This window comes from Tamandua tetradactyla, chromosome X (assembly GCF_023851605.1).
Source record: "Tamandua tetradactyla isolate mTamTet1 chromosome X, mTamTet1.pri, whole genome shotgun sequence".
In the NCBI taxonomy this organism is placed as follows: Eukaryota; Metazoa; Chordata; class Mammalia; order Pilosa; family Myrmecophagidae; genus Tamandua; species Tamandua tetradactyla.
Window position 1 is genome coordinate 160096289 of NC_135353.1, and position 288358 is coordinate 160384646.

The 288358-nt window shown below is 37.8% G+C and overlaps 2 protein-coding genes across 8 annotated transcripts; one reads left to right on the forward strand and one right to left on the reverse strand.

Moving 5' to 3' along the window:
* Nucleotides 1-87957: 87957 nt before the first annotated feature.
* Nucleotides 87958-160283, reverse strand: MOSPD2 (motile sperm domain containing 2). Of its 3 annotated transcripts, none has more exons than XM_077145317.1 (15): nucleotides 160166-160283; nucleotides 159959-160028; nucleotides 121403-121558; nucleotides 119691-119777; nucleotides 118190-118344; nucleotides 114534-114594; nucleotides 112839-112877; nucleotides 107283-107407; nucleotides 103908-104084; nucleotides 103034-103146; nucleotides 99127-99223; nucleotides 98485-98581; nucleotides 97957-98086; nucleotides 91199-91301; nucleotides 87958-88936 (listed from the first exon to the last, which is right to left on the reverse strand). In XM_077145317.1, the coding sequence occupies exons 1-15, from the start codon at nucleotides 160172-160174 to the stop codon at nucleotides 88895-88897; spliced, it is 1461 nt and encodes a 486-aa protein (XP_077001432.1). In that variant the 5' UTR covers nucleotides 160175-160283; the 3' UTR covers nucleotides 87958-88894. The 3 variants fall into 3 exon arrangements, with proteins under 3 accessions (XP_077001432.1, XP_077001431.1, XP_077001433.1); XM_077145316.1 differs by having other exon boundaries at nucleotides 87958-90579; XM_077145318.1 differs by lacking the exon at nucleotides 91199-91301.
* Nucleotides 160284-160438: 155 nt separating this feature from the next.
* Nucleotides 160439-223076, forward strand: FANCB (FA complementation group B). 5 transcript variants are annotated; one of them, XM_077146698.1, is made up of 11 exons: nucleotides 160439-160698; nucleotides 161629-161808; nucleotides 165400-165568; nucleotides 165961-166977; nucleotides 172761-172913; nucleotides 173659-173751; nucleotides 183316-183447; nucleotides 186140-186303; nucleotides 190242-190672; nucleotides 190792-191029; nucleotides 191520-198484. In XM_077146698.1, exons 4-11 carry the CDS (start codon nucleotides 166030-166032, stop codon nucleotides 191935-191937), a joined length of 2577 nt encoding a protein of 858 aa, XP_077002813.1. In that variant the 5' UTR covers nucleotides 160439-160698; nucleotides 161629-161808; nucleotides 165400-165568; nucleotides 165961-166029; the 3' UTR covers nucleotides 191938-198484. The 5 variants fall into 5 exon arrangements, with proteins under 5 accessions (XP_077002813.1, XP_077002814.1, XP_077002815.1 ...); XM_077146700.1 differs by lacking the exon at nucleotides 161629-161808 and adding an exon at nucleotides 222912-223076 and having other exon boundaries at nucleotides 160610-160698; nucleotides 191520-191844; XM_077146701.1 differs by lacking the exon at nucleotides 161629-161808 and adding an exon at nucleotides 222915-223076 and having other exon boundaries at nucleotides 160610-160698; nucleotides 191520-191844.
* Nucleotides 223077-288358: the final 65282 nt, after the last annotated feature.

The window sequence follows — 288358 nt, forward strand, 5'->3', positions numbered from 1 at the left end:
CTAGCTGGAGCTGTTAAAGAATTTATCTGTAAGTGTTTTAGTTTGTTAAAGCTGTGGAATTCAATATATCAGAAACGGAATAACTTTTAAAAACGAAATTTATTAAGTTGAAAGTTTACAGTTCTTAAGGCTGTGAAAAGGTCCAAATTCAGACATCCAGAGAAAGATACCTTGACTCCAAAGAAAGGGCTGATGAACTTCGGGGTTTCTCTCTCAACTGGGAGGGCCACTTTCTCTCCTCATTTCATCAGGTTTCCCCAGGGGCGTTCTCCTTCTGCATGTCCTAAGGTCTCTGGCTGTGTGGGCTCTGTTGGTTCTGGTGGCTCTGAAGCTTTGTCCAAGACATTTTCCCCTTAAAGGGCTCCTGTAAGCAACCCCACCTTGAATGGGTGGAGACACATCTCCATGGAAACCATCTAATCAAAAATCACCACCCACGGTTGGGTGGAGCTTTTCTGGGGGTGTACAACAGATTCAAACCGGCACAATAAGGTATATGTAGGTGGGGGGGTTCAGAGATAAGAGAAAAAAGAAATGGAAACTTTTAGGGAGGGGGGGAGCTGGTTCTGAAAGTGGCAGTGGTGGGTATGAAAAAGGGCTCCGGATCCGCTACATTGCATCCAGGTGTAGCTTTTGAACTCATTTGCTTCAGGTTCTGCCCACTCTGTATTGTCCAAGTCCAAAATGAATGAGAGGAAGAGAAGAACACTATTTCTCACACACAAGTAGGACGGGAGGAACAGGGGCAGATGAATATTTGCTAAACAGTCTACATGTGGTCTCCACCATGGAAAAAATTTGAGTCCCCACATGGACAGTAATCAATGCCCAGAAAGAAGAAAGAAATGGCTGTTGAATGTGGGGTTTAGAGAGGCCATTGATTACCTTCACGTGTGCATATCACCAGAGCAGAGGAGACCAAAATAAGACTTTAAATAATTCAGAAAATTTAAATAATATTAATGTATAAACAATTAATACATAAAACCAGATTTTAGGGAATTTGGAAAAGTTAATTTATCAATAAATAACTGTATCATAATATATTCCGCATATTATAATATTTGTTTATTGTAGTAAAACATTAAAATGTATTAACTGAGACAGCTGCTACACATAACTATTTCTAAGAGTTTGGCAGAGGGAAAAATGAGAAGATTGGCTAGAAACCAAGAGACAGGTAACATCATGGGAAAAACATGTAATTTTCTGATAGAAAATAGCCATTATGACAACAAAAAAAGAGGGGTCGATTGCAAAAGAAAATTTCTTAAGGAGGCGAGAGTTTAGCCTGGCAAGGAGAAAGAATTCCTTACCCTGGAAGGCCAAAAAGAAAATAAAGCCAAATGTGATAAGCTACTTTAAAGGTACATTTCTGAGGCCTCTTTGGTAATGTTCCCAACAAATTATTAATAAATTGAGATAACAGGTAACAGTTGATAACTGCTGTTAATTTTCTCATGAAAATGAACCTTTGGAAATTTTTACACCCTTATTTTCAGCGTCCTCCCCTCTCACTTTGACAAATCCAGCCCTGGAGTAGTAACACTAGAGATGAGTGTGGGAGGCTGGTAATGGCACCAAGAGCGCCTTGCCATAATCCCGGGAACCTGTGCCAGTGTTGCCTTAGGCAGGAAAGGGCACGTTGCCGGTGTGATTAAGTTGAGGGTTCTGAGGTGTGGCCGTGGTCCTGGGCTACACAGGTGGACTCCATGCAATCACAAGGGGCCTTACAAGAGGGAGGCAGGAGCCCTGAGAAGGCTGCGTGAAGGAGGAGGCAGAGGGTGGCGTGGCGTGGCGTGGCGTGGTGTGGTCGGGAAGGAAGGTGTGCAGGCAGCTTCTGGAGACTGGAAGGCTTGAGGGTTGGGTCTTGGCGCTGGAGCGTCCCCTGAAGCCTCCAGGAGCCAGCCCTGCCCACACTTTGACAGGCTTTCGACTCATTTCGACGTCTGACCTCCAGAACCGTAAGATATGATTTTGTGTTGTTTTGAGTCACTGTTTGTGGTAACTTGTTGTGGCGGTAAGTAGGCTACACAAACTTTTGACACCAACTATGTAGGCAGAAATGAAATCAGGTACCAGATACGATGCAACTTGGTTCTGACCCCACTCGGAGTTAGGTCAGACTTAAGGGCCAGCAAGTCTACAAGATTGCTTTCAGACACCCGCTGGAAGCTCAGCAGCTGCACTTCTGGCCAACTGCCTACCAATCCAGCCCCCCCCCCCCCCCCCCCGGCCCCAGGTTCAATAATTCTCTAGAATGACTCACAGCACTTACTGAAAGTAGTATACTTGTGGTTGTGGTTTTAGTTATACTAAAAGGATACAGATAAGGAGCCAAAAGAAGAGACGCACCTGGGAGGGTCTCAAATACAACCTCCTGTGTGCTCTCTGCATGGAGCTGGAACGCATTCACCCTCCCAGCACAGACATGTGTCTTCTCAATCATGGAAGCTCACCCAGGCTTCCAGTGCTCTGAGTTTATATGGGGTTTCGTTACGTGCGCATGAGCTGTGGACCCAGCGCCCATATGGCTGAACTCAATCTCCTGCTGTGCCTCCTCCCCTAGAGGTCAGGGAGGTGGGACTAACACGACATGGCTCAAAGACCCCCTAATCCATGGCCCCAAAGCACAATGCAGTTCTTAGAATTTTGTGTCTTATTATCTCAAACACTTAAGTTGTATTGATGACGTATGTTTGCGGTCCCAGGTTGGAAGCTCTAAAGAGACATTTTATCACTGGTCTAGTTTTCCAACAGGAGTCCTATCTTAAAAGATGGTCTCAGAGGCTGGCAACAATTCAAAATTTCTTCTGCTGTGCTGATATTGTCTTGACAGTTCTCGACCCTTTTTTAATCCTTAAGGTTTAACTTTGTACTTAATATCTTTTGTTACTCTTTGGAGTTTTGCTGCACTGCATGTTTTCTGTCCTTGGATAATAGTGTTGGTTGTCATAGTTGCTGTCTTAAATACCTCATTTTAAGAGAAAAATGACTTTGAGATTTGTTTTTTTAAAATTTTTTAAGCTTTAGGGATGTTTCTGATTTTTTTTTCCATACCTTTAAACTCTCTTTCCTGGTGTAGTATTCAGGTCGAATCTGAAGGATTTGGGAGGCTACTAACCAGGAGCATAATTTCCTTTAAAGGAAGTCAGTGCCTCAGGGTTCCTGGGTTTAAGTAGAAAGTGGGTTGAAAGCACTTAATTAAGAAAATCACCTCTTGGATTCATGATTCAGTTTTACTATGGTTCCAAAACAATAAAACTGAGAGAAACCATATCCAAATTTAGTAGAAATTGTAACAGCTGTCAAGGACATTTTCATTTGCAAAGTTCTGTTACCCAGGTTTTCTGCCCAGAGTCTCACAAAACCCGGTGAGCCTGGAGGTATTGTCTCACTTTTATGAGGGAGGAGACTGAGGTTAGGCCCAAGCTCACTCAGTGAGCTGTGGGCTGAGCTGGGCAGGCATGACTTAATGTAACCTTGCCCCCTTATAAAGAGGATTGTAGTAAGGTAAAGGCCTATGACCAGGTCAATCGTTGCTTTAATAAGCATTACATATTGATTCTTCTTATATATGCCAACTCTGTAAAAATGACAACAAAATGCATTCCTATCATAGTTCCTTATGGTAATAGAAGATGAGGCAAGACCAGTAGTGGCTGTTTCTTACAATTCCTACCCACATATCAGAAGCAGGGAAAAAAGTCATTATGAAAAGTCTACCATAACTAAGTGAGATAATAAATCTCCCAAGGACAAGTTTTTTGGGGTTGCTTTTTTTTTTTTTAATAAGGTAATGGTTCAGTTCCTTTAAAAGTACATAGCATAAAAATTGATGTTCAGGAACTTTCTTAAAAACAGGGCAGTAAAGTGACGCATGGGGGAAAGAACAGGAACTTTTGGTCTGGAACTCCAGCCTCTAGACTTTTTAGTTGGGTTGCTTAATGGAGGTGATACAGGCTTTTGGGTTTGAAAAGGAGAATTTATGTATCTTGGATAATATACTATCTGGCACTCAATCATATTTTTCTTTCTATTATTAAATGACTGTCCATCTCCCTGTTTTCCAAGAAGCTACAGATAACCACCTTCTTATCCTGAGAGTAGAAAATGTCAGCCTTGAGGTCTGTCCCTTCTCTGTTCTTGCTGTGATCCAATGCTTTCAAAATTGTCAGAGGATTACTTGTTAAATGCTCATAAAACCAGTTTTAAAGTACTTGCTTGGCAATGAATCCCATGGAGGGGAACACATCAGGCAATAGGGCAGGATGAGAATGTCCTCTAAATATGATATTAAGGAAGTCTTACAAGTCTTGAACCAGCAGGTACTTCAAATGAAGGAGCACATGACTTTCAAATAATGATGCAAGTCGATTGAAGCAGAGCAGTGGAAACAAGCCAGATTTGTTAAACAATCTTAAGACATAGAGGTATGAATAACACTTCAGACATAATCAGCCTCTGCCTTCACACATGAAAGGAGCATTATTCCAGTAACCATGGTTACCTTGCATACCACTCAAGTACTGATAAAGCAAACGAGATGAGTGAAAAATAAAACTAAACGCTAATGAGACATAGAAATCAGAGATTGGTACTATAATAAAATTTCCTTTCATTTTGAAGATTTAGGTTTTCATGGAAACCATTTAGTTATTTCATGGTAGGTATTTTGCCTGTATCAGGGCTATATTTTGGCCAGGTAGAGAGTAATTTCCTCTAATCTAAGCCAGCAAAGCTTCTCAGAGATAAAGTATACTTAGTGGTGGCAACAGACTAAAAATAATTTGGGGAGTGGGGGTTGAGAGGAAGATGAGAATCCATAACGAACCTTTATTAACCAACTTGGTGTGACAATCATAGAACAGCCCACCACACAACAGCATCAAATGCACAGGAAACACTTACCAAGATAGACCATGTTCTGAGTCAAAAAAAAAAATATATATATATATAAGGATTCCGGTTGTACAAGTTATTTCCTTTGACTACAATGGAATTAAATGAGAAACATGTTTTCATTTAAAAATCTGTCTTTCCACAATGGATATCTGGAAAAATCCTCAAGTGTTTGGAAATGAATTAAAAACACTTCTAAACCTTAGGTCAAAGAAGAAATTAAAAAGGAAGTATTTGGAACTGAATAGAAATGAAAACACAAGATAAGTCTTGTGGGATATTGATAACAGTACTTAGAGGGAAATTTTTAGCACTAAATACCTATATTAACAAGGAAGAAAGGTCTCAGCTTCTACCTTAAGCTAGAAAAAGAAAAGCAAATTAAGCCCAAAGTAAACGGGGTGGGGTAGGGGAGGAAATAATAAAGATCAGGGCTGACATCAATGGTAGTGAAAATAGAAAAACCAAAACCTGGCTCCTTGAAATCAATAAAATTGATAAGTCTCTACTGAGACTGATTAGAGGGGAGCAAAGAGAAGAGACAAACCATCAAGATCAGGAATGAAAGAGGTAATGTCACTACAGAGTCTGCAGGGTGCAAGTGAACAATAAGGGAATATGATGAACAATCTTATGCCAATAAGTTCTACAAACTAAGGGAAATGGAGAAGTTCTTTGAAAATTGTAAGCTACCAAAGCCCATTTGAGAAGACACAGGTAACCTGAATTTTCCTATCTCTTACACTAACTAAATTTTAATCTGATGTTAGCCTAATTTTCATTCCTTCATAATTCTGTTTGTTGTTGTTTCTCTCTCTCTCTCTCTCTGCTTCCAGGATCCCTTCTTGATTCTTTGTAGTGAAGCTTTCTAATTCAACTTAATTTTTTGCCTTTTCACCATTGGTTCTTTTGTTCTACCTTCCCAACATTAACTTCTTTCCATTGGGGACCCATAGGATTTGAGGAACACTTACTTTACTCCCAGACTCATCCATCAAACCAGGACAAACTGGTCAGAACAATTATCTCTCTGGCCACATTCAACATAAATTCATCTTAAGCCTGTACAATCTGAGGAACTCTCAGGACTCTTCTGGGAATTCCAAAACACCAACCCTCTTTCCCTATGAACGCGATGAAAGCCAGGAACTGCTGACACCATTTTGCCTCTGTGGCAAAAGCCTGTATGAGAAGGATGCTGTGACTCCTGAGGATGAGAAGGGCAGAGAGAATGACAAAGAACTGGAGCTAGAGTCCCAATCAAACCATATCTAGGAAGCTTTACATTTAGTCAGGTGAGCCTTCTATTTTCACCACAAACTCAGCAGATAATTTGGCCCTTTATTTTCAAAGAAGAAATAGAAATTATTAGAAACATATTTGGCTGCTTATGACCACATGGACAAACCAGTTTACAATGGCAAAAATTCTCCTCTAAGTACCATGTGTTCCCCATCCTTTGGGTCCCAGGTCTTTTCTGTTTCTATCAGCTTCTCAAACTACTTAAAAAAAAAATATATATATATATATATATATCCCTTGTTCTATCCCATTGTCACATCAAACTATCTCCCAATTTCTCATTTCCCCCCTACTCAACCAGACTTCTGAAAAGAATGCTCAATGATTACCAATATCACTTCTTTACTTTCCTCTCACTCCTTGCATTCTCATTCCATACCTTCTATACCATCAAAACTACTTTTACTAACACCAGTGATGAGCTCCATGTTGCTGACCCCAATGGACACCCTTCAGATTGCTGACTTAAATTTCACCACCTACCTTGGACACTTGTCCCCTCTCATTCTTTGGTTTATGTACACCAGGCCTCTAAGGCTACTCTTCGAGCTCCTTCCCCATTTCATCAACTCTTCTAGAGTTCCTGAAAGACTGGCCCCTGAGCCCTCTTCTCTTGGTCATTACTTTCCCTAGATGATCTTACTGAGTGCCAAGATCTCATTATCTGCATTCCAGTGGTTTCAAACTGATCTTCTCTCCTCAGCTCGAGAGGCATATAACCAGTGCCCTCCTGAACATGTGCACTTTGTCTCATGGGCATATTAAACTAACTATATCCAAACTGGAACTCAGTATTTTCTCTTCCTGAATCTGCTGCTCCTTTGGTGTCCTCTATTTGAGAGGTTTCCCGCAATCTTCTCAAACATGAAAGGTAGAAACTTGAGAGTCAGCTGCAATGCCTCCTGCCACATACCCATCACATTCCATGGTTAGGACTGAGCAAATGAGAGGACTAGCAAAAGGAAGTAACGAACTGAGAGCAGGACTTCAGAGTCCATGACTTTTGTGGTAGAGAAAATTCAGGCATTGCTATGTTTTAAAAGATGACTGTGAAGACAGAAGGCTTAAGCTGGCGGCGAACTGAGGCTCACTGGAATGAGAAAGTTAAGGCAACTGTGAGGTTAACAGTTTCGGAGCTTCTACATCTTTCAAAACACTTAACTATCTGTATATATTTAATCAAAGAATAAGCATTCATTTTTCTTAGTTAACATTCCCTTGGCTCAAAGGAGTGAGTGGATACATGTTTTTGCCGGGAATTAGTGGACACATGTTTTCCCGTGATTTCCAGCAACGTGCAAACAAAACCTGAAACAAATGGTGACATTTTCTACTGCTTAGCATTGAACTGCATCCCTTATTTTCCCAATTAGGAGGAAGTGACTTTTCCGTCCTAACCTTGCCCTTTGGAGGTAGAACCAGTTTAAAAGCTCTTGTCTCTTAGCAACCGTAGCTGACTCGCACACTTTGTGTGGATAGTAGATGTGCTTCTCTAAAAAGATTTGAAGTTACTAGCTAAGCTTCCTCGAGCATGTCTTTAACATATATTTAAACATAATATATCAAGGTATTTTAATAGAGATGAAAGTACTGTCATTTCAGTCTTCATAGCCTGTTCACAGGATTCACGACAAATCTATCTCAACTTTTCTTCCAATAGAAACTGAAATAAATGTTGATTATATTCGTAAATAGTGGAATATGTTGACCAACAAGCTACATTTCTTGTTTGTCCACTCTTACCTAGCTGCAGTGGTAGAAGACATGTTTGCATGCTTTAACTTAGGCAGTTACTTCTAATTTAGTCTTCCACTCAATAACATTTTAGCACATTTTGGTTCATTGCAACACTATGGTCTTTTAGCCTCTCTACTGGTTGATGTGCAAGCACATTGTGACTAAATATCTACTCCTTGTTCAAGATGCAAGTTTTCAACATCTTTAGTCAAGAGTCACAACCTTTGCGAAAAATCTTTTGTCACATCCAAGGTTATCAATTATAGTAGTAGAGGAAACTGTCAGAAATGGTACAGTAAACTGTTTACAGGAAATTAAGTTGTGGCCAAGTGTTGTTTTTTTTTTTCTTTTCTTTCTTGTTTTTCCAGGCCAGAAATATAAATTCACATAATTGCTTTCAATGTACATCAGTGAGAGGAAGGTCAAAAGTTTTCAAGTTTGAGTTTTGTGTTTACCCCATAGGCCCCAACGCTTAGTCAAGGGCTTTCATAGTGACTGAATTTGATTTCTTTTATTTTCTTCTAAGTAATGTTTTGTAGGTGTTTGGTCAGTAGTTTCAGGAAACTTAATAGAAACATTCTTACAGGCATCATGAAAAAAGCATAAAGAATGGGAGAGAAAAGTGAAGCAGTTTTCAAAAACACTTTGAGGATAGAATTCAAACCTAATAAAAATTCATTAGGCAACTTCTACATGTTAGAGGTTTCTGGAACCATTTATAATCTTTCAGCTGTATTGCATCACGTATTTTCCTTTGCTTCTTCTTTATTTTTGATTTTTTTTTTGTACTGCTTGCAAGGCTATCAGCAATTCTCCAAATGGGGGAGTTGAATTTTTCCTCTTTCTCCCTTTCATTTTTTTTAACTTTTTTTATTAATTAAAAAAATTAACAAACAAAACATTAAGAGATCATTCCATTCTACATATACAATCGGTAATTCTTAACATCATCACATAGTTGCATATTCATCATTTCTTAGAACATTTGCATCAATTTAGAAAAAGAAATAAAAAGACAACAGAAAAAGAAATAAAATGATAACAGAGAAAAAAAAGATTATACATACCATACCCCTTACCCCTCGCTTTCATTTACCACTAGCATTTCAAACTAAATTTATTTTAACATTTGTTCCCCCCATTATTTATTTTTATTCCATAGGTTCTACTCTTCTGCTGATATAGTAGCTAAAAGGAGCATCAGACACAAGGTTTTCACATTCGCAGAGTCTCATTGTGAAAGCTATATCATTGTTCAATCATCATCAAGAAACATGGCTACTGGAACACAGCTCTACATTTTCAGGCAGTTCCCTCCAGCCTCTCCACTACATCTTGAACAACAAGGTGATATCTACTTAATGCATAAGAATAACCTCCAGGATAACCTCTCAACTCTGTTTGGAATCTCTCAGCCATTGACATTTAGTCTCATTTCACTCTTCCCCCTTTGGTCGAGAAGGTTCTCTCAATCCCCTGATGTTAATTCTCAGCTCATTCTAGGGTTTTTCTCAGTCCCTTGATGCTGAGTCTCAGCTCATTCCAGGATCCCCGTCCCATGTTGCCAGGAAGGTCCACACCCCTGGGAATCATGTCCCACGCAGAGAGGGGGAGGGTGGTGAGACTGCTCGTTGTGTTGGCTGGAGAGAGAGGCCACATCTGAGCAACAAAAGAGGCTCTCCTGGGGGTGACTCTTAGGCCTAAATTTTAAGTAGACTTGACCTATCCTTTGTGGGGTTAAGTTTCATGTGAACAAACCCCAAGCCTGGAGGCTCAGCCTATAGCTTTGGTTGTCCACACTACTTGTGAGAATATCAAGAATTCAACTTGGGGAAGTTGAATTTCTCCCCACTCTCACCATTCCCCGAAGGGGGCTTGCAAATACTTTTCCAGTCACTGATCAAATCACTCTGGGATTCATCGGGGCATCACTCTGGACAAACCACCAAAATCTCATGTGCTACCTGAGATTCCAAGTACTTATGACATTCACTCAAACTATCTACATGAGTTATATTAGGAAATGCTCTAGTCAAAATATAAATTTTGTAACAAATAAACATTTTTTGCTTTAGTCTCACACATAAGGTGACATTTTAAAGTATTGATTATCATCTATTTTCAACACCCTGTAATAATGACATTCCTTTGTTCTTCCTCAGGCAAAAACATTTCTTAAATTTGTACATTGTACATTTCACTATTATTATACACTCTAGGCATTCCTAGATTATACCATCTCGATCTTTACCATCTCTCTTTCTTTCTGATTTCATTTATGTCCCCAGTCCTCCTCCCTCTATCATTCTCACATGCAGGTTCATTCAGTGTTTTAACATAATTACATTACTGTTAGGTAGTATTGTGCTGTCCATATCTGAGATTTTATATTCAGTCCTGTTGCACAATCTGTATCCCTTCAGCTCCAATCACCCAATATCTCACCCTATTTCTATCTCCTGATGGTCTCTGTTACCAAGGAAATATTCTAAGTTTATTCACTAACGTCAGTTCATGTCAGTGAGACAATACACTATTTGTCCTTTTGTTTCTGGCTAATCTCACTCAGCATAATGTCCTTAAGGTCCATCCATGTTGTTACATACTTCATAACTTTATTCTGTCTTACAGCTGCATAATATTCCATCTTATGTAAATGTCACAGTTTGTTTAGTCAACTATCTGTTGATGGACATTTTGGCTGTTTCCATCACTTGGTAATTGTTAATAATGCTGCTATAAACATGTAAATGTCCATTTGTGTCCTTGGCCTCGTGACCTTTGAGTAGAGACAGCATATACATGGGTCCTGTTTTTTAAACCATTCTGCCAGACTATGTCTTTTGATTGGAGAGCTTAATCCATTAACATTCAGTGTTATTACTGTATGGGTAGTACTTTCTTCTACTATTTTGCCTTCTGGGTTTTATATGTCATATCTAATTTTCCTTCTTTTTACCTTTACTCATAGTCTTCCTTTCTACACTCTTCTCCACACCTCTCTCTTCTGTCTTCGTATCTGTCTCTAGTGTTCCCTTTAGTATTTCTTGCAGAGCTGGTCTCTTGGTCACAAATTCTCTCAGTGATTTTTTGTCTGAAAATGTTTTCATTTCTCCCTCATTTTTGAAGGACAATTTTGCTGGATGTAGAATTCTTGGTTGGCAGTTTTTCTCTTTTAATAATTTAAATATATTATCCCGCTGTCTTCTCACCTCCATGGTTTCTGCTGAGAGATCTGCGCATAGTCTTATTGGGCTTCCCTTGTATGTGATGGATTGCTTTTCTCTTGCTGCTTTCAAGATCCTCTCTTTCTCTTTGACCTTGGACATTCTGATTATTAAATGTCTTGGAGTATGTCTATTTGAATTTGTTCTCTTTGGGGTATGCTGCACTTCTTGGATCTGTAATTTTAAGTCTTTCATAAGAGTTGGGAAATTTTCAGTGATAATTTCCTCCATTAGTTTTTCTCCTCCTTTTCCATTCTCTTCTCCTTCTGGGACACCCACAACACGTATATTCGTGCGCTTCATATTATCTTTCAATTCCCTGAGTCCCTGCTCATATTTTTCCATTTTTTTTCCTATAGTTTCTGTTTCTTGTTGGATTTCAGATGTTCTGTCCTCCGGTTCATTAATCCTATGTTCTGCCTCTCGAAATCTACCATTGTAGGTTTCCATTGTTTTTTTCATCTCTTCTACTGTGTCTTTCATTCCCATAAGTTCTGTGATTTGTTTTTTCAGACTTTCAGTTTCTTCTTTTTGTTCCTTCCTTGCCTTTTTTATATCCTCCCTCAATTCATTGATTTGGCTTTTGATGAGGTTTTCCATGTCTGTTTGTATATTCTGAATTAGTTGTTTCAGCTCCTGTATGTCATTTGAATTGTTGGTTTGTTCCTTTGACTGGGCCATATCTTCAATTTCCTTAGTGTGATTTGTTATTTTTTTGCTGGCGTCTAGGCATTTAATTACCTTAATTAGTTTATTCTGGAGATTGCTTTCACTTCTTTTATCTAGGGTTTTCTTGCTGGATGAATTTGTTGTCTATCTGTTCTTTGACATTCTGTTCAGCTTTATCTGAACCTTTAGCTTAAGTTTTGTTTAACAGAGGAGAATTTTTCAGTTCTTGTTTTCTTGTTTCTTGCCCTGCTTGTGTGGTACCTTTCCCCCACACACACTTAGGAGGGTCTGCTTAGATATTATAGACCCCAGCCAGATTTTCCCAGACCAAACTGGCCTCCTATCAGGAGGAAAGAGTCACCTGCGTCAGTTTTCCCTGAGCATGAGACCCAGCAGGTTGAAAGACTTTCCTGTGAAGTCTCTGAACTCTGTTTTTCTTATCCTGCCCAGTATGTGGCGCTTGTCTGACTGCAGGTCCCACCAGCATAAGATGATGTGGTACCTTTAACTTTGGCTGGGGGTTTGTTGGAGACAGAGGAGAGGTTGTAGGCTGGTTTTAATGGCTTCAAATTACCAAGCCCTGGTGTCTGAATTCCTTGATGGAGGGATTCCACCTGGGTGGGCCTTCACCCTCCCCTGGGGAAGGCACAGGCTCCAGATAAGCCCCCAAAAGAGCTCACTTCTGCCTATGCCTGGGGCAGTTGCAGCCTGAAAAGTCCTGCCGCTGTATCCAGAGGCAGTCAAGCCTTTGTAGATACACAGCCACAAAAACCTGTTTCCTTCTTTTTTTTCCCCCTTTTTCTGTCAGTCCTGCCCCCTTGGTGCTGGGGTAAAAATGAGCAACCTCCGCTTTGATGGGGTTCACCTAAGCTGGGGGCCTATTTTTAGTAGTCAGAATTTGTTAATTAGTTCCACAATTGGCATTTAATTGTGCCCAGTCACTGCTGCTGGTAAAGTCCTTTCCTTTCCCCTCTGGGAAGCGGCCTGTGGGGGAGGGGCACTGGCTGCCGCAGCTTTGGGAACTCACGGTTTTGGGGGGTGCTCGCAGCCGGTCCAGCTGGTCCAGACTGGGGTACACTGTGTGTCTGGTCACTGACCTGGCCCCAGGAGCTGTTCTGTACTGTTTCTGGTTATTTAGCAGTTGTTCTGGAGGACGAACTAAAACGTGCACATTGTTAAGCCGCCATCTTGACCTGGAACCTCTCCCTTTCATCTTTAACTGGAGCATTTTCCAATCATACTCCTTGTTGAGAACTCTAAATAAAAGAGCTGAAACTCCTTTCGGCACACCTAGTGTAAATCATGAGCTGTCTCTATGTGCACTGTAGGCAACCAGTAAAAACTGGTGGCCTAAATAAACCCATATTTGTGAAATATAGGTGAGATAAGATTCTTCAATGTGTTATCTTGTAACACAACATACAAAAATGTGTATAAAACGTAACCTGTATTTTAATGAGTAATTGAAAGTACCCGCGTGTCATCTTTCCTGGTCAACCATGGAATGATACCTGCTCCTTGGACACTGGCCACCTATCTTTCCCTGATCATAATCCCAACCCACACCTTAACAGTGCCCACCATCCTGACCTTCACTGTGTTGATGGTTTGCTTCCTTTAGTGCTATACTACATAATTACGCATCTCTAAACCGTGGGTTAATTTGATCTATTTTTGAAATATGTATAAGTGGGATCATGTAAGTAGTCTGACTTCTTTAGCTCAGTCTTCTATGTTTATGATTTATCCATGCTGTTGTATGAAGCTTGGCTCAGTTTTTTTTCTTGCTGTCTAGTGTATCATGGTTTGGATCTACTCCATTTGTTTATCTTTTCTACTATTGTGCTCCTGTTGGGAGCTTCCACTAACAATGCTGTTGCAGACATTCTGGTGCATTTAAGCACACGTTTTTGTGGGATTGAGATGCCCAGAAATGGAATTGTTAGGTCACAGGCTGTGCATATTTTCAACCTTATTAATTACTGTCAGACTTCATTCAAAAATGATTCTACAATGTATATTCCCACTAAGAATGCGTGAGATTTCTCAGTGCTCCACATCCTGTTAATGCTTGGCAATGCCATATATTTAAAATATTGCCATTTTGATGTATCATCAGTCTTTTTTTATCTTGGTGATTCTGATCGGTAGGTAATGGAACCTCACTGTGATAATTTGTATTGCCGAATGATCCTTTGTGTTTCCTCTATTAGAATGTGCCTGTTTGTGTGGTTTCACATTTTACCTTTGGGGCACCTTTCTGTTTCTTTGTAACTTGTACAAAGTCTCTCTCTATTCTAGCTATAAGCCATTTTATGCATGTATGTGTGTAAACCTGTATATAAATATATTTATATAAACTGTCTTTCTACTCTGTAATCTGACTTTTCTCTATCCTCATGACATCATTGGATGAACAGAAAGGTTCATTTTAATGTTATAAATTTAGCAAACTTTCCTTTTATGGATGGTGTGATTGCTTTTTGTTCAGGAAGCCTTATTTCAAAGTTGTGGAGGTATTTTACTTTCCTATGTTTTCTTCTAAAGGCTTTATTGTGTTTGCTTTTATGTATTGGCTCATGATTCACATGGAACTGACTTTTGTATATGTGATGCAAGGTGGGAGTCCGTTTGTTGGTTTTCCACTGTGGACATGTGACTGTCCCAGCATCATTTATTTAAAGTCCATCTTTCCCTCATTGCAATGTTGCCTTTCTCATAAACCAAGTGTCCATACAGGTGGGTCTGTTTCTGGGGGCTCTATTTGGTTCCATCTACCTTGTGTTCATACCCCACTAATTACTGTAGAATGATAACGATCCTTATATCTGGTAGAGCAAATTCTGCAGTTTTGTTCTCCAGAGCATCTTTTCTACTTTTGTACTTAGTATATCAGTGTAATTTTAGAGTCATTTTGTAAATGACTCTACCTAAAAAAAAAAACCTACCTAAAAAACTGCCTTGAGATTTTGATTGAGATTGCATCAAACCTCTTAATAAATTGGGGTAGGAGTAATATCTTAACAGTATTCACCTCCCTAGCTGTAAACAAGCCCTATTTCTCCAGGTTTAATAAAAAATGTATTTGACTTGTCACTGAGATTGCATTGTTTTCTCCATAGAAATCCTGCAGATATTTTGCTAGACCTATTCCTAGGTGCTCTGTGTTTTTTATGTTATTATAAGTGATATATGTGTATTTTCATGGCTGGGTGTACGTTATTGATGGTATGTGACAAAGTAGGACTTGTGGAACCCCTCCCCTTCTTCAGCGGGTCTGGGATGGGAGCTGTGGAGGATGGGCAAGTCTCAGTGTTGGGGGATCAAGTGCAGCTCAGAGTTGGAGCCAGGACCCCCGAGTAGCTGACTGCCTCTCTCTTCCTCTCATGCTGTGGCTGGGGCAGTGGTCCAAGGAGCTCATGTGCCCTGCAGGTCATGTGGACCTTAAGGTCTGCCACCCTGTTCTGGTAGCCAAATTTATTGTCACATCAGGAAATGAGCTTGACGAAGTGGTTGTGGGCAATGCCAGCCTCAGCATCAAAAGTAGAAGAGTGGGTGTATTAGTTAGGGTTCTCTAGAGAAACAGAATCAGCAGGAAATATTCATAAGTATAAAATTTATAAAAGTGCCTCATGTAACCATGGGAACATAGGGTCCAAAATCTGTAGGGCAGGCTGTGAAGCTGACAATTCCGATGGAGGGTCTGGACAAACTCCACAGGAGAGGCTCACCTGCTGAAGCAGGAAGAGAGCCTGTCTCTTCTGAACCCTCCTTAGAAGGCTTCCAGAGATTAGATTAAGCATTACTCATTGCAGAAGACACTCCCCTTGGCTGATTACAAATGGAATCAGCTGTGGATGTAGCCAACGTGATCATAATTTAATTCTATGACATGTCCTCATAACAAAAGACAGGCCAGCACTTGCCCAACCAGACAAACAGGTACCATCACCTGGCCAAGTTGATACATGAGCCTGACCATGACAGTGGATGTCACTGTTAAAGTTGTAGGAGACAACACAGTCCTCAGTGTAGCCCAGGATGCCCTTTAGGGGGCCCTCTGAAGCCTGCTTAATCACCTTCTTGATGTCATTGTATTTGACAGCCTTCTACAGATGGCAGGGCAGGTCCTTGATGCATTGTGGGATGAAGACACAGAAAACCATGCTAGTGAGCTTCCCATTCAGCTCTGGGATGATCTTGCCCACTACCTTGGCAGCATCAGTAAATACATGAATGGTATTCTAGATAGCCCCATAGCTGTCATGCCACATTTTCCCAGAGTGGGCAGCCACAGTCTTATGGGTGGCAGCAATGGCATGGGCAGTGGTCATGAGTTTCCTTACAAGATTCCAAAGTTGTCGTGGTTGACCTTGGTGGGGTTGGGGGGAATAGGCTGTTGGTGGTATGTTAAGCATTGCTGACTCTCTTGAGGGAGTTAGCATACTTCTCATGGTTCATGCCCATCAGAAACATGGTGGCATTGCCAAAGGGGCAAAGATGATGACTCTCTTAGTACCACCTTTCAAGTGAGCCCCAGTCTTCTCCAGGGTTGTAAAGACACCAGTAGACTCCACAACATATTCAGCACCAGCCTCACCCCATTTGATGTTGGGATCTTGCTTCTGGAAGATGTGATGGGATTCCCATTGATGACAAGCTTCCCATTCTCAGCCTTGATGGTGCCTTAGAACCTGCCATAGGTGGAATCATACTGGAGCATGTAGACCGTGTAGTTGAGGTCAACAAAGGGGTCATTGATGGCAATAACCTGAGCTTTGCTGGAGTTTAAACTGGCCCTGGTGACCAGGTAACCAGTATGGCCAAATTCCAAATTTCACCATTGTGTCTTGGGGATATGGCTAGCATTTCATAAAAAGATGTGGCTGTCTGTCAAATGGAGAGGAGCAGAGAGCCTGTAAGTGGTATATTTTTAAGACTTTGATTTTTTCATGTTCTTCTCTGGCTATTATATAGAAATCAACTAATTTATATATGGCTTTTGTTTTAAGCAAACTTGCTTTTTTTATGGCTTAAAATTTCTTTGCAGATTTTTCTTCACATACAATCATCATCTGTATGGTTAGTTTTATCTTTTCCTTTTCAAACTCCAGTATAACAGAGTACTAAAACATGTAAGAATAGTAATGATTGCAGTGTCCTTGTTGATTCCTCATCTCAAAGGGAAAGATTTCAATGTTTTATCAAGTGTGATGTTTGCTATAAACTTTTTGGATACCATTTGTCAAATTAAGCTCTTTTTTAACATGAATGGGGGCTCAATTCTGTGAGACAATTGTTATTGCGCAGGGGCTCGCTGGCCGCCGCACACAGAAGTTAATGACATGATCTCAGGATTTTCAGCAAAGAAAGCTTTAATGCAAGGCTGACCAGCATGGAGTCAGGAGACCTCTCCTGGCTCAAATCTGTCTCCTCAAGCCTAAAGACCTTAGGGTTTTTATGGGATTCAAACAAAGGGAGGTGGAGATAATTGTGCCATTCAAGTTGGCATATATTGATTGATTGATTATGTTTTGGTTATAGTTAATAAGAGGTGTGCATGCCTGAAAAGCCCTTGAAAACTAAACTGACAAAAGCTGGCTGGGGGAAGCCCGACCTGGCATTATATGAGGGCATCTGGTCACAGCAGTGTTGTAAATTGCTTAGTTAACATAAGATAACAAGTAAAGCAATGTAAATAAGCTAAAATAACATTGCAATTACAAGTAAAAGTCACTGTAGTCAGTGGTTATACAACTTTTTGCCTCAATTACGATGATATACAATTTCTCCTTTAATCTATTAATGCTATGAATTATATAGATTTTTCTAGTGTTTTCTAAAGTTGACTCACACCTGCATTTCTGGGACAAATCCAACTGGATGGGTATACTCATGTGTTGTAATTTGCTAGCTGCCAGAATGCAATATACCAGAAACGGAATGGCTTTTAAAAAAGGGGAATTTAATGAGTTGCTAAGTTACAGTTCTAAGGCTGAGAAAATGTCCCAATTAAAAGAAGTCTATAGAAATGTCCAATCTGAGGCATCCAGGGAAAGATACTTTGGTTCAAGAAGGCCAATGAAGTTCAGGGCTTCTCTCTCAAGTGGAAGGGCACATGGTGAACACAGGGCTTCTCTCTCATCTGGAAGGGCATGTGGCGAACATGGCATCATCTGCTAGCTTTCTCTCCTGGCTTCTGGTTTCATGAAGCTCCCCGGGAGGCGTTTTCCTTCTTCATCTCCAAAGGTCGCTGACTGGTGGACTCTCTGCTTCGTAGAGTTGCTCTCTCTGAATCTCTCATTCTCCAAAATATTTCCGGTTTTATATGACTCCAATAAACCAATCAAGACCGACCCAAATGGGTGGAGACATGTCATCCCTTAATCCAGCTTAACAACCATTCTTGACTAAAGCACATCATCCAGGGAGATGATCTCATTACAGTTTCAAACATACAGTATTGAATAGAGATTATTCTACATTTATGAAATGGGATTTATATTAAAGCATGGCTTTTCTTAGGGGACATACTTCCTTTCAAACCAGCACATCATGTTTATACAATGGGTTTATAGAACAATCATGCATAAAATATAGGATTCCCATATATCACACCACCACCGACACCATGAGCTGGTGCGGACCATTTATTACAATTGATGATAGCCCTATTTTATAATGGTATTTTTTTAACAGTAGTTACCCTTGTTACAACTGATGAAAAATTATTAAAATAATCCCATTTACTACTGTCCATACTTTACATTACATGTATTTTTGCCCATATACTGTCCTATTATTAAAATCTTGTATTAGTTTCATATATTTGTTATAATTTATGAAAGAACATTCATATTCTTGTACTATTAACTATAGTCTGTCATTTACAGTGAGGTTCACTGTGTCATGATCTTATGTTTTATCTTGTCATTTTTATTCTAGTAACATTTATGATCTAAAGTTTCCCTCATTTAAACACAATTGCCTATATAATTCAGTGCTGTTAATTACACTCATAATAATGTGCTACCATCACCACTATCCACTTCCAAACCTCTACAATCAAGCTAAATAGAAATTCTGTACAAATTAAGCATGTGCTCCCCATTCTCTAACCCCACTCTATTCCCTGGTAACCTGTATTCTAGATTCTTAATGCTATGAGTTTACTAATTATAACTCGTTCACATCTGTGAGATAATCTCATATTTGTCCTTTTGTGTCTGGCTTATTTCACTCAGCATAATGTCCTCAAGGTTCATCAGTGTCCTGGCATGTTTCTAGACCTCAATCCCTTTTATGGCCAAATAATATTCCATTCTATGTATATACCACATTTTGTTTATACATTCATCGGCTGATGGATACTTGGGCTGCTACAATCTTTTGGCAATTGTGAACAATGCCATTGTGAACACCAGTGTACAAATATCTGTCCAAGTCGCTGCTTTCAATTTTTCTGGGTGTATATCTATTAGCAGAATTGCTGGATCATATGGAAATTCTATACTTAATTTCCAGAGGAGCTGCCAAATTGTCTTCCATAGAAACGGCACCATTTTACGTTCCTACCAGCAGTGAATGGGTGTTCCTATTTCTCCACATCCTCTCCAACACTTGTAGTTTTCTGTTTTTCTAATAGTAGCCATTCTGGTAGCTGTAAAATAGTATCTCATTGTAATTTTGACTCACATTTTCCTAATACTTAGTGATGGTGAAAATCTTTATAGCCATTTGTATATCTTCTTTGGAGACGTGCCTATTCAAGTCCTTTGCCCATTAAAAAAAATCTTTATAAAGTCCTACAATTCAACAATATAGTCTGGATAGTAAATCCTTATTGGATATGTGGTTTCTAAATATTTTCTTCCATTGAGTAGGTTGTCTTTTCACATTCATGACAAAGTCCTTTGCACAAAAGTTTTTAATTTTGAGGTAGTCTCATTTTAGTTTTGTTTATTTTCTTTCCTTGCTTGTCTTTGGATGTAAAAAGTAAGAAACCATGACCTAACACAGATCCTGGAGATGCTTCCCTACATTTTCTTCTAGGAGTTTTATAGTCCTGGTTCTTATATTTAGGTCTTTGATCCATTTTAAGTTGATTTTTGAATATGGTATAAGATAGGGGTCCTTTTTCAGTCTTTTGCATATTAATGTCAATTTCTCCCAGAACCATTTGTAGAAAAGACTATTCTTTCCCAATTGAGTGGACTTGGCATCCTTGTCAAAAATCAGTGATCATAGATGTGAGGGTCTATTTCTGAACTCTCAATTTTATTCCATTGGTCAATATATCTATCCTTTTGCCAGTACCATTGTTGTTTTGACCACTGTAGCTTTGTAATATGTTTTAAAGTCAGGAAATCTGAGTCCACTAACTTGATTCTTTTTTTCCCAAGGAGTTTATAGCTACTTGGGGGCCCTTACCCTTCCAAATAAAATTGAAAATTGGCTTTTCCATTTTGGCAAAGTAGGCTGTTGGAATTTTTGCTGTGATTGCATTGAATTTGTTTATCATTTTGGGTAGAATTAACATCTTAACGATATTTTATCTTCCAATCCATGAGTATGGAATGCCCTTCCATTTATTTAGATCTTCTTTGATTTCATGTAGCAAAGTTTTGTAGATTTCCATGCATAAGTCCTTTACATCCTCGGTTAAATTTATTCCCACATATTTGATTCTTTTAGTTGCTTTTGTAAATGGATTTTTTCCCTAGATTTCTCATTACCAGTGTATACAAACACTACTGATTTTTATGCATAGATCTTTTACCCTATCACTTTGCTGAATTTGTTTATTATCTTTAGTATCTTTGTTGTAGATTTTTTGGGACTTTCTACTTATGTGATCATGCCATATGCAGATAGGGAAAATTTTATTTCTTCCTTTCCAATTTGGATGCATTTTTTTTATTTTTCTTCCCTGTTGCTCTGGCTAGGATTTACAGCACAATGTTGAATAACAATGGTGAAAATGGGCATCCTTGTCTTGTTAAAGATCTTAGAGGGAAAGCTTTCAGTCTTTCTCCATTGAGTATGATGTTAGATGTGGGTATTTCATATGTACCCTTTATCATGTCGGGGAAGTTTCCTTCTATTCCTGTTTTTTTAAGTGTTTAACCGCCCCCCCCCCCCCGCCTTTTCCCTCCACTGTGTGAGGTTTTTCTGCCATCTGGTCCTAGTGGAACCAGATGGGGTCCATCCAGAAAGGTGTACTACTTGTCAGCTGCTGTTCTACTATGCCCTCTCCTTTTTTTTCCTTTTTCCCCTCTGGTGGCCATTTTGTACACCGCACTCTTCAGCACCTTGTGTCTCAGTTTGGGTCTCAGTAGACTTGGATCCCTGTGCCTGAATATGAATGGGGTTCTAACTCTCTGCTGTGGGTTTCTCTCTAGTCCATTTCCCTGATGGGAGGGACCGGAGCTGCTGCCTCTGAGTAGCTCCCAAGCTGCATGGGACTGGGTACAGAGAGGAGGGTCAGGGAAGTGCACTGGCAGGTTAGGGACAGAAATTTCCTACCTGAATTTTTCTTTTCTTTTTCTTGGATTCAGCATTTGTGGAGTCCTTTTCTAGTCTCTCCTGTTCTCCAGAGTTCTAAGCAAGTAATATTTGCCCTTTTATTCACTGAATCTCTAGGGAGATTTTTTCAAGGGATGTCATACACTGTTGCCATGTTGATGATGTCACTGTGGATTACATTTGATTTACTGTTGTGATTTTTTGCTTTAATGTCATTTTCTCTTGTATGAGCCTTCTTGGGTTTTGGTATAAAGGTTAATCTAACCTCATAAGATACTTGAGGGAGGAAGATGCTGCCATGTGCATTGCCATGTGATGGAAAAGCTGAGGAACCCTAAAGGTTGCCAACCAGCTGGAAGATACTGACCCCAGGAGAAAACTCGCCTTCTAGCCACTGAAACCTATTGTGAATAAATTTAGAAAACAGGAAAATGATTTACCACTTAAAATCCAGAGCTGATTTCAAGGATTCCAAGTTCAAACACATATAAAATATTTATACAGAAGAGTAACATTTATTAAAAAATAGTGAAGTGTCAACTATTGGTGAAGACAGAATGTCACACTATAAAGAGGAATCACTATAATACAATGACTGTCAGGGAGTCGGTGGCTGAAAAGACCATATGTGTCCAGAAAGAAGAACCCCAGATGGTAACAGATAATTACCAAATATCTGTATGGTCAATCATATTCTGACAGATACACCCAAATCATAAATGGATAAGAAAGTTTGTCTTAATTTGCCTCATGTCCTGAGCTAATTGCAAGTTATATATTTGTCTGTTGACTGCTAGCACGGCAACTCAATTATATTCAGTTGACAAAGGGGCTAGTAGAACATTTCTGAACAGAGAAGAGTTTAAAATATTAGCCTATCCACCCTTAAATAGATGTCACACTTTTATAAAGAAGAGCAAATTATATATACATGATTTTGTTGTATGTAATAGATATTCATATCCTGACTTGCTACATTTATTTTAGTCACCTTCTCTCTTATGACTTTACTATTTCTTTGTCCGTGGAAAATTGATCATGCTGTCTTTTTATGTCCCTATTTACCATGCATATACTTCTGTTTAAAAGCCTGTAACATTTTATCCTTACTGATTTACATGCCTGTCTCCACCCCACACATATTGTAAGTCCCCTGTGGCCAGGAATCCTGTCTTCATCTGTGTATCTCCAATGCTTGGCTTATAATAGATGGCGAGAAAAAAAGTTCCTGAATAAATTTTTTTAGAAGTTAGAGTGTGTATTTGCTGCTTCTGTTTTTTTTTTTTTGGAGAAATCAACTAAATCAACTGTCATCTCACTGCAATTGGTGGTAATTGGTCTTTTCTCTCTGCCTAGTTTTAGGATTTTATCTTTGTCTTTGATTTTTTTTTTTTTTTGCAGTCTCAGTATGACATGCCAGAAGTAGACTTTATCATTTTTTATCTTGCTTAAGAATCATAGGGCTTTTTGAATCAGTGGGTTAAAATATTTCAACAGCTATGTCCAATCTGCTTTATCCATGATTGCATTTTAATTTTTGCTATTTTCTTTTTCAGTCCTGTAACTTAATTGATTATTTTTCAGTTCTGCAATAAGCTTTGATTATTCAAGTTCCACGTTGTTATTTTTAAGTTTTTTGATTTATGTATATTCTTAACCATATTAGATATTGGTTATTTCCAAGTATGTGTCTGATAATTCCAATATTTGGAGTTTCGGTGGGAATGTCACATCAGTTGATTCTGGCTCATATTGCCTTAACTCTAAGTTTTTCTCTTAGTCTTTGTTTTTAGAAATAATTTTAGACCTAAGATGATATGAGCTTCCTCCAGACGATTTTTATTTCTTTTTTTCTCAGCACTTGAGAATACTAGCAGCCCAGAACAAAGGCTTTATGTTTGATGTTTTTGTGAGTAACCAAGATTTATCTTTCATATACAATTCGCACCTCTATTCCAGAGTGGGGCCTTTAGGATTCTAATCCAAAATAGTGGGATGTTATACTAGGAGTTTAGCCTTTGGGAAGACCTGAACTTTGAGTTTATCCATTCTTTCCTATGAAAATCAACCAAGCAGATCCACCTCTGGTTGCCTCCTGGGGATAGGATTTACAAATGTCCTCAGGGCCAACGGTACACAGTCTATATATGAAATGGTTTCCAACCTAGGCCATTGTAGGATTGGCATCTCTATTTCTCTTGCACCAAAAACAAAACAACCAACCACATCTAACAAACTCCAGCTATTTTTCTGGAGAGGCATATGCCCCTGGGCAGAAGTTTTCTCAGTGTCATGTCTTTGAACTCTAAACCTCCCACATTCTTTTGCCTGGTAAATCTGCCCTGTGTTTTTTGGTCTTGGAGACTATTTTAGACAATGGCTTTTCTTCAAGAGGAAGGTTGATCCTCATCTTTTTCACCCTCACTTCCAGAATCTGGAAGTCTTAATGTGTAAGTTTCATCTGTGTGTACATCGTGGTCTCAATTTCCTCCATGGCTCATAGTGAATGGCTTCCTGTAAATTGAAAGATTAAAATAAACTAAAAGTGAACATACCTATTTAATTTCTATGCAGTTCTACTGTCAACATTTTCCTTCTCTTTTTCATTACTTGTAACAAGTTTGCTTAGCAACCCTTTTATCACTCGGAAATCTGTACCAGTCAGTTAATCTTATCTTTCCCAAGTACCAAGGATAAGTTAAATTATATCTTTCTGTGGAACCAAGTTCAACAACATATGTAATATTAGCTTAAGAGAGAATAGTTTAAAATTTTTAGTATATGGTGAGAACTCACTAATGTTAGCCATTAGAGTATATTCAAGAACAGCATTAATATTACGTTCTTGAATCCTTCCTTAAAAGTGAATAATCCAGGGTGGGCACCAGTGGCTCAGTGGCAGAATTCTTGCGTTCCATGTTGGTGCCTGTCCATGTTTTAAAAAAAAAAAAAAGTGAATAATCCAAATCTTATGAAGTTCTAGAATTAAGAACTTTGATTAAATATAATACTTTATTTCATCTAAAATATTGCATAACTATTCTCACTCAAAATCTGGAGAGAAATCCTTAGTCTTTCATATCTAACATAAAAATCCATTTTAGCATACCTTCGACTAGCCTTTATCTTTGCAAACATTCTATTTTTCCTCCTTCTGAGCTCTCCCAAAAGAGGAAGCATTTATATGAGAACAACATCAATCCTCTAGAGGACTTGGTTTAATATGGAACTGTGTTCCCTACGGCTACGTAACAAATAGCTTGCAAAATGATATTCATATAAATGAAAACATAATTCAAATCTCAATTATAAATCTGTGATCATTTTTGCAATGTACCAGGTTGAAAATTACATTGGCAAGACTAAATAAAAGCCTTAGCATTTAGCAGTAGATGGAAATTTCTGACAACTGTCCCTGGAAAAAAAAGATAAAACTCTAAAGAATATTTCTTGGCCTCACTGGAGGGTTTCTGTACTTTTAGGACACACTTGGGATGGAATGGTATTGAAGGGCACGTAGGAGTCCACTTATTGATGTCTCGATGGCATCATTTGAAACTGTGCTAAAGGAAACTTATGGATTCCAGAACCACCTCCTTTAGCAGCTATGTTCTCTTCAATATTTTATAAAATGTAAATGCACAGTGCTTTGATAGACACCATCAGCCGTACATCAGTACAGCATCATCTCATCATAAATGGTGTTTGAAAATCAAAGGTTCACCATCCTCAATGTGAGGGCCCTGAAGCTAACATCTGAAATGCTTGAGTAACTTTTTCTGACTCTTAGTATTTTAGCTCCAGGGCATCAGACTTCTTATTACTTACTCTTTTCAGAGAACAAATTTTATAATGGATTTAAATATCACACCCTCATACAAATTCAGCATGATAGAAAATATATAGAGACATTTTGTAAAGCCTCAGAATTTGATGGGATTCATTCATCAAACTTATGGCACTGGATGCTGGCAGCATAATCTATGTATTTCCACTTGGAGATGGAGTAAATATACCATGAGTGTATTGGGTCAAAATTGAATAAGACACGGGCAATCTATTGATAAATGACTAAATTAAGAGTGAGAAAAATGTCTATGTTGAGTTTACATTACTATTCTAGGTTTAGATATGGTAAGTGTCTTTTAATATACATAATAAGAAAATGTAATGACCCAAAAGCATTCTGCCAGTAGCATTCATGAAGTACTAAATGAATGTGGAAATAGAATATTAAGATTATTAATTTCAGCAGGAGGTTTTAAAAATTAAATATTTCATGGTGAAATATTCACCTGTGCCACTGAAACAAGGGCATATATCGTGGTCTTCTTTACTAAAGAACAGAGAGAGTCTGCTTATAAGACCTGCCTAGAAATGTACAGGTCTTCAAAAAGGGTTGAATGTTCCATGACACATGAGTGGAGAGGTTAGAGAAGACTCGTCTTTTTTCTGCCCCCCCCCAAAAAAACTTACTACTTCTTTTGTATTATATGCTTTTGTCTTTGTAAAAAAAAAAAAAATTAAAAAAGCAATAAATTTCAAATCACATTGTAACAATTAGTTGTAGAACAGATTTCAGAGTTTGGTATGGATTACAGTTTCACAATTTTAGGTTTTTACTTCTAGCTGCTCTAAGATCCTGGAGACTATCAATATACTGATTCAGCATTCATACTAGTTTGTTAAACCCTACCTTCTCTGTATAATTCTACCATCACCTTTGATCTTTTGCCCACTGTCTAGGGGTATTTGTGCTATGCCCATTCTAACTTTTTCATGTTGGAAGGGGCTGTCAATTATATGGGCTAGGGGGATGGAACTTGTTGATGTTCTGGAGAGGCTGGGCCCCCTAGATTTCAGGACTTATCTGGTCCAGGGACCAATCTGGAGGTTGTAGGCTTCTTGAAAGCTACCTTGGTGCATGAAACCTTAGTAGAATTTTATATAATGCTCTAGGTGTTCTTCAGGATTGGCTGGAATAGTTTTGGTTTGGGTTTGGCAAGCTGTGATAGGTAGCAGTGTTTAACTGAAGCTTGTGTAAGAGTGAGGTCCACAGTAGCCTCTTGGCTCTATTTGAACTTTCTCTGCCACTTATAGCTTATTTGTTACACTTATTTTCCTGTATTTGATCCGGATGGCATTATTGATCCCACAGTATTCAGCTGCCAGGGAGAATTGCACCCCTGGATGTCATGTCCCATGTAGGGGGGAAGGCAATGATCTCACTTGCAGATTTGGGCTGAGAGAGAGAGAGAGAGAGAGAGAGAGAGAGAGAGAGGCTACATCTGAGCAAGAAAAGAAGTCCTCCAGAAGTAACTCTTAGGCATACCTATAGGTAGGTTAAGCTTCTCAGCTACATACATGAGCTTCACAAGAGCAAGCCTCAAGATCAAGGGTTAACTTTTTTGTTACTCCAATGTGGCCTTTCTCTCTCTCAGCCAACATGGCAAGTGAACTCACTGCCCTCTCCCTCTCTACGTGGGATATGACTCCCAGGGGTGTAAACCTCCCTTACAACGTGGGACAGAAATCCTAGTATGAGCTGGGACCTCAGCATCAAGGGATTGAGAAAACCTTCTTGACCAAAGGGGGAAGAAAGAAATGAAACAAAATAGTGTTAGTGGCTGAGAGATTTCAGAGTTGAGTTTATCCTGAAGGTTATTCTCATATATTTTTATAGATATTGCTTTTTAGTTTATGGTATATTGGAGTAGCTAGAGGTAAATACCTGAGACTGTAGAGCTGTGTTCCAATAGCCATGCTTCTTGAAGATAATTGTATAATGATATAGTCTTCACAATGTGACTGTGTAGTTGTGAATACCTTGTCTGATGTTCCTTTTATCTAAGGTATAGACAGATGAGTAACAAAAATATGGATAAGAAATAAACAATAGGTGGGACAAAGGTTAAAGTAAATTGAGTAGCTTGAAATACTAGTGGGCAATGAGAGGAAGTGATAAGGGTTATGGCATGTATGAGTTTATTTTTTCTTTCTTTTGCTGGAGAGATACAAATGTTCAAAAAAATGATTATGATGATGAATACACAATATGTAATGATATTGTGAGGCATTGATTGTAACCATGTCAAGAATGTTTGTATGTTGTTCTAGTTTGCTAGCTGCTGGAATGCAATATACCAGAAATGGAATGGCTTTTAAAAGGGGGGATTTAATAAGTTGCTAATTTATGGTTCTAAGGCCGAGAAAATGTCCCAATTAAAACTAGTCTACAGAAATGTCCACTCTAAGGCATCTGGAAGGATACCTTGGTTCAAGAAGGCCGAAGAAGTTCAGGGTTTCTCTCTCAAGTGGAAAGGCACATGGCGAACATAATCGGGGCTTCTCTCTTATCTGGAAGGGCATATGGTGAACACAGCATCATCTGCTAGCTTCTTCTCCTGGCTTCCTATTTCATGCAGCTCCCTGGGAGGCATTTTCCTTCTTCATCTCCAAAGGTCACTGGCTGGTGGATGCTGCTTCTCGTGGCTGGGTCGTTTTCTGCTCTCTCTGAATCTCCCAAAATGTTTCCTCTTTTATAGGACTCCAGAAACTAATCAAGACCCACCCAAATGGGTGGAGACACATCTCCCCTAATCCATCTTAACAACTACTCTTGGTTGGGTTACATCTCCAGGAAGATGATATAATTACATACAGTATTGAAATAGGGATTACTCTGCCTTTATGAAATGGGATTTATATTAAAACATGGCTTTTCTAAGGGACATATATCCTTTCAAACCAGCACACATATCAAGAATGTTTGTATGTGAAGAATACATGTTTGTTCGTTATTTATAATAAAAATATTTTTTAAAAAATAAAGTGTTAAGGCTATTGATTTGGGTGTCCCTAATGTTTGACACAGCATCAGGGGTTTCTTCGGTGGTGAAGTTTAGTTCCATATTTTTTCTCCCATCCTTCAAGGGACTTTGCCAATACTTTTTGATTATCTGCTTAATATATTCTAGGATGTTTCCAGGCATTACAATAATCTATACAGGATTACAGGACCTCTTTCTTATTCTGTGCTGCTTGTGTTTCAATTTTTCAAATGAGCTATACAGATAGGTTGAAATAGATTATGCAGTACAGAAAATTTCAGTTCCAGATCAAATAAACTTTATTTCCATTGGTCTCAAAGAGTGTGTGTGGTTCTAAAATACAGACACTGTCTTCTTTCCCCTGTGTTCTGAATTACTTTAACTCCAACTTGATCGGCTCCATTCTTGCCTTTAAATATCAGGTTTTATATATATATATATCTTCTTTACTTGGGAATCTTCTTTACAGGGGAATACTGGGCCTCCTATATGGTTAAATTAACTTCACCTGAGCTCTATGTTATGCTGTTGGGAAATGGGTTAAAGTAATTAAATAATGGTAAATGCTTCCTACTAAAAATATATATGTAATTTTTATTTCTGATTCCAATTCTATATTCATATCTCACATCCATTTACTATTCAAGAAATAGTTATTGAGCATGTCCTTTATGCCAGGTGCTGAGGTTATAAAGATGAACAAGATCAACAAGACCCTAGTGTACATTCTTGTGAATGAAAGACTGTTACCATGTCAACTATAATGGAACTTTACGTGGGGTTGAGTTCTCTGAGGACTATAAAACAGCATAATAGTGGAGAGAGAGAGAGAGAGAGAGTGAGAGTGACTGAGCTGATGGGTAGAGTAGTTGAGAAGGGGTAGCCTGGAAAGAGTTCTGTGAACATATGGTAGTCAAGATGTGGATTATGAGAAGGAAAGAGGCAGCCAAGGAGAAATCTGGGAGGAGCACATTCCAGGGGGAAAGACCATATGATACAAGTTTGAGCCAGAAATAATCTTGGCGAGAAAGCCAGGAATGTCCAAGAAAAGTGAACAAATAAAGCAGGGGTCACACCTGAGGTCAGAGAAGTGACTGGTGCCCCAACATGTAGTGTACCACAGAGGGTGTGATAAAGGGTTTGGGTTTTATTACATATGCTGTAGGAAGTCATTGGAGGGTCTTAGGTAAGAGAATGACACAATTTTCCCTGTACTTTGCTTATGAACTTAGCTCAATTTTGCCAGTGACATCTTTCCAACTCCAACTGTTTTTTGTTTTTTTTTCTATTAGAGAAGTTGTGGGTTTGCAGAACCAGCATGTGTAGATAGAGTTCCCATATGCCACCCTTTCATTGGTGTGGAACATTTGTTGTCAGTGATGATAGCATGCTTTTATAATTGTACTATTAAAGCCCATGGTTTGATTTAGAGTCCACGGTTTGTATAGTGCAGCTCCATGGATTTAAAAGATGTTTATTCTGTTACCATATAAACAACCTAACATTTCACCTTTTAACCACATTCGGATATATTCAGTGGTGTTAACTGCGTTCACAATGTTGTGCTACCATCACCACCATCCATTGCCAAAATATTCCCATCATTCCAAATAGGAACCCTGTATATTGTAAGTCTTAACTTCTCATTCCCTATCCCCACCCTGTCCCCTGGTAACTGATATTCTATATTCTGACTGAGTTTATTTATTCTTATCTCAAATCAGTGAGATCATACAATATTTGTTCTTTTGTCTGGCTTATTTCACTCAATATGATGTCTTTCAGGTTCATCCATATTGTCACATGGCTGCATAATCTATTGAATGTACATACATTTTATTTATCCACTTATCAGTTGATGGACACTTGGGTTGCTTCCATCTTTTGGCAATTGTCCCACTACAACTTTAGTAAAGAATCAACTTTGCTCCAAGTATCCAGACATCTGTCATAACAGATTTCCCATGGAATTGGAGTGTTGCTTTATTCTTGGTAACCAACTCTTAGTGTGGTCTTAAAAGAATTAGGGTGTTATTATAGTGCGGTCTCTGCCCATTGTCCAACATTTACTTGAGAGATGTTTAGAGCGACACCAGCCACAGAGTACGGCCCTAGGGTGCTCTGCGTCTGATCCCAGCAAGAGAAATGCTTCAGACACTGTCAAGATCTCCAGCACCAGCTGGCTCATGTGTTAGGAAAGAGTGAGATCACCAGGAAAGGAGTTAAACACAACAGTGAGCTCAACTTGATCTAGTATCTGAAGACACAAGAAGCCAAATCAACCCCAAAAGAGATCCCTGAAAATCCCAGGCCAGGTACCAGGTGTTTCTTAAGCAGCTGACCTCTCACAAAAATACACACAAAGCTGTGGGGGAGAAATTGGGTTTGTGGGCTGTTGACATTTGGAATATGTCAGAACATTTGCATTCTTCCTCCTCTCTGCAGACTGGTTTTGTTTCATTCATTTAGCACAATGTTTGCCTCTCACTTCAGATTTAAGTCTATTTGTGGAAAAGGATGCCTCAGAGCTGGCTTCTGGCATTGTAGTGTGGAATTTTACAAGGCAAACCTCGTAGTCAAAAAGTATGCTTTCTGCAGCATAAGTATGGTACCCAGAAATTACAAAATGGCCTCCCAAATTTCAAAAGAATGCAGAGGACTTTGGGGGCATGTGATCTGTACAAGTTCAGCTTAAGAGTGCAGGTGATGCTTCTGAGCTCAATATTTCTAATTCTCTACAGAAGGCAGAAGGGCATCTTCTGGTACTAGGCCAGAGATGGATAGTGCTTAATAGTTAAATTATTCAGTTTAGTAACTAGTAGGGAATGTGGTGGGCGAGGAGAATGCTAGAGGGGTGATCTTCTGCAGATTGCCCAAGATCTCTTTTTCTGTGTGACATGAAAGATGATGGTTGGCTACTAACATGTTGTTTTAGTTTCCTTGTTGCTAAAGCAAATACCATGCAGTGGATCAGCTCAAACAATGAGAACTTATTGGCTCACAGTTTTGAGGCTAGGAAAAGTCCAAATCAAGGTATCATCATCAAGGAAATGCTTTCTTCCCAAAGTCTACTGTTCTGGGACTGGTTGCCTGTGACCTTTGGTCCTGGGCTCCTCTGTCACATGACAATGCACATGGTGGCCCCTCCTGTCCCCTCCCTTCTCTTCTGGGCTTCTTTGTATTTCAGCTTCATTCCACCTGTGGCTTTCTTGCCGTCTATCTGTATTTCATTCTGTTTATAAAGGGCTCCAGTAATAGGACTAAGACCCATTTTAAAGGAGTTGGGCCACACCTTAACTGAAATGACCTCATCAAAAAGGTCCTACTTAAAATAGGTTCACACTAACAGGAATAGATCGCTTAAGAACATGTTTTTTTTTCTACGGTTCATAGCTCCAAACTATACATATTATTATTTTGAGATATTTTAGTGTTCCAACTCCAGGACCTCTTAAAGTTTACCAGCATGTTCAGTTCATTTCCAAGAATTGCTTACCTTCTTTCCTGGAAGAGAAAAAGCGCATGCCTTTAGTTCTAATAGTCGTGATAAATGAGGTAGTGTTTTTTGTGGGGGTTTTTTTGTTTTTTTTTAACGTCTTGATAAGATGGAAGAAGGAAAGAAGTCTACAAAAGCCAAGGGTAAGAGAAAGTGGGACTCCCAGGAATTGAGGATGGCTGCCTCTGATGTTCATCCTGAGAATGTCTGCCCCTGAAGTTCTGCTTTAGAGGACCAGATGGGCACACTACGGTGAAGACCTTAATAGGATCTTAAAAAAGCTGGGATCCTGATGAGCTTCACCCTTGGTGTTAGACTGAATGAGAAATAAGCCTACAACATATAGAGGAGACAAATTAGAAATTTGCCTGCCTCCACCTTTGCCCTAGATGGAAGGAGAGGGGAGAACTAGGCATATTGATACTGTGGAATACTGTACAGCAAATAAAGTGAAAATGCTATAGTTACATGCATCAACCCAGGTAAATGTCAAAAAACATTGATCAAAAAATAGCAAGTCATGGAAGAACACATGTAATATGATTCCTTTCATGTAGAGTTCAAAGATAGGCAAAAATAATCTTTTAGGGACACGTAAGTATAGAGCGAATCAGTTGTTCTGAACCAGGGGTGATGGTTTTGGTTGTCATGACTGAGGGCGGTGCTCCTGTCATCTAGTGGGTAGAGTCCAGAGATGCTGCTCAACATCCTACATCCCACAATGCACCAGACAACCCCCACAGCAAAGAATTATCCAGCTCCAAATGTTAGAAGTGCCCAGGCTGAGAAACCCTGGAGTAAGGTAGTAAAGAAAGCAAGGGAATGAGTAGCACAAAATGCTGCATTCCTCTTGAGATGGGGGAAGAGAAAGGTGAGACTGGGGAGGGGCACACGGTGCTCCAAAGATTCTGGAATGTTCTCTAACTTCAGTTTGGTGGTGGATAGATGAAGATGTATTTTATTATCCTCAAATATGCTTACACATTACATATACTTTTTTTTGCCTATACAATTAAATTTTTAGAGATTAAATTCAAGAATTATGAGAATGTACATAAGTTATGATTAAAGAGGCATAGAAGAAATTGAGCCTATTTAATGCTTTTATTCTAAGTTCACATCCAGGGTATGGTTGAATGAGATACTTTGGGTCTCAGCTGGGAGCAATGATGAAACTAGGCTAGTGATGATAGCGGTTTGACAGGTGTGAGCTGTCTGAGGTCTACTTGTAGTGATGCCAGGTGTATTAGGGATTCCCCAGTTGTTGGGGTTCCCTGGTTCTGCCAGATCTTTGCTTTATTCAGCTGCAGTTTCATTCCTGAGAGAGAGGATACAAATTATGCATACATGCATACCTTCCCCTGGTGTCTGTGTCCCCTGCCCCAGGCTCTGAAGTCTTGGAGTAGGATGGCTAAGAGAGGGAGGTCTGCAGGCAGACTACCTGGGTTGGCATCTTGGCCCTGCTACTTGCAGAGTGGCCCAGGTAATCTTCTATGGCCTCTGGTTTTGCCACTGTAAAATGAGGATATCAATAGAACTTACTAAGAGGATTGTCTTGAAGAATAAGTGAGGTGTGTAAAGTTTTGAAACAGTGATGGCATATGTCTTAACACTTAATGAGCATTAATTATCATCATTGTCTCCATTATTCCATTTATGTCTCCCTTTTTGGTGAGTTTGCCCAAATGATTTGTGAACCTGTCTTTTTATCCCTCTCATTCGTAAAGCCAGGGCAGGAAGCAGTCCTAAGCAACCAGCTCCTCCTTGCTCTTTACTTGGGCCCTGAAATCTCTTTCAAGAGAGGGACCCTCCCTAGCCTCATTATAACAGGCAGCAGAGGAAAAGAATCTCTTCATCTCCCCCCAGTAAAGACCTTGTTCTCCAGGATGATGATCACACTATATGTCCTTAAGGCCTCATGCTGCTGTTCCCATATCTCCAACTTCTGCTTCTCAAGGGAGGGTGCAGTTGTGGAGAGGACATAGTGATGGTTTGTAGGTATGCTACAGTACTAACTGCTGTAACAAATGGGGGGTGTGTGGCTCAAACACCAAAGAATTATATTTCTCCGTCAAATAAAGTCTAATGTAGGTGTTCCTGATTGGCAGGAAGCTCCCCTTCCATCTTGTGGCTCTGCCTTCAACATATTGCTTCCCCATTGCTGAGTATATTTGCATCTAGCTGGCAGAAGAGGAAAGTACTTTCAGGATTCCATGGAGGAAGGTTTTATAGTTCATGTCTGCATACATGCTATAGCACACGCCACTTCTCACATTCCATTGACCAGAACTCAGTCACATGGCCACACCTAGCAGCAAAGGAGGCTGGGATAGGTAAATAGCTGTGTGCCTAGGAAGAAGATGAAACATTTGGTGAATGGCTAGCACAGGAGGAATAGGGAATATACCACAAAATAACATGCAAATCACATATTCCACAGAATTGTGGTAATGGAGGGTGGGGTAGGAGAGGGAATGGCTGATCACTTGGAAAATCATCTGCAAGACTCAGCCCAGTGTTATGGTAAAGTTCAAATGTCAACTTGGCCAGTTTATGGTGCCCTGTTGTTTGGTCAAGCAAGCACTGATTGTTATTGTGAGTTTATTTGTGGACTTAAATCATCAGTGATTACATCTATCTGAGGAACTTGCCCTCAACAATGAGAGAAGTCTCACCCAAATAGTTGAAGGCTTTAAAAGGAATGAGAAGTCATAATTTCAGAAGTTAGAAGAGAGAATTTTGATCTCTACTTCTGCCAGCCAGCTTCTCCTGGGGAATTCATCAAAAATCTTCATTGGAGTTCCCATCTTGTGGCCTGCCCTATGGAATTTGGACTTGCCCATCCCCACAGTCATGTGAGACAATTGTTATAAAAGTCTCATAATACTTAACAGATCTCTCCTGTTGGTTTTGTTTCCATAGAGAACACTGACTAATACAGTCAGTGTATGTTATCTGGAAGGCCATCCTGTCCTCTGAAAACTGATTTCACTGCAGAGTGATCAACAGAGGATGGTTAGTGTTCATTAAATCCAGCAGCTTATCTGGAGAGGCACAACATGCCTTTTTAGGAAACCCTGGAACACTCCCCGTAGTGATGGTGTGAGGGAGAAATTAGGATTTCAGCTGCTTCTGGAGCATGGGACCACTATCAGTGGGGACTGAACAGCAGGCCTTCCTGATGCTGACCGGTGCTGCTAAGATTCCAGGCAAACCGGCAGGCCTCGGCATTAGGAGGTCTTGGCATCTCCTGTAGCAAGTTTTAGCTATACCGCCTTGCTTTCCTTATACTTGAGCTTCTTAGCATTATTGGTACTGCCTGGGAGCTTGTTAGAAATGCAGAGCCTCAGGCCCCACCCCAGACCTGCAGGATCTGAATCTGCATTTTATCTCCATCCCCAGGATAATACTCTGCAATTTAAAATGTGAGAAGCAGTTGCTGTAGGACACTGATTCTTAAACCGGGCTGCTCAGGGAAACCCCTGAGATGCTTGAACAAACCAGTGCTTGGGTCTACCTCCAGGGGTTTTGATTTAACTGGTCTGCGCTATGGCCTTGGCATGGGGGGTGGGGTGGTTTAAAAGCTCCTTGGGTGATGCTACTGAGCAGTCAAGTTTGAGAACCACTACTTGAAAAGGCCAACTCTTTCTCGCTAAAGATTCCTCCTAAGTTATTGCTGTATTTGCTTGATGGCTGCTTGAACAGCCTATATCCATTCCCCTTAAATGGAGAGAGCCTTGGGCTGCTGTGGGAACTGCAGTCAGCAGAGCAACAGCTGACCAGGAGGTGTTGGTTGGGGACTGTGTTCTTGCTTGAAAGACTTGCACTAGTGAACAATGCCTCTATTTGTTCCCTAAGGGCTGCTATAGGCACCCCACCCCCACCCCTTTCTCCCAGATCCGGATACTCTTGGGTGGAAGAAAAGAGTGTTGGGTTCTTTTTTTCCATTCCCCCAGATCACATTCTCACAGCATACAATTGTTACAATGCTCTGATTTGGAGACAATCCCATATTTCAGTTTGACATTTGCATAGAAATAGATAGCTCTACAGGCATACTTTTTCCATCTCATGAAATGTCTTTAATACCAGAGTACCTCTCTTCTTTGATTCCACTTTGCAACCCCCGATCCTATCATATACTTAGTAAGCAATGAAGGAGTAAAACTGGGGTCTCTCCCACCTGCTAGGTAGAAATGAAAAATCGTAGAAGATTGTGGTGTTTAAGACTTGGCTGGGGTGGTAGAATGAATTATGTACCCCCATGAAAGATAGATGTTATTAATCTTAATTCATGTCTTTGTGGTGTGAACTTATTTGCAAATAGGACCTTTTGAAGATACTATTCTTGAGGTGTGGCTCACCTGAATCAGTATGGGTCTTAATCCATATGCTAGAAGCTGTAATATAGAAAAGAAACCAGAAGATAAAAGTCAGAGATGGCCACAGGGAGAAGTTGGAAGTCAGCAGAAGCCAGAAGAGCAGATACAAGCCAAGGAACTCCAAGGATTGCTGTCAGTCAGCACCAGAATACTACAAATTAGTTAATTTTGGACAATTTAGTCTAGCCTCAAAATCATGAGGCAATAAATTCCTGTTAAACCAAAACATGTTTGTGATAGCAGCTCTGGCAAATTAAAACAGCTGGCACTTGTTCTTGAGTTGTGTGGCCCTGTGTTCATTTTATTCACTATAAGCCAGCACAGCCCAGAGCAGGTGGTCTCCAAGTCTGGTCCCTGGACCAGCGTCATTGACACGGGTAGAAATACAAATTCCAGGATCCATCCTAAGTGGTTTAACAAGCTCTCTGGGTGATTCTGATACACACTCAAGTTGGAGAGATGAAGCGCTTAACTCTGCAAACAGAGACCAGGTTCTGCCACCTCCTGTCTGGGTGACACAAAGCAAGATTTTCAACCTCCGTGGCCTCAGTTTCCTCATCTGTAAAAGTAGCCCTGATAATAGCAGCACCTAATGTGTGGCGGGCGCTGCTGTGCTGTTTACTTGGGATAATGCAAGATCAGGAACTGGCTGATGCATAGCAAATGTGCAATGACTGTTAACCACTGTTCCTTGTGATCATTCGTTCATGAATTCCTTCATCCCACAGGTATTTGTCTATTGAGCACATTCCATTGAGCATAAATGATGCTGATGGCCTTTTCTCCATGGAGCATGCATGGAGAAGGGCAGGGAGGGGAGTGAAGGATATGGCTATGTGGCCTATGTGGTGGTGAAGAACACAACTTAGAGTCTGGAAGCAGAAACTCCAGTATTATGTCAGCCCCTACGTGGCTGGGAAGCCAAGGACACTTGATTTATCATCTCTGGGCCTTGAATTCTTTCCTACAATATGAGAGAGTTGTACAAGATGATCTGTCATTCCTCCTGTTACAAATACCGAAGTGTTGAAAGATAATTTTCAAAGAAGGCAAAATTATAGCTCTTGTCCAAAATTAAAAAATGAAACAGAATTTCTGATCTTTTTTAACTCAAAATGAAGGAAGCAGGCAGATGTTTTAACCAGCTGAAAGAACAATCCATAAGCGTAGACACGTTTATAGGTAAGGACTGTTGAACTGAAGGAGCAAAGGGAGGCAAAACCAGCTTCTTCTGGAAGTCAATTGAATCTCCACGGCACAGAGTTTACATGGCTATAGAAGAGGATGATTTTGCTATCGGGCCTCTACAGCTTACAGAGTACTAAAATAACTTTCATAGAATCAGATGATGGGTAAGAGCTGTAGACAATGCATAGTTTCCCACAGAAGCACTAATTTCCTTCTCACAAAGAAAGAATGGGACTTGCAAGTCCGTTAAATCCATGTGGTATAGTTTGCATCTAGTTTGCATCTGTACCCAAAACTGGCTGTGGTTGGCCAATAAATAATGGTCAAATCCCCAGGGTCCATCTTAAGAGAACTGGAAACTCACCTCCACTGATACCATATCTCAATATCACAAACCTTCCAACTAGGGAATTTTTCCAGATTTGTGGACTCTGCATATCCCCAGGCACCCTGTGGATGTCAACAATTACAAAATGCATGAAGAACCCAAACCCTTGTGGCCAGTCGTTCCTCTATGTAAAAGATGAGCATCTCGCCTACAAAATAGCATTCTTTTCTTTTCGCAATCTCCCTATCTCCTCTGCTCTCTGCATTTAGGCTTTGGTATTTCCCCCATGCCCACAACTGTTTTGCTACATTGTTGTTCTTCTTTCTCAGTATATGAAAACAGAGGTTTCTGTCATATGAGTCACATGGTGGGCACCTGAAATCAGCAGCTTCCACCTGACTCTGAATCCCTTGCTAACTTGACTTTTAACCAGGGGACCAAACATCTAGAAAGAAAGAGATACTGGGGCAGAAGTCTTCAGCCATGTGTGAACCATCCTTTAAATTCACAAAATGCCCATAAGTTAGCCTCAGAGCACTGGTTCCTCAAAGTGTGGCCCCTGGCCCAGTGATAACAGCATCTCCTGGAAATTTGATGGAGAAAAAGATTCTCTAGGTAATTCTAATACAGGCTTCAGTGAGAATCATCTCTATAGATTTTTAAATTTTACTGAAATTTGAGAAGGAGTCAGGAGAAGGCAGTTTGTGTGATGAAATGCAATTGCTTTTCATCTCTTTGCATCTGGCCATGACCTGGATACACAGTTTTGCAGGCCAAGTCTCCTGAGCTTTTAGGCTGAACCGAACTGACAGTTGTTCTCCCCGATTTAGGAATCTCTTTATCCCTGGACAGACTGCCCCTTATGGAGGAAAAGACTCATCTAGAACCAGTGAGTAATTTAAAATATACCAATTTTAAGTCTAACCCAGATTGATTTTCCAACCCCATATCCAAGAGTTTCCCGTGGGCTCAGCTCAGCAAAACTGCCCCAGTGCCTCCCACATGGTTTAAATGTTTGCTTCCAGAGACTTTGACCTAAGAGAATCCAGGGCAACAAGCTTGCAACTCATCTGTTTGCCTGTCTTTTTCCCGGTCAAAGGAACCCTGCTACATCCTGTTCCTTGCCTCGCCACCGTGACTCATTTTTTGGCACGGGTTTCTTGCAGCAAGAGGATGGACTCTTAGTCAAGTGCAAAGCATACGATTCTCTCTCATGACACTTTAAATTCTTTCCTGTTTCATATCTCCCTAAAGATCGCTGCCAGGGGTGGCGACTCTTCTTGGATGTTCATCTTGAAACTGAAAGTGCCCTCTGATTAGGGGCGGAGAGGCTATTTTAACTTGGCAGACTGTTCCACTCTGGAATCGGGAAATGAAGGCAGGCAGAGATTTTCAAAATGAGGACCTGTAATTATCCACATCTGATGAAAATGAAAGACCGCAGGTGGCTTTGGAGGTGTGATCACAAACACCAGGCCCCTCAGGAGAGGCGGTAGAGAGGCACTTAGTACTTAAATTAGTTTATCTTTAATTTGCATTGGATGTTGGTATAATGGTCTCCCACCAGGAGGTGTGCAGATGATGAGTTGAGAGTCGCTGTTATTCTGCTGAAGAGCTACTTTTCTTTCAACACATCTGTAGAATTGGCATGTCCGTGAACTCTGCATGGAGTCGGCACAGGAGCCTCTCTAATAAATTAAAGAATAGGGGTCTTAGCTGTAGGAGGGGCTGACTTAGATTGGGAAGACAAGGGAATTTCCAGTAATGATTCATGTACAAACCTACTGCTCTGGTCAAAGCACTCTGTCGTGCAAGTCCTTAGCTTGAACGCAAGACGTATTCTGGGAACCTGTTTCTTACCTTGTTGAAGATTTTGTTAGGATCTTGTGCCACAAAAGTCAATTTCACATCACTACATAAAATACCACTTGGACCAGTGGTTTTCAAACTTGGCTGAGCATTAGAATCACCCATGACTCGCAAAAAATCCCAATGTCTGAGTAGCCCCAAGGCCAGTTACATCAGACTCTTGGGGAGAGGGAACAAGGCATTGCTACGTTTCACAGATCTCCAGGAGATGCTTATGTGCAGCAAATTGTGGGACCCACTGACTTAGGCAATCTGGAGGAGTTGGGGAGGGTCTTGTGGTTTCAGGGTAAAGAAATCCATTCCAAAAGGGGAAAGGGAGATTGTGCTGTGTGCTGATGATAAGGCTGTGTGGAAAAAAAAAAGTTTCCTGGACTTACAAGTTGATGAAGTCGTCTGTAAATTTGGGGAGATCTGGCTGGCTCCATCTCTAACCTGTAAAGTTTTCACTTACCTCTGAAAGCTGTCAGTCTTGGACCCTGCAAAGCACCTGTGTGCAAGAACACAGCTGATACATTAGAAGATAATGGAGGCTGAACACCTGAATGAATGGTTTTCAAATGTCTGCATGCAAGAATCACCTACATGAGCTTCTAAAAATCCCAATGACCTGGCTACACCCCCAGAACAATTAAATCAGAATTTTTGGATGTCAGGCTTCAGGACAGCTAAAAACTCCCTGGGGAATTCCGACTTGCAAGGCAGGGTTGAGAGCCAGTGGACTAAAACTGGGGTTCTCAAATTTTGCTGCATATTAGAATGCCCTGCAGAGAGTTTAAAAAAAAAAAAAATCCTGTTGCCCTGCCACACTCCACACTGATTAAATAAGAATCTCTAGGAGCAGGACCCAGGTATCAGCATTTTTTAAGCTCCCCCAGGTGGGTCCAAGGTGAAGCCAAATATGAACACCAATGGCCTAAAAGATTGAAAGGGCAGTTTACAGGGAGAGGTGACAGGTGAAGAGAGAGGCCTGATTTCATTCACCTGGTCAATTTGCTCAACTCCTGTTCTTAGAAAGAAAAATGCTTGGATCTCTGGCTCATGCGCTATGCTGAACACAAAACATCCTGACAACGAACTGCTGTCTCTTATTTGGAGAATAGGTGTGACTATAGCCCCCAATCTGCATTTCCCCTCACCTGCTCTATTTGATAAACTCTTATTAATGTTAACCTTGGCCGCATATTAAAATCACTAGGGGGAGATGTTTGAGTTTCCTGGCTACTACAACACTGTACAGTGGGATGGCTTAAACAGGAGCTTATTGGCTCACGATTTCAGAAGCTAGAAGGCGTGCTTCCTCCCAGGATCAGTATCTTCTGGCTGGTCAGCAATCTTCGGGGTGCCTCAACTTTTCCATCCAATGGCAATGCACATGGGAGTATATTCTTTCTCTTTGGGGTTCAGTTGACTTCTAACTTCTGGTGCCTCTGCCCCTCTCCCTCCTTGAATTTCATTCTGTTTATAAAAGGCTCCTAACCTGATTCAGTTAGGCCACACCTTAACTGAAGTACCATCTTCAAGAGATCCTATATACAATGGGTACATACCCATAGGAGCAGGGGTTGGGACCTGTTCATGCCTTTTGTCAGGGACATGATTCCCTCCCCAGCAGATTTTAAAACTCTCAACACCTAGGCCCCACTCCAGACCACATAAAGCATAGTCTAGGGGCTGGGGAAGTGAGAGGAGGGAGTGTCGGTAGTGTTTTAAAATTGAGATTTGTTTTTTGATCACTGCAGATTGACATGCAGGTATAAGAAATAATACAGAGGTATACTACATTTTGCCCAATTTCCCACAATGATGAGTTTTTGTAAAATTGTAGTGTAATATCCCAACCAGAATATTGATATCAATACAACTGATTTTATTCAGATTTCCCCAGTTTCATTTGTGCTCATTTGTGGTTTTGTGTGTAAGTTCTATACAATATCAGCCCGTGTAGGTTCTATACACTTTTACCACCACCATAATCAAGACACTGAATGGTGCCAACATCATATGGATCCTTTGTGTGACCCTTTTTCAACCACACCCACCTCTCTCCTGCCATCTTCTTCTGTCCCTGAGCCTGTGGCAAGCACAAATCTGCCCTCCATTTAAAAAAATGATCATTTCAGTAATGTTGCATAAATGGAATCAGACAGTATATAACCTTTTGGAACTGACTTTTCCCCCCCACTCTGTACCATTCCTTGGAGATTGATCCAGGTTGTCAGGTATGTCAATAGTGGGGTCCTTTTGATTGCTGAGTGGAATTCCACGGTGAGTGGGTACCACCATTCATTTAACCATTCACTAGTTGAAGGACATGTGGCCTGATTCCAGCTTGTAGCTGTCGTGAGTAAAGCCACTACAAACATTTGTGTAAGTCTTTCTGTGAGCATAAGTTTTTCGTTTCTCTGGGATAAATAGCCAGGAGTGTAATTGTTAAGTCATATGGTTAGTTTAGTTTTAAAAGAAAAATTGTCAAACTGTTTTCAAGAGCGATGGTACCATTTTATATCCCCATCGGTAATGTACAAGAGCTCCAATTTTTTTATACTTTAGCAGCATGTGGTCTGCCTGCTACTTTTTTTTTATTTTAGCTGTATGTGTAGTAGCATATCATATTTTAATTTGCCTTGTCCTAATAGCTAATGATTTTGAAAATCTTTTCATGGGCTTAAAGCTACCTATCTATCTTCTTCGGCAAAATGTTTGTACATGTCTTTTGCTTATTTTCTAATAAGACTTTTAATTTCAGTTCAGTTTGAGAGTTGCCTATATAGTCTAGATATTTTGATGGATATGAGGCTTGTAACACTTTTCTCACAGAGGTCTGTAGCTTGTCCTCTCATTCTCTTCATTTGGGCTTTCATAGAGTAAAAGTTCTTAATTTTGATAAGGCCCAGTTTATCAAGTCTTCCTTTTATGGATCATGCTTTTGGTGTCAAGCTTAAGAACCATTGTCTAGCCCTTGAGCCTGAAGATTTTCTCCTATGTGTTCTTCTAAAAGTCTTGTAGTTTTACATCGTACATCTAAATCTGTGATCCATTTTGAGTTAATATTTGTATTAGATGTGGGGTTTAGGCCAAGATTCATTTGTTTTGCCTAGGGCCATTCAAGTATCATTATAGATATATTTATTTATTTTTGGCATGGGCAGGCTCCGGGAATCGAACCCAGGTCTCTGGCTTGGCAGGTGAGAATTCTGTCACTGAGCCACCGTCGCACCACCCTCAGTATTTTTTTTTAACAGCTCCCCAAGGTAATTTCAATATGTAGCCAAGGATAAAAATCCATAATAGCCTGCTGATTGAAGGGACTCTGGGGTCTTTTTATGAGCATAAGATTAAAAGAGAACACTAAAAAATAGGTGCATTTAGATGAACACTCTCCACTAGAAAAATAATGCACATCATAAATATAATTTAAATTTTCTAGTAGCCCCTTGAAGAAAAAAATAAAAAGAAAAGGATGAAATTAATTTTGAGAATATACTTGATCCAACCTAATATGTCCAAAATATCATCACTGCACTTCATAATTGAAATACAAATTAAAGAGACATTTGCATTCTCTTTTGTACTAAGTCTTTGAAATCCAAAACTTACCCCGTTTTCAGTGCTCAATAGCCACATGTGGTAAATGATTACTGAACTGGGTGGTGTCAATTTAGACAAAGGCACTCTTCTTCCCTGTCACCATTCTTGGCACGTTTGCTGACTGAATAACAAATTCCTGCGCTGTTTCTACCAGGCACGAACGTGGGACTAGTCACTTCAAACAATACAGGCTGTATTTAGAAGATCCTGCTTCTGCTTTGTAGCAAGATGGAACAATTCTCTGCTGGACAGATGTACTCCAGGAGGAAAGAGCTGTCATAAATATTAACATTGGGCTGACAGCAATGGGCCTACGGCCTTGGAGCCCTGATGTCCTCACCCCAAAGCTTTGATTCTTATTTTCCTTCCTCGAAAGTTATTAAATTCACATGAGTTGGCACAGTGCTCTAAATTCATGAGGGCCTTGTTTGTTGATGGACCCATGCAACAGTGAGGGTGGGCCATGGGAACTCTTCCATGTTATAGTTTAAACTGGGTGAGGAACAAATTGCCGAGCAGGACTGATTTCCATTTGACACATGAAGACACGCCAGTTCAGAAAATGCACTCTTAGCCATCCAGCTGGGCCTAGAGCAGAGCTTCTCACCCTGGGCAAGCCTGGCATCTGGGGGCTGGAGCATTCTTTGCTGTGGGGCCTGCCCCAAGCATTGTAAGGTGTTCAGCAGCATCTCTCGTCTGTCTCCACTAGAGCTGGTAGCATACTCCCTACCCCCAATCCCCCACAATGTGTGACAACACAAACAGATTAGAATGAGGTGAATTTCTGATACATGACTGGCATGCATGGGTGCTTTGTTTTGGGCTAAATTTGAAATTTTATGTGACCACCGCCATTCCTTTAATATCATGGAATGTTACACTCTCCAACTTGTTCTCCTCTTTGAGGGCAAGTGATGTTTTCTAAAAATGCCCGAGAGAGTCTTTAGACCTTGAGAAAAGAGTACCCTTAGTTTCAGGCACCTGTTACTACGGATTCCCTGAGACAGAGAAATAAGACAGATTCTTATCTAATTTTTTATATAAAATTTAACACCTGAAACAGATCTCTATTCTGCTTGAAGAACTCCTATTCATCCCGTAAGACCAGCTCAAGCACCTCTTCATTTGTGAAGTCTTTGCTAATTTCCCAAGGTAGAGAAATGATCCCTTGTGGGAGGTCTCACTTTTTGTTAAAGCTCCACCAAGAGCATGTCTTCATTATGACATTCACTCCTGCACTCAGCACAGGGCTGGAAGTCAAGTTGTTTCATATATGTGGAGATGATGGAGAGAACAAAAGTAAGCAGCCAGGAGATGCATGCTTGGGACATGGCCAAGAAGCTCTCAAAAAATAATAAAAAAGGAAGACTGACAGTGTCCATGTGGGAACACCAAAGTAGTTACAAAAAAAGTCCTCAGTGCTGCTCAAACCCTTAGGTAAACTGGAATCAATGTCACAAACTCTTCTGATTCCATAATCAGTGAATTTCACATGTTCAAATACATACTCACAGAGAGGTCCTTTACAGCTGAGAAACTGTGAAGAAAGAGTTATCGGATTGATGCTGGAATACTCATTTACATCAAACATTACTCTGCAGTCACTGGAGGGAAACTCTATAGTTTTACTTTGTCTCACTGCACATTAGGGAGACCTCCAAGTGTGTCTGTTTGGCTAAGCTGGAATCCTTGGAAGAATCATAAATCAATTCATTCCTCCTATGATAAAGAACAGAATCCCAAACCAGCTGGATTTTACTTTAAGCATGAAGATCAAACTCAATCTGCCCGTAAGAAAGAATATTCCACTTGGTGGTTCTTAAACTTTACGATGCTGAAGAATTTCCAAAGCTAATCTTCCTGGTTTTCTGGAGAATTCTGATTTGGGAGGCCTGGGGCAAGGTTCAAGAATAAACACTATTACTAAGCTCTGAAGATGGTTGTGATGTAGGTTGACCAGTCACCACTCTTGGAGAGAGAATGATTAACTCTAACCTGATGATACTCAACCAGGGGTGATTTAGCACCTGCCACCCCCCCGCCAACATATCTGGTAGTGTCTGGAGACATTTTTGGTTGCCATAACTGGGATATGGGGGGTGTACTACTGGTTTTTAGTGGGTGAAATCCACGGATGCTGCCAAATACCCCACAATGCACAGGATAGCCCCCTATGACAAAGAATCATCTCACCCAAAACGTCAGTATGGCTGCAGTTGAAGATGCTTGGGCCAACCCAATGGTTCTGAACCTTGGCTAGTTTATAGCCTGGGGAGCCTTAAAAAATTCTGGTGCCTGGGCCTCATCCCTGGAGAATCCCAGTCAGGCAAGCAACCTGGGCTTCTGGATGTTTAAAACTCCCACAGTGATTTAATATGCAACTGGGTTGCCAGTGGTTCACAAGCTTGACTGAATGTCAGAATCACCAAGAAGGGAATTCAAACATAGATTGCAGCCCCACCTCCAGACTGTCTGACTCAGCAGGTCTACAGTGGGAGCCAAGAATCTGCATCTCAAGTTCCTAGGTGATGCTGATGCTGCCAGTCCAGGGACCACACTTTGAGAACCACTCCTATAGGCTGCCTCGTGAGGCACTGAGCAATGTCTCTCACTCTTTGGCCTTAATCTGACTTGTTCGTTTAGTCTGGGGACAGCTAAACTAGAAATGGCACTGATGAAATCAAGCAGAAGAAAGGAAGAAACTTTAGGTGCATCTCTTTGAAGGCATGGGATGCCCAGCATGGCGTGTGGCAGTCCTGTCCTGCAACTTTTGTCCCCTCTTCTTCTGAAAGGAGACCCTGAGACTTCCCATCCCAGAGCACAACACCAAGCTCTGGCTGCTCCCAATTGTGCAATTTTCTCTTCCTTGAATGGACATTCCTACTTTCCCTGCCAAGGATGGGCAGGTGGCTAAAGGTTGAGACTGATCACAGCACAAAGATGTGTGGCTTGTGGGACGCCACCAGTGCCTGTCCAGGGAGAGAATGCATGGTTTGCAACTACCAGCTCCACCCTGTGCTTGTAGGTCACCACTGAGAGGTGAATTGGGGTGCAGGAGAGGGAGGAGTGGTGACTAGCTTCTAGTGTGGGGCGAATCTCCAAGTACTGACTGGCCAGCCATTCTGTGATATGAGAGGACTGGGAGAAAGAAGGATAAGGTAGTGTCATGGTTAGGGACATGTGTCAACTTGGCCAAGTTGTGGTAGCTGTTTATCTGATTGGGCAAGTACTGGCCTGTATGTTGCAACGAGGACATTTTGTAGGATTAGGTCATGATCACATCAGCTGCATCCACAGCTGATTCCATTTGTAATCAGCCAAAGGGGAGTGTCTCTACAATTAGTGATGCTAAATCTAATCACGGGAAGCCTTTTAAGGAGGACTCCGAGGAGACAGGCCCCATTCCTGCTTCTGCTGGTGAGTCTCTCCTCCGGAGTTTATCCAGACCCTCCATTGGACTCGTTGGCTTCACAGCCTGCCCTGTGGATTTGGATTCTGCGTTCCTGCGGTCACATGAGACCCTTTTATAAATTTTGTATTTGCAAGTGTTCCCTGTTGATTCTGTTTCTCTAGAGAACCCTAACTAATACAGGTAGGATGAGGTTCCTAAAGAGAAAGAGCTTATGTTAGTGCCCACGTTCTCACGAGCAATTTGAGAATTCACAAATCATAGCTTTTGCTTTCCTGCCTCATCTACATTTCTTATTTACTCAAATCGTAACTTGTAACAGGGAGAATGGGTGACATCACAGCTGCTGGATCCAGTCTGCCCAGGTTTGAATCTTAGCTCTGCTACTCATGACTTTTATAACCTTGGCCCAATACTTAACCTTTATGTACCTTATTTTCCCCATCTATAAAAAGGGGATAACGATAGTACTTGATGTTTAGGTTTGCCATGATGAATAAATGAGATAATACATGTAAAGTGCTTAGAACAGCACCTGCTACATAGTGAGTGGTTCAAAGCTTTAGCTCTTATCATAACATGCCAATCTGAACTTTTATTGCAGAATCAAAGTTGTATAGCTAGCATTTTAGTAAATTAATGATATAAAAGCAGTCACTTTCATTATTACAAAAATAATGTAATAATTTTTTTATTTTTTATTTTTATAAAAGCTAGGCCACAGCAGAAGGAGGGAGATTATTATTAGGAGCAGCTTTGATTAAAAACTGCAAAGATCTCATCTGCAAGAACTTTAGGAAGCATGTTGGCTCAAGGTATTGGTTCACATTCAGAACTTAGCCCATTTGCCAATGACCATTTTATATATGTACACACCCACAAATAGCCAATTGACCCTGCTGCCCAAATGAACAAAAAGAATCAGGACACTGAGTGAGAACTATCTGAAATTAAACAATGTCTAGGAGCAATGCAAATGTAAATAAGTATAAACATCACTAGATGAATTGCTTCTTATTTTTGTTGAGTAAAACTCATTAGAGCCAATTTAAGGGTTTGAGGAGTTATTTGCTGAGAAGTTTGAACAGCAACTTCAAAACAAAAAGAAAAAGCGAGTTTTGGTTTAATCCTGTGAATGGTTGCCAGAAGGGTGGCGAAGAGGTATTTGCACTGTGACCATCTCAGCACTGCTGTCAGATCATAACACATGTTCTAAACACAAGACGGAGAACCCAGAATGCTAGCTGGCAGAAAGCTGGCGACGAGGGTGGTGTCACACGATATTCCTGGTGCAACATCATCATGCTGTGCTTCTCCTTTTGCTCTGCTGTGAAGAAACCAAGGATGTGAGGGAGAAACGGGAAGGATCTTTGACCCACAGAAGACTGGAAGGTTCTCATCAAATCTAAGTGTGTCAGCATATGAGCATGTGTGAATTTGCTGTGGGTTGTGGTTTGGATGGGAAGGAGCAACTTATCAGCTGAGAAGGGTCAAAAAAAAGTCCTTGGCTGTAAATTGGCTTGAGGTTCTGGATGGAGATAAATGTTTAAATCAGGGTCTCTCCACCTTGGCGCCCTTGCAACATTGGACCAGCTGATTCTGGGTGGTGGGGGCTGGCCCGTGCCCTGTGGGATGTTGGGCGCCCCCCGCTTCTGTCCCCTTGATGCCAGTAGCACCTGCTCCCCAGTTGTGGCCACCAAACGTGCCTCCAGACACTGGCAAATGGGGGAACAAAGTCAGCACCGGCTGAGAACCACTGCTTTGGATGGTCTAGCTCAGGATTACAAGATTTTGAGCAATGCATCTCAAATTATCTGTAGGGAGAGCCAGTTTTGTGTTTTGCTTTGTTTTGCTTGTTTTTAAATCTCCTATCCATCATGAACCTATGCTTCTAAAATACCTGAATTACTGGGTGCACGGCTGGTTTAGTGACAGAATTCTCGCCTTCCACGCAGGAGACCCGGGTCTGATTTCTGGACCATGTAACCCCACCTCCCCCCGCTGCCCCCCCTCAAAAAAAGAATTACTTTAAAAAGTAAAAATAGAAAGACATAAAAGTACATACCCATTTTTTCTTAGTTGATTCAAGTAAGCTAAAATTACTCTGTAAAGTTGATGTTGAACATTCCTAATATTCTCAGTCTCTTCCTATCTCATTGTAGACCAGTAATGGGCAGTGGGCTGGGACAGGCAGGCCTCAATAGCACCGATTTGGAACATTAAATTTAAAGGGAGGCAAAAATGAATTACGTGATACTTGCAACACAGTGAGGAATTGTTCTAAAGTATTTATATTTCTTACATTTTGGGCAAATTTTTTGTCAACTGTAAAACATTAAGTTTTTGTTGGTGATCTTTAATTTTTAAAAGAAATATATGCCTTTGGAAAAGCATGATGATTTACAGCTGTTAGCCACAGGACAGCTGACTGGGAAGGCCCCAGCTGAGATGCCACATCTGGCCGGGAGGCAGAATATCATTTCTCTGATTAGCTCATTGACTAATCCAATAAGCACTTTTAACAACTCACCATGTCCCTGTGCTGGGCTGGGCCCTAGGGACCCAAAGATCAGTGAGGGAGACTATTCTACCTGTAAGGGAGGGGGAAGTAATCCAGCAAACCTTCCTGGAGGAAGTGATTTCTCAGCTGAGACCCAAGTGAGTAAAATCCCCGGGGCCCAGCTGAGAGCAACTGAGAGCGCATTTCAGGCAGGAGGCACTGCCAGCAGTGAGACAGGCAGGAGGCTGGACAGAGCCCCTCCGGGGAACTGAGAAGTTGAACAAGCTGGAGCTGAGAGAGAGAAGGGGAAAGGCATGAGATGAAGTTGTAGAAATAAGGTAGGGGGCTGGATCATGAAGGGTCTTGGCAGCCCTTGCTGCCCAGGAATAGTGCCGGGGAGCTTTGTGGAAACCTAAACCTCAGGCCCACCCCACACCTCTGCAACCAGGAGCTTCGTGCACCCAAAACTCCAGGGAATTTGCGTGCCCAGTAGGATGTGAAAGCACTGCTGTAAGACCTGTGAAGGCTGATAAATTTTTATATGTATCTTTTTTACTGAGGTCTTTATCCTGAGGGATATAGATAACTGTTTTCAGGTTTTAGGAACTACAGGTTGGGTAACACAACACCATCCCCAGGCTCCCTTGCTTGCCTTTGCCATAGGTACCAGAGAGATGAGTATGTAGCTCAATATTTACTTTCCAGACTCCCTTGCAGTTGGATGAAGGAGCAGAGCTCTTAAGTAGAGAAATGTTGCAGTGGCTTTTAAGAAAGCTACTGTGTTCAACATAAGAATATCAATTAATGTAATACACCATATCAACAAATCAAAGCAGAAAAATCACATGATCATCTCAATTGATGCAGAGAAGGCATTTGACAAGATTCAACATCCTTTCCTGTTGAAAACACTTCAAAGGATAGGAATACAAGGGAACTTCCTTAAAAATGATAAAGGGAATATATGAAAAACCCACAGCTAATATCATCCTCAATGGGGAAAAATTGAAAACTTTCCCCCTAAGATCAGGAGTAAGACAAGGGTGTCCACTATCACCACTATTATTCAGCATCGTGTTGGAAGTTCTAGCCAGAGCAATTAGACAAGAAAAGAAATACAAGGCATCAAAATTGGAAAGGAAGAAGTAAAACTATCACTGTTTGCAGACGATATGATACTATATGTCGAAAACCCTAAAAAATCCACAGCAAAACTACTAGAGCTAATAAATGAGTACAGCAAATTAGCAGGTTACAAGATCAACATTCAAAAATCTGTAGTGTTTCTATACACTAGCAATGAACAAGCCGAAGGGGAAATCAAGAAACGAATTCCATTTACAATTGCAACTAAAAGAATAAAATACTTAGGAATAAATTTAACTAAAGAGACAAAAGACCTATACAAAGAAAACTACAAGAAACTGTTAAAAGAAATCACAGAAGACCTAAATAGATGGAAGGGCATACCGTGTTCATGGATTGGAAGACTAAATATAGTTAAGATGTCAATTCTACCTAAATTGATTTACAGATTCAATGCAATACCAATCAATATCCCAACAACTTATTTTTCAGAATTAGAAAAACCAATAAGCAAATTTATCTGGAAGGGCAGGGTGCCCCGAATTGCTAAAAGTATCTTGAGGAAAAAAAAACGAAGCTGGAGGTCTCGCGATGCTGGACTTCAAGTCATATTATGAAGCCACAGTGGTCAAAACAGCATGGTACTGGCATAAAGATAGATATGTCGACCAATGGAATCAAATAGAGTGCTCAGATATAGACCCTCTCATCTATGGACATTTGATCTTTGATAAGGCAGTCAAGCCAACTCACCTGGGACAGAACAGTCTCTTCAATAAATGGTGCCTAGAGAACTGGATATCCATATGCAAAAGAATGAAAGAGGACCCATATCTCACACCCTATATAAAAGTTAACTCAAAATGGATCAAAGATCTAAACATTAGGTCTAAGAACATAAAACAGAGGAAAATGTAGGGAGATATCTTATGAATCTTATGATTGGAGGCGGTTTTATGGACCTTATACCTAAAGCAAGAGCACTGAAGAAAGAAATAAATAAATGGGAACTCCTCAAAATCAAACACTTTTGTGCATCAAAAAACTTCATCAAGAAAGTAGAAAGACAGCCTACACAATGGGAGACAATATTTGGAAATGACATATCAGATAAAGGTCTAGTATCCAGAATTTATAAAGAGATTGTTCAACTCAACAACAAAAAGACAGCCAATCCCTCTTTGTCCGCCGGCCCGGCGCGCGGCGCCCACGCCCCACAGCAGCCGGCCCGCCCGCCCTCCTCTCCCCTCTTCCCCCTCCTGCTCCGGCGGCTCTCCAACCACCACCGTGCCCTCTTCCGCCTTCACCGGCTCCTCCACCACCGGACTCAACAGCCTTGCCACCCTCACCTTTCCTCCTCCAGAACAGCTACTGGGGGAGTGGAGACAATACAGAGCAGTTCCCGGAGCCACGACGGAGATCAAAGGGACAGCGTACCCCATCCTGGAACGTCTGACTGTCTGGGAGAACCAGCTCCGGTGAGATCACCGAGGGGCGCGGGCTTTCCTGGACGGGAAGGCAAGCGGCCGGAGTCCCTCCGTTCCTCTTCCCAGGCCAGCTGGCAGAATTGGGCAGGCGGTCCCCTTGGGCCGCGGCGGCTGGCGCCCCCACCACGCGAGGCCCCCCGGACCAACTGAGAGAGTTGGGTCGGAAATCCCCAGACTGCGGAGAACGGTGACCGGGGGGTCCCTTCCAAACACGTGACTCCCCGGTCCGGCTGGGAACAGTGCACTCTCCTGGGCTGCGAAAGCTGGCGCCCTCCCGCCACGCTTGGTGCCCTGGGCCGACTAGGAAATTCGGTCGGGCGCTCTCCCGTGCTGTGGCGGCCGGCGACCCTCCCCACGTTCGGAACCCTGGGTCGTCTGGCACTCTTCCAAGACGCTTCGGCTGCTGAACCTCCCCTATGGTGAGAGTTTTCCAGAGTTAAAGGACCCACAGCAACTTTCACTGGTGGAACCCGTAGACAAACGTGTGCCACGAGTGCCACCTACTGGGTAGGATAAGAAAAACAGAACCCAGAGATTTCACAGAAAAATCTTTCAACCTGTGGGGTCCAACACCCAGGGAAATTTGACTAAATGCCCAGATGCTAGCAGAAGATAACAGATCACGCTCAGAAAATTGAAAATATGGCCCAGTCAAAGGAACAACCCAATAGTTCAAATGAGATACAGGAGCTGAAACAACTAATGCTGAATATACAAACAGAAATGGAAAAACTCTTCAAAAACGAAATCGATAAATTAAGGGAGGACATGAAGAAGACATGGGCTGATCAAAAAGAGGAAATAGAAAAACTGAAAAAACAAATCACAGAGCTTATGGAAGTGAAGGATAAAGTAGAAAATATGGAAAAAACAATGGATACCTACAATGATAGATTTAAAGAGACAGAAGATAGAATTAGTGATTTGGAGGATGGAACATCTGAATTCCAAAAAGAAACAGAAACTATCCGGAAAAGAATGGAAAAATTTGAATAGGGTATCAGGGAACTCAAGGACAATGTGAACCGCACGAACATACGTGTTGTGGGTGTCCCAGAAGGAGAAGAGAAGGGAAAAGGAGGAGAAAAACTAATGGAAGAAATTATCACTGAAAATTTCCCAACTCTTATGAAAGACCTAAAATTACAGATCCAAGAAGTGCAGTGCACCCCAAAGAGATTAGACCCAAATAGGCATTCCCCAAGACACTTACGAGTTAGAATGTCAGAGGTCAAAGAGAAAGAGAGGATCTTGAAAGCAGTGAGAGAGAAGCAATCCATCACATACAAGGGAAACCCAATAAGACTATGTGTAGATTTCAAAGCAGAAACCATGGAAGTTAGAAGACAGTGGGATGATATATTTAAGTTACTAAAAGAGAAAAACTGCCAACCAAGACTCCTATATCCAGCAAAATTGTCCTTCAAAAATGAGGGAGAAATTAAAACATTCTCAGACAAAAAGTCACTGAGAGAATTTGTGACCAAGAGATCAGCTCTGCAAGAAATACTAAAGGGAGCACTAGAGTCAGATACAAAAAGACAGAAGAGAGAGGCATGGAGAAGAGTGTAGAAAGAAGGAAAATCAGATATGATATATATAATACAAAAGGCAAAATGGTAGAGGAAAATATTATCCAAACAGTAATAACTTTAAATGTTAATGGACTGAATTCCCCAATCAAGACATAGACTGGCAGAATGGATTAAAAAACAGGATCCTTCTATATGCTGTCTACAGGAAACACATCTTAGACCCAAAGATAAACATAGGTTGAAAGTGAAAGGTTGGGAAAAGATATTTCATGCAAATAACAACCAGAAAAGAGCAGGAGTGGCTATACTAATATCCAACAAATTAGACTTCAAATGTAAAACAGTTAAAAGAGACAAAGAAGGACACTATCTACTAATAAAAGGAACAATTAAACAAGAAGACATAACAATCATAAATATTTACGCACCGAACCAGAATGCCCCAAAATACGTGAGGAATACACTGCAAACACTGAAAAGGGAAATAGACACATATACCATAATAGTTGGAGACTTCAATTCCCCACTCTCATCAATGGACAGAACATCTAGACAGAGGATCAATAAAGAAATAGAGAATCTGAATATTACTATAAATGAGCTAGACTTAACAGACATTTATAGGACATTATATCCCACAACAGCAGGATACACCTTTTTCTCAAGTGCTCATGGATCATTCTCAAAGATAGACCATATGCTGGGTCACAAAGCAAGTCTTAACAAATTTAAAAAGATTGAAATCCTACACAACACTTTCTCGGATCATAAAGGAATGAAGTTGGAAATCAATAATAGGCGGAGTGCCAGAAAATTCACAAATACATGGAGGCTCAACAACACTCTCTTAAACAACAAGTGGGTCAAAGAAGAAATTGCAAGAGAAATTAGTAAATACCTTGAGGCGAATGAAAATGAAAACACAACATATCAAAACTTATGGGATGCAGCAAAGGCAGTGCTAAGAGGGAAATTTATTGCCCTAAATGCCTTTATCAGAAAAGAAGAAAAGGGAAAAATGCAGGAATTAACTGTCCACTTGGAAGAACTGGAGAAAGAACAGCAAACTAATCCCAAAGCAAGCAAAAGGAAAGAAATAACAAAGATTAGAGCAGAAATAAATGAAATTGAAAACATGAAAACAATAGAGAAAATCAATAAGACCAGAAGTTGGTTCTATGAGAAAATCAATAAGATTGATGGGCCCTTATCAAGATTGACAAAAAGAAGAAGAGAGAGGATGCAAATAAATAAGATCAGAAATGGAAGAGGAGACATAACTACTGACCTCACAGAAATAAAGGAGGTAATAACAGGATACTATGAACAACTTTACGCTAATAAATACAACAATTTAGAGGAAATAGACGGGTTCCTGGAAAGACATGAACAACCAACTTTGACTCAAGAAGAAATAGGTGACCTCAACAAACCAATCACAAGTAAAGAGATTGAATTAGTCATTCAAAAGCTCCCTAAAAAGAAAAGTCCAGGACCAGACGGCTTCACATGTGAATTCTATCAAACATTCCAGGAAGAATTAGTACCAACTCTCCTCAAACTCTTCAAAATAATCGAAGTGGAGGGAAAACTACCTAATTCATTCTATGAAGCCAACATCACCCTCATACCAAAACCAGGCAAAGATATTACAAAAAAAGAAAACTACAGACCAATCTCTCTAATGAATATAGATGCAAAAATCCTCAATAAAATTCTAGCAAATCGTATCCAACAACACATTAAAAGAATTATACATCATGACCAAGTAGGATTCATCCCAGGTATGCAAGGATGGTTCAACATAAGAAAATCAATTAATGTAATACACCACATCAACAAATCAAAGCAGAAAAATCACATGATCATCTCAACTGATGCAGAGAAGGCATTTGACAAGATTCAACATCCTTTCCTGTTGAAAACACTTCAAAAGATAGGAATACAAGGGAACTTCCTTAAAATGATAGAGGGAATATATGAAAAACCCACATCTAATATCATCCTCAATGGGGAAAAATTGAAAACTTTCCCCCTAAGATCAGGAACAAGACAAGGATGTCCACTATCACCACTATTATTCAACAATGTGTTGGAAGTTCTAGCCAAAGCAATTAGACAAGAAAAAGAAATACAAGGCATCAAAATTGGAAAGGAAGAAGTAAAACTATCACTGTTTGCAGATGATATGATACTATACATAGAAAACCCGGAAAAATCCACAACAAAATTACTAGAGCTAATAAATGAGTACAGCAAAGTAGCAGGCTACAAGATCAACATTCAAAAATCTGTAGCTTTTCTATACACTAGTAATGAACAAGCTGAGGGGGAAATCAAGAAACGAATCCCATTTACAATTGCAACTAAAAGAATAAAATACCTAGGAATAAATTTAACCAAAGAGACAAAAAACCTATATAAAGAAAACTACAAAAAACTGCTAAAAGAAATCACAGAAGACCTAAATAAATGGAAGGGCATACCGTGTTCATGGATTGGAAGACTAAATATAATTAATATGTCAATCCTACCTAAACTGATCTACAGATTCAATGCAATACCAATCAAAATCCCAACAACTTATTTTTCAGAATTAGAAAAACCAATAAGCAAATTTATCTGGAAGGGCAGGGTGCCCCGAATTGCTAAAAACATCTTGAGGGAAAAAAACGAAGCTGGAGGTCTCGCGCTGCCTGACTTTAAGGCATATTATGAAGCCACAGTGGTCAAAACAGCATGGTATTGGCATAAAGATAGATATATCGACCAATGGAATCAAATAGAGTGCTCAGATATAGACCCTCTCATCTATGGACATTTGATCTTTGATAAGGCAGTCAAGCCAACTCACCTGGGACAGAACAGTCTCTTCAATAAATGGTGCCTAGAGAACTGGATATCCATACGTAAAAGAATGAAAGAAGACCCGTATCTCACACCTTATACAAAAGTTAACTCAAAATGGATCAAAGATCTAAACATTAGGTCTAAGACCATAAAACAGTTAGAGGAAAATGTAGGGAGATATCTTATGAATCTTACAACTGGAGGCGGTTTTATGGACCTTAAACCTAAAGCAAGAGCACTGAAGAAATGAATAAATAAATGGGAGCTCCTCAAAATTAAACACTTTTGTGCATCAAAGAACTTCATCAAGAAAGTAGAAAGACAGCCTACACAATGGGAGATAATATTTGGAAATGACATATCAGATAAAGGTCTAGTATCCAGAATTTATAAAGAGATTGTTCAACTCAACAACAAAAAAGACAGCCAACCCAATTACAAAATGGGAAAAAAACTTGAACAGACACCTACCAGAAGAGGAAATACGGATGGCCAAGAGGCACATGAAGAGATGCTCAATGTCCCTGGCCATTAGAGAAATGCAAATCAAAACCACAATGAGATATCATCTCACACCCACCAGAATGGCCATTATCAACAAAACAGAAAATGACAAGTGCTGAAGAGGATGTGTGGAGAAAGAGGCACACTTATTCACTGTTGGTGGGAATGTCAAATGGTGCAAAAACTGTGGAAGGCAGTTTGGTGGTTCCTCAAAAAGCTGAATATAGAATTGCCATATGACCTAGCAATACCATTGCTAGGTATTACTCAGAGGACTTAAGGGCAAAGACACAAACGGACGTTTGCACACCAATGTTTGTAGCAGCATTATTTACAATTGCAAAGAGATGGAAACAGCCAAAATGTCCATCAACAGACGAGTGGCTAAACAAACTGTGGTGTATACATACGATGGAATATTATGCAGCTCTAAGACAGAATAAACTTATGAAATATGTAATAACATGGATGGACTTAGAGAACATTATGCTGAGTGAGACTAGCCAAAAACTAAAGGACAAATACTGTATGGTCTCACTGATATGAACCAACATTAGTGAATAAACTTGGAATATGTCATTGGTAACAGAGACTATCAGAAGATAGAAATAGGGTAAGATAGTGGGTAATTGGAGCTGAAGGGATATGGTCTGTGCAACAGGACTGGATACAAAAACTGAGAAATGGACAGCACAATACTACCTAATTGTAATGTAATTATGTTAAAACATTGAATGAAGCTGCATGTGAGAATGATAGAGGGAGGAGGGCTGGGGCATAAATGTAATCAGAAAGAAAGATAGATGTTAAAGATCGAGATGGTATAATCTAGGAATGCCTAGAGTGTATAATAATAGTGAAATGTACAATGTACAAATTTTAAAAAATGTTTTTGCATGAGGAAGAACAAAGGAATGTCATTATTGCAGGGTGCTGAAAATAGATGAAATCTAATATTTTAAAATGTCACATTCTTTGTGAGAGTAAAGCAAAAAATGTTTTTGTTACAAAATTTAGATTTTGACTAGAGCATTTCCTAATATAACTAATGTAGATAGTTTGATTGAATGTCATAAGTACTTGGAATCTCAGGTAGCACATGAGTTTTTGTTGGTTTGTCCAGAGTGATCACCCGATGAATCCCAGCATGATTTGATCAGTGAGTGGAAAAGTATTTGCAAGCCCCCTTTGGGGAATGGTGAGAGTGGGGAGAAATTCTACCTCCCCAAGTTGAATTCTTGATATTCTCACAAGCAGTGTGGACAGCAAAGCTATAGGCTGAGCCCCCAGTCTTGGGGTTTGTTCACATGAAACTTAAACCCACAAAAGATAGGTTAAGTCTACTTAAAATTTAGGCCTAAGAGTCATCCCAAGAGAGCCTCTTTTGTTGCTCAGATGTGGCTTCTCTCTCCAGCCAACATGACGAGCAGTCTCACTACCCACCCCCTCTCTACGTGGGATATGACTCCCAGGGATGTGGACCTTCCTGGCAATGTGGGACAGAGATCCTGGAATGAGCTGAGACTCAGCATCAAGGGACTGAGAAAAACCGTAGAATGAGCTGAGAATTAACATCAAGGGATTGAGAGAACCTTCTTGACCAAAGGGGGAAGAGTGAAATGAGACAAAGTGTCAATGGCTGAGAGATTCCAAACAGAGTCGAGAGGTTATCCTGGAGGTTATTCTTACGCATTAAGTAGATATCACCTTGTTGTTCAAGATGTAGTGGAGAGGCTGGAGGGAACTGCCTGAAAATGTAGTGCTGTGTTCCAGTACCCATGTTTCCTGATGATGATTGAACAATGATATAGCTTTCACAATGTGACTGTGAATGTGAAAACCTTGTGTCTGATGCTCCTTTTAGCTACTATATCAACAGAAGAGTAGAACATATGGAATAAAAATAAATAACAGGGGGAACAGATGTTGAAATAAATTCAGTTTGAAATAGTGGTAGGTGAAGGAGAGGGGTAAGGGGTATGGTACGTATAGTTTTTTTTTTCTCTCTATTATCGTTTTATTTCTTTTTCTGTTGTCTTTTTATTTCTTTTTCTAAATCGATGCAAATGTACTAAGAAATGATGAATATGCAACTATGTGATGATATTAAGAATTACTGATTGTATATGTAGAATGGAATAATTTCTAAATGTTTTCTTAGTTTATTTTTTTTTATTAATAAAAAAAAGGAAGAAAGAAAGAAAGCTACTGTGCTTTTGGTTAAAATAAGAGCTGTGGCTGGCAGAGTCCTTTACCATTTCTTTCTGCCTTGAGTGGAGATTTGATTCTTGGAGTTGTGGCAGCTATTTTGCAACCACGAGTGGAGGGCCAAGATAATTGTAGCAAAAGTGGCTTTGACCTAAATTGCAGAACAAATGCTGGGAGATACCTTCCTCCAGACACTATTTGCTGGTTTTTTGTTGCTTGTAACTGGTAGCCCTCTTGTTACTAGCCCAGAATGACAGAAGATTAATATATCAGGATTATGTTTGATTGCACATAAACACAATCCAAAATAATATTTGCTTAAACAAGTTAGATATTTATTATACATTCATATAGAGAATAATTCAGCAATACACTGAATTCAGAAAAAATTCACACTGACTTTCAGAAAAAATTCAGTCAAGGCTAGAATGGCAGCTACCCCAAAGCAGCAGGAACTCTGGCTCCTACCTTTGGGCTCTACCGTTCTCAGTGCGTGGCTCCTATCTTCAAGGTTGTTACACTGGCTGTGATGGCTGCTGGAACTTGGGACATCACATCTGCACCCCACATCAACAGCCCACTTCTTACTTTTTAAGGAACCTTCCTTGAAATCTCACCCTGGACTGTGACTTCCACCCCTTTGGCCAGGACTTGTTACATATTTACCCCTCACTGTGAGCAAGGCTAGGGATTGTGGTATTAATTTTTTTCCAAGTTGTTACACACTAAAGTAAAAGCCAGAACTCTGTGGCAAAGCAAGTGGGAAAGAATGTATATTTGATATCTATAGCTCTTTGGAAGACGCTGCCACAACCCTGTTTGCTGTTTAGGAAAATCACTGCAGCCATAGTGTGGAGAGCAGGTAGGGTAGGGAAAGAAGAGTATTCCATGGCAGAGCAATGAAAGAGTCTAGGGCAGGGGTTGACTAACTACAGGCTGCTAGCCAAGCCAAGCCCAGCCTGCTGCCTATTTTTGCCAGTCAAGTTTTATCGGAACATGGCCAGGTCCACACACTTACATGTTGTCCGTACTGCTTTCACTCTATTATAGCAGAGTTGTGTAGTTGTGGTAGAGAGCATAGGGCCCACAAAGCTGAAAGTATTTACTATGTGTCCTTCTATAGAAAATGCATGCTGATCCATTGTTCCCAGCCCGCAGGGGCTTTCCAGCTGAGAGACCAAAGAAAGCCCTAGGCAGGAGCTGAGACAGGACTCTTTGCTTCAGGAGTTTACTGACAGGAGTGTGAGAAGACAGGCCATCAGGGTCAGTGTGAAAGCACTCCACAAGTAGGGGGGAAGCAACACGGCCAGTTACAGGGGCCCGAGACAAAGACAGAGTATAGACTAACAGTAAACCTGATTCCAGGAAGGGGGAGTAGGTATGGGCTAGCACCTTTATGCAGAGAACAATCTGGTTTCTTGTATACCTTACTCATCTGGGCATTCTTCCTTTGTAGAGGTTAGATTAAACGTTAACTGGCCCAGGGTCATAAGCAGCTTCGTGCTTTAGAGTTTCAGAGAGACTCAGGGAACGGCTCTGCCCCCTGGGCTCCTGCAGTCCACCTCTACACAGCAGTTTGTTGACGGCCAGACAGACATTGCATCCACAGTCCATGGCAACAGTTCAACAGGCAACAAAGTACAGAAAGTAATGCAACTAGCAAGTGGCGCCATTGCCAGGTTAGGGAGTTGAGCCATTGTAACGGGATCACCTGATAGATGCTCAGTATTTTGTACGTGCCCTTGCATGTGATTTAAAACTCATGTAACATTTTATGAGTTATCAGGTGTATATACACAACAGTGTATATTTATTAAAGCACAGGTGCCACCTTGAGCGGCAGTGAGAATATCTAGTGCCATCCTATTTTGTAAAACTACTTTTCTAAGTTGCATAGTTTCTTCATTAAGTAAAGATATGGCTAATTTTGATTCATTAAGTGTATGTGCAGTGTGATTAGCTAGAGCAGTTACATGTTTTTCAGTTACTATGGCAGCTCCGTCTAGGATGAATGTAGCTAAAGGGGGAGAACCACCAGGCAGTTTGCTTTACTCTATATTTAGTTTTCACCATTTCCCAATTACTGGGCTTATGTGGTAAGGAGTCATAAAGATTAGCAGGCCCATAGGGCTGTCCCCATGTACACTGTCTGATCCATCTATAGGGCAAGTAGGGCCAGCCATTTTGCCCACAGGTCCACAGCCACCCCTTGGGGGAGGGATAGGTCCCATGCTTATTACTTACCCTTTGCCACTGGAAGAGGCTGCTGTGATCCAAGCAGCTGGTCAAATTACAAAGTTCACTAGGCAGCCATACCATGTCCTTGTACCCTTCAATTCGCTCCATGCAGAGGTGCCACTTTGTCAATAGTGACAGGCTCAGCAGTGAGCCATCCTAAGCCATCAAATACTGACGACCCAAGGGTGGGCCAGGATTTGTTGACTTGTTCTGGGACAAAAGAGAATATATAGGAATAGGAGTCAGCCTTGGGGGGAGAGGGGCAAAGTCTCTGGTGATGAGAAAGAACTGCCTCATCAGCATCACATCCCATGTCATTTGGTTGGCAGGAGTGACAGTCTGTGGGAGGCTGGTGGCACCAGGTGATGGCAGCTTATGCATACACAGCACTGAGACCTGTTGTGTGCATAGGTTACAGTAGAAGCCCATGGCAGAAATGTATTTCTGACATACTAAGGGCAGAAAGAAAGATGTTTATGGGAAACAACAAGAAGCAGATCTTGGGAGTCTAACAGTACGCACACTAAACTTGCATTGGTGGATAAAACAGTCCCTGAAGAAGGCATGTTATGGGGGGGCCTCAAATACCATATATTTTCCCCTTGGGGCCATACATGGTCCCCAGGGGTGGTGTCTACAATGAGATTAGGCATAATTAGAGTCCAGCATGTCATACATACAATACCTTACAGTATGGGCATCCAGGGTTAACAATATAAACAATTTTAGGCATTTTGTGAAGGAACTGTGGCCTAATACTTAAATTCTGAGCCATCCCAATTCCCTATGGACTTAGAATCCCTAACTAGTATGGTTGCACAGGCCAGAACTAGGCCTATTCACGTTATTTCCCCCATTTTCTAATGCTTGTGGCACAGGCAAGAGCAAGTTGTTATCATGACCTCTCTGCGGCTGCAATGCCCCGGCCCCTTTTTTTTTTTTTTTTACATTGTGACAGCTGTATCATTATTGAATCATCCTCAAGAAACATGGCTACTGGAACACAGCTCTATATTTTCAGGCAGTTCCCTCCAGCCTCTCCATTACATCTTGAATAACAAGATGATATCTACTTGATGCATAAGAATAACCTCTCGACTCTGTTTGGAATCTCTCAGCCATTGACACTTTGTCTCATTTCCCTCTTCCCCCTTTTGGTGGAGAAGGTTTTCTCAATCCCTTGATGCTAAGTCTCAGCTCATTCTAGGGTTTTTCTCAATCCCTTGATGCTGAGTCTCCATTCATTCCAAGATCTCTGTCCCACGTTGCCAGGAAGGTCCACACCCCTGGGAGTCATGTCCCACATAGAGAGGGGTAGGGTGGTGAGACTGCTCGTTGTGTGGGCTGGAGAGAGGGGCCACATCTAAGCAATGAAAGAGGCCCTCTTCGGGGTGACTCTTAGGCCTAAATTTTAAGTAGACTTGACCTATCCTTTTGTGGGGTTAAGTTTCATATGAACAAACCCCAAGACTGGGGGCTCAGCCTATAGCTTTGGTTGTCCACACTGCTTGTGAGAATATCAAGAATTCAGCTTGGGGAAGTTGAATTTCTCCCCGTTCTCACCACTCCCCGAAGGGGGCTTTGCAGATACTTTTCCACTCACTGATCGAATCACTCTGGGATTCAATGGGGCATCACTCTGGACAGACTAGCAAAATCTCATGTCCTACCTGAGATTCCAAGTACTTATGGCATTCAATCAAACTATCTACATAAGTTATATTAGGAAATGCACTAGTCAAAATATAAATTTTGTAACAAATAAACATTTTTTGCTTTAGTCTCACACAGAAGGAGACATTTTAAATATTAATTACCATCTATTTTTAGTACCCTGCAATAATGACATTCCTTTATTCTTCCTCATGCAAAAACATTTTTAAAATTGTACCTTGTACATTTCACTATTCTTATACACTCTAGGCAGTCCTAGATTATACCATCTCAATCTTTAACATCTATCTTTTTTCTGATTTCATTTATGTCCCCTGCCCTCCTCCCTCTATCATTGTCACATGCAGCTTCATTCAGTGTTTTAACATAATTATATTACAGTTAAGTAGTATTGTGCTGTCCATTTCTGAGTTTTTGTATCCAGTCCTGTTACACAATCTGTATCCCTTCAGCTCCAATTACCCAATATCTTACCCTATTTCTATCTCCTGATGGTCTCTGTTATGAGCAAAATATTCCAAGTTTATTCACGAATGTCAGTTCATATCAATGAGACCATACAGTATTTGTCCTTTAGTTTTTGGCTAGTCTCACTCAGCATAATGTTCTCAAGGTCCATCCATGTTGTTAACAAACTTCATAAGTTTATTCTATCTTAAAGCTGCATAATATTCCATTGTATGTATATACCACAGTTTGTTTAGCCACTCGTCTGTTGATGGACATTTTGGCTGTTTGCATCTCCTTGCAATTGTAAATAATGCTGCTGTAAACGTTGGTGTGCAAATGTCCGTTTGTGTCTTTGCCCTTATGTCCTCTGAGTAGATACCTAGCAATGGTATTGCTGGGTCATATGGCAATTCTATATTCAGCTTTTTGAGGAACCGCCAAACTGCCTTCCACAGTGGTTGCACCATTTAACATTCCTACCAACAGTGAATAAGTGTGCCTCTTTCTCCACACCCTCTCCAGCACTTGTCATTTTCTGTTTTGTTGATAATGGCCATTCTGGTGGGTGTGAGATGATATCTCATTGTGGTTTTGATTTGCATTTCTCTAATGGCCAGGGACGTTGAACATCTCTTCATGTGCCTTTTGGCCATTTCTATTTCCTCTTCTGAGAGTTGTCTGTTCAAGTCTTTTGCCCATTTTGTAATTGGATTGGCTGTCTTTTTGTTGTTGAGTTGAACAATCTCTTTATAAATTCTGGATACTAGACCTTTATCTGATATGTCATTTCCAAATATTGTCTCCCATTGTATAGGCTGTCTTCTTATTTTCTTGATGAAGTTCTTTGATGCACAAAAGTGTTTAATTTTGAGGAGTTCCCACTTATTTCCTTCTTTCTTCAGTGCTCTTGCTTTAGGTTTAAGGTCCATAAAACCGCCTCCAGTTGTAAGATTCATAAGATATCTCCCTACATTTTCCTCTAACTTTTTTATGGTCTTAGACCTGATGTTTAGAACTTTGATCCATTTTCAGTTAACTTTTGTATAGGGTGTGAGATACGGGTCCTCTTTCATTCTTTTGCATATGGATATCCAGTTCTCTAGGCACCATTTATTTATTTATTTATTAATTAAAAAAAATTAACAAAGCATTTAGAAATCATTCCATTCTACATATACAATCAGTAATTCTTAATATCATCACATAGTTGCATATTCATCATTTCCTAGTACATTTGCATCGATTTAGAAAAAGAAATAAAAAGACAACAGAAAAAGAAATGAAATGATAATAGAGAGAAAAAATAAAAATAAAAAAAACTACATCACATGCAGCTTCATTCAATGTTGTAACATAATTACATTACAATTAGGTAGTATTGTGCTGTCCATTTCTGAGTTTTTGTATCCAGACCTGTTGCACAGTCTGTATCCCTTCAGCTTCAATTATCCATTATCTTACCGTATTTCTATCTCCTGATAGTCTCTCTTACCAATGACATATTCCAAGTTTATTCACTAATGTTGGTTCGTATCAGTGAGACCATACAGTATTTGTCCTTTAGTTTTTGGCTAGTCTCACTCAGCATAATGTTCTCTAGGTCCATCCATGTTATTACATACTTCATAAGTTTATTCTGTCTTAGAGCTGCATAATATTCCATCGTATGTATATACCACAGTTTGTTTAGCCACTCGTCTGTTGATGGACATTTTGGCTGTTTCCATCTCTTTGCAATTGTAAATAATGCTGCTATAAACATTGATGTGCAAATGTCCGTTTGTGTCTTTGCCCTTAAGTCCTCTGAGTAATACCTAGCAATGGTATTGCTGGGTCATATGGCAATTCTATATTCAGCTTTTTGAGGAACCGCCAAACTGCCTTCCACAGTTTTTGCACCATTTGACATTCCCACCAACAGTGAATAAGTGTGCCTCTTTCTCCACACATCCTTTCCGGCACTTGTCATTTTCTGTTTTGTTGATAATGGCCATTCTGGTGGGTGTGAGATGATATCTCATTGTGGTTTTGATTTGCATTTCTCTAATGGCCAGGGACGTTGAACATCTCTTCATGTGCCTTTTGGCCATTTGTATTTCCTCTTCTGAGAGTTGTCTGTTCAAGTCTTTTTCCCATTTTGTAATTGGGTTGGCTTTCTTTTTGTTGTTGAGTTGAACAATCTCTTTATAAATTCTGGATACTAGGCCTTTATCTGATATGTCATTTCCAAATATTGTCTCCCGTTGTGTAGGCTGTCTTTTTACTTTCTTGATGAAGTTTTTTGATGCACAAAAGTGTTTAATTTTGAGGAGTTCCCATTTATTTATTTCTTTCTTCAGTGCTCTTGCTTTAGGTATAAGGTCCATAAAACCGCCTCCAGTTGTAAGATTCATAAGATATCTCTCTACATTTTCCTCTAACTGTTTTATGGTCTTAGACCTAATGTTTAGATCTTTGATCCATTTTGAGTTAACTTTTGTATAGGGTGTGAGATACGGGTCCTCTTTCATTCTCTTGCGTATGGATATCCAGTTCTCTAGGCACCATTTATTGAAGAGACTGTTCTGTCCCAGGTGAGCTGGCTTGACTGCCTTATCAAAGATCAAATGTCCATAGATGAGAGGGTCTATATCTGAGCACTCTGTTTGATTCCATTGGTCAGTATATCTATCTTTATGCCAGTACCATGCTGTTTTGACCACTGTAGCTTCATAATATGCCTTAAAGTCAGATAGTGTGAGACCTCCAACTTCATTTTTCTTTCTCAGGATATTTTTAGTTATTTATTGAAGAGACTGTGCTGTCCCAGGTGAGTTGGCTTGACTGCCTTATCAAAGATCAAACCTCCATAGTTGAGAGGGTCTATATCTGAGCACTCTATTCGATTCCATTGGTCGATATATCTAACTTTATGCCAGTACCATGCTGTTTTGACCACTGTGGCTTCATAATATGCCTTAGTCAGGCAGCATGAGACCTCCAGCTTCGTTTTTTTTTCCTCAAGATACTTTTTGCAATTCGGGGCACCCTGCCCTTCCAGATAAATTTGCTTATTGGTTTTTCTATTTCTGAAAAGTAAGTTGTTGGGATATTGATTGGTATTGCATTGAATCTGTAAATCAATTTAGGTAGGATTGACATCTTAACTGTATTTAGTCTTCCAATCCATGAACACGGTATGCCCTTCCATCTATTTAGGTCTTCTGTGATTTCTTTTAACAGTTTTTTGTAGTTTTCTTTGTATAAGTTTTTTGTCTCTTTAGTTAAATTTATTCCTAGGTATTTTATTCTTTTAGTTGCAATTGTAAATGGGATTCGTTTCTTGATTTCCCCCTCAGCTTGTTCATTACTAGTGTATAGAAATGCTACAGATTTTTGAATGTTGATCTTGTAACCTGCTACTTTGCTGTACTCATTTATTAGCTCTAGTAGTTTTGTTGTGGATTTTTCTGGGTTTTCTATGTATAGTATCATATCATCTGCAAACAGTGATAGTTTTACTTCTTCCTTTCCAATTTTGATGCCTTGTATTTCTTTTTCTTGTCTAATTGCTCTGGCTAGAACCTCCAACACGATGTTGAATAATAGTGGTGATAATGGACATCCTTGTCTTGTTCCTGATCTTAGGGGGAAAGTTTTCAATTTTTCCCTATTGAGAATGATATTAGCTGTGGGTTTTTCATATATTCCCTCTATCATTTTAAGGAAATTCCCTTGTATTCCTATCTTTTGAAGTGTTTTCAACAGGAAAGGATGTTGAATCTTGTCAAATGCCTTCTCTGCAGCAATTGAGATGATCATGTGATTTTTTTGCTTTGATTTGTTGATATGGTGTATTACATTAATTTATTTTCTTATATTGAACCATCCTTGCATACCTGGGATGAATCCTACTTGGTCATGATGTATAATTCTTTTAATGTGTTGCTGGGTTCGATTTGCTAGAATTTTGTTGAGGATTTTTGCATCTATATTCATTAGAGAGATTGGTCTGTAGTTTTCCTTTTTTGTCATATCTTTGCCTGGTTTTGATATGAGGGCGATGTTGGCTTTATAGAATGAATTAGGTAGCTTTCCCTCCACTTCAATTTTTTTTTGAAGAGTTTGAGCAGGATTGGTACTAATTCTTTGTGGAAGGTTTGGCAAAATTCACATGTGAAGCCGTCTGGTCCTGGATTTTTTGGGGGGAAGCTTTTTAATGACTGACTCAAGTTCTTTACTTGTGATTGGTTTGTTGAGGTCATCTATTTCTTCTTGAGTCAAAGTTGTTTGTTCATGCCTTTCTAGGAAGTTGTCTATTTCTTCTACATTGTTGTATTTATTAGCATAAAGTTGTTCATAGTATCCTGTTATTGCCTCCTTTATTTCTGTGGGGTCAGTGGTTATGTCTCCTCTTTCATTTCTAATCTTATTTATTTGCGTCCTCTCTCTTCTTCTTTTTGTCAGTCTTGCTAAGGGCCCATCAGTCTTACTGATTTTCTCATAGAACCAACTTCTGGTTTTATTGATTTTCTCAATTGTTTTCATGTTCTCAATTTCATTTATTTCTGCTCTAATCTTTGTTATTTCTTTCCTTTTGCTTGCTTTGGGGTTAGTTTGCTGTTCTTTCTCCAGTTCTTCCAAGTGGACAGTTAATTCCTGTATTTTTGCCCTTTCTTCTTTTTTGATATAGGCATTTAGGGCAATAAATTTCCATCTTAGCACTGCCTTTGCTGCATCCCATAAATTTTGATATGTTGTGTGTTCATTTTCATTTGCCTCGAGATATTTACTGATTTCTCTTGTAATTTCTTCCTTGACCCACTGGTTGTTTAAGAGTGTGTTGTTGAGCCTCCATATATTTGTGAATTTTCTGGCACTTTGCCTATTATTGATTTACAACTTCATTCCCTTCTGATCTGAGAAAGTGTTTTGTATGATTTCAATCTTTTTAAATTTGTTGAGATTTGCTTTGTGACCCAGCATATGGTCTATCTTTGAGAATGATCCATGAGCACTTGAGAGAAAGGTGTATCCTGCTGTTGTGGGGTATAATGTCCTATAAATGTCTGTTAAGTCTAGCTCATGTATTGTAATATTCAAATTCTCTGTTTCTTTATTGATCCTCTGTCTAGATGTTCTGTCCATTGATGAGAGTGGGGAATTGAAGTCTCCGACTATTATGTTAGATGTGTCTATTTCCCTTTTCAGTGTTTGCAGTGTTAGCCTCATGTATTTTGGGGCATTCTGGTTCAGTGCATAAATATTTATGATTGTTATGTCTTCATGTTGAATAGTTCCTTTTATTAGTTCATTGTATCCTTCTTTGTCTCTTTTAACTGTTTTACATTTGAAGTCTAATTTGTTGGGTATTAGTGTAGCTACTCCTGCTCTTTTCTGGTTGTTATTTGCATGAAATATCTTTTCCCAACCTTTCACTTTCAACCTGTGTTTATCTTTGGGTCTAAGATGTGTTTCCTGTAGACAGCATATAGAAGGATCCTGTTTTTTAATCCATTCTGCCAGTCTATGTCTTTTGATTGGGGAGTTCAATCCATTAACATTTAGTGTTATTACTGTATGGGTAGTACTTTCCTCTACCATTTTGCCTTTTGTATTTTATATGTCATATCTAATTTTCCTTCTTTCTACACTCTTCTCCACACCTCTGTCTTCTGTCTTTTTGTATCTGTCTCTAGTGCTGCCTTTAGTATTTCTTGCAGAGCTGGTCTCTTGGTCACAAATTCTCTCAGTGATTTTTTGTCTGAAAATGTTTTAATTTCTCCCTCATTTTTGAAGGACCATTTTGCTGGGTATAGAATTCTTGGTTGGCAGTTTTTCTCTTTTAGTAATTTAAATATATCATCCCACTGTCTTCTCGCCTCCATGGTTTCTGCTGAAAAATGTACACATAGTCTTATTGGGTTTCCCTTGTATGTGATGGATTGCTTTTCTCTTGCTGCTTTCAAGATCCTCTCTTTCTCTTTGACCTCTGACATTCTGACTAGTAAGTGTCTTGGACAACGTCTATTTGGATCTATTCTCTTTGGGGTACACTGCAATTCTTCGATCTGTAATTTTAGGTCTTTCTTAAGAGTTGGGAAGTTTTCAGTGATAATTTCTTCCATAGTTTTTCTCCTCCTTTTCCCTTCTCTTCTCCTTCCGGGACACCCACAACATGTATATTTGTGCGCTTAATGTTATCATTCAGTTCCCTGAGTCCCTGCTCATATTTTTCCAATTTTTTCCCTATAGTTTCTGTATCTTGTCGGATTTCAGATGTTTCATCCTCCAGTTCACTAATCCTAACCTCTGTCTCTTGAAATCGACCATTGTAGGCTTCCATTGTTTTTTCATCTCTTCTACTGTACCTTTAATCCCCATAAGTTCCATGATTTGTTTTTTCAGACTTTCCATTTCTTCTTTTTGTTCGTTCCTTGCCTTCTTCATATCCTCCCTCAATTCATTGATTTGGTTTTTGATGAGGTTTTCCATGTCTGTTCGTATATTCTGAATTAGTTGTTTCAGCTCTTGTATCTCATTTGAACTATTGGTTTGTTCCTTTGACTTGGCCGTATCTTAAATTTTCCTGGTGTGATTTGTTATTTTTTGCTGGCATCTAGACATTTAATTACCTTAATTAGTTTATTCCGGAGATTGCTTTCACTTCTTTTTCCTAGGGTTTTCTTGCTAGGTGAATTTGTTGTCTATCTGTTCTTTGACTTTCAGTTCAGCTTTTTCCGGACCTCTAGCTTAGGTTTTGTTTAACAGAGGATAATTTTTCAGTTCTTGTTTTCTTGTTTCTTGCCCTGCTTGTAAGGTGCCTTTTCCCTCCCCACCCTTAGAAGGGTCTACATAGGTATTATAGACTCCAACCAGGTTTTCCCAGACTAAACTGGCCTCCTATCAGGGGGAAGGAGTCACCTGCGTCAGTTTTCCCTGAGGGTGAGACCCAGCAGGTTAAAAGACTTTCCTGTGAAGTCTCTGGGCTCTGTTTTTCTTATCCTGCCCAGTGTGTGGCACGTCTGCCTGCGGGTTGCACCAGCAAAAGATGTTGTGGCACTTTTAACTTTGGAAGTCTCTCCCTGCTGGGGGCGTGGTGGAGACAGAGGAGAGGTTGTAGGCTGGTTTTAATGGCTTCAAATTGCCAAGCCCTGGGTTCTGAATTCCTTGAGAGAGGGATTCTACCTGAGTTGGGCTTCACCCCTCCCCTGGGGAGGGCACAGGTGGGAGACAGCCCTGAAAGCAGCCCATTTCTGCCTATGCCTGGGGCAGTTACAGCCGGAGAAGTCCCACCACTGAATTCAGAGGCTGCCAAATCTCCATAGAAACACAGCCACTAAAACCTCCATTTCCTCCCCTTTCCTCTTTTTCCATCAGCCCAGTTAGCGAACTCTACCTTGACCAGGTTTAGAGTCTCTTTCCTTTCCCTCTGGAAAGCCGCCTGTGGGGGAGGGGCACCGGGCACCTGCTGCCGCAGCTTGGGGAACTCACGGTTTTGGGGAGGCTTGCAGCTGGTCCAGACTAGGGTACGCTGTGTGTCCAGTCACTGATGTGGCTCCAGGAGCTGTTCTGTACTCTTTCTGGTTATTTAGTAGTTCTGGAGGATGAACTAAAATGCGCACATTTCTAAGCCACCATCTTGGCCCCTCCCTGCCTGGGCCCTGTATCCTCAGGGCCTGCTGGGTTCAGCTGTCACCATCTGAATGGGTGTTGGGGTGGCCACCTTGGGGCTAGAGTAGATGTTGGTCAAGGAAGGGTACACTCAAGTTCACTGCTGCTGGGAACTTCTGTCATCCTTTAATTGTTATGTTAAGAGGTCATTCATCCTTTCAACCAATCCTGCCACAGTTGGATTATAGGGTAAGTGAAAAGTCCATAAAACATCATGCTCTGTTGCCCAGGCTTGAGTCAATTGTTCAGCGAATGGGAACCCCCATCGTTGTCCACATGTACAGGGATCCCAAAAAAGGCACATATTTTTTCCAGGCTTCGTGTTGTAGTCCTTTGGTTAGCCTTTCCTACTGGGAAGGTCAATCCTATAGTTGAATCTACAGTTGTGAAGGCATACTTTGTACCTTCAGACAGAGGAAGAGGTCCTGTGTTGTCTACCTGCCACTAGGTGATCAGGAGGTGCTCACAGCCAATATGGCCAAGTTGATATGGAAGCATCCTGGCTCATCATAGCAAGCATTAAGGGCGATCTACCACTTCCTTTAGCTGCTGTCATGTTATAGGAAGCTGAAGTAGCTGTGCCAGTCAACACAAGGTTTGATATCCTTGATGGCCTGTTTTCTGGTGCAGTCACTCAGCAGCCTCATGGGCTGCAGGTACTAGGCTGTGGATCTTTACCAAAGTATCAGCCTTGACATTGCCTGGTAATGAACCAGTGTTATGGGTGTAAGCATGAAAGACAGTTACCTTGCATTTATAGCAAGCAGTCCAGATGTCTTCCCACATCTCTTTTCCCCATCAGGGGTGACTGGCCACCATCTACAGCTCTTTCTTCCATATAGCCATTGACACAGTCAGGCCTCAGTGTGTGGCCCAGTTGTCAGTACAAATGGGCAGTGCATTCCCGAGTTCATGAATGATGACCATCCACACTGCTCTTGTTTAGCCCACTGGCTGCTCTGCATAGTCCCAGTTACCCACCAGATGGACTCAGTGTTAGGCTGAACAGTCATAGCTGTCCAAGTGGCAGGCTGCCCATGTGCCAACCCATCAATGTACCAGGTGAAGTCAACTGTGCTCCCACTCCCATTGACCATGGGCATGGGAACAGCCATTTTGGGAGGGTCAGCCTGAAGAAGGTAGCACTGTTCTTCCACATAAGAGACAGGTCCCAAGATGTCATGTGTCTCTGTACTTAATGGCATATTTTTGAAAACACTATATTGCAAGAGATAAGCTTTCCACTTTGTCAGCATGCTAAGCTGAGCACTCCCAGAATGGGGGTTGTTGGTAATGTCATGCACCCACCCCTGTACGGGGATGGTAGTTCACAGAATCACTGGACACTTTTGAGTTAGTCCTTCTACTTGCAGCAATGCATTATAGGCTGCACACAATTGTTTTTCCAAAGGACTGTATCTCAACTCTGCTCCTTTCCACAATTAGGACCAGCATCCAATAGGTATGTGTTTTGCCTGTTGCCATTGCCACATGCCCCACCCAAAGCCAATATCAGTACTGGCCACATCCAATTTACAAGGCATGTCTGGATCCACCCGCCTTAGAGCCTATGCCTGTACTATTGCCCATTTGGACTTTTCAAAGGCAGCCTGCTGGGGGACATCCCATTCCCAAGTCTTCCCCTTTCAAACTAATGTGTACAAAGGCTTTAGGATTTGTGCTAAGTACAGTATGAACAGTCTCCAATATCCTAACAAATCCAGGAACGCCATTAATTGTTTGGGAGTATTGGAGTAGCATAATTTTGTACTTTGTCAACAACAGCAGAAGGAATAATTTAGCCTTACCTGACCAGACAACACCCAAACACCCTTCTGACTGATATCATTCTCTTCTACTGCCCTGGTCTGAAGTTTAGTGAACCTTTGTTCCTTGGGCAGCTTACTCCATAATTTGACTAACATTGCATTTGGCTGCCCAGCAGTATCCTTGGTCTTAGTCCCTGCGGCCACTAGATCTGCCCACATTTGCTGGTGTGACACCTGGTTTAGGCCATTGTGTCCCTTTGATATACATCCCATGGCCCTAACCTCTGCCTGGCCATGCCACAGGTGGTCTATCTCCCCCAGATGCACTATCATCTGAGCAGCCAGTGAGATGGGCTGCCCTATCATGTGACTGAGAGCTGGCATTAAAGCTCATACCACTGGTTGGGGGCGGTCTGCAGGATTGCTTCACATGTTCCTGCAGTAAAGTTTACACTGTCAGGTCCAACAAAGTAGGGTACATAAATTTCATGCCTAGTCCCCGTATCATACCTTGGAGCCTGTCAGTAGTGCTCCCCTGGGGAGCCTGCTGTGGTAAATCCCTTTCGCTGGGCCACACTTCCTTACATAGGAGGACAAGCCAGTCAAGCACTGTGTGTTTCTAATTTGGAGGCCAGTGGATGCATATGCTGATGCAGTGAAGGGTGAACAGTGAGGAAAGCCAGTTTACTCAACTCATGCCCCAAGAGCAACATTCTATCAGCACCCACGTTCCATAATTGCAACATCTAATTCACTAAAGTTTCTTTGGGCTTTTGCCTATATTGAAGGCCCATTTCTGTTAATTCAGAGGTGGAGAAATCTTACACAGTAACATGTACCTGGTGTCCAGTGTGGGGGTCTTCACTCCACCCCCCACCCCCACCCCCACCCCCGCCCCAAGACTGCAACAGTTTTAGATTTCATCTTCTTTTGGATCAAATAGAAAACTAATTTGTACTTCCTCACTTCCTCTTCCTAGTCCAATTGTGGGTCTTCATCATCTGAGAAGTCCACGGTTTCCCATTTCTTGGGGTCCCATTCAGGGGAAGTAAGGATATACCTTACTGGAACTAATGCAGTCTTCATCCCCTTATTCTAGTATAATGACATGCCAAAGTTTTCAAGTCCTCATCCACTCACTTCCATCTAGTATTTAAGGCATCTTTCAATTCTGCCTGAGCTATCCTCATATCCCTTTCTAACTTAAGTTCCTCTTCTAGGTGATGAACAGCTGCTTCAGCCTCCAATGCCTTTTCAGTAGCTGTGTGCACTGTTTCCAGCAGTGACCAGGCTACTGCTGTGGCCGTCTGATGGCATTTCTTTCCCTTATAAAATCCTGACTGTGCTGTGGCCTCTTGTAGGAAGGCTATTAGTCCAGCCAGGGAGTTGTAGGCATCTCCATATTCTCTTGGTGGACCCCATTCATCTAGGACGTTAGTCACCCCTCCCCACATAGACATTACAGGACACTCTGGTATCCCACCCAGGGAATCTCCCTTTTCTGAGTTCATGCCATCAGAAATGGGGGCTTCTTTGGCCTCCTTGCTGGCTTGCCAATTGTCTCAGCCCTCAGGGATCTTTCCAGCCAAGAGACCAAAGAAAGTACTAGGCACGGACTGAGACACGAACCTTCATTATAGGAATTTGCTTTCAGGAGTAAAAGAAGGCAGTCAGTCAGGGAATCATGCTGCTCTGATGGCGGCCAGCACAGAGTTCAGTGTGAAAGTGTTCCATGATTAGGTGGGAATCAACAGGGCCAGTTATGGGGCCCAAGACAAAGACAGATTATAGGTTAATGGTAAATATGATTCTGGGAAGGAGAAGTAGGGTATGGGTTAGCATCTTTATGCAGAGAGGGGTCTGTTTTCTTGCGTACATTGATTATCTGCACATTCTTCCTTTGTAAAGAGGTTAGCTTAAACATTAACTGACCCAGGTCATGTGAGTGGCTGTGTGCTTTAGAGTTCCGCAAAGACTCAGGGAATGGCTCAGCCCCTGGGCTCCCACACCCCTGGATCTAGGGGAGCACCAAGTAGGGTTAGAGAAAATGGAACATTTAGGAGAAAGAAAGGGAAGGCAGTTTGTTGTATGTGGAGAAGTAGAGAGCACATGCTAGTAGAGTTCTAGCTTGAATTGGCAGAGTACTCCTGAAATCCAAAGCAGTTTCCAAATTGCTACCCAGCAAACCCATGTTCGCCTGGTTAGTAACGGTGACGGTTCCATGGGATGGTTCTCACGAGAATTCAGGTTTATCATTATTTTGCTAACTAAAAGCAAAATGAAACCAAACAAAATTCAGTTTTGTGATCTTGGCTCTGATGAATAAAAAGTGAAAGAGGATGAGTGTCCATTTGAGAAAGGAAGAGAACAAATGTGGAAACAGTATCTACAACATGTCAGACACTGTGCTAGAAAAGCATTCTGTCTGTTTATACTCAGCTCAAAATTCTTTTTAATTTTGGCTTTTAATGTTTGGCTAAAAATATTTGGAAGGTATAAAAGGATAACTATATAGCTAATGTGAGTCACAATCTTTTCTTTTCTTTTGTATCTTTATTCTATTTTTTTAATTATAAAAAATTATAGATAATATCATAAATTGAGGAAAATTGAGAAAAGTAGGGAAAAAATAATCCACACTCTACCTTTCAGATATAATTGCTGTGAATTCCATGTGTTCTCTTTATATTTTTTACCGCTGGAGAGATTAAGCATTTTCTTTTGAATTATACTTTTGACATAGTTTTGTATACTGCTTTCTTCTCTTAAATTACATCACCATATAGTTGTCTTTTCATTTTTCTTTTGGTCATTATGTGATCTGTGCACACCATTTTGGGGGCAAAACCATTCTGAGGATTTATGGTAGGTGCTTAGATTTTCACAGGCATGTGTGGATTTCACAGGTCCTGTATTTCCTAACCTGGAGACATAAATCCGTGACTTAATGCCTCTGGGATCTCACTGTCTACTCAAAGGAACTTCTGAGCCAGGAGTTCTTCCCCATAACAATCCAATACTTAACCACCTTTGGGAACAGGGACTCTGATCTTTGCATTGGCAGCAAAGCAGGAGAGTTGCTGCTTTTGTTCAGTGGCTATTGGTAGAATCTATTTGCAAATGCAAATTTGCCCTTTTATTCTCACCTTACAAGTGGCAGGCAGGGTTGCTATGCCACACAAAACAGACCTTCTTTCCATTTCTAGCTTCCAGTGACATTTCCTTAGGCCTATTCATAATCTGGAAGCCCTGCCCTTCACTTGGTAGCTAGGAAATCCTTTTTTCAATAGAAAGAATATAAAAGGAGATAAATTGGTAGAGTTATGGTTTATTTAAAGGAACTAAACAAGAAATGGGGTGAACTCACAGTTCCAGCAAAGCAAAATCCATTGAATTAGCACCTAAATGAAAATACTCACTTAATGGGGATGAATGCCAGGAAAGAGTTGGGTAGTGATTTCCAAGGACCATCCCATAGGAAGTTATAAACCATACCTGTTCAAATGCCTCTATGTCCTTTGGAGAGCCTCAAAATGTTGAATAATTGGTCCTTAGAATAAACTCTGTTTTGTTTATGGGTTACAACCATTAGATGAATCCACTAATTCCTGATGGAACATTACATATCTGAATTCCTTCTGTAAGTCTAAATGTCAAATGATTTTTGAAATGAGAATAAACATAGAGCGATTTATTACTAGTGATCTTGCCAGCAGTTCTAACCATTGGACCCTGACAAATAATGGTCAGGGTGCATCCAGCATTTTTTACTGTACAAGATTAGCCCTTCACAGTGGTATGTGTCCACCAGCATCCAAGTGGGTTAACCACTAATGTCTTCAGACCAGTGCCAGGATGTATTATGGGTTTATTCGTGCTCTAAGCTTTTTGCCCTAAGGCAGATTTGTATTTTCATTCACTCAGCAAATATTTATTGAGCTCCTATTCTGATTCAGATGCTACATTTTTTGGCTGCATTATATTAGACTAGATGAGATATTTTTTCACAAAACATCTTAGAAATTCGTTTCCCTTGTCGTCCCCACTGCCCCCCCCCCCCCCCCCCCCCCCCCCCCCCCCCCCCCCCCCCCCCCCCCCCGCCATGTGAAGAGCCGGCACTTAGCACTCTTATCAGCTAGCTCCCAGCAGGGCACATCTTTGCAAGTGGAAAGAAAAAGGTTAGCAAGTGGTCTACGATCCAACATTTTCCACCCTGGGGAACACAGAAGGGAGAAATGAAGAGGTTAAATCTCCTTGTAAAGTTGCTAATTGGACATTCTGATATTTGCTAAAGGGGTGTCCTTAGCTGTGGAATGCTTTTATCAGGATGTACCTGGTTTGTCTAGAATCACTTATGGTAAACATACCTGAAGGCAATAGATTTCTGGTGCATGGACAGCTGGAAAAGATCAGTCATCTAGTTGATTATCAGAGTATAAAATGAAGATGTTTCCTGATGAAAATAGTTCTTATTGTGTAAGTGATGCCCCCATTTGCAATACTCTTATATGACATAAGATCTCTTAAGTTAAATCTGGCCTGGTGCTACCCCACGCTAAGGCTGTGATTCCATTGAGAACAGAAACCACATATTATTCTGCTTTGTGGCACTGTGCCCAGCACACTGCACAGCACCTAAAACAAACAAACAACAAAACAAAACCTAAATGTTTAATTTATTTTAATGAATATGAATGCATAACATAATTCATTTATAAATGGCTGTATACTACTTAGCTAAATCCCCAAAAGGCCAAGGAAATAGCATTTAAACACAATTGTTGCAGCCAGGGGAATGCTTGATAGTGGAATATAATGGGAAGGCCCTTAGGAAAAAAAAGGACTTTTGAGTTAGAAGGCAAGAGTCCTTCAGATCAGTGCTTTGCAAATTTTGACATACATATGAACTACCTGGGGACCTGAGGATCTGGTGAACATGCAGATTTGAATTCAGCAGATCTGGGGTCTAAAGTCTTGTTTATCGAAGTGTGGTCCACAGCATTGCAGCATCAGCATGACCTAGATGTGTGTTAAAAATGCAGAGTCTTAGGCCCTATCACAGCCCTTCTGAATCAGGTTCTGGCTCCTTTTTCTAGGCTTCCTTCAAACTCACTCTTTGAAAAGGTTCAGGGACTCCTTATTGATCTCTCTTGAAGGTTATCAGGCCCTACCTAAAAAGTGATATTTTCTTTTGTACCTCTAAATCTCCATTATAATTGATTGGCTTTTCCCAGCTTATTGCTAAAGGGCAAGAAAACATATTTCTATCCCTCATACTTTTCTAAAACCATAAAAACTTTGAACTTTCAGTCCATTTGATTCAAGTCAGGTTTGTTTAGGGACTGCTTGGCACACAGTCTAATGCTATTGTGCATGTTGTTTATGGGAGGGCAGAAAAATACAATATTGAATAATGAATCCCATGGGCAAGAAAAGGAACGTGGAAATTTCACCTATAGTTGAATCAAAGAACATTAGATTCAATAGGTAGTGGAAGATGTACTTGGGAAAAAAGAAATGTATTTATATATAGGATTCACAGCACACCTCCACTTCCCAAGCCTATTAAAAAAAATGTTTATTGATTTTAGGCCAGGAAATGTAAGAGTTAATGAGTACAATTAGCCAGAGATCATCACTGCCAGAAATCACTGAACTGCAAAGATGTGAGAGAAGAAGAATGCTACTGGAAGGAAATGAAGCACACAGCAGAATTTCTGTGTTCAGAGAAACATCAAGATGGAAAAGAAGACTCAGAAAGTAAATGACACTAACACACAGAGAGAGGTGGGCTGAGATGAAAGCATTGTATGCAGTTAAATCTAAGTCTGTCCATCCTTAGAAAATGTCACTAACTTTAAACAACCAATATCTGTACACTTATATTTAGTGCACATAGTGAGATCACCTAAATTAGGCTTCTCATAGTTGGTATACTTGGATTTGCCAGTTAGTGAATCAAAGCCAGATAAAGGTGGGCTGAAATCTTGGAGGTTGGAGAGCAATAACTGCTGGTTTTCATGATGAGCTTCATTTCACTGGGTCTCAAACACTGTCACACACTTTTCACACGTTTAACTGATTCCCAGAAAGAGAGCAGGCCAACTTTGTCCAGAGGGGTATAAGAAAGAAGGGTGATTCGGACACATGCCATGAGACACATGACTAAGATACAAACCAGCTGGAGGGGGTAAAATAGGATATGAAAATGCAAGTCCAAGGGCTCCAAGATTCCACACAGCTTTTGGTTAAAATGCAGAAGCTGCCACGTTCAACTGCTCTTGCAAATGGTATTTAGAAAAACAAGAACATAAAGATCTATGCTGGGTTTTGTCAGCTCTCTTCTTTATTTAAAGGTGTCATGGAATCTGAATGTTGACATCTCCTGCTGCTCTGATACATCTGCTCTCAGCTGGGCTTTTGGGTGCACAGGTGCCCTCAACTATGTTGGGTATGTCAAAACCCAACACGGTGTTCTCCAAAGGGTGCTCTCAGGATACTTAGTCCCAGTAGGCACTGCTTGCAAAGAAGATTCCAGGGCTTTGTAATTTGGGAAATGTATAATATTCTTCAAGACTTGTCATGCCCACAGGTGCACAAGATTTTGAGGGGGGAAAACTTGAATTTGTTGTAACACAGTGTTTCTCCAAATTATATGACAACAGCAAACCATTTGGCCCAGAGGAAACTATGGGCCTAGCATTCTAAGGGATTTACTTGGCAGAGATGCAGGCCTGCAGAGATAGAGAACAACCTCTAGAAACAGCTCCAGCATGATAATTAATGCAGTCAGTTGTCCCTGCAGTGATGGGAGGAGAAGGTAAGAATAGTTGGGGAAAGCTCCCTGCTTATTTAATATTTGGGTGAGCCCAAACAGCACCCTGCCCCAGGGATTTGGGGTTGGAGGACTTGTCTTTGCAAGGCTTGGTGACACAATGACCCAACTGACCTATTATTCCCATTCAGGCTGCAGACCAGCTTTTCTAGGTTCTTTGAAAGCAGCCACTACCTCTTATATTTGGTGTTTTTCGTACAGCACCAAGTTATATACTCTGCCTAAAACTGCTTAATAAATGTTAATTGATTGCCTTACATGGGGGGAGGAGGAGTTAGAAACAAGAGTCGCTTGGAAGAGCTTCATAATATTTTAACTTTTAAATCTGAGGAATTCATTCTCTCATCAGTGAGGCTCTACCCATGTGGCAAGTGTGGTACAGGAGCTGGGGACCCTACAGCAAACACCATGTTTTCCCTTGTGCGGTTTAGAGCTTACTGGGGAGAAAGGCATTAATGAAAATCATCAGATATCTAAATACCAACCATAATGAGTGCTATAAAGAAAATGTGAAAGCATCCAATAGGAAACCTGAGCATGTCCTTGGGATGTGAGACACGTTCTCTGAGCAAATGATGAGCAGATAGCTATTCTCAAGGGGTGAGGGTGTGAGGCTGGGCTGGAGAATTTCCTGCACAGAAAGTGAGTAGACCATAAAGTAGGGGAGCAAGGGGAGAAAGTGGGCTGAGGAGGTAGACAAGGACCTGATCATTCAAGGCCTTGAAGGGCAAGGTAGGAAATGTAATCTTGGGTTCAAACCACTTGAAGGTTTTAATCAGAGGAGTGACAGGGTCCAGTATACATTTTAAATGGGCCCTGACTGTTTCTGAATGGAACAAGGAGAAAGGATTGCAGAGGCTCAAAGAAGATGCTGGTATTGTTGCAAGAGTCTGGGTGAGAGATGCTGTGAATTGAAGCAGTGGTGATGGGAGACATGGATGGGCTGTGGGGGTATCCAGGATAAAGGATCCCCCAGATCTGGGGGAAGATCCTGAGTCATTTTTGACATTTTGTGATGGATACCTGGAATTGCTGAGCTGATAGTGAATTTATGTGTCTAGATTTAGAACAGGAGGTCTGGGTTAGAAATAGACCAGGGTTAATGGCTTATTGCCTGATGGTAATTGCAGCTGTGGGTGTGGGGGAGCTCACCTAAGGGAAAAAAGGTCTGACTTTGTCTTAAAGGCTTGGTGGAGGAAGATGAGCCAGCCAAGGAAAACTGGTGTTTCAGTGGGAGAAGGAAAAGCAGGAGAGTTTGTGTCACAGAAGCCTACCAGTCCATATAGCCCCATGTTGCCAGAAGTCAGTTCAACTTAGGGCATGCCCATTGGATGAAATAATGAAGTCATTACTGACCTTAACATGTATTATTTTGCCAGAGGGATGGGGAGCCCCACTAGAATGGAATAAGGCCATAGGAGTGAAATGAACTAAGGATGTGTTGAGGACTCTAGAGGTTTGTTTAAGAGAAAGATCAGATCTTTACTGATTTTGTCCCTGTGTGAGCAACCTTGGTAATAGAGGCATGTGCCATTTTATTGCACTTTGCAGATATTGCATATTTTATAAATGGAAGTTTTGTGACAACCCTGCATTGAGCAAGTCTATCAGTGCCATTTTTTTTCCAACAGCATGTGCTTACTTCGTGTCTTTGTGACACATCTTTGGTAATCTTAGCAACATTTCAGACTTTTTCATTACTGTTCCTGTTATGGTGATCTGTGATCAGTGATCTTTGTTGCTATTGTAATTGTTCCCCCATCTCTGTCCCCCTCCATGGGCCTCCCTATTCCCGGTGACACAGTGATACTGAAATTAGGCCAATTAATAAACCTACAGTGGCCTCTAAGTGTTTAAGTGAAAGGAAGAGTCATACTTTTCTCACTTTAAATCAAAAGCTAGAAATGATTAAGTGTAGTGAAGGAGGCACATCAAAAACCAAGACAGGCTGAAAGCTAAGCCTCTTGTGCTAAACAGTTAGCCAAGTTGTGAATGCAAAGGAAGAGTTCTTGAAGGAAATCACCCATGAACACATGGATGATAAGAAAGAGAAATAGCCTTATTGCAGATATGGAGAAAAGTTTTAGTGATTTGGATAGCTCAAACCAGCCACAACATTCCCTTAAACCAAAGCCTGATGCAGAGCAAAACCCTAACTGTCTACAATTCTCTGGAAGTTGAGAGAGGTGAGGAAGCCACGGAAGAACAGTTTTATGCCAGCAGAGGTTACTAAACTCATGAGGTTTGAGGAAAGAAGATGTCTCCAAAACATAAAAGTACGAGTTAAAGCAGGAAGTGCAGATGTAGAACTGCAGCAAGTTATCCAGAAGATTTAGCTAAGATAATTGATGAAGGTGACTATACTAAACAACAGATTTCTAATACAGGTGAAACAGCCTTCTTATAGGAAGAAGATGCCATCTAGGACTTTCATAGCTACAGAGCAGAAGTCAGTACCTGGCTTCAAAGCTTCAATGGAAGGTTGATTCTCTTTTTGGGGGCTACTGCAGCTGGTGACTTGAAGTTAAAGCCAGTGCTCATTTACCATTTCAAAAATCCTAGGTTCCTTAAGAATTATGCTAAATTTCCTCTGCCTGTGTACTATAAATGGAGCAACGAAACCTGAAGGACGGCACATCTGTTTACAACATGGTTTATTGAATATTTTAAGCCCACTGTGGAGATATACTGCTCAGAAAACAGGATTCCTTTCAAATATCACTGCTCATGATAATGCACCTGATCAACCAAGAACTCTGATTGAGATGTAGAAGATGAGTGTGGTTTTCATGCCTGCTAACACAACATCCATTCTGTAGCCCATGGATCAAGGAGTCATTTTGACTTTCAAATTTTATTATTTATGAGATACATTTTGGAAGGCTATAGCTGCCATAACCTTCCAAGAGGAATCACATAGATAGTGATTCCTCTTATGGATTTGGGCAAAGTAAATTGAAAACCTTCTGGAAAGGAGTCACCATTTTAGATCCCATTAATAACATTTATGATTCATGGGACAAGGTCAAAATATCAGTATTAATAGGAGTTTGGAAGAAGTTGATTCTAATCTTCATAGATGACTTTGAGGAGTTCAAGACTTCAGTGGAGGAAGTAAATGCAGATGTGGTAGAAATAGCAAGAGAAAAGAATTAGAAGTGGAGCCTGAAGATGTGACTGAATTGCTGCAATCTCATGATTGTTTTCTTGAGATGGAATCTACTCCTGATGAAGCTGCTGTGAATACTGTTGAAATAACAGCAAAGGATTTAGAATATTACATAAATTTAGTTGATAAAGCAGCAGCAGGGTTTGAGAGGATTGATTCCAATTTTGAAAAAGGTTCTACTATAAGTAAAATGCTATCAAACAGCATCACATGGTACAGGGAAATCTGTCATGAAGAGAGTTAATTAATGCAACAAACTTCATTGTCTAACTTTAAGAAACTGCCACAGCCACCCCAGCCTTCAGCAACCACCACCCTGATCAGTCAATAACAATCAATATGGAGGCAAGACCCTCTATTGGCAAAAAGATTACAACTCTCTAGTTAGCATTTTTTAGCAAGAAAGTACTTTTATTTTATTTTTATTAGAGAAGCTGTGGGTTTACAGAAAAATCATACATAAAAGACAGGATTCCCAAACACCTACCCCCCCCACCACCCTGCAATGGTGTGGACTGTTTGTTACAATTGATGACAGCACATAATAAAGTATTTTAAAATTAAGATGTGTACATTTTTTTTTACACATAATGCTGTTGTGCACTTAATAGACTATAGTATAGTGGAAACATAACTTTCATATGCTCTGGGAAAGCAAAAAATTCATGTGACTCGTGTTATTGCAGTGGTTTGGAACGCAGCCTGTGATATCACCGAGGTATGCCTGTATTTGGCCATCAACTTACTAGAATAAAGGGGGTCTATTCCACTCAGTGAGTATAGATTGGTAAATATGAATTTGGTTTTCCTTCATTCATTCTCAATTTCTTTGCACCCCTTAAGGCTAAAGAACCTTGCTGATGGTGATTTTAGTTTTAAAGACACTATATATATATATTTATTCTACTACATGCCTCCCCCCTTCTCCTCCCCAAAAGCCAAATGCTTGGAGTTAAAATGAAAGTATGGGGTTGCCAAGATATAGAAACTATGTCCATCATCTCTATTGTGGCCCCTTCCTAAAGAATTTTCAAGGGGAATTCTGTCTGTACTGAATTCCATACTAAGCACTGACTTTAGACTAGAACTCCTGTATAAGAGGCACCACACTCTCAACGATTAAGATCTTAAGCAGTAGGATGCGAGGGTAGTTCAGTGATAGCATTCTCACCTGCCATGAGGGAGACCCAGGTTTGATTCCCAGCCCATGCAGTTCCCAAACAAAGAAACCAACAAAAAACAAAACAAACAAAAAATTTAACAAATGGTGCTACAAACACAGAATACTCACATGGAAAAAGAATGAAATGTGACCCTGCCATACAGTATACAAAAAGAAAAAAAAAAAAGATCTTAAGCAGTTTAAGAAGTCCCAGAGCAGTAAATACAGAATTTGCAAGGAAGCTTTGCTTGTGGCATTAATTTTTACCTTTCCTTTCTAGCAACTTAGTTCAGGTATATTTTAGAAATGAAATGAAAGATTAAATTTTGCTAGATTGGTGACCTATGCTATTGTTATTACCCCTAACAATAACCTCCTCTCTCTCCATACCCCAAAAAAGGAAGTAGCTGGAGTTACAGAGTTAGAATATTGGAGAAGTACCAGAAGCATACTTTTTACTGCTGAGAACAGTTATTTGGTATTTGACCCAAGTTGCTCAACCACATTCACGTGTTAGTGGGTGAAGGCAGTTCAAGACAAATTTAACTGCAAATAGGAAATTCCACTGAATGAATATGTGTGCTAGTTACAGAGTGAGGGTTTGGTGCAGAAAAAGATAGATTGGAAGTCTCTTGCGGGGGTAAGAAACTGAAGACTCTCTTTCTCTCTCTCCATCTATCTCTATCTTTCAAGAGGCAAAACAAAGTTTGAATGTGTGGGGCAATAGCAAGTTCATGCAGGAGGACAGTTTTGGATGATTACTAAAACAAATGAGGAAATCAGTTTTTCAATGCACATACTTATGCTATAGCTCTAGAAAGACCTGGAAAGGGGCAGGGACTTTCTGGAAGAATAGAATTCAAGGCACTGGTATTTGATCCAAAGTAAATTGGGCAGGGTAAATGCTTGAAATCATGGTGTAGGTCTCTTGCAGGAAAACAAAATCTTCTTAAAAATGTAGTTTTAACCCTTTTGTTTAGTTACCTTCACAGGTCCTTTTCATGTCCAAGAAAACGATCATAAATCACAAACTGGAGTTGAATGGATTATTCTGAAAGAAACTAGAAAGTTGGCTTATTATTTTTGCTGGAGCTTTATTTATAAAACCACACAATTACTTGAAGTAGCCTTATGCCCTAGCGCATTAACTCATTGCAAACATCTGTCTCAAGTGCTTTTATCATTGAATAAGTGTTTAAAATATTGGTGATATACTGTCCCTTAATGGCTTATCTATAAATGGTTGAATACTTATGGGAAGTGAAGCTGTGTGACAGGAGTACCGCCAACTGAGGGAGAGAGAGCCTTACTTTCCCCATGCCTGTCACTGGGTACTTACCATAGAAGTTCTAGCTACTTTCTTTGAGGTACAGAACACCTGTGAATTCAGAGCCATTACTCAGCCTGGGTAAGGTTGGGTTCAGTTTTCTGACCTTCTGTTTCCTGGTCGGTAAGAGGGCACTGAATTGTTTAACCTTGTAACTGCCGCTAAACTCACACTGTATGATCCCCTCCCTCTAGTACAGGTGGGGCTTGTGGATATGATAGGATGTCTCTCCCATGACTAGGTTATGTTATATGGCAGAAAGCATTTGCAGGTGTAATCAAGGCTCCTAGTGAGCTAACTTTGAGTAAATCCAAAGGAAGTTTTTCCTGGGTGGGTCTGACCTAATCAGGCGAGCCCATAAATGGTTCTTGGCCCTTCCCGAAAGAAGAGATTTGACGTGGGGACAGCCATGTTGTGAGCTACTGATGGAGGGAGCCACATAGCAAGGATATGAGGGTGGCCTTGAGATGCTGAGAGCAGTCCCGGGTGACAGCCAGCAAGAAAATGGGGCCCTCAGTCACACAGCCACATGGAACTGAATTCTGCCAACAACCCAAGGGCATTTGGAAGTGGATTTTTCCCTAGCCAAGTTTCCTAATGATGCCTGTCAGCCTACAGATTGATTTTAGCCTTGTGAGAATGAGCAGGGAACCCAGCCACGCTGGGCTGGATTCCTTGACCCACAGAAACTGAGATAATGTAGGTTGTTTTAAGATGCTTAGTTTGTGGTAGTTTGTCACATGGCAATAGTAATCTAATATAAATAATCCGATTTCCTTAAACACATGACTTGTTCAGGCCAGTAGACTACGGCTCCCAGGACAGCTGGTGGCAACATATCCTACTAGATGCCTTTTTCTGGAGTGAAGAATAAACCTGTTTGGAGGTTATTGCTGCACTCCTGAATATACCATCAAAGTAAATGCTTTTCAGAGGAAGGTAGCTTTGAAAACCAAGACACTTTCCCAGCAAAGTGTCTTGAGTGGGCTATCATATGTTCTTATTTTGGCTCCTACTTAGTATTTTTGTTCATTCTCTTTTCCTCTAATACTGCGTAACAAAGATAAAATTCAGACCCATCCAGTCCATTTGAACTAAAAGATATGGCTGTGTGTGTGTGTGTGTGTGTGTGTGTGTGTGGTGTCTTGTCTTGTGAGACTAGTTCAACTCTTGGCTCTGCTACTGATTAGCCCTGTGACATTGGCAAAGAGAATATTTCTCAGGCCCTTGGTTCCTCTTCTGTAAAAAGCAAGTAAGATCTTGTAACATATCTCACAAGGCATAGAAGGAGCAAAATTGGTAGTTTCAAGCACCATTCAAAACCTCACTGTAGAAAGACTTGAAACTGTTCGTATTTTTGTTGCCATGGAACATGGGGATGTTCCTCTGTATTTTGTGCTAGTTTAAATCACCACTGTCAAACACTAGAACACGTGCAAGAGTTATTAGCCATATGCTGCATGGAAGCACCACCACCTTTCATAACTTCCAACAATTCTCGTACTTTCTATATCCAACACATACCTGCTTCCATGTGTTGGTATGTGTTGGATACAGAAGGTACGAGAATTGATGGAAGTTATGAAAGGTGGTGGTAATTCTTACTTTAATATAAGAACAAAATTAAGGGGCAGATGTGAAAGACCCCATTTGTAATTTTATTGACTCATTACAAAGTTAAGGGGGAAACGCTTTTGGGTGGAATTTTGTAAGATCAGTTGTGTGGGTGTGTGCTCTGACGGATGTGGGGGCAAAGCTGGAAGGCTCCTCTTTCACAGGAGTCCAGGCAGTCAATCATCACTGCCTTTCTAGGTTTGTGCCTCAACCTGGGAGCAAGAATTAAGAGGGAGGTGCCCACAAGACTAAAGGAAGGGATATCTAGGAAGAGCAACCCAAGTGTGAAAGCCTATAGGAAGCTGGGATGGAAGGGGGTGGAGGCAACATATTAGCAAAGTGAGGCCAGCCTCTTCAGGGACCCTTTACATGTATCACTTCTTCTCATGCTCACACTGATTGTGCATAGTACTATGATTATCGGACCCATTTATGGATGAGGAAACTGAGGCTGAAAGAGGTTAATTACTGTTCCCAAGTCACCTAGGAATTAAATGGTTGAGAAAAGACTTGAACCCAGGTAGTCTTCCAAAAGCCCTCACTCCTTACCACACTGGCTCAGTTGGAACAAATGGGAAGATTTACTTCCTGTCCCCTTGGGCTAAGGGGAGCCCAGTGATCCTGGGGGCCCTGTGTTGTTGTTCTGATGTCAGGAAACCTCAAGCTGGCAGTGAACCTTTAGGGGAGAGGGAGCTTGGGGAATCAACCCTTTCCGGCTGGAGAATTTTTTTTTCCCCCACAGGAGCTCTTCTCTTTCCTAGAAAAGTGCTTCTTTTTAGGTTAATGCTCTGTCTTTGTAGCTAATATTTTAAATTTCTCAGATGGCTTCGACTCTTTACCCACCTGTTTTTGTGTAGCCACCTCTTTTTCAGTGTGGAAGATGGACATGTCCTGTTTTATGCTTTGTGGTGATTTAGCTGCCATTTGGGAGGTTGTCTTTCAGTGGTGGGGGAATCAGCCTCTTCCATCACCTCATGGCTGCCTTCCCTCCACCCTATCCCCTGCCACGTGGTGCCTATGAGCTTCATGGCAGAGAATGGTCACAGTGTTAGCTGCCATGTGCCTGGCTACCAGGCAGGACTCCCATTAGCCTGGTTCCTGCCTCTTCTTGTCACGTGGGAAAGGGTTGTAAATACTAGGATTGGGGGGATGTGGGGAAATCCTGGCTCACTGTAGCTCTGGTTTTAGGTTCAACAGTGGACCGACCTCAAGCCATGACAGTGGGTCCAATGCTAACTCTGGGGAGAATGGAGAACCCCACAGAAGAACAAACACTGCTAGGAAGGGAAAAGGAGGACACCCTGAATGGCATCTATGGAAACCTGAGTGCTGTCCTTATAAATATGCAAAGTCTATTCAAGAGAAATATATATGATCTTTACAAGGCCCAAATGAGTCTGAACATAGATTTGCTTTAAAATGCTTTATCAATTAGAGACCAGAGTTTTTCCTGATGACATTTATTTATCATAAATGTAATTATTCTTCTAAAACATATTAAAATAGAAAACATGTTCTTTTGATCAATTTATACAAAGAAAATACCAGTATAGTAATAAAAATACTGAAAATATATGAAAAGCACCAGAACATTAGAGAAATTACACTGGCAACAATTCTAGGAATATATTGGTCTTTTTGTTTTGTTTGTTTTTTTTTTTTGCAGTTGTACAATAAAGTGCTATTAGATCCAGTCAAAATTAGTGGCGAGATATAAAAAGTTATGGCGTCATTATGAAATTGGAATCACAATCCAATTAACTAGCAATCACATTTTTAGGCTACTTGCAGATCACTCTAATAATATTTCATTGATGTTTTCGTGGAAAATCTATTAATTTCTATTCCCAAGTGAAAAAAAAATCTAAATTTGTTCCTTGGTAAATTTGGTTACGAACAGCCTATGATGTGATTAAAAATAAAATTCTTAACTATAAAAAGACAAACTGTAGAGTACCAAAAATAATCATATAAATGTGACTAAATAAAATCAAAGGGATAGAGAATAAAAGCAAATGTAAATATGTATGATTAATCAAGACAAGTACAAAAGTTTAGATGCCTTTGATTTTATAGTTAGTTTCCAATAGTTCTAACTAGTCTTATTTAATAGACACAGAAACATGAACAAGATACATTGTTACATTCAATGATAAAAGACTGACCAGATGTAGAGCAAGAATGTTTTAGTGAGTCAACATGATTTTCATATGAAACGTTAAAGGGACACTGTTAGGCCAATAGGTTTCCAATCCTAACTATTTCCTCACCTACCTGCGAGGAACAAAACTATATGCAAATCGTTTGGGGTTAGATGATCTTAAAGCCAAAAATCTAACATAAACACTGTGACATACACAAGGAGCTACTGTGAATGATACTTAGGTAGGGCTGCAGTCAGTTTCACATCTGGAGCTGGTAAACTGAAACAGAAGAACCCAAGTTAAGACAGAACATCAGACCAGTGTCCTTTTAAGGTTTAATTTTCTAAGCCAATTTTGAAGGTACTCTATTATATCATTCTTCATAACTCAATTTATGAACCATCAACTTCTAAAGGTAAAAGCCGACAACATTATACTTCAAAAAAATAAATCCCCAACATAACACAATTAAAACTCAAAATTTATTTTACATGCCGCCTATTTTTTCTTTCATGTAAAGTAGATTTAATTTGAATCAACATGGACTGAATGATAACACAAACTAACTTCATTAGCCTCTGTTCCTGCACAGACTATCTTTTAGGAATTAGGAACCATACTGAATACTACTCTATCAATGGTGGAATAGCAAGTGAGTCAATTAACACTGGCGTGAAGGCTTTCTGTCTGTCACAAGTTCTATTTTTCATTCTTTAAACTCACAGCTGACACATGAGCATCTATATTTTATTTCACCCTTATAGGTACTACAGTTTTTTGTACATTTCTTTTTCATGGCTGATTTGCACATGGAACCGAAATGTAAACTAATTGTTACGCATCTCAGAAAACTACCTCTGAACAATTTTCTCTAACTCCTTTTGTCTAGAATGAGGGTGAAGATGGTACAATTTAAGGCCCATAAAAAGACTCCTTTGATCTGGAATGAGAGTGAAGTTGGTAAAACGTAGCATGAGGTCTTTACAATAAATTTAAGTAAAAGGTTCAGTGTCCAGCCACAGTAAACAACATGAAACTGTCTAAAAGACTGGAAAGTAGAAATTCTTGAAGAGATTTTCCTTCTGGACATTACTAAGAGAACTCAAAGAAATATCCAACTAAACAAAAGTTTCCCAAATTCTATCTAAATCGGTGTTCAGAAAAAAGCCCTAAATTTTTTAAATAAAAGATGGGCTGCTAAGGAACACTGATAAGAAACAAAGGCTAAAAGGAGGTTTGGCTTTAAATAGTTTTACACTCCAAAAGACTAGTGACTACGATCTGGAGGCAATTTTTGAAATTACAAAGTTATGACATAAATTATTCTGTATAAGTATGTTTTCTTTTTCAATATACATGTTCTTCTATATACATAGTATAGAAAAGCTAACAAGTCAGCTTGGCTATAATAATTGTCATAAAAAAAGCAGATTACAGTTTTTGGCTACAGCAACACATCTTATAGTTTTCAGTTCAGCTAATATATACATAATAAAAACAAACAAGCATTGAAAGTATTCAAACCAAAAGGAAAAAAAATAAATTATATTTAAACTATTAATTTACACATAGGATATATTTTACCTAACTAGCTACAATCAATTTCTTCAGCATTTTCAAGGCAGTTTTTTATGCTAACAGTTTATTTTCAAGACATCTATCTATTTCCCTCTGCCCCAGTGCTTCATATTTCCTTTTACGAAAACACAGATGTGCATCACTTTTAGGTTTCTAGTATGGAAGTTTTTAAGGAGCCATGTTTCCCTACTGGACATACTACTTCTTTAATGATATAACAAACAGAAGAAAGAGATGACAAAAGCAAGCAAGAGTGCTATTAAGGAAAGCAGCAGCTGTTGGAACCAGATACAACGCTGAACTTGTTCTTGAAGTTTCCTATTGCTTTCTAGCAAACGATTGAGCTAAAGAGGGAAAAAAAGGGATGAAAGACGTATTAATAAAACAGTACATGAATAAAATGTGAATGACAAACAGGAATATTAGAAATCCAACCATTTAAGGGATGGGGTTCATCTACTCTGAGAGGGTAGGAGGTGGAATGCGATGAGGAATTAGATTTACTTCCCAGACCTATGTTTGCTTACTCTCATTTTTCAAAGGACTCAATTTCTAGTTGAGAAATGGGCAAAGCAATCACCCCCTAGAGGTAAAGAAAACCTTGAATTACCATGGGCTACTCAGAAAGAGAGCTGCCATCATTCTTTCTGCCTCCAAATTTTAATGTACTATATGGTATTTTCTCCATTAGATTGGATTCTCTGATACTCCCCCAAAGCACCATGAGCTTTGTTACAGGGTCCCTATTCCAAATTTAAATAGCCAAAGTTTTAAAAAAGTTCGATCTCTAATATATTAATTCATCACTCACTATTTCTGATTTGGTTTTATTTCACTAAAGGAGGTAGCGTTTCTGTCATGTCCAAGTCAGCAGTTTTTCCTTACGTTAGTGGGACAAGAATGGATTTCTAATGTTGATTAGCATTAACGAATTTGATTTAGTTAGGAAGAAAGCAAGCTTACTTGTAGACAGAAGTCTTCACTGGTTTTATCTGACATGTGAAAAGCATTGTCTTTTAACGTAAGAGTGGTTGGTTTACTGCTCTCAACAATATGACATCTTAATCTATAAAAATCCAAAGGAAACATAACTTAAAAAATATATTTTTTAATAAAATTAAATGAAAAAAGTCACACAGAAGTATCTGAAACAGGTGAAAGTATCATTCCTTTCCCCAATTACACCTGGGGTATAACTCAGTAGGTATGTATCTTCTGGCTCGTTAAGGCATGCATAAATAATATACATCACAAATACTGCTCAACAACCCATGGTGGTCAATGGAAAGCCAGTAGAATTCATCTAGATATCTTCCAGTTTGAAGGTAATCACCCTTTCTAGACAGAAGAAGGATGTTTTACTTTGACCTTCAGTACCAAACCAGCATGCTTCCCTCTTTTGGTGAGGCAAGTCATCGAACCTCGACAGTTACAGAAGAGCAAGCCATTAGGAACTGATGAACAACTTACAAAACAAACTCCCTCCAATTTTATTGAGATTTTTTTTTTTTTTTACATGGGTAGGCACTGGGAAGTGAGCCTGGGTGTCTGGCATGGCAGGTGAGAACTCTGTGGCACTGAGCTACCATTCATTGCCCACCCCAAACTCCCTCCAATTTTGAGGGAGTTTTGTTAAGTACTTTAAATTAATCTTCAAATTAATTATACTAGTGTTTCTTAACCTTTTGAAATACTTCATAGCCATGGCCCTGCATTACAAAATGGCTGCCAGTAAAGGAAGCACACAAGATAGCCATACTATGCTGACAGATTTCAGGAATGCACAGCAGGGAGGACGAGACTTACAGGAAACAGGGCAAGAAAAGGAGGTCTGAGTTCTGACCAATCTGTTTCAGACAAGTTTCCTTGTGCCTCAATGTTACAAGAAGCTGCTAGAACTGAACCCCCCACGATAACCACCATTTCCCTTTTTTGGGGGACCATAAATTCCCAATGCTCCCTGAATATTATAGAATACCTGCTTTTATTTGACATTGCCAAATTCCTGAATTGTTATACTGTTTAATAAAGCTCTCATTTTTATTTGCAGCAGCAGTTCTTTTGACAATTTTGGCATCAGAAGAGGGATTCGAAGACATTTCTTCAGCCTCTGAGGTCTCTGCTGGACATGGGCACTGGTACCTGCCAAGCCCTTTAGAAGCCCCTTAGACTCTCCATCTCCTCCAGCCTCTTTGAGGGCTGAAGGTAAGTTTTCTTGGATTTTTCTGAGCTCTGCTTCCCTGGGTTAGTTCTTTGAGTATTGTTTTCAGTTTGTTACTCAAGTTTGGAGGTTTGATAATTATCTTTGTTTGCTGTCCTTGACATGGGTGCCAGCAGTTCAGAAAAGGCTTATGACTTCTCTTTGGGGACTCTGGCCCACTACATGCTCAAATACTATAGTGTTCGTTCATGTTTGTTTTTGAACCAATGGCAAAATTTCACCCCAGACAGTCTGTCTAATCAGTGACCAATTCAGGAATCCTTGTCATTAGATAAACTTATGTTTTTATGACCCCAATTGGAAAATTGTGGTCCTAAAATAAGAGAAGTATAATGGGGTGCGTATTTTGATCAGTATTTAGAAAACGGAAAACAGGTTTGAGATTCTAAAATTGCATACCTAAAACACAGTCTCAAAATTAACTCAAGCTAATTATGAACTAAAACCCCAAATGCATATTCAAAACTCCCAAGCGAATTTCTACTTCTACCACCTTTCTATCCTTCTTTGCCAGCTTACCCTTCTGAACCTACCACCTCTTCCTCTTATGTTACTATCAATAAACTTCCTTTCCCCTCTGAGCCCTATCTTCAAAAGTCTTTCAAGATAAAGCCTGCACAAAATAGCAACTCTGATGGCATTCAGAGACCTGACCAAATTACCTTCACCCCTTGGCCTAAGGCTGAACTCCAGGCCATAGCTTAAAGAACTCTCTAAACCAAAAATTTACCAAAGTGTTTTCCATTTTAATTCAGGCCTATCAACCTGCCTGCCTGACCTTTATCAACCTGCTCATATGTTGGATGGGTCCAGAAAAGCCAAAATTTGGATTAGAATAGAAAATGGAAAGTACCCAGAAAAAAAGATATAACCATTAAAGTAACTCCCCTCATCTAGGCTGAGCTACAATCATATCTGAGCAATTGCTAGATATCACTCCTAAGGCCTTTCTCTGAAAGATTGATTGGGCTAACGTCCAAGGCTACAAGCAGGGTAAAGATGACCCTATCTGTGATTTTCAAGAACGACTAGCAAAAACATCTGCCAAACTCTCTGGACTATCTGTAGATGAATCTGAAGCTTTTAATACTTTTTAAAATGCTTTTAATACTATTTATCAATGGGCTAAAGGCTGACTTTGTTACCTTAATAAAAGGCACAACTTGTCTGGGAAACAGTTTCAATTATCGAGCTGGCAAATGTAACTGAAGTGTAAGTTCATGCTCTAGAAACCAAAAAGGCTGCTAAACAAGCCAAGGTACTTGCTATACAATTATAACCATTGCAGGCCCCTCCTAAGCCTCCTATACCCCAAGACCTCCTGGGGTGCTGTTATTGCAAAAAACTGGGGCACTGAAAAAAGGACTGTTTTAAATTAAAAAGTAAATGTCATGACAACATTGCCAATCCACATCCTCCACCATGGAATGCCCACTGTCTGCCCTCTGGGTACTTTTGGGTTGCTTCCAACCCTTACACTTAACCAGCAAGGGGAAACAAATTAATTTTTAATGGAGAAATTTGCTGTTAATCCCTCCCTGTTGAAGAAATAGATATTGTGGGGCTCTCTAATAAAGTTCAAACTACTTCCAAATCAGCCCCATTCTTAGTATCCTAGAATGCACTCACAGAAGTGCATTCTTTCTTTGTTATACCACTCCAGTTAACCTATCAGGATGAGAGTTCCTAAGTAAATGGAAATGTCACCTCAAGTTTAATGAAAAAAAAAGGGGAGGGGGAGTAATTTTATTCCTACCCAACCCAGACTCCCCTTTCGACCAAGAAGAACTTGTATGTTACTTGCATACACTGAATCTAGAAACTGAATCCATCCTAGAACAACCAACAAATACTAATATCCTAGCCTCCATTTGGAGTTATGGCCCCACTGTCCTATAGATGTAAGAACAATGAAAAGTACAGAACCAATTTTAGTCCAAATAGACCCCTCCAAAACCCTCCCCAAACCAGTAGCCATTAGAGGTTTAACTCCCACTGTTCATATAGAAGTATTGACTAAAAAGAACCATAATTCTTTGCCCAAGCCCCTGCAATACTACCATTCTCTCTGTAAGAAAACCCAATGGGAAAGAATGGGGATTTGTCCAAGACCTAAGAGCAATAAATAAAATTCATTCTTCACCTTCCCTGTAGTCCCAAATCCTCATCTACTTCTATTCCAGACTCCCCCTGGGACTGCCCATTTCACTGTAGTTGACCTCTTTAGCACAACAGTCCACCTTAATAGCCCATATCTGTTCAGTTCAAATGGAATGAATTACAATATACCTGGACTGTTGTGCCTCAGGGCTTCATGGAATCCCTCAGTTACTTTTCTCAAACCCTTAAAAATGACTTGCAAGATATAATCTTTCCCTCACTTTCCACTCTTATACAATATATTGACGATCTCCTTATATGTTCTCCTGAAGAACAAGTATATCAGGGTGACTCCCTATATTCACTACAATAGCTAGTAGCTGGTAGGGAAAAACGCTAATTTGTGCAGTAAGAAGTCAATTATCTAGAGTATGTCCTCTCTAACCAGGGAACTCAGGTACCAAAAGAATCTATTCTTTACAAGACTTTTGCAAACTCCAAACAAAAAAAGCAACTGAGAGGATTCTTAGGTCTTGGTGGGTATTGTCAGAACTAGGCATCAATCTTTTGTCTTAAAGCTCAATCTGTCTATGAAGTCTGATACCTTTGCTTACTCTAAAATATTGTCCCCATGTCTTTCAGAAATCTTGCCGCTGACCTTTGAAGTAATCCATCTTCCCAGTGTTGCCTCAACTGGCCAAGTTCCATAACATATACCCTCCTCCGTGGGATATGACACTAGACCTTTCCAGCTATGATGGATGCCTACACTATTCCCCTAGCACCCTGGGACAGCACAATATCAATGAACAAAGAACTTGATGAAAAGGGGGAAGTATCAAAGGAACTCTACGTTGCTCTTCAGATCTTGGGTTACAAGATGGCTTCCCAACAAAGGAGGTGCACAACGTGGACATCTTATGCTGACAGTCAGACTTCAGGAATGCACAGCTTGGAGAATGAGACTTACAGGAAACAGCAAGAAAAAGAGGCCTAAGCTCTGACCAATCCATTTCAGACAAGTTTCCTTCTGCTTTGATGTTCCAATAAGCCACCAGAACAAAACTCACCTGACAAGCATCATTTCCCCCTTTTGGTGATTATAAATTCCCAATGCTCCCTGAATGCCTTGGAACACCCGCTTTTACTTGGTGTTGCCCAATTCTTGCATTGTTATATTGTTAATAAAGTGCTCTTCTTTCTACTCCCATAATTTTATCACTTTGATAAACACTTATCAAACCAATGGGAGCCTCACATCTATATCCCTGTCTTCCTCCTGAGGAAGGCTAATGCCTTACTACTGCTTTAGGTCCCTGCCCCTTTCTGCCTCCTCAGGATATTTCACTGTCAATTATCTTGTATATTTGACTTCTCCTGTGCCAATGATCCTTGCTCCTGATTTTAAAACATGCTCAAATATCTCCCATTACAAAACAACCCCTTCATCTATACCACATTTTACACCTTCCAAATACTCTTGGGTCCCTTTCCCCAAAACTTCCATTTTGACTACCATCTTTTCCTCAGCATCTGGGTCCTCTAGCATGTGGAATCCAAACTCCCTTCCCTAGGTGGTTCACAAAGCTCTCCTCAATGTCATCAATGACCATCAACACCAAAGAACTTGTTGACATCTGATGCTGCCGATCACTTCCTCCCTCATGAAATGTTCTCTTCCCTGGGTTTCAATGACAGTTGCAACAGAATTCAAGTACTGGATCTTTCTCCTCTATTTGGCCATTAACTATTTCTCTAGACTTGGTCAAACTTCTACCCTCTCTTGTTGAGACAACTGAAATAGAATTTGTGTCTCTAGTTCTATTCTCTTCCAGTCTATTACCTACAATGCAAACAGTGTGATCTTTTCAAAAGAAGTCCAAGCCCCGCTGGTTTTATGTTAATGGTCCCCAGCCTGCCTCTCCAACTTGTTTTCTCTTACCATGGGTCCCCTCACACGCTGGGTTCTAGTCACCTGCATTCTTTCAATTGCTTTTATGAATATTTCACTCAGCCACAACCATTACTAGGTTTCTCAGCTTCTCATCTATAAAATCAGAAATTAAGAATACCTACCTCATAGGGTTGTTCTGATGACTAAGGACAGGGATGGCCCACAGCATTGTTCAGGCTCAATACCACAATTTTACCTGCACTTACCTAGTCTCTCTTCCACACAGCCCCCAGAATAATACTTTTCAAGGGATAAGCAGGGTCACCTCACAGCTCAGCACCCTCTGAAGTCTGATGGTTGCTCATCTCCAGATCAAAAGGCCTCCCTCTGGTGATGATCTGGTTCTCTACTATTTCTCTGATCTCATCTCTCACCACTCTCCCCCCTTACTTGATTCAAGCTACAATGGCCTCCTGTTCCTCACACATGCCAAAAAGAATCCTTTTCCATTTACTGGTCCCTCTGCCAAGAAGCTCTTTTCCTTATTATGTGAAGACTTCTCTCATTTCCTTCAGGTTCTGCTCAAATGTCATCAGAGTGGCCAGTGACATTTTGGGCCAGGCAATTCTTTGGTATGGGTGGCTGTTCCATATCCCCAAGTTGTGGGATATTTAGCAGCACCCAGGGCATCAATGCCCTAGATGCCAGCAGCACCCATCCTCCCGCTGTGACAACCACAGATCTCCAGACACTGCCAAACTTGCCCCCAGTTGAAGACTGGTGCTACAAACAATCGGCTACTCCAATTAACAAAAGAAAACTGAACAAAACCACAACACATACCCTTTACCATTCTCCCCAATGCCCTTTCTAGTATGTATCTATGTATCATGTATCACTACCTAATGGATAAACACATATGCACATATATATACATATCTATACTGAACAGGTTTCCTTCCTCTTAAATGGGATCATGTCATACAGATTTTTCTGTGACTAGGTTTTTTTCTTTTTAATACCATATCACTATAAACTTTCCAGGTACACAGACTTACCTTACTTTCTGAATGGCAACAGGGTAGTACTCTTTGTATAGATATACGCAAATGAATTTCACTATTGCTTACTGATGATCATTTAAGCTCTTTCTTGCCAACTTTTCACTATTAGACAGTGCTACAACAAACCATTCTAGAACACAAGGTGAGCATTCCAACAAGTGCTAGGATAAAGATCTGCATTTGTGACTTTGCGATTTTGCTAGGATGCATATTCTTGCGCTGCTCTGCAAACAAGTTTTTGCTATTAGTTCTCTCCTTGAGAAACTCTAGGTCTCATTCATCTTGGCATACCCACAGCCTCATAGAGATTCCAATTCACGACAGACCCTCAAATGTCTGCCAAACACAAGAAGGAAGGGCCATCTGTAAAGCCTGTGTAGGTACATTTCTCTTTCTGATTCTTCCGACCACACATTCAAGAGTCTGTGAGACAAAAGCATACCTATGCTCCATCACTTTGTTTCTGGGAACTTCTTTCCAGAATTGAGCCAATTCTGCCGGGCCTGTGCCAGATGACTGTTCCATTTCTGCAGCCATTATCAGAAACCGATCTTGTGCAGAGACGGTTAAACCTGCATTCCAAAAGGGTAATTTATCACATAAACAGGAACCTTTAAAAGGAGCTGGGTATGTGGCTTAAGTTGTTATTCTAGAATATAATATTAAAGAGAAAGGAGAAAATGGATCTACCTTAAAAAAACGGAAACTTCTAAAAGTGATGAATAATTATTTTTTAGAAATTTAACTTCGTTTGTGATCATTTTAAATGGCTTTACTTATTAAAGAACAATTGAACTTTAAAGCTGAGAAGGGCTTTAGAGACCCATCTGACCATCTTGTTTTACTTATGAGAAAGCAGATTCATGGAGTGAGGGGAGGTGACTTACTAAAACTCTGCTAATTTCTAGAACCCAGCTTTCAACTCCTGACCCCATGTTCCACCTACTGCAGCCATCACACGACAACTCACCTCCATGGGGAGATACAATTATGTCAACAGATGCGCCAGGTTCACAGCTGCTGTTACTTGGCTTGACTCTGTATTTTTCTGGAGCGGTTGTTCTCACCTGTTTATAAACACAGTAATAACATAATAACCTTTATGCTTGTGTGTACGTGTGTGTGGAGGGGGGATGGCATAAAAAACAACTTTTTAAAACAGATCAGTAGTCAGTTATCAAAGGAGAAAGAGTTTACAAAGTGACCTTAGTGGTGGTTATGCATAGGATATGTTTTTCCCACCAACAATAAAAAGAATACCTTGATCTATTTTAAAAGATACTCACAAATTTCATTGTCACTTAGCCTTCCTCTTAAATAAAAAATTAATTCATCTGTTAATATTTATCCTGTTAACTACCAAAGTTTAATACAAATTAACAAAACTCAATGTATATCAGAATACATCTTATAATAGTATTTAGGAATTATAAAATAGTTAATAAGCAAAGCACATCCAGAATATCCTAGTAGCCAAATCTAGATGAAACAGAGGATTTAAAATGTCATAAGTAAAAACACTGCTTAATTTCAAAATGACCAATTTTTCAATTATGTCTAAAAACACTTTCCATGTCAAATTTTCACATGACATTATCTTTAAAATATTTACCTTAAATGCCACTATATTTTTAGTTACATTTGTTAACACCATTAAAGTTTTCTTCTCTCCAGATTCTGTAGTTCCAAAATACAATTCTTCTGCTGGGCTGTGTGTTGCAAAAACATAAGTCATGACTTAGAATAAATGACAAACTAATAAGTTTGAAGAAAAATATTTTGTTAATATTTTTTACGCCCATCTGTATAGATATTTCATCAAAAAAGATGACTACAACAGTTACTTAACACATTTTGTATTTTAACCTTACTGATTCAATACATGCTATTTAAAAAGTCGTATGGTTTTCCCCAAGATCAAAAGCAAAACAGGAAAGAAAAGGAAGAGAAAATTAGGGAAATTCTGAATTAGTGCTATAATCAGCATGATATTAAGATGCATTTAAAATCTTAGGAAGATAATAGTTAACAATCAAAGAAGGCATCACTGCTTCATCTTTACCTAATAACAAATCGATTAGAATGCGGCATTATTTTTATACATCAACAGAGAGGAGCATAACATAAAAAGAGAGACCACTAGAGATACATTCAAGTAACAATAATTTCTTACTATGAAAAGACTTTTCTAAGTATTAGGGAAGGAGAAGAACACATAGAAATAAAACTTGGGGTGAGAGCCATAAGGAGGAACTTTATCAAATGGTAAATTCAGCAAGCCTCAACATTCAAGTTTTACTAGTACTAGCCACCGTAATAATGCTCATGATCTAAAATGAAAGTTAGATTGAGTAGTTTCATTACGTTAACCAACTTGATTCAGATGCCTCGAAACATCTGTTTAATATAAAAAGTTGAATAACTTAACAAAGGTGAGCCTTCAGATCCTTGGTTTTCATATAGATATTCAAAGAGATTCATTTTATTTCAGGAATTTCTGCATATTAGAGAGATTTTCTAACCTATAGAATGCATATTTTTAGGGAAGAGCTCTTCTGGAAGAGCTCTGTCCAACTGGATAATATGGTGACTTAGCATGGTTGTTGGTTTCCTTATAGTACCCAATCTTGACTAGACTGTAGAAAAGACAGATTTGAGGAAGGTTATGGATATCAGAACTGCTTCAATAACCACCACGATAACTATGAGAAGGTCTGGGGAGACAGATGTTGGCTGGGTCCTTGGGTATTGGTAGGTGCTTCTGGGAGTGGGGGAGGGGAAGCAGTGGTGTCAGGGAGTGGCAGAGCACAAACTGTAAGCTTCCTTCTCTAGTTTTGCTTTCTCTCTAGCCTGCACTTTCTGACATACCTCTACATTTGTAAGTTAGGATCCAAGTTTTTGACAGGCCTCCAATTAAAAAAAAATGTATACTTCCTTAAACCAGCAAATGAAAAAATAAGGTATTTTAAAAAAAAAACTCCAAAGGAGAAAAAATGGCAAAGAAAATCGTGGAAAACAGAAAGGACACACTTGCGGCACGTGCACATACATATGCAAAAATGGTGCTGATAAATCCAAACATAACAGCAATCAAAATGGATATAAGCAGATTAATCTTGTCAATTAACAGCAAAGCTCAGATTATATTTTTAAAAATCTGGCTGTATTATTCATAAGGGACATACCTAAAATAGCGTTATACAGAAAAATTTCAAGTAAAGTGATAGAAAATAACACATTAGGCCATTGCTAAAGAAAGTTGGTATAGCAATATTAACATAAGACAAAATAGATTTAATAATAAAAAAGCATTATTAGTGGAGCCCTGCCCTGGGTAAGATGGTTCCATCGCCCCAAAGAAGCTGTGAACAAAACCAGCAAGAACTGGCAGAAACATCTTTCTCAAAGTGTCAGAAAACAGTTAAAGGACTGTAGTAATGGCAAGTGCCAAATCAAGGAAAAGTCTACTTAAAAGCAGTAGGATCTCCTAGTGTCCTGGCTGGCCTTGCCCTTGTCCCTCACAGGCCTGGCACAGAACCAGCCTGCACTCTAAGTACAGATCTTTGGTCTAAGTCTGGAGGGAGCAGAGTAACCTTTGTGCACCTACTGAGAGTATGCATGTCTGGCTCCATTTGTTTGGTGGTAGCCTGAGGGATCTGCCATCCCAGAACTTGTCCAGCTTGTAAAAGGTAGCTCAGAAGGCTCTCCTAAAGAACACTGTGGGAGAGCAGTCAAGTTGTGCTGTCTGGGGCAAGGAATTGCCAGCTCAAGGCACATAGTGCAGTGTGCAAGACCATGGTAAAATGATTTCTTAGGGAAGATGGGACATTCCTATCCATATAAACAGGAAGGGGGTAATTCCTAGGACCACACAGGCAGACCCAAGACAAAATGCATGCACAGAAAGGATCAAGGAGGACCCTTCATTTTGTCCTGGAGCTGTTCTCTAAATCCATTGTATGGGTAGGGCCTGAAGGAGAGCATTTGCACAGGTCAATCTGCAAAGCCTGGGAAAGGTGTTTTGCTTTGTTTTTTCCTTCTTCATTTTTAGTTAGTGCACAGCATTCAAGGAAAGCTCTGTCATAACACCAGCTGGATACAGGCTTAAGGAACAGCTGTGTCATTCTAGATTCCAAGGATACTACATTAATATCAACATGTCCATGTTTCGGCAACAGGTTACAAAACATACAAAGAAACAGAAAACAATGTCCCAAGCAAAGGAAAAGATGAAAGCATTAGAAACCATCAATGGGGAGAACTAGACTCACATACCAGACAGACTTTTAAAAAATGTTCCTAAACATGCTCAAAGAGCTAAAGGAAGAGACAGGCAAAGAATTAAAGGAAATCAGGAAACACAAAGACTATCAACACAAAGAGGGATGGAAATTATGAAAAGGAACTAAACAGAGCTGAAGACCACAGTAACAAATTAAAAATTCCCTAGAGGAGTTGAACAGCAGACTGGAGCTGGCAGAAGAAAGCATCAGTGAACTTGAAGATAATATAATTGAAATCATCCAGTCTGAGAAGAAGAAAGAAGAAAGAATGAAGAAAAGTGAACAGAGCCTGAGGAACCTGTGGGACAGCATCAAGCGTACCAATGTATGTACTGTGGGAGTCCCAAGAGGAGAGGAAAGAAAGGGACAGAGAGAATATTCAAAGAAATAATGACTGAAAACTTCCCAAATTTAAACATGTATACATCCAAAACACACAACAAAGTGCTCAGAAAATGGACTAATAAACAGGTAGATGGATAGTCCATTTTCTGAGCACTTTGAGCGTAAGTTGCATACATTGCAGACAGACAGATGAATTAATAGACATGGATAGAATGATATATCAAAGGCAGCAAAACGTTAAAATTGGTGGATCTTGGTATCTGGAGGGATAGGAGTATGTTGGAGTACTCTGTATGGGATTTGTATAATTTTTATAACTGTCCTGTAAGCTTCAAAGTATTTCAAAAGTTAAAAAAAAAATAAAACAGAACGTTATTAGTGAGAAAGAGCTCTTCATATAATGATAACAGAAACAACCCTGAATCTTTTGAGTTGACTAACGTAGCAACAAAATTTGAAATTGGTTGAAATCTGGCTATAGTAAAAAACCTATTTTTCTGGTTCAACTTTGGCCTTTGGAAGGTCAAATGACAAGTACCTACTTCAATGTCATTTCTGGCACCCCTGAACTTGTACCAAGAATAATAGTATCAGGAATATGAAGAAATTAGGTGTCATTCAGACTTACTGTTAATATGTGAATGTTCACATTTATTTCCTAATGTGTAATGAGGGTCTTTTACACAAACTCAATGGAATAAAATACAAAAGGTAGCTAAAAATAACAACTATATCTGGGAACTATAGTGAGTCCATCCTTCAGATAACCTCTGATTTTGTACTTCCAGTTTCAAAAGGAGTACAGAAGAGAAGCTTTCTTAAGTTTGCAGCTTCTTCATCAAGATGAAGATATGTTATAAAAGTGTAACTAATAAAATCTTCAATGATTACCTGATGTGTAATAAGGGCCCTTTAAACACACTCAATGGTTTCTTGAAACCTTTCGTCTTTGAATCAGCTTTTTCATTCTCTTCTGCTTTGGGAGTAGATTCAGATGGGTTAATCTAAAGATGAAAACAATTATGAAGAAAAATAAAGAATTTACAGTAAAGATGGGCAGGTTATTAGGTCAAAAAGTAAATAATTCAATCCAAATTATATTGAATACATGTTTACTATATTTAAATTATATATTTAACACATACTAACGTGACCATTAACATAGGAGTGCTTACTGTAAGTAGGTCACTGTGATAATTAAAAAATAAAATAAATCTAACATATTCCTTCCGAGTATTTTTAATATTATTTTAAAGCTACTAAAGTAAGTAGTCTACAGAGAGTGATAACTGAGTGCTCTTTAAAACTTAGTAGATCAAGGTAAAGTTTTAAATTTATTACTTTAGAATAGCTTAGAAAGAAAATAATTCCTTCCAGACACATTTCAGCCATTTTTATACAAAAGCATGAAATCAGCCTTTTATACACCAAAGTGACTCTACTGGTCAGATAGTCCCATCCTCCCTCTTTCTTTTTACGTTCAAAGATGCTGAAGGGCAGCAGTGACTTCCCTGAAACCACAAAGCCGGCTAGTGGTAGACCTGGGGCTTGACCGCAGTTTCAATTTAATTTCATTTCACCTTAAAATGACCTTTTTGGGCAGCTAGAAGGAAAGATCTGAGAGGATCATGTGGTGACCCATGACAGGCTCTGGGGTCTGTCCTGTGACTGCTTATTGAAGAGTATTTTGAAAAGGATTGCTTTTTTCTTTCTTTGCTTTGTATGTGTGTTACATTGTATAATAAAAAAGTTTTTTAAAAAGTACCTTTTTGGGAAGAGCTGCTTGTTCTTCATTAGAAGTTGTTTCCAAGGTTTCTTTACCATCACTTTCTATATCTTCCTTACTTGAAGTTTCATCTTCACTGGTAATAGGCCCATTTTCACACAATGGTGTCTGGAAGTCATCATCTACTAGTGGTGGGTAGCTATACTTGAAAGGATCCTAAAAGGAAAGGGTCTTGTGTCAGCTGGCTAAAGGATGGGTAGAGAAATGATTCTCTTAATGAATTTGATAATCATTATTTTGGCCAAGAAAACACACAGTTTCACACATAGTGAAATTTAAAATAAAGGAGGCATTTTAAACCAGAAGGGGAAAGACAGCAATAAATGGTACGGTACAATTGGCTAGATATCTATAAAAGAAAAGTTAGATCTTTAGCTCACTCTTTATGAAAAAAGAAATTCAGAAAATGAAAACGTAAAAAAAGTGTGTGCAAGTATACGTGTGTGTGTGTGTATAAGCCATACAACCTCTAGAACAACACATAGGAGGATTGTAGGAAAAAAAAATACTTAACTAGGAAAGGCCTTTTGAAACAGCACAAAACCTAGAAGCCATAGAAATACTGATAAAAATCGACCACACTAAAACAAACCATTTCTGTATGGCAAAAACAAATAAACAAAAAACTAACGGACCAAAATAAACTTGAAAAACTGAAAACCAGATTTTCTTTTAAAAAAGGGCCACAAATAGGAAAATACTTAAAACACAAATCAGAAACAAAAGATGGCTTTTGTTACTATTTACAAATACATGAAAAGACTAAGAGCCCAAAAGAACAATGTATAATGGAGTTCATAGAATAAGAACTAAGACTGAAATCATTAAAAAAAAAAGCTCAACATCACTTATAATAAAATAAGTGTAAATTAAAATCACAATAAAATATTTTTCACTTGAGCCTGGCAAAGATCACAAAGATGGTAATATGCAGTGTTAGCAAGGTTGTGGGCATGTTCTCACGTATTTTTGGTAGAAGTGTAAATGGGCATAGCCTCTTTGGAGGGAAGTTTACAACCGCTATCAAGATGAAAAACTCAGTATACTCACTGACCCAAGGTTTTGACTTCTAGTTTAACCCAGACAGGCACTTGCTGCACGTGGCTCTGTGCCAGATGTGTTATTTACAGGGAGATTCCCTGCAGCACTATTATTAAGGGTAAAAGATTAGAAAGTAACCAAAGGTCAGAAGAGAACTGTTTAAATAAATTGTTATATCCATATGATGGAGTATTCTACAACGGTTTAAAAAAGTTAAATGTCTATAGCCTCTGTGATATAATCCACAGAGTAAACAGTGTGGAAAAACACTGAAGTGTTGAACAACAGATATGGTATGTGACCATTTGGGTGAAGAAATATAACGGACAGACTATATGCAGAAGGATGGAAAATCTGGCAACAGTGCAGGCCTCTGGCACTGAGTGCTGACCACTATATGGTCTACTCTTCACTCTTGGGCATCGTCTGCTTTGTAGGAATAACATGTATGGTGTGGTCTTTTTTGGAGAGAAAAAAAAAACTCCTTAAAAATTATGCTAAAGAAACAGTAGTCCTGCTATAATTTTGACAACAATCTTGAAGAAAAATACCACTAATAACAGAAAAGAGAAATAATATTTTCTATACAAAAATAAAAATCACTGTTACAATACTATAATTTTAAGAGACAATTTGTTGGGCAAGTTATTAAAAATGACATTCAATAAAATTGCTATTTAAGGGTAATACTTCAAATGAACCATATTCTGTTTTTCTAGGTTTAAATGTGAAATATAAAGCTTCGGAATAGGAAAGTAGCAAACTTCAAATTAAAAGTATTGGCTCCAGAGGGTCCAGCCTCTCCAGAACATCAACTAGTTTCACCCCTCTATACCATATTATTGATAGCACCTTCCAACATGAAAAAGTTAGAATGGGTATAGCCCAGATACCCCTAGAGTGGGAGAAAGATCAAAGGTGATGGTGGAGTGATACAGAGAAGGTAGGGTTTAACAAATGAGTATGATTACTGAATCATTATATTGATATTTCTTTTAGCCTCCAGTATCTTAGAGCAGCTACAAGTAAAAACCTAAATTTGTGGAACTGTACCCACACCAAACTTTGAAATCTGTTTTACAACTAATTGCTGCAATGTGTTTTGAAATTTATTGTTTTGTATGTTATTTTTCACACAAAAAAGAAAAAAATGTAGATTGTGATGATAAATGCACAGCTATATGATGATATTATGAACCATTGATTGTACACTTTGGATGATTACATGGTATGTGACTATATAATATATATCAATAAGTTTTTTCTAATCAAAGAAAACATATAAACAAAAGGACAAACCAAAACTTCTCAACTTGCTAGTTTTTGGTTCTGGTTGAATACAGTTTTGCCAGGCAGGCATTTTACAAAGTAGATTGTAAAAATCAAATAACTGAAATATTATCGGTCTAGTTAACCCAAGGCATACCAAAACCACAGGTTTCACAGTTTTCAAAAAAATAATCATTATCAAAATATATTTAATTTTTATGTGATATTAAAAATGTAACATGCATATACTTAGTCCTGGTCTGTTTTTTGTAAGCAGTAAAATAATTTCAAACAAATTTTAAGAGTATATACTTCATGATATCTTTTAAATTAAAAAGACTGTTCAACAGTGAATAACTGGAAGCAGACTAGTCACATCAAAAGAAAATTAAATAACTTATGGTTTATCTCTAGACATGGACTACTATATAGTCATAAACAAGAGTAAGTTAATAGTACAATTATAAAATGTGCTTTCATCAACTGTGACAAATGTACCACACTTATGCAAGACATTAATAAGGTGGTATATGGGAATCCTGTATTTTACATGTATGCTTGTTCTCTAAACCCACAACTTCTCTAATTAAAAAAATAAGCTTTTCATGTATTGCTTTGGAATGATATCTAAGACATGTTGTGAAGTACAAAGCAGGAAGTGCAACAGCACGTGATCACACTACCTGTTAAGAGATGGGAAGGAGGAAGAATTATATATACTTATTGGCTTATCTACACAATACATATCCCTGGAAATAAATAAAAGAAATGCAACTAGGGAGGGGAACAGGTGGTTGGGGATAGGATTGGGAGGGAGCCTTTTACTAAATACTGTTTTATACTTTTTCAGTGTAGAACCACATAAAAATACGAACATCAAAAAATAAAAATTTAAGAACTTTAAAACAAAGTCAATTACATTTTTTGCTTGGAGTATCTGTAATCTTTCTTTGGATGGGATAATATTTTCTTTCCTTCTTGAGGAAAGAATATAGCCTAGTATGCCATTATCCATTATTGAAAAGTTCCAAGTACTATACTTACAGTTCCACCCATGTGCGGAGGCAGGTATTCTACACTGACATAGTCCTGGACTTCATTTTTACTTGTAAACTTCAAAAAACTCACAGCTTCTGGACCAAGCCAACTTTTTACAATTTTGAAGGCAGCTGAAGGAAAAAGTTACTTTATTAAATTTTTTTCATTCTACTTATTTTATATGCTAATGAAAGTCTTCTGAAATTAGTTTGGGTTATAATCTGTTAATACTTATCTTTAATTGGCATGATATTTAATTAACGTACCTTAATTTCTATAGGCGTTGATATTGTCACCATCCCTTATGGATTTCAAAAGTTGCAAAAGATTCATGAAGATTAAATTACCCTGATGCTCATTAATAAACTTATTAAGGTTTTTGCCTCTCAGCAAATTCATCAATGATCCCAACTACTAAGGTTTCCAAACCCTAAATCAAAGTGCAGTATATTCAAAGAACTAACTGTCCAGTAGTATGGAGAGTCAATACGTCACTTATCTCCTACTTCTGATCTACTCCCAATCTAAGAAACTTCTCAAATAGGAAGTCAAGAAGAGAAGGAAGGGGCAGGCCACAGTGGCTCAGGGGCAAGAATGCTTGCCTGCCATGCCAGAGGCAGGGTTCGATTCCCGGTGCCTGCTCACGTAAATAAAAAAAAAGAGAAGGAAGCGGCCTCCTCCTCATCCATGTGAGCTGGATGGAGGATGAGGAAACCACTACCCAGACTTCCTTCCCAAGTCTAACCTTGTCTGTCTTTCCCCCAGGACCTGCAGCTTATATATTGTGGGGAACCTACAGGATGTGCAAGACTCAACTGTTAACAAAATACAGCTGTTCAATGATTACAATCTTATCCTGTCATGCCATTCTTTATTTATACTTAATTTCTTACACCTCATTTCCACTGTGATATGTGAAGTACATTTTTAAGAAATGAAGAGGAACACTGTGTTAAATTTGCATTAACTGTCAATGAAAAGAAATTAAGAAATCAAACAGCATGATAAACATTAAATAGTATTTTGGGAATTAAATTTTTACTTTGGCTAATTATGCTTTAAACCTTTTTATATAACACATTTTCATTAGTTTTCCATTTAAATAGTCTGGGAGCTGACATATTTGAAGCTGTGCTACTTGAATTAAATAATGTGCAAAACTGATTTTTTACAGCTTGAGATAGAATTCACATACCATAAAATTCACCTATTAAAGTACATAATGCAGTGTTTTTTAAAAAAAGTATGTTCACAGTGTTGTACAACCATCACCATTATCTAATTTTAAATTTAGATACCTTTTTAGATATCTTTTTTCCTGAACAGCTTTGTTCATGTAGCATGTTTTTAAGATTCATCAACATTATAGCATGAATCAGTACTTAATTCTTTTTTTTTTTGTATGCGAATGGCAGGGCTCACATTTCATTCTTTCTCCATGTGAGTATCCCCTTATTGCAGTACCATTTTGTTGAAATTATTTTCTTTTGGTTTTTCATTTGTCTACTTGTTTGTTTGTTTGGGAAGTGCATGGGCCGGAAATTGAACCTGGGTCTCCTGCATGGCAGGTGAGAATTCTACCTTAATATGTTTATTTATGGCTGAATAATATTCCATTTTATGGCTATATATTTATCAGTTGATGGACATTTGAGTTGTTTCCATTTTTTGGCTATTATGAATATTGCTGCTATGAACAGTGTGTACAAGTTTCTGTATGGACATGTATTTTCAATTCTTCTGGATATATACCTAGGATTAGAACTGCTGGATCATATGGAAAACGTTTAGCTTTCTGAGGAACTGCCAAGATGTTTTCCAAAGTCAGTGCACCATTCTATATTCTCACCAGCAATATGTGAGGGTTCCAATTTTTCCACATCCTTGCCAACCTTAGCTATCATGTAACTGTCTTTCTGATCATGGACATCTTTGCGGGAATGATGTATATCACACTGGTTTTGACTTGCATTTCTCTAATGACTAATGATGCTGAATACCTTCCTATTTGCTTATTGACTATTTGTATATTTTCTTTTGAGAAATGTCTATTTAAGTCCTTCACTCATTTTTTCAATTGGGTTATTTGCCTTTTTATTGTTAGCTTCATAAAATGAGTTAGGTAGTGTTTCCTTTTCCTCAAATTTTTTGGAAAAGTTTGAGAAGGATTGGTGTTAAATTCTTTTTGGAATGTTTAATAAAACTCCCCTGTGAACCTATCTGGCCTGGGGCTTTTCTTTGTAGGAAGATTTGTGATGACTGATTGACTCTCTACTTGTGATTGGGTTTTTGAGATCTTCTATTTCTTCCTGAGTCAGTATAGCTTGTTTGTATATTTCTAGGAATTTGTCCATTTCATCTAAGTTATCTAGTTTGTTGGCATAAAGTTGTTCATAGAATGTCTTTTGATTTTTTAAATTTCTTTAGGGTCTGTGGTAACAACACCCCTCTTACTTGCATCCTCTCTCGTTCCTTCTTTGTCAGCCTTGCTAGCAGCCCGAGGATTTTATTGATTTTCTCAAGGAACCAACTTTTGATTTTAGTGATAATTTCTATTGTTCTTTTGTTTTCCCATTCATTTGCCTCTGCTTTTCTCTTCTTCTATTTCATTTGGGGTTAGTTTGCTTTCTTTCTCAAGTTCCTCCAGGTGAGCAGTTAAGTCCTCGATTTTTGCTCTTGTTTGTTTTTTAATATAGGCATTTAGGGCAATAAATTTCCCTCTCAGCATGGCCTTTGCTGCATCCCACAAGTTCTGATACGGTGTATCCTCATTATCATTCGTCTCCAGATAGCTACTGATTTCTCTAGCAATTTTTCTTTTATGATCCACTGGTTGTTTGAGAGTGTGTTACTTAATCTCCATATATGTTTGAAAGTTCTCATTCTTTGGTGGTTATTATTGATATTCAGCTTCATTCCATTGTGATCAGAGAAGGTGCTTTGAATAATTTTGATGTTCTTAAATTTAAAAAGACCTGATTTGTGCCCCAGAATATGCTCTATCCTGGAGAATTTTCCATGATTACTAGAGAAGAATGTGTATAACTTTGTGCTTTGGGGTGCAATGACCTATGTATGTCTGTTAGATCTAATTCATTTATCAAATTATTTAATTTCTCTATTTCCTTGTTAATATTCTCTCTGGTTCTATCTATAGAGGAGAGTGGTGTATTGAAATCTCCTACTATTACTGTTGAAATGTCTATAGCTCCCTTCAGTTTTGCCGATGTCTTTCTTATGTACTTTGGAGCTTCTTGGTTGGGAGCATAAATATTTATGTTATTCCTCCTTGGTGAATTGTCCCTTTTATTAACATATAGTGTCCTTCTTTGTCTCTTATGATGTCTTTACATTTAAAGTCTATTTTGTCTGATATTAGTATAGCTACTCATGCTTTCTTTTGGTTACAACTTGCATGGAACATCTTTTCTCATCTTTGTACTTCAAATCTGTTTGTATTCTTGCGTCTAAGGTGAATCTCTTGTAAGTAGCCTACAGCTGGATTATATTTCTTAATCCATTCTGCCAATCCGTATCTTTTAATTGGTAAACTTAGTCATTATTACCGAAAAGGCATTTCTTGAATCCACCATCTTATCCTTTGGATTCTGTTTGTCAGATCTATATATTTCCTTCCCTCTATCTCTTTTTATCCTTTAAGTTACCCTTACTGGTACTCTTCAATTCTGTGCCCTCCACCAGACCTCCCTTTCTTGTCTTTTATTTTTTTTCTCAACTGGTAGAACTCCCTTTAGTATTCTTGTAGGGATGGTCTCTTCTTGACAAATTCTTTCAGAATCTGTTTGTGAAAATTTTAATCTCTCCCTCAGTTTTGAAGAACAATTTGTCTAAGTACAGAATTCCTAGCTGGAAGTCTCTCTTTCAGGATCTGAACTATATCATATCACTGTCTTCTCATCTCCATAGTGCCTGTTGAGTAGTCTGAACTCCGTGTTATGTGGTTTCCCTTGTATGTAATAGACTATTTTTCTCTTGCCGCTTTCAGGATTTTCTGCTTCTCTTCAACATTTGTCAGACTGATTAGTATGTTGTCTTGGGGTAGGCCTAGTTGGATTTATTCTATTTGGAGTTTGCTGGGCTTCTTTGATTTGCATATTTGTTCTTCATAAGGGTTGGGAAGTTTTCCCCCATTATATCCTCAACTAATCTTCCTAGCCCTTTACTCTTCTCTTCTTCTTCGGGGACACTAACAATTCTTCTATTTGTGTGTTTTGTTTTGTCCATCATTTCCCTGAAATCCAATTCAAATTTTCCCATACTTATAGTATGGGAATTTGCTGTTTTGAGTGTTCAAAATTAGTTGTCCTGTCCTCTAAGATCACTTATTCTTTCATCTGCCTCTTCAAATCTGTTGTTGTCTCAAGTATATTTGTGCATTTGTTTATTTATTATTTGTTTGCTAGCATTTTATTCAGGATGTGTATGTCTATATTCATAAAAGATACTGGTTTGAACTACTGGTTTGTAGTTCCTTCCTTGTGATGTTTGATCTCAGGAACATATTGGCCTCATAGAATGACATGGAAAGTGTTTTCTCTTCTTTTATGTTTTGGAAGAGTTTTTGAAAAATAGATGTTAATTCTTTAAACTTTTGGTAGACTTGACCATGAAACCACCTGAACTTGGGCCTTTTTTCTGAGGAGCTTTTTTAATTACTAATTACTAATTCAGTCTCTTCACTTGTTATAGGTCTATTCAGAATTTTTATTGCTTCTTGAGTCAGTTTCAGTAGTTTGTGTCTTTCTAGGAATTTGTCCATTTCCTTCAGGTTAATCTAATTTCTTGTAATGTAATTGCTCATGGTATATTACCTTACAATCGGTTTTATTTCTATAAGGTCAATAGTGATGTACCCTCTTTCATTCCTGATTTTAATAATTTGAATCTTCTCTTTTTTTTCTCTTGGTCAATTTAAAGGTTTGCCAAGTTTATTGATCTTTTCAAAGAACCAGTTTTTGGTCTCACTGATTTTCTCTACTGTTTTTCTATTTAACAATTGAGTTTTACAAGCAAAAATGGAAATATACATCCTCAAAATATTACAATTATGATCATTTTAAAGTTGGTCAACAGTGTGTTTCAACATCTTTTTTTTTTTAAACAATAAATATATCCTGCCCGTCTCAGGGGTCATGTGACTACAGTAATTTGGGGTCAAATTTCGGATTTATCTCAACTTCCTCCTCAACACCTGAAGCCCAGAGAGAACCTAGCCAAGGCCTGCATTTTATGATATACCCCATATGTGGGTGACAAACTGAGTCTTTTGGTCGGTTTTACTTGAACACGTTGAGGCTGTTTTTAGAGAACATTAGAGGGCAGTCCCATAGTCGAGGAATAGAATGTTAGTATGAGGAATAGAATGTTAGTATGGTTTGCTTAGAAATAGTCTTGGAGCATTCTAGCTCCAACTTCTAAGAGTACATGCTGAGTATAATATAAACATTAAAAAAAATTTCTGTAGAAATATGGTTAGATTGGGAAAGTAAAGTAAAAAGGAAAATAGATTTTATTTTAGGAAAGTATAAACAAGAAACTCACCGTTCATTATCCAAGGCATATCAAAGATTACGATTTTTGCTGAAACATGAAATGAAAAATTTATTGAATGTGACTTAGTAGCCCTGTAATAACATCATTTATACCTAGTCTAGAAAAGGCTAGTCACCTAGATGCTACTAATTGTTGAACTAGCTGACTAAGTTCTAATTCAGTGATGGGTGAGGGATGCTAGAACACAACTAACATCTCCCAACTGTGAGGGGTCCACACAGGAGGACTGCTGGTTGGTAATGAATAATGTACCGTCACTTCCCTTCGGCAAATAGCCTGATCTTTGTTCATTAACTGCTTCTGCTATTGGCAGAAAGGTATGACAGAAAGCAGTTAAATGCATAAGTGGAGTCTGTGGATGCAGGTCATCAAGTTCCTGCTGAAGACCACTGAAGTTAAAATGATTTCAAAGTTCTAATTTATTGTTTAGATTATAATTTTCTAGAGAATATATTGTTAAATCACATTCACAGTTGCACCTACCCTCTTCTTAATAAATGAACCATTATGTTTTAAGTTTATTTATTAACAGTTTTCTCAAAAGAATCTTGGATGTGTTTTATAAGGTAGTAATGATGTTATACTATTTGTAAATGACTCTTCACAAACTCTTTTAGTAAAGGAGTTTCATAAAGAAGTAGAGATTTTATTTTCATTTTGTAAATAAAAGAAATAAGCTAATACTATAGGGGTAGTGATTCCCTACTTATCAACGAATGGCACTCCTCGACATTCCTTTGTGAATCAGGGTATATGCCAGATAAATGAAGAATTCATAAGGAACTGCAGATCCTACTGTTTTCCCAAGCTGGATACCATTTATATTGCTCATTCACTTTACCTAAAGACATTCACCAATTTTCTCTCTGAAGACAGGAGAGTACAGGGCTAGAGGAAGCACAAACCATTTCACACTAATATCAATATTGTAAAAATATGCCCAAGTAAGATGATTCATGGATTGTATGCTTTAGTGTCATCTGAGTCACAAGTTCCCAAACAACTTGTGCATTTTCCTTTTTCTGATGGTTCCCCATTGTCTGTCTTATATATTTTCATTTCTAACCCACTGGTATTAAATACATTTGACTATTTATGTGTGGTGTCACCTTGATTTCTCCAGAGGGAAAACATTATATAAGTCCAACAAATAAAAAACGAATATATAAGGTTTGGGAGTTCTTCATTCAGGTAATTAATGGAAAAGTCACAATTAAAAAAATAAAAGCAAACTTCAAACATTTAAAGTTAGTACATTCTGGCCAAGTGTTTGCTTAATGAGAATTTTTAAATAGCAGGAAAAAAGAGTTCCATATAATAAATATTATTTTAAGTGAACTTCTAAATTGAAAGATGAATAAATCGGATAATCTTGGAAATGAATGCTTTTATGTTCCTGGGTATGTGCTATAGCATGCAATGCATACAGTTCAGAACTTAAACTCTTAAAAATAACTGTAAAGAACTAGGATTATTCATGAAAAAGCTTTTCCCTGTACTACTAAGGTACACTTACACTACTATGACTACATTTAAAACACTTTATGAGAGAACAATGCTTCAGGTATGAAACAGACACTCAGTGTCTCAGGTATGAGTGTCTACACTATGAGGTTCCACAATTTATAGATACTATCTATAGCTTCTATATATTAAATTCTTATAAAGAAGTAAGTTACTTACAGAGGTATTTAGGGTAATAAACCTTAAAGCAGTTGATGATAAAGCGTACAAAGTCCATGTCCTAAAAACAAAGATTACATATTCAAATTTTTAAGACTCTCCATATTAGAAAACTTTAAATTGCTCATTTTCTAAAGGTGATGAATAGGAAGATAATTATTACATATTTCAAAAAGTGAATTTCATAAAATAAATATCTATATTCTCAGAACTGAGGTTATAAGTCCCCAAGCTACTATAATAATCAGCCCTAAAACTGAGTTACAGAAAGCAGATGCTCAGTGTTGGTTTTCAACATCATTCACATTACCTCAAATGAGTTACATGCTTCAGGCTGTTAAGGCATTGTGGCATTATAAAATGGATCTAAAAGCAACTCCCACAGAGAAATTCTAAGACCTTATTGAACAATTAAATAATTATTGAAACAAGTACACAGCTTACAGTTGACAACTTGCAATGATAATACACACACATATATACAAATTCTGGTGTATTTTCTTTTTAAACCTAATTTTTATACCTCATAATAGCTTTGATAAAATGTATTTTATTAGTCCTTTATACAATAGTTAATTTGCCATATCTACTTTACTTCTGGCCTTCTTTCCATTTGTTTAGGGACTTACAGCTAGTTTTTTAGTTTATATTCAAGTGTTGTTCACGGATTCCAATTTCTGGAAGATTTTATAAACTCAGCTGTCTGGGTAACAGCTTTGAGCATAGTAACATGAAGTTATGTTATTAGAGTTATTAATTATATGGATCATTTCATTTCAGGTTATTTCATGACCAAAGGCTGATCCGCTAATCCTGATCAGGATGAAAAATAAGACCAGGCAAATCTAAGTCCACTGAAAATGAGTTTTCTCAGAGATGAGAGTCTATAAAGTCAGCCCTAGTGTGTGAGTTGCAGCGTCTTTAACTACAGTAAAGTGAAAATAAGCATCCTTAAGTATTTATTATGGGGTAAATTCTAGTATATAATTAATATCTTTATAACTAATGATTATTTCCACCATGTACAGTGCAGCTTAATAATTTGTAGTTAAGAGCCAAAAAAAATTTAAAATAACTAGAGTTATATGAAAATGTAACCCAGTGTATAACCTGTGGCCCCTGGAGACTTTGCCTAAGAAGTCTTCACCTAATTCTCATTTTCATCTTTTATTTAATTGAAAATCCACGCTCATAACATCTTGAGTTACTGGTAATTCAAGCGGACATGATTAGGATGCCCCTGGTATACATATAATAGTGGGTTCTACCTAAAATAACTATGAAACTATTGTTCTGCATTCTATAAGGATGTTTTTGAGGATGTTATTCACTATCTTGTAAAATGTCCTTTCTTTAAGGATGCATGAAAGGCATTTTCTTCTCTGCTTTTAGTATCAGGAATAGATAATCTTCTTCTAAGACACTGGTTTTAATGTCAGCCACTGAATAATTTTAAATGGCTACAATTCTTTCTGGTAGGCAGTTGGAAAGCTGAGAGTCAAAATGATCACCCAGTTCTAAGAAATGATTTTAACAATTTTCTGCTTTGCAATTCTGTATACATATTTTCTTTTTTTTTTTTACATGAGCAGGCACCGGGACTCAAACCCGGTCTCTGGCATGGCAGGCGAGAACTGTGCGTGCTGAACCCCCGTGGCTGTCTGCATACATTTTTATGAGCAAACTTAAATCCTTTGTGACTCATGGCAGCATTCTATATAAAAATCAATCAACAACATTCAAGTTATTTCAAAACATTAACAATGATTTAAATACTTTGTGATGGGAAGAAATCTTATTTACAAACTAAAGATGATAAAATAACATAAGTAGCTGGAAAAAAATCGACAGCTCACTCAAGTCAATTCCCTACCCCTATATTTGGCAATAAAAAACACTAACATTTATTTTTCATGATTCTGGGTTAACAACAGAATAATGGTTTATTTTTCTGGAATATTTATTTATCTAGGCAATTGGCTTTTGATTTTGGTTGTAAAATTATTTATTCTGGACTCTAAACCCCATTGAAATAGAAATTACATTGAAAAAAAAACCCAGAGTATTAGAATTCTTAAAAAATAATTATCAAAACGCTTAAAGGTTCTCTTTAGCTTCACTGTTATAAGTGCCTAAGGTTTCCCTTCTTTGGACGATGTATCACTGTGATACAATCCTGTAGTCTATTCCATTAAAAAAAAAAAAGCTTTCCAATATTGCTACAAATTCCTTAACCATACCATTTTATACAGCTACACATACTCCATCAATTAGACAGACCGTAATTTACCATTTCACTGTTGAATATTTACTTCTTTTTCTTCTAATTTTTCACTATTTTAAATGACACTCTTAACCATTTTGGTGTACAATACTTTTCTTGTACTGAGGATTATTTATTTTGAATAGATTTCCAGGAGTTAGTTACCAAGAAAGAGCACGAATATGAAAACTTCAAAGTTTTATACTTTGCCAAATGGATTCCAAAAAAAGGTTTCAATACTGCCCATAGCAAGTCTGTGAATACCTCTTCACTACTACCAGAATTAGCCAAATTTAAACAACTGTAATCTTGAACTCAATTGCTGCTGAAAGTCTGAAAATATCACTAAGGTCACATGGGCCCAAATTAAAGACTGATAGGTTTTACTTATTTTTCCAGCTTGGCAAAAATCAACAAACAAAAACCAAATCCAAATAAACAAATAAACAAAAACCAAATCCAAACAAATAAAAAACCCTAACAAAATCACAGTGTTTGTATGTGCAAAACTCATGTGTATGTTTTATAAATGCAAAACATGGTATGAATATAATACCACAATATAAATCATGAATTAATTTACTCAATATTTATGAAGTGTATTACTCTGTGCCAGGCACCTGGTTCTGTGCTGTAGTATGCCGGTTTGAAAGATTTATGTACCCTAGAAAAAGCCATGTTTTAATCCTGAGCCATCTTGTGGAGGCAGCTGTTTCTTTTAATCTCTATTCAGCACTGTTGGTTGGAAGCGTGATTAGATTATCTCCACAGAGACAAGCTGGAGAGCCACAGAACCATGAGAGCCCATGCAGCCAGAGAACCTTTGGAGATGAAGAATAAATATGCACCTGGGGGGACTTCATGAAACAAGAAGCCTGGAAAGAAAGCTAGCAGATGTCAACATGTTTGCCATGTGCCTTTCCAATTGAGAGAGAAACTCTGAACTTCATCGGCCTTTCTTGACTGAAGGTAACCTCTTACTGGTGCCTTAATTTGGACATTTTTATAGACTTGCTTTAATTTGGACACTTCCATGGCCTTAGAACTGTAAACTTGCAACTTAATAAAATCCCCCTTTAAAAGTTGTTCTGTTTCTGGTATATAACATTCCAGCAGCTAGCAAACTAGAAAATGCACTTTAGTACAAAAGGTCATAGTTAGCATCTATCCACTATTCTGCCAGCCTTGATGTCCTTTTCTAGAAATTCTACAGCTTCAACATTTGACTTTATTCACAATTCATGGGGAAAAAAGTAAATCCCAAACAGAAATTAGTTAGCTCAATTTTATAGCAATATGTGCTTGGGAAGTGGGAGGGAGGGCAGGAGAGGGAGGAAGCCATGGATAATGATGGTTTAGAATCACAATTATGATGTTAATGAAAAATGCTTACTATGGTACTTAGTCCAGTTTCTGACAGGTCCAACATTACTGTTATAGGTTTCCCATTTTCTCTTTTAGAATAACGTTCCAACCAGAATGCGATAAGCTTCTTCTTGTCCATTACAGTTTTATGGTCTTTTATGTGATACTTCACTCTGATCCAGACTTTAAGCAGAACAAAAGATAAAAATAGGGAAAATATTTATAGCATTATAATATTACATACACATACATACATACATATATAAAATTCCTTTCCCTTGACATTTTTCTTCCTTTATGATTCATTTTGCATCTCAGAGTAATAACATCTCTCTTCTTTTAAATGAGAAATACTTTACACATGGATGGAAACCTTACATTAAAAGTAACAGATAAACAATTTTTTTCCCATAGGAAAGAAACTTCACTAGTAAGAGAAAAAGAAAATAGAGTTGAAAAAATAATATTTGGTATACCCTCAAAGTACTAGTCATTCTGCTTAACAAAAAAGAAACCCAATGTTTCTATCAAGCACTAGCAATAATGTTTCAACCAAAGGAAAAAGCAAGTTTAAAGGCAGGATGGAGGCTTGAGTGGGTATCACACATGTGCTAGAGAATGGCAAACAGTTTAGTGTGGTAGCAGCTAAGACAAAAGTGAAGAGTTATGAGAGGAGAAGCTAAAGAGAGACGAGGGCTGGGGGTCTGAAGGACTTGAAATAAAATGCTAAGGTGTTTTGATTTGCCTGTTTTTAAAAGGTCTCTGGCAGTAGCACAGAGGGTACATTGGAAGAGGCAGACTGAGAAATAAAAGAGGCCAAGAAAAGAATGAACCCTGGGAAACACAAACATTTAAGGGACAGGTGGAATAATAGGAAAGAGAAGGAAGAGCTGGTGATAAGAGGAAAATGCAATGAGAATATTGTTAAAAGAAGAAAAGATGACATGCTACAGAGAGGGTAAGCAAGATTAGTATAACGTGTACAAAACTGATTCGTGAGGATGTTAATTCAGTATGGAGCTCCAATGCTCTTGCTAAGTCCCAGCCTTGGTACAGAACCAAATGCTATAGAATATGCATTTTGATACAAAAGTATCAAAATCCAGAACCAAGGGGGATTTTGGACCATGGGGAAAGAACAATAACAAGGGAGTTATCTGAACAACAGAAATGTCTAGTACTGTTCCTCTTATTATACAAATTTTAAGAGGAAGCTAAGGGGAGAAGATGATTGTGGGAGACTTGATTTTCCACTAAATTAATGGGTTTATTTTTAATATCACAGTCAAATTAGAAAGAAAATGACTCTGTTATAAGATGTAGCATTTGCTTTTACTGCCTATTATAATGTAAACAGTAAGTACAACTATTAAGTATCTGACACTTGGTAAAGATGACCCTCACAATTCCCAGTTGTAGGAAACGACCTGTTTTGGTAAAAGAAAGTTCTGCTAACTATTAATTCAGTTCAGATAGATGACTACATCTCAAACTCCTATAAAACCAGTACATAAATTATATATACTTACACAATTTGTTACCTTCTTTGTCATAACCATGGAGATAAATACCACCTATTTCCAATAACCATCTGGGAATGGAGGATTCATTCAGGTCTAAAAAAGTGATAAACTCTGATCAATAATCATAATTTGGGGGCCTAAAAAGAAAACTCACAATGTAAAGGTTACGTTATATATTAGTTCTGATATAAAGAAAAGAGAAGAGCTTCGGTGATAATTAAAAAAAAAAAGTCTTTTTGACTATGTAAACAAATTCTGTAAAGCTGTAGGTAAGTGAAATGGGAAAATATTCATTTTCCTTACTATGTCGGCCATTATTTATGTGGACATATTTCAGTAATCGAACTTTGGTTATATTTCATGCAATTACTTACAGACAAATATCATCAATCCTGGACAATTTCAAGAAAACATGTCAGTAAATATCTACATTACAGCCTCAGAATTAAGGTGGGAAACTCTAGCCAAATATTTTTCTACAAAGCATATCCAGCAGAATCAAGTATATTTTACAACCTTGGAACCAGAGGAAAACACTTCAAGAAAAATGCTAGATCCTTCAGCAGGAAGAACAAAAAAGGGCCTGCCCAGTCTCTAATGAGATCAAGAACCCACATTCAAACCAGCAAATGCCAAAGCTTTTGTTTCATTCACCAACAGCTCCCCAAGAACTTTCAAAGATTTTTTTTTCTCTTCCCATCCCACCCCCTTTTACCATACCTCTGCTGTGTGTCAACAGAAATTAGCTATTACATGTAAGAAAAAACTCTTGGTAAGTTTAAAGGTTTATTCGGTACTTAAATCACTTATTAATATGGCTGAGTTGGATTTATATTTCTTAGCTTGATTAACAGATGCTTCACTGTTGAAATTACCTACAGTTTTGACATTTTCAATCAAATTATTTCTTAAATACGCCCCCCTTCATATGGACTCCTTCTACCAGGATGAAGACTGGGGAAAGTATCTGCATTAGATTTGTTGACTATTTGGTATTAAGTCTCCAGACTCAATCACTCCAAAGTTTAGAATTCTCAAGGACAGAAAATCCTTCCTTATATGTAAACTAAACTAGCAGTTAAGTCAGCTTCTTCTTGTTAAAATTTTAGGAAAAGAGAGATAAAAGGTAACCTGTTCTGTGAAGAATTCTTCATATACTTGAAGACTATCATAATAAACACTCTAAGATTTAAAATGCATGTTTTTTTTTGAGAGAAATGTCAATCTGATAGTAGGCCCTGAAAAGGATGAAGTAAAGAAAAGGTTGCCTTAAGAATCCTTGGGGATAAGCTTCCTTTTCTGAGATTCCCATTCATTCAGCAATTCTGTGTGTATCACCTATTCACACAAAGCACTCTGGGCACAGAGAAGACATAAGACAACAACTGAGAGAAAAAGCAAAATATTATTGCCTTATCTCTAGGCTCAGTAGTAAAGACAATGTCTTGCTATTGTTGAATGGTACTGAACTACATACAAGCCAGACTGTTCTGAGTATGATTCTGCTTCCTGGTGATCTGATTTCCTTACAAATGATCCCACTCAGAAGAGTTAATCATACAAAGCTCCTATGTAATTATTTGGTCTTCATAAAAAATCCTATTCTAGTGTTAATGATGACTGCCAAGAACGGCTGCAAATACATCATCAGGTAAACATATAAGTGATACCATTATGCCAGAGATACTACACTATCACAATTAAATGGAATTGCTTACCATTGACAGAAATTTCTTTCCTCCACTGAAAACTCTCATCAAGCATCTTCAGTGTTTCATCCACAATATTATGTCTCCAAACTAAATAACTTTCAACCCAGTTATCATCTTGTTGCAGTCTTTCAATATCACGTGGATCATATTTATCTGATTTATCTAGGGGAAAAACAGTAATACATATCCAAGTCAGATTAATTATGCAGCGAAAAATAACAAAAGAGCAGACAGACCAGAAAAACACAGCTAAGCTATGTGAAGACAGATACAGGGCTGAACTTCAGATAAAAATGCAATTTAAAGCACTGATGGAATTTCTAAGAGTAAAGAAAATAAAGCTATCCAAAGACCCCAAGTTTATTTTAAGTAAACAGGTAAAGATTTAAAAAATAAAACCATAGTAAAAGATTTGACAAACCACTCTCTAAAACTATAATTACATTTGAGATTCTTTCTTTTTTTTTTTTTTCACATGGGCAGGCACCGGAAATCGAACCCGGGTCCTCGGGCTTGGCAGGCAAGCATTCTTACCTGCTGAGCCACCGTGGCCCGCCTTGAGATGATTTCTTTTATGTGAACTTTAAATCTTTACACTTATCAATGAAAAATGAAGAAATTTCATATGCAAAGAAAGAACTAAGTTGTACTTAAAAGGTATTTGTTTGGTAAAGTGTCACTTTAAAAAGAGCTACAGGACTTGAACTGTCTTTCTTAAGGCATTTAATCACATTTTACCTTGAATTATGGTTACTGGTATACACAGTGTATCTTCCCAAATAGACTGTAAAGGTAGAGTCTCTGCATCCTAAGAATCCTGCAAATCAGGTTACAATAGCGCCAATAAAAAGGCCTCCAGCAAACATTTGCTGACTGAGACTGAATGTATTTCTTCACTGTTTTTATTTTCTCTGTTAATGGTACCTTCCCAGGGACCCAAGTAAGAAACTGTAGAAAATTCCCTGGTTCCTTCATCTCCTTATATTCCATCTAGTTGATGGCCAAAGTTTTATAGATTCTATCTCCTGTGCATTTCTACTGCCTTATTTTAGGTCCTCAGAAATAATAGCTGAAACAGCAGGAAAACATAAGTACATTTAGAGAATTATCTTCTTCGGTCTCTGTTTCCTTGTCTTTAAGCTGTTTTATATACTCACAGGGTTACGTGGGGAACAAATGAAAAAGGAAATTTAAAAACACTAGAAAATAGTTAGCTCCTAAATCATGCATTTATAGTGTTCTCTTGGACATGGCTCTTAATCTCTAGGCTTTCTTTTAAAATCTTAAATTGAGTGGTTCTGCAGCGGGTAAACCTTGAGAAATGATTTTTAGCGCTGATATTCTAAAGTTCACCAGTCTTTCAGGCATTCTTTAACTATAAATAGCATTTATAAGCATGAGTTAAAAGAGCTTACATATGTTTAGCATCGAGGAGGTCCCTGGGAGCTCCTGTCCTTGAAGAAGCATTATATGGTCTGGTCACTGGATAGCCCAGGGGGGTGTGCTCTTGATATTACAGGCTGACTTTACCCATTTTCAGAAAACTTCCACCAAATCCCCAAGTCTGATGAACCATAGTTTACCTGCCAGTCTTTCTTTTAAATAAAAATGGTGGTCTATGAAACAAGTGACCAGTTCAGCAGGCAACTCAAACATACTTAGCATGTGGAAGTATTTTATTCACACTCCCCATTTTGTCACACAACTTGAAATGGGCATGTACTCAAGGGTCAAGATTTAATAAAATTAATAATACTTGCTGCTTCATCAGGGATATTCAAAATAAAACCGGCTGGCCTTCTTTAAAAATTACTGTCTAAGTGCTATCAGTAAAGAATGCAGTGACTAATAACCTTGATTTGGGCTAAGAAGTCAGCAGTTTTACCCATTTTGCTTCTGTACCAACAGTGTGAATAGCAAATGACATCATAGTATTATTATAAAAACAGTTTTGACCTCACAGACTCCTGAAGGAGTCTTGGGCCTCCCTGAGGGTCCATATACCACACTCTGAGAACCACTTAGCTGGAACGATATCTGGCACGTGGTAAATACAAATGTTAGTCATATTAATAAGACTAAAATGTCATTACTATTTTCAGCATTATTACTACCACTGCTGGTACTACCACTAAGGATACCATAAAGCCTCCGATTTTTTGATAGCTCTCAGGGATGCACTTTCAAGTTAGAAACCTCCATTATATTAAAATGATTAATTACTGCTTTTAATAGAACATGTACTTACATAAGAAATGCTTAATGACAACCATTTTACCCCTAGACAGGTAGGAATGAAAACTGAAAGGGGAGAAAAGGATAGAGGGAAAGGATTGGGGAAAGGGAGATGTGAGAAACAGAGGAGAGAGGCAGGAAAAAAGGGGTCAAAAGGGAACGGGAAGGAAAGGGATGAGGGAAAGAGACGAGAAGAACGAGAAATATGAGGGAGGCAAAGACAGAAAAGAGGAGGTGAAGAGCAACAGAAAGTAAACTGAGCTTACAAGGTAATGTAAGTATGGCCTGGGTCACAAGGCCAAGCACATTAACTGGGCTGATGATAACGCAAACTGATGCTTTCAAATACAGCCCAAAGACAAGTGAGTGAACCCTCTAGTGATTGGCAGTCCTTTTGCCAATCTAGATGTTATAGGAAGAAGCCGAAGACATGCATTCAAAAGATACCACGCTTGTGTGTACACACACACACCCTAATACTATCTCATATACTTTTTCTTTTTTAACTGTAAGACTTGTAAGATAAGAGACTATAGTTCTTAATTATCAAACAGCAAATTCATTATTGACTTGTTCTCTTGTATTTGTTGGCTGGTGAAATTCCAAGTAGGTCAGGAACTGTCTACAGGTTAACAAATGCGAAAAATTTCTGGCCATATTCAGGGTACAAAGAAAAGAAAAAAGTGATGGAAATAGGAGACCCAAACTACTATGTACAGTGAGAGTGAGCAAAGCATTCTGGGCCTTATTTTCTTCTCTGTAATAGAAATAAGGTCTGTCTATTCCCTGGACTCATGAAGATCAATAACACGTTGAAAATTATACAACACTATACAAATGAATTTTTATTAATATAAGGTAGAATGTTATTCATGAGTGGAACACAGAATTTTCTTTAAACTTTTTATTTTGAATAATTTAAAACTTAAAGGAGAGTTGTAAAAACAATACAAAACCCATACAGAAGAACCCTTAACATTTCCTCATCTCTCCATCCATCCATGTATCTATCCATCTATTTTCTGAACATTTGAGAGCAGGAAGCACATATTGTACTCCTTTAAAACATAATACTTCTATATATATTCCTGAAGAACAAGGATATTCGTGTATGTAATTACCTTAAATGCAAGAAATTTGACATTGACATAAAGCTTACAGTCTTATTACAATTCTTTCTTATCCCAGAAATGCTATTTTGAGACTTTTCTCCTCCATTCTTTGATACTGTCTAGTATCATGTATTGCATTTAATTGTCATCTTTTTAGTTTCTCTTTCCCTCTTTTCATCTACCCATCCCAACCCTCCCAAACAGACCATTCAGTGGGATTAATCACATTCACAATGTTACAGCACCCTCACCACGTTCTACTACTAGGACTTTCCCTTCACCCCGAACAGAAACCCTATACTCATTTTGCATTAACTCCCTATTGTCCCTGCCCCCTACACCTGGTAACTGCACTCCACTTTCGTCTCTAGGAGTTGCATATTCTCTATTTCTTCGTGGTTACATGGGGATTAAATCCAACATCCTAAATCAACACTAATTTCTTTTGCTTTAATATCAAATTGACAAATTTAATAGCATACATAAACTATGTTCCTATACCCTTTCCTTCCATCTCCCAACTTCATACTGTTCTTGTCATAAATTACATATTTATACATTATGAGTCCAGAAACCATGATTTATCATTACAATTTATACATTTGCCTTTTAGAAAGCAAAAACATTCCTTTTTGAAATAAAGGAAGTGAAAAGTAAAGTTACAAACTAAAAGCATAACACTACTGGCATTTATGTTTACCCATGTAATTACTTTCACTGAAGACTTTAATTTCTTCATGTAGCTTCGAGCTATTATCTAGTATACTTTCCTTTTAACCTGCAGAACACTTTAGCATCTCTTGAACGGCAGGCCTAGTCATGACAAATTCCCCCAGTTTTTGTTTATTTCGAAATGCTTTAATCCCTCTCTCTCTCTCTCTTTTTTTATTTTTTACATGGGCAGGCACCCGGAATCGAACCCGGGTCCTCGGGCATGGCAGGCAAGCACTCTTACCTGCTGGTGGCCCCTCCACTCTCATTTTTAAAACACAGTTTTGCTGGATACAGAATTCTTGCTTGGAAATTTTTGCTCTAGGCACTTTAAATATGGCATCCCACTGCCTTTTTGCCTTCATGGTTTCTGCTGAGAAATTGGCACTTAATTTTATTGAGGTTCCCTTGCACATGACACATTACATCTCTCTTATAGCTTTCAGAATTCACTGTTTATCTTTGGCATTCAGAAATCTGATTATGATATGTTACAGAGTAGGTCTGTTTAGGTTTATCCTGTATAAAGTTCACTGAGCATCTTGGATGTCTTTTGTCAAATTTGAGAAGTTTTCAGACATTACTTTGAATATTCTCTTTGCTTTTTTCTTTCTTCCCCTTCTGGGACTTCCACAATACCATAACGGTAAGCATGATGGTGTCTCATAGGTTCCTTAGCTCTGTTCACTTTTCTTCACTCTTCTGCTGAGACTGGATAGTTTCAATTGTCTTATCCTCAAGTTCACTAGTTCTTCCTTCTGCCAGCTCTCTAGGGAATTTTTAATTTCTAAAACTGTGGTCCTCAGTACTGCTTGGTTCCTTTGCATAATTTCCATCTCTCTACTGATATTCCCTTTGTGTTCATCTATCATTTTCCTGATTTCCTTTAGTTCTTTGTCAATGTTTTCCTTTAGTTCTTTGAGGACATTTAGGATCATCTTTTAAGAAAGTCTTTGTCCCTCAGAATTAGAGCTCTGATGCTATGAAAGACAGCATCACCCTATATAGGAACAGTTTAAAAAGTTGAAAAAGGGATCAGGCTTTGACTAGGGATATGAATGAAGCTGATCTAGATAGGACTAAGGTAAATCAGAATACAGAGCAAAGGATGATATGGTCCATATTTTAAAACTTCAAATTCTGTGTAAGACCAATGGGAGAGATGTTTATTTGGTGCAAAACTCATATTTTGGGTAGTGCATTATCTATTTTAATTTGTATGGTCAGTTTAGTTGAACACCATAAGTATAGGGAATCTTGAATAGGGTGTGAGATTTTTGTTGGTTTGTCCAGGTTAGTGTGATGCCCTGATTTATCCCAGAGTAATTTGGGCAATGAATAAAAAAGTATTTGCAAATTTCCCTTGGGGGATTGAGGAGAAAGGAGGAAATATTCAACTTCCCCATTTGGGGAATCTTTGATATTCTCATAAGCAGTTGGGACAACCAAACCAACAGGCTGAGCCCTCAATCTTGGGGTTCGCCCCTATGAAACTTACATCTGTAAAGCATAAGCTAAGCCTACTTATAATTATGCCTAAAAGTCACACCCCCCCGAGAGAAGCTCTTTTGTTGCTCAGATGTGGCCTCTCTAAGCCAACTAGGCAGGTGAACTCATTGCCCTTCCCCTTACATGGGACATGACCCACAGAAGTGTAAATCTCCCTAGAAAAAGGGGACATGACTCCTGGGGATAAGCCTGGACCTGGCAACGTGGGTGTGAGAAAGCCTTCTTGACCAAAAAGGAAAGAGAAATAAAACAGTTTCAGAGGCTGAGAGATTTCAAATAGAAAGGTCATTCTGGAGATTATTTTTTTGCAGTATATAGATATCCTGCTTCAGTTTTTGGTGTATTGGAGCAGCTAGAGGGAAATACCTGAAACTGCTGAATTGTGTATCAATAGCCTTGATTCTTGAAGATGAATGAATAACTATAGAGCTTTTAAGGTGTGTCTGTGGGATCGTGAAAACCTTGTTACCGACACTCTCCTTATCCAGTGGGTGGACAGATAAGGAAAAAAAAGACAAAGAATAAACAAACAAATAAACAACAGAGGGGGATGGCAGATGGGATGTTTTGGGTGTTTATATATACTTTTATTTTTATTCTTATTTTTTTGAAGTAATGAAAATGTTCAAAAATTGATTGTGATGATGAATGCACAGCTATATGATGATACTGTGCACCAATGATTGTACACTTTGGATGACTGTATGGTATGTGAATATGTAATATATCTCAACAACAACAAAATTGAATTAAAAACCTCCCAACAAGGAAAAGCTCAGGACCAGATAGCTTTGTAGGTGAATTTCACCAGGGATTCCAAGAAAAATTAAGACCAATTCTGTTCAAACTCTTTCAAAAAATTGAGAGTGAACACTACCTAAATCATTCTATAAAGCCAATATCACTCTAATACCAAAGCCTGATAAAGAAACAAGAAAAATACAGATCAATCTCTGTAATGAATATAGATGCAAAAATCCTCAACAAAATAATTGCAAATAGAATCCAACAGCACATTAAAAGAATTATTCATCATGATCAAGTGGGTTTCATTCCAGGTATGCAAGGGTGTTTAAACACAAGGAAGTCAATTCATATAATATACCACATAACAAATCAAAATGTAAAAATCTCATATCATCTCAATTGATGCAGAAAAAGCATCTGACAAAATCCAGCATGAGTTCTTGAGAAAAACACTTTGAAAGACAGGAATAGAAGGAAACTTCTTCAACATGATAAAGGGCATATATGAAAAACCCACACCTAACATTCGACTCAGTGGTAAGAGACTGAAAACTTTTCCTCTAAGATTAGGAACAAGAGAAGGAAGCCCACTGTCACCACTGTTATTTAACATTGTATTAGAAGTTCTAGCTAGAGCTATTAGACAAGAAGCAGCAGGAAATATCTGTAAATATAAATTTTAAAGTGTCTCACACAACTATGGGGATATAAACTACAGGATCTGTAGGGCAGGCTGCAAGCTGGCAGTTCCAATTAAGGTCCTGAATGAACTCTCAGGAGAGGCTGGTTGGCTGAAGTAGGAAATGTGATTGTCTCTTCTGAATCCTCCTTAAAAGCGTTCTGGTGATTAGATTAAATGTCACTCATTACAGAAGATACTCCTCTTTGCTGACTGATGCAATCAGCTTTGGATTCAGGCAACATGGTCATGATTAAGTCCATGAAATATCCTCACAGCAACGGATATGCCAGCACTTGTCCAACAAGACAACTGCGTACCACCAACTGGCCAATTTGACACATGAAACTGACCATCACAATTATATAGGTATTTCTTTTAGTCTCTGGTATCTTAGAGCAGCTAGAAGTAAAAACGTAAAATTGTGGGAACTGTAATCCATACCCGACTGGAAATCTGTTCTACAACTAGTTGTTGGACTATACTTCGAAATTTACTGCTATCTTGCATATGTTATTTTTCATACACACACACACACACACACAATTCTAAAAATGGAAAACAAAAACCAAAAAACTATATACCTGTTCTAGTTTGCAAGCTGCCAGAATGCAATATACCAGAAATGGAATGGCTTTTAAGAAGGGCAATTTATTAAGTTGCAAGTTTACAGTTCTAAAGGCATGAAAATGTTCAAATTAAAGCAAGGCTATAGAAATGTTCAATCTAAGGCCTACAGAGAAAGCTATCTTGGTTCAAGAAGGCTGATAAAATTCAGGGTTTCTCTCCTAACAGGAAAAGCACGTGGAGAACTTGGTAATGTCTGCTAGGTTTCTCTCCAGTCTTCTTGTTTCATGAAGCTCCTCTGGAGGTGTTTTCCTTCTTCATCTCCAAAGGTCTCTGGCTGCATGGGCTCTGAAGCTTTTTACAAAATGGTTACCTCTTAAAGGGCTCCAGTAAGCAACCCTAGGCAGACATATATCTCCATGGAAACAATCAAAAAGCTCCCACCCAGCAATACTGAATGAGGACCGAAAAGACATGGCTTTTCCGGGGTACACAATAGAATCACACTGGCACAGTACCTATGACCCAGTATTAACAAATGTAATATTGGGTTCAGATTAAAAAAAAAATTTTTTTAAGGAAAGAACTAGAATGTTACTGATCAAGATGAAGTTTCCCCTTGGTCTTCCCAGTCCCAATTCCCTCACTTCCCTCAGAGATGCATTCACTATTGTGAATTTTGAGGTACCCTTCTAGACCATATTTTACAACATCTAGACAGATCCATGAATGATGCTTTGTGCATTTATACAAGCTTCCATCATCTTATACTATATATATAACTTGCATCCTTTAGCAATTTGCTTCATCATTTTAAAATCTGTCTTGGATTCATGGACCTTTATATTTCCTTAGGAACATTACAATCAACTTATAGGCTTATAGAGAGTGAAAACACATCTGAGCAACAAAAGAGGTCCTCCAGAAGTAACTCTTAGGTAAACCTATAAGTAGGCTAAGCTCTCCGCAACATACATAAGTTTCACCAGACCAAGCCTCAAGATCAAGGGCTTGGCCCATTGACTTGGGTATCCTTAATGCTTGACAGTATCAGGGTTTTCTCCTGTGGTAAAGTTTAATAGTTTCATATTTTTTCTCCCATTCTTCAAGGGACTTTGCCAATATGTTTTGATTATCTGCTTAATATACTCTGGGATGTATACAGGTATTACATTAAGCTATCCAGGATTAAAGCCCTTCATTCTTACTCTAGGCTCCCAGTGTTTCGATTGTTTAAATGAGCTATCCAAGCAGGTTGAGTTAGATTATGGGCTACAGAAAATTTAGATTCTGGACAAAATAAAGTTTTCCTTCTTTGGTCTCAAAGAGGAGGTGAAGTTCTAAACTATAGACAATGTTTTCCTTACCTGTGTTCTGAATTACCTTAATCCCAACCTGATCAGCTTCATTCTTATTTCTGAATACCAGGTTATACATATATTAAACAGCCTCTCAAAATTCAGAAATAATAATCACCACTGTGGACTAAATGTGACTCCCATAGGAAATTACAATCTAGGCCCTGTTTTCTTATAAGCATTTTCTAAGTGAGAGCATACAATAATTGTTCTTTTGTTTCTGGCTTATTTAGCCTCATCAAATGTCCCACAGTTGCACGAGTCACAATTTCGTTCCTTTTTGTAGCAGCACACTATTTGATCATGTGTATATACCATCATTTGCCATTCTACTTCCCAGTCACAGTGCATCCTTCAGCCACCTGAATTCATTAGTCATCATGTATAACGTTGAAAATCCACAGTCCACCAACACTTTCAATTGTAGATAATTTCATTGCTTCCAAGAGAAAGATAACCAATAAACACACTCTCACCAAATAGGAAATCGAAATCTCCTATTAACTCTTGTCTCTCCCCCCATTATTTATTCTTGGTGTTGCTGCGGCACTGCTGATGTTTTCCTGTTAAACAAAGCCCATAACATGCAATTGCAGTTTTCTCCCTATACCCTGAAAACTCTTTGTACAAGAATCATACTTTTGAAGTAGTTTATGTAAGAATTTATTTAAATTTGTGTGTTGTTAATCAGATGGACATATAAGTCTATACAACCCCTTTCAATTGTGTTTACCTTCAATATGGTAATATTACTAATAGACCCACTAGTGAACCACCTTCACTGCTATCTATTCCCTTATATTTGAGTTTAACCTCATTAGCTTACCATTCACCCATCTCTAGCTTCTATGTATCTCTAAGTTCCCTATATTCTGTACTGTAAGCCTCTACTTTTACCTTTACCATGGTCATAAAAGTGGAGTCACACAGTATCTATCCTTTTGTGTCTGGCGTATTTCACTCACTATTATGCCCTCAAGGCTCATCCCTCTTGTCATGTGCATCAGCACATCATTTTGTTTTACTACTGTGTAATATTCCATCCTATGTAAACACCACATTTTTAAAATCCACTCATCTGTTGATGGGCATCTGGGCTGTTTTCATCTTTCAGTGTTTGTGAATAATGCTGCTGTGAACATTGGTGTGGAAATGTCTGTTTGTGTCACTGCTTTTAGCTCTTCTGGGTATATACTGAGTAGTACTATTGCTGGGTCATAGTACAACACAATATTTAGTTTCCTAAGGAACCGCCAAACCGTCTTCTATAGCAGCTGAACCATTATACATTCCCACCAGCAGTGTGTAAGTGTCCCAATTTCTCCACATTGTCTGCAACATTTCTAGTTTCCTGTTTGTTTAAGAGCAGCCATTCATATAGGTCTGAGGTGGTATCTCATTGTAGTCTTGATCCACATTTCCCTTATAGCTAATGAAAATGTGCATCTCTTCATATGCTTTTGAACCATCTGTATTTGCTCTTCAGAAAAAAATGCATATTCATATCTTTAGCACATTTTATGATTGGGTAGTTTCTTCTTTTATTGTTGAGCTGTATTATTTCTTTATGTATTCAGGATATAAAACCTTTGTCCAATGTGTGATTTCCAAATATTTTCTACCATTGGGTTGGCTGCCTCTTCACATTTTTGACAGCCATTTGAGGTGCACAAGCATTTGCTTTTGAGGAGTTCCCATTTATCTATTTTTTCTTTTATTGCTTGTGCTTTAAGTGTAAATTTTAGTAAGCTACCTCCTATTACCATGTTTTGAAGATGGTTCCCTCCATTTTCTTCTAGAAGCTTTATGTTATTAGTTCTTACATATAGGTGTTTGCTCCACTTTGCGTTAGTTTTTGTATAGGGTGTAAAGGGTCCTCTTTCATTCTTTTGGCTATTGATAGCCAGTTCTTCCATGCCCATTTACTGAAAAGACTATTTTGTCCTGGTTCAGTGGATTTGGGAGCCTTGTCAAAAATCAGTTGACAGGGCAGTGCAGGAGTTGCTCGGTGGTAAAATTGTTGCCCGCCATGCGGGAGACCCGAGGTCAATTACCAGAGCGTGCATGTGCCAAAAATAGAAAAAAAAAATTAGTTGACCACAGACTTGGTGGTCTATCTCTACATTCTGGATTCAACTCCATTGGTCAATACTTCTATATTTGCACAAGTACCATGCCATTTTGCACACTACGGCTTTATAATAAGTTTTAAAATCAGGAAGTGCTAATCCTCCCACTTCATTCTTCTTTATTAGGAGGCTTTGAGCTATTTGATGATGAATTTGGTAACTAGCTTTTCCAAGTGTTAAAAGTAGGTTGCTGCAATTTTGATTGGTAATGCATTGAGTCTGTAGATCAATTTGGGTAGCGTTGACAGCTATATTTAACCTTCCTACCCATGAGTAGGGAATGCCTTTCCACCTACTTAATTCTTTGATTTCTTTAACAATGTTACATAGTTTTCCCTGTACAAGTCTTCTTCGTCCCTAATTAAGTTCGTTCCAAGATACTTGATTCTTTCAATTACTATTTTGAATGGAGATTTTTTTCCTTAACTGACTCTCAGTTAGTTCAGTGCTTGTGTATACAAACATTATTGACTTCTTCACATTAATTTTATATCCCGCCACCTTGCTGAATTTGTTCATCAGCTCAAGTAACTTTGCTTAAGATTTCTCAGGATATTCAAGTATAGTATTGTGTCATCTGGAAATAATGAAGATTTTACTTTCTCCTTTCCAATCTGTATGACTTTCATTTCTTGGTCCTGCCTGACTGCTCTAGGTAGAATTTCTGGTGCAATGTTCAATAATAGTGGTGACAGGGGGAATTCTTGTCTTCTTCCCCATCTTAGGGGGAAAGCTTTCAGTCTCTCTCCATTGAGTAGATGCTGGCTATAGGTTTTCCATATATGCAGTGAATCATATTAAAAGGTTACCTTTGATTCCTATCTTTTGAAGTGTTTTTATTGGAAAAGGATACTGAATTTTCTTGAATGATTTTTCAGCATCAATCGACATGATCCAGTGATTCTTCCCTTTAGATTTGTTAATCTACTATATTATATTAATTGATTTTCTTGTGTCAAACCATCCTTGCATTCCTAGTATAAACGCCACTTGGTTGGGTTGTTTAATTCTTTTACTGTGTTGTTGGATTCGATTTACCAGTATTTTGTTGAGAATTTTTGCATCTATGTTCATTAGGGATATTGACCTATAGGTTTCCATTCTTACAGCATCTTCCCTGGTTTCGGTATTAAAGAGATGATAGCTTCATAAAATGAGTTAGGTAGTATCCCTGTTTAGTCAATTTTGGGGGAAAGTTTGAGAAGGACTGGTGTTAGTTCTTTTGGGAATGTTCAATAAAATTCTCTGTGAAGCCATCTACCCTGGGCTTTTCTTTTAGGAAGATCTTTGATGACTGACTGAATCTCCTTACTTGTGACTGGTTTGTTGAATTCTTGTACTTCTTCCTGAGTCAATATAGCTTGTTTGTGTGTTTCCAGGAATTTGTCCTTTGCATCTGAGTTGTCTAGTTTATTGCCATATAGTTGTTCATAGTATGTTACAATTTCTTTTATTTCTTCAGGGTTTGTGGTAAAGACCAACTTCTCATTTCTGATTTTCTTTATTTGCATCCCCTCTCTTTTTTTCTTTGTCAGCCTTGCTAGTGGCCCATCGATTTTCTTAAAGAACCAACTTTTGGTTTTATTGTTTGATTCTATTGTTCTTTTGTTCTTCCATTAATTTAACTCTGCTTTAATCTTTGTTATTTCTCTTCTCCTATTTGCTTTGAGGTTATTTGCTGTTCTGTCTTAAGTTCCTCCAGGTGAGCAATTCAGTCCTTGATTTTTTGCTTTCTTGTTTATTAATACAGGCATTTAGGGCAATAAATTTCCCTCTCAGGATGCCTTTGCTGAATGCCATAAGTTCTGCTATGTGGTATTCTCATTTTCATTTGTCTCTAATAGTTGCTGATTTCTGTAGCAATTTCTTCTTTGATTCACTGTTAAGAGTGTGTCATTTCATCTTCATATATTTGTAAAAGTTCTTGTTCTTTGGTAGTTATTGATATCCAGCTTCATTCCACTGTGATCAGAGAACGTGCTTTGAATAATTTCAATGTTTTTAAATTTATTAAGAGTTGTTTTGTGCCCCAGCATATGACCTATCCTGGAGAATGTTCCATGAGCACTAGAGAAAAATGTATATCCTAGTGTTTTGGGGTGTAATGACCTATATACATGTGTTAGGCCTAATTTGTTTATCAAATTGTTTAACTTCTCTATTTCTTTGTTGATCCTCTGTCTGGTTATTCTGTCTATAAAGGAGAATGGTATATTAAACTGTCTTACTATTACTGTTTAAATGTCTACTGCTCCCTTCACTTTTGCCAATGTCTGTCTCATGTACTTTGGACCTCCTTGATTAGGAGCATAACCATTTATGATGGTTATTTCTTCCTGATGAATTATCCCTTTTTATTAATATATAGTGTCCTTCTTTGTCTCTTATGATGTCTTTACATTGAAAGTCTATTTTGTCTGATATTAGTACAGCTGCTTTCTTTTGGCTATAAGTTACATGGAACATCTTTTTCCATGCTTTCACTTTTAATCTATTTATATCCTTGCGTCTAAGATGAGTCTCTTCTAAGCAGCATATACCTGGATTATATTTCTTAGTCCATTCTGCCAATCTGTATCTTTTAATTGGTAAGCTTATGTTCTAGTTTGCTAGCTGCCAGAATGCAACACACCAGAGACGGATTGGCTTTTAATAAAAGGGGATTTATTTTGTTGGTTCTTCAGAGGAAAGGCAGCTAACTTTCCACTGAGGTTCTTTCTTACGTGGAAGGCACAGGATGCTCTCTGCTGGTCTTCTCTCCAGGCCTCTGGGTTCTGACAACTTTCCCCGGGGTGACTTCTTTCTGTATCTCCAAAGGCCTGGGCTGAGCTGCAAGTGCTGAGATGAGGAATGCCGAGCTGCTAGCAGTGCTACGTTGCAATCTCTCATTTAAGCACCAGCCAATTAAGTCAAACATCACTCATTGCAGCAGACACGCCTCCTAGCTGACTGCAGATGTAACTGGCAACAGATGAGGTTCACGTACCATTGGCTTGTGTCCGCAGCAACAGAACTAGGTATGCTCACCTGGCCAAGTTGACAACTGAATCTAACTAACACAGCTTATAACATTCAAAGTTATTACTGAAAAGGCATTTCTTGGATCCACCATCTTATCCTTTGGATTTTGTATGTCAGATCTATATATTCTTTTCCCTCCCTCTCTTTTTATCCCTTAAGTTACCCTTACTGGTACTCTTCAATTCTGTACCCTCATCAAGACCTCCCTCCCCTGTCTTTTTTTTTCAACTGGCAGAATTCTCCTTGGTATTTCTTGTAGGGCTGGTCTCTTGCTGAAAACTTCTTTCAGGACTTGTTTGTTGGTGAAAATTTTAATCTCCCCCTCACTTTTTAATTTTTTTAGCTTTTTTTTTTTACTATATATTATAACATATATACAAAGCCAAGGAATCAAAAAGCAATAGTTGTTAAAGCGCTCTTTCAATCTTGTTCCTCTTCAATATGGTAATATTACTTATAGACCCACTAGGGGACCACCTTCACTCCTATCTATTCCCTTACATTGGAGTTCAACCTCATTAGTTACCAGTTCACCCATCTCTAGCTTCAATGTATCTCTAAGAACCCTATATTCTGTATTATAAGCCTCTGATTATACCTTTATGCTGTTCATAAAAGTGGAATCATACAGTATCTATCTTTTTTTGTGTCTGGCTAATTTCACTCAGCATTATGTCCTCAAGGCTCACCCATCTTGTCATGTGCTTCAGGATGTCATTTTGTCTTAACTGTTGCATAATATTCCATCATATGTATATACCACATTCTGTTGATCCACTTGTCTGTTCATGGGCATTTGGTTCGTTTCTATCTTTTGGTGATTGTAAATGATGCTGCTATGAACTTTGGTGTGCAAATGTCTGTTTGTGTCACTGCTTTCAGCTCTTCAGGGTATATACTAGGTAGTGCTATTGCGGGGTCATAGGGCAACTTGATATTTTGTTTCCTAAGGAACTGCCAGTTTTCCACAGTAGGTATACCAGTATACATTCCCATCAGCCATGACTGAGTGTCCCAGTTTTTCCACAACCTCTTCAACATTTATAGTTTCCTGTTTGTTTAACAGCAGCCGTTCTTATAGGTGTGAAGTGGTTTGTCATTGTAGTCTTGATCTGTATTTCCCTTATAGCTGGTGAAAATGAGCATCTCTTCATGTGCTTTTTTGAGTCGTGTATTTGCTCTTCAAAAAAACGCCTATTCATATCTTGAGCCCATTTTATAATTGGGGTGTTTGCTCTTTTGTTGTTGAGTTGTATGATTTCTTTGTATATATAGGAAATAAAACTTTTGTCTGATATATGATTTCCAAATATTTTCTACCATTAATTGGCTGTCTCTTCACCTTTTTTGACAAAGCATTTTGAAGTACAGAAGCATTTGATTTTGAGGAGTTCCCATTTATCTATTTCTTCTTTTGTTTGTGCTTTGGGTCTAAAGGTTAGGAAGCTGCCTCCTATTACTAGGTCTTGAAGATATTTCCCTACATTTTCTTCTAGAAGTGTTATGGGGCTACTTCTTACCTTTAGGTGTTTGACCCACTTTGAGTGAATTTTTGTGTTGGGTGTAAGATAGGGGTCCTCTTTCTTTCTCTACACTATTGATATCAAGTTCTTCCATGCCCCATTATTGAAAAGACTATTTTGTCCAGAGATTTTGGGGGCATTGTCAAAAATCAGTTGACCAGAGATTTGATGGTCTATTTCTGCAATTTAGTTTTAATTCCATTGGTCAATGCTTCTGTCTTTGTGCTAGTACCATGGTATTATTTATTTATTTATTTTTAATGATATACTTTGAAATTTATTGTTTTTCCTATTCTACATATATAATCAGTAATTCACAATATCATCACATAGTTGCATATTCATCATCATAATTTCTTAGAACATCTGCATTAATTCAGAAAAAGAAATAAAAAGACAACAGAAAAAAATTCATACACACCATACCCCTTACCCCTCCCTTTCACTGATCACTAGCACTTCAATCTAAAGTTATTTTAACATTAGTTCCCCCTATTATTTATTTTTATTCCATATGTTTTACTTGTCTGTTGATAAGGTAGATAAAAGGAGCATCAGACACAAGGTTTTCACAATCACACAGCCACACTGTGAAAGTTATATCATTATACAATCATCTTCAAGAAACATGGTTACTGGAATACAGCTCTACATTTTCAGGCAGTTCCCCCCAGCCTCTCCACTACATCTTGACTAACAAGGTGATATCTATTTAATGCATAAGAATAACCTCCAGGATAACCTCTCGACTCTGTTTGGAATCTCTCAGCCATTGACACTTATTTTGTCTCATTTCACTCTTCCCCCTTTTGGTCGAGAAGGTTTTCTCAATCCCTCGATGCTGAGTCTCAGTTCATTCTAGGATTTCTGTCTCATGTTGCCAGGAAGGTCCCCACCCCTGTGAGTCATATCCCAGGTAGACAGTGGGAGGGCAGTGAGTTTGTTTGTTGTGTTGGCTGGAGAGAGAGGCCACATCCGAGCAACAAAAGAGATTCTCTTGGGGGGTGACTCTTAGGCCTAATTTTAAGAAGGCTTGACCTATCCTTTGTGGGGTTAAGTTTCATATGAACAAATCCCAAGACTGGGGTCTCAGTCTATTGCTTTGGTTGTCCCCACTGCTTGTGAGAATATCAAGAATTCAATTTGGGGAAGTTGAATTTTCCCCTTTCTCACCATTCCCTGAAGGGGACTTTGCAAATACTTTTTTATTTACTATTCAAATCACTGTGGGATTTATGGGGCATCACTCTGGACAAACGAACAAAATCTCATGCCCTACTCAAGGTTTCATGTACCTATGGTGTTCAATTAAGCTGTCTACATAAGTTATATTAGGAAAAGGACTATTCAAAATAAAAATTTTGTACCAAATAAACATTTTTTTGCTTTAGTCTCCCACATAAGTTAAAATTTTAAAATATTAATTACCATCTATTTTCAACACCCTGCAGTGATGACATTCCTTTGTTCTTCCTCATGCAAAAACATTTTATAAATTTGTACATTTAGTCACTATCATCATACACTCTAGGCATTCCTAGATTATACCACCTCAGTTTTTATTGTCTATCTTTCTTTCTGATTTCATTTGTGCCCCCAGCCCTCCTCCCTCTATCATTCTCACATTCAGCATTTTAACATAATTATATTACAGTTAGGTAGTACTGTACTATCCATTTCTGAGTTTTTACATTCAGCACAATCTGAATCCCTTCAGGTCCAATTACTCAATATGTTACCCTATTTCTATCTCCTCATGGTCTCTGTTACCAATGAAATTCTCCAAGTTTATTCACTAATGTCAGTTCATATCAGTGAGACCAAACAGGATTTGTCCTTTTGTTTCTAGCTAATCTCACTCAGCATAATGTCCTTAAGGTCCATCAATGTTCTTACATATTTCATAACTTTATTCTGTCACAGCTGCATAATATTCCATCGTATGTATATACCACAGTTTGTTTAGCTACTCGTCTGTTGATGGACATTTTGGCTGTTTCCATCTGTTGGCAATTGTAAATCATGCTGCTATGAACACTGGTGTGCAAATATCTGTTTGTGTACTTGCCCTCATGTCCTCTGAGTAGATACCTAACAATGGTATTGCCGGGTCATATGGCAATTCTATATTTAGCTTCCTGAGGAACCACCAAAATGCCTTCCACAGTGGTTGTACCATTTGACATTCCCACCAACAGTGGATGAGTGTGCCTCTTTCTCAACATGCTCTCCAGCACTTGTTGTTTTCTGTTCTATTGATATTGGCCATTCTGGTGGGTGTGAGATGATATCTCATTGTAGTTTTGATTTGCATTTCCCTAATAGCCAGGGAAGTTGAGCATCTTTTCATGTGCCTTTTGGCCATTTGTATTTCCTCTTCTGAGAAGTATCTGTTCAAGTCTTTTGCCCATTTTGTAACTGGATTGTCTTTTTGTTGTTGAATTGAACAATTTCATTATATATTCTGGATACTAGACCTTTATCTGATATATCATTCCAAATATTGTCTCCCATTGTGTAGGCTGTCTTTTTACTTTCTTGATGAAGTTCTTTGATGGGCAAAACTGTTTAATTTTGAGGAGTTCCCATTTACATATTTCTTTCTTCAATGCTCGTGCTTTGGGTGTAAGGTCTAGGAATCCACCTCCTATTATAAGATTTGTAAGATATTTCCCTACATTTTCTCCTAACAGCTTTATGGTCTAAGATTTAACGTTTAGGTCTTTGATTTTTTGAGTTAATTTTTGTATAGGGTGTGAGATATGGGTCCTCTTTCATTCTTTTGCATATGGATATCTAGTTCTCTAGGCACCACTTATTGAAGAGACTGTTCTGTCCCAGGTGACTTGGCTTGACTGCCTTATCAAAGATCAAATGTCCATAGATGAGAGGGTCTATATCTGAGCACTCTATTCGATTCCATTGGTCGATATATCTATCTTTATGCCAATACCATGCTGTTTTGACCACTGTGGCTTCATAATACACCTTAAAGTCAGGTAGCGTGAGACTTCCAACTTCATTTTTTTTTCCTCAGCATACTTTTAGCTATTCTGGGCACTTTGCCCTTCCAGATAAATTTGGTTATTGGTTTTTCTATTTCTGAAAAGTAAGTTTTTGGGATTTTAATTGGTATTGCATTGCATCTATAGATCAATTTAGGTAGAATTGACATCTTAACTATATTTAGTCTTCCAATCCATGAACATGGTATGCCCTTCTATCTATTTAGGTCGTCTGTGGTTTCTTTTAACAATCTCTTGTAGTTTTCTTTGTATAGGTCTTCTGTCTATTTAAATTTATTCCTAAATATATTCTTCTTTTGGTTACAACTGTAATTGGAATTATTTTGATTTCCCCCTCAGATTGTTCATTACTAGTGCATAGAAACACTATAGATTTTTGAGTGCTGATCTTCTAATCTGCCTCATTGCTGTACTCATTTATTAGCTCTAATAGTTTTGCTGTGGATTTTTCGGGGTTTTCGACATATAGTATCATATCATCTGCAAACAGTAAGAATTTCACTTCTTATTTTCCTATTTTGATGCCTTGTATTTCATTCTCTTGTCTAACTGCTCTGCCTAGAACTTCCAACACAATGGTGAATAACAGTGGTGATAGTGACATCTTTGTTTTGTTCCTGATCTTAGGGGGAAAGTTTTCAGTTTTTCCCCACTGAGGATGATGTTAGCTTTGAGTTTCTTATATATTCCCTTTATCATGTTGAGGAAATTCCCTTCTATTCCTATCCTTTGAAGTGTTTTCAACAGGAAAGGATGTTGAATTTTGTCAAACGCCTTTTCTGCATTGATCGAGATGATCATGTGGTTTTTCTGCTTTGATTTGTTGTTATGGTATATTACATTAATTCATTTTCTTACTTTGAACCATCTTTGCATACCTGGGATGAATCCTACTTGGTCATGGTGTATAATTCTTTTAATGTGTTTCTGGATTCAATTTGCGAGGATTTTGTTGAGGATTTTGGGGTCTGTATTCATTAGACAGATTGGTCTGTAGTTTTCTTTTTTTGTAACATCTTTGTCTGGCTTTGGTATAAGGGTGATATTGGCTTTGTAGAATGAGTTAGGTAGCTTTCCGTCCTCTTCAATTTTTTTGAAGAGTTTGAGCAGGACTGGTACTAATTCTTTCTGGAATGTTTGGTAGAATTCACATGTGAAGCCATGTGGACAAGGTCTTTTCTTTTGGGGGAGCTTCTAAATGACTGATTCAATTTCTTTACTTGTGATTGGTTTGTTGAGGTTGTCTGTTTCTTCTCAAGTCAATGTTGGTTGTTCATGCCTTTCTAGGAAGTTGTCCATTTCATCTACATTGCTGTATTTATTAGCATAAAGTTGTTCATAGTATCCTGTCATTACTTCCTTTATTTCTGTGGGGTCAGTGGTTATGTCTCCTCTTCCATTTCTGATTTTATTTATTCGCATTCTTTCTCTTCTTCTTTTTGTCAGCCTTGCTAAGGGTTCATCAATTTTATTTTCTCATAGAACCAACTTCTGGTTTTATTGATTTTCTCAATTGTTTTCATGTTCTCAATTTCATTTATTTCTGTTCTAATCTTCACTAATTCTTTCCTTTTGCTTGCTTTGGAGTTAGTTTGCTGTTCTTTCTCTAGTTCTTCCAAGTGGACCTTAAATTCCTTGATTTTTGCCCTTTCTTCTTTTTTGATATAGGCATTAAATTTCCCTCTTAGCACTGCCTTTGCTGCATCCCATAAATTTTGATATGTTGTTTTCATTTTCATTTGCCTCGAGATATTTATTGATTTCTCTTGTAATTTCTTCCTGGACCCACTGGTTGTTTAAGAGTGTGCTGTTGAGCCTCCACATATTTGTGAATTTTCTGGCACTCTGCCTATTATTGATTCCCAACTTCAATCCTTTAAGATCTGAGGAAGTGTTTTGTATGATTTCAATCTTTTTAAATTTATTGAGACTTGCTTTGTGAGCATATGGTCTATCGTTGAGAATGATCCATGAGCACTTGAGAAAAAGGTGTATCCTGCTGTTGTGGGGTACAATGTTCTATAAATGTCTGCTAAGTCTAGCTCATTTATTGTAATTATTCAAATTCTCTCTTTCTTTATTGATCCTCTGTCTAGATGTTCTGTCCATTGATGAGAGTGTGGAATTGAAGTCTCCAACTATTATGGTAGATGTGTCTATTTCTCTTTTCAGTGTTTGTCTCATGTATTTTGGAGTATTCTGACTTGGTGCATAAATATTTATGATTGTTATGTTTTCCTGTTGAATTGTTTCTTTTATTAATACACAGTGTCTTTCTTTGTCTCTTTTAACTATTTTACATTTGAAATCTAATCTGTTGGATATTAGTATAGCTACTCCTGCTCTTTTTTGATTGTTAGTTGCATGAAATATCTTTTCTCAACCTTCACTTTTAACCTGTGTTCATCCTTGGGTCTAAGATGTGTTTCCTGTAGACAGCATATAGATGGGTCCTGTTTTTTAATCCATTCTGCGAGTCTGTCTTTTGATTGCGGAGTTTAATCTATCAACATTTAGTGTTATTACTGTACAGTACTTTCTTCTATCATTTTGCCTTTTGGATTTTATTTGTCACATCTAATTTTTCTTCTTTTTACCTTTACTCATAATCTTCATTTCTGCACTCTTCTCCACACTTCTCTCTCCTGTCTTTTCGTATCTGCCGCTAGAGCTCCCTTCAGTATTTTGATATGTTGTTTTCATTTTCTCTCATTTCCACAATTCCTGTTGAGTAGTCTGAACTAAGTATTATGTGGTTTTCCTTTTAGGAAGTAGATTGTTTTCCTCTTGCCGCTTTCAGGATTTTCTGCTTCTCTTCAACATTTGACAGACTGATTAGTGTGTATGTGTCTTGGCATAAGCCTATTTGGAGTTATTCTATTTGGAGTTCATTTGGCTTCTTTGATTTCCCTATTTATTGTCCTTTAGAAAGGTTGGGAAGTTTTTCCCCAGTATATCATCAATTAATTTCCCTAGCCCTTTCTTCTTCTCTTCTCCTTCTTGGACACTGATGACTCCTATATTTGTGCATTTTGTTTTGTCTATCATTTCCCTGAGATCAAATTCAAGTTTTTTTCCATCCCTTTTGCCGTTTATTGCTCTGAGTGTTTGAAATCAGTTGTCCTGTCCTCTAGTTCAGTTATTCTTTCTTTTTTCTCTTCAAATCTGCTATTGTGTGTCTCAAGTATATTTTTGATTCAGTCTACAGCATCTTTAATCTCTGTGATATCTGTTATTTTTCTATTAATCTTTCAAATTCCTCTTTATGCTCTTCTAATGTCTTCTTGATCTCCTTTACATCAGCAGCCATCCCATTTAGTTTATTTAGTAGAGTTTTATAAACATCTTTGATTAGTCATTCCAAAGTCTGTCTCCTCTGGTGTTTTTAATTTAGTTATTAGGCTGGGCTATATCTGTCTGTATCTTGATAGGTTTAATGATCTGTTATTTTCGAGACATGTAAATATCTTGATAGGTTTACTTTGGAAGTTGATTTTCTTCAGTAGTCTAAAGCTCTGTACTTGTGGGATGGATGTGGACCAGAATGCATGGCATGGGAAGGGCACAACATTGTGGTGATGCATTGTAGTACAAGTATAGGCACAGGTTGGGGACGCTATAGTGGTGCCTGTGAGCATGAGATGTAGGTTGTGGGGCTGTGTAGGTGTGGTGTAGGAGCTGTAGGTATGGAGTGCAGCTCAGGAAGACCGTGGAGCACAGGAGCAGGGTGCGGTGTGGGGGACACAGAGGTAAATTTCTGTGTGAGGTAAATGAGGAGGCTGTGTGGATGCACTTGGACTGATTTGCAGGTAGGATGTGGGTGGGCATGTGGAGCATGGGGTCATGGTATCAGACTGTAGGATAGGTGGCTCAGAGGTTGGAGCATAGTGGGGTAGTGTGCAGGTGTGTTCTTGTGTAGGGGGAGGGGTCCAGAGGGCCCTGGATGCAGATGTGGGAGTGTCTAGGGGTATACACAGGTCACAGGGTTTGCAGGACATGGGTCATGGAGGGGTGGCATTGGTTGTGTGGTGCCCTGGCAAGTTGCACAGGTGTGGAGGGGGTTGGAGCAGGTGTGCATGTGTGTGTAGGGTGGGGGCTGTAGCAGAGATGCAGACATGAGCAGCTGCTAGGTGTAGGCGCAGGGCACTAGTGCTGGGGGTATGGGGGTGGGACAAGTGTGCAGGGCTCAAGAAATCAGCGCGTGAATGTGTGGGCAAGTGGCAATGGGGAGGATGTAGCTGTGCACTTGTATAAAGCTCAGAGGCAGCAGGCTGGGATTGTGCTTGTGTGGGCTGGGGGCAGGTGTACCTTGAATGTGTAGGTCAGCACTTGCCTAGAGCTGGGGGCATGACTGGGGGCGGGGTACAGATCTGAGAAGGCCATAGACTGATGTACACCTGCCCAGAGCTAAGGGGTGGCGGGGGGGTTGCGTGACTGTATGGGCTGGGGGCATGTGCAACCTCGGTATGGAGGTGACTGCCTGCAGAGGGCAAGGAGGGGGAGGCGGGTCTCGGGAGGGACGAGTGAGAATGAGCTTGCGCAGGAAAGGTGGGTTGGGCTGGAGAAGTCGTGGGGGTGTGGGGCAGGTGACAGCATTCAGGTACATAAGACATGGGGTTCGCAGGTCATGGGACTGTGCCAGTGAGGGTAGCATGTTCAAGGAATGCCGCTTGGCTTACTTCCTAGTCCCTGTTTCCCAGTGCGTGCACTCCTGAAGGGTGTAGGTTTCCATTTGGAAAGGGGCACGTTAGATTGCATCGGCCGGAGAGTCTCTGGTTCTCTATATCTCAATTCTTCAGCTTTTGCAACCACGGCCTCCCTATGTGGTATAGGAGACCCTCCCAGGTTGCTGACAACCTGGAATCTCCATCTCAGTTGCCTCCTGTCCCTTCCCTAGCTGTTCCCTGGAGCAGGGGTGAATCTGAACTATCCTATTTCGCCATCTTTCCGGAATTCAGAAATCTGTTCTATGTATTTCTGAAAGAGGTTTGTTAAAATTATTGAATGTGTTTGTGGACTTCTTGAGTTTTCTTATAATTCTCTGTTTTTACTTTATGTAATTAAAGGCAGAACACTGTTGGGTGCCTTTTTGTATTGTTTGTTCTTAACTGTTACACCTTTTTGGGATCTTTTTTTTTAAATCAATAGTAGTGTTTCTTTTTTATACATTCCAATGTTTTTCACCCTAAATAATATTTTGTCTAATAAAGTACAGCCAACACAAGACTACTTCTGGTTAGTATTTGTTTTATATACCTTTTTCCATCTCTGTATTTTCATCCTTTCTTTATTAGTGTATTTTAGGTTACTGTAGCAAGCAATTAAGATTTTCAATCCAATTTAATAATAAGTATATATCAGTTTATATTTGTGGTAACTATCGATAAACTTGGGATTATGTCTGCCATCTTATTTTGTGGTTTCTCATTATCACATGCCTTTTTCCCCCTCTTTCCCTGCCTCCTGCTGGAAAGATGATGTTTTCTTTATTCCCTTTATTCCCTTTTTATTCCTCCATTGGTTTGGAACTTAAACATTTTATTTTACTCTCTCAGTGATTACCCTTATTTTGAACATTCCCATTTAAATGACAAAAAGTTCATCTGTTTATATTTTATTTAAAGAGAACACGTCTAAAGTTAATATCTTTATCTTCCTCCTGAATAATGCAAGTTCTTGTAATACTTTATCTTCCTATTTCCCTTATTTCTATCTTTAATATTATTTTATTACCAATATTATTTAGACTTTTTTCTTTACTGATTTGCTTACCAATTTCTTTGCTTTTCATTGCTTCTTGAATTCTTCTGGTTCCTTCTGGGTTTTCCTTACTTATTAGTTAAGTATAGCCTAGTAGATTTTATTTTTTTATCAACAGACTGTCTATTTTCTATCTTTTGCGACTGAAAAATTTTACCTTCACTTTCTTAAGGAGTTTTTTTAAAAATTATTTTTTATTGGTAACATACCATGTAATCATCCAAAGTGTACATAACATCATACATATGTGCATTTATCATCACAATTGACTTTTTCTCTGTGTGAAAAATAACATATATACAAAAACAGCAATAAATTTCAAAGCATATTGCAACAACTAATTATAGAACAGATTTCAGAGTTTGGTATGGGTTACTATTCTACAATTTTAGGTTTTTACTTCTAGCTGCTCTAAGATACTGGAGACTAAAAGAATGTATCAATATAATGATCCAGCAATCATACCAATTTATTAAACCTTACCTTCTCTATATAACTCCACCATCACCTCTGATCTTTCTACCACTCTTTAGGGGAATTTGGTATATGCCCATTCTAACTTTTTCACATTGGAAGGGGCTGCCGATAATATGGGATAGAGGATGGAACTAATTGATGTTTTGGAGAGGCTGGCCTCTATGTATTTCAGGACTTATCTGGTCCAGGGACCTATGTGGAGGTTTGTAGGTTTCTGGAAAGTTACCCTAGTGTACAGAACCTTTGTAGAATCTTATATAAAGCCCTAAGTGTTCTTTAGGACTGGCAGGAATGGTTTTGGCAAATTATGGTAGGTACTAAGGTCTAACTGAATCTCACGAAATAGTGACCTCCAGAGTAGCCTCTGGACTCTACTTTAACTCTCTCAGCCACTGATACCTTCTTTATTATATTTCTTTTCCCCCTTTTGATTAGGACGGCATTGTTGATCCCATGGTGCCAGGGCCAAGCTCATTGCTGGGAGTCATCTCCCTTTCACCCCTGGATGTCATGTCCCACGTAGGGGGGAGGGCAATGATTTCACTTGCAGAGTTGGGTTTAGGGAGACAGAGGCCACATCTGAGCAACAAAAAGGTCCTTGGAAGTACTTTTTTTGGCATACCTATATGTAGGCTAAGCATCTCTGCTACATTCATAAGCTTCACAAGAGCAAGCCTCAAGATCAAGGGCTTTGCCTATTGATCTGGATGTCCTAATATTTGACATAGCATCAGGGGTTTTCCCGGTGGTAAAGTTTAATAGTTCCATACTTTTTCTCCCAACCTTCAAAGGACTTTGTCAACACTTTTTGATTATCTGCTTAATATACTCTGGGATACATCCAGGCATTACATTAAGCTATAGAGGATTAAAGGCCCTCATTCCCATTCTGGGCTCCCTGTGTTTGGATTGTTTAAATGATCTATTCAGACAGGTTGAGTTAGATTATATGCTACAGCAAGTTTAGGTTCCAGACAAAATAAACCTTTCTTCCTTTGGTTTGAAAGAGTAGACAAGGTTCTAAAATATAGACAATGTCTTCCTTACCCTGTACTCTGAATTACCTTAATCCCAACCTGATCGGCTTTGTTTTTCTCTCTAAATTACTTTCACTCTTGAGTAGATGGGCAAAGGACTCTACATGGGTGGTTATTTCCCTTAGCACATTCAGAATATTATTTCACTGTTTGCTAGCATTAGCTGTTACAAAACTAACAGTTTAATTTCTGTTCCTTTGTAGATCATCTATCATTTCTCTTTTGTTTTAAGATTTTCAATTTGTCCTTGGTGTTTTCAATTTCACTATGAAATGCTTAGGGATTAGCTTCTTTTACTTTATAATGCTCAGATACTGTTATACTTCTTTATTCTGAGAATTTGACACCTTTCACAAATTCTGGAAATCTGTCAGCTATTATCTCTTCAAATATTGCTTCCTTAGCATTGTCCAAAATTTTTCCTTTTGGAAATTTATTAAATGTATATGGGTTTTCGCTCTCTCCTTTTTTTTCTTTTCACATATTTTTTTCACTTACATTTTTCCTCCAATGATGTGGATAATAAATCAAGTGCCTGTATAAAAGCTTAAAAATTGTCTATGAATGTCTTTATGTCAGTTGTGAATATATAAAAGTATAATGGGAAAATAAAAGTTTTTGCAAATTCAGGTCCAACTATTCAATATAAAATAGCTAATATCAAAAAAGTTCTGTACATACATGTCAAATGTCTGTAGTCAACATATATCCAGATACAAATAATTCTGAATGAAATGCAGCCAATTTTTTGTCCTCTCATTCTTTGCAAAATGGCTGCAGAAGGGGGGTGTATTAATTTTATTAAGTTGCTGGAATGCAATATACCAGAAATGGAATAGCTTTTAAAAAGGAAATTTATTATGTTACAAGTTTATCATTCTAAGGAAGTGAAAGTGTCCAAATTAAGACACCAATAAGAGATTACCTTCATTCAAGAAAGGCGTCTGGAACACCTCTGTCAGCTGAGAAGGCACGCAGCTGGTGTCTGCTGGTCCTTGTTCTCAGTTCATTGCTTCCAGCTTCTGATGCTAGTAGTCTCCTCTCTAAGTGTCTGTGGGCCTTCACTCACAACTCTGGGACACAGCTCTGGGTTCGGGCCTGCTTAGAATCTCATGGGAAGGGCACAAGCCATGTCTGCTGTCTCTGTCCATGTCTAGGCATCTTCTCTCTCTCTCTGGGCACTCCAAGCATCTCCAAACATCTGTGTCTCTGAAGTAACTGCTCTCCAAGTGTCTACATCTGCTCTGCCTGTCAGCTCTGAACTTTCCCCAAAATGTTTCCTCTTTTAAAAGATTCCAGTAAACTAATTAAGACACATCTTGAATGGGCAGAAACACATCTCATCTAATTAAAAGTTCACATCTACAACTGGGCACGCTACACCTCCACAGAGATAATTTAATCAAAAGTTTCCTCCCTACAATACTGAATTAGGATTAAAAGAAACAGCTGCCCACCCCAAAATAAATCAGGATTAAAACATGGCTTTTCTGGGGTACATAATATTTTCAAACCAGCACGGGGGGGGGGGGGGAACCACTTAGGAATTCCTTTGAACTCTATTCAATCTCTTAGAGATATTATCAAACAAAGATTCTTGGTTAACATTAAACTTTCATTAAATAATCATGAGGACAGGGTAGATTTGGTAAACAGACCACTATTACCACAAAAGTTTTCAAATGATAAAGACTGAAGACAAGGTGACATACTAGAAGTGACAATGTTTTAGTAACAGACTTTTCTCAGCTGCACATCTCATGAAACATTCAGCATGAAGACATATGAAGACTACGCATCAACAACTGAAAGAGATGAGCCCCCAAAACAAAAAGAATATTTGCCAGGTACTAAGAAAAGCCATTACTGAGATAAAGATTTAAAAATAAGCAGATCACCAACTCTCTATCGTAACACAAATTTATCACTCAATCTCTACATAAAATTACAATATTATATTCTCTAAAGCAGAGGCTTGATAGTTTTAGATGTTTAACAAGGGCAAAAATAAATAAGACATTTTCCTTTCATTCTGATAACAACTTTAAAAAGGTTGGCTTTGAGAATGCTAAAGATGGAGCAGAATTTAAGAAATGCATGTGCCTGTCTGTCCATCCATCCATCCACCTATCTATCTTTTAAAGGCTTCTTCTCCTGGGAATAATATATAACTCATTAGTTAGGAAGATTAATTAATGATCACCAATATATTCTATATTCTAGCAACAAGATATTACAGATGCAAATATGAGTAAAGCCTCTCAGCTGGTCCTTTGGTGGTTCATAATCTAGAGAGTTTATATAAAATATCTGATACTATAGTTATATTTCATGTCATTTTCCTTCTACATTTCCCTTCCACAGAGTACAGTGAATAAAATAATCCCTGTTAATCCCACTGAATCCATTCATTGCTGATTTTCCTGACCTTGAAATCCTTCTCTTCTCTGTATGATACTAAAGATTTCTGGTACTCCTACTGGTCTCATAACTTAGTGTCTTCAGACTAGTAAAATTAAGGCATTCCTCAAAGTTAATTACTTAATTTAAATAAATTAAGGAAAGAATGAGGACAAAAGTTTTAAAACTAAGAGTCTACCACTAATAAACCCCACCAAAGGAAAATCTAAAGGTTATACTTTAGATAGAACAATAATGGGCCCAGATACAAGATCTGAAACTCAAGAAGGTGCCATAAATAAAGATATTTGTAAATATATGCTAAAGTAAACAAATACTGATATACAGAATAATAATAAATTGGGGGTGGATGAATATGAGGTATCAGGTTAAAATAAACAGTGAACACTTTCTTCCAGGGAATAAAAAAGAAGAAAGAGTCCTAACCCATTTGATGGAATCTGCATAATCTTGATTTCAAAAACACACAAGAAAAGTACAAAGGGAAATTACAGGTCAATTCACAAATACAGATGCAAAAATCATAAAAAAAAATCAGTAACCGAACAATTTATTTTAAAAACTTGATTAATATAATCTACCATTTAACAAAAGGAGAAAAACCAAATGAACCTCTCACAGAGACAATAAAGGTATTCAATAGCTAAAGACAATAAATTCAGTAAAATTTAAGCCTCAGTCGTGATGGGAACAAAACAAAACAATAAAAACCAAACTAGCAAACCAGGAACAGAAGGAAACTTCTTCCTTTTGATAACGGATATCTACAAGTATCATACTTAACAGTGACTTGTTCAGAACTATTTTTCTAAGATCAGACTATGATAAGTAGATTTTTACCTAACGGTTCCAGCCAGTACAGGACGGTAAAAATCAGTGACGGATGTAAAAATTGGAAAGTTAGAAAGAAAACTGTCATTATCTTGAAGTGATATCATTGTCTACACAGAAATCCCAAACTAATCAAGAGATACATTATTAATAAGAGTTTAGCAAGGTTTCTGGATTCAATATTAACATAAGAAGGTCAACAGCATTTTCAGTACACCAGCAACCATCATTTAGAAAACAAGTTTTTAAGAGATACCATTTAAATAACAATGAAAATAAGACATGTATGTAGGAATAAATCTAACAAAAGTTCGGTTAACTTTTATGAAGAAACTTCTAGCTCTCTCAGTAAGGAAGCCTTTTGCAGATACATGCAGAAGGAAGATTCAATTAAGATGATGTCAGTTCTCCCCAAACTGACCTTCTGATGTAACACAATTCCACTAAAAATCCCAACAAGAGTTATATTCGTTTTTATACAGGGGAACACGATAAGCTGATTCTATAATTTCTATGCAAGAAGAACAAAGGGCCAAGAAGATCCTGAAGAAGTGATAATCACAGAAGAGGAAACCAACGGGCCTTTAAAGAGTTGCTCAATCTTACTGGTATTCAAAGAAATGTAAATACGATATCCCAACACACCTATCAAGTGGGCAAAAACTTTCAAAATTTTCAAAAACTAACAATGCCAAATTTTAGGGTATGGAGAAACAAGGACACTCGCATACTTCTGGTTAAAGTGAATATTGATATAATCACTCTGGGAATTGGTTCAACATTACCTAGTAAAGTTGAACATATGCCTATTCTAGGACCATAAATTTCATTGCTGGAGTCACACCCTATAGCTGCAGTTTTCAAACTTTCTGGTCTCAGGATTCATTTTAAACTCTTAAAAATAACTGAGGGCGGGCCACGGTGGCTCAGCAGGCAAGAATGCTTGCCTGCCATGACAGAGGACCTGGGTTTGATTCCCGGTGCCTGCCCATGTTAAAAAAAAAAAAATAACTGAGAACTAGACACTTAGATGAAATAGACAAATTCCTAGAAACACACAAACTACAATGACTTGAAAACAAATAGAAGACCCCCAACAAAACAATCACAAGAAAAGAGATCAAATCAATCATCAATAACCTCCCAATGAAAAAAAGCCCAGGACCAGATAACTACATAGGTGAATTTTACCAAGCATTCGCAGGAGAATTACTACCATTGCTGCTCATACTCTTCCAAAAAATCAAAGAGGGAACACTACCTAATTCATTCTATGAAGCCGCCAACATCGCCCTAATACCAAAGCCTCATAAAGATACTACAAGTAAGGAAAACTACAGGCCAATCTCTCTAATGAATATAGATGCAAAAATCCTCAATAAAATACTTGCAAATTGAATCCAACAGCATATTAAAAGAACTACACACCATGACCAAGTGGGCATATATTCAGGTATGCAAGGGTGATTCAACCCAAGAAAATCAACTAATGTAATATACCACATTAACAAATCAAAATGGAAATACCACACACTCATCTTGATTGATGAAGAAAAGGCATTTGATAAAATTCAGCATCCTTTCCTGATAAAAACAATTTGGAAGGTAGGAATTAAGGAAACTTCCTCAACATGATAAAGGGCATATATGAGAAACCCACAGCTATTATCATACTCAATGGAGAGAGACTAAAAGCTTTCCCTCTAAAATTGGGAATAAGACAAGGATGCCCATGGTCAGGACCGTTATTCAACACTGTACTAGAACTCCTAGTTAGAGCAATCAGGCAAGAAAAAGAAATAAAAGGCATCCAAATTGGAAAGGAAGTAAAACTTTCATGATTTTCAGATAACATGATCCTATATTTAGAACTCCCCCCAAACACAAAGTTATTTGAGCTAATAAATTCAGAAAAGTGGCAGGATACAAGCTCAATACACAAAAATCAGTGTTGTTTCTATACGCCAGTAATGAGCTATGTGAGGAGGTAAACAAGAAAAAATTCCATTTACAATAGCAACTAAAAGAATCAAACTTAACCAAGGATGTAAAGGACCTGGACACAGAAAACTACAAAATATTGCTACAAGAAATCAAAGAAGACCTAAATAAATGGAAAGGCATTCTGTGTTCATAGATTCGAAGGACATTCATCTTAAATGTTAAGATGTCAATTCTACCCAAATTTATCTTCATATTCAATACAATACCAATCAAAATTCTAACAACATACTTTGCAGAAATGGGAAAACAAATTATTAAATTTATTTGGAAGGGCAAGGGGCCTCAAATAGCCAAAAATATGTTGTAAAAGAAGAATGAAGTGGGAGGACTCATACTTCCTAACTTTAAAGCACATTATAAAGCCACAGTGGTCAAGACATGTTACTGGCACAAAGATAGTCATAATTCATCAGTGGCATCGAAATGAGAGATCAGAAATTGATCCTCAGATCTATGGTCTTTTAATTTTTTTTTTTTGGGGGGGTGCATGGTCCAGGAATTGATGGTTTATTGATTTCTGACATGGCTCCCAAGTCCCAACAACTGGGACAAAACACTCTCTTCAATAAAGAGCATTGGTAGAACTGGATATTCACATCCAGAAGAATGAAAGAAGACTCCTATCTTATACCTTACATAAAAATGAATTCAAAATGGATCAAAGACCTAAATATAAAAGCTGTAAAATTCCTAAAAGAAAATGCAGAAGCATCTTCAAGATCTTGTGATAGAAGATAGTTCCTTAGCCCTTACACCCAAAGCACAAGCAACAAAAGAAAAAATAGATAAATGGGATTGCATCAAAAAAGAATACTTTTATACTTCAAATGACTTTGCCAAGAGGGTGAAAAGACAGACTACTCAAAATGAGAAAATATTTAGAAACCACATATCCAATAAGGGTTTAATATCTAGGCTATATAAAGAGATCCTACAACACAACAATAAAAAGACAACTAAATTTAAAAATGGGCAAAACACATAAACAGACATTTTTCTAAAGTGGTAGAAAGATATACAAATGGCTAGAAAGCACATCATTAGCTATTAGGGAAACACAAATAAAAATTACAATGAGATATTTCACACTGACTAGAAAGTGTTCGAGAGGATGTGGAGAAATAGCAACACTTATTCACTGCTGATAGGAATGTAAAATGGTACAGCCACTGTGGAGGATGGTTTGGGGGTTCCTCAGGAAACTAAGTGTAGAGTTTCCTTACGACTTTGCAATCCTTATATTTAGTATATACCCAGAAGATCTGAAAGCAAGGAAGAAAAGACATTTGCACACCAATGCCCATAGTGGCATTATTCATAATTGCCAAAAGATGGAAACAACACAAGTATCCATCAACAGATGTATGGATAAACAAAATGTGGTACATACATAAGATGAAATATTTTTCAGCAGCAAGAAGGAATGAAATCATGAAGCAAGTGACAACACAGATGAATTTTGAGATTACATTGAATGAAAGAAGTCAGACACAAAAGGACAAATATTGTATGACCTCACCAACATGAACTAATCATAATACATAATCTCACAGATGTGGAATCTAGACTATGGGCTACCAAGATACAGGATGAGGCAAGAGAATGGGGAGTGATTACTTATTATGTGCAGAATTTTTAACTAGTCAACTTAAATGTATGGAAATAAATAAAGGTGATGGTAGTATGTTATTTTGAGTATAATTAACAGTGCCAAATTGTAGGTGAATGTTGTGGAAAGAGGAAGTTTAGAGTCATGTATGTCACCAGATGGAAAGCTGGAGGTTAAAACATAGGAATGTATAACAGTGAATCTTGTGGTAGATGATGACTGTGATTAACTGTACAAATATAAAAAAGTTCTTTCATGAACTAGAACAAATGTATGACACTATTAAAAGGAGTTAGTAACAGAGACATATATGGGAAAAAATGTACCTATTGTAAACTATGGACTATAGTTAACAGTGTTATCTTAATAGTCTTTCATCAACAGTAATGTATGTACAACAGCAATAGTATGAGTCAATAATGGGATGTTTGGGGTTCTCTTTTTTCTTTTTCTGGAGTAATGAAAATGTTCTAAAATTGATCATGGTGATGAATGCACAGCTATGTGATGATACTGTGAGTCACTGTATACTTTGGATGGATTGTATGGTGTGTGAACATATCTCAATAAAATTGCACTTAAAAAATCAGAACTGAGGACTCAGCTTGTTTTTTGTTTATATGGGCTATATTCATTGATATTTACCATGTTAGATATTAAAACTGAAAAACATCTTAAACACGAGAACACACAAGCACATGGTCTATCAGCCAGCAGAGCCATGACATCATCATACATCATGCCTCTGGAATATGAGAGAATGATAGTGAGAAAGGAAAATGCCGTTTTAGTATTATTCATAATAATAATAAGGAAACCCATTTCCTGGGCAAACTTTAAGAACCACTGCCCTAAAGAAATCCTTGCCCATGTGCACCAGATGTGTATAAGAATGTTCAGAGTAGCATCGCCATGATAGCAAAACCTAGAAACGATCCCAAATCCATCAGTTGATGTGTCCATTCCATGATCTACTACACAGCCATAAAATGGAATAAATTACAGTTACATTTGACAATATAAATGCATATTAAGCAACAGAAACCAAGTCATGGAAAAATATATTCAGCTTTTATATAAAATTCAGAAAGAAGCAGAACCAAATAACGTGTTAGCAAGGAATATATCACAGGTGATAAAACCAAAGAAAAGCAAGATAATGAGTTAACATTAGACACAGGAAAGGTAACTAGCACCAAAGCTTCTAAGGTACTGGGAGGGTCTAATACTTTGACTGAGTGGCGAGTAAATGCTTATTTTATTCATGTTTTAAATATTCTGTACATATGTGATATTTCAACATAAAAAAATTTAAAAAGCCGCCAAATAAAAAACTAAACAAATAAATAAGCCAAACCAAAACAAAAATCAAGATATAAAAGGTCAGTGGGTAAGAAAAAATTACTGAACTTAATAGCCATGGAAGATACCACAAAAGAGTGGGTAAATTTGAGCACATTCAAAAAATGCAAAAAATAAGAGACATAAACAAGAAAAGTCCATGCCAATATTAAAAGCTATACCAATAAGAAAAAAAGTATGTTGAAAACACAAATAGCTGTAAACATCTGAAAGGAATGTTCACCCTCACTAATAAGCAAATGCAAACTAAAACAAAGAACCACAAGTTAAGAAATGACACTAAATATGGGTAAGGGTGTGTTGGGAATGAATTTCTAAGGAAGCAAGTTTAGCACATCTATGAAGGGCTTTAAAAATTGAAACCAATAAATTCTACTTCTAGACATGAATCATAAGGAAATAATCTGAACTACTACATAAAAAATTTTATTCAAAACTGGACAGAATCTAAATGTATAGAAGGAAGGGAATATTCCAAGTAAAATAAAGAAAATTACCTTTTCTCTATAGAATTGAATAATATAGTAATGTAAAACGTTGTTTACTTCATAAATACGGGGAAATAAAATCATGCTAATAACCAAAATGCAGCATACAAAATTATAAATAGAATGAGCTTTTAACTATGTTTTTAAAAAAATTATAGAAAAAAGACTGAAAAAATGCATCAACTGTTAGCAGAGCTATCTATGGGTGGTGAAACTATAGGTGAGTCTTCATTTTTGGAATCATCCAAATTCATTTAAATGAACTCATGCTTTTTTAAATTAAGAAAAATAACATAAAATAACAAAAACACAGACCCCTCAATGATTCTCCACACTCACTAAAGTACAAATGCATCATTTTGGTGTTCAAGGCTCTCTATAACATGGTCCCTACTGTATTTAGCCACGTATCCTTATGAAAGGGGACTTCCTATTGCTTCCTGAACATGTCTCACACCTTCTCATCTCAATTTCTCAGCAGACTATGTGTACTTGCCCAAGTTCCACCATCCTTCAAAGTTCATAAGAAATACCATCTTCTCTATGAAGTCTTCTTTCACTCTGTGCCAACCTAATCATCCCAAATCAGATGTGATTTCTCCTCGTCTTTGACTACTACAGAATAGATTTTAACTACAATTTGCCTTAACTTTAACAGTTACCTGTTTTAAATCCTCTACTAGCATGCAGGAAGGGGCTCTATCTTTCTTTAACTTACTTTCATATTGACACATTGCTTCCCAGTAGTAATAAGCACAGAATGGGTATTTGAGGAACCGAATAATTATTGTCACAAGAGATTAGTCTCTTGCCTTGGCCACAAGGAGGAGGAAGAGAGAAGGGGAAATACTTCTCATTTGGGACTCAGTATGGAACTTCCCACAGAAACAATAACAAAAATTTTTTTTAAAAGCACTATTAGTAATCCATAAAAACAACACGGAGTTACTTTTTATTCTTTTTGTCAGCAAAATATCTATCCAGAATTGGCAGCTCAATTTCTATGGAAACCAAATACATGCTTGGAATTCCCAAGAAGCTACCTCCAAAAGGGGTTTTAGAGTGTAGCCAAGGGCTCAGAGACAAATTTGTAGATAATGTATACTTTTCTTTAGGAAATGTATATTATCATGTTTGGTGCAATCTGCCTCAAGCCTCTTGTGAAACAAAATATTGTTAATGACAATAGAAACGGTAAAAGACAGAGGAAGAAGGAAACTACATTCTAAACACACCTGAGTAATTTCTAAAAGGTAAACTTACAAATTCTTACTTTATCAGCCGCTATATTTTAGCAAACAATGGAAACTAGAATGTGAAAAAGTCTTTAAAGATTTCTATTTTGCTTTTCCATGCAAATCTTTAAATAATTTACAATTGCTGTGCAAGGAACACACTCATGTGTGCTCATACATACCCTAGTGTATATATTTAAGAACAAAATCCTCTTGAAACTTAATACTATAAATCACTTTACTTTGAAATAATGCTTGTCTTTATGAGATGCATTATGAGGTCTTTGCCAGATTCTGGTGGGAGAGGGGTTCCGATTAGGACAGTTCTCAATACAAAAAAGCACTTAGCATCCTCAGTAAATATTTAAGTATTGAGATATCCATTGAATGAGTATAAATGGAGAATGGTGCTAGCTGTACAGAGGTAACTAACACAGACAAGGCCCTTGCCCTGGATGTCCACAGGTCACACCAGAATCCATTTACCTTCTACCAGAGGAAATGAACAATGAACAAGTAAACAAATGAACAGATTATGGTAAGAGCTGTAAAGGAGAGAAAATAAATAAGACAGAGAGGTTATTTCATATTCAGCAAAGGCCTCTCAGATATCTTTAAACCAAGAAGGAAAAGAAAAGAAGCATCTAGCCCCACACACCCATGGGGAAGAGCCTTACAGGCAGAGAGAAGTGGAAAGGTTCCAAGATGCAAATAGACTCAGTGTGAGAAACATAAAAGAGCCAGTGCAGGCCAGGCCACGGTGGCTCAGCAGGCAAGAATGTTTGCCTGCCATGCCAAAGGACCAGGGTTCGTTTCCCAGTGCCTGCCCATGTAAAAAAAAAAAAAAAATTTAAAAAAGAAAAAAAAGAGCCAGTGTGGCTAGTCATGTTTTTCAAACTGTGGGTCATATCTAGAGGCTGTGATGTCAATTTTGTGGGTCACTGCATTTCTTAAAAAGGAAGTCAAATAGAAAAAAATATCAGAGGGTCACATGTTTTCTGGATAAATATTCTTTAATGAACTTTGTTTCAGTTGTGTGTGTGTGAGCGTGTGTATATGCAATGCACAATATGTTTCTTACTGTGGTTGTGGTTAAATCAAAAGCCTTTGTATGAGCAAGCAGGTGAGGATGGAAGGGTGGGCAAGAGGCGGATCACTCATGGCCTTGTAAGCCTCCATAAAGAATTGGGACTTGATTCTACACACTGCAGGAAGGCACTGAATGGTTTCAAGCTGGGGAGTGACATGATCTAATTTGACATCATGATGTTGCCAAAAAAATTACTATAATAAAAATCAGAAAACCTGAGCTCTTGCCCAGCCTGACAACTAAAACTGGGAATTTTGAGCAAATTATTTAACCTCTCTAGCCTTCACTTTCTTCATCATAAAAATGAGTAGGTTGGACCAAGATGACCTTTAAGATCTTGTCTACTGCTAAATTTCTATGACTATATTCTGCTTCCTCTCTTAGATCTAAGTAAATGACTAGTGGGGAGACACTAGCTCATTAGGTCAACTTTGACATGACTTCTTAAAATATTATAAATCATGTAGCTATCAGAGTGGTATTTCTACAGAAACACTTTTAGAAGTATCCTCTTTAGTGGAATCAGGTACATTATTAGAAAGGAGAACTTTGGGGTAAAAGTGAATCAACTGCTTTTGCAACTCTCTGGTACAAAGTTCTGGATGTGAAGGAAATTGTCAGGGAGCCATGAAAAGATTTACTGAGCAGGTTATTTGAAATGGACTACCTTCCTTGTTCTAGATCATCAGCTGACATATATTCTAGAGGAGTTTCAACTTGTAGAAAACCTCTCCTGAGCACTAAAGTCAAAAGGCTGAAACTTATTTCCAATCCCAGTGACCAAAATGACTACTGAGGCTAAATATTCATTGAGAGTCACTTTATGCTAAGCCCTACATACAGTTCGACATATGCCTTTTCATTTAATCCTCCTAACCTTATTACTGCCATTTCACAGATATTGAAACAGGAGCTGAGAATACACAGGTGAGTTATTAAGTGGCAGAATCAGGATTATCCTCAATCTGAAGCTGGGAAACATATACATTCTTTCTTAATCCTGTATTTTAATAAATTATCCTGGACGTGTTAAAAAATTACTGTACAAGTATTAAATCGTCACTTAAGTTCTGACAACACACGTATCTGTGACATCTGGCCATAGAATGTAAAACCAATAAGTCAATTCTGGACTCAGGTGCCTTGCTATGTGTACTGTGGAATGAAAAGACAAGAACTTGTTCCAGCGTTGGCGGGCCTATTCGGTGGGTAGCACGTTGAATTGTATGGAATGGAATTAGGCAAAATATCCAAGGACTCTGCATCCTTAATTAAGTACGTGTCAATAGTATTAGGGCAGTTTCCAGGTTCATTTTCTCAATAGTAGAGGAACCGTGGACTGCAGTGTGCTGTGGGCCTAACAAGTGTTCGACACGTTCCATGAACACGAAGAGACACTAGAAACTCAGCGATTTCCAACTTAGTCTTTAAAGGAAGCAATCAACGAAGCACCTGCCCAGCTGAAGTAGCATGAACGGCATGTTATGCAGAGAAAAACCTTCGGAAAGGTGCAGGGCACGTCACTCAGGATCGAAAGGGTCCCTAACGCCTCCTAAATATACACACAAACACCAGCAAAGTTGCGGTCGTTCGTTACACACCTGCCTCAACCCTGAGAAAGCGGTACCCACCTGCCAAATACTCAGCTTCGAACCTCCGTCGGGTCTCAGAGATGAGCTTGGCTTTATTCTGGGCTTGAGCCTGGAGAGGAGAAACCACGAGACCCTTAGACGCTACCCGCGCCATCCCCTTCCCCCTCGGCCCAGCCCACCTGTTCCGGGCCTCAGAGGCATCCTCCAGGGCCCAGGGAGCCAGCAGCCCTGCGGTTAATTTCTCACCTCCGTCATGCTCGCGGACGTGACTGCTGGTGCCGTCGTCGCCTCCGTCGCCGCCCGAGTATCTCATCGCCTGCGAGGCCGGCGGGGGGTAGACAGAAGAGGGCGGGGGGAGGAGGCGGTCGCGTGATACCGGAAGGAGGGCTGAGGCTCCGCCGCATTGCCCAATCCAGTGAGGCCGCATGGGGCTCAGGGCGGGACCTCACCCTCAACCTGGGGTCCCATTAGCTGCTTCCTCTGGCCCCGCCCCTTAGCCGCCCGTACTGCGGCTCCGCCCCCGCCAGCTGCCGGGCTGTGGGTGCTTCCCCCGCCCAGCTCCGCCCTGGTAAGCTTGGCCGGCCATTCGGTTTCCTAACTCTCCCGTAGGCCCTGCCTCTTCGACCTCCTTGGCAACAGTTTCCCGGCAGGCTCGGCTGACTTCGCTTCTCAGTGCACGACCTCGTCTTAGGCCATTACTTCCCAGAATGCAGCGCGCGGGCGGGACGTTCGGAAGTGCGGGAACAAGGAGGCTGCTGGACGCGGGGCCGGTGGCTGAGGTAGGGCCACTGCATTTTCCCCGCCGGGCCTTCGTCGAAGGGGCGGCGGGGCTGCACTTGCAGCAGAACGGGAAGGGGCCGGCGTCCCGGGTCCACCATTCTGTGGAATGATAACTGGATTTCAAGTGCTTGCTCCGTTCGAGGCATCATTTCTCTTGAAACTTTCTTCACCCTTCCAGCATGAAAGGGTGGTGTGAGATGTCTAACAAGGAGTAGAACTTTGAAATCTTTAAACGAAAACAGGAATAGAACGTTAAAATAAAAGATGAAGCTCCTTTTAGGGTTTTCTAATTAGAGCAGTTCTCAACTTGGGCGATTTTGCCCCTTAGGGGACATCTGGCAATGCCTGGGGACATTTTTGGTCCTTACAACTGGGGGCTGTATTCGCGTGTTACTGGCAGCTAGTAGGGTGGAGTCCAGGGATGCTGCTGAACATCCCACTATACACAGGACAGGCCCCACGACAAAAAATTCTCCGACCCTAAATGTCTGAATTGCCAAAGTTGAGGAACCTTGAATTAGATTTATAAGGTACTTGAGCAAATTGTATTGTTGTCGGTTAAAATTTTTAATTGAAAGGAAGTTGTTGCTCAGACAATAATATTGCCTTTTTGGACAAACGAAAAATAGTGAAAACTACAAAGAACAGACCCCCATATTTCCACCATCCCTAGTCAAGCGTGATTAATACTTTAGCATCTTTCACTCCAGTCCTTTTGTTATTTGTTTACACTTTTTATGGAAGCATATTTTATACATTGTTGAAAAGTTGCTTGACTACATCCTTTAAAAAAATGACATTTCAGATATAGGGAAGGTCTCCCTCTGGCTCCACTCTCTTACCCTGATATCTACCCCCTTCTCCAGATTCAGCAATCATTAGGAATTTGGCATGAATCTTCACAATTCCTCTTTTTTCTTTTGGACCAGACAGCCTTGGTTTGAATTCTGCCTCTCATTTCATATCTGTGGACTTTTGAGAAGATCGTTAAACTCTGTGCCTCAGTTTCTCCATCTGTAAAATGGGATGATAATACTGCCCATCTCATAAGGATATTGTGAGAAATAAATGAGTTAATCCAGAGTGCTTAGAATAGCACTTATCACCCAGTAAGTACTCAGTAAATGTAGCCGTTGCAGGTAAACACCGAAAATATATGTTTTATGTGTTTGACCTTAGATAAGTAGTATAGTGCAGTATACACTTTTCTGCAACTTAATTTCTTTCATTCATTTTATTTTTGAAACCTGGCCATCATGATACACATAGATCTAATTCATGCTTTTAATAACTGGTGTTTCATCTATGTTTATTCATTCCCCTATTGATGGTCATTGAGTTTTTACTTTTAATATATATTACAAATAAGAGCACACTGAAAATTCTAGAACAGTTCCCTTGTGCATAGGTGAAATTATTTCTCATCTAGAGATGAAATTGCTGGATATATGCAGTTTGGTTTCCTGCCAAATTGCCTTCCAAGGTCACTTCTCCCTTGTACGGAGTCCTTTTGTGATAACTTCGTAATCGATATCTCTGTCTGTAATCTTGCTCCACCCCCATCTTCTACACAGTCACTGTTCACAAGTACAGTCCTGTGGTGAGTATTTTTTAGTGGTTTATCATTGCTTATAGGGGAAAGTTAGAAGTTCTTAGTATGACCTAGAAAACCCTTCTTTATGTTAATCTTTCCTACTTCTCTAACTTTGTGAATCGCCATCCCCCCCATAAATCACCTACATTTCAGATATACCAGGTAATGTTAAGAAAGAGAAAAAGGGAATTGATTCTAGGTAGGGCCTAACAAATGAATTCTAGTTAGAGGCAACAAAAAAAAAAGTATATTTGTCATGTTAATATACGTAGGTTAAGAATGTCCTATGGGTTGAAAAGAGAACATCTATCAGTATTATTTTCAAAAGATCATATTTAGTGTTAGTGAAATGTTTAGTTGGCCATCTTAATTTGACCTTTGTTCCAAAGACACTTTTTATTAGACACAGTTGATACTGGTTTCTTATATACTGTTCTTGGATTTCATCTGCATAGATATTATAAGATAAGACTCTTTTATGATCTTGAACCAGACAGATGTTTTTTTTTTAAAAGAGCTTTGAAGTTTATAATGTCAAAATGAATTTATTAGCCTTTGAAGGCAACATCCTGTTTATTGGGATGAAAATGATAATTTATTATTTGCCAGTCTACTATAGTTAATGTTAATATGTGTATTTTGGTTTTTCTGGTATACTTGCATATCTGGTTTCATTTTATGTATAAAACAGATACAATCAACTTTGATGTATGGTAATATAGAACAGGAACAGCCAAAATCAATTGTGTAGTATTTTATAAATAATCTGTTTCCAAATCTTTCCCCCCCCCAATAATTCCAACAAGAGGTAAAACTTCACTGATTTGAATGACCAGTTTTTTTCAGCAACTTCTTTTGTAGGAGTACTAAGTAAATAATCAAATGGCCAATAAGCTAGAATAGTTAACCTGGTGCCCCAATAATAAGGGCTCAACTATTCAGAGGTTGCTTATCTTGTGTTGATTGCCTCTAAATTGCTTTTTTCTTTGACATATGCTGCCAAAAAGATTTTACTACTTATTCCATAGGCTTGCAGGTTTTGTATCCTAAGAACATTTACCCTTAAAACAGATATTGCATCAATATAAAATATAATGGGCATCCACAGATATGTGAATTCAGTAAGCCTTGGGGTTATCACCGAAAGCTTAAGGAAAAAAACATTTATCTTCACAAGTAAGTTTTTTTTTTTTACTCTGAAGGAGTTCCTTTAAAAATAACTGTTATTTTGAAAATGTGCATTTTTTTACAATAGTATTTAAAAATAAGTATAATACAAAAGATGGATGCAACCCAAGTACCAATTGACTGATGAATGTATAAACAAAATGTGGTATATACAGGCAATGGGATAATGTTCAGTAAAAAGAAGTACAGTTTTGATACATGTAACAACATGGATAAATCTTGAAGACATCATGTTGAGTGAAATAAGCCAAACACAAAAGGACAAATATTATATGACCTCACTGATAGGAAGTAGTTAAAATAAGCCAATTCATAGAGTCAAAAACTAGAATACATGTCATGAGGGGCCAAGGTGGGGGTAGAGAATGGGGAGTTAATGCTTAATTGGTATGGAGTTTTTATTTGGGGTGTTGGAAAAGTTTTGGTAGTGGTGGTGATGGTAGCAGAACATTGTGAATGTAATTAACAGCACTGAATTATATATTTGAATGTGGTTAAAAGGGGAAATTTTAAGTAGTATGAGTGTTACTAGAACATCAAAAATTTTAACGATCATACTATACAACACAACCAGTGAACACTAATGTAAACTATGTACTGTAGTTAATAGTGTAACTACAAAGTAGTAATATTGTTGCATCAAATGTAACAAAGATACTGCAAGTGTGTGTGTGTGTGTGTTATGGGAATCTGTGTCTTCTGTATGATTTTTCTGTAAACCTATACCCTCTCTAATTAAAAAAGAATGGTAAAAAAAAAAGCCTTTCCTAAATCTGATCAGGCCATTGGGGAAAAAAGGAATGATGGGATTGAGTAACTGACACCCTAAATTTCTGATACTTTTTTTCTCATTAAATGTCATGTTTCTTCTAAAGAGGAAAGAAAATATTCCCCAAAGCAGAACTGCTTCCTAAAAGGCAATATTTCTTCTCATCATGGATATATGAGGAAGAAATATATTTTAAGCAACTCATATATGCAATCTTTAAGGTTAGTGCAGAGGAATTGCTCAGTGTTTACAGATCCTTAAGTATGTAACTACTCTTCTGACCTTTCTAAGGTTATATACAATATGAAGCAGAGCTGACAGTGATGGTGCTGATAGCAGCTAAAATTTATAGAGCACTTTCTATGTGCCAGTCTACCTCATTATATAGATGAGGGTGTGAGACACAATGGGGTTGAGAAACTTGTCCACAACCACCCACCTAGTAAAGGGCAGACCTGCATTTACAGGGATTTTCTGACTGTGGGCAGTACTGCTTAGCATACATTAAGCATTCAGTAACAGTTAAATGAGTGACCCAGTATACCTAGGCACTGAATAAAGATGTAGCAACATATTTATTGTTGTGTGTGTTCAATTTAGGGGTTGTTCCTTTGTTCTTTATTCTATTTTTCTAATTATCCCTAGTTGCTTATAACCTGTTTGTTCAGAGTAGGGGAGTGCATGTCAGGACAGGGTGGTGGTTAAGAGTCAAGACTCAGGAGTCAGAGGGCTTTTTCCAAATCTGATGGTATCACAAGTTAACATTGTTGCTGCAGATTAGTGTGGTAACCTTGGGAAAATTTCTTACCTTTGTTAAAATAAGGTTTTTTCATTTAAAAGATGGGATAATGAGAATACTTAATTTAAGAGAATAATTGTAAATATTAAAGGAGATGATGCATGTATTGTACCTGGCATATAGTAAGCATGAATAATTGATAGCTGTTATTATGAAATACTGTTGTTCATTATATTTATATTATTAATCCTGTAATTTTTTACTTTGAATAAGAATGGTGACTTTCTTAGGTGGTAATAATACATTGTTATTATAAAGTGGGATGTATTTCTCTTACTTCTATGGAGATTTTTTTAAGCCTTGTTTTAGCAGCTCCTAATTTTATTTCTCGGGTTCCATTTTTGTCATAGAAGCTGTATAAGCTCCTTCCCAGGAAGCAGGATCCTGAGAGCCAGGGTTGAGGGAGCAGTCTATTTCAAGAATTACTGTATTGGGGAAGAGACTGAACTCTGAGACAGATAAACCACTGACTACACAAGTTGTCTTTCTAAAGGGTTAAGACAGAAAGGGAGAAACCAGGTAAGAGGGAGCAGGTTGGAAAATGGGGAAACTAGGTTAGAGTTAGCAGGTTTGAAACAAAGACAGACGTGGAACCTTAAGAAATTTCCTGAACAGAAAGAGTATCTGATGTAATTGTAGAGACCTAAAGCTTTAAATAGATGCTGTTAGCATAAATGTTATTGTTTTTGATGTGGTTATTTGCATCCCTATGAAACTGTTTTTTTAAGGGGTGGACTGAAATAATACTTGGGATCTATCTTTTGATAAGTGTGACATTGTTAAAATAGTGTTATAAAAAACAATGTGTTTACTTAAAAATAATAGTTACCTATATGATACTTTTCTAAAGAAAGTGTGGTTTCTTTTCTACTCCTCCAACTTCATGGCAGTTTTTCCCATTTCTTTTTTAGGTTTAAAAACACCAACTAGACTCAGTTTCCATTAGAAAATTGGATCAACACAAAGATTTGATATTGTGAATGAGTAGCAAACAAGCAATGTCATCCAACAAACAAGAAAAACTCTTGTGTTATAATGGGGAAGTCCTGGTTTTTCAGTTGGGTAAAAGAAATTTTACAAGTAAAAGAGCTGCAAAAATACCCGTATTACGTGTCAGAAGAATGGTATTTGATGGAAGAACTAGAGCATTTGTTCAGAAGTCCACTGGATTATTCAAAATGGAAGAAGAAAACGCTGATTTTAAAATTATTTGTTGCAGCTGTGTGTCAGACTTCAGAACTGGAATTAACCTCCCTTATATTGTAATACAAAGCAATAGAAAGAATAACGTTTTCAAATATTTTCTACTATTGCTTCATAGTTCCAATAAATTTGAAAAGCGATTGCATTTTGACCTAGGCTATGAGTTGAAGGACAGCATAAGGGTCCTCAATGGCCCTTTAGTTTTATGGAGACATGCTAAAACAGTCTTCTGTATCTCTTCCAAAACTGGCACAGTTGTTAGTGTGCCAGCTAACTTTTCCTCTATTGAGTGGGCAGGAGAGATTGAAATTCTAGGTATTGTCTTATTAGGATTAAAGGAATGTTATTTACCTGAGGAAGGATGCACTCAAAAGTCTTCAATATCAAAATATGCTATTTGGGATACCGAATTTTCTTTGTACTCTCTTGAAAGTCAAGAAGTATTAACTGATACATACATTATCCCTCATATTTATAGCAGTGTGGTAACTTGTGTGCATGTCTGTGCAACTGAGATGGTCAACAGCAAGTTAAGAATGTCTCTCATTGCCCTTACTCGAAAGAATCAGCTGATTTCATTCCAAAATGGAATTCCCAAAAGTGTATGCCAGCTTCCATTTGGAGATCCTTGTGCAGTTCAGCTTATGGATTCCGGTGGAGAGGACTTTTTCATCGTATCCTTTAGGTCCAGTGATGCTTGTGCTGTTTGGAAAAAGAACTTTCAGGTACAGTACTTATTCTCATAATGATTTAGTTGGGGGTGGGCCTAGGAATAAAATATTTTAAGCATTCGTGCTCTTCATAGCATTCATCCTTGTCACCTCAGTCACTTAATATTTTTCCCCACCTTTATGGAATTCTTGTCAAATTACACATTTATGCATTATGAGCCCCAAACCACTGATTTATCATTACTTTTTATGTATCTGCCTTTTAGATCCTGTAGGAAGAAAAAAGTAGAGTTAAAAACCAAAGATAAAATAACGCGGGCATTTATATTTACCTATGTTGTTACCCTCATCAGAGAGCTTTATTTCTTCAGGCGGCTTCAATTCACCATCTATTGGCTTTTCCTTTCCTGCAGAATTCTCTTTAGTATCTGTTGTAGGCTCATCTAGTAGATGAACTCCCTCAGCTTTTGTTTATCTGGGAATGTCTTCATTTCTCCCCCATTTTTAAAGACAGCTTTGCCAGATATGGAATTCTTGGTTGACAGTTTTTTTGCCTTTAGCATTTTAACTATGTCATCCCACTGCTTTCTTGACTCTTGATTTCCAGTGGGAAATCGGCACTTAATCTAATTGAAGATCCCTTATACATGATCATTGCTTCTCTCTTGCAGCTTTCAGAATTCTTTTTATCCTTGACATTTGACAATTTGATTATATAATATGTTATAGCCTATGTCAATTTAGGTTTATCCTATTTGGAGTTTGTTGAACATCTTGGATGTGTATGTTCATATTTTTTGTTAAATTAAAAGTTTTCAGCCATTTTTTTCTTTGAATATTCTCTCTGTCGCTGTTTCTCTTTCTTTTCCTTCTGGGACTCCCACATTGTGTATATTGGTACTTGATGGTGCCCCACAGGTTTATCTAAGGCTCTGTTCACTTTTCTTCATTTTTTCTCCTTTCTGACTGACTGATTTCAGTTGTTTTATCTTCAGATTCACTGCTTCTTTCTTCTGCTTGCTCCTGTCTGCTGCTGAACCTCTCAAGGGACTTTTTACTTTCTGTTACTGTTGTCTTCAGCTTTGTTTGGTTCCTTTCCATAATTTTCTTCTCTATATTGATATTCTCTTTGTGTTCATCTTTTGTTTTCCTGTAGTTCTTTGTCCATGTTTTCTTTAGTTCCTTGACCATATTTGGGGTCATTTTTTAAAAGTCTGCATCTGGTATGTCCCAGATCTAGCCTCTCCATTGATAGCTTCTAATGCTTTAATCTTCCCCTTAGCCTGGGATCACTTTCTGTTTCTTTGTATGTTTTTGTAACCTCTTGTTGAAACCTGAACATTTTGATATTTTACTGTGTTATTGCTGGAATTTAGACTAAGACAGCTGTTCCTTAAGCTTGTATTCAGCTATTGTTATGCAGAGCTTTCCTTGATTGCTAGGAATTAACAAAAAAAAAAAAAAAGGAAGAAGAAGAAGAAGGAAAAAAAGAAAACACCTTTCCCACTCTGCAGATTGACCCTTGCAAGTGCTCTCCTTCAGGGCTTATCCATACAGTTAGTTTAGAGAATAGCTCCAGGCCAAAGCATAGTGGTCTCCCTGGTCCTTTCTGTTAAGGTATCCTGTCTTGGGCATGGAGGTGTGGCCCTAGGAATTCCCATTTAATCAGATACAAGTGCCTCCTTTTCCCTAGGAAACACTTTCCTCATGGTTCTAGGCACTGCTCTGTATGTCCTACAGCCCACAACCCATTGCCCCAGGCAGTGTGACTTGACTGTTCTCTCAGCATTCTGTAGGAGAACTTGATGAACTGCCTTTTTTCACTCAGGGCACATTCTGGGATGGCAAGTCCATTAGGCCACCACCAGATAGATTGTGCCAGACGTAAATGCTTGATTCAGTGCTTATCCTGTTACTGCAGTGCTTTAGCTGTTTTCTAGAGCTTTGAGAAACATGTGACTACCAATTCTTGCTGGTTGTTCAAAGCTTCTGTGGGGGCCAGGGCCCTGAAGGATCTTATTCCATCATCGTAAACAGATGTGGCCCCCTAAATCACTTCTTATGCTGCACTTAAAAACATAACATTATTCTTTTATTAAATTTCAAGTTACCCGAATAATACCTGATAATTGTTTTGCCGTGCCATTTTACGTCATAAACCTTTTGAGTTGTTTAGAAATATGTAAACTAATAAGTATACAACTGTATAATTATTGTATATTTATTTGTATTTTAATATAACATTCCAATTTTATGCATGCTATAATTTGAGGTACATTTTCACTTGCAATTAGATTATTTGTGATTTCATTTCATGAGCTTTCCTAGAAACATCAAGTTAAGTCAGTTCAACTTTTTAAAGTTTAGTAATTATTATTTAAACTTATTTATCTCTCTTTGCTTTATTTCTAAAAATGAAGCAGAGAAATTCCTTGAAATGTATCATTGTCCCTTTAGAAACAAATAATTGTTCTCCAGAGACAAGTGGTATAATTGTTAATTTTTCTAAAAACTATTGCTTAGAGGTTTTTGTCATTATATCTTGAAACTCAGGGTTCACCCTTGTGCACGCATTCACATTTTATCTAAATATGATCTTGTCTGTTTTGGAAATTGCTTTAAGATGCACAGTGGTATTTTGTTTTCAATGACAGGTAAAAGGCATATATAATGAATAGGAAATAGGTTTTTTTTTTTTTTACATGGGCAGGCACCGTCCTTGGCATGGCAGGTGAGAATTCTGCCACTGAGCCACCATTGCACCGTCCAGAAAGTAGGTTTTTAACAGGCTACCTCCACCAATAATTTTTCTTTGACCCTGATGTTTTGGTAATGTTATATCCTCCTGGCTTAAGATATGTTTCAGCTTATTTAACAATATGGTCCAAGGTGTTTATAAATTAAGATAAATAATCGTTACTGTTCAGAAATGTTTGTTCTAAAAGTAGTTTAGCAAATTCTGCATTTTTTTTCATTCTTGTGCTATTTTGGAAAAAAAGTAGTACCACTTTACTGTGTGCGCTCTTGTCCATTTCATTAGAAGCTCAATTAAAAGTTTTATCACTATACTGTCACCTAGATATTGACTATTAGCAAATGTTTTGAAAAGTTCTAAAGGCATATTTTATGTGAATGACTTCTTTGTGGATATGTGTGTAAATATCATGTTGAAATTGAATTTTTTCAGGATTTGCCTTTAAAGTTACTTTAATATTAATAGGGATTATGTAATAACCATATTCAATCTTTGTAATACATAGAGGACTTAAATTTTCAAAAGCAAAATAATTTGAAACCTATCCTATTTTATTTTTAATTTTTTTTTGCATGGGCAGGCACCAGGAAATGAACCTGGGTCTCCAGCATGACAGGCAAGAATTCTGTCTGCTGAGTCACTGTTGCACCATCCTATCATATTTTATTTTCAAAGCCATCTTTTTAAAAACACACTATGCTTAAAAAAAAGAAAGAATGTTATTTTAAAAGGTAACGTTTTCTACTCTCCCTTTTCCTTTCCACGGTGTAGGAGGGAGAAATCATCTGGTATAGCCTGTAATCCTTATTGGGGTCAAGGTAATAGGAAGAACACTTTGTTTTAGTTTGCAAGCTGCTGGAATGCAATATACTAGAACTGGAACAGCTTCTAAAAGGGGAAATTTATTAAGTTGCAAGTTTACAGTTCTAAGCCGATAAAAATGTCCAAACTAAGGCATCCAGGTAGAGATACCCTAATTCAAGAAAGATTGATGGGTACAGAACACCTCTGACAGCTGAGAAGTCACATGGCTGGCATCTGCTGGTCCATTACCCCTGGGCTCCGTTGCTTTCAGCTTCTTTCCTGTGGGGGGGATCCTTACTTTGCTTCTCCAGGGCTGGCTTTCATCTCTTGGCATCCCTTGGCTCTTGCCAGGTTCTGGCTTGCTTAACATCTCATGGCAATGTCTGCTTGGCTCCAGGCATCTCCAAATATCTGTGTCTCTGTTCTCCAAGTGTTGGCATCTGTGTCAGCTCTGTTCTGAAGTTTCTGTTGGCTCTCTCTGTGTTGGCTCTGTCATTGTCAAGTACACCTGAACCATAGATACTGGTGTGTTGTAAATAGAAAGAGGTCAATATGTTCTAGAGCTGTGCTGTCTAAAACAGTACCTACTAGCCATTTATGATTATTCAACCATAAATTGAATGTGTCTAGACTGAATTGAGACATGCTATAAATGTGGAATATGTGCCAGATTTCAAGATTTAGTAAAAAAAATTTAAATAATTCATTAAGAAGTTCTTATTGATTAGATGTTGAAATGATAATATTTTGGATATATTGGACTAATAATTTCACTTATTTCTTTTTACTCCTTCCAGAAAATTTTCTTTAGCTACTAGAAAGTGTAAAATTATATATGTGCCTTGCATTTATGGCTCACTTATATTTCTATCAAATAATGCTATTGTAGAGCTATAGATGGCAAATGCACATGTACTTGGGCGTATTTCTAGCTCTGTGATGTTTGCATGCTTAGCACATTTTTTTTTTTTTTTTTTTAGTTAGGGTGATGTATGGGTCAGGAATCGAACCTGGGTCTCCTGCATGGCCCGTGAGAATTCTACCACTGAACTACCTGTGCACCCTTCCAGCACATTCTTTTTTTAATTTTTTAAACTTTTTTATTGTATAGTATAACATATATACAAAGCAAAGAAATAAAAAAGCAATAGTTTTTAAAGCACTCTTCAAAAAGTGGTTACAGGATAGATCCCAGAGTTTGTCATGGGCTACCATACAATCCTTTCATATTTTTCCTTCTAGCTGCTCCAGAATATAGGAGGCTAGAGGGCTTAAATACTTTATTATCATAGTCGACTTCTTTTTCTCTTCTTTTTTTTGTAAACAAATGACATACGTACAAAAAAGCTATAAATTTCCAAGCACAGCACCACAATTAGTTGTAGAACGTATTTCAGACTTTGACATGGGTTACAATTTTACAAGTTTAGGTTTTTACTTCTAGCTGCTCTAAAATACTGGCGACTAAAAGAGATATCAGTTTAATGATTCAGCATTCATATTCATCTGTTAAGTCCTATATTCTATGTATAATTCCACCATCACCTTTGATCTTTCCATACCTCTCTTTGGGATTGTTTGGGCTATGGCAATTCTAAATTTTTGATAATTGGAAGGGTCTGCCATGAATATGGGGTAGGGAGATGGAACTATCTGATGTTCTGGAGAGGCTGGGCTAGGTTTCAGGACTTCTCTGGATCAGGGACCCATCTGGAGGTTGTGAAGTTTCTGGCAAGTTACTCTAGTGCATGGAACCCTTGTGGAATTTTATATATTGCTCTAGGTGTTCTTTAGGATTGGCTGGAATGGTCCGGGTTGGGGGTTGGCAGGTTATGATAGGTAGCAAGGTCTACCTGAAGCTTGCATAAGAGCCACCTCCAGAATAGCCTCTCGACTCTATTTAAACTTTCTCTGTCACTGATACTTTATTAATTATACTTCTTTCCCCCCTTTTGGTCAGGATGAAATTGTTGATCCCATGGTGCCAGGTCTGGATTCATCCCTGGGGGTCCTCTCCTACGTCACCAGGAAGACTTTAACCCCTGGATGTCATGTCCCATGTAGGGGGGAGGGCAATGCAATGATTTCTCTTGCAGAGTTGGGCTTAGAGAGACTGAGGCCACATCTAAGCAACAACAGAGGTCCTCCAGAAGTAACTCTTAGGCATGCCTATAGGTAGTTTAAGCTTCTCCACTGCCTACATAAGCTTCACAAGACACTCCTCTTTTTATCCTCTAAGTTACCCTTACTAATACTCTTATCTCTTTCTTCCTTTCAGGTTACTGCTAAATGGGAAAGAGTTAACTCAGTCCTGATAGATGACTTTACTGGAACTGGAATGGAACAAGTACTGATACTTTTTGAAGACTCCTTGAATTCAGGTTGCCTGACTTCATTTCAAATAACAGATTTTGGCAACATAAACTATTCTGTAAGTTCTATTTACTTTTTATACGTTACTTTAACAATCATTTTAGAAATTTTAAGTGCTTAAAACCTTTGACTCATTCATATATTTGTGATTTCATACTTAAAGAAAACTTTTTGAACTTTCAGAGGACATTGGTTGAATCTTTTAAATATATACATTGAACTCCTTTCAAGAGATGTTATACAAATTGACTTTATGCTTTTGATAAAATTTGAAAGTGTATGTAATAGTCACTAAAATGACAGTAATACTGGAAATTAACTTTGTTGCTTCAGAAAATCACATTGTATACCAACTAATATGATGTCATTGGCTTAATTTAAATTAAGGAATAAAATGAAGTGAAACTACCTTGGTAATAGCTAATATTATCTTGTGATCTGGGACATAAGGGAAATAATACCCCTGAAGTTTCAAATATATACAAAATCTTTATAATCCTCAGTTTTGTTCATTTCTAAAATGAGGACAATTCTTACTTTCTCTAATTATGGAATATTATAAAAATCTAATGAGGTGATACTTTGTAAACCATTAGACAAATATTAGGTGGTAATAGTAATCATAGTTTTTTTTCTAGTTATTAGAAGATGATGGAGAAAATATGTAATTTGCCTTTTATAAAATAGTGTGTAACATGGAATACTGTCTTTTGATTAGATAAATTTCAATTGTATTTTTTTAATCTTATGAACTTTCTGTTTAATTAAAAATTTCAGCTTTAGTGCCTTTTTGTGTTTATTAGAGCAACACATTGGGTGGCAATGAAGATGTTTTATTTGAAGACAACCAAGAGAGTTTTTCTTTGGTGGTTCGAGCTTTGGAAAGAAGATTAAAAGTTAGTGTCTTTATTAGTTTTTTGCTTTTGCCTTTTTTGATTAGTGCTATTCTAAATGAAGTAAAGAATATTGATAGAAAGATCCTTAAAGTATAAACAACAACTCAGTGATTAGGAAAAAAAACAATGATATTTCAAAGGGTCTTTATCTTTTTGGTACGTAAGATCTATTGTGATAACATTTAAAAATGTATCATCTAAAAAATGATACTCTTTTATAATAAAATTGTATAGATTTAGGATCCTTCATGAGATAAGAAATAAGAAACTCACTTTTGAAAATATATCATTTCTGGCCTAGAGGATTAATATCAATAAAAGGTATTTCTCATAGAGGGGCAGCAAATATGATGAATCATAAAGTATTCTGAACTTGAACAGTATACCTCATGCTTTCCATAAAAGCTCTCTAAAAAAGAGTTTTTTCCAAAGATGTGATGATAATACACACTCACTGTGAAATAGATTCCTCAAAGAAGTATTAAAAAGGAAAATAATTAGTGACATTATTCCACTACTTAGATATAACCAGTTTTAACATTTTGGAGTGGATATGTGTGCAAACTTATTTAGGAATATATGCAAATTTACAGGAAAAGATAATTATACAATGCTTTTTTGGGTTACATATCTTTTGAAAATTAAAAATTCTCCAAATATACACAGAAGTCAAGAATATACAGTGATTATCTGTATAGTCCATATGTAGTTTGACATATGTAAAAAAAAATCATATTTGCCTCGTGTGTGTGTGTGCACTTCTAAAAAACTTTTCATTTTGAAATACTTTCAAACTTACAGGAGAGATATAAAAGTAATGCAAACCCCGTAAAGAAAATGCCAACATTCCCTGCATCCCAGATACCCAGATCCAGCAATTCTAACATTTTGTTTCATTTGCCCTATCATTTTATATATCCATCTATCTGTCTATCCATCCACCTATTTATCAATCTATTTTCTGTGCACTTGAATGTAGGTTATATGCATCATGTTTTGTGTACACTTAATCTGACATCATCTTTTCCTGTGAACAAAGGTATACACTTATATAACCACATTAAGGCAATTACCAAATTTAGGAAATAAACTGTTGATGTGAAATGAAGTCTATACTCAAATTTCTTCATATGTCCTAATAAAGTCCTTTTAAGCCTTTTCTCCTCACTTGCTAGATCTCATGCAGGATCATGTATTACATTTCATCATCATTGTCTCTTTAGTTATTCTGTCTATCCTTTTTTTTAAATTGTGGCAACATGTATAGGACATAAACTTGTAAACCTGTATCAATTACTTCCAAGCATATCATTCAATGGGATTAAGCACATTGACAGTATTGCGGCACCCTCACCACCTTCCATTACTAAAAATTTCCCCTCTCCCCAAAGAAAAACCCTACAACCGTTATACATTGACTCCCCATTCTTTTTGCTCCCTGCCCCTGGCAACCTGTACTCTACTTTCTGTCTCTATGAGCTTACATATTTGCCAGTATTTTCATGATAATTACCATGATGCTTAAATTTAACATTCTAAATCTATATCAATCTTGTTTCCTTTGATACCAACTTAACTTCAACATTATACACAAACTATGTTCTTTTGCTTCTCTGTACTCTCACCTTCCTGTAATTCTTGTCACAAATTACAAGTTTGTACATTATGAGTCCCAAACTCCTGATTTTATGATTATATTTTATGTATTTTCCTTTTAAATCCTGTAGGAAGTAAAAGTGGAGTTATAAAACAAAACACAATAGTACTGGCATTTACATTTACCCATGTTATTATCTTTACCAGAGATCTTTATTTCTTCATGAAGCTTTGATCTATTGTCTGTTATCCTTTACTTTCAGCCTGCAGAACCTCTTTAGTATTTCTTCTAGGGCCAGTCTGGTGGTGGTAAAGTCCCTCAACTTTTGTTTATCTGGGAATGTCTTCATCTGTCCCTCATTTTTAGAATAAAATTTTGCTGGATATAGAATCTTGGTTAGCAGTTTTTTTGCTTCCAGCACTTTAAATATGTCATCCCACTGTCTTCTTGCCTCCAGAGTTACAATGAGAAGTTTCCACCGATGCTCCCTTATAACTGACATATTGCTTCCCTCTTGCAGTTTACAGAATTGTCTCTCTTTCTTTGGCATTTAACAGAGGTTGATTATAATATGCTGCAGCATGGGTCTATTTGGGTTTATCTGGTTTGGATGTTCTTGAGAGTCTTGGATGTGTATATTCATGTCTTTCATTAAATTTGGGAAGGTTTCAGCCATTATTTCTTTGAATATTCTTTCTGCCCCTTTTTCATTTTCATTTCTTTGTGGGACTCCCACAAAGTGTATACAGGTACGCTTGATAGTATCCCACAGATTTCTCAGTCTCTCTTCACTTTTCTTCATTCTTTTCTTCCTTCTGCTCTTTAAACTGGATGATTTCAAATATCTTATCTTCAAGTTCACTGATTTTTTCCTCTCTTGAACCATTCTAGGGAATTTTAATTTCTGTTACTGTGGTATTCAGTTCTATTTGGTTCCTTTTCATGATTTCTGCTTCTCTGCTGATATATCTTTGTATTCTTCTCTTGGTTTCCTGATTTCCTGTAGTTCTTTGTCTATATCTTCATTTAACTCTTTGAGCATATTTAAAAATCTTTCTCTGCCAAGTCCCAAGTCTGGTTCTCCTCATTGTTGGTTTCAAATGTTTTAATCTTTTCCTTTGCCTAGGCCATGATTTCTGTTTCTTTGTATGTTTTGTTGAAACCTGCACATTTTTATATTTTGAAGCGTTATTGCTGGAACTTAGACGCTGAGACTAATCTGTTCTTTAATTTTGTAACTTATTTCTAACTAGTCCATATGCAAATGTCTTCAACTATCATGTAAAAAATGTTTTTATATAACTGTTTTGTCAGGATCCAATCAAAGTTTATATTTGCACTTGATTATTATTATATCTCTTTGGTCTTTTTATCTGGAATAATGTCACCTCCCCCTACCTTCACCCCTTTTTTGTAATGATCCTGTTAAAGAGGCCAAGCCAGTTATTTCTCCTTTGGGATTTGTCTGTTTCACCTTTAAACTTTTTCATCTATCCTAGGGGGGTCTCTGAACTTTTCTGCGATGGGCAAAATAGTAGATATTTGTGCTTTTTGGGTCCTGTGGTCTCTGGCAACTACTCAATTCTGCCCTTGTAGTGCAAATGCAGCCATAGATAATATGTAAACAAGTGAGCATGGCTCTGTTTTTTTTTTTTTTTACATGGGCAGGCCCCGGGAATCGAACCCAGGTCCTCTGGCATGGCAGGCAAGCATTCTTGCCTGCTGAGCCACTGTGGCCCGCCTGTCAGCATGGCTCTGTTGTAATAAAAGTTTATTCATGTAAACAGGTGGTGGTCTGGATGTGGTCCACAGGCTATAGTTTGCTGATACTTGCTCTGTCCTCTAAATTTCTTCTAACCTGGAAGTTGAGGCTAAAGGCTTGGTTAGATTTTAGCAAACACTTTTTGGCAAGCTTACTTCCTAGGTGATACCTTTCATGTTGCATCCTATCAGGAAACACATAATGTCAGTGTGTCCCATTATTGGTTATACAAATTTGATCACCTGATTAAGGGTGACTATCCCACATCTCTCCACAGGAAAGGTATCGTCTTCCATTTCCAATTAGCAGTTAATCTGTTGAGATAATAGTTTGGCACCATGTGAATATTATGTTTTCTAACAATATAGTTTTTGTTAATGAACTTTGCCTAAATCAGTATTTCAGTGAAGATTGGTAAATAGTAATTTTCTAAGTCTCATTCCTTCTATATTAATTAGCTAGGTTTTTTTTTCTGTAAAGAAGAACTTTCCTTCATCAACTGAGGATGAAAAATAGTTCTTCCCCAAAAGGAGGGTAAATATGTAATTCTTTCCCTTTAATTGTCAGAGAAGGACTTGATGTAATATAATCTCTTGAAACTGAGACTTTTTGGCCTCTCACTTTTACTCTTGTCGCTCTGACATCTTGGATTTTTTATTTGTTCAATACTTAACCATCAGTTACACTCCTTTGTAATGCTTATATAAACCCAAATGTGACCTGGGAGAACCTGGTCAAGGTGGTTTCTGTGTTAGTCTTTGAACTCTGCCTTCGTATCATGACAAAAATGTCTCAGCTTCACTTGTACTTTCCCTTCACCAGACTTGAAATTGGCTGTTTCTTTAAGTATCCCCAGTTCCTTTTAGTGGAAATGGTATTTAAAAAACAAAATGTGTGTGCTTAGTGTTCTCTTTGTTTCTAGGCCCTTTCAATGCAGTGAGGATATTAAAGAAAAAAAGTTATATCGACATTTCTATTTCAAATTTAATATTATGATGTATATTCTGTTTTATTTTATATCCATATCTCTTTAAAAATATGCATAAAATAGTTTCACAGTTGCAACACAAAAATTACTCCTAGCAAATAAAGACAACTTGAGTGAAGTTTGATATTTCTTTTCAGTCCTTTGGCCCTTAGGCTATACTGTCAGGGTTGCATCTCTTTAGCAGAATATGTGCTCATATAATTATTTTCTCGATGTTATGCTACCAGTTTTATATTCACATGAGTTCATTTGTCTATTTTTAATGTTGAGGAATTTTTCCTGTTTTATTTTTCTTTCTTCCTTTTTTTTTTGAATATTTGAACCTTTTCATGGTTAAAAAGTCAAAACTATAAAAGAAAGGAAGATAAATGCAGAGAAGCCTCACTTCTATCTCCATCCCATCCCCCCATCTGCCACACATAACCATTTCTGTTACATTCTGGTTTATTCTTTTCAGTTTTTCTTTCTGTAGAAGAAAGTGTGTATGCATATTTATACATACACATATATGTCATATACATAAATTTTTTTCACATGTGAGGTATCCTGGCTGTGAATCCAAATTAGTACATGGAGATCTGTCTTAACTCCTTTTTGCAGCTGCATTATAGTTCATTAGGTGGATGCACCCTAGTTTATTCAGCCATCCTCCTTGGTGGTGATGCCGGTTGTTTCCAGTCTTCTGCTGTTTCAAATAATGTTGCACTGAATAGCCTGTGCATATCTTGCTTTCTTTTTGTCAAGGTATATCTTCAGGGTAGTTTCCTAGAAGTATAGCCTACTTTTTTTCCATTCTCATTTTAACAGTATATCGTAGATATTGAAGATCTCTCTCTCTCTAATTGTTGGGAGTAGGAACAAAAGAATTAACTATTAATATGCAGGTATAAAATGCATACACTTATTGTTTTTAATATTATCCTCTATCTAGAATGTTTACCTTGGATTTGGTAATATAGTTTATGTTTTTATATTGTATTTTTTAAAAAGAGTGATGAAACAATCTCCATAGAGCTTATGTCTCTGAAATGCAAGGGGAAAAGATAGTATTTAGAAATATTCTACTGGTAAAGGAAGGTGGGGTAGGTGAAAGTCCACTTTTTCCTTTGTGTAGAGGATTAAATTTTAGATTTTCCACACAAGTTCATTGTTTTTTGAGATGAATTCTTTAAAATTATTCACCACACAAATGTAGGTTTTAGTTTTAGAAAAATCATAAAACTTTTAAAGTTGGTGATATATAATGAAAGTTTTTCGAATTAATTTTATCAGGTATATAAAAGGAAATAATTTGATTATTTAACAAGGCTAATTAAAATAAAACTTGAAGTTTTTATAGAGCATTCATCTATGATTTAATGGTTTAATTATGTAGAGTCTGTTTTAGCTGCTATGTATTTGAAACATCAGAAATAAGAAATATTTAAATAATTTGAATAATTGAAACAATAAACTTACATTTTCCATTTTTAAAGTAAAACCAAATGTTTTAGGCCCTTTTTGAAACTTCTAAAATTATTTTACAGCTAGTTTACTTATTAGGGTGAATTTGCTAGATGCTTATTGAACACATTAGATATGAATGTGAACCATAAATAAGTAAAAGGTTATAATAGATATAATTCCGTGAAGGGAAAGAGTCCTATACTAAAACTTTTGTATCCTGAACAAAGTAAGAAATATAAAAAGACAAATTGTGGGGAAAATATATATATAATATAGACAAGGTATTAATTTCCTTAATATAAATATGCATTCTCATATAGTATTGTTGGGAATGTAAATTGACCAAGGCTTTTTAGAAGGAAACTTGTTATAGTTATTAAATTATGAATTCCACATACCCGTTTACTCTTGGAATGCTGCATCTAGAAATCTGTTCTAAAGCTGTACTTCCACATGTATGCAAACATAATTTTATAAGAATATTTATTGTAGTAAACAACAAAAATTGGCTAAAATCTAAATATCCATCGTTAGGAGAATGGTAAATAAATTGTAATATACTTGAACCATGGAATCCTTTGTAGCTATCAAAAAAATGAGGCATATTATTATACTGATTTAGAAATTTTGCCAAAATAGTTTAATTTATGAAAGCATGAATTTCAGGAATCCCACTTTTGGTAATATGTCACCAAATTTATTTTAACCACCATTCTTGATAAAAACAACTTTAAGAGATAGCTAAAATATCTTTTAAATCTTCTGTAAAGCTTTAAAAAGCTGACAAAATAATAATAAATTATCAGGTTGTAACTGAGATTTGAGGGTGCTATAGCCACATACAGCAAGCACATGGGAGCATTTGCTAAACCCTCAGATTTGAGCTGCAGCTTTCTTGGTTTTGAGGGTCATAAGTACAGAAGACTAAATCTGGAGCCTACCCAAGTTGGAAAGGTCGATAGGGGTCTCCTCTTTCATAAAGCTGGGACCCTAGTGGGTGAGGGTGAGTCAGAAACAGCCCCCTCCCCTCCACAATCATACACATACACAAGCCCAAGGAGGCTATAAGGAAAGTTGCTTTGGCTTTAAATGGAGCTACAGTATGACAAAATTCCTTAACAACCTTAGAATTTGATATTCAAATTACATTGCCTGGATGGTCCCAAAACATCTCAAGCTATGCATTTAAGTTAAAGTTAAAATGAACATAAAATCCTCTCTGGAAACACAAATTTATCTTAGGCCTCAAATAAATCTCATAAGTAGTTTTTCAAAGAAATGATCATCAAGCACATAAAGAAACAAGGTATCTTGAGTAATTATGCATAGGCTATGACTGAATAGCATTTCTATAAACGAAGGCCTACATTGAAATAAAAACTCAGTGTATGAGTTTAACAGTGGACTCAGAGATGAAGGAGATAATAAGCTAGTTAACTAAATTATGTTAGAAAAACTATCCAGAAGTAGCATAAAGACAAAGAAGGAAAATGTGAAAGAAGTGTTTGAAACAACAGGGAGGAAAGACAGGGGTGAATGAAAGTGGAAAGAAAAGAGATAGTTGAATATCTATTTTGTTTCAGATATCCACAGATAGATATCTCCACATGGATAATAAAATTTTAAGTATTGGAAAGCCTGGTAGAGATGAACAAGTCTGCTCTCCTGCTCCCATTTTACACATGAAGAAACAAATGGGAAGCCAGAGAGCCTAAGTGACTTGGAATGCTAGAACTAGAGTCCATTTTGTTGTTCTTCCATGAAATTTGTTGGAGGGGAAATGGGGATACAAGAACCTTAGAGAAACTTGTGCATGTGTACACAAATGCTCATAGTAGCCTTGTTAGCAGTATTCCAAAACTGGACATCACCAAAATGTCCATCAGCAGGAGAATGTTGAAGTAAATTGTGGTATATTTATATGATGGAATACCCTAGAGCAATGTAAGGAACAAACCATAGCTACTTGTGACATGGAAGACTAAAACCTAATATATACAGAATGATTCATTTAGTAAAGGTTCAGAAACAATGCACATGCAAAAAACATAAAAATATTCTTTAGGGATTCATGCAACGGTGATAAAATCTGAAGTCAAAGAAGTTATCCTAAAAGAAGGGTTGTGTTGCCTCTAGGGGATAAAGGGACATTTGTAATGGGGAGGGCCCACAGGTAGCTCCTGGATTGCTGCTTTTTTATTTGGTTGTAGGTATGTGGGTGTTGACTTCAATATTAGTCTTTAAATTGTGTTTTGTGTTAAGCATGCTTCTGCATGTATGATAGCAATCACAATAAAAAGAAAAAAAAGTAAGGTTCAGTGTCAGTGCAGTGCATTGTGCTCCTGTATTTGGTTTTGGGTTGGTTTTTGTTTGAAGGTAATAGAAAACATTCCATATCAGGTACATGGAAAAGTTCTGAAAGGGCAAACAATCTGTTAGCTGTGCAGATGGGATTGAAGGGTCTAGGAAACAAAGATGAGATTTAGTTTTCTGTTGTTTGAATTTCTTACCATGTGCTTATTTTATTTTCATAATTTTAAAATGAAACTTTCACAACATGTATCATTTACATAGTCTAGTAATTCACAATTTGGCCTGTAGTGTGTGTGTATGTAGGGGGAGGGGGCAGGTTGAAGAGAGGAGGGAAAGGAGAACACCAATAATAACTTCTGAGGGCACATTCCAATCTGCCCACATATTTCTGTCTTCTGCTCCCTACCCTATATCTCTTATGGGCACAGTTCCTATCTTCACATCAGAAACTACTCAGAGAATGAGTGATAGATGGTGAGTACTGTGGAGCCCACAGAGCTCGGTCAGCAGACACAGTTTTAGAACATTAGCTAGTTACTTATTTTGTGCAATGAGATCAGATGTACAACTAATTCAATCTTCACCTTCCAACATCTATTCATTGATAAAAAGAAAAAATTTAATTTAAAAGTAAGGACTCCAAAAAAGAAATGTGTTTTGTTTTGTAAATATAGAAAAACACATTATATTGAAAGCTTAATTAATGCTTAAACAATCTCGGATGTCCATCTGAAATGAAGCAGCTTCCAGTGCACTGATGTGACTTTTTAAATTTTCAGTAGCAAAATATATTTCATCAGTATTTCATCCTTAATGCTGAAATCTACTTATCTGGTTTAATAAATAAGGAATGGATTACTTTATGTCCAGTTCTCAGCCAAATTATATCCTTTTTCAGCAGTTGAGTTGACCATAGCACTGAGGTTATTAACACAAAAATAAAGTTACGACAATTTGGGGGCTGTTACATATTATCTTTAATATTTTGCTATAAAGGCATTCAGACAGTATATGAATTCGAAGTGATGTTTTCTCTTCATTGTGATATCTTTGCTTTTGTGAATATTTTGCTTTTGAAACAGAAATTATTTAAACAACTAGAAAAACTCTTGTTGGAGATGAGAGTATTGGTAAGCCTTGATTTTTATTCTGGTTGATAGTTACTTAATTTGGTGATTAAAGTTATGCTAATACATTGGAATTCTTTCAGTTCAATTTGTAAACCATATTACGAAGAGCTTTTTACTATATTATTAATTTGGGGAAGAAAAAAGTATATTTGTAATTAGAAGCTTAAAATTTATAAATCAAACAATTTTGCTATGAGAGGCAGAGAATTCAGCTTTTCTATAGAAAAATAATACACCACATTAAGAGAAAGTACTTCATGAATTAATGGTTTGACAATTCTCATTTGAAATGATGTCTCTAGCAACTTTTTTTCTTTCTACGTTACAGATTGGTTTGACTTCTGTTTGGGAAGTTCGGAAGCACCTCTTGCTTAAGGAAAAAGTTATTTCAAAATCTTACAAAGCTTTAATGAACCTGGTTCAAGGGAAATATGATACTACTATATCAAGTGGAGAGGAGGTAAAATTAATCAAGTGACCATTTTAGCATTTAATGAATTGAGAGTTGTTTAAATTGGAATATTGAATATATTAGAAAATGTTGCTCAGTGGCTGTAGAAAAAGAGTGGCAGGGATTATAATGGTAGGCTTTTGTGTCCTTGAATAGTATTTGATTAAGGAACCAGTATTTTTCCAAATTGCAGACAATTTGTTAAGATACTAAAATCTCAGTTATAGGGAACATTGGGAAACTAGTCCTTTTGTTTAAAAGGATTTAACTATTAAATTTTTAACTACTAAATTTTTCTTCTTTTTTCGTGAAAAATAACATATATACAAAAAACCTTTTTAAATCTTTTTTATTTATATGGTTGGGATAGAAATTACTCCTAAATGAATTAAATATTTCCTGACTTCTTAAATAGAATATACTGAGCTAATTATTTAACTTTGTCTTGATGATGACGTAATTTTGTCAATGTATAAAATTGTCCTTTTAGTCTGTTGTATTGTTCAATTTCTAAGAATATATCGCTGAAGTGAATATCTTTAAATTGCTATGCTTAGTTCAGCAATGTAGAAAGTTAGCAAAAATGCCCAGACTTTATAAAAAGTAGCATTTATATGTAGTAGTTCCATACAGAGAAAGACACAACATAGCAAAATTACAAATAAATCAAGAAAAGCTGAACATGGAGAAACTTAATGTTCCACTTTATTTCCTCAAGTCACTTAGTGCCTAGGTCTGACTTCTTTAAGCCTAATCATTCTTGTATTTTCTAAGTCTTGTGTGTGTATTTCAGTCTTAACAATATGAGAGTTTTGATAGATAATCTACTAATGTAAAAAGTATAATCAAAGCACATCAGGTGGCATTTCTGTGTTACTATTCTAACTTCCTGGGAAACTTCCAAAAGATCAATGTTAAGGTCTTCCCATTTCCCTACCCCCATTTCACCCCCACAGTTTTGCCATTATTAGAAAGGGGAAGGAAAAAGTAATGTATTGAAATCACTGTGTGCAAGGTATTATTTCTAGCCCCTTTACATTGTTTTCTCAGTTAATTTAAAAAATAACCATGACAAAAAAAAAATAGAAAAAAAACCCAACCATGGCAGGTAGTTAAAAATTTCCCCAGATTTCAGATGAGCTTACCTTAAATCTCACAGCTACTGGCAGAGGCATCAAATTCCTAGGACATGTTTAGTATACCATATGTAAGTGTTTATGGCTTTTTTCAGTAATTAGTACATAGAGGAACAGTAGAGAGTAGTAGTTAAAGAATAGTGTATGGGTTCTGGAACCAGTCTGCTTCAGTTCAAATTCCAACTCTGCCACTTGTTAATGTGTGAATTTGGGCAAGTTATTTAACCTCCCTGTGCCTCATTTTCCTATCTGTAAAATGTAGATAATAATAGTACTGACCTAGGGTACTAGGGTTATTGTGAGGGTTAAGAGAATTGATATTGGAATGGCATTTAGAGCAGTGCCTAGCATATAGTAAGCACTCAGGAAGGGTTGTACATCATTACTACTACTATTTTTGTTGTTGCTGCTGTTACTTCTACTACAACTACTGCTATTTCTGTTGTCTATCCTTAAGTGTGTGGAAGTGAGTGAGTAGGGTCTGGACTTTAACATTTTAGCTGTAACTTATAAAGCAGCTCAAAGACAGTTTAATCAGTTTTATGCACATAAAAGTTCACAGATATACAAATGAGTATGATTGCTGAATCATTATATTGATATTTCTTTTAGTCTCCAATATCTTAAAGCAGCTAGAAATAAAAACCTAAAATTGTGGAATTGTAGTCCATACCAAACTCTGAAATCTGTTCTACCACTGATTGTTGTGATGTGCTTTGAAATTTATTGCTTTTTTGTATATATGTTATTTTTCACAAATAAAGAAAAGCAGATTGTGATGATAAATGAATAGCTATATGATGATATTGTGAACCATTGATTGTACGCTTTGGATGATTACATGGTGTGTGAATATATAATAAATGTCAATAAATAATTTTAAAAAAAGATCACAGGAGAAGGTAGAGTTATAAAAGAGAAGATAGGATTTAACAAATGAGTATGGTTCCTGAATCATTATAATATTTCTTTTAGTCTCCAGTGCCTTGGAACAGCCAGAAGGAAAAACCTAAAATTGTAGAAGTGTAACCCATATCAGACTCTGAAATCTGTTCTATAGCTAATTATTGTAATGTGCTTTGAAATTTATTGCTTTTTTGTATGTATGTTATTTTTTACAATAAAAAATTTTTAAAAATGGTAAATGGAATTAAAAATAAAAATTTAAAAAGTTTGCAGTTATAGGTTTAAGGCAAGTTACTGATGAAACTTAATTATATTGTTGAAAATATTTAAAGATTGGGTTGTTCTCAGTATACCTGGGGTACATATTATCAGGTTACTTTTCAAAATGGATTCCAAGTTGATAATTCCTGCTTACTGTCTGTTGTATACCCATCTTGTTCCAGTCATACCATAATTCTAAGTGGATAGTTTTAGTTTATTATGTATGTTTTATAAATTTTATTTTAGTGAATTATGTTTAATCTGTTACATATCTAGAATTTATTTAAAATGTTCTGGCCATAAGGTCTGGCCAAAAGCTGATTTACATTATTTTTCTTAGTTTTGCTACATTTGATCCATTTTTAATAATTGGTTACATTAACATGTTTTTCTGTAAGGAAGGACTTGTTCTTCTTTGTGGTCAAAAAGAAAATCCTGCCCATACCTTTGATGAAAACTTAGATAATTTTCAAAATCCAGAGCATCTAATAGAGGAGATGTGGTATCGTGTAATGGATGATAGCTTGGTTGTTGGAGTGAAAACCACATCTTCTTTGGAACCGTAAGTAAATTCTAACATAACACTATCTTGACAGTCTAAAACAGAGCTCCCCCAGAGAAATATAATGCAAGCCATAGTGCAATTTTAAATATTCCAGCAGCCATGTTAAAAATGTAAATAAAAGCAGGTAAAATTAACTTTAATGGTATATTTCACTTAACTCAATATATGCAAAACATTATCATTTCAACATGTAGTGTAAAAACTTATATTTTACATTTATGTTTGCATATCAGGTTTTTAAAATATGGTGTATATTTTACATGTACAGCACATCTCATATTGTACTGGCCACATTTCCAGCGCTCAATAGCGACACGTGTCTAGTGGCTACTGTACTGGCTGGTGCAGCTCTGGAAATATCTGTTTTACACAGATCTGTTTGAGTTGCTGTAGTCTGAGGGTACAGGTATTTAAATAACATGCAAAACTTTCTTATCAGGACTTTTAGAAGTGTGAGAAACATTTACAAACTATTGACTAAAGTGGAATGATGAAAATTTAGTAAAATAACAAGATGTCTCACTCTGCTAATAGGGCACTTTCTCTTTTCAGTGTTTGACCATGGCTAAGAAGTATTGTGTATACTGTCTATAGCCCAGCAATGAGCTACTTAACTAAAATATTTGCTGCCCCCCAATGCAGGCATTATATTAACCACATTTGAACCACAAATACACAATCAGAGAGAAACCAGACAGTACCTTGTAATGGTTTGAGAGAGGATGGCAATTAGAATTCTAGAGTAGCTTAACATAGGACCCAGACTCCTTTTCTAGTGGATCCAGAATCATTTTTGAAATGTGTATTTATTCTTATGTTTCAGTGAATTTCTAAGCTATTTTGGTCTGGTTGACTATATGGTTTTCCTCCTTTTTTTTTAATGTGGTGAATTATATTAATTATTGATTATAAAACCAGTCTTGTGTTCTGGAGATAAACCCAAATTTGTCATATCTTTTTTGGTACATTGCTGGATTAAGTTTGCTAATATCTGGTTAAGGGTATTTGTATCTGTGTTCATGAGTGAAATTGGCTTGAAGTTTTTTCTGAACAATAGTTGCCCGGATTCAAGGCTACCATAGTTTATAAATGAATTGGGGAGTATTTCTTTTTTACTTATTCTGAAATGGTTTGTGTAAATTTGTAATTTTCGGTTCTTTGATTTTTGGTTGTACTCAGTATACTTGGGAAGTAGTTAAGTTCTGGCATTTTCTAAGATGATTTTTAACACTGATTCGCTTTCTCTAACAGTTATAGGATTATTCAGATTTTTATTTCTTCTTAAATGCATTTTGTTTATGTTTTTCTGATAATTTATCTATTTCACCTAAGTCTCCATATTTATAGGCATAAAGTTGTTCATAAGGTCCACTTTAGGTATATAGCATCTCACCTTTTCAGTAATTAATTGTCAATATCTTTTCATTCCAAATCTTATTTGTGTCTCTCTTTTAATCTCGCCAGAAGTTCATCCATTCTTCCAAATAATCAACTTTTTTGTTCATTCTCAACTGTGTATTTGTTTTCTTTTATTAATTTCTGACCCTTTATTTATTATTTTCTTCTTTCTTTGAGCTTATTCTGTTATTCCTTTTCTAACCATTTCACCATGGCATGTTGGATTTCTTTTTTATTTTCCTTCAGGTTGTTGAGCTTTTTGGCTCTAAGAATTTATTTGTTTTCAGCAGTTCAAAAAAACTCTTAATTTTCTTCTCTTCGAATATTGATGTATCCCCATTTTTCTAGTGTCTGTCTTCTCGTGGAACTCCAATTAATCTGATGTTAGACCTCATTCTGTGCTCAAGTCTCTAAACTCGCTCCCGTATTTTCCATTTGTCTCTTTGTGCTGAATTCTAGATAATTTCTTCACATCTACATTCTGTATTTTTATCTTCAGTTCTGTCTATTCAGCTATATAATCTAGTGATTAAGTTTCTGATTTTTGATCTTATTTGCAATTATCTTAAATTTTATTTGGTTCTTTTTTTAAAATCTGCATGGTCAGTTTTTATAGTTTCATATTTTCCATCTTTATCTTTTATTTCCTTAATATACTAAACAGGGTTGCTTATAAAAAAACTTTATATATAGAAAATTTCAAACATAAAAAGAGAATAGTATGGTGACCCCCATATATTCATCAATGACCACCAGAAATTTTCAACTCATTGCTAATCTTGTTTATTCTATACCTCTAGCACTCTTCACCTTCCCAAATATTTTTAAGGTGCTCAAAATTATCATATTATTTCATCTGCAACTATATATATATATATACATGTAAGAACTTAAGAAAAATTATATTATCACCCTCCCAAAATTAATCATAATTCCCCCAGTAAGTGTTCAAATTTCCCAGTTGTCCTATAATATTTAAAATGATTTCTTCAAATCATTATCCAAATAAGGTCTATGAATTGGATTTGATTGATATCTCATCATTCCCTATAATCTGTAGGTTCCACCGTCATGCCTTTTTTTTTTTTTTACCTTGTATTGTATTTTTTGAAGAAAGTAGGCAATTTGCCTGTTAAGTACAGCATTGGATTTTGCTGATTTCATCCTGTGATATTGTTCAGCATGTTTCTCTGTCTTTTCTATTTCCTTTAAAATGGTAGTTAGATCTAGAGGCTGGATCAGATTACTGTTTGAATTTATTTTTTTTTGACAGAAATAGTTGTATTCTTCTATCAGGAGGCATAAAAGTTCTGATCATTTTCATTTTGTGATATTAGCAGCTATTGATGGTCATTGCTTTATTCCATCGTTTCATTAGGATTTGTAAAGTAGTGATATTCTAATTGTGTTATTACTCGTTTGTTTATTAACTGGAATACTTCTATAAAAAGAAGCTGCTTATCAATTATTTAGTTGCCTTCATATATAGTTTGTAATTTAGAAACCAAAATCTGACCACAAAAGGGGCTCATTGCTCCTGAGTACCCATTACTTTGTGGTAGTCAGAGATAGGAAATATGGTTTTTGTTTGATTAGGTTTGTTTTTGCTTTGTCTTTTTAGAGATAAAATACAGCATGAGTCCATACTGATACTTCCAATTCATACTCCATACTTCAACGTTTTAACTTAACCTCAGCAATTTTGCATTTTTATTTCTCTTCTCCCATGCTGAAAATCCTATTTCTCAATTGCCCCAGCATTACTACTTATTTGTGTCATCCTGCAATATAGATGCAATATTCCCAGAATAAGATAACCAAAAATATAATTACTATAAATTAAGATTCTTTTGAGGTTCTTTTTTATCCTTAGGGTACAACCCACTAGTTATGTACTATGAAATTCTTCTGTGTAAAGTCTTCTCTTTGTGGCTTTGTCACCATTTTCATCCATTGTTACTTGATAAGCTTTGGCAATGTTGGAATGTGCTAAAGTAAGTCTGAGTCATATTTGTAACTCGTTAGAAATGTAAACCTGGAAAGAATTTCTAAGGGATAAACAGTGTTCTGCATTAAAAAGCAGATTTTATTCAAGTTATTTACTAGAGTATAAAAATACAATTTTTACTTTAAGGCATTTGCATTCTAAATCATTACCAAAATTAACTTTTAAAAAATGAGTAGTTTTCTTTTTCTTATTTAAGAAGTGAAAAAGATACCTACCTCAAAAATAAAATCCAGGCATTATTTTACCATTTATTCATCTTTAAAAAATTTTTTTTCCAGTTCAAAGCCGGGGAAATTACTTTCAGCATATTTACCTTGGTTTTGCTTGCCTATTTTAAGAAAAGTGCTGTTACTGGATTTTAAAAATATGTCTGGTTTTTACTCTTAATTTTCTCCTCTATTTTTATATTTGAAATAATGTTTCCTTGGAAAGGAAAGAATGAAAAAAATTTTGTTCATATGGCATGTAGTCATCTGATTTGAGAGAATGAGCTTTCAGACTTTAACCAAACTTTATGGTTGTTTTTCAGGTCCCTGAATGATATGGCTTTATCATTGTTACTGGATCATACCTGTAGCTCCAGCTTTCTGCTAATTAAGTGTGAAAATAGGATGATTAAGTTGGGCATGGATTCTTTCCGAGCACCACCCTCTATGTCATATGAAAGAGAATCAGAGGCAAAAAGGATAAAGTTGACCCTTTATAGCAAGGAAGAGAAAAGTTATGTTCGTGAACAACTATCTAAGAAAGACTGTGTACAAATAATTACTGCTGTAACATCTCTTTCACCGCTTTTAGCACTCAGTAATTTTTGTTGCATTGTACTGCTACAAATTAGAGAGAGAAAAAATGGTAACCACTCCGAAGATCATTATATTCCTTGTGGCAGACTTTGCTTAAGTCTAGAAGATATTTCAAGAGGAAAATACATAGTAACGTTTCCAAAGAATAAAGCTTTAGGTAATTTTTGTTGGTACTTTTTAATCATATATTTAATTGAGTCTAAAAATTTTAAGAAACAGCTTATTTGAGGATGGACCCCATTTAATGACAGGGTGTGTGACATTTTTTTCTTATAGAACACATGGAAGATCTTTTTGTACTTCTTACAACATTACACAGATTTTGTTTTCAAATCACCTCATCTAGTCATACTCTGCCTCCGTTGAAGACATGGCTCTTAGAACCCATGAAATGTGAAGTGATCAAAGAATTTCCAGAAATTTGGTTTTGTAAAAGGTCAGGAAGTTTCTATGGGACGCTCTTCATCTGGAAACAAAGCACACCATTTAAAGGAATGTTAATAGTCCATTCCAGGTAATACCTATAGCATTGGAATAGGTCCAGAGAAGTTACTGGGTGTGGTGACTGTGTGGGCCACCAGTCATTGTTTCAGTATAGCACAAGTGGACAGGTATCCTTAGGTAGAAACTGAAGCATTATGTTTTGTTTCATGTTTGATTTTGGCTTTTTTTGTTGTTGTTGTTGATTAGGACCTAGTAATTATTAATCTAAAATTTCTCCTTTGCCTCTCTCCCACAATGAAATTTTAAAAATATTTTACTGATGCTATAACTCAGAGGAAAAAACTCATCAGAAACCAGCCTGATTAATATGATCTGACTTGGCATAGGATATGTATATTTGATTGTTGCATTTGAATGTTATCAACGATCACATGCATTATTGATGATGTTCATCATCTGAGTGTTTGTAAATGAATATTTATTGATTACTATAATATGTTGTATATACTAGTTGGTGCTATCCTGATTTTTGTAATAATATGTTTGATTTTTTATTCCAGGAATCAAACAGTTTTGTTCCAGTGCCTTCATAATCTCATCAGAAGCCTCCCTATAAATTATTTCTTCAGAAAACTGAAATTAGGAAATGAGGATTTTCTAACTGATCATTTGGCATTAACTTTGGAGAAGGAACTGGTTACCCTTAGTTCTCTTTCTTCTGCCTTAGCTGAGGTTGAATGCAACTTTGTACAGAGGTGTGAAGCAAACAAACAAAAGAGCAGTGTCATTGTGGCTCCTTTATCAGGCAGAGAGGAGGAAATAAACCAATACAGAAAAGAACTTCAGAGAGAAAAGGAGCAAATCACGTTGGGAATGAACCTAAAAGTGAGTGGTGCCCTTTATAGAGACATTACTTTGAAATTAACTGAGGTTCAGGTGAAATCAGACCTAGCTGCACAGAACCTGACCAGTTTGTAATTACACTCTAAATTTGATTATATTTTAAAGTAGGTTTTTACTTCCAGATAATTTTGGTTCTACTTTTTTTCATTTTACGTTATATACCTTCTGCATCAAAATGAAGATTAAGGCTTTTTGTAGTACAATCTTTTGGTTTTGGTGATGTACAAAATAATATCGCTTAAACCAGTGGTTCTCATCTGGTTCTCATCCAGGGGTTATTTTTGCTCCCCCCACCCCCACCCTCCTGCATCAGGCATTTGGCAATGTCTGGAGACATTTTGACTGTCAGATGGTTTGGGGGGAGGGGTTGTGGGTGTGATACTGGCATCTAGTGGGTGGAGGCCAAGATACTGCTAAACATCCTACTGTACCTACTGTGCACAGGACAGCTCCTGACAAAAAGGATTTATTCAGCCCAAAATGTCAGTAGTGCCAAGAGTGAGAAACCCTGCCTTAGTGTCACCACTTAAATGAAGACAGTGATATAACAGCATTTTGGTCTTAGTCCTTTTATTTTATTCTGCTTAATAAAACCTAGCATATAAAAATGAACTTCAAACAAATAAAGTCAAATTGTCAGGAGTCACAATAGTATCTTTTAACATCAAGCTTCCATGGAAAAAGAGTGTTGAAATGCAAATATTAAGGTGAGTGTTCAAAATCCTTGTCAATTTAAATTTTATTAGAAAGCTCTGAAATCATGTAGGTCTATAGAAATGTGATTCCTTGAAATTTTTAGGGTATTTCTCTGAAAAGCATTTCTCTTTCAAAAGGTGAAGCATATCTCACAGGCCATTATTATTTTTTTAATTGAAAATACCTTTAAGTCATCTAAGATTCCTACTCTAGGCAAATGTAAAATATAAAATTCTAGCTAAATTGACTTTTAAAATAGGGCTCTTCTTAGGGGCTAAACAGTTTGTATAGGTGGAAATTATAAGAGGTCCAATGAGAGACATTTCAAGGGAATAAAAATTCATTTATTCTTTTTTTGGTAGAATAAGAATTCTGGAGTAAAAAGTCTCAGGAGAGGGATAAAAACGACACAAAAGGATGTAGGCCAAAAGAAATGTTCTGATCCTTTTACTCTAAAATCCTTACATGAGATGGAAGTTTCCCCTTTCATCTAGGGAAGTTGAAAGAAATAAAGATAATTATAGTGAGTGGCATTTCATGCTTGCAGCTATGAAGTGCTAGTTCTTTCTGTGCCTCAGGAGCATTTGTACCTAATGATCTGGTGAGATAAATGATTTTTTGAGAATATAGATTATTACTTTTCTGTTCTCAGTTTTTATGATTGTCCATTTAATATGCTTCTTTTTCATAGTAATCCATTGCAAATTGAGAACTCTATAGCTCTACCTCTATGAAATGTCAGTAGAGAATATTTCAGACTTTCTGTTTAATTATGATTACTTTTGGAAATCTGAAAACAGTATGTATCATGTGCAATCTATTGAAATTGTCCATGACATTTTCTAAAAGAGCAACCAACTGTAAAATATAAGAACTCTTTTGTAAAGTGGAGGCTGTTAAAAAAAAAGCTATACAGGACTTAGTTCTAATAGTTTATCAGTAGGAAAGTAAATTAGGATATTAAAAATTAGCATGTTTTTTATTTATAAATGCAACCAAAGTGAATTAATGTGTATATATATGTCTAATACACTCTTTACAAATGAGTTTTGTACTCCGGTATAATTGCTCTACTTGCTAGAAACTAGAAATGCCAAAGTTTGAGAACATTACAGCACATGCTGCTCTTATGGTACAGTTATCTATTTGCACCTTTAAGCATATTCCTCTACTCACAATACTGGCCACTAATCTCAGACCCCCCTCAAAAACATGGTCCTCCCAAATCCTCACTGCTAATTGGAAACTAGTTTTATTTTCGAACAGGGCACTCCACAGCTCTCAGACAAAAACTTTTCTGTGGGCACCCTGATCTCTTCACTAAGAAATGTGTACAAGCCAGTTCATACTTGACACTGTTCACTTCAATGATCAGGTTTGGATAATAAGAAGGAAGGAATGCAACAATTATTGACCATTATGTGACAAGCGAGCTTGAGACACGCATGTATATATACATTTATCTACATATCCATCTGTATTTATAGTTTGATCCTTCACAGCAACACATGAGGTGTAGTAATTAATGTTGTTCCCACTATGAAAAAAAATGTTAAACCAAGTTAAGGGGATGCCTGAAAACACCTTAATTCTGTACCCTTGTTGCAATTAAAAAAAAAAAAAGCAGACCTTTAAAAATTTCTGATAATGTTCAAGTGAACCTTTTATTGTACTTATAACAACTCTACATACCGTATAGAATTGACTACTAAATATTTCCCCCATATCAGAAAGGAAAAGATTTAATTTACTTCTGTCATCCCAAGTAAATGCAAAAAAAAATCAACTGTCCTGCTAGAAACTGATGTAAAGTTTTGTTTCCATGTTTTCGCTAAAACTTGGAATATACCAGATGTTGAGAGCAATACTTTTTCTTTCTTGAACTCCACATTACAAAAATAATGCTTTTCATTCAAGTATTTGGGAGTGAAAGTTCTTTCTTGAGTAACCCCATTGGAAAAACCTGAGGCTTTTACTGCTCAGAACAGAATGCTTCAGTGGAAAGAACACTTAAGTGAATCCTCCAATTGTTGGCACTGTTTTCCCTTTTTGGGTTTCCATAAACTTGAATTGCTTACTACCTCAACAAAATGGCCCTTCTATATAAAATCCTGTGATGAGGACATCTGCAGTGCTAACAGTCTGGCTACTTTCTAGGACTTGATTTCAATGTTCTTGTCATGCCTATTTATTCAAGAGAATGCTAGGCACTATTTTGTTACTAAACTTTTATAAGGTCAGCAAATCAGATGTCTCCTATACCTTCATGGTTCAGATTTTTGCTGTGCTACACTTGTGAGCAGCTGCACTGGACGAAAGTACCTGTGTACATTGCTGTGGGTCAACGTATGACCCTAGGTTCAGCTAGGATATTTCTTTAGATCCTCAGCTTCATCTTTATCAGTTTCCTCATAACAGCTGCCACTTATCCCAAAGGTGTTAGTAGTTTTATGGGCCAGTAAATCCTGCCATTAGTAATCAACCAAAGCATTTAGCACTGGATAGCAGGTCAGTCAGGAGTGGGAGAGAAGGGCGGTGTATTCTGTTGATTGCCTATTCAGCATCTGTTTCCTCTTTTTTTTATCCCCAAATTCTCATTTTGTAAAAGAAAACTTCCTTTCCCACAGTTCATGTGATTGTAGGAGTTAGTCCTGATTAACCAGTTAGTGCAAGACTTTTCCCTGGCAACTCTTACTTGTCTGGAGTGGGCACAGGACCTAAATTGGGCCTAATCAGATGGAAGAGAAGAACTTTATTTGAAGAAGAGGAATAGGTTCTTACTCTGTCCTACTGGAAGTATGTGGCCCCAGTTAAAGTTGTGAGTTATTTTATCACAAGGATTTTAGAATGCAGTTGACCCTGTGGACTGCAGAAATTTTTATTGTTGTGTCACTGAATCAAAACTAAATCCCACTCTTTCCATAGATTTCCTATTACTTCAGAAAAAATTCCTTGTAATAGAAATCAAGGTTTCTGTTACTTGCAACTGAAATAATTTCTAACTGCTACATATGGGAAGAATCCCAGAGAACAACTTGGATACATGGAGTTCCAGCCCTGAAACAGTTCTCTATAGAAACAGGATTTGTATACCTGTTAAACAAAGAGTAGGAAAAAACCATCCCATCCCTCCCCGTCTTTTATTTCTGGTGGCTCTCGCTAGACTTTTTTTCTTTTTTTGCATTTTATAACTTAAATGATATATACTTGAGTATTAGTCTGTATCTGAAATAAAAACTTAATTTTTTTATTCTTAATTTTCTTTTCTCTATTCCTTAGCTTCTCCCTGATATTATACAAGACTAGTTGACTAGTTGTTTAATTATGCCTTCCTTATTGGGTTTAAAGGTACCTGTCAAAAAATTTAACCTCTCTTTTAGTATTTCCTGTTTTAAACTTTAAAATTATAATATATAAGGAATCATATCTGTCCAGAGTGTTTCTTAGATGTCAGAAAAATTCAGTCTTTTAATTCTCTTTCCTTCTGACAACTGGTCTCATAATCTCAGCTATGTCCTTTCTAGTAGGAAGTGGAACAAATCTTTATCAATATTAATTGTTCTGGGACTTGGCTAGAAAAAAATCTGATTTGGTATTTTATGGTTCTATTTTGGAAGTAGATTAATATTGCTGTTAAAAGGATGCACATTGTTATTCCTTTGGGGCTTGAAGTATTTCAAAGATACATGCCAGAACATGAGTGGTTGTTTTTAAATATATACTAGGGATTAATAGATAAAACCTTTATAACTTCATTCCAACCTCATAAAGACAGAATGAGGGTAATTTTTAGTGTAGTTTTGTGAGCCTAATGAGATATTTTAAGGTCAATAATGACTAAGTAATTTGGCTGTCCTGTGAATTAATAAAACACCTCTTAGAAGTTATCCAGAAAGGGAGTTAATGTACACTAACACGTCTTGAAATATTCTGGTAAATGCAATGAAAATGTTGGAGGGGTCAGGGATAGAGTCTTAAGGGAGCCAGGAGCATAAGAGAAAGTGAACATGCAGTACATGTATTGGGAGATTTAGGAAAAATATACCCCACACTTGCATACTAACATTCTATGATGTGGCACTCTGGGTAATATCAGTAGCTAACATATATTGATTACTGTGTGCCAGACATTGATGTGAGTGCTTTGCCATATGATCTATACAGCCCTATAAAGCTATATTTACCAATATGTCAGCCACTAGCTACATGTGGCTATTTAAATTTGCATTTAAATCAATTAAGATGAAATAAAATTAAAAATTCAGTTCCTCAGTTGCACTAGTCACATTCAAAGTGCTCAATAACCACATGTAGCTACTGGCTACCGTTTGGGCTGTACAGAATAGAACATTTCCATAGTCACAGGAAGTTCTATTGAACAGTAGTGCTAGAAGATGTAAACTATTAATCATTTTTTTATAGGTGAAAAACTGAGGCACAGGTAGGTTAAATAACATATCCAAGGTCTCATAGCTAGTAAGGAGCAGCCAAGATTGAAATCCAGTCCAGCTCTAAAGGCTTTGCTCTTTCACCACTATGCTGTTCTGCTTATAGAGTCAATTTCTTAATATTGTCATATCCTCTGATAGTTTTATATTAACAAAATGTCCTTATTTTATAATATATAAGAAATATACAATTCAATAAAAATATAAATTTGTTGATATAATATTTGAAATATTGGGGGAACATTGGTCATGTTATCCTAAATCTGTAATGGACAAGCTCTTAGAGTTGTTTGATGGCCCCAAATGAATTTTATCTCTTGACTACTTCCCTTCTCCTCTATCTAAATATCTGTTTGTCTCTTACTTATTTCCTTTCATTTGTCTTAGAATTGAAATTATTTCCAGAATTAATTGCTCATTCATATTTTTAAAATATTTTTTTCTTTATTAGAGAAATTATGGGTTTACAGAACAATCATGCTGCTTATTCATATTTAGGGGGTTCTTAAATGAAAGTGCAGTTCTCTAAATATTCCTTAATAGCTTCTTCTGAGACATCTTGAGGCAGTCTTGAAATTCTCTGAACTGTTGCAATTGGCTGAGAATCCCTGTGGCAGGTAAGATGTAAGTGGTCTAGCCTGAAGAACTTTTACATCTTTATTCTATATGAGTACTACATTATTTGAGAAGAAAAGGAGATGGAAGTCTGTTTTCTTTTTCTGCCCTTTGCCTGCTCTGATCCTTTCAAATGAAATGCCTATAGAAAACATTTCATCTCTTTCAAAACACCAATGGTGTGTGAAGTGAAAGGGACATATAGAGGTATTTCATTTAGTCATATGTTTACTGAGGTTTTATTGAATACATTGCTGTGCAGTGTATTTATATCCTGGAGATAAAAAGATAAATGGGAATCTCTTGGCTTTCAAAAAGCTCACAGTCTTAATGGGAAAGACAGTGGCACAGATTTTTATGCTACACTGAGGTAATTATTCACAGTATTCCTGGGGTTCCGTGGGAACACCCACATAGGGCACTATGCCCAGTGCAGAAGTCATCTTAGAGCAGGAGTTCTTAATTTAATTTTGGACAACAGGACTCTTTGGGAGTCTAATAAAATATTCATGATGGGGGTAGTTATGAGATCAAAGTGGTTTTGTTATGTAATGCTGGAGGTAGTTGTGAGATTAAAGTGGTTTTGTGATATAATGAGTGATATTTTACCTGATGATTCAGATGTCATTCTCCAGACATGTTGCCACCATGGAGAAAGGCTGTGAGAGAAATGTATACACAAAGCAGTTCAAAAAAGAGCACTTTGGACAGTAATAAGGGGTTTAGATTTTTAACTCAGGATTTTGAAATAGTTATTGATTGAGAAGTTGGTCTTATTATATTGGTAAACCCATACAATAGCTATACTCAGAAGCTTTAGAAATATAATTTGTTTTAAAAATTAAAATAATGTTCCCATGTGCATTAAAACAAATAAAAACTTCTTTAAATTGATTATCTGAGTTATTTTACCTTTTCAGAGATTCTGGGTAGCCTTTTGAGTTTCAGATGAGTTTTCTTTCTCTACATCAGTGGTTTAAAAGTGTGGACCTCAGACCAATAGCATCAGCATCATCTGGGCCCTTGTTAAAAATGAAAATTTCAGGGCCTCACCCCTGATCTACTGAATCAGACACTGAGGATAGGGTCCAGCAATTTCTGTTTAATAAGTCCTCCATGTGATTTTGATGCACCCTATAAAGTATGAGACCCCTGCTTCATACCATTAATTTCCAGCCAAGGCTGTGCATAAGAATCATCTTAAAATATTTGTTCTGATCCTAAGCTCCAGTCCCAACGATTCTGATTCAATTGATCTAAGATCTGCTTTGGGCCTTGGTATTGAATTTAAAGCTCCCCGGGTGATTCCAATGTGCAGACTGGTTGAGAGCAACTACTTTACAACAAGCTTGATTATTTCAGGGATCACAGCTTCACAGATTTTTATTTTACATAAGTGACCTTGTCAGCTGTTTGGAGGATGGATTGTAAGGGACAAAGAGTAGGTTCAGAAAAGCAGTAAGATTTCAAGAGTGGTCTAGGTGAGAGATGATGAAGCATTAATTTAAATTAGCAAAGGTAAAAATGAAATGTATTACAGAGATATTTAAGATACATAGTCCTAAGATGTGATGGGAATCAGAATCACCCATGAAGTTGAATGTATGTGTATTTGTGTAATTACACACAGGCACACACACACACATGCCTAGCTTGTCTCCAGGTCTTCTGGACCAGGATTGTCAAGAGTAGTGCCTGGTTGTATGCATTTCTTGAAACTACACATGTGGTTCTGATACTCACTATTAGATTGAAAACCACTAATAGATGGTCATAGGAAAGAGAGAGAATAGTTGAAAATGAACCCCCACCCCCTCCTTGAGTTTCCATTTTGAGTTAATGATATAGAGAATTCAGGGAGAAGAGTAGTTTAAAATCGTTCAATGAATCTATCTCATCTTGTGAAAACCATTTTTCATTAAATGGTCTGAACTCAATGGTGACCAATCTTTCCCTGCTCTCAAACAGCCTTTCTGACATATCCCTATAAGTTTCTCTGGTACTTTTAGGCACTGAAGAGCAATCTAGTTTTCAGGTATTGAAAAATTCAATCCAATCCATTATCTTCAAAATAAGACAATATAAGGAAGAAAAGATCACATTTACAATAACAATAAATAAGTACCTTTAACAAGAAATGTACAAGACCTAAATGAAGAAAACATTTAAATACTACTAAAGGGCTTAAAAGAAGACTTTAAAAACAGTATACATACCACATTGTTGGCTAGAAAGACTCATCTTAATGTCATCTTAATGATTTTTTGGTTTTTTTTGGAACTGATCAAACTGATTCTAAAATTCTTACGGAAAAATCTGCAAGCTAGAAAAGCCAAGAAAAGTCTGAAAAAGAAAAGCTTCAGAAGAATGAAAATGAACCTTACTGGATATTAAAATATATAGTAAAATATCAATAGTAAGAGTATGTTTATAGTGTGCAAATAGATGAACAGACCAAAAGAATAGAAAGTTCAGAAATAGGAGCAAATGCATATAACTTAATGCATGATAAAAGTGACATTTCATCTCAATGAGGAAAAGATGAATATATATTTTTAAATGGTCTCAGGAAAACAGTATCCATCTGGGAGTGGAATGGAGGGAAATGTGCCCATACTTAAATCATTCACCAGGATAAATTTGAAATAGATCAGTGTTTTAAATATTAAAAAGAAGCAAAATATTAGAAGTAAACAAGGGATACTTTCCTTATTAACTTGGACTGGGGAAGACATCAATCTCGGGCACCAAACCCAGAAGCTATAAAATTCAGTCACATTAAAAGAAAAACAAAACTTTTTCATTAAAACAAAAGCAAAAATCAAGTCAAAAGACAAAATACTGGAAAAGCATTATCTGATCCATATCTCAGATAAAAGGCTAAATCTCCCTAATATAGAGAAAATATCTTGGAAATAATAAAGGAAAACAATTTGAAGGTAGGAGGGGACAAAGAAAACAGTTAACAGAAAAGGAAATGCAAATAATTATTAAATATTTAACATGTGCAACTTCACACAATGCAATTAAAAATTACACTGAGAGAAACCTAAGTTTCTAGACTTTAACCTAAGAGTAGAATGAAATAGATTGCCACAGGCCTACTCTGCCACTAGACAAAACTAGATACATTACAAAAATCACATTTAAAGGCATCAGAGAGTTGTGGAAACAAGGACTAGACAAACTAAAATGACAGAAAAGGGAGAATTGTTCCAAGTGACTTGATTGCCAGCCCTTTGTTTCTCTGTGGGCAGGCTATGGACTGGAGAAACTATTAGGGATGTGTCAGAAAGACTGCTGAGAGTAGGGAAAGAAGATTGCTCACCGTTGAGCACAGCCCATGTAGTGAAAAGGGCTTCTGCTTAGGGATGGAGAAATCAGCAGCCTTTTTAGCAGTTACATAGTGTAATAGTAACAGATTGAACATTAAGGGTCATTAAATGCACAGCCATTTTCACCTTGGGATATTTTCATAATTCTTTGGCTTCATAGGAGACAAAGGAACTGTCCCTCAAACTTCTGAAAGGCAAATTAAAGCCTCTTTCAATTGTACCATGCTACTAGGGAAAAGCCCTGCTTCGAATGCATGGCTGGTTTGCCCTTCAGGTAATTTGCCAGGTTTTGAGCTTGAATAAAGTAGGGGGCCATAGAACTAGGCTGCAAAATTCTAAAGGTTACAACTGTCTCTTTGCTAGCTTCTAGGGCTGAGGATATGTGTATTCGCTATGATCTAGAAACAGGAACATACCAGAGGTAGACTGAGTCTTAATAAACTTGCAGTAGATTGTTGATCAAGTTCAATTTCTGATTGGATTGAAATGATTAGACATTCACCCTATCTGCCTAGGAAAGTAAAAGGGAAACCCTCTTTGGTGGAAGATAAAATCATATGGAACCTCTATGTCTCTTCTATACATGCTATCTGGCACATAAATAACTTCTAGACATGCAAAAAGACATATTACTGATAATCGAGAAAAAACAATGGAGGCAGATCAACAGATGATGCAGATGTTGACGTTTACAGATAAGGACTTTAAAGTAGTATAATAAAGTAAATGAAGAGGACAAAGTAGATGAAAGAATGGAAATTTTTAAACAATTTGAATATTACAGTTTGATATTTTAAAATTGAAAAATGCAATATCTGAAAGTAAAAACTCGAAAGAATATGTTATAGCAGATTAGACATAGCAGAATATAGGATTGGTGAACTGAAATGGGTCAATAGAAAATACTAACACTGAACTACAGAGAAAAAAAAATGGAAAAACAAGATGGGAATATGTGAGATAATGAGTCATACTCAAATGATTTAACATTCAAGTAACATAAATCCCAGAGGAAAGAAAAGACTAAGACAGAAGCAATATTTGAACGAATAAAAGCTGAGAATTTGTTCAAATTTGATGAAAAACATGAACCCAGAGATTCAGGAAGCTGCAAAAACTCCAAGTAGAAAAAAATACAGAAAAAATCACACTTAAGCACATTATGGTGGACTGAATTGTGCACACCAATTTGGACCTGTTCTTGGTCTTGTTCTGGTGAGTGTGGGCCCTTTGTAATTAAGATCTCTTCGACATTTTACTTCAGTTAAGGTGGAACCCACCTGAAATCAAGTTGGGATTTAATCTGAATTACTAGGATCCTTTATAAGCAGAGTGAAAGAGGGAGAAAGAAGCCACAGGAAGCATCCAAAAGCTGGAAATCAATGGAACTTAGAGGAGAAAGGAGAAGATATTGCCATGTGACAGAAAACAAAACAACAAAACAAGGAACCCCAGGTATTACCAGCCAGCTGACACTGACCCCAGGAAGAAGCAAGCTTTCTAGCCTCTGAAACCATTAGTCAATAAAATCTTGTTAAGCCAACCCATCACATGATATTTGTTTTACCAACTAGGAAATAAAAACATATCATTAAAAAACAGCTGATAAACAAAGAGAAAACCTTAGAAGTATTGAGGGAAAAAAGTCACATGACCTTCAAAGGAACAATATAACTGACAGTTTATGTCTTATCAGAAGCAAAAGAATCTTGAAAGCCAGAGAATTTCATCTTTAAATTGCTTATAAAAGGAAATGCTAGTCTCAAATTCTATGTCTAGCAAAACTATGCTTCAAAAATGTGAAATAAAGACATTTTCAAAGACTGAGAGAATTCCTTGCCAGCAGGCCTGCTCTAAAGGAAATATTAAAAGGATTTCTTCAGGCAGGAACAAAATGATCCTGGATGGGAACATGGAAATGCAGGAGGGAGTGAAGAATGCATGAAAAGATATAGTGAATAAATATAAATGAATAAGTACTGTACGAAACAATAGTTGCCATGTCTTGAGTTTAACGTATTTGTAGAATTAAAATACATGACTGCAATCACAAACAAGGCAGGAGGGGGTAAAATGGATTTTAATGGTTATTAGAATCTAGGACTATCAGCAAAATGAAAAATAATTTGTATTAGGTTGTAATACTCAAAAGGTGGATGCTATAATCTATGTTAACCACTAAAAATTAATAGAAGCCCTTATGAACATAGCAAGTTCACTCCTATATATTTACTCAAAATAAATAGGCGTAAAAGATAGGGCCACAGAAAAACTTGTACACCAATGTTCAAGGTACCTTTATTCATAATAATTCCTAAAAGAAATAACCCAAATGCCCTTCAAAAGACTGGGTAAAGAAACTGTGGTATTATAGCCATACTATGGAATACTTTTCAGAAATAAAAAGAAACAATAACATGGATTGATCTCATAATGTGTGGGAAAAAAACACAAAAAAGTAAGTACTTTATGATTCCATTAATCTATGATTGTGGGAGGTGTTAATTGGAAAGGGGCATGGAACTTTCTGGGATGTTCTGCATCTTGATTGCGGTGGTGGTTATATAAATACATATCAAAAATCACCAAAGTATATCTTTAAAATCTTTGCATTTCATTTATATAAATTTGCTTTAAAACTATTGAAAAACATCAATATAATGGAAAAGTGAAAAATTCAATGTAAGAAAAAAGTGAACATTTTAGTAATCAGAAAGACAAGTAGAAAGGAAACAGGGACCAAGAAGGATAGTCCAAATAGAAAATATATATTAAGATGGTAGCTCTATCAATAATTACAATAAATGTAAATGGTATGAATATTCCAGGTAAAAGAAAAATATTTTCAGTTTTATTTGTACGTTTCTTGGTTTAGCTTTGTCCATGCTGCATGCAAGAGATACACTTGAAATAGTAAGATACTGAAAGGTAAAACTCAAAAGGGTGGAAAAAGATATACCATGCAAACATTAACCCAAAGCAGGATAGCATAGTGATATTAATCTGCAGACAGTAAGAACAGAACCATTTTTCAGGTTGCATGTTGGCTAGATACTACTGAATACACCAAGATATAAAGTTAGCACCAAATATGATGTGATCCCCATTTTCTCAATGAAAAATAACTATGGGTTCAGGTTAATGAGAGAGAATTCTTATCAGGTAAAAAGACCAACCAGCCTTTTGCAGTCTTTAGAGGGAAACAAATCTAGAAATATACTTAATGGAAATTTTCTATGGTTTGTAGAGTCAGGAGAGAGTATGGCTTCTCTCAGTCCTCCTGAGTCTAGCTTCAGGAGGGTTCATGAGTCAAATTTATTACCAGAACCTTCTATAATTTGCAATGAGCAGCAACACTTACGCTTAAGTTTACTATTTTGCAAACTGTATATGAAATGTCTCATCTTGTGGGTCTAATTACACTCAACAAATCATGTATAGTATTATCTTTATAAAGAATTATTTAGTAAATTACTAGTTAAGAATAAATCTTTCAGAAAACATACAACCAGCGTTCAAATTCAGGCTCCACCACAACTGGCTGAGAACATTAGACAAATTATTTAACCTCCATTAGACTCAGTCTCTTCAATTGTGAAATGGGGATCATAATGTTACCTACCTTATAGGGTTTATGTGAGGATTAAATGAGATAATGCATATAAAACATTCAGGAAAATAGGTGACATATAGTAAGTTATGTATCTGGATTATTTTAATGTTACTGTTATTCTTAATATAATCTCTGATTTAAGACCCCTTCCCAATATTGTAAGTAATTCCAATAAATAGTTGTGATCAAGATTCTGATACCTGATTTTCATATGCAACTGATGAAAACAAAACAGCTATATATTTTCTACAAAGTCGTTTTGTAGTATGTATCAAGGACCTTAAATATTCATACTCTTTGACCCAGCAAATGCTGAAATTTGTTCTAAGGGAACAGTTCAGTATGTGGAAGAAGATATATGCTTAAAGATGATTATTGCATGATTTCAAATAGCAAAAAATGAAATGTCTAACTGGAGGAAAAATGGTTTTAGAATTACATTTCTTTCATATGATGGAATAATCTTCAGCTCTTAAAAATGATGTTCACATATACACAAGCAATTCACTGAGATAAATTTTTTCATCTATCAGATTGAAACAAATCCAAGTGTTTGACGTTATCTTCTGCCGTCAAGGTTATGGGCAAACTGCACTCATACTTTACTGGTAGGAATACAAATGGAGATATCTCCTGAGGCGGGCAATTGGCAATATCTAAACAAAATTATAAATGCGTTTTGCCTTTTGACAAAAAAATCCTGCATCTGGAAATTTATTCTAAAATATATTTGCAAACACTTGTGTGTGTGTGTGTGCATGCATGCATAAACCCACATAAAAATTGTTTACTTTGGCATTGTTTGTAATAGTAAAAAAATGTAAACAGCTCAAAGGACCTGGTTAAAAAAATTGCGTATATCCATTCACTGGTATTCTACACAGCTGTAAAAATGGAAGACACTCATTATGCACTGATGTGGAAAGATCTCAACATATGGTGTTAAATCAGTAAAGCAAGGTGCAGAACCGTGTATGAAAGTGGAAAAAATGTGAGCATATTTTCGTGTTTGCCTGTATCTGGGAAGTGCATAAGAAACTGCAGTGGACTAGATAATGGCAGCCAAAGAGAGATCTGCTTCCTAATCCCCAGCACCTGTGAATATCACCTTCTATGACAAAAATGTGATTAGATTAAGGCACTTGAGATGGGGAGATTATCCTGGGTTAAACAGTGGACCCTAAATGCCATTACAAGTGGCCTAATAAGAGAGAGACAGAGACAGATACATATATACAAGGGGAGGAGGTGAGGTGACCGTGGAGTCAGAGTGATTCAGTCGCAAGTCAAGGAATGTTGCCAGCTATGAGAAGGTGAAGAGGCAAGGAACAGATTTTTTTCTAGAGCTTCCTGAGGAAATGTGGCCATACTGATTTCTTAATTTCTGCCTAGTAATACTGATTTCAGACTTTTGTCCTCCAGATTTGTAAGAGAAGACATTTCTCTTGTTTTAAGCCACCAGGTTTGTGGTACTTCGCTACAGCAGTCATAGGAAAATAATACAGAAACTAATTTTTTAAATTACCTTTTATGGAGAATCAAGGGTGATTGAAACCCAGAGATAAGAGCAAGTTTTCTCACTGATGAGTATCTTATGTTTGATTTTTTAAAACAAGATTAATATATTTACATTTTAAAACTTGAACTCTTAAAATATTTCTCTCATGGAATTCAAAGATTTTCCCCTGCCCCCAGTTCTGCAGACCAGGAAATGGGAAAAGAACTAGACTATACTTTGGCCTCCTCATTCACTTTGCTGCTATTGGCTAGCTCCTGAAGTGAAGACTTGAGGGAAAGAGCAATCCCTCTTGATCAGCCCTGGCAAATCTTCCTGATGGTACCCTCTGTCATAATTGCAAGTGCCCAACTGTGGTCTCTTTATCTCATGGCTTATTCCTGTGAGCTTTTCTGAGATAACTGGTGGGGGTGGGGGTGGGGTGGTGGTGGTCTCAGTACTGTCTCATTCCATGATCAGGGTGATGACCTCTAAATAACTCCCCTTTAATTCCTACCCTTTGGGGTCATACCTTTTGAGTCTCGCCTCTCTCTGACAGGTGGCCATTTTGGGCAAGATCCTTTCAAGATGGCTCTGGCCTGGCTACCTTCTAAAGCAACTACTTAGCCTACAGAAAACTTTGGTACCCTTGGCCTGACCAGCCCTGAAAGTATAGTTGCTTTTGTCTCTCCCTTCTCCCAAGCGATATGGGAAGAGGGTTGGGGGTGGCGCTCCTACCTCTCCAAATGATAGCCTAACAATAGTCTCCATGCTTTGTGAACACCTGGGATTGCTGTCAGATCCTTCCAAGAACCTTCTTGCACTCTACTCCAGTATTACAGGGCAAACCTGTGAATGTCCACGGCCTAGCAAGCATCCAGCTGTGTACTGAGAAACCCTTCTCCCCTTCTCAAGCAGCCCCTACTCTCCAAATGATTTTCTTGCTGTGGCCTTGAGAAGGAGAGAATGCCCCCATGAGGAGGAAAACAAAAATGCTGTGATGCCCTCATTTCTAATCTAAGGTATCACCTCTCTTCTCATGTTTTTAATGCCTCTCTGGGTTTCTTTTAAATTAGCTGGAAATAGTTGGTGCTCATGGAACCAATCTGACTACCTCTTCTTAAGTCATCATCTGTCTTTAGAATGAGTAGACACTTGACACCCAGTGGTCTCGGCTCTGAGGGCTTAGTTGGACCTTCCAGAAAATAGACAAACCCTATTTAATATCACTTTACATTAGGGTAACCGCCTAGTTACCCTATTCATTTAGCAACTAAATGAATTTGTAGTGGACTAAGCAAGAACTAGAATTATTAATTATCTCTCTAAATAACTGTATTATGTATGTCACAAATTATATTAAAGGTTTTATCTTGTTCAATGACATGTTCCATGTCATGGCATATGTTACAACTGTTTGTCAGCTCTATGACTGAGGGTTAATTTGTTAGTTAGAGGGCAACATTTTCTGAACAGATATTTAAAAATACAATGAAAGCATAAAATTAGATACCCTGCTTAACTGGCTTTTATCAAGTTTATACCTTCAGCGTAGGGCTTCAATTTTCATGTTTTTTTTTCTCTTTCTCATAAGGGTTTTCTATAATTGAGACACATAACCTATTACTAAACTGTGATACAGTTGTAGTGTATTTCAACTAAATTGATGTGGCAGTTTCTTAACTAAAAGTATTATTTTAACCTTCATAGGCATTATGGAATTTTGAGTATCAAAATTGCTTATGGTACAAAGATACCTTATATTTTCTTTATTTGCTTTTATCTTTATAGCAAAAAAAAGTTGTAATAGACTGTCATGGTTAGGGACAGGTGTCAACTTGGCCAAGTTGTGGTACCTGTTCATCTGATTGGGCAAGCACTGGCCTGTCTGTTGCAATGAGGACATTTCATAGGATTAGGTCATGATCACGTCAGCTACATCCAGAGCTGATTCCATTTGTAATCAGCCAAAGGGGAGTGTCTTCTGCAATTAGTGATGCTAAATCCAATCATGGGAAGCCTTTTAAGGAGGACTCAGAGGAGACAGGTGGCATTCCTGCTTTGGCTGGTGAGCCTCTCCTGTGGAGTTCGTCCAGGTCATCCATTGGAGTCATCGGCTTCGCAGCCTGCCCTGTGGATTGTGATCTCTGCATTCCTACGGTCACGTGAGACACTTTCATAATTTTATATTTGCAAGTGTTCCCTGTTGGTTCTGTTTCTCTAGAGAACCCTAACTAATACATCTTGGTACCAGGAGTGGGGTGCGATTACTGTAGGAACTGATGTCACTGAGCTGGAATCCTTAAACACAATGGGGATGACAGGATCCCGAGTTGGCAGAAGCCAGGTGGCAGCACTTAATCACCAAAGACAGGGTAGACGCGGGTATTATAATAGACAACAAACTCAAAGGAGGCATCAAAATTATATGACACGCAGAGATTTGTGGCATTGGCTAGTAAATCATGGGGTGCCTAGAAATACAATAGAAGGGCAGCCTACTAAATTCTTGTTGGAGCTGTATAAACAAAAGAGTTCTAGGTCAAGGGAACAGAAGTCTAACCTGAATTACAAAAACACAGAGTCACGGCCCCTTAACCAATTTCCAGACTTGAAACAGTTTACAGACCCTGAGCCCCTTGAATGAAGGGGAGGCCAGGTCCCTATGGGGAAGAAACCTGTTACACTGCCACAAATTTATACTGTTAACCTTCCTCTAAGTCTTCCCCAAGGAGACCGACGGCCTTTTACCAGGGTAACTGTGCATTGGGGAAAAGGAAATGATCAGATATTTCGGGGATTATTAGACACTGGTTCAGAAGTGACATTAATTCCAGGGGACCCAAAACGTCACTCTGGACCACCAGTCAGAGTGGGGGCTTATGGAGGCCAGGTGATCAATGGAGTTTTAGCTCAGATCCGTCTCACAGTGGGTCCAGTGGGCCCCCGGACCCATCCTGTAGTTATTTCTCCAGTTCCGGAATGTATAATTGGCATAGACATACTGAGCAACTGGCAGAATCCCCACGTTGATTCTCTAACTCGTGCAGTGAGGGCTATTATGGTGGGAAAGGCCAAGTGGAAGCCACTAGAACTGCCCCTACCAAGCAAAATAGTAAATCAAAAGCAATACCGTATTCCTGGAGGGATTGCAGAGATTACTGCCACTCTTAAGGACTTGAAAGATGCAGGGGTGGTGATTCCCACCACATCCCCATTCAACTCTCCTATTTGGCCTGTGCAGAAAACAGATGGGTCTTGGAGAATGACAGTGGATTATCGTAAAGTCAACCAGGTGGTAACTCCAATTGCAGCTGCTGTTCCAGATGTAGTATCATTGCTTGAGCAAATCAATACATCCCCTGGTACGTGGTATGCAGCTATTGATCTGGCAAATGCTTTTTTCTCAATAGCTATTAGTAAGGACCACCAGAAACAGTTTGCTTTCAGCTGGCAAGGTCAGCAATATACTTTCACGTCCTACCTCAGGGGTATATCAACTCTCCAGCCCTATGTCATAATCTTGTTCGCAGAGACCTTGATCGTTTCTGCCTCCCACAAGACATCACACTGGTCCATTATATTGATGATATCATGTTGATTGGACCTAGTGAGCAAGAAGTAGCAACTACTCTAGATTTACTGGTAAGGCATTTGCGTGTCAGAGGATGGGAGATAAATCCAACAAAAATACAGGGGCCTTCCATCTCAGTAAAATTTCTAGGTGTCCAGTGGTGTGGGGCATGTCGAGATATCCCTTCTAAGGTGAAGGATAAATTGCTGCATCTGGCCCCTCCCACAACCAAAACAGAGGCACAACGCCTAGTGGGTCTTTTTGGATTTTGGCGACAACATATTCCTCATTTGGGTGTGCTACTCCGGCCCATTTATCGAGTGACCAGAAAAGCTGCTAATTTTGAGTGGGGACCTGAACAAGAGGAGGCGCTGCGACAGGTCCAGGCTGCTGTGCAAGCTGCTCTGCCACTTGGGCCATATGATCCAGCAGATCCAATGGTGCTGGAAGTGTCAGTGGCAAATAGAGATGCTGTCTGGAGCCTTTGGCAGGCCCCTATAGGAGAATCACAACACAGACCTTTAGGATTTTGGAGCAAAGCCTTACCATCTGCTGCAGATAACTACTCTCCTTTTGAGAAACAGCTTTTGGCCTGCTACTGGGCTTTAGTAGAGACTGAACGCTTAACCATGGGCCACCAAGTTACCATGAGACCTGAGTTGCCTATCATGAGTTGGGTGTTGTCTGACCCACCAAGCCATAAAGTTGGGCGTGCACAGCAGCACTCTATTGTAAAGTGGAAATGGTATATACGAGATAGAGCCAGAGCAGGTCCTGAAGGCACAAGTAAGTTACATGAAGAAGTGGCCCAAATGCCCATGGTTTCCACTCCTGCTGCCACATTACCTTCTCTTTCCCAGACCAGAGCTATAGCCTCTTGGGGAGTTCCTTACAGTGAATTGACTGAGGAAGAGAAAACTCGGGCCTGGTTTACAGATGGTTCAGCACGATATGCAGGTACCACCCGAAAGTGGACAGCTGCAGCATTACAACCCCTTTCTGGGGTGTCCTTGAAGGACAGTGGTGAGGGGAAATCCTCCCAGTGGGCAGAACTTCGAGCAGTGCACCTGGTTGTTCATTTTGCTTGGAAGGAAAACTGGCCAGAGGTGCGTTTGTATACTGACTCATGGGCTGTTGCTAATGGTTTGGCTGGGTGGTCAGGGACTTGGAAAGACCATAATTGGAAAATTGGTGACAAAGAGGTCTGGGGAAGAAGTATGTGGATAGACCTTTCTGAGTGGGCTAAAAACATGAAAATATTTGTGTCCCATGTGAATGCACACCAGAGGGTGACTTCAGCAGAGGAAGATTTTAATAATCAAGTGGATAAGATGACCCATTCTATGGATACCAGTCAACCTCTTTCCCCAGCAACTCCTGTTATTGCCCAATGGGCTCATGAACAAAGTGGTCATGGTGGTAGGGATGGAGGTTATGCATGGGCTCAGCAACATGGACTTCCACTCACCAAGGCTGACCTGGCTACAGCCACTGCTGAGTGCCCAATCTGCCAGCAGCAGAGACCCACACTCAGCCCCCGACATGGCACCATTCCCTGAGGTGACCAGCCAGCTACATGGTGGCAGGTTGATTACATTGGACCACTCCCTTCATGGAAGGGGCAGCGATTTGTTCTAACTGGAATAGACACATACTCTGGATATGGGTTTGCTTTCCCTGCACGCAATGCTTCTGCCAAAACTACTATCCGTGGGCTTACAGAATGCCTTATCCATCGTCATGGTATTCCACATAGCATTGCTTCGGATCAAGGAACACACTTCACAGCAAATGAAGTGCGAGAATGGGCACATGCTCATGGAATTCTCTGGTCTTACCATGTTCCCCATCATCCAGAAGCAGCTGGATTGATAGAACGGTGGAATGGCCTTTTGAAAACTCAATTACGGTGCCAACTAGGTGGCAAAAACTTCAAAGGCTGGGGTAATGTTCTCCAGGAAGCTGTGTATGCTCTGAATCAGCGTCCACTGTATGGTGCTGTTTCTCCCATAGCCAGGATCCATGGGTCCAGGAACCAAGGGGTGGAAATGGGTGTGGTGCCACTCACTATTACTCCTAGTGATCCACTAGGAAAATTTTTGCTTCCTGTCCCTGCTACCCTGAGTTCTGCTGGTCTACAGGTTTTAGTTCCAAAACGGGGTGTGCTTTCTCCAGGAGAAACAACAGTGATACCACTGAACTGGAAGTTAAGATTGCCACCTGGCCACTTTGGGCTACTTATGCCTCTGGATCAACACACCAAGAAGGGGATTACATTATTGTCTGGGGTAATTGACCCTGACTATCAGAAGGAAGTAGGACTGCAACTACATAATGGAGGTAAAGAAGAGTTTTCTTGGAATATAGGAGATCCCCTGGGGCGTCTATTAGTACTACCATGCCCTGTGATTAAAATCAATGGAAAACTGCAACAACACAATCCAGGCAGGACCACTAATGGCTCTGAGACTTCAGGAATGAAGGTTTGGGTCACCCCACCAGGCAAAGAACCACGGCCAGCTGAAGTGCTTGCTGAGGGGAAAGGGAACATGGAATGGGTAGTGGAAGAAGGTAGTGATAAATATGAACTTCGACCACGTGATCAGTTACAGAAACGAGGACTGTAATGCTGTTTTGTTTGTGTTATACTATTTAAGTTGTAAGATATCAAGTTTAAGAATGAATGTTGCCCAAGGATTTGCACGCTATTATGGAGAGATTTAATGTGTTTCCAGTTATATGCAGGACAGTTGAGTATTGTCAGGTAAAAAAAAAAAAAATGTGTGCTTATTTGCTTTCATTTGGAAATTAAGTATGGTCTAAGGTGATATATATATATATATGTGCCAAGTTGACAAGGGGTGGACTGTCATGGTTAGGGACAGGTGTCAACTTGGCCAAGTTGTGGTACCTGTTCATCTGATTGGGCAAGCGCTGGCTTGTCTGTTGCAATGAGGACATTTCATAGGATTAGGTCATGATCACGTCAGCTACATCCAGAGCTGATTCCATTTGTAATCAGCCAAAGGGGAGTGTCTTCTGCAATTAGTGATGCTAAATCCAATCATGGGAAGCCTTTTAAGGAGGACTCAGAGGAGACAGGTGGCATTCCTGCTTTGGCTGGTGAGCCTCTCCTGTGGAGTTCGTCCAGGTCATCCATTGGAGTCATCGGCTTCGCAGCCTGCCCTGTGGATTTTGGACTCTGCGTTCCTACGGTCACGTGAGACACTTTCATAATTTTATATTTGCAAGTTTTCCCTGTTGGTTCTGTTTCTCTAGAGAACCCTAACTAATACATAGGCCAAGTCATTAAGGTACTTTTAATAATGCAATGAGTAGAATATTTTAGGCACTCCAAATATATGAAATCCTTGATCTATATCAATTTTGAAAAATGTTCAGATTCTCATCTCTTTTGGCTTGAAGTTTTTGTGGAATTCCTTTTTTCAGAGGATTATATCACTAAGAAAGAGAGAATGCATTCAAAAGAGCCTTTGAAAAAGCTTCATTATTTGAGATAATTTAAGACTTACAGGAGAATTGCAAAAATAGTGCAGACAGTTCCCAAATACCCTGCCCCTTGCTTTTCCTTATCTTAACATCTTATATAACTATGATAAAATACAATTTAATACTAAAATGCCATTTTCATATAAAAATCTGAATAGCTGACATTGACATCTTTTTCAGTTATCTTTTTTAGATTTAAACTTCAAGAAGGCAAAAATCTAGGACTAATTAGATTTGTATTCTAACAAAGAAGACAAATATTTATTTGCAACTGCTCTGCATTTAGTAGTTCAGATTTACTTTTTTTTTAATCTGCAGAATTTATTGAGATATATTCACATATCATATATTCCATACAAGGTATGCAGTTGATGTCTCACAGTATCATCACCTAGTTGGTACAATCATCATCACACTCAATTTTAGACCATTTTCATTGCTCCAAATATAAAAATATTAAATAGACACATGCAAAAAAGAAAACCAAAACCACCCCATATCCCTTCTCTCCCCCTATTATTGATCCCTAGTATTGGTGTGGTACACCTGTTACTGTTATTGGAAGAATATTAAGGTATTACTATTCACTATAGTCTGTAGCATGTAATAGGTAATTTTCTCCATATACCACTCTATTATTAACTCTTTGTACAAGTGTTGTACATTTGTACTAGTTCATGCAAGAACTTATTTATATTTGTGTTGTTAGTGGGTAACAAACATGACTCTAAACAACCCCTTTCAACCAAATTCACCTACACTACAGCACTGTTACTTATAATCCCAATAACAAGCTACCCTCACCTCTATCCATTTCCAAACATCTAAGTTCAATTGCATTAAAAATTCTGTACATATTAGGTAACTGCTTTCCTTTACTAGCTTCTGTCTATCTCTAGGTATCCTATATTCTATATTTTAAGACTCTGAGTTTATATATTCTTTTTCTTTATTTTATTTTTTATTTATTTATTTTTTTATTAATTAACGGAAAAAAGAAAAAAAAGAAATTAACCCAACATTTAGAAATCATACCATTCTACATATGCAATCAGTAATTCTTAACATCATCACATAGATGCATGATCATCATTTCTTAGTACATTTGCATTAGTTTAGAAGAACTAGCAACACAACAGAAAAAGATATGGAATGTTAATATAGAGAAAAAAAATAAAAGTAATAATAATAGTAAAAACAAACAAACAAAAAACAACCAGACAGACAAAAACAAACAAAAAACAAAAAAACAACAACAACAACAAACAAAATCTATAGCTCAGATGCAGCTTCATTCAGTGTTTTAACATGATTACTTTACAATTAGGTATTATTATGTTGTCCATTTTAGAGTTTTTGTATCTAGTCCTGCTGCACAGTCGAGTTTATATATTCTTAAATATTTAAAGCTCATATTAGTGAAATAATACAATATCCGTCCTTTTTTTGTCTGACTTATTTCACTCAGCAACATGTCCTCAAGTTTCCACCATGTTGTCACATGCTTCAAGACCTCCTTTCTTCTTACTGCTGGCATAATATTCCATTGTGTATATATACCACATTTTGTTCATCCACTCATCAAAAGATGGATTGTTTCCATCTTTTGGTAATTGTGAATAATGCCACTGTGAATGTTGGTGTGAAAATGTCTGTTCGTGTCCTTGCCTTCAGATTTTCTCAGTATATACCGAGTAGTGGAATTGCTGGGTCATAGGGCAACTCAATATTTAGTTTTCTGAGGAAACGCCAAACTGTCTTCCACAGCAACTGTACCATTACACACTCCCACCAGCAGTGAATAAGTATTCTTATTTCTCTACATCCTCTCCAACATTTGTAGTTTCCTGTTTAATAGTGGCCATTATTATAGGTGTGAGATGATATCTCATTGTAGTTTTGATTTGCATTTCCATAATAGCTAATGAAGATAGATATATTTTCATGTGCTTTTTAGCCATTTGTATTTCCTCTTTGGAGAAATGTCTGCTCATATCTTTTGTGCATTTTGTAATTGGTTTATTTGTCCTTTTATTGTTGAATTGTAGGGTTTCTTTATGTATACTGGATATCAAACCCTTATCAGATATATGGTTACCAAATATTTTCTCCCATTGAGTTGGCTGCCTTTGCATCCTTTCAACGAAATCCTTTGGGGCACAGAACTATTCAGTCTTGAGGAGTTTCCATTTATCTATTTTTTCTTTCATTACTCGTGCTTTGGGTGTAAAGTCTGAGACGCTACCTCCTATCACTAGGTTTTGAAGATGTTTCCTTATATTTTCTTCTAGGAGTTTTATAGTACTGAATCTTATATTTAGCTCTTTGATACACTTTGAGTTAATTTTTGCTAAGGGTGTGAGGTAGGGGTCTTCTTTCATTCCTTTGAATATGGATATCCAGTTCTCTCAACCCCATTTTTTGAAAAGACTTTTCTGTGTAATTGATTCCCTAAAATATATAGTGAATGTAGTGCCCTTGGCAAGAGGTGTCCTTGAAACAGATCTTCATTGATCTGTAAAATGTACTGAACTCCTTTGGTTCTATAAATGTAAGAGAAGGGACCCATTATTCAGTATCAGAAGTATAAAGATACTGGAACTCCATATTTGCTCCCCAAGATTTAAAGTTAAGGAGACCTGTAAATGTAGACCTCTTCTGAGTTCTAGTAACAGAGAAGAACGTTGAGATCCTGTAAATACAATGTCGGTGAAGAAAGGGGAAAATCTAGGCTGCTGAAAAGGACTTAGACCAGAGCTTTGGAGTTTATGGAGAAGGATAAAGTCTGCCTGGCACTGGAGGCTACTGCAGACCTAGCATTTGGGGCCATTGGGGTATATAATGTGGTGCTCCCCACAGCCTGAGGTGAGCACTGGCCCAGTCTTTCCAATAGCAGTCAACTGTAAAGGACTTGTTACAACCAGCAAAACTCTCCACTTGGTGTTTGCAGGAAGAACCAAGGCCATTCTTCACACCCTGATCCCATCCCTTAGATTGAGTAAGCCCCGGAGGTCTTGGACAGTTGTGGGGGAGATGAGATGTAGAGGGAAGAAGTGGACTTGAATATAATTGGAGGGGTGGAGGCTTGAATATATCATTGTATATACTTGTATTGTCTTCATTAGGAAACAGGTGGTATTGGTTCTAATTGGGTATTGAAAATGAAGAAGAGGAAAAAATCAAGGCTGTTTCTCAGGATTTGGGTTTGGGATCTGGGTCAACAGTGGTGCCATTCCCAGAGACATGGAATTCATTTCCTGTCTCTGTCCTACAATTGGCTAGGCTTTTATATTTCTATCCAGCAGCAGAAAGACATCAGATAGTAACTAACATTTGCATAATATTTTACATTTTACCAGGAGCTTTCACACATGTCATGCTTTCCATAGTCCTGAGAAGTCCACTAGGCAGATTGTATTTCCCTCTTGAAATTGAAGCTCAGAGAGGTGGAGTGAGTTGCTTATGGTAAGACAGCTAATAAGAACTCCAGCTCTGAATCCAATGCTTATGATTCAGCTATTCACTTGTTTATTTATTTATCCATACATTATTTCTTCCACAAATATTTATTAGATGCCTCCTAGGCCAGTCACTGTGTTAACCTCTGAGTTAAAAAGATGTGTGTGATGTTGTTCTTTCCCCAAATTACCATGTTGACACAGACAGATGTGTTCACACATAAAAAACAACACAAACATGTTTCTCAGAGAGAGTAGAGGTGCTGTTAAGGGCACAGAGCAGTCCACCTAAGCCAGCTTTGCATTCACAGAGGTGATGTTTCAACTGGTACAGGCACAAGGTATAAAAGACATCAGATTGAGGAGGGGAGAGACACACTCCAAGCAATTGCTTTTTATTATTTCTTGTTCCATGCTTCTCTGATTTCATAATCTTGGGTGTCACTGAGAGAAGTTTAAAATTAATGAGACTGTGTTCTATCTTTTATGGTAATTTTGGGAATAAAGAATTAAGGATTGAATTGAGAAAGCATATGGTTAAATTTCATGAGCGAATTCTTCCTTCTAAAGTCTTTTTTTTTTCAAGCCTACTATACAAGAAAAGGAATTAGGTCTCTAAGATGGGTAATTTTCTCTATTGCATTTCACAGTTTGAACCCAGAATTCCTCCAGATTACAAAGCAGGAAACTTCTATTTAGAAATTTCATAACTAAGAAACATAAAATTGCTATTGTTCAACATGATAGTATAAAAATTTGTTGTTTGAGCAGGTAAGAATATGTTTGTTCTTTTGTTCTTTTCTGGAAAATATTGTATGAGATTCCTGTGGAAAGAGAACGTTACAACATTAGACCTTTTTATACTAATTCAATTAAAAATCAAATGATACAATGTACCATCAGTTCATATTGACCTGAAGTGTCCTCTGAAATTTATTATGCCATAATTTATGGTTGTTCTGTACCTCCACACTCAGCTTACTGTAGCAGCTAATGGATGAGAGACCAATACCAACTTCCCTCCCCAAAGTCCTGCTTTTGCGTCCAGCACTACCGTTACTGTAAACAGAGGAGACTTCTCCTCTCACCCCAACTCTATACATAACCCCAGCTTTTCTTAAATTAAGATAGTAATTTAATTACTTTGTTTTTGTTAGTAAAAGTAAGATCTTCCTTGAGGAGCAGTTTTAGAAAGATCAAATGAAACTTCAAGGGAACAGACTGAACTATCTATGAGACCAGCACCTGCCAAGGCCACTGAGTGATTCCTGTTCTGTTGTAGTGCAGGACAGAAACCCTGCTGCATACAGACACATCTGAGTTTCAAGTGGCTGTGACTCATGCCATGCACTCTTCTGGGACAGCCCACCATTTGGGTATTTATAACATGGATACTTAGGCCTTGATCTCAATAAATGGTAGTTTAATGAATGAAGCCTTGGAGCAAATCACCTAACCTATCCGGTTTCATCTCTGTGCACACTGGAAACATTCCTTTGAAAGCGTCTCTGTTCCCAGAAATGTATTGTCCTCGGAATTCTATCCCTGGCCCCTGTCTTCTCATTCTGCATACGTCCTGGATGAACTCACTCATTCAAATGGCCTTATAATCTGCATGTTGATAAATCTTAAATCTACAGCTTCTTACCCTTCCTCCTGTTTTGTGTCTCTCTCCCTGCCTCCTCTGTCTTATCTTTCTTTCTCTATAACAGTACACCCTTTTCATTTTCAAGAGTTCTGTATACTATAGAATATAGTTTTTCTTGTAAAATGCAGATAAAAGACAGAAAAACAACAACAACAACAACAACCCAAACAGCAAATAAAATGAATAAAAACAAGGCCAAGATCCCTGAAAGGTCTTCAGCCTGGGATCCTTCTTTCTTGATGAATTTAGTCTTTTGTCTCAGAAGTTCTATCAAATCATCTCTCAAATCATCTGCTCCTTTCCTCTCTCCTCATCTCCAAGTCCTCATGATTTCTCTTTTCATTTACTACGATTGACTGTCCATTGATCTTCCTGACCTTGTTTTTTTAGTTTTTGTTTTCTATATTCTGTTACAGATTAATCTCCCTAGAAATCTGCCTTTGTATTGAGATTCTCTCTTTCCTGTGTAGCATGTTGGGTGGCTCTGTTTTGTGTATTAGCTCATGTACAGTCTAGTCTCCCTCCAGCACTTCATGACTTCAAGCCGAGGGTCTTATGTTACCCAGGCAACTTTGCTTCCCATTCCTAAAACCCACCTTCTAGACCTGGGCTGCTCAATATATAGCCACTACTTGCATGTGGCCATTGAACCCTTGGAATTAAGCCTTTTAATTTATTTAATTTTAATTAATTGGCATTTAAATTTAAAAACTGAAGCAGCTCTGTCAATGTAGATGCAAATATTAAAGGAAAATGATTTTTTTTTGTATTTGATTCAAATAATGGGAAACATTTTAGTATGTGTGGAACAACTTGAGTATGTGATTTCACTTTTTCAATTGTAAGTTTTATGATGCCTAGATGCAGATCAAGTATTTCTGATGACAATTTAGCATCCAAATTGAGATGTGCTGTGTGAAAAGCACATTAGATTTCAGAGATTCAGTACAAAAAAAAATGTAAAATATCTCCATAAATTTTGCATATTGAGTATATATTGAAATAACATTTTGGATATATTGAGTTAAATGAACTATGTTATTAAACCAATCTCATCCGTTGCTTTTTACTGTTTTTGATGTGGCTACTAGAAAATTTAAAATTACGTATATGGCTTGCATTATATTCCTATCAGACAGTGCTGTTCTAGGGTGATGAGGCCATTTTCCTGATTCCTTCGTCCTTTCAACTTGATTTTCTAGAGCAGATTACATTTTAATATTTCTTATAAACCATACCCCTATCTTCATAAATAGCTCACACTTGTTAGGTAACCTATTCAAATGAATGGCTTAGAAAATGTGATCCAGGCTTCTACTTCCTCTGAGTGTTTTCTAATGTTGTTCTTTGCATTCAAATTATCCTTATTTAATTCCCAAGCCTACATATCCTTCTGGATCTAACTGAGGAGACCTACCCTGCCTCACCCCTGTGTGTTCCTTGACTACCTTTCATAGGTATAGGGTTTTTTCTCTCTCAATTCCTCTAGCACTTAGAGTTAGTTTCTACCCACTCTGACTCATTACAATACTCCATACTGCTTTGCATTGCTCTGATTCCTTACATACAGATCTCCCCTTCCCTTCTAGAAAAAAATTTAAGTCACTTGGGTCAAACGCCATACTTTTTCCCTCCTCTTAAACTCCCTGTGAATCTGAAGTACCTTTTTTTTTTTTGTTTAACAACACAAAGGTTCAATGAGGATTAGTTGATAAATAACTCAGTGAGGGAAAATTCCAAATAGTCTAAATGTGGCTGTGGTAGATTGAATTATCATAAGGTTTGTTGAAACTTCTACTAGCTTCCACAATAGCTTCTGGCACCTACTACAAACATTGCAGTAACCCAATCAATTCAATTCTGACTCTAACTACTTAGAGTTAGGCCAGGCTCCAAATGTTCTGGGTCATTCTCTACAAGATAGCCCCAGCCACCAGTAACAAGTTTGAGGGCCCAGGTCACCTGCACTTCTGACCAACTGGCTACAAATTTGGAGACTCCCGTCATCTTCTCGGGTTCAATATTTCATTCGAATGATTCACAGAACTCACTGAAAGCACTATACTTACGATTACAGTTTTATTATAGTGAAAGGAAACAATTAAGAAGAAGCCAAAAGAAGAAAAACATAGGGTGAGGTCTGGGGAGGTCCAGGAGGGTCTCTACTGTAAGCTTCTATGTCCTCTCCATGTGAAGTCAGAATGTATCACACTTCTAACACAGAGATGTATCTTATCAATCGTGGAAGATCACTGGTTCACACCCAAAGGAATGCAAATTAAAAACACATCTAAATTGGGGTGCAACCTCTAAATGTTTTGAATTTTCTGCGATAGGAGTGTCTTTTGTTTTTCGTAGTGGGCCAGAACCACACCTAATAGTTATAGAGAGGATAGGGCCAGACATACCTGTAGCCTTAGAGTAGGATATAAACCCACTGTAAAGAGAAACTCTTGAAGACATTATTTATAGTTAAGGTGTGGCCTAAAAAATGAGGGTGGGTCTTAATCAGGATTACTGAGCCCTTAAAACAAGAAAGCCATGAGGAGGAACTGGGAGCTGGAAGTCAGCAGAACCTGGCAGAGAAAGGAGAGGACATCACCCTGTAAAGCAAGGCAAGGGTACAAGCCAAGGAACCCAAAAGATCACCAATAGTCCACACCAGAATATTACAGACTTTGGGGAGAAAGCATCATCACCTTGATGACATCCTGATTTTGGACTTCTGCTAGTCTCAAAACTATGAACCAGTAAATTCCCATTGTTTAAGCCAACCCATTGTGTGGTATTTGCCATAGCAGCCTGGCAAACTAAGACGGTACCTTTATTGAGTTGCCAAAAATTAAAAATATAGAGAGATTTATATTTGTGAAGTCATGCAGTAGTGGAAAATCAATTACATGGAGTTAAGAAAATAAGGTTTAGTTCCAATATTCCCTAGGTATCTGACCTGGGTAAGCACACTTCATCTTTCTGGGACTGAGTTTCTTCACTTAGCAAATGGAATTAGGTAACTACGGTACATTGCAAATCACATATTTTATAAGTCTATGATGGAAATCTTTCTCAAATGCCTTATACGCTACTCTGAATTTTTAAAAAATAGAACATGCTGTATAGAAATTAGCATTTTTTAAAATGTCAGAGTCATTATTAAGAATGTCAGTTTTTCTGCACTGACAATGTAATGCAGCTAAGAGGTTATTGCTATGTGTATGGCTGCTTACTCTCCAGAGCATGTGGTTGTTATTTTTTAATTAGTGCCTGCCCTTTAATTTCCTCTTTTAATGTCAGACTGCACCTGTCACTTCTTGCTCTGTCATTAGTCCTGTCTATTATACTACCTCCCTGTCCCCATCCCAACTTAATTTGATATTTCTTGCTTATCGTGTGTCATAGGGAAACCTAATGATGATAAGCTTATTTGACCTATGTCTGAAATTGGTCATTTAGTCCTTCATGAGCCATTTATTGGGTGCTTATATCTGTATGCAAGGTACAAGATGGTATAGGGACTGAGGAAGAAATAATTTTCTAAACCCCATCTTAATAACCTTGGGGGTGCTTTACAGTGAGAAAAATACCTGAACTTTAGTACAGGACTTTTGCAAGCTTTTTTCTTTCTTTTTCAGCCTTCAGCACCTTTCCAGATGGCTGAGTTTCCCAGACAAGTTACTTGGGCTTACTAATAATAATGGTTAATTAACATAGTGAGGAACTCTTATTGGAATATGCAAAGAGAGAAGTAGAACAAAACAGAAAGTCCAGAAATAGACTGGGTGTATAAGGGGAGTTGTTTCCCAAAACAGAAAGAAAAAGATGTGTTATTTAGTCTCATTTAATCCCTATAATAAGCTGATGAGCCAGATAACATTATTATTCCCATTTTATAGATAAGATACAGAGAGGTTAAGAAACTTGCCTAAGGTCACAGGAAAAAATAAGTGGTAGATCTGCGAAAGAGGGTACAATCTCTGATCTATTTCTACCTGACCTCAATTCTCCACATCTCTTCTCTTAGGAGATGATCTGAACCCTTCCTACATCCCTCTAGTGATCAAAGAAAGCTAATAGAAAAGTGATTCTCAACCAGGGATAATTTCACCTCTCCAGGGACATTTGGCCATGCCTGGAGACGTTGTTTGTCACTATGACATCTATTGAGTAGTGGTCAGGGAGACTGTTAAACATCCTACAATACACAAGATAGCCCCTACAACAGTTATCCAGCCCCAATTGTCAATAGTTCTGAGGTTGAGAAACTCTACAGTAGATAAAAGAAAGCTCTCAGCCCCTCACTAGTGATGGATGGATTAAGATAATGTATTTGAAGTCTATTTTTTATTCCTTTTTTTCATTCACAACAGACTGAAGCAAGGAACAAGTGGGAGGAAGTGGGAAACGGTTTTGATGCTTGAAAATATTTTAATTTTGTCTTTTCTATAGGAATGGCAGTTAGATCTAAAAATCTAATGTTTCTGTAGTAGTCATTGCTAATATTTACCAAGATTTCTGATCCTCCTGTTTTGTTTTGTTTTTTGGGTGGGTCACGTGCCCTCTTGAAGTTAGGCATAGCCACGTGTCTGAAATGTGAGTTATGGATTGATGCATTTAAAAGCCAGCTTGTGATTCTCCATGTTTTCTTTTTATAACACAGCAGCTGTGGATCATGTGCTGATATGGAAACACCATAAAATCCAAGCAGCATGGAATACTATGTCAGTTCATGGAGAGTAGTGATCTTGCCCACCCCCCAAGATCTACTGAAGACATTGTATGAGTAAGAAATAATCTTTGATTGTGTTAAAATTACTGATTATTTGGGGGTTGATTATTGCTATAGCATATTCTATCCTATTCTGACTAATGTATTTAAGTTAATTAGAAAGTTCTCTGAAATCCTTGAACCCCAACATTTTAGGCCATTTCTTCTGCTCTGGGAATTAGGATATATTAATAGTTCACATGCATATCATTTGCACTGCTTTCTCAAATTCTGATTAGCATTGAGGTCCTAGGGAAATGTTAGCCTCTATGAAGCTCCACTGAACTCTCCAGTAAGTGCCAAGTATTCTCCTATCTAGTTGTTGGGGCTGTCTGTGAAGGAATATTTTTTAGGCTTTGGAGATACACTTTATGTCTGAAATTATTTCTTTTGGCTTTAAAATATGTCCTGAATGGTGACATCCCAAGCTTGATAGAATTTTACCTGCCTATTATATAAATTCTATTATATAAGATACAATGTAAATTTTAATTAGCTTCCTAAATAAATTTTTAAAGTTAAGTTGCACTTTATTTAATTTCTAGATTAGAAATTATAAAAATCCTAGGACAGTGGTAATCAGTCTCTTCTCTTCTACACACTTTGCTTGCTCTTTCTCCCTATTTTTTTTTCTTTTTTTTTGTGTATGCATATGATGGGGTCACATTTCATTACTTTTCCATGTGAATTTCCCATTATTGCAGCACCATTTGCTTAATTTTTGTTTGTTTGTTTTTTGGGGGAAGTACATGAGCTGTGAATCAAACCCAGGTCTTCTGTATGGCAAGCGAGAATTCTACCAATGAACTATGCTTGCACCCCCTCTCTTCCTATTTTGAAATCAAAACCATGTTATTATTTCTCTGACTTGTTGGAAGTAATATATCTTTTTTTATAAGTTAAGGATCTGAAGAATAAAGACGAATCCTTTCTTTTTAAATTATCAGTAATTTCATAAAGTTACTTTATATCAATGTAATTTTTACCAACCCCCTTCTATAAATACATCCATTTTAGACTATATTTACATATTTATTATTGTATCTGTTCATTTATTCAAAATATTTACTTACTGCATAGTGAGTCTATAACTCATCATTGGAAATTTTCTAGTGAACGTCTTTCTTCTCAGGCCATGGCATCTCACCAGGATATTGGGCTCTCTTTCTTTTTACACTTTCCTCATGTATCCCCTCCCATCCTTTCTCAGGGTTCTTATTTCCTCTCTATCAAACTTTCCTGACTCTGTTCTCTTGAAACTCAACATTCCCCTTACTCTAATATGCCCTACATTTTTACTTTTCCTATCTTTAATTAAACTCTAGTCCTACTTTTTCATTAAAAAATATTGTAGTAATATGCATATATAACATAAAATTTGCCATTTTAGCAATTTTTAAATGTTTAATTCAGTGGCATTAATTACATTTACAATATCATTCTGCCATTACCACTGTCTATTACTACAACATTTTCACCACCAGAAACAGAACTCTGTGCCTGTTAAGCAATAACTCCTCATACCTGCTTCCCTCCAGCTCCTGGTAATCGCTCACCTACTTTCTGTCTCTATGAATTTGCTTATATTAGATATTTCATATAAATGGAATCATACATTTGTCCTTTTCTGTCTGGCTTATTTCAATTAGCTTAATGTTTTCAAGGGTTATCCATGTTGTAGCATGTCTCAGAACCTCATTCCTTTTTATGGCTGAGTAATATTCCATTGTATGGATATACCACATTCTATTTATTCATTCATCTGTTGATTTGACATTGGGTTGTTCATGTGTCAACATGACCAGGAGATGGTGTCCAGTTGTTTGGTCCTGCAAGCACAGGCCTGATTTTTATTGTGAGTATATTTCATGGATTTAAATCATCAGTAAGTTGATTGCATCTGTGGCTGATTACTTCTACAGTCAACTAAGGAGATTGCCTTCAACAATGAAAGGCATCTCACCCAATCAATTGAAAGCTTTAAAAGGAGAAGTGATGATATCAGCAGTCAGTAGGACAAATTTCCATCTCTACTTCAGCCAGCCTACTTTTCCTGGGAAATTCATTGCAAATCTTCATTGGAGTTCCCAGCTTGAGCCCTTCCCTATGCAATTTGGACTTGCCCATCCCAACTGTCAGGTGAGCCAATTCCTATAAAATAATCTCGTAATATTTACATTATATATATATATATATATATATATATATACTCCCATCAGTTCTGTTTCCCTAGAGAACCCTAACTAATACAGGTTGTTTCTACCTTTGGTTATTGTGAATATTGCTGCTTTGAACATTGGCATACGAGTATCTGTTTGAGTCCATTTTCAATTCTTTTGGATATATAACTAGAAGTGGAACTGCTGTGTCATATGGTCACTCTGTTTAACTTTTTGAGGAAGTTTTTTCCCACAGTGGCCTGTTTCCATTTTATAAACTTCAGCTAGGCATTCTGCCAAACAAAGATCATCTGTTCTGGGTAGATGCTCCCTAGTAACATGTGCTTTCAGATTAGCATTTTCTTTAATATGATTACATTGTTAGACAATGGGACTCCCAGTCACTAATTTCCACAATGAAGAGGAACATTTCGCAATGTCTGGAGACATTTTCGGTTGTATCAAGGCATTCTAGAAGGATAAGAAGGACCAGAGACTTTGTGGGCAAGAAGAGTATCATGTGAGGGTATGGGGTATTGCTGAGTTGTAGACTATAGGACTGGAATGTTACTAATGGGCCATATATAGAGGCTCTTGGGATGTTTCTTGTGTGTAGAAGGAAGCTATTGAAAGATGGAAAGTAGCAGAATGTCGTGCTCACAAACTGCATTTTAGGAAGATTGCTTTGACCATGGTCAGAGGGCCACAATCAGAGTAGAGTCAGGGAGAACACTTATAAGACTTTTAGTACAAAAGGAAATAAAAAATTCTGGAGCCAAGGCAGTGGCAGGGGTTAGGGACAGGAATAGATTTGAAAACTATCAAGAAATAGAACTGATCAGGCTTGGCAGCTGGTTGGGCAGATGAGTCAGTGAGAGGAGGCAGGTCAGGAGGAATCTAGATTGAGCAGTTTAGGGGTTATGGGTGTCATTCTCTGGGATAAGGTGCCATTCTCTGAAAGAGGAGCAGTTTCGGATGGGGGTGGAGAAGGCCATGAATTCAGTTATGCCCATGGTTAGTTTGAGGTGCCTGTGAGACACCTTGAAGATGTCAAGTAGGCAGCTATAGACCAGCAGACTTTGGCACCTTAACATTTAACATGCTGGGTTTTGGACGTTCTTGAGGGCCATGACATTACCAAGGTGTGGACATCAATCAAGAGGTGAAAAATTGGTATTTAGGAGTGAATCATGATAGGCTATGAATGAGACACACACATCTACTTTGAGGATCAGGAAAGTTCAGAAATGATGGACTCAGTGGCAGAAAGGAGAAGTGGTGATGGCCAATAGGGAGAGAAGGAGGAGACAATATATCCAGTTTAAACAAGTGGAGTTTGAGGGAGCAGAGTGATGGACGGGGGACATATCCAAAGCCACTGAAAAGTTGGGACTATAGGTTGGGTGATATCAGGACTGGAGTTGTAGATCAGAGAAACATGGGTCTAGTTCATTTTGCCAAACCATACAGCCTTTGATTTCTTAGCTCTGTTAAATGATGTGGAGCTGAGAAGCAGGCTGTGGCATTTGGAGTTTGCTCTACTTTCTCCAAGGCACCCATGTCAAAACTGGCAGAGGCAGGTATCTCTTTAATATCTCTGAAGGGATTGTGGTAATACATTTGGAAAAGATAATGAAATATAATCCACATCAGCAAAATTATATCTTTGTTATCACCACATACTGTAGGTGGAAAACAAGCATGGCATTTGGAGCTGGAGGACACGCTAAATTTTTACTTCTGACACTTGAAAATTTTTTCTTATTTTAACTTTACTGATATCTATGTGATAACCCTCCCCCTACTTCCCCCCAAAAACTTGCCAGAGTTTCTTCTCCTCCCTAACACCCCCCCAACCCCACCCCATACCCGAAGAGTTCTTACTAGGTAATTTATCTCAGAAAAGCATTTCAAAATTTAATTTCTTCATTGGTGAAGAAACACATTTAAAATATTGAGTGGTGAAAGGAATTCCTGAGGTTAAGACAATAGATTAAACTGGAAACTTGTTCTGTAATAACATTTGCTGGTGCCAAGTTTATTGCTGAAACCAAGTGGTATCTCTGCTTTGTCCCTGTACTGTGTATGCCTGTGAGTAGTCCACAGACAGATCTTAAAATCTCTAGGTGATCTGCACGCCATGTTCCTAGGAATAAAAATCACTCCCTGTAGAAGAACTTGAGCCTGATTCCTCTTAACCAAATCCTTTTTACATATAAAAATCAATCAATTACTTATAATCACAGGAAGATCTGTGAGATTATGTCCATGGCCTGGCCTGGCTGACTCTTCTCTACCCATGCAAACCTCTTGGCTCTCAAACTGAACCTCAGTTGTCATACTAGAACGACAGGAACTTATTCAAGTGTCAGCAGTACTTTAGATCTGGAGATAGCAGCATCTGTGCCCTAATTTTCTCAGAATTTCTTGTATTCAGTGCATTTGGTATCTTCTCTTCTTCTGAAATTCATTTCAAAGGAGCATGGTAAAGCCACTGCCTGATGACTTGAAAGGAGAGGGTTGATTGATTGAAGGTTGTTCTAGTTTGCTAGCTGCCAGAATGCAACACACCAGAGATGGGTTTTAATATTGGCTTTTAATAAAAGGGGATTTATTTCATTAGTTCTTCAGAGGAAAGGCAGCTAGCTAACTTTCAGCTGAGGTTCTTTCTTATGTGGGAAGGCACAGGGTGATCTCTGCTGGCCTTCTCTCTAGGCCTCTGGGTTCCAACAACTTTCCTCAGGGTGATTTCTTTCTGCACCTCCAAAGGCCTGGGCTGTGCTGTGAATGCTGAGATGAGGTATGCTGAGCTGCTTGGGCTGTGCTGCATTGAACTCTCTCATTTAAGCACCAACCAATTAAATCAAACATCATTCATTACAGCAGGCATGCCTCTTAGCTGACTGCAGATGTAATGAGCAACAGATGAGGTTCACATACCATTGACTCATGTCCACAGCAATACAACTAGGTACCTTCACCTGGCCAAGTTGATAACTGAATCTAACTACCACAAAGGTCTTTACATTTCTTGAACTGTATAATTGCACTTCATCTTCAAAAACAGAAAGAGGGTACCAGAATCAATTGTCTAACATAGTTTACCTGAATGTCCTACAGGCATCTCAATTCAGTTTGACCCAAAGTGGACTTATTATCTCTCCCCACAGTGTTGCTTCTCCTTTCGTATTCTTATCCTGATGAATGGTAACACCTACATAGGCACCCAATTGAGAAGCATGGGAGCTCCAAGACTTCTCATGCTTCTTCATCAGTTTCTAAATTGTCTTGATTCTATCTCTTTAAAACCTCTCATTTCCCTTCTCTCCTCTGCTTTGTTGTCAATTTTATTAAGATCTTTACCTTGTCTCACCATGTCATTGTAATAGTGTACTATTAAGGTTTTCTGCCTCCAAACAGCTTATCACCTTGACAGCCAGCTATTGAACTGACCTTTCTATACAGCAAATGTTATTGTTTTATTATAACTTAAGACCCTTCAGCCATGTGACCCAATGTCTCAGCCGCATCTTATAATGTTATGCCATCCTATAACATCAAGTTGCTTTTCATTTAATGTGTCTTTGCACATGCCTTTCTCTCTGCTTTGAGTGGTGCCCTGCTCTCCATCCCCTCATGCCTGACTGGCAAACTCCTAGGTTTTTTTTTTTTTTGGTACACCCTTTATATAGCTTTCTCAAGTGTTACCTCTTACATAGTACAATTATCAAAAGCAAAAAAAAAAAATCCATACCATATTATTAATTAATCTATACCAGACCTTATTTAGATTTCACCATTTGGCTTATGAATGGCCTTTTTTTTCTGGCCCAGGATCCATTTAGTTGTCATGTCTCCTTAGTCTCATCCAATTTGGGACTGTTCCCCAGTTTTACGTTGTTTTTCATGGCCTTGAAACTTCTGATGAGTGTCTAAATTTGGTTTGCCTGATGCTTTCTTGTGATTAAATTCAGGATACACATTTACATTTTTTTTAATTAGAGAAATTTGGGTTTACAGAAAAATCACATAAAAATACAGCATTCCCATATACTCCCCCCCTTATTCACATTTTGCATTAATGTGGTATCCTTGTTACAGTTGATGAAAGAATGCTATAATCGTAGTGTTATAGTCCATAGTTTACACTGGGGTGTATTTTTCCCCATGTACTACCCTATTATTAACACCTTGCTTTAATGTGGTACATTTGTTATAATTCATTAAATAACGTTTTTATAATTGTGTTATTAACTAGTCTCCATCATTTATAATAGGGTTCAGTGTGTTGTACAGTCCTGTTTTATCTAATAAATTTTATTCTAGTAACATACATATGGCCTAAAATTTCCCCTTTTAACCACATTCACATATATAATTCAGTGCCATTAATTACACTCATAATGTTCTGTTACCATCACCATCATCCATTTCCAAAACTTTACAATCAACTTAATAGAAATTTTGTACAAATTAAACATTAACTTCCCATTCCTAACCCTACTCCAGCCCCTGGAAACCATTTTCTTGATTCTAACTCTATGAGTTTGCTTATTGTAATTTCATACCAGTGAGGTCATACAATATTTATCCTTTTATGATTTCACTCAACATAATGTCTTCATCTATGTTGTTGCATAAACCAGAATTTAATTCCTTTTTACTACTAAACAATATTCCCATGTATGTGTACACCACATTTTGTTTAACTATTCATCAGCTGATGGACACTTGGATTGCTTCCATCTTTTGGCAATTGTGAATGATACCACTATGAACATCAGTGCGCAAGTATCTGTTCAAGTCCCTGCTTTCAGTTCTTTTGGGTATTTATCTGGTAGAGGGATTTCTGAGTCATATGGTGAGTCTATATTTATCTGTCTGAGGAACTACCAAATGGTCTTCCACAACAGCTACTTCGTTTTACATTCCCAATAGCAATGAATGATTGTTACTGTTTCTCCACATCTTCTCCAACACTTGTAATTTTTTTCTGTTTTTTTTTTTTTGTGTATGCTTTTGAAGTGAGCACCTGATGTGGGTTTTTTTTTTTTTTTTTTTGGCATGGGCAAGCACCAGGAATCAAACTCAGGTCTCTGGCATCACAGGTGAGAACTCTGCCTGCTGAGCCACCATGGCCCGCCCTCATTTTTTTTTAATTGACAAACAAAAACAACATACAAACATGAACATTCTTAACATACAAACATTCCATACATGGTGTACAATCAGTGGCTCACAATATCATCACATAGTAGTATAGTCATCACTATGATCATTTTGTTTTATTTTTTAAATAGTGGTCATTCTAGTCAGTTGAAATGGTATCTCATTGTGGTTTTGATTTGCATTCTCCTCATAGCTAATGATGTTGTGCATCTTTTTAGTGTGCTTTTTAGTCATTTCTGTATCCTCTTTGGAGAAGTGTCTTTTGAAGTCTTTTACCATTTTTTTAGTTGAATTGTTTGTCTTATTGTTGAGTTGCAAGATTTCTTTATATATTCTGGATACTAAACCCTTATCACATGCATGGTTTCCAAATATCTACTCCCATTGATAGATTGCATTTTCATATTCTTGGTAAAGTATTTTAATTTTGATGAGGTCACGTTTATCTATTTTTTCTTTTGTTGTGCTTTGTCTAAGAAACCGTTGCTTATCACAAGATTCTAAAGATGCTTTCCTACATTGTCTTCTAGGGCTTTTATTGTCTTCATTCTTATATTTAGGTCTTTGATCCATTTTGAATTAATTTTTGCATATGGTGTTAGATAGGAGTGCTCCTTCATTCTTTTGCATATAGATATCCAGTTCTCACAGTACCATTTGTTGAAGAGACTATTCTGTCCCAATTTAGTGGATTTGGCAGCCTTGCCAAAAATCAACTGGACATAGATGTGAGGGTCTACTTCTGAAACTTCAATTTGATTCCATTGGTCTATTTATCCTTATGCCAGTACCATGTTGTTTTAACCAGTGTAGCTTTGTAATAAGCTTTAAAATCAGAAAGTATGAGTCATCAAACTTCATTCTCCTTTTTCAGTGGTTTTGGCCATTTTGGGCCAATTACCTTTCCAAATAAATTCAATAGTTGACTTTTCCATTTCTGCAAAGTACACTGTTGGAATTTTCATTGGGATTGTGTTAAATCTGTAAATCATTTTTGTTAAACTTGATGCCTTAACAATATTTCACCTTCCAATCCATGAGCATGGAAGGCCCTCCATTTATGTAGCTCTTCTTTGATTTCTTTTAGCAAAGTTTTATAGTTTTCCATGTATAACTTTTTTTTTTTTTTTTTTTTTTTTTTTTTTTTTTTTTAAAGGAAAGACAGAGAGAAGGAAGGAAGGATAGAAGGAAGGAAGGAAGGAAGAAAGGGAAACATTTTTTTTTTTTTTAAACATTTTCTTGTTTTTATTGTATTCTGTTTCTCCGTTTTTTGTTACATGGGCTGGGGCCGGGGATCGAACCGAGGTCCTCCGGCATAGCAGGCAAGCGCTTTGCCCGCTGAGCCACCGCGGCCCACCCTCCATGTATAACTTTTACATCCTTGGTTAAATTTATTCTCAGATATTTGATTCTTTTAGTTGCTATTGTAAATGGAATTTTTCTTTATTTCCTCCTCAGATAGCTCATTGCTAATGTATAGAAACACTACCAATTTTGGCATGTTGATCCATACACTTTGCTGAATTCATTTATTAGCACTAGTAGCTTTGTTGTAGATTGTTTGGTACTTTCTGTATTAATGTCATCTGCAAGTTGTGAATGTTATACTTCTTTCTTTCCAATTTGGATGCCTTCAGTTGATTTTTCTACCCTAACCTCTCTGGCTAGAGCTTCCAGTGCAACGTTGAATAGCAATAGTGACAGTAAGCGTCCTTATCTTGTTCTAGATCTTAGATGGAAAACTTTCAGTCTTTCACCTTTGAGTATGATATTAGCTATGGGTTTTTCATATAAGCCTGTTTTAGTTTGTTAATGCTACTGGAAAGCAATATACCAGAAATGGAATGGATTTTAAGAAGAGAATTTATTAAGTCATAAGTTTACAGTTCTAAGCCTATAAAAATGCCCAAATTAAGGTGCTAACAAGAGGTTATCTTCACTCAAGAAAGGCTTGATGCCATCTAGAACACCTCTGTCAGCTGGGAAAGCACCTGGCTGACATCTGTTGGTCCCTTGCTCCTGAGCACCATTGCCTCCAGCCTCTTTCCTGTAGGGGTTCCTCTCTTGGCTTCTCCATGGCTGGGATTAATCTCTTGGCTTCCCTTGGTTCTCTCCAGGTTCTTATTTGTTTAGCATCTCATGGGAAGGCATATGGTGATGTCTGCTGGGCCCTGCATCTCAAAAGGTCTCTGGCTATGTCAGTTCTGTTGCTTCTGTAGCTTTTTCCAAAATGATTCCCTCTCAAAGGGCTCTAGTATGCAGCTACCTTGAATGAGTGGAGACACATCACCACGGAAACTACCTAATCAAAAGTCCCACCCACAATTGGGTGGATCACATCTCAATGGAAACAACTTAATAAAAAAGATACCACCCAAAAATATTGAATGAGGATTAAAGAACATGGCTTTTCTGGGGTGCACAACAATTTTAAACCAGCATAATACCCTTCATCATACTGAGGAAGTTTCTATTAATTCCTATTTTTCTAAGTGTTTTTTATCAAGAAAGGATGCTGGATTTTGTCAAATGCCTTTTTTGCATCACTGGAGATGACCGTGTGGTTTTTTTCCCTTCATTTTGATAATGTGGCATATTATATTAATTGATTTCCTCATGTTGAACCATCCTTGCATACCTGGGGTAAAACCTACTTGATCATAGTGTATACTACTTTTCATGTGCTATTGGATTTGATTTGCAAGTATTTTGTTGAAGATTTTTACATCTATATTCATTAGAAAAATTGCTCTGTAATTTTCTTTTACTTGTGTATCTTTATGTGGCTTTGGTATTAGGATGATTTTGGCCTCATAGAACTAGTTAGGTAGTTCTACTTCTTGTTCAATTTTTTGGGAGTTTCAGCAGGATTGGTTTGCTGCATCCCATAAGTTTTGATATGTTGTGTTCTCGTTTTCATTTGTCTCAAGATATTTACTGATTTCTCCTATAATTTCTTGTTTTACCCATCGATTGTTCAAGTGTGCATTGTTTAACCTCCATATATTTGTGAGTTTTCTAGGTTCTCTGCCTGTTATTGATTTTCAGCTTCATTCCATTATGGTCAGAGAAAATGATTCATGTAATTTCAATCTTTTTAAATTTATTAAGACTTCTTTTGTGACCCAACATGGTTTATTCTGGAGAACAATGAATATATATTCTGCTGTTTTGATGTGCAGTATTCTATCTATGTATGTTAGTTCTAGTTAACTTATCATATTGTTCAAGTTCTCTGTTTTCTTATTGAACTTCTGTCTAGATGTTCTGTCTATTGATGAGAGTCGTGTATTGAAATCTCCAACTATTATTGTAGAAGTGCCTATTTCTCCCTTCAGTTTTGCCGGTTTTCCACATGTATTTTGGTGCACCATGGTTAGGTCCATCAATATTTATTATTGTTATTTCTTCTTGTTGGATTATCCCCTTTATTAATATATAGTGTCCTTCTTTGTCTCATATAACATTTTAACTTAAAATCTATTTTGTCCAATATTAGTGTTGCTATACCAGCTCTTTTTTGGTTACTATTTGCATGGAATATCTTTTTCCATCATTTCACTTTCAGCCTATTTGTATCTTTGGGTAAGATGATTCTTTTGTAAACAACATATATTTGGATCATGCTTTTTTTTTATTAATTAAAAAAAGAATTAACAAAACAATTAGAAATCATTCCAATCTACATGTACAATCAGTAATTCTTAATAACATCACATAGTTGCATATTCATCATTTCTTAGTACATTTGCATCGATTTAGAAAAAGAAATAAAAAGACAACAGAATAAGAATTAAAACAATAATAGAAAGAAAAAAAAAACAAAAAAAACAAAAACAAAAAACCTATACCTCACATGCAGCTTCATTCAGTGTTTTAACATAATTGCATTACAATTGGGTAGTATTGTGCTGTCCATTTCTGAGTTTTTATATCCAGTCCCATTGTACAGTCTGTATCCCTTCAGCTCCAATTATCCCTTCTCTTTTTTTTTTTTTTTAATTAACGGAAAAAAGAAATTAACCCAACATTTACAGAGCATACCATTCTACATATGCAATCATTAATTCTTTTTTTTTTTTTTTTTTTTTTTTTTTTTTTTTTTTAAAGGAAAGACAGAGAGAAGGAAGGAAGGATAGAAGGAAGGAAGGAAGGAAGAAAGGGAAACATCTTTTAAACATTTTCTTGTTTTTATTGTATTCTGTTTCTCCGTTTTTTGTTACATGGGCTGGGGCCGGGAATCGAACTGAGGTCCTCCGGCATAGCAGGCAAGCACTTTGCCCGCTGAGCCACCGCGGCCCGCCCCGCAATCATTAATTCTTAACATCATCACATAGATGCATGATCATCATTTCTTAGTACATATGCATTAGTTTAGAAGAACTAGCAACATAACCGAAAAAGATATAGAATGTTAATATAGAGAAAAAAATAAAAGTAACAATAGTAAAATCAAAACAAAACAAAAAAAAAACAAAACAAAAACCTATAGCTCAGATGCAGCTTCATTCAGTGTTTTAACATGATTACTTTACAATTAGGTATTATTGTGCTGTCCATTTTTGAGTTTTTGTATCTAGTCCTGTTACACCGTCTGTATCCCTTCAACTCCAATTGGCCATTATCTTACCCTGTTTCTACCTCCTGCTGGACTCTGTTATCAAGGACATATTCCAAATTTATTCTCGAATGTCTGTTCACATCAGTGGGACCATACAGTATTTGTCCTTTAGTTTTTGGCTAGACTCACTCAGCATAATGTTCTCTAGGTCCATCCATGTTAATACATGCTTCATAAGTTTATCCTGTCTTAAAGCTGCATAGTATTCCATCGTATGTATATACGACAGTTTGTTTAGCCACTCTTCTGTTGATGGAGATTTCGGCTGTTTCCATCTCTTTGCAATTTTAAATAACGCTGCTATAAACATTGGTGTGCAAATGTCCGTTTGTGTCTTTGCCCTTAAGTCCTTTGAGTATATTCCCAGCAGTGGTATTGCTGGGTCGTATGGCAATTCTATATTCAGCTTTTTGAGGAACCGCCAAACTGCCTTCCACAGTGGTTGCACCATTTGACATTCCCACCAACAGTGGATAAGTGTGCCTCTTTCTCCGCATCCTCTCCAGCACTTGTCATTTTCTGTTTTGTTGATAATGGCCATTCTGGTGGGTGTGAGATGATATCTCATTGTGGTTTTGATTTGCATTTCTCTAATGGCCAGGGACATTGAGCATCTCTTCATGTGCCTTTTGGCCATTTGTATTTCCTCTTCTGATAGGTGTCTGTTCAAGTCTTTTTCCCATTTTGTAATTGGGTTGGCTGTCTTTTTGTTGTTGAGATGAACAATCTCTTTATAAATTCTGGATACTAGACCTTTATCTGATATATCATTTCCAAATATTGTCTCCCATTGTGAAGGCTGTCTTTCTACTTTCTTGATGAAGTTCTTTGATACACAAAAGTGTTTAATTTTGAGGCGTTCCCATTTATTTATTTCCTTCTTCAGTGCTCTTGCTTTAGGTTTAAGGTCCATAAAACCGCCTCCAGTTGTAAGATCCATAAGATATCTCCCAACATTTTCCTCTAACTGTTTTATGGTCTTAGACCTAATGTTTAGATCTTTGATCCATTTTGAGTTAACTTTTGTATAGGGTGTGAGAGATGGGTCTTCTTTCATTCTTTTGCATATGGATATCCAGTTCTCTAGGCACCATTTATTGAAGAGACTGCTCTGTCCCAGGTGAGTTGGCTTGACTGCCTTATCAAAGATCAAATGTCCATAGATGAGAGGGTCTATATCTGAGCACTCTATTCGATTCCATTGGTCGATATATCTATCTTTATGCCAATACCATGCTGTTTTGACCACTGTGGCTTCATAATATGCCTTAAAGTCAGGCAGCGCGAGACCTCCAGCTTCGTTTTTTTTCCTCAAGATGCTTTTAGCAATTCGGGACACCCTGCCCTTCCAGATAAATTTGCTTATTGTTTTTTCTATTTCTGAAAAATAAGTTGTTGGGATTTTGATTGGTATTGCATTGAATCTGTAAATCAATTTAGGTAGGATTGACATCTTAACTATATTTAGTCTTCCAATCCATGAACACGGTATGCCCTTCCATCTATTTAGGTCTTCTGTGATTTCTTTTAGCAGTTTTTTGTAGTTTTCTTTATATAGGTTTTTGTCTCTTTAGTTAAATTTATTCCTAGGTATTTTATTCTTTTAGTTGCAATTGTAAATGGGATTCGTTTCTTGATTTCCCCCTCAGCTTGTTCATTACTAGTGTATAGAAATGCTACAGATTTTTGAATGTTGATCTTGTAACCTGCTACTTTGCTGTACTCATTTATTAGCTCTAGTAGTTTTGTTGTGGATTTTTCTGGGTTTTCGACATATAGTATCATATCGTCTGCAAACAGTGATAGTTTTACTTCTTCCTTTCCAATTTTGATGCCTTGTATTTCTTTTTCTTGTCTAATTGCTCTGGCTAGAACCTCCAACACGATGTTGAATAATAGTGGTGATAGTGGACATCCTTGTCTTGTTCCTGATCTTAGGGGGAAAGTTTTCAATTTTTCCCCATTGAGGAGGATATTAGCTGTGGGTTTTTCATATATTCCCTCTATCATTTTAAGGAAGTTCCCTTGTATTCCTATCTTTTGAAGTGTTTTCAACAGGAAAGGATGTTGAATCTTGTCGAATGCCTTCTCTGCATCAATTGAGATGATCATGTGATTTTTCTGCTTTGATTTGTTGATATGGTGTATTACATTAATTGATTTTCTTATGTTGAACCATCCTTGCATACCTGGGATGAATCCTACTTGGTCATGATGTATAATTCTTTTAATGTGTTGTTGGATACGATTTGCTAGAATTTTATTGAGGATTTTTGCATCTGTATTCATTAGAGAGATTGGTCTGTAGTTTTCTTTTTTTGTAATATCTTTGCCTGGTTTTGGTATGAGGGTGATGTTGGCTTCATAGAATGAATTAGGCAGTTTTCCCTCCACTTCGATTTTTTTGAAGAGTTTGAGGAGAATTGGTACTAATTCTTTCTGGAACGTTTGGTAGAATTCACATGTGAAGCCATCTGGTCCTGGACTTTTCTTTTTAGGAAGCTTTTGAATGACTAATTCAGTTTCTTTACTTGTGATTGGTTTGTTGAGGTCATCTATGTCTTCTTGAGTCAAAGTTGGTTGTTCATGTCTTTCCAGGAACCCGTCCATTTCATCTAAATTGTTGTATTTATTAGCGTAAAGTTGTTCATAGTATCCTGTTATTACCTCCTTTATTTCTGTGAGGTCAGTAGTTATGTCTCCTCTTCCATTTCTGATCTTATTTATTTGCATCCTCTCTCTTCTTCTTTTTGTCAATCTTGATAGGGGCCCATCAATCTTATTGATTTTCTCATAGAACCAACTTCTGGTCTTATTGATTTTCTCTACTGTTTTCATATTTTCAGTTTCATTTATTTCTGCTCTGATCTTTGTTATTTCTTTCCTTTTGCTTGCTTTGGGATTAGTTTGCTGTTCTTTCTCCAGTTCTTCCAAGTGGACAGTTAATTCCTGCATTTTTGCGTTTTCTTCTTTTCTGATATAGGCATTTAGGGCAATAAATTTCCCTCTTAGCACTGCCTTTGCTGCATCCCATAAGTTTTGATATGTTGTGTTTTCATTTTCATTTGCCTCGACGTATTTACTAATTTCTCTTGCAATTTCTTCTTTGACCCACTCGTTGTTTAAGAGTGTGTTGTTGAGCCTCCAGGTATTTGTGAATTTTCTGGCATTCCGCCTATTATTGATTTCCAACTTCATTCCTTTATGATCCGAGAAAGTGTTGTGTATGATTTCAATCTTTTTAAATTTGTTAAGACTTGCTTTGTGACCCAGCATATGGTCTATCTTTGAGAATGATCCATGAGCACTTGAGAAAAAGGTGTATCCTGCTGTTGTGGGATGTAATGTCCTATAAATGTCTGTTAAGTCTATCTCCTTTATAGTAATATTCAGATTCTCTATTTCTTTATTGATCCTCTGTCTAGATGTTCTGTCCATTGATGAGAGTGGGGAATTGAAGTTTCCAACTATTATGGTATTTGTGTCTATTTCCCTTTTCAGTGTTTGCAGTGTATTCCTCACGTATTTTGGGGCATTCTGGTTCGGTGCATAAATATTTATGATTGTTATGTCTTCTTGTTTAATTGTTCCTTTTATTAGTATATAGTGTCCTTCTTTATCTCTTTTAACTGTTTTACATTTGAAGTCTAACTTGTTGGATATTAGTATAGCCACTCCTGCTATTTTCTGGTTGTTATTTGCATGAAATATCTTTTCCCAACCTTTCACTTTCAACCTATGTTTATCTTTGGGTCTAAGATGTGTTTCCTGTAGACAGCATATAGAAGGATCCTGTTTTTTAATCCATTCTGCCAATCTATGTCTTTTGATTGGGGAATTCAGTCCATTGACATTTAGTGTTATAACTGTTTGGATAATATTTTCCTCTGCCATTTTGCCTTTTGTATTATATATATCATATCTGACTTTCCTTCTTTCTACACTCTTCTCCATACCTCTCTCTTCTGTCTTCTCGGTTCTGACTCTAGTGCTCCCTTTAGTATTTCTTGCAGAGCTGGTCTCTTGGTCACAAATTCTCTCAGTGACTTTTTGTCTGAGAATGTTTTAATTTCTCCCTCATTTTTGAAGGACAATTTTGCTGGATATAGGAGTCTTGGTTGGCAGTTTTTCTCTTTTAGTAATTTAAATATATCATCCCACTGTCTTCTAGCCTCCATGGTTTCTGCTGAGAAATCTACACATAGTCTTATTGGGTTTCCCTTGTATGTGATGGATTGTTTTTCTCTTGCTGCTTTCAAGATCCTCTCTTTCTCTTTGACCTCTGACATTCTAACTAGTAAGTGTCTTGGATAATGCCTAGTTGGGTCTAATCTCTTTGGGGTACGCTGCACTTCTTGGATCTGTAATTTTAGGTCTTTCATAAGAGTTGGGAAATTTTCAGTGAAAATTTCTTCCATTAGTTTTTCTCCTCCTTTTCCCTTCTCTTCTCCTTCTGGGACACCCACAACACGTATATTTGTGTGGTTCATATTGTCCTTGAGTTCCCTGATACCCTGTTCAAATTTTTCCATTCTTTTCCCGATAGTTTCTGTTTGTTTTTGGAATTCAGATGTTCCATCCTCCAAATCACTAATTCTATCTTCTGTCTCTTTGAATCTATCATTGTAGGTATCCATTGTTTTTTCTATCTTTTCTACTTTGTCCTTCACTTCCATAAGTTCTGTGATTTGTTTTTTCGGTTTTTCTATTTCTTCTTTATGTTCAGCCCATGTCTTCTTCATGTCCTCCCTCAATTTATCGATTTCGTTTTTGAAGAGGTTTTCCATTTCTGTTCGTATATTTAGCATTAGTTGTCTCAGCTCCTGTATCTCATTTGAACTATTGGTTTCTTCCTTTGACTGGGCCATATTTTCAATTATTTGAGCGTGATCCGTTATCTTCTGTTGGTGTCTGTGCATTTAGACAGATTTCCCTGGGTATTGGATCCAAAAGTTTGGAAGATTTTCCTGTGAAATATCTGGGTTCTGTTTTTCTTATCCTGCCCAGTAGGTGGCACTCGTGGCACACGTTTGTCTGCGGGTCCCACCAGTAAAAGGTGCTGTGGGACCTTAAACTTTGGAAAACTCTCGCCGTCCGGGGGGTTCACTAGCCGAAGCGGCTTGAGCCGGCCCGGGGTCCGAACGCAGGGAGGGTTGCTGGTCGCCGCAGCCCGGGAAAGAGCCCGTCCGAATTTCCTAGTCGGCCCTGGGCGACAAACGTGGTGAGAGGGCGCCAGCGGCAGCGGCCCGCCCGAGAGAGTGCACGTTCCCCGGGAGTCACGGGTTTGGAAGGGGCCTCCCCCACCCATCACCGTTCTCCGCGGCCTGGGGGTTTCCAATCCAATTCTCTCATTTGGTCCGGGGGGCCGCGCGTGGTGTGCGCGCCAGCCGCCTTGGTTTCAGGGGACCGCCTCTCCAATTCTCCCAGCCGGCCCGGGAAGGGGGAAGGGAGTAACTCCGGCCGCTTGCCGCCCCACCTGGTGAAGCCCGCGCGCCTCGGCGATCTCACCCGAGCTGCTTCTCTCAGCCAGCCAGCTGTTCCAGGATGGGGTACCTGTCTTTTTTATCTCTGTTGTGGCTTTGGGCGCTTTCTGTATCGTTTCTACTCCCCTAGTAGCTGTCCTGGAGAAGAAACTAAGATCCGCGCGTCTTACTAAGCCGCCATCTTCCAGGAAGTCCTCTGGATCATGCTTTTTTATCTATTCTGCCAATGTGTCTTTTGATTGGGTAGTTTAATTCATTAACATTCAATTTTATTACTGTAAAGGTAGTACTTCAGCCATTTTGTCCTTTGGTTTTTATGTTATATCCTTTATTTTTGTCTTTCTTTTCCTATATTGCAACCTCTTTTTCTGTACAGTTCATCTTTGGTGATGTATCTGTCTGATCCCTCTCTCATTTCTGTTTCTGTATATTTTTAAAATACTTTCCTTGTGGTTACCCTGGGTCTATGTTACAGAACCTATATCTATAACCTACCAATTTGAAGATTTGAACTTAACTTCAACAACATACACATTCTCTGCTCCCATAGCCCTCTGTTTCCCCCCTTTATGTTGTTTTTGTCCCACTTTACCACTTAATATTTTGCATGTCCATTATCAATTGTGTTCTGAGTCTTATAGGAATTAAAGAGTAGAGTTGTATATTGAGGCTACAGTACAATTGGGTTTGCATTTACCATTTTAGATACCCTTACTCTTCATTTCTTTACACTACTCCAAGCTAATCTCTCCTGTCTTTTACTTTGAATGACAGAATTCCCTTTGGTAATTCTTGTAGGGGCAGGTCTATTGTTGAGAAACTCTCAGTTACTGGTTGTCTAAAGATTTTAAACTCTTCCTCATTTTTGAAGGACAGTTTTTCCACATAAAGAATATTTGCTGATGGTTTTTCTCTTCCAGTACCTTGAATATATCATACCACTGCCTTCCCTAGCCTCCATGATTTCTGATGAGAAATTGGCACTTAGTCTCATTGAAGAGTCTTTGTATGTGATGAATCTCTTTTTGCTTACTCATTTTAAAATTCTCTCTTTGCATTTGTCATTTGACATTCTGATTAGTATGTGTCTCAAAGAATGGCTACTAGGATTTATTCTATTTTGAGTGTATTGTGCTTCTTGGATATGTATATTTGTTTATGTCTTTCATAAGAGTTGTGAAATTTTTGGCCATTGCCTCCTAAAGTATTCTTTCTGCCCCTTTTCTCTTCTCATCTCTTTCTGGGACACCCATGATGCATTTTTTTGGGGGGGGTAGGTGCATGGTCTGAGAATTGAACCCAGGTGTCCCACATAGAAGGCAAGCATTCTGCCACTGAACCCCCTGTGTACCCTTTTTTTTCCCATGATGCATTTTTGTTCATGTATGTTATGCTGTCACTCCCATCCCTGGGACACAGCTCAATTTTTTTCTATCTGTACTTCTGTACTGTATCTGTACTCTGTCTGTACTTCTGATTGAATTACTTCAATTGTCCTGTCTTCTAGTTCATTGATTCTTTTTTCTGCCTGTTCATATCTGTGCTTGTATACCTCTAGTGTATTTTTAATCTCCATTATTGTGCCTTTCATCCCTATAATTTCTGCTTTATTTCTTTTTTAAACTTTCAAATTCTTTATGCTCTCACATTGTTTTCTTAATATCCTTTGGCTCTTTATCCATATTTTCCTTCATCTCCTTGAATTGATTTAGGATATTTGTTTGAACTTCTTTGATTAGCTGTTTCGAATTTTGTGTCTCCTCTAAAGTTTTAATTTGTTCCTTTGAGCCATGTCTTCCTTTTTCTTAGTATGGCTTGTAAGTTTTTACTGATGTCTGGGTATCTGATTATCTTGATGAGTTAACTCTGAAGGTCAATTTCTCCCTCTTAGCTAGGGTTTTATTGTTGATTGGCTTTGTGTTAAGGCTCTTTTTTGATGCTTGGTCCACCTTATTCTGGACCTTTAGAGTAGCCCATGTGTGTTGGTTTGAAAGGAAGCATGCCCCCTAAGAAAAGCCATGTTTTGATATAAATCCCATTTCATAAAAGTAGAATAATCCCTATTCGATACTGTATATTTGCAACTGTAATGAGATCATCTCCCTGGTTGATGTGATTTAGTTAAGAATGGTTGTTAAAGTGGATTAGGGGATGACATATCTCCACCCATTTGAGTGGGTCTTGATTAGTTTCTGAAGTCCTATAAAACAGGAAACATTTTGGAGAATGAGAGACTCAGAGAGAACAGAGAATGCTGCAGCACCATGAAGCAGAGAGTTCCACCAGCCAGCGACCTTTGGAGATGAAGAAGGAAAATGCCTCCCAGGGAGCTTCATAAAACCGGAAGCCAGGAGAGAAAGCTAACAGATGACGCCGTATTTGCCATGTGCCCTTCCAGCCAAGAGAGAAGCCCTGACTGTGTTCTCCATGTGCCTTCTCACTTGAGAGAGAAACCCTGAACTTCATCAGCCTTCTTGAACCAAGGTATCTTTCCCTGGATGCCTTTGATTGGACATTTCTATAGACTTGTCTTAATTGGGACATTTTCTCGGCCTTAGAACTGTAAACTAGCAACTCATTAAATTCCCCCTTTTAAAAGCCATTGCGTTTCTGGTATATTGCATTCTGGCAGCTAGCAAGCTAGAACACCATGTTTAACTGTTAAGATTTTCTCAGCTCTTCTTCCTCTTTCTTGCCCTGGATAGGTGGTACAATTTTTAAGATTGCATTTCCTTGTGCAATTTTTTTACTTCTGGGAGAATGCTTCCTTTTTCTCTATTCCTTCTCCAGGAATCTTGATCTGCTTTGTTTGTTTTTGTGTAAAGTTTTCTCCCCAGCTCATATAATTTGTTTAAATTCTCCCCCTCACTCTGTGCCCCCTTTCCCTTATACTTTTCAGTTCTGAGACCTGTCCTGTCTTACAGCAGTTGAGTTCTCCTCAACCCCTTTTATTTCTGTGAGTTTTTTCTGCCTCCAGTTTCTTCCCCATTAGGATATGTTGCCCCGGGGACCCTGATGGGGTCAATCCAGAAAGGTCCATTTTGTCTTTACATGGTCCAGCACACAGAGACTGGATTGAGTGTGCACACATCTTGGCAACAGTTCTGCCACAGTCTCTCTTTTGTCATTTTTCCCCCTGCAGCCTTCTTGTATGTAGCACTCCTCAGCCACTTTTGTTCTACTATGGTTCTCTGCTAACTTAGGTCCCTGGGCCTGGATATACATGGGGTTCCAACTAACTGCCAAGTGGTGCTATGGTCTGAATCCATAGCAGAAGGGACCCATGCCATGATGCCTCTGTGCAGCTATCATGCTGCATGGGACTGAGTGAAGAGGAAGGTTCCAGATTGAAGGGTCTGGGACTGAAATTTCCTACATGATCTTGGAGATTATTTTTATTTTTCTTCAATTTGGTGTTTGTGGAGTCCATCTCCAGTCTCTATCATACTCTGAAATTCCAAGCAAGTAAGATTTGTTTTTTGATTAGTTGATTCTGAGGGGAAACTTTTCCAGGGGATGTCTTATGTCGTCATGTTGATGACATCACTCTTCCTATTTATCTTTTATGTATATCTTATCCTTAGTGCCAGCTACCCTGTTTCCCTTAACCCACCCACACCAAAGTACTTAGGGCATTGTATTAGCATGATATTATCTTAAACGTCTGCCTCTGCTGTCATTCTGAGAGTACCTTATGGAGGAATTTATCTTTGGCCCCCAGGGCCTAGCCTAGGACACAGCACTGAACACACAACAATGGAGGAATACAAGGCAAGTGGCTGAGGTAACAAGGTGTCCAGGAAGTCACTGGGCTCCTACAGGTGACTAATCCTTAGTTCTTCTCTTCTTGTCCATTATTCCCTTTTCTGTCTGTCTTCTGGGGACCCAGGTCTTTGGAATTCATTTATTTCTAGCAGATGCCATTGCTGTTGGCCTGGAGAGATGGCATTAGTAAAAAGAAGTGGAGAGATGGCTGCCTTTATTGGGCATGGGGCTGGTGGTCATTTTTGTACTGAAGGGAATTTGGAAATCATGATCAGGATCTAGACGTACATGTTTCAAACTTTTTTTTAACATGCCCCCCAGAAGGATTTATAGTTTTGTCATGACTCAGCACACACACACACACACACACACACACACGTATATACACACATAAAACACATATAAGTGAAAAAACAAACAAGTGAAAAAACAAAGGTTCATGAAACAATATTTACCTTTACTACATGTCAGGCATTATGATATTTTCTATTTTGTTTAGTCTATCCTATTCCATTTTGCTTTTTGAAAATTCTGATTACAACTTTTTAATTGACTTCACAGTTCACCAATGGGTCACAGCCCACAGTTTGAGGAGCCCTGTTTCCAAACCTTCCTCCCTTTTATACAGGTCCATGCCCAGAGGCCCTAACCTAATGCATCTTCTTGTAGGAGGGAGCGATGTTCATTCGAGTTTATTACTAGAACTGCTCACCTTTTAAAGAACTGAAGGAAGTGTACAATATAGCCCTGTACAGACACTTTAAGAGCTGAAATACAGTTGCCTGATTAACATAGCACAGACTCAGAGACTAGACGTTCTAGGTCCCAGCAGCTTAGGTTCCGGGTGGTTTAGAATTGTCATGGGATTTGGAAGCCTGTGCTTACACCTCTGCCTCTTGAGAAGCCTTCCAGCAGCCATGCTGAGGTCAGCCTAATCAATTGGGTGCTTCCGCTTAGGGAAATTTCTACCACCAGGATTGTTCATTGTGCATATCAAAATGACTGACAATTAGCAGCTGAGTGTGTAAACAAAGCCTGTGAAGAATTCAAATCCCTTACTAATGAGCAGCAATGTTTGTCAGGAGAACACTCTTGTTTGTTTATTCCTTTGGATTTTGCATGCAAAAATATTGTCTGACATTTTCCCCATCATGAGAGAAAGGAACTGAGGAAATTAGATAAAAAAGGATAGAAGTAAGCCAAATTGACAGTTACTATAACTTTCTAATATGTTTAAGACAAGATTTAAATATTATTTAATTTCAATATTTAACTTCATTAATTTTGTGTAATTATTTATTAAATTAAATAGTTAATTTGCTGTTTCCCCAAACAGGTAGAGAATACATGTAGGTTTAATACAAGAGGAGATTTCAACTAGGCAATATATATTTTTACTTATGATGTCACTTTTTTATTACAACAGTTGTAGGTTTACAGAAAAGTTATGGAGAAAATCAGAGTTCCCATATATCTCCCAACAGTACCTCCACAATTTTCCTTATTGTTAACACTTTGCATTAGTGTGGTGCCTTTGTTATAATTGATGAAACAATATTATAATTATGCTATTAACAGTTGTCCATAGTTTACATTAGGGTTCACTGTGTTATATAGTCCTGTGGTTTTTAAAAAAATTCTTTTAATGTTAATAACATATATACAGCCTAAAATTTCCCTCTTTAACCACATTCAAATATGTAATTCAGTGGTGTAATTACATTAACAACTTTTTCACTATCATAACTACCCTTCATTACCAAAACTTTTCCATCACCTCAAACAGAAGCTCTTTACCAATTAAGCATTAACTCCCCATTTCCTACCTCTACCCTGGCCCCTTGTAACCTGTATTCTAGTTTTTGACTCTATGAAATGGCTTGTTCTAATTATTTCATATCAGTGAGGTCATACAATATTTGTCTTTTTGTGTCTGGCTTATTTCACTGAACAAGATGTCTTCAAGGTTCATGCATGTTGCCACAAGTATCAGGACTTCATTCCTTTTTATGGCAAGCTTTCAGTCTTTCCCATTTAATATGATGTTAGCTGCGGGTTTTTCGAATATGCCCTTTATCATGTTAAGGAGATTTTCTTCTATTCCTGGCTTTTCTGTGTCAAATGAGATGATCATGTGGGTTGTTTTTTTTTTTTCCTTCATTCTGTTAATGTTGTGTGTTACATTGATTTTTTGTGTGTGTTGAACCACCTTTACATTCCTGGAATAAATCCCATTTTATCATGGTGTATAATTCTTTTGATGCATTCTTGGATTCAGTTTGCTAGTATTTTGTTGAGAGTTTTTGTGATTATATTTATATGAAATATGGGTTTGTAATTTTCTTTTGCTTGTGTATTTATCTGGCTTTGTTGTTAGGGTAATGTTGGCCTCACAGAATGAGTTAGGAAGTGTTCCCTCCTCTTCAGTCTTTTGGGAAGAATTTGAGCTGGATTAGTGTTAGTTCTTCTTGGAATGTTTGGTAAAACTCTACAGTGAAGCCATCTGGTCCTGGGCTTTTGGTTGGGAGGTTGTTGATTACTGATTCAAACTCCTTACTTGTTATTGGTCTGTTGAGATCTTTTATTTAAAGAGGTAGTTTGTGTGTTTCTAAGACTTTGTCTGTTTATCTAGGTTATCTAATTTGTTGGTGTGCGTTGTTCATAGTTTCCTCTTATAATCAATCCTCTTTATGTTCGTGGGGACAGTAGTTATGTCCCCCCTTTCATTTCTGATTTTAGTTATTTGTGTTCTCTCTCTTTCTTCTTTGTCTCTCTAGCTAAAGATTTGTTGATTTATTGACTTATCTTTTCAAAGAACCAACTCTTTTTGTTGATTCTTTCTACTTGATTTTATTCTTTTTATTTCATTTTTCTCCGCTTTATTCTTAGTTATTTCCTTCCATCTCCTCTCTTTTGCTCTTTTTTTCTAGATCCTCCAGTTATCAGAAACCTAGGAACTAGATTTCCTTTCTCCCTTTTTTAGTGCAGTCATTTAGATCTATATATTTCCTTCTCAGCACTGTCTTTGCTAGATTCCATAAGTTTTGATATGTTGTGTTTTCATTTTCTTTTGCCTCAAGATAATTTTCTAGTTTCTGCTGTTATTTCTTCTTTGACTGGTTGTTTAAGAGTGTGTTGTTTAATTTCTATGTGTTTCTGAATTTTCCAGTTCTTCCTTTGTTATTGATTCCTAGCTTCATTCCATTGTCATCAAAGAAGACACATTGTATGATTTCAATACTTTTAAATTTACTGACTCTAACATATGGTCTATCCTGGAGAATGATCCATGTGCACTAGAGGAGAATATGCCTTCTGCTGTTATTGTGTGAAGTGTTCTATATATGTCTGTTAGGTCTTGTTGGTTTACAGTCTCATTCAAGTTTTCTGTTTCCTTATTTATTTTCTGTCTAGATGTTCTATCCATTTTTGAAAGTGATGTACTGACGTCTAACTGTTAATGTCTTTCTCCCTTCAAATCTACTAATATTTGCTTCATATATTTTGGTACTCTGCCATTAGGTGCATATATATTTATAATTATGTTTTCTTGTTGAAATGACCTTTTAACAGTATGTAGTGCAACAGTTTTTGACTTAAAGTCTATTTTGTCTGATGTTAGTATAGCTACCCGAGCTCTCTTTTGGTTATTATTTGTATGGTGTCCTTTTTTCCATTTATTTGTGTTTTTGAATTTAAGGTGAGCCTCTTATAAACAATGTACAGTTGAGTCAAACTTATTTATCTATTTTTAAAAACGTTTTTTATTATGAAATATAACAATTATACAAAAATGCAATAAATTTCAAAGTCTATTGTAATAAGTAATTATAGAACTGATTTCAGAGTTTGGTATGGGTTACTGTTCCACAATTTTAGGTTTTTCCTTCTGGTTGCTTCAAGACACTGGAGACTAAAAGAATATCATTATAATGATTCAGCCTCTTCTCTGTTATAACTCCTCTTTCTCCTTTTTTTGAAAGGAAGAACATTTTATATTGTTTTTTGTTTATCTATTTTTAAATGCAATTTTATTGAGATTTATTCAGATACCATAGGATCATCCAAAATGTACAATCAGTGGTTCACAGTATCATCATATAGTTGTTCATTCATTACTGCAATCAATTTTTGAGCATTTTCATTACTCCAAAAAAAATAAAATAAGAATAAAAATTAAAATAAAAAAGAACAGCGAGAACATCCCATATCCCTTGTCCCCATGACACCCCCCCCAGATCATTTATTTATTTTTTGTCTTTATTTTCTTACTCATCCATCCATACACTGGGTTAAGGGAGTATCTGTCACCAGGTTTTTACAATCACCCAGTCACATCATAAAAGCTATATCATTATACAATCATCTTCAAGAAACAAGGCTACTGGAACACAGATCTACAGTTTCAGGTACTTTCCTCTACACCAGAGACTAAAAAGGGATATCTATATAATGTATATGAGTATCTACCAGGATAGCATCTTGACTCTGTTTGAAATCTCTTAGCCACTGAAACTTTATTTTATCTCATTTCTCTTTTTCCCTTTTGGTCAAGAAGACTTTCTCAATCCCATGATGCCAGGTCCCAGCTCATCCCTGGGAGTCATGTCCCAGTTTTCCAGAGAGATTTGCATCCCTGGGAGTCTTCTCCCATGTAGGGGAGAGGACAGCGAGTTTACCTGCAGAATTGGCTTAGAGAGGCCACTTCTGAGCAACAAAAGAGGTTCTCTGGGGGTGACTTCTAGGGATAATTTTGTTTACCTCTTTTTCCAATCTCTGCCTTTTGCCTGGAAAGTGAGGGAGAGGGGTACAGACCAGTGGGTTTTGGACTGAAATTTTCTACCTGATATTTTCTTTCTCTTTGATTCAACACTTGTGGAGTCTTTCTCCAGTCCCTACCATCCTCAAGAGTTCTGAGCAAGTGGAATATGTCCTTTTATTCACTGATTATCTGGGGAGACTTTTTCAGGGAGTGTCTTATGTCACCATGTTAATGAAATCCAATATCTATTTTTGATACCTCCTCAGGTCAGTCTTTGTTCTGTTCTGTCATAGATTATCAGTAAATATCAGATCCTGAATAGGCTGAAAGTATTCCTTAATTATGCTTTTATTTTATCAGGTTTTAAGCTTCATATTTAGCCAGCAGTCTTTTGTATTTGTTTAATTTTATATTGCTTCATAGTATATATGATTTAGAAAATGCAAGGTATTAGTCTTCTATATGCCTCTGTTAACAGACCACTTATCTTTTGTTTTTTGTTTTTCTGCATTAAGAAAAGTATTTTGAATTTTAAGAAACTTTAATGGGATTGAGTTCTTTCTCAGAGCAGGTTGTCACAACCACTTCCATCATGTGATACAGCATTAGGTTGGGCAAAGTGCCAATTATAAGGTGTACACTTTCTCACTAAAGGCTTAGAGTCTTGAGACATAAGAGTACATACATATGATAGAAGGAACCCTTGGCTACTCATTACAATGACCTGGGGAGAATTTAAAACTCCCAGACCAATTAAATCAGAATGTCTAGTAGTGGAAGCCAGGTGTCAGTATTTTTTTAAAGCTCCCAGATGTAGTGGTTTTAAAATATATCAACTGATTCCTTGATGGTCCTCTCTTTAAGAAGTGGGAATTAATTCTCCCCTCCTTGAGTGTGGGCTACACTTAGTGGCTTGTTTCCAAGAGACTATGGTGGCAGTGACTGTTTTTGACTTCTGAGAGTATGTAATAACACTCATTGAGACTGCCTCTTGGCTTTCTCTCTTGGATCATTCACTATGGGGGAAGGCAGCTAACATGCTGTGAGGACACTCTAGGGACAGTCCCCCTCTAGGGAACTTTGGCGTCCTACCAACAGCCAGCAAGGAACTGAGGCCTTCTGCAGACAGCCATGTGAGGTAGTCATTTTGAATGCCCCAGTCAAGGTTTCAGATGACTGTAGCCCTGTATGATATATTGAATGTAACCTCATGAGAGACAGCAAACAAGAACCCCCAGCCACAGAAAGTATGTGAGATAATAAATGTTTATTGTTTTAAGCTACTAAATTTTGTGGCAATCTGTTATATACCGCAATAGATTACTACTGTATTAGGTGATTCCAATGTACAGTTAATCTTAAGGAGCTTCTGCATTAGTCTGCTGTCAATATAAATCATGAAATGTCTGCCTTTTAGGTACTCAATAGCTTGACTGTTTATTTTTATTATAAGGCAGTCATCAAATGTCTAGCTAAAGCTCTTTTCTCTGCAGTATTTTCAAGTTTCTTCCTCATTTCCCGTCAAACCCTCCACCAGCGAACTGCAAACCTGGACCATATTACTTGACCTGCCACTTTCCTCTTCACCCTCAGAATGGCAGTAATTGTGTTCCATCATGTTTGGGGGTATATACACCCTTGTGCCTGGGGCAGGGTAAAAGCCCTATGAATGACAATATTGTTCTAACTTTCTCTATTTGTGAACCTCTCCCTTTGATTTTCAGAACAAAACTTCCCAGGGAAAATAACATAATTCGTTAAACACAAATTCCCTCAATTTTCTTGTCATTAAACTTCATTTGTATGCAGTCTTTCCTCTCTTCTGGCTATCATTCTTGAAAAGTGGATGTCCTCTCATCGTAGGCCAATCTTTCTATTTCTGTATCACATTCTCTCCCTTCTCCTTAAGGAGTGATCTCTGCCTTCACCCTCACCCTCTCTTCTGGCTTCTTCTCATTGAGATTACTCATGATTTTCGTCCATTAGATGTTGATGTCTGTCCTCAGCTGAACTGTGGTCTCTTAGAAGGCAAGGACAGTGCGTTGTTAATAAGGTTCATTGAATGTATGAATAAATACACTAATTTTGAAAATGCTGCAACATTTAGTGAAGAATAGAGTTGGTCTTTTTAAATATCACCCCCAAATTTGTATTTCATTCTGTTGAAAAGGAAAACTAAGATGAACGTTTCAGCCTCTTCTCTGAAGATATAGTGGAATAAGAAAACAGATGCCTTAGACTTACAATAGAAATGTATCTGGCTGGTGGTCAGTTACCAACTTGGCTGCCTCGTGGCCATTTGATAGCATTTAAAGCATGGTATTGAGGTGGAAAAGCTGGGGATCTAAGACATCCTTTCTTTCATTGCTACCTATGTGTTTTTGACTTCTCACTATTTTGCAAAATCAGAAAGACACATTTACTCAAAGAGCCTGGTGAAATTTCCCCTAGGAAGGAGAGTAACAGCCATTATCAGATGGGAGAATCACTGTCACCAGATGATTCTCACTGTACCATCTCTCTCAATCACATTACTCCTTTTGGAATGTAAATTACCAATTAACTACATTGGATTTTTCCATTATATCCAGTGTTGTGCCTCTTCTCCCCTCATTCTACTGTGTTTTACTGGAAGAGCTCTTCACTATAATGACTGTTTGACTTGGACAGGGCAAACAAAACATAGAGGACATTACATAGACTTTGGAGTTAGAGTTAGTGAAATCCTGGCTCTGTCACTTATTAGCTATGTGACTCTTAGAAAGTTACTTGACCTTCCAGAATCTGTGTCCTTACAAGTAAAAATCACATACTGCTCAGAGTTGTTGTAGAGATTAAATGAAATCATTCTGAAAACATTTATTTTGGTGGCAGTTTTATATCCTTCCACATTCATGTATGACCTCAAATAAATTTAGCTCCACTTTTCTCCTTCGATCTAACCCCTGATTCCAATTGCATATCTCAAAGGCATCTCATTTTCAACACATTGTCTCAATTATCTTCCCTTTCATCCTTTCTCCTCTGGTTTTCTCTAGTTAACAGCAACATCACTCATTCACCCAACCTAGAAACCTCTGCATCATCTTCTTTTCCCCAGCCTCTATTCCCAGGATCTGCCAGTCAACAAACTGTTGATTCTGTCTCTGAACTACTTTAAAAATGTATCCTCTCCTATTCCTTCCCACTTTTGCTTTGCTCAGGCTCTCCTGTGCCTTCACCTAAATTATCACCTAGCTCCACAACTTCCATATTTGTATATAGGATCATGTCACTCCTCCCTACAAACAAAATACATATGTAACCATGGCCTAGAGTCTCCAAGAAAAAACTTAGAACTTTAGTGGGGGCATATAAAATCCTTCACATTGTAGCCCCAAACTAGCCTTCCAGCCTCATTTTCCAAAACTAACTTCTCTCTTCTCATCTCCTGTCCTTCCACACTTTTTATCCTGATTCCTTCAACCCAAATAGCACTTCTCCCAACAAGCCCTTTCTGAATTCCTGACTCCTTTAAACAGATGTATCCACTTCTTCCTCTATAAATTCAAAGCACATTTTGTATAGCTCCACTTCAAAAAATAACTCATACATCACTCCACTTGGCTTCCATGTTGGAAAAATGGCAGGAATTTTCATTTCTATCTTTGTTCCCCCCATGTCTAATTCAGGGTTTGACCTCTGCTTAGTGAATGAATAACTTCAAACAGAATTAGGGGATCATTGAATTTCCTACTTCCCCAAACAGAAAATATTGTTATAGGGTTTTTTTCAATTTGATTTTTTTGGTAAAGCTTTACTGAGATATACCTACATACAATTCATCCACATCAAGCATATAATTCAATGTTTTTTAGTATTTTCAGTTGTGTAATTGTAACCACGATTAGTTTTAAAACATTTTCCTTATCCCCAAAAGAAACTCCCTTTTAGCTATCACCCCTCTCTCTCCAATCCCTCTATCCTCCTCAGCCCTAAGCAACCACTAATCTACCTTCTGTATCTACATATTTTCCTATTCTGGACATTTCATGTAAATGGAATAATATAATATGTAGTCTTTCTGTACTGGCTTCTTTTACTTAGCATTATGTTTTCAAGGTTTGTCCATGTTGGAACATGTATCAGTATTTCATTCCTTCCCATGGTTCAATATATTATAGGTTTTTAATCCAAACTTTAAAGATCCTTTAAATTTTTACAAATCAATGAGAAATTTTTATATGTAAAATGCATTTACCTACCTTTGAAAAGTCAATCACTTAGTTTAGTGAAATAACAGATTCTGACTGGTGAATATTGAAGATGAATTAATTAACTTATATCCCACTAAAATACCATGAAAATGATAATCATGTCATTTGGAAATGGAAAATTAGCCACGGAGTCCTCTAATTTTCTATAGCCTTGCTTTGCCTTTGTTTTGTCTTTTCCTGGTTTACCAAAAACATTAACTTATTAAACAAAGAAATGTTTCCATGTTCCAAATTCATTCATTTTGATGTTTTATTTGGTATGGGACATTATAAGAACTATAAATTCAAAGCATAAGAAGGGGTATATATAAATCAGATATCATAATAAAATCTCCTTAAGTGATAACATCTCTACCATTAAATAAACCTAATACCTTCAATTGCCTTCCACTTTAGAAATTTTCTGATGGGGAGTTAAAAAAGAATGGCTTACAATCTATTTTAGAAAGTACGAGAATGTATGCTCCCAAAAGGTGGCAATTTAAATTCATCACCCAACAACATCAAACCTGAATGACACACTTCCTTTTAAATTTGTAATGCTGTAAGTGGAATTATTATTGATGACAAGAATTCCACGTTGATTACAACTTATTTCAATAAATTACAACTCCTTAAAATGTGTCAATGCGGGGCAGGCCATGGTTGTTCAGTAGGCAGAGTTTTCGCCTACCATGCTGGAGACCCAGGTTTGATTCCTGGTGCCTGCCCATGCCAAAAAAAAAAAAAAAAAAAAAAAAAGTGGCAACATGTTGAAATTTTTAAAATGGTGCATTGCTTCTGAAACCAAACCCCTGAATTCAGTTGGCCAAAGGGATTCAACATATATAGATTCATCCCAGAAGCTGCTTAGCTTCAGGGAGGGACAGGTAAGCTAGGTGATGAGAGCTTGTTTCTAACCAAAGTAGGACATGAGAAAGTACCGACTTCCATAGAAAGTACTGCTTTTTCTTCACATCAAACATATTCAGGGTCTTGAAAATATCTTCTTATTAATTTGTGCATATATTTCTTTGAGATTGATGCTTTTGGAAGGAAAGTACAAAATTACAGTGTCTGAGAGAAAAAGCAGTGCTTTTAGCAAGATGTTCCTGGCCCAGCAAAAGAATCTCAAATTTCAAAAAGCCATGTTCTCAATTTCCTTGGCAGTTTTATGACACATTTTTTTTTTAGTGAATTCGTTACGATTTTTAAGCCCTTTTCAATATAAAATATTATGAATATAAGTGTAAGATTTTTAGGGTAACACAATTAACATGCATTTTTTGTTTAAGCAATGCTTAATTGATTAGGGATGGGATCCATGGAAAAATGTCCCAGTCTCCTCTTGTTTTGATGGGCAATTCTGGAAGGCACTCTGCTTCTCAGAAGTCCTGGTGGGACTGGGTCCTTATTGCTCCAGCAGCAACACCACTCAGGAGGAATGGAGGTTATTTTGGAAATCAGGCTGTCTCTTTTCCAAATGTGTAACAATTGTAATTGGTTCATATGAAAGAGGACATGGTGTTTCAAGGCTGCCTTAGGAAGAAATATTATATTAACAATTGAGAGGAGAATAGAAAGGTTTATTATTGCTTCAAAAATAATGAACACAGAGAACCAAGCTTGTGACAGTTCAGATTGCATTCCTAGCCATTGCAGGTTGTAGCTTTCTTGCTCTCTCTTTATGGGAGCTAAAAACAGCAGGATAATTTACCAGCGTTTGGTGCCCACAAGGCCTCCTCTTACCCATTTCTAATTTCAGACACAGCTGTGTTGCATAGTTCCTTGCAAGTTCAGACTTGCCACAACAATGTCCCACCTTAAACTCACACTGTGCTTTCTAACCCATTTCAAAGCCAAAACTGTGGAAGACTGCTGGGCTTAGAAAGAATGGTTTTGATACCCTTGGGAGCAATGCTTAATTGATCAGGGATGGGATCCATGGAAAAATGTCCCAGCCTCCTCTTGTTTTGTTGGGCAATTCTGGAAGGCACTCTCCTTCTCAGAAGTCCTGGTGGAACTGGGTCCTTATTGCTCCAGCAGCAACACCACTAATGCTAATACTTACTTTCTCCTTTACTGTCTCACTATCCATTTTCTGTTACTACATGTTATGGGTTGAAGTGTGCTCTCCCCACCAAGAGAAAAAAAAGATTTGTTCAAGTCCTAACCCCTGAGCCTATGAATGTGATCCTGTTTGGAAATAGGGTCTTTGAAGATGTTATTAGTTAAGATGACACCAACTGAATTAGGGTGGGCCTTATTATAATATGACTGGTATAATTATAAGAAGAGAAAATTGGACACAAACAGGGATACAGAGAGAGACAGAAGGGAGAATGCCATGGATTGCTGGCAAGCCACCAGAAGCTAGAAGAAGCATGGAACAGAACGTTCCCTATGATTAAAGCATGGTCCTGCTGGTACCTTGATTTCAGACTTCTAGCCTCCAGAACTGTGAGACAATAAACTTATGTTGTTTTAAGCCACATAGTTTTTGGTACTGTGCACTTAAAAGGAAAGGCATCTCTTATGCCTTCTAGTAGAGGGCTGCCTATAATCCATTAGTAATAGTACAAGTCTATGCGTCAAAGAACGTGCTAGGTTGTTTACACATACCCATGATCTAATTTAATCCTCACAATATCCCTACAAGGTAAGGACACTGAGGCTTAGAGGTATTTTGTAACTTTTCCAATATCATAAACCTAACAATTGGCCCAACTATGTCTTCATCACATTGCCTCTGATTAGCATGGCAGAGATAATCGCAGGATTAATGCTGTCAAAAAAAGGACACCATGATTTATATTCACCAACCATTTAGTACGCAATCATCTTGCAGACATCATAAACTGAAAGGTGAAGGACTCAGTCTAAGCTATTTCCAAACATTGAGTGTGATGAAGTGTAATCACTCATCATAAAATCAGGAAAAGACAACCTTTATTCTTCCCTGTTGGGTTGTTGTAAATCTGGGAGTGAATTTTATTAAACTGAAATTACTTTTATTGTCATAATTCCTTGGGTTATTATGTGCCATTATTAATTGTTGGTTTTCTTTGTTCCACTTTATCCTTTTGGAGAAAATAATGTTCTCCTGAGCAATGGCTTTTATATATGTGGGTTTTTCTAGACAAAATGATAGAAGCAATTAAATATCCTTGTGAAGTGTAGGCTTCCTTTGACAGCCTAAGGCCATATATCCCAGAGGTTAAGTCGCTGTTCTGGGGTCAACTGTGTAACTTTGTTAAGTTCCTTACCCACTCTAAATTCTAGGTTTTACATCTGTAACATGGAACACACCCACAAGAAATAACTTATAGTGTTCTTTTTCTTTTTTCTCTCTTTGTTTCATGCATTTTAATAATAATTTCTTTTCATAAGGATGGCAAGAACTCAATGAGTTCCAAAGGTCACTGACGAGAGAATACTTTATATGCTGAGGAAAATGGAAGTTCTCCTCCCTCCCACTTCACAGCAGCCACTTCTCTGGCTCCCCCTGGTGGATTTCCCAGCCTACGTGTGGCTTGTTCCCCAAAGAAATATACCCATGCAGTGACTGAGGAGATTCAAAAATTAACTCTCCCCCGAGTTATAAACCCTATTTTGCCTCTGACACATTTTCCTCACCGGAACACTTTGTGTGCTGATATTTCACATTATTCAACTCATTGAGCTCTAAATCCATGGTCTATAAAATATATTATCATTGGATTCTGGACAAATCCTTTTGGTAGCATGCCACAATCCTGGGAGTGCTTGGCAGTAGGGAGGCAGCAGCCAGGGCAAGGCTGGCCCATCATGATTTCTCAGGTGGGAATGAGCTTCTGCATACCAATAAGGGCCCAATAAAGATTTTGTTGCCATCTCTTGGACGGTGATTTTACTCCAGTATTTCCCTGCCTACTAATTTTGAGCCTGTTCCTCCTCACCTTCTTGTCAGAGACCTGAAAAGGTTCATTTGGGGTACAGTTTTCCTTGGCTCCCTTCCCTTGTCACAGGGCCAGAGAGAGTCTGGGAAATACACATTTGTATAAATAGGGGTTTAAAAATAGTTTCTTTCCTTTTGGATGGTTCTTTTGATTTTCCAGGTTTCCTTCTTGGCAGAATGGGTCCAAGATACCACAGTCTCCCACCTTGGGGTCAGTAAGTCCTCTTAGCACATCAAAGCTGCTGTGGCATGGAATTTGAAAATGTTACCTTTGCTCTTGTAGTAGATACTGCACCCATCCCCAGCTGCTGGGTGCTGGCATCTGACAGGTCTCAGTGGAGTCTCACTTTGGGAATTGCCCTTAGCTGTAGAGAACCACCTTTCCCAAGATCACACCTCTTCCCCAGGATCAGCTACATCCACTGACTGGTTGATACACAGGTATAAAGTCCAGGCCTCTTTGCCTCAAGTCAGAACAGTTCTAAAGGTCCACCACATCTCCAGAGCTCGTCATGGGCTCAGATGAAGCCTTTATTGTGATTACATTGCAAATAACTTCCTTCTGAGTTCAATCCTGCTTTCCTCAGACTCTTACAGGTGTTCCCAGGAGCACTTATACACCTAAGAGATTTGGTGCCAGGAGTGGTCTGAGGATGCACACTCTAAAATGGGATTTTGGAGCTGGGTCACACACTAGCTAGCTGATAATCAGGACTCCATCACTTGTGGGAGATGAAGCATGGATAGCCCCTGACATACTATAGCCCTGCAATTGTTAAAACACTCAGAGGTGATGAACTGGATAATTTACTTTTATCTCCTGTAGTGAAATAAGAGACAAACTAGGGTCAAGTCACAACATGACCCAGCCAAGGAAGTGCTGTGCCTTTCAAGGGGAAAGGGTACTATACTGCAAAGTTGCTGCAGGGTCTAGCCAACATGTACTTTCAGGATCCAGAAAAGTATGTATGGTATTAGATCTTGAGGATGTTGGATCAATGGACAGGAACAAAAGGCTGGGTAAAAGAGAGGTTATTGATTTGGCAGCACTCTCTTGTGATGGAGGATTTAACACCCTGGCAAGGATGCATGGAGACCATACTAACACACGATTAGGATGGTTCTTGGAAACTTGGAAAAAGCAATGGCCTGAACCGAGTAAAGTGAAAACGGCAGAATTGTTATAGTGGTGTAAGAAATAGCCAAAAGGCTCAGAAAAGTGGGCACTCTAGAGTGGATATAGAAAACCCAATAGTTGATTACATTTCTAATCCCCAGAATCTGTGAATGTGTCACCTTATATGACAAAAGGGACTTTGCAGATGTGATTAAATTAAGGATCTTGAGATGGGGAGATTATCTCGTATTATCTAGGTAGGCTCAGTGGAATCATAAGGATCCTTATAAGGGGAAGAGGGAGGCAGAAGGGTCAGAGAAGGAGATGTGACAATGGGGGCAGAGGTCAAAGTGATGCGATTGCTAGCTTTGAAGATGGAAGGGAGCACTGAACCAGGAAATGCGGCAGCCTACAGAAGCTGGAAAAGGTGAAGAAATGGATTCTCCCATAGAGCCTCCAGAAAGTCACACAGCACTGTTGATCTTGATTTTAGCCCATTGAGACCCATTTCAGACTTCTGACCTCTAGAACTATAAGAGAATAAATGTGTGTTGTTTTAAGCCCCTACGTTTGTGTTAAGTTGTTACAGCAGCAAGAGGAAATGAATACACACATGCTGCTAACAGCACATCTACTTCCTTGAACACCTGTAGCTACTGCTCTCCTGGCAACAGGGGCAGGCCTCAGACCCCTCCAGAATATCTTCTGCTGTAGTTGTGCCCAAGCATTTCCATATCAAAATATAGGGTATTCTACTGTGACTTTCATTCTTTTTTAAAAATTCTTCCCTTATACTTTTCACCCTTTGGGGTTAAGGTCCTCAAGATCTAGTCCCACAAATATACTCCTGATTTTTTCTCTTATAATTTAACAAATTCCTATGATCTTCCATTGTATAAGCCTTTTCTTCTTTACTTTGATCCCACATTCAACTTTCCCCTCCCCTGCTTAGGGCATGCTGGAATCTGATTAGGGTTATTAACTGGATGACTGATGCAGTCCAAACTATTAACTCTGTTTGGGAAGGGAACCCACTCAAGCCAGGAAGACACAAGGGTAGGAGAACTGCTCTGCAGCCCCAGTATCTCAGTGGGGAGTTCCTCACAGGGGGCTGGGGATCCAGTGTATCCCTTAGAGTGCCTCCAGATATTCCCATACAAAATGTCTTTCCAGGTCAATGCCTTGGCTCACATCAAAGGCTTGGCAGGTCTGCGAATTCAAGTGATACTGTAATTCAGCAAGCAAACTCAGTCAGATGCAAACTCTTAAGTCAGATGCAAACTGAGTTAGATTTTTAAATATTTCATTGCTGCTGTTATAAGAGTTAAAAGGTTTTTCTAAAGCATGGTTATAGAAAATCTTTGATTGTGATCTGTACCTTGAGTCTCTAAAGGGGATTTTGCAAATACATTTTTATTTTCTGCCCAAAATACTCTGGAATGTATCAGGGTATTACGATATCCTGTACAGAATAACGAGATCTTATTCCCTATTCTAAGTTCCATGTAAATATGTTGTTTAAATAAACTGACCAGACAGGTTAAATTAGATAGTGGGCTACAGACAATTTAAATTTTGGACCAAATAAATGTCTCTTCCTTTGGTCTCACACAGAAGTAGAGGTTTTAAAATACAAACAATATCGTCTTTTGCCCTGTACTTTGATTTACCTTAGTTCTAACCAGGTCCATTTCTTTCATATCTTTAATTGAACTCTTATCTCTTTTTCAACTTCTTTAACAGTTGCTGTATGGAGTAATGTTGACTTTCAGAGCTGTAGGACTCTAACTCTGAGTCTCAGTTGCCACTAAGATACCCAAAGTTCCAGGAAACGACTAGGTTATACCCATAGAGCACAGCATCTCAGAATGTAGAAATAACAGTTAAAACTCAGGAATAGATGTGACTGCTGTAAGAGTTTACAATCTAGGAACCTTTGCAATGGGCCTTATTGAACATTCTGTATTCCTTAATCACTGATTGCCCAATCCCTGCCCACTTTTCATCCCCTGGTAACCTATGCTCAATTCTCAGAGTTTGTTCATTATAATTAGTTTCTATTAATGAGACATACAGTATTTGTCCTTTCATTTCTGGCTTATTTCACTCAACATAATGTCCTCAAGGTTCATTCACCTAGTTGCATGCCTCACAACTTCATTCCTTCCTGCAGCCACTCAATATTCTGTAATATGTATACACCACAGTTTGCCCTTCTGTTCATCAGTTGATGCATCCTTAGGCCACCTCCATCCATTGCAAATTGTGAATACTGCTCCCATAAACACCAGTGTGCAAATGTCTATTCATGACCCTGCTTTCATTTCTTCCAAGTATTTACCTAATAATGAGGTTGCAGAATCTTATGGCAACCCTATACTTAGCCTCTTGTGAAACGACCACAACTTAACTAAGTATGGCAACCCTATACTTAGCCTCCTGTGGAACCACCACACTGCGCTACCAACAGTGAATAGGTATGTCTCTCTCTCCACATTGTCTCCAGCATTTGTATCTTTTTGTTTTTTATTTTTAAATTAACTTTATTGAGGAATAGTTTACATATGATAAAGTACTGCCATTTTATGTATATATTTTGATGAATTTTGGCAATAATACAATTTCTTTATCTTTTCAACTCTTGATGACTGGGGTTTATTTTCAGGTTTTGGCTGAATAAAGCTCTTATGAACATCTCTGCATAAATATTTGTGTGAACATATGTTTTAATTCCTCTTGGCTATATATTTAGAAGTGGAATTACTGGGACAGATGATAAAGGTATGCTTAACTATCAGCAATATTTGAGAATTGCCAACACTTGGTACAGTCTTTTTTTTTTTTTTTGCATGGGCAGGCACCAGGAATTGAACCTGGGTCTCCAGCATGGCAGGCAAGAACTCTGCCTGCTGAGCCACTGTGGCCCTGTCAGTCTTTTTAAGTTTACCATTTTAAAGAGTATATATAGTATCATTTCACTGTGATTTTCATCTGCATTTCCCTGATGAATAATGGTATCGAGCATCATGTCATGTGATTATTGGCCATTTATATATCTTCTTTTGTAAAGTGTTAACTTTTTGCCTATTTCTAGTTGTTGTTGCATGTGTCTTATTGAATTGTAAATGTTTTTTATGTATTCTGGTTAAAAGACTTCAGAAATCTGTAATTTTTTCTAGTTCTACTAGAAAAAAAATATTCACTGTTGACTAATGGCTTCCCCAAAACCATGAGAAATCTTGAAGATCAAGTCAAACTTAATTTACTAAACCTATTCATTAAACAGTCTTGATGTCTCAGAATGGGAGGGTAAGGGGAGGATATTTGTAGGTTTTTAGGCAAGTGTGATTTCTGGGACAGGATAGAAAGCAGTGTCCAAACAGAAGACTAAAATAAAATTGGGGAGGGACAGATAACAAAAAATTGAAAACTTCTTATTTTGCCAAGTTATGACATTAAAACAAAGTCAACCTCTGACTATTCCCAGTACTATTTTACAAAAGGTATTTTTCCACAAAAAGTAATGTCTTTATTAAAGTCTCTTCACTGGTGACTGATAATTTCTGAGTAGTGTGGAATGAAAATATGAAAGCGATAGGGAATAGAGATTACTTTTTCAAGAAATTTGACTTTGAAAAGTATTGAGAACAATTGGGGATGGGGATTCAAAGCAGGAAATTTTTGTTTGTTTTTATTTTTAGGTGGGCTGATAAACACATGTATTTTGAATTGAGGTGAAAAGTTGAGAGCTGAAGGCACTGGAGCAGTTTCTAATGACTTGTACCTGAAGAAATTAATTAGAAAGTTTTTTTATGCAAAGAAGGACAGCATTCTACAGACTTTGTGTCTGATCTGTCTCATGGAACGTGAAACCCTGGGTTTTTGTTCCAAGCATGAATTTTAGCTGGTATTGCTTCTGCTGCTGTTCTAAGTCCAGTACATATTCAGCTGAAATGTTTCTAGAAACATTTTTTTATATAGGAAACTCTTCTTTTGGAGCCAGCCTCTGACCTGATTGGGTGACAGGTCCAGGCATTGTGCTAGCATTTGTGCCTGTGGAGCATCAACATTTCTGGTGTGTCTAAATGGATCCACAGTGTCTCCAAGAGGGCTTTGCTGATTTGATGCTGTGGTCAAATTTTCCTTTCTCCAGATATTTTCCTTTTTAGGTATCAATTTGTGCTTTTCAGAATTGTAATCACTTATTACTGCTTTGTGGAGAGCCCCTATTCCCTTAGAAGTACTAGGAATATAGTACCTAGTATGGGACAAAGATCCTTGTTAGTCTTTTTTTGTTGAGTTGTAGGATCTCTTTATATATTCTGGATATTAAACTTTTATCTGGTAGGTGGTTTCCAAATATTGTCTCCCACTGCATAGGCTGCTTTTTTACTTTACTGATAAATTCCTTTGATGTGCGAAAGTATTCAATTTGAGGAGAGCCCATTTATCTGTTTCTTCTTTCATTTGTGCTTTGGGTGTAAGGTCTAAGAAACAACCTCTTATCACAAGATCTTTAGGATATTTCCCTACATTTTCTTCTAAAAGTTTTATGTCTTAGCTCTGTTGTTTAGGTCTTCCATCCATTTTGAATTAATTTTTATATAAGGTATGAGATGGGATCCTCTTTCATTCTTTTGTTTATGGATATGCAGTTCTCCAAGCACTGCTTGTTGAAGAGGCTGCTCTGTCCCAGTAGAGTCAACTTGACCATCTTATCAAAAATAAATTGTCCATAGATGAGAGGGTCTATTTCTGAACATTCAGTTCATTTCCATTGGTCAGTATTCCAATCTTTATGCCAATATCATGCTGTTTTGACCACTGTAGCTTTGTAATATGCTTTAAACTCAGGGAGTACAAGACCTCCCACTTCATTTATTTCTCAATATTTTTAGTTATTCAGGGCACACTGTCCTTCCAAATCAATTTGATTATTGGTTTCTCTATTTCTTCAAAGTAAGTTGTTGGGATTTTAATTGGTATTGGATTGAATTTGTAAATCAATTTAGGTAGAATTGACAGCTTAAGTATATTTCGTCATTTAATCCATGAACACAATATGTTCTTTCATTTATTTAGGTCATCCTTGATTTTCTTAGCAATGTTTTGTAGTTTTCTGTGTATAGGTGTTTTATTTTCTTGGCTTAATTATTCCTAAATATTTGATTCTTTTGGTTGCTATTATAAATGGAAGTTTTTTTCTTGATTCCTCCTCAAATTGCTCATTACTAGTGTCATGGTCAGGTTCAGATGTCAACTTGGCCAGGTGGTGGTGCCCAGTTGTCTGATTGGGCAAGTGCTGGCCTGTCTGTTGCTATGAGGACATTTCATGGACTTAAATCATGATCACAGTGGCTGCATCCACAGCTGATTGCATTTGTAATCAGCTAAGGGGAGTGCCTTCTGCAATGAGTGACACTTAATCTAATTACTGGAAGACTTTTAAGGATGATTCAGAAGAGACAGTCACTCTTCCTGCTTCAGCCAGCAAGCCTCTCCTGTGGAGTTCATCCAGACCCTTCATCGGAGCTGCCAGCTTCACAGTCTGCCCTATGGATTTTGGAATCTTCCATTCCCAGGGTTGTCCAGCCAGCCTCTACTGAGACTTCATTGAGGACTTTCAACAGAGTTGCCAGCTTGTGGCCTGCCCTACAGACAGTTGACTCTACATTCCCACAATTATGTGAGATACTTTTATAAATTTTGTATCTATGGATATCTCCTGCTGATTCTGTTTCTCTAGAGAACCCTAGCTAATACAGCTAGTGAATAGAAACACGACTGATTTTTTTGTGTTTACCTTGCATCCTTCACTTTGCTGTACTCATTTATTAGCTCTGGTAGCTTTGCTATAGATTTTTTTGGAGTTTCTACATATAGGATCCTGTCATCTGCAAACAGTGAAAGTTTTACTTCTTTCATTCTAATTTGGATGCCTTTTATTTCTTTTTCTTACCTAATTGCTCTAGCTAGGAGTTCTAGCATAATGTTGAATAACAGTGGTGACAGTAGGCATCCTTGTCTTCTTCCTGATCTTAGAGGGAAAGGTTTCAGTCTTTCCCCATTGAGTATGATGTGAACTGTGGTTCACTGGGGTCTGCTGGTCCTTTGGTTTCTGGTTTCAAACAGCTTCCCCAGGCATGTTTTCTTTCTGCACCTCCAAATGTCTAGGTCTCATGTTGAATCTCTCTGTTGGCATTCCAAGCATCTAAGCTTCCTCCAAAATATTTCCTCCTTTAAGGGACTGCAGTAAACTAATCAAGACACACCTGAAATTGGCAGTCACATCTCCATCTAGTTAACAGGTCACACCCATAATTGAGTGGATTATATCTCCATGGAAACAATCTGATTAAAGATTCCACCCTAAATAGTAGATTTGGCCCCACAATATTGGATTAGGAAAAGGACATGACTTTCCTTGAGTATGGAAAAACTGGCACACAGGATCTGGCCTAGAAACCATCTGAAAGTTTTAGGTTTCTGAAAAGTAAACTTAGCACATGCCACTTTTGTAAGATCTCAAATGGAGTCACGGTATTCTTTAGGGTTAACAGGGATGATGTTGTTTGGGTTTTGGCACACCATATCAATTAGCAATATTTAATTGAAGCTTGCATAAGAGTAACCTCTGGAATAGCCTCTTGACTCTAATTGAACTCTTTTAGTCACTGACACCTTATTTTGTTACATTTATTTTCCCCCTTTCGGTCAGGAAGGAATTGTTGATCCCCCAGTGCCAGGGCCAGGCTCATCCCTGGGAGCCATGTCCACATTGCCAGGGAAACTCACACCCCTGGACCTTATGTTTTTCTGGGTAGTATGTTTCTCACTTAGATGACTGAGTCTATTTCTTTACTTGTGACTGGTTTGTTGAGGTCTTCTATTTCTTCTCAAGTCAGTGATGGTGGTTTGTGCTTTTCTAGAAATTTGTCCATTTCATCTCTGTTGTCTAGTTTGTTAGTATATAGTTACTCATAGTATTCTTCATTATCTCCTTTGTTTTTGCAGGGTCAGTAGTTATGTTCCTCCTCCCATTTCTAATTTTATTTATGTACCAGTTTGAAAGTATTATGTACCCCAGAAAAGCCATGTTTGAATTCTTATCCAATCTTGTGGAGGCAGCTGCTTCTTTTAATCCTAATTCAATACTGTAGTTTGAAAACTTTCGATTCGATTATCTCCACAGAGATGTTACACGCCCAGTTGTGGGTGTGACCATTGATTAGATGGAGATGTGACTCCACCCATTCCAGGTGGGTCTTGACTAGTTCACTGGAATCCTTTGAAAGAGGAAACATTTTAGAGAGAACCAGAAATGACAGAAACCTCAGAGCCAACAGAGAAAGAGCCTACAGAAACAACAGAGCTGACAGAGAGAGAGCTGTCAAAGATGCTTTGAGCCCAGCAGACATCACTATGAGATGTTAAGCAAGCTAGAACATGGAAAGACCCAAAGGAAGCTAAGAGGTGAAAGCCAGCCCCAGAGAAGCAAAGTGAGGAACCCCAACAGGAACAGAGGCTGAAATTAACAGAGCCCAGGAGCAAGGAACAAGCAGATTCCAGTCATATGACTACCCAGCTGACAGAGGTGTCCTTGACCCATCGACCATACTTGAGTTAAGGTATCTTTTCCTTGATGCCTTAGTTTGGAAATTTTTATAGGTTTAGAACTGTAAACTTTTAACCACTTAAATTCCCCCTTTTAAAAGCCATTCCAGTTCTGGTGTATCATGTTCCTGCAGCTTGCAAACTGACAATTTATTTGGAGTCTGTCTTTTTTTCATTGTCAGCCTAGCTAAGGGTTCATTGATTTTATTGATTTTCTCAAAGATCCAACTTCTGGTTTTGGTGAGTCTCTCTATTGTTTTCATTTTCTCAAGTTCATTTATTTCTGTTCTTATATTTGTTATTTCTTTTCTTCTATTTGTTTCTATTCTTTCTCTGGTTTCCTCCATGTGAGCAGTTAATTCACTGATTTTTGCTTTCTTCTTTTTTAATATAGGTATTTAGGGCAATAACTCTCCCTCTCAATACTACCTTTGCTGCATCCCATGTATTTCCATATGTTGTGTTCTCATTTTTATTTGCCTCAAGATATTTACCGATTTCTCTTGTAATTTCTTCCTTGTTCCACTGGTTGTTTAAAAGTGTGCTGTTTAGCTCCATATATTTGTGGATTTTCTAGCCTTCCACTTGTTATTGATTTTCAACTTCATTCCATTATGATTCATGAAAGTGTTTTGTATAATTTCAATCTTTGTAAGTTTTTTGAGACCTACTCTGTGGCCCAACATATGATCTATCCTGGAGAATGATCCATGAGCACTTGAGAAAAAATTATATCCTGCTGTTGTATGGTGCAGTGTTCTGTAAATGTCTGTTGAGTCTAGTTAATTTGTCATATTGTTCAAGATCTCTGTTTCCTTACTGATCCTCTGTGTTGATGTTCTGTCTACTGATGAAAGTGGTGTTACTGAAGTATCCAACTATTGTAGAGGTGTCTATTTTTTCCTTCAATGTTGTCAGTGTTTGTATCATGTATTTTAGTGCACTGTGGCTCAGTGCATAAATATTTATGATTGTTATATCTGCTTGATGAATCGTCCCTTTTATGAATATGTAATGTCCTTCTTTGTCTATTTTGGTTGTTTTACATTTGAAGTCTAATTTGTCTGACATTAGTATAGCTACCCCAGCTCTTTTCTGGCTGTGCTTTGTGTGAAACATCTTTTTCCAGCCTTTCACTTTCAACCTAATTTTGTCCTTTGGTCTAAAGTGAGTTTCCTGCAGGCAGCATATAGATGCGTCCTGTTTTTAATCCATTTTGCCTGTCTATATCTTTTGATTGGGAAGTTTAACCCATTAACATTTAATGTTACTACTGTAAAAGCAGTACTTCATCCATTTTGTATTATGGATTTTATATGTCATATCTTTTTTTTTCTCTATTTTTACCCTTACTGATAATCTTCATTTCTATGCTCTTCTCCAAACATCTCTTTGCTGTTTTTTCCTATCTGCCTGTAGTGCTCCCGTCAACATTTATTATAGAGCAGGTCTCTTGTTCACAAACTCTCTCACTGTTTGTCTGAAAATAATTTAAATTCTCCCTCATTTTTTAAAGGACAGTGTTGTCAGATATAGAATTCTTGGTTGGCAGTTTTTCTCTTTCAGTTACTTAAGTATATCATACCACTGCCTTTTCACCTCCATGGTTTCTGCTAAGAAATCCACACTCAGAGTTCTCTCTTCATCTTTTGATCTTTGACAATCTGATTAGTAAGTGCCTTGGAGTCAGCCTATTCAGAACTGTTCTGTTTGGGGTATGCTGTGTTTCTTGGATTTGTAATTTTATGTATTTCCTAAGAGTTGAGAATTTTTCAGTGATTATTTCCTCCATTATTCTTTCTGCTCCTTTTCCCTTCTCTTTCTGAGACATCCATAACAGGTATATTCATGTGCTTCATGTTGTCATTCTATTCCCTGAGACCCTGCTCATATTTTTCCATTGTTTTCCCTATCTGTTCTTTTGTGTGTAGGATTTCAGATGGTCTGTCCTCTAGTTCACTAATCCTTCTTGTGCCTCTTCAAATCTGCTGTTGTAAGTCTCCATTGTGTTTTCATCTCTTCTATTGTACCTTTCATTCCCATAAGTTCTGCCATTTGTTTTTTCAAACTTTTGAGTTTTTCTTTACGGTCACCCAGTGTCGTCTTCATGTCCTTCATCTCTTTGGTCATATCTCCCTTCAACTTATTGATTTGACTTAGCATGTTTGAACATCTTTAATTAGTTGTTTCAACTCCTGTATCTCATTTGAAGTGTTAGTTTGTTCCTTTGACTGAGCCATGTCTTCATTTATCCTAGTATGACTCATAATTTTTTGCTGGTGTCTAGGCATCTGATTTCCTTGGGTAGTATATTCTGGAGGTTGTCTTCACTCTTACCTAGGGCTTTGGGGGTTTCTGGTTGGCTGGCTTTGTTCTCTGTCTGTTCATTGGCATTCAGTTCTAGCATAGCTTTTGTTTAAGTGATGAGAATTTTTCAGCTCGTTTTTCTGTTTTTTGCCATGCATATATGGAACCTTTTTTTTTTGAGGAGGGTCTCCCCAGATGTGAGCAACCCCAACCATATTTTCCCAGAAAAGATAAAGCCAGGTACCAGGAGGAGAGTGCAATCAGTATCAAGTTTCCCTGAGGATGGTACCCAGCAGGTTGGCAGACTTTCCTGTGAAGCCTCTAAACTCTGTTTTTCCTATCCTGTCCAGCAGGTGGTGCTTCTAAGCCTATAGTTCCCCACTGGCATAAAGTGATGCAGTGCCTTTAATTCTCAGCAGACCCTGTCTCTGCCAGGTATTTGGTTGAGACAGAGGCTAAAGGAGAAGGCAAACTTAGGCTGTCTCTATTTTCCAGTCCCTGGGGTCTGAATTCTCTGAATGAGGGCTACCACTTGAGCTGGGCCCACCCCCCATTTTCTTGGAGGAAGATACGCCCTTTAGTGAATTATCTCCTCACACTTGACTCATTACTTTGACTCTCAAACCTGTCTTAACTCCACCCTTGCCTTAGTCAATGCTGACAATTGAAAATGCCTGTGGCGTTATGTAATGAGCTACTTAGACGGGAGGGAGGGAGGGAGGGAGGGAGGGAGGGAGGGAGGAAGGAAGGAAGGAAGGAAGGAAGGAAGGAAGGAAGGAAGGAAGGAAGGAAGGAAGGAAGGAAGGAAGGAAGGAAGGAAGGAATCCCTTTTCAGAGCCAGTCCCCTGCCCCCCAAATTCACAGCACTTTTACACTATTCTGGGCTTGGCCAACTCCAAAAACCTTTTTTAAAAAAAGTTCCTTCAGCCCCACCTCCTCTCTGCCAGAAGAAACTTCTGGGTTACTTTCCTGCTTGTTCTGGGTTTATCCTGTGCTCAGAGCTTGTATTCAGCAGTCCAGATTTGTTAATTAAAACTGCAGTTGGAGGTTGGGCCATGGTGGCTCAGTGGAAGAGTTCTTGCCTGCCATGTTGAAGACCTGGGTTCAATTCACTGTGCCTGCCTATGCAAAAACAAAACAACAACAACAACAACAAAAACACAAAACTGCAATTGGAGGCTGGCTATGCATCGCAGCTTGCCAAGCAACTGCCCTGCACCTCCTAGCCAAGGTTTCAACAAACCTCACCAAAATACCTTCTCAAATGGCGCACACCATGAAAACTATGAGGTTTACATTTCACGAATTTTCTAGGGATAAAGGCTACTTAACAAGGAAGGACCTGAAAGTACTCATGGAAAAGGAATTCCCTGGGCTTTTGGAAAATCAAAAAGATCCTCTGGCTATGGACAAAATAATGATCTGCTGCACCAGTGTTGAGAAGGCAGAGTGGGTTTATTTTCACTAATTTTTGGGCTCACCATCACATGTAATGGCGATTTTGTAGCTCACATAAAGCAGAAGGGAAAGAAGTAGGCAGAATTGAGGAACTAATTCCCCCAACCCTCATAAAGATTATCCCAAGAGGTGCTTAAGTAATCTGCCCTACAGCTTCCCTCTGTATAAGGATTTCAAAACAGGTCAGGGTCCTTAGGAAATGTACAAATAAAATCCACCTCCTATTTGACAAGTACTGGAAGAAAAGTCAATTAAATGCCAGGTAAGCTTTTAATTTTTATATGGTTTGCATACTCTTGCCATCAATAAACCAATTTCTTTTTAAATATCTAATAAAGAAAACTGCAATTGGAGTCTGGTTGAGCTACCTTCCCTTGCTCCTAGTAGAGACTGCTTTTTCCCATGGGAAAGTGTCTCCAGCACAGCCTATCACACCAGTGGGGGAGGGGCTCCAGCCTCTACAGTTTGGAGACTTTACTTACAATTTTGTGCTGTGATCTTGGCCTTTCTACCTGTTCCAGACTGGTGTACAATGTGTGTTTGGTCATTCAACTGGTGTTCAAGCAGTTCCAGACAATTTCTGGCTATTTCCCAGCTGCTCTAAAGGACTATCTAAGTTCCACACCTCCCTATGCTGCTGTCTTGCCCCTCCCCCCCACTCTTATTAATTGTACCATCCAATACCTTCCTTTGCTTTGATCATGACCATCTCCTTACTATCCCATCTGCATCTTACTTATGTCCAATATTAAGATTTTCTCTTTATCTGAAAGGCCACCCCTTTTCTTCTTTGCCTGTTTAATCCTATATCCTTAGCAGACCACACAAGTGCCATTTGGTCCAGGGGCGCCTCTTAAATAACTGTATCCCACTGGGCTCAATGAAACAAGGGTAATCCTAATGCCTATTGTATAGAATTGGTTTGAGGCTTTAAGGATATAATATGTTTATTTATTTGCCAAATGCCTAACATGCTAATAAAAGATGCCAACTTGTATAGCTAACATTGTCCGTATCACCCTTTGAAGCACCTGTCCTGCATTTCCTGCTGTCTTGGTTTTGTCTTTTCCACATTAAATGCCTTGAGAACAGAGTTCCCTCTTGTTAGCTAAAATTCTGGTGCTGTGGCTAGGGCTTAGAATACTGAGTAGACACTTGATTACTCTCTTAGTCAGGTTCTCCAGAGAAATTGAACTGAAGAGATTTATTATAAGGAATTGGCTCACACAGTTGTGGGAGCTGGTAAGTCCAAACTTTGGTAGGACAGGCTGCAAGCTGAAAATTATGATAAAGACAATATTGAAGTCTTTACTCCAGATTATGATATTTACAGTTTGGATTTTTGAAAAATCCAAAAGACCTTCTGGCCCAGGGGAAGCTAGCTGGCTGGCTGGCAGTTCTGGCAAGAGTCAATGCTACAATTGAAGCAAAAATTCTTCTGACCTTTGAACCCTCAGTTCTAGTTAAGACTTCCAAGTTATTGAATGAGGAGACTCACCACATTGCTGAAAGCAGTCTCCTTTGTTGACTGTAGATATAACCAACTAATTATAGATGCAAATCTCATCGATGAAATACCCCTATAGTAACAAGCATACCAATGCTTGACCAAAACAACTTGACACTATAACCTAGCTGAGTTGGCACATGAAATAAACCATTATAATGGCTTACTGAATAGAAATATTTGAAAATGGAGTGGGCAGATCAAAGACACATTGTAGCAAAATGAGCCATGACCCATTGAGGTGCATGGAACTCTGAACTGGAAACTGGAAGACCTGAGTGTTTGATTAGGATCCCCCACTGACTGGCAACTTGAGGGTAATGACTGGGTCTTATTCACCTATCACATCATCTATATTCCAGTGGGAGGCAAACTAAGGCTGTTGGGCCAAATCCAGCCACTGCCTGTTTTTATATGGCCCACTTGTGAGCTAAGAATGATTTTTATATTTGTAAATGGTTGAAAATTATCAAAGGAAGAAGAATATTTGTGATACATGAGAATTATATGAACTTCAAATTTCAGTATTCCTAAAGTTTTGCTGAAACATAGCCAAGTCCATTAGTTTATGTATTATCCCTGACTGCTTTCACACTGTGAATGCAAGTTTGAGTAATTGCAACAGAGACCGTATGGCCTGCAAAACCTAAAAATATTTCCTCTTTTGTCCTTAGAGTAAAAGTAGCTGATCCCTGCTCTAGGTAATAAATGTTAAATTAAAATTGAATTGTAGCATCATTTATCATGTATAGACTGAGCTCTAACCTTCCATGTTACTCACATCAGAATAATTTCTTTCAGACTATTTTAGACACTTAAATGCTTAGCAGAATTTCTACTTGACTATTAAAAACTAGCTTTGTAGATCTCAGAGTAAGATTTAACATTGCAGGAAACTCCCTGCTGATTTTAGTTTCTTTTCTCTGTACAGAAAATAGAGTTTGAAAACCCAGAACATAATTTCAATATTTAACTTACATATTTTTGGGGGGAGGGGTTTTCTGGATTTTTTTATTTTTGAAATTTACCGAACACTGAAGTTGCACCCATTGCATGCTATTCTAAGAACTTTAAAATAAAAATATTGCTTTTTTAAACCTTATTACAGGCCAGAGTGTTAATTCCTATCTTTTTCAATTGTACTTTAAAGATACTTTGCCATAGTCTTCTGACTTGTATTGTAATTCTAATGAGAAGTCTGAGAACATTCCCACCATTTTAATCTTTGTTTCTCTATGTGAAATATGTTTCCTCAGGCTAATTAAAAATTTTACTCTTTTAGCACCCATTTTTCTTTTTTTTTTTTGCATGGGCAGGCACTGGGAATTGAACCCAGGTCTCTGGCATGGCAGGTGAGAACTCTGTCTGCTGAGCCACCATGGCCCACCCTTAGCACCCATTTTAAGCAAGTTCATTAAGCTGTGCTTTATGTATTTTCCTTATTTCTTCTGCTTGAGGTTTTTGGTTCTTGAGTTTATGATTTTCATCAAATTCGTTAAATTTCCAACCATTATTTCTTCAAATATTGTTTCTGACTCCAGCCCAGTTTTCTGGGATTCCGGTTACATGCATGTTAGACTTCTGGATGTTGCCCCATAGCTCACTGATGCTTTGTTCATTTTATTTTACATATTTATTTATTTAAAATAACCTATTCAGTACTTGTAACATAGTCAACAGGTAGGGGATAAACAAATAAAAAATGACTGTACTTTGCTGAGATACGAAGTAGTTCTGTTTCATGTTAGAAAATTAGCTTTTTGTGGAGAGAAGTGTTTAATTTTGTAAAATAAGTGATCCTGGGCTTCAGAAAAACAAGCCTCCTTTTTATGGTTGGCCATAATCACCATCCAAAGTCACTTGATCTATTCATATATTTCTAGAGCACAAAGCCCCTTTGCTTTGAAAATAATCAACAGCTAAGAATTTTTCATTTTCCTTTATTACATTTTGCTATACTTGCAAGTTCCCCATTACTTAATAATACACTTGGAAAATGTCCAATAAATTACATTTAGCTTCAACTGATTTTATTAATGTAGCTGATTCTATTTCATGAACAGTACGCTCTCTTACTGAAAAATTGTTAATGGTTTTCCACTGCTCATGTGATAAATCCATATTCTTTCGTTAGACTTATCTTGGGTATAGCCCATTTCCACGACCTGATCTCCCACTATCATTTTGTTCCTACTTCCCTCTTTATTTTCCTGAGTCTTCTACATCCACCAAAACTCAGTTAAATGTACTGTTACTCTGAGAAGCATACTACTTGGCTCCCAAGTCACCTTGTCTTAAATATTGGGTCAGATTCCCCAGAAGCAGGCCTGGAGAAAAGAATTTGTGTGTTGTGATTTCTTTAGGAAGGTCTCCCAAGAGAAAATGGTGAGGGAGTCAGCGAAACAGGACAGGGAAGTGTGGGACTTCAGGCAAAGTCCCCCAAAGGGTATCTTGGCCTGATCCCACAAGGGAGTTCAGTAGTGTAACTTCTCAGCCTTTGTCCTGCCTTGGGGTACAGGCAAAGGCTCTTTCTACTCTCACAGCTCTGAGTTAATGGCTAAGGGCTGCTCAGGGGTAAGTAGAATCCTATGTACTGCATACTTTCCATGCAGGGGGCAACATGACTGCATGCGCCTAAGGGCAGTGAAAGGCACAGGTACAGGCTATTACAACCAGAAGCACACTGAAGCTTTGGCTATACAGAAGTGACAAGAAAGATATCATTTCTATTAGATCAGTGCCTCTAGCTTATGCTTGCCAAGTATCATGTACTGTGTTCTACTTCAATTACCATTGGCAGAAGAGAGCCCTGGGTGTGAATCCCAGCTCAGTATCCAGCTTAGTTACTTTGATCATGCGACTTAACTTCTCTTGGTCTCCCATCTTGCTTCTTTAAATAAGCATAGTTCTACCTACCTCAAAGGATTATTCTGCAAAATAAATAGAATACCTGGGAAAGTAGCACACAGTAGGTCTTCCACAGATGTTAAATTTGAAATTGCCCCACTTTGCCAGTCTCTGGCAACCCCTTGCTCTTCTGCCCATAATCCAGTATGTCTCTCTCTTATATGACACAATGATGTGAACTATGAGTTTCTCTATTTAGTACAGTTAAACACCATTGATAAATGATTCATTATGCCTTAGTTGAGTTAAGTAGGGCTTCTTAACCTCAGAACTACTGATATTTTGTGCCAGATAAATTTTTGTTCTGGACATTGTAGGGTGCTTAGAAGTATCTCTGAATTCTACCCACTAGATGCTAGTAGTACCCTCCTCACAAGTTGTGACAACCAAAAATGTCTCTGGACATTGCCAAATGTCTCCTAGGGAGCAAAATTCCCCCTGGTTCAGAACCACTGTTTTAAAGAAATTCCCATGTGCCACACAGAGTTGATTTCGAATTTCAGTCTTGGAATCCATATAGGTTGGTTCACAGCAACACCTTTTAATGCTGGAAATACTTCCCCCTTTTCCTCTTTAAAAATAGAAGTTTTCATGCATTGGTGGGCCCATTTTTTCAGGGGTTGTGGTATTGTTTTGGACCTCGGGGAAGGTAGAAAGGAGGACCCTCACATACTCCAAATGTAAGAATTTGAGGAACCAGGCTGCAAATGACCATGTGTATCATATTCCTGTGACCCAGAGAACTTGCATAAGTCTTCTCCCTAGTATCCAAAGGAGTCAGGGTTTGAATTTAGACTGCCTTGCTCAATTCAGTGTTTGAGAAGTAGCCGTTGAAAGATTTATAATATCAGGAAACTATTGTTTCCTAGGTAACATTTTAGTGGAGTGGGAGGAATCAATTGAGTATTATTGGGTAATACAGGATATGCCAATCTCCTTTTAAAGGAAAGATTGATAGTGTTTTGTGACTATTGTTCTAAAGAAGCATATTTAGGAAAGAATGTTTCCATACATAAAGCTGTCCAGTAATCTTACCTTTATATGACCCATTGGTTCCAATTCCAACTCATTTCAGTCTGAGATCTTCAAATTACTATAATTGCAACTATATACTAATTCAGTAATTATTCCCTGAATTCATTTTCCAACACCGAATATTTATATCTCTATTAGGAGCAGAGAGAATTGAAAAAAAAATTGCGTAATACAAATTGCAATTTCAGAAATTTAAACTGATTTGAAGAAATTACTTTCATAGCCCAGAAAAATAATTTGCAATTTTAAAGCTGTCCTGAAGTGATGGTGGGTAGCTACCAATTGAGAGTGCCCTTAGCAGCCACACTAATAGGAAGACCCTTGGGAAAAGTCAGCTAATCCACACAACAGACCTTCATTTGAAAGACATTAGAATCCTCAGGATTTTGCTTTGTAAACCTTCAAGTATTTCAGTGTTTTAATATTGACTTTTAGTTTTGTAAACCTGCCTTTAGGCCCAGCAGTGCCTGGAGAGGTTCCTTAAACCTTCTATTCTTACCTGTGCAAGGCAGGAATACCCTCTGAGACCAGCAGAATGGCCCATTGTATCCTGCCAGTCCCCTCCAGTTACTCTGGAGCCCAGCATCACACGGATACCCAGTGGCTGTCCTCCTTTAGTCCCTCTTTCTACTTTCTCTCCTAGCCCGACCCCCACAGAGTTCCAGCTTCACCCCCTGACTGTGCCACAAGCCTGCCCAGTGTGGTCCAGATTACAAATTGCCCCCCCCCACACTTGCAAGTCCCATTCTGCCCCAAATCTTTGCACAGTTCAGATTGACACACCTACAAGATAAATACCCTCTCTCTTGCTAATAACAATAGTTACTTTATAAAGTTCTTCACAGCTTTATTTTGATGTGTTATGAATTAATATTTTTTCTGGTTAAGTGGTTGTCCCAACTATTTTAGTAGCCACATCTTCCCCTCAAATAAAAGTAACTAAGTAGCCCCGTAAGTGAGACAGACCTCCTCCACGGGGCAAAGTGGGGTTGGGACCCTGGGCTGGCTGTCTTGACCTGTCTTTAGGGCCCCCTTTCTGCCCAGGTTCTCTGTAGGCTGGAGTGCTTCACTCAGTACTAATTGCAAATCTCTGGTCTAGAAGGGAACTGAGGCCCAGAGAGCTTCAGGTACAAGTTCAAAGTCTCAATGCTCATTTCTGACAGAGCCAAGATTTGAACTGGTTCAATGCTCTTTACCCAACACAGCCCTCCTGGCCATCTTGGCCAGGTGTCCAGAAGGTGTTTTGGACAAACAGAAGTAGGCTGACATTTTTCCTAGGATCAATGACCGAAGTAAATCTGAAGTATCTATTTGCTTTATGACTGTCAATGAACTAAAACAAACACTCTGAGGAATATCACATCTAAGCTGTTGATGTATGGCTTCTCAAAAGAAACCTCTCTTTTCTTCATTTCTACCTCTTCTGCAATTGCAGGTCCTTGCTCCTAAAAAAGGACCCCCAGTGGTTTTGAGAGATACCAGGAGATATAAAATGTGCCCACAATCTGATCACTATATGATAGCTTCAGTTTTATTTTTATTCTTCTGATGAGCCCTTACAGGCATGCTGGTCACAGGCTGTGACTTCTCCCAGCTGAGTTTGTGGGCATTGATGACCTATCTGCCTGGTTTCTGCTACTCTTGCCTGTGGATATGTTGTGGCTAAATGGAAAATCTCCCTTTTCTCTGTCATCCTCTGTATAGAAGCTGTTTGTGTTCCAAAGCCTTACAGAATTTGTGATGAATATACCCAGGCACCCTCCAGAGGGCATGGACACTTATCCAATGGTGAATTCTAGGTAGGGCGATAACTCAAAATAACAGATTTGATGTGGTACTCAAAATAATCCTAACCCTGTAATCACTATAACCAGATCAATGGATCAGGTTAGTTGTGCAGGATTTTGTTTTGTTTTGTGTTAATAAGTTCTGTCCCAGAAGGCCCCTTAATTCCTCAAACAAAAAGATACCTGGCTTGTCTGACCCACTGGTTCATCTGACATGCCCAGACAGTCTCAATCCCCTCTTGGTGACCCAGCATAAGCTCAAGCTGAGACTCTGCCATACTCTCAAAAGCATTTCCCACAGCATAAGATTGGTCTAGAGATTGGACCGTTTCCTAGACTACTGAGCTGATCTAGAATAGGTATTCTGAAAGGAAACTGTTCTGTTTTAAGGATAATAAACTGACATGGCTGTTGCTTTCAGAATGTGACCCTAAGCTACATGTGAAAGGATAGGAAAGAAAAGTATTAGAACATTTGTAATTTTCCTCTGAGTTATATACTTTGCCTGAATCACAGTTAGGAAAGTTTTCCCCACTCCAAGATTATAAAGAAATTTGTACATTTTTTTCTCTAATATTTTAAGATTTCGTACTTTTGCTTTTAAAATCATTGACCCATTTGGAATTGATTTTGGCATACAGTGTGAAGTATGAAGCTGACTTAATCTTCACACGGAGGGCTACCCAGTTGTCCCAACATCATTTATTAAAAAGTTCAACTTTACCCAACAGGCTTAAGATACCCCTTCTATCATATGCAAAATCACCATATGTATTTCTATCCTGCATTTCTGGACTATTCTGTTATATTGAAATTTCTAATTGTATGCCTGTTCCATATTTTAAAATTATTGTGCTATGGTAAATGTTTCTTAGTATCTAGTAGCACTTGTCACTCCTCATTGTTTTTATTTTTCAGAATTTTGCCTAGCTATTCTTGTCTATTTCCATTTGTTGGGGGATTGAATCATGTCCCCTACAAGACAAGTTTAAGTCCTAACTCCTGGTCCTATGGGTATGAACCCATTTGAAAATAGGGCCTTTGAAGATGTTATTATTTAAGGATGGCCTTAATCCAATATGTTGAAGTCCTTGTAAGGAGAGAAAATTCAGATGCAGTCAGTTAGGAGAAACCAGAGGAGAGAGAGCTGGCATGACAGAGACAGAGATACATCTATAAGTCAAGGAATGCCAAGGATTGCTGGCAAGCCATTACCAGAATGCTACAGACTCCAGAAGAAAACATGGCCTGGCAAAACCTTGATTTTGGACTTTCAGACTTGAAAACTGTGAAACATTAAATTCTTGTTGTTTGTGGTAATTTGTATTAGCAGCCCTGTAAAACTAAGGCATCATTTAACCTTGTAATTACCTTACCTAGATCCAGACAAAAAATATTGGCATTGATTAGGATCACGTTACATTTGTTTGAACTTTTTTTATTGTATAATATAACATATATACAAAGCAAAGAAAGAAAAAAGCAGTAGTTTTCAGAGCACTCTTCAACAAGTATTTACAAGACAGATCCCAGAGTTTGTCATGGGCTACCATACCATCATCTCAGATTTTTCCTTCTAGCTACTCCAGAACATTGGAGGCTAGAAGGCATAAATACTTTTTTTATCATCATCACAATCGACTTTTAAAATTTTTTTGTGAAAAATAACCTGTATGCAAAAAAGCAATAAATTTCAAAGCACATTGCAACAATTAGTTGTAGAACAGATCACAGAGTTTGGTATGGGTTACAATTCCACAATTTTAGGGTTTTACTTCTAGCTGTCTAAGATACTGGAGACTAAAAGAGATAGCAATTTAATGATTCAGCATTCATATTCATTTGTTAAATCCTGTCTTTATTGTATAACTCCACAATCATCTTGGATCTTTCTCCCACTCTTTGGGGCTATTTGGGCTATGCCCATTCTAATTTTTTCATGTTGGAAGAGGCTGTCAGTAATACTGGGTAGGAAGCTCAATCTAGCTGATGTCCTGGAGAGGCTGGCCCCTCTAGGTTTCAAGACTTATCTGGTCCAGAGACCCATGTGGAGGTTGTAGGTTTCTGGAAAGTAATCCTAGTGCATGGAACCTTTGTAGAATCTTATATATTGCCCTAGGTCTTCTTTAGGATTGGCTGGAATGGTTTTGGTTGGGGTTTGGCAAGTTATGATAGGTAGCAGTTTCTAACTGGAACTTGCATAAGAGTGACCTCCAGAGTAGCCTCTCAACTCTATTTGAACTCTCTCAGTCACTGATACTTTACTTGTTACACTTCTTTTCCCCCATTTTGTCAGGATGGCATTGTTGACCCCATGGCGCCAGAACCAGACTCATCCCTGAGGATGATCTCCCATGCCGACAGGAAGATATTCACCCCTGGATGTAATGTCCCATGTAGTGGGGGTGAGGGTGGGGCAATAATTTCACTTGCAGAGTTAAGCTTACAGAGAATAAGGCCACATCTGAGCAACAAAAGAGGTCCTCCAGAAGTAACTCTTAGGCATACCTAAGCTTCTCCATTATATACATAAGTTTCACAAGAACAAGCCTCAAGATCAAGGGCTTGGCCTATTGATTTGGGTGTTCCTAATGTTTGATAGAGTATCAGGGGTTTCCCTGGTGGTAAAGTTTAATAGTCCATATTCTTTCTCCCAACCCTTAAGGGACTTTGCCAGTATTTTTTTTTTTTTTTTTTTTTTTGGAATGGGCAGGCTCTGGGAATTGAACCCAGGTCTCTGGCATTGCAGGCAAGAATTTTGCTACAGAGCCACCATTGCACTGCTGTTTGCCAATACTTTTTGATTATCTGCTTAATAAACTCTGGGATGTAGTCAGGCATTACATTAAGCTATACAGGCTTAAAACACCTCATTCTTATTCTGGGTTCCCTATGTTTCAGTTGTTTAAATGAGCTATCCAGACAGGTTGAGTTAGATTATGTGCTACATAAAATTTAATTTCTGCACAAAATAAACCTTTGTTCCTTTTGTCTCAAACAATAGGTGAGGTTCTAAAATTTGGACAATGTCTTCCTTACCCCTGTGTTCTGAATTACCTTAATCCTGACTTTATCAGCTTCATTCTTATCTCTAAATACCAGATTATACATATATAAAACAGCCTCTCAAAATCCAGAAATAATAATTACCACTATGGACTAAATGTGACTGCTATAAAACTTACAATCTAGGCCCGTTTTCTTATAAGCATTTTCTAAAGGAGACCATACAATAATTGCTCTTTTGTTTTTGGCTTATTTTACTTCATCAAATGTCCTACAGGTTCATTCACAATGTTACATGCCTCAAAACTTCGTTCCTTGTTGTAGCAGCACAATATTCAATCATACGTATACACCATCGTTCTCCAATCTACTCCTCAGTCAGTGCATCCTGCAGCTACCTGCATTCATTAGACATCATGTATAATGTTGAAAGTCCACAGCCCATCAACACTCTCAATTTTAGATAGCTTCATTGTTCCCAAGAGAAAGATAACCAATTAACACACCCTTATGAAATAGGAAATGTAAACCTCCCTGTTCTATCTAGTTTGCTAGCTGCCAGAATGCAATATACCAGAAACAGGATGGCTTTTAAAAAGGGAAATTTAATAAGTTGCAAGCTTATAGTTTTTAGGCCATGGAAATGTCCAAATTAAAGCAAGTTTATAGAAAGGTCCAAGCTAAGACATCCAAGGAAAGACACCTTGGTTCAGGAAAGCCAATGAGGTTTAGGGTTTCTCTCTCAATTGGAAGGGCACATGGTGAACATAGCGACGTCTGCTAGCTTCCTCTCCAGGCCTCTTGCTTCATGAAACTCTGCCAGTGACGTTCTCCTTCTCCGTCTCTAAAAGTTGCTAACTTGTAGACTCTGTGGTTCTCTTGTCATTCTGTTGTGGTTCTGTGACTCTCTCCTTATTCTCAAAAAGAACTCTCTCCAAAATGTCTCCTCTTTTATAGGATTCCGGTAAAGTAATCAAGACCCATGTAGAAAGGGTAGAGATGAGTCTCCATCTAATTGAGTTTAATATCCACAATTGATTGAGTCACATCTCTGTGGAGATAACCTAATCAAGTTTCCAACCGATTGTACTGAATAGGGATTAGAAGAAACAGTTGCTCCCACAAAATTGTTAGGATTAAAACATGGCTTTTCTTGGATACTGTGCTGGTTTGAAATGATGTATGTACCCTAGAAAAGCCATGTTTGAATCCTGATTCCATTTTGTAAAGGCAGTTGTTTCTTCTAATCCCTATTCAGTATTGTATGTTTGAAACTGTAATTAGATCATCTCCCTGGAGATGTGATTTAATCAAGAGTGGTTGTTAAGCTGGGTTAGGTGGAGGCGTGTCTCCATCCATTTGGGTGGGTCTTGATTAGTTTACTGAAATCCTATAAGAGAGAAAGACAAGAGATTCAGAGAGAGTAGAGAACCACGAAGCAGAGTCCACTAGCCAGCACTTTGGAGATGAAGAAGAAAAACACTTCCCGGGGAGGTTCATGAAGCAGGAAGCCAGGAAAGAAAGCTAGCAGATGATGCCGTGCTCACCACGTGCCCTTCCAGCTGAGAGAGAAACCATGACTGTGTTCACCATGTGCCTTCTCACTTGAGAGAGAAACTGTGAACTTCATCAGCCTTCTTGAACCAAGGTATCTTTCCCTGGATGCCTTAGATTGGACATTTCTATAGACTTGTTTTAATTGGGACATTTTCTCGGCCTTAGAACTAACTGTAAACTAGCAACGTATTAAATTCCCCTTTTTAAAAGCCATTCTGTTTCTGGTATATTGCATTCTGGCAGCTAGCAAACTAGAACAGGTACATAAATCCTTTCAAACTGGCATGCTCCCCTTAACTCTTATCCCTGCTCCCATTTTTCACCCCTGGTGTTGCTGTGGTACTACTGATGTTTTCCTGCTAAACATAACCCATAGCATGCAATAGCAGTTTTCCTCTATACCCCGAACTTAAACACACTTTGTACAAGATTCTTACCTTAGAAGTAGTCCATGCAAGAACTTATTTATATTTGTAGTATTAATCAGTGTGAAATAAAGGTCTAGTCACCCCTTTCAATCCACTTTCAATATGGTAATATTACTTATAGACGCACTAGGGAACTGCCTTCACTTCTATCTATTCCCTTACATTTGAGTTCAACCTCATTAGCTAACCATTCACCCATCTCTAGCTTCTATGTATCTCTAAGTCTCCTATATTCTGTATTATGAGCCTAGAATTTTACCTTTACATGGTCATAAAGTGAAGTCACACAGTATCTATCGTTTTGTGTCTGGCTTATTTCACTCAGCATTATGTCATCAAGGCTCATCCATCTTGTCATGTGCTTCAGGACGTCATTTCACCTTACAGCTGCATAATATTCCATTGCATTTATATACCACATTTGTTAACCCACTCGTCTGTTGATGGGCAGTTGGATTGTTTCCGTCTTTTTCACGATTGTGAATAAGGCTGCTGTGAACATTGGTGTGCAAATGTCTGTTTGTGTCACTGCTTTCAGCTGTTCTGGGTATGTACTGAGTAGTGCTATCACTGGGTCATGGGCAACTCAATGTTTAGTTTCCTGAGAAACCGCCAAACTGTCTTCCATAGTGTCTGTACTGTTATTCATTCCCACCAGCAGTGTATGTGTCCCAGTTTCTTCACATCCTCTCCAATATTTGCAGTTTCTTGTTTGCTTAATAGCAGACATTTTTATAGGTGTGAGGTGGTATCTCATTGTAGTCCTGATCTGCATTTCCCTTATAGCTAATGAAAATAAGCATCTCTCCATGTGCTTTTGAGCCATTTATATTTGCCCTTCAGAAAAATGCCTATTCATATCTTTAGCTCATTTTATAATTGGGTTGTTTGTTCTTTTGTTGTTGAGTTGTATGGATTTCTTTGTGTATAGAGGATATCAAACCTTTGTCCAATATGTGATTTCCAAGTATTTTCTCCCATTGAGCTGGCTGTCTCTTTGCTTCTTTGACAAAGTCTTTTGAGGTGCAGAAGCATTTGATTTTGAGGAGCTCCCATTTATCTATTTTTTTCTTTTGTTGCTTGTGCTTTGGGTGTAAAGTTTAGGAAGATACCTCCTATAACTAGGTGTTCAAGATGTTTCCCTACATTTTCTTCTAGAAGCTTTATGTTACTAGTTCTTATTTTTAGGTGCCTGATCTACCTTGAGTTAATTTTTGTATAGAGTGTAAGGTAAGGGTCCTCTTTCATTCTTTTGACTATTGATATCCAGTTTTCCCATGCCCATTTACTGAACAGACTATTTTGTCCTGGTTCAGTGGATTTGGGGGCCTTGTCAAAAATCAGTTGACCATAGATTTGGTGGTCTCTTTCTGCACTCTTGATTTGATTCCATTGGTCAATAGTTCTAGCGTTGTGCCAGTACCATGCTGTTTTGACCACTGTGGCTTTATAATAAGTTTTAAAGTCAGGAGTGTTAATCCTCCCACTTCATTCTTCTTTTTTAGGATGCTTTTAGCTATTTGGGGCCTCTTTTCCTTCCAGATGAATTTGGTAACTAGCTTTTCCAAGTCTTCAAAGAAGGTTATTGGAATTTTTATTGGTATTGCATTGAACCTGTAGATCAATTTGGGTATAATTGACATTGTAGCTATATTTAACCTTCCTATCCATGAGCAGGGAATGTCTTTCTACCTATTTAGATCTTCTTTGATTTCTTTTAGCAATATTATGTAGTTTTCTGTGTACAAGTCCTTTATGTCCCTAGTTAAGTTCATTCCTAAGTTGCTATTTTGAATAGAATTTTTTCCCTAACTGACTCGTCAGTTAGGTCATTGCTTGTGTATAGAATGTTACTGATTTCTGCACATTAATTTTATATCCTGCCACTTTGCTGAATTTATTAGTGCAAGTAACTTTACTGTAGATTTCTCAGGATCTTCCAAGTATAGTATCATGTCATCTGCAAATAATGAAAGTTTTACTTCTTCCTTTCCAATTTGGATACCTTTTATTTCTTTGTCCTGCCTGATTGCTGTAGCTAGAACTTATAGCACAATATTGAATAATAGTGGTGACAGTGGGAAACCTTGTCTCATTCTTGATCTTAGGAAGAAAGCTTTCCATCTCTCTCCATTGAGTACACTGCTGGCTATTGGTTTTTCATACATTCCCTTTATCATATTGAGGCAGTTACCTTTGATTCTTATCTTTTGGAGTGTATTTTTCAGAAAAGGATGTTGAATTTTGTTGAATGCTTTTTAGCATCAATTGAGATGAGCATGTGATTTTTCCCTTTCAATTTGTTAATGTGTTGTTTTACATTGATTGATTTTCTTATGTTGAGCCCTCCTTGCATTCCTGGTATAAACCCAACTTGGTCATGTTGTATAATTCTTTTAATATGTTGTTGGATTCGATTTGCTAATATTTTGTTGAGAATTTTTGCATCTTTATTCATTAGGGAGATTGGCCTTTAGTTTTCCTTTCTTATGGCATCTTTACCTGGTTTTGGTATTAAAATGATATTATCTTCATAAAATGAGTTATGTAGAGTTCCTTTTTCCTCAATTTTTGGAAAAGTTTGAGCAGGATTGGTATTCTGTTTGGAACATTTGATGAAATTCCCCTGTGAAGCCATCTGGCCCTGGGCTGTTCTTTGTAGGAAGATTTTTGATGACTGATTGAATCTCTTTACTTGTGGTTGGTTTGTTGAGATCTTCTATTTCATCCTGAGTCAGTGCAGCTTGTTTGTGTGTTTCCAGGAATTTGTCCATTTCATCTAAGTTTATCTAAGGTCTAGTTTGTTGGCATATAGTTGTTCGTAGTATCCTTTTATGATTTCTTTTATTTCCTTAGGGTGTGTGGTGATGCACCCCTTCTCATTTCTGATTTTGTTTATTTGCATCCTCTCTCTTTTTTTCTTTGTCTATCTTGCTAGTGGCCCATCAATGTTATTGATTTTCTCAAAGAACCAACTTTTGTTTATATTGATTGTTTTTAGTGTTCTTTTTCCCTCCCATTTATTTAACTTTGCTTTAATCTTTGTTATTTCTCTGCTTGAATTTGCTTTGGGGTTAGTTTGCTATTCTTTCTCAAATTCCTTCAGGTGGGCAGTTAAGTCCTTGATTTTTGCTCTTTCTTGTTTTTTAATATAGGCATTTAGGGTAATAAATTTTCCTCTCAGCACAGCCTTTGCCACATCCCATAAGTTCTGATAAGTTGCATTCTCATTTTTGTTCGTTTTCAGATAGCTACTGATTTCCTAGCAATTTCTTCTTTGACCCACTGGTTATTTAAGAGTGTGTTATTTAATCTCCATATATTTGTGAATGTTCTTGTTCTTTGGTGGTTATTGAGATCCAGCTTCATTCTATTGTGATCAGAGAAAGTGCTTTGAATAATCCAATGTTTTAAAATTTAGAAAGACCATTTTGTGTCCCAGCATATGATCTATCCTGGAAAATGTTCCATGAGCACTAGAGAAGGATGTATATCCTTGTGGTTTGGGATGCAATAACCTATATATGTCTGTTAGGTCTAATTCATTAATCAAGTTGTTTAACTTCTCTATTTCCTTGTTGATGTTCTGTCTGGTTGTTCTGTCTATAGAGGACAGTGATGTATTGAACTCTCCTACTATTATTGTTGAAACATCTATCACTCCCTTCAGTTTTGCCAATGTCTGTCTCATGTACTTTGGAGCTCCTTGATTGGGAGCATAAACATTTATGATTGTTATATCGTCTTGGTGAATTATCCCTTTTATTAATATATAGCATCCTTCTTTGTCTCTTATGATGTCTTTACATTTAAAGCCTATTTTGTCCGATATTAGTATAGCTACTTCTGCTTCCTTTTGGTTACAAATTGTTTGGAAAATCTTTTTCCATCCTTTCACTTTCAATCTATTTGTATCCTTGTGTCTAAGATGAGTCTCTCGTAAGTAGCAAATAGCTGGATTATAGTTCTTAATTCATTCTGCCAAACTTATCTTTTAATTGGTAAGTTTAGTCCATTAACATTCAAAGTTATTACTGGAAAGGCATTTCTTGAATCCACCATCTTGTACTTTTGATTTTGTCAGATCTTTATATTCTTTCCCCTCTTTCTCTTTCTATCCTTTAAGTTCCCTTACTGGTACTCCTCAATTCTGTGTCCTCCTTAAGACTTCCATCTCCTGTCTTTTTTTTCAACTGGGAGAACTCCCTTTAGTATTTCTTATAGGCCTGGTCTCTTATTGACAGACTCTTTCAGGATTTGTTTTTCTGTGAAAATTTTAATCTTTTCCTCAGTGTTTTTTTTGACAAGGCTTGATAGTTTATTAACAAGAATGTTCAAAAAAGATTTTTTTCTTAAAAGTTTCAAAGTAAAGTTAAAACCTTATTTTAAATACTTGGCTTCTTGGCTCTTAACTACTTTTCAATATTAATTACACATTAGTTCACATCTTCACAGTTACTTAATCTTGATATTTCTCCTTCCCATCCATCGTTTAAGAAACTTGAATAGTTGATAAAAGCTGGATTTATCTCACAATAAAATCTATATATTTTCTCAATTTGTAATTCTGGATAGTTTTGATATTTATTTTATGTTAAAGTTGAATGATAACCACCTACTCTGTAACATATAGAAAATGTCTCTGAATTTTATAAATAAACATGACATTTGGATCATTTGTTTTTAATATAGTAAACATGTTTGCCTAAAAACTCATTTTTACTGAACAGATAAGATGATTTCTCTATTTTCTCCTATAGCCTCAGATATTCATGAAGTGGCACAGTACTTAGTTAAAATGAAATACTAAATGCAAGCATTTAGAAATCTACATGCTGTCAAATTATCAAGCATATAGATAAGTTTTAAAGGGGAGAATGAGAAATCACATCTAGTAAGATAATTATAAATTATGTAAAATAATGTCTAGATTTTATATAAACTGCATATCCCCAGAAAATCTAGTGAACTTCTCAAGTTAAATGAAAGGGCTATGCTTGCATTTCACAGTTTGGTTGTTATCCCAGATCTCTACATTTTGTGACACTAATTTGATAAGAGGGAAAATATGAATCACTCTCACAGATTAAAATATCTTGGGCCATGACTTGTTAGAACATTGGCAAGAAGTTTACCTGCTCTGTCTTCTCAAATGATTGGCCATTTTCTCTCTTTCGTTGATAACAAAAAAAAAATTCTCATTAATTCACGATTCATTATCTTCTAATTCATGAATCAACTTTGGCTAAAGGTAACCTCAGAAGCCAAGCAGGTGTCATCAAAAGACACTTTTGTGGCAGAAAAATAAGTGTCAGTGACAGTGATATCTTCAAGCTCTGTGTTAAAATGAGCTGACTCTTTGATGGCACTGTAATTCAAGGCCACACTATAGTTGACAGGTTTCTCTGTTGGCTTTCTGAGGGCTGCATGGAATTTCTGGGACATGAGATTGTAAATCACCAGGTTGATGGCACTGTTGAGATAAATTCAAATTCTGCAAAAGAGCAAGAACCAATTTTCTTGGAAAGGGCTGGAAAGAAATGAGTTGACAACCACAAGAGTCCTGTAGGGCATCCATAAAAGGGCAAACAGAATTACAACCACTGCTAGCATCTTGGTGACAGTTTTAGAGGCTAGAAGGCTTACTTTCTCCAGGGGTCCATAGCGTTCTGGATGGCCAAGGACCCTTGAGGCTCCTGGCTTGTGTCCCTGCCTCACTTCACATTACCATGTCCTCTTCTCCCTCAGTTTTCAGGAACAGTTCGGCTCTGTACAGAATTCTTGGCTGGGACTCTTTCTCTTTCAGGCTCTTAAATATATCATACCACTGCCTTCTTGCCTCCATAGTGCCAATTGAGTTCTCTGAAGTCAGTCTTATGTGATTTCCCTTGTATGTAGTAGATTATTTTTGTCTTGCCGCTTTTAGGATTTTCTGCTTTTCTTCAACATTTGACAGACTGATTAGTATGTGTCTTGGGGAAGGCCTATTTGAATTTATTTTGTTTAGAGTTTGTTGGGCTTCTTTGATTTGTATATTTATGTCCTTTATAACGGTTGGGAAGTTTTCCCCCCATTATATCCTTAACTAATCTTCCTAGCCCTTTACTCTTTTCTTCTCCTTCCGGGACATGAATGATTCTTATATTTGTGTGCTTCGTTTTGTCCATCATTTCCCTGAGATCCAATTCAAATTTTTCCATCTTTTTTGCCATTTGCTGTTTTGAGTGTTCAAAATCAGTTGTCCTGTCCTCTAGTTCGCTTATTCTTTCTTCTGCTTCAAATCTGCTGTTTTGTGTCTCTAGTATATTTTTAATTTTGTCTAGTGCATCTTTAATCTCTGTGATATCTACTATTTTTCTATTTATTCTTTCAAATTCCTTTTTATGCGCGTCTAGTGTCTCCTTGATCTCCTTTATTTCATTAGTCATCCCATTTATTTTATTTAGTAGTGTTATATGAACAACTTTGATTAGTTGTTCCAAAGT

Bases quoted from the DNA above. Each gene is read 5' to 3' on its own strand.
- MOSPD2 (XM_077145316.1), bottom strand. The intron at 118,345-119,690 runs GTAAGTATATAT...TTCTGCTTAAAG, and splicing joins CAAAGAAGGTAACAAATTGT to TCTGGATCAGAGTGAAGTAT. The intron at 112,878-114,533 runs GTAAGTAACTTA...TTCATGTTTCAG, and splicing joins TTATTACCCTAAATACCTCT to CAAAAATCGTAATCTTTGAT.
- FANCB (XM_077146698.1), top strand. From the start codon at position 166,030: ATGAGTAGCAAACAAGCAATGTCATCCAACAAACAAGAAAAACTCTTG. The intron at 172,914-173,658 runs GTAAGTTCTATT...TGTGTTTATTAG, and splicing joins TTGGCAACATAAACTATTCT to AGCAACACATTGGGTGGCAA. The intron at 191,030-191,519 runs GTAATACCTATA...TTTTTATTCCAG, and splicing joins ATGTTAATAGTCCATTCCAG to GAATCAAACAGTTTTGTTCC.